The sequence below is a fragment of the Choloepus didactylus genome, chromosome 14 (genome assembly GCF_015220235.1).
Source record: "Choloepus didactylus isolate mChoDid1 chromosome 14, mChoDid1.pri, whole genome shotgun sequence".
Classification (NCBI taxonomy): Eukaryota; Metazoa; Chordata; class Mammalia; order Pilosa; family Megalonychidae; genus Choloepus; species Choloepus didactylus.
The window spans coordinates 56,775,722-57,048,549 of NC_051320.1; the positions used below are offsets into that span (position 1 = coordinate 56,775,722).

Consider the following 272,828-nt stretch of genomic DNA (forward strand, 5'->3'; position numbering starts at 1 on the left):
GAGGGGGAAATTTTTGAACAGCGGAGCTCTGGGTAACAACACAGACCTCTTCAGCTAGGAATTGCTAGGAAGGCAAATAAACACCTTTTGATTAACTCCAGGTTGAATATGACTGAAAGCACTCTCTCTATATAAGGTAACTGGATGCAAGGTGCACCTCTTCCCTGATCTCCGCGTCGCCGGACAGCTTGACGATGTGCTCGTGGCACACTTCCACCACCTGGTGACCACACACTTAAATTGCAAGGTCTCCTTTTTAAGAAGCCAGGGAAAAAATTTGGCTGAATGAGGGGAACCAGTGAAACGAAGTTAAAGCAAACAAACGCCAATTTTAAAAAACACTCATAAATAATAATAGATTATTCCAGGCTAACCCATGGTGACCGCTCACTTCTCTGAAGTGATGTGCACTTTTGGTCACGTAATACCTGGCAAACAGGAACCATTCTGCTAACCTGGCAATGGATGTTCAAAGAAAGGCAACTGACCAACTGCTCAGCAGCAGCAGGACCCAGGAGCATCCCCACCCTCCCCTCTTGGCCCCCTGAAGACCCTTACACCAGGCCTCAGATGTGGGAGCTCAGCAAGCTTTCTCCAAAGACAATTTGTTTTGCTCCCCTGGTGTGATCTGAGAGCCAAGGAAGACAGTGAAGTCAACAAATTCCCTCCTCTGATGTGCCCCAAACACTAACATTCTATTTCCTGAGTGTTCTCTTTGAAAATGGCAACACCCATGGTGAGGGGCAAGCTGTTAGGTCATTAACACCCTCATGTGAAGAACTGTCTTAGCCCCCCTGGGCTGGCTCAGAGCTCCAGGGAGCCTTGGGAAGGGGATTCTGAAAGGCCAGAGTAGGGAAGGAAGGACCCCTGGGTAAGAGCCTCAACTGGCTGCACATGGTTAGCTGCTTTATTGCAGCCACCAGGGGCACTGACTAAAATTCTGTGGCCGGCTTCTGGATGAAGAGGTGTGTGCATGTCTGGAAGGACAGTAGAGAAAATGCTAAGGAAGACCCTAACGGCAGGATCCTCTACCCTGGGGGGCACTTTTGTTAGTTTCAAGTCCGGTGTGTAAGGCTTGTAGGCCAATTCTCTCTACAGGTAAGAATTGTTCAGACTTCAATTTTTAAGGCTGGGGGATTTCACCCAATCTCGGATTTCCAGCTTTTCCTTAAAAAAGAATGAGGAGGAGGAGGAGGAAACTGGCATTTTCAAATGACAGGTTCCTGCTGGAACTGAAAGGGGGAGGTGGGTACCCTCCAGTTTGCCATAGTTCCTGCAAAGCCCACACGTCGCATTTATATTCCTGGCCTGGCTCCTGAAGCCATCTGAGGTTGTGACTCTGCTTTAAAATATAAATTATAATAATTTAAATGGTGATAAAAAGAATGAAAATATCAGGAACTGCTAGTTATTTGATGCTACTTGAAAGCCAGACATTGTGCTAGTAGCTTTATCCATAAGTGATCTCTGATTATCACAAAACAATGGTGTTTATATTCCCATTTTAGAGATAAAGATACAAAGGTACAAGGGAGAGTTTTCATATTTGTGTTATAATATTGCCACTGTAGATTTTCTTGGGCATTTATTACATATTTTTGTTTTCATTTTCACTAGAGACACAACTAAAAATGAATAGTGCTATAGTCACTTTCAACATAAGCAACAATCTAGTTCTGTGTGGTGCACAAGAATTGCAACCAAGGCTATGTCCTGCCTGGTTTAACCTCTACTGCAATTCAAGATTCTGAGCAACACCCTTCTAATTTCCCCATTCTACCAGAGAGATAATGGAATTTCTGTTTAGCTATGTTAGACATCTTTCCTAAACCACAAATATTCATGGCTCCCTATTGTTTTGCTAATTCATTAATAACTATGTTGTATTTCAAGTGCCCAAGTGAATTTGTGCCATCAGGGGAAAAAAAGAAGTATTTCCATTTGTGCCCACTTATTAAACATGAAAATTCATTTAAACTGTTCTTTCTCTGACTGTGAGGAGTGATTCCTAGGGAGGCTGGAAAGGAAGGCTCAGAGGGCAGCTAATGGCGATTTCCTTTGACTATGAAAATAATGCTACTGCCCTCAATTATTTGAAGGCCTTGCTATTCCCCCAGCCCCAACCACCGGTAATAGATTGAGATTTCCATGGGTACTCTTGCATTCTCCCTCCTGGGGCCCCGTGTGACCAATGGCATGCATTTCCTCTATGTCCAGGCTTTTCCTACAAGGGAAGAGGGAATGTGTTAGAAAATGAGCCCATTTTCTCGTCTCATTAAATTAGTTTATCCAGAAATTAGTTTGATTGTGTTTTGTGCATTCAATCAAAAAAATAAACTAGGCCAATGATGCATCTTTTGATGGTCTACAAATATTGTCAGTTTTCTTCCTTTCTTCCCCCTTGTTTCAATTCCAGAGATGCTCTTTTTCTTTTTTTTTTTAATTCAGTTTTACTGAAATATATTCACATATCATATAATCATCTGTGGTATACAATCACCTGTTCACAGTACCATCATACAGTTGTGCATTCATTACCCCAATCTTTTTTTTTTAATATTTTCCTTATACCAGAAAAAGTAAAAATAAGAATAAAAACTAAAAGTAAAAAAGAACACCCAAATCATCTCCCCACTCTATTTTTCATTTAGTTTTTGTCCCCATTTTTCTACTCATCCATCCATACACTGGATAAAGGGAGAGTGATCCACAAGGCTTTCACAATCACACTGTCACCCCTTGTAAGCTGCATTGCTAAACAATCATCTTCAAGAGTTAAGGCTACTGAGTTGGAGTCTGATAGTTTCCAGTATTTACTGTTCAATACTGTTTATTGCTATTCCAATACATTAAACCTAAAAAGGGTTATCTATATCATACATAAGAGTGCCCACCCGAGTGACCTCTTGACCCCATTTGGAGATGCTTTTTCTTTTGATCACTTCTAACTCTTCCCAAATTTAGCCATGATCATAAAGAGTCAAATCCAAATTTTGTTACAAAAAATAGCACATCTCGGATAGAGGGGCAAGATGGCGGCATAGAGAGGAGTGGAAGCTAAGTAGTCCCCCTGGAACAACTACAAAAAACCAGAAACAACTAGTAAATAATCCAGAATAACTGTGGGGGGACAAACGAGACCATCCATTCATCATACACCAATCTGAATTGGGAGGAATGCCCAAGAACACAGCATAAAATCTGTAAGTAAAACCTGCGGAACCAGGTCGGGAGACCCCCTCCCCCATAGCCCGAGCTGCAGAGCCGTGTGGTGCCACAGAGAAGCTCTCTCCCAGCAAGCGAATACAGCTCAGCTGAGCTCCAACTGGGGTTTTAAGTAGCCAGTGTGAACTGCTCACTACAGGTATGCAGCCCCAAAAAACAGAAAGAGGCTTTGGGTGACGACCGACCTGGAAGAGCCGGAGGGTTGCCTTGGACTGGGTCTGAAGGGGACTATCTGTTTCTTTTTTGGCTCAGTGGAGAAAGCCCCAGTCATTTTCAGTTTCCGGGGCTGTGACTCTGGGAAGGGTGGAGACAGCACAAGCAGAGAGTGAGACCATTGAAATGCTAATGACCTCCACCTGAGGGGTCTGTCTTCTCTAGGAGGAAAGGGGTGGGGCCCTTTCCATTCAGAACCAGACCCCAGAGCCTGGGGGAACACGGCCATACCTCCTCACACCAGTCAAGAATTATAGGCTAACAGGCGTCACCTGCTGGGCAGAAAAGCACAGTGACCTGAGGCATCAAAGGGTGGAGCAATTTTCTAAGACACACCCTCAGGGAAACCAGATACTGAATATTTCTTCCCTCTGGGACCTGAGCCTGTTCTGGTCTGGGAAAACCTGATTTGGATAACCAAGGAAACCATGCCTAGACAACAGAAAATTACAACCTACACTAAGAAAAACAAAGTTATGGCCCAGTCAAAGGAACAAAAGTACACTTCAACTGAGATACAGGAATTTAAACAACTAATGCTAAATCAATTCAAAAAGTTTAGAGAAGATATTGCAAGAGATAGAGGCTGTAAAGGAAGCACTGGACATGTATACGGCAGAAATCAAAAGTTCAAAAAAACCTACTAGTAGAATCTATGGAAATGAAAGGCACAACACAAAAGATGAAAGACACAATGGAAACATACAACAGCAGATCTCAAGAGGCAGAAGAAAACACTCAGGAACTGGAGAACAAAACACCTGAAAGCCTACACGCAAAGGAGCAGATGGAGAAAAGAATGAAAAAATATGAGCAACGTCTCCGGGAACTCAAGGATGAAACAAAGTACAATAATGTACGTATCATTGGTGTCCCAGAAGGAGAAGAGAAGGGAAAGGGGGCAGAAGCAATAATAGAGGAAATAATTAATGAAAATTTCCCATCTCTTAAGAAAGACATAAAATTACAGATCCAAGAAGCGCAGCGTACTCCAAACAGAAGAGATATGAATAGGCCTACGCCAAGACACTTAATAATCAGATTATCAAATGTCAAAGACAAAGAGAGAATCCTGAAAGCAGCAAGAGAAAAGCGATCCATTACATACAAAGGAAGCTTAATAAGACTATGTGCGGATCTCTCAGCAGAAACCATGGAGGCAAGAAGGAAGTGGTGTGATATATTTAAGATACTGAAAGAGAAAAACCACCAACCAAGAATCCTGTATCCAGCAAAGCTGTCCTTCAAATATGAGGGAGAGCTCAAAATATTTTCTGACAGACAGACAATGAGAGACTTTGTGAACAAGACACCTGCCCTACAGGAAATACTAAAGGGAACACTACAGGGTGATAGAAGACAGGAGTGCGTGGTTTGGAACACAATTTTGGGAGATGGTAGCACAGCAATGTAAGTACACTGAACAAAGGTAACTATGAATACAGTTGAGAGAGGAAGATGGGGAGCATGTGAGTCACCACAAGAAAGGAGGAAAGATAACGACTGGGACTGTGTAACTTGGTGAAATCTAGAGTATTCAACAATTGTGATAAAATGTACAAATATGTTCTTTTACGAGGGAGAACAAGCAAATGTCAACCTTGCAAGGTGTTAAAAATGGGGAGGCATTGGGGGAGGGATGCAATCAGCATAAACTAGAGACTGTAACTAATAGAATCATTGTATTATGCTTCCTTTAATGTAACAAAGGTGATATACCAAGGTGAATGCAGATAAGAGGGGGGGATAGGGGAGGCATGTTAGCCACTTGACATTGGTGGTATTATCTGATTCTTTATTTTACTTTGATTTAAGGTTATTTTTCCTTTTGCTGCTTCCTAGCTGTCATTTTTTTTCCTCTTTCTTTTGCCTCTCTACCTTCTTTGACTCTCCCTCCTGCCTTGTGGAAGAAATGTAGATGCTCTTATATAGATAGTGGTGAAGGTGGTGAACACATAAATGTATGACCATGCAGAAAACCATCGATTATTTACTTGGGATGGAATGTATGGTGAGTGAACAAAACCATATTAAAAAAAAAATGGGTTGATGACAAAACCTCGAGGGCAATATACTGAGTGAAATAAGCCAGACACGTTAGGACAATTATTGCAGGGTCTCACTGATAGGAACTAATTACAATATGTAAACTCATAGACATGAAATATAAGGTACCAAGATATAGGACGAGGCTTAAGAATGGGGAGTGGCTGCTTAGTATGAACAGAATGTTCAATTAGGATGAACTCAAATGTTTGGAAATGAACAGGGGTGTTGGTAGCAAGATGGGAGAATAACTAACAGTGCCGAATTGTGTGTGAATGAGGTGGAAAGGGGAAGCTCAGAGTCATATATGTCACCAGAAGGAAAGGTGGAGGTCAAAAGATGGAAATGTATAAAACTGAATCCTATGGTGGGCAATGTCCATAATCAACTGTACAAGTACTAGAAATCACTTCATGAACCAGAACAAATGTATGACAATACAATTAGAAGTTAATAATAGAGGGGCATATAGGGAAGAACTATATACCTATTACAAACTATATACTACAGTTAGTAGTATTTCAACATTTTTTCATAAACAGTAACAAACGTACTATATCAATACTAGGAGTCAACAATTGAGGGGGTTGGTTAGGGATAGGGGAGGATTAGAGTTTCCTTTTCTTTTTTCTTTTTTCATCTTTCATTTTATTTCTTGTCTGGAGTAATGAAAAGTTTCTAAAAATTGAACAAAAATTAAGTGTGATGGATGCACAGCTGTATGAGGGTACCCAGGGGCAAGTGATTGTACGCTTTGGATCTTTGGATAATTGTGTGGTATCTGAACAATCTCAAGAAAAATGAAAAAAAAAAAAGCTGAATAAAAAAATAGCACATCTCTCTCACTCCATTTCCTGATTTCCAAATACAACTACTTTCAAATTTCCAAATAAAAATCTTATGTTGTATTCTATGACTTTTCAGTTTTAGGTCTTATCAACTTCCTACTATGTTAGTCGAGGATTTAGCTCTCTTTCACACACCCTCACACACACACACACACACACACACACACACACACGCATGCATGCAAGCACATCATTCACATTCCCCAATTCCCCATCCTCCCCAAATAATTACATCAATATTCAGTGTTGCATTGGTCGAGGTTCAATCAAGAGACAGAAACCACACAGTTATTTGGACAGGGAAAGTTTAATATAAAGAATTATTCAGTACAATACATGATTTTCTATTGATGGGAGAAAGAGAACTCTAAAGAACACTCCAGAGCTCCCTAAGGCTGTGATGGTGGAGAAGTTTGCTAAGTCACCCCAGATCAGAGATGGTCCACAGTCACTGGACAAGAAGGAAACACCTTCCAGGGTGCAGGTGGGCAGAAAGCCATGGTTGGGACCCGCAGCAGAAAACACCTCTCTGGTGTTCTTTACCTCCCCCTTATGTTGGATTATCTCCTCCTTCTTGTATCCTCTTTCTTGCTTTACCCCCATGTTTTGAGAAGCCCATCTTCCATTAGCTTCAGAAGAAAGGACAGAAAATTTTTTGAAGCTTGTCTGTCTGAAAATGGTTTTCTTCTTCCTTCACCCTCAATTCATTGTTTGTCTGAATATAGAGTTTTAGGTTGGAAATCATTTTCCTTTTGAGGTTTGAAGGCATCGATTGCCCTATTAACTTCTAGATTTCAGTGTTGCATTCAGAAATTTAATGCCATTTGGATTATTGATACTTTGTATGAAATCTGTGTTTTCCTTTCTGAAAGCTTCTAGGGCCTGTTCTTCATTCCCAGCATTTGAACTTTCATGGTGAATCTATTTTTATTATGCTAGGTAGGAAACTGGAGATCCCTTTCAATCTGGAAACTCATATTTTTTAGATACGGAAAAATTTTCTGAAGTATTACTTTGATGAATTCTTCCCTTCCTTTTTATCTCTACTTCCATTCAGGAACTACTATTATTTAGCTCTTGGACATCCTGAACTGGCCCTTTAACTTTTTTTTTTAACCTGTTCTCCTTATTGACTTCTTGCTCTACTATCTGTGTGATTTCCTTAACTTTATCTTCCAACCTATTTTATTCTGCTACCATATTTCCAATTTCCAAGAGCTGTGTTTTTTTTTGTCATTGTTGTTCTCTGAATGTTCTGTTTTTTATAGCATCCTATATGCTATATAATATCTCTTATCACTCTGAAGATATTAATCGAACTTTTTTTTAATTTGTTTTACATTTTATTTTTTCTTCTACCCTCATTTTCCCCCAGGATGCTTTTCCTTTGTCTGTTTTGGCCTCTGTTTTTTACATGACTTTTATTTTCAAATGTCTGGTGATCCTTGGAAGTTTGCTGATATTTGACGTGGGGCTAAATGGAGTCTCGGTGCACACAGGTGGAGACTGTTCTCTGCGGGCTTCACTCTCAGGTGACCTGGCTGAAATGTCTCATGGGTGAAGTCTGGTGTCTTCTCTTGGGCCGATCAGATTCTCAGAGACGCTCCTCGAGGCTTCCACCTGGTGGTCACAATGTTCCGGAAGCTAGGTAAGGGCAGAGGGCTGGGAACCTCAACATTCAGTATGAAACATTCCTTTCCTCTCTCCGTTCTTAGTAAGGTAGCTCCGTCCTCCAATGGGCCTGCCATGCCTCAGCCCAGAGCCCTTGTTTTACCCTTTCAGAATGTAAACCTTCAGTCTTCTGCCAGGGTGGTTAAATGGATCAGGGTGGGGGTGTGGTCTAGGTTCTTCTTCATCTTTTAAAAATTAATTTATTATAGGAAATCTCATATACACAAATAGAGGGAGTAGCATAATGAGCTCCCATGATGTATCCATTACCCAGCTTCAACATTTATGAACCCATGGCCAATCTTGTTGAATCTCTTCCCTACCCACTCCCCCATACATTATTATGAGATAAATCTTATCACCCTAGGCACCTCACTTACCTCACTCTAGTCCTGGGGTTTCTAAAGGGGGCAGAGATTGACATATGCGTCAACACAGATGGCTGTCATTGGTTTTCTTGGTAAAAGTTGAGGCCAATTATATAGATCATAAATATCATGATAAAATTATTTCTTCATCAAGTAGCAGCGTACTGGGAAGAAGAAAAATCAATGTCTCACAAGGACCACAGATCAAGATCCAAACAGAACTCCATGTGAATTCCAGCTGTACCGCTAATCGGCTGGGTAGCTTTTAAGGAATCCCCTGAACTAAGTTTTTGTCAGCTATCCAACACTTACCTCACACAGGGCTGTTTTGAGGAATAATGATACCGAACAGCTAATCAAACTTTCCTTTTTATTCCTTTTTATAAATAAATATCTTAAGAGTCATTAGGTTATCACAAACAGACCAATAGAGAGAAAAATCAAGAGAAAATATCTTGGTACTCTCTCACCAATCAGTAAAGTCAAGCCTCTTACAGACTGTTGAATTTACAGAATAAGGTCAGCAAGAATTTACAGAATAAGGTCAGCAAGAATATAGATATGATCTGGGCCTGATCAATCAAAGAGCCGCGTAGCCCTGCCAAGGGCTGGTTCGGAAGAGGGATGCAATCCAAGCTCAGCCCTGAGAGCTCTCCACAGGACTCCTGGAGGTTTTTCTCCCCTGGACTTGCTAAACTAGCTGGATGTAAACTCTGCATGTCCAGTGGACTTCCTGCTCCAGCAAGGGGTGAGCTGGCCTGAGAATGAAGGTGATGCAAAGGAAGGCAGAGTCAAGAGAAGGAGAGAGACTAGACCCTGGTGATACCGTATGATCATCTGCATCAAGCCATGGCCTTGTAGTTTTCAGTTTCATGGGCCAAGACCAGGACTGGAACTAGGGTGAGGCAAGTGAGGCACTTCAGGAACAAACTCTAAGTAGGCACGCACTCTCAGGTTTGTGTGAGTGCAGGGTTGGCACTATTGCACAAACACAAGTGCCTTCTTAAATTTTGTACTTTAGGCGCCTTACTTACCTTACCCTAGTCCTGGCCCTGGCCAAGACAATAAATTATCCTTTTTACTTAAGACACTTTGCATTTGATTTCTGTCACTTGCAACCAAAAGAATCCTAACACAGATACCCTGTATTGTTACTAAGTATATGTATATGTCCTTCAGGGCATAGCCTGTGTCTTCTCCTTACTTTGCTTCTCCTCAACACCTAGAGTAGGTCCCTTCTTTTTTTTTTTTTTTTTTTTTTCATGTCCACAATTTGGTCATTTTTCTTTTGGGAGGCTTCCCTGCCAGCACAGACAAGCCATAAGATGCCTTTCTGGGGGGAGAAAGGGGGCCCTCATTTAAGAAGAGGGTACCAACATTTCTTACTTGGTGAAGGCTGACTGGGTACCAAGCCCTGAGATGACCCTGGCAATTACAAAGCAGAGGTTTAGGTCTTCCGGGGCTCTGCTTTATGAGTACCTGCTTTCCTGGCCTGCAGGTGTGAGTAGGATGACAGAACAGGGCTGTGGACAGATATGAGATGTTATCGTTGTGTTGATATTTTGACTACAATTTGTCCACAGGGGGTTCCTTTTCTTCTTTGCTCAGAGAACACTGGCAAAGCTGACAAAGTGACCAGATAAGAACCCTTGTTTTTCAATCTCCTTTGCAGCTTAGGATGGGCAGGTGACACATTCTGGCAGTGAGAGTTGTGGTTGGTTGAACTACGTACCCCAACAAACAAATGTTCTTAACCTGTGTCCCTGTGGGTGTGAATCCCCTGTAAATAGGACCTTTTGAAGATGTTATTTTTACTTAAAGTGTGGTGAATGGACCAGTGTGGGCCTTAATCCAGATTACTGAAGTTTTATAAAGAGAAGGTAACAGGGAGGAGCCAGAAGCCAGATGTCAGCCTAAACCAGAAAAACAGGCAGAAAGAAGAGGACATTGCTGTGTGACATGAGGCATGGATTCAAGCCAAGGTACCCCAAGGATTGTAACAAGGCAGCACCAGAACTCTACCAACCTCCAGAAGATGCAACCCTTCTAGCTTCTGCCACTGTGAGCCAATAAATTCCTATTGTTAAAGCCAACTCATTATATGGTATTTGTGATAGCAGCCCTGGAATAGTAAGACAAGAGTCAAGGGGAAATCTGCAGCAAGAGCTTACAGGAAAACCTTTACTTTATTAATAAAGGGGACAGGTGCAGCTTGCATTTCCTTGTGATCTTTCCATATTTTTCCTGCCTGGAATGAAGGTATGATATCTTGGGATACAGCAGCCATCTTGCAACCATGAGACAAAAAGCGTAAGGATGAAAGTTGGCACACTAAGGATGAAGGAGCAGGAAGAACCTGAGCCACTGACACAACAATCTCTAGGTTGTTTTCTTGCCACGTGAGAGGAAAAAAAACCCTGCTATTCCTTTAAACCTCTCTAGACAGGGCGTCTGTACTTCTAGCTGAAAGCCTTTGTAAATGGCACCATAGACTACAGGTAAGGTCTCAGATAAAATGCATGAAATTTCTCTCAACTACTTCCAGTACTGATCATAGGGCCAGGCAAAGAGTAGGCAAAGCGAAGTACACTTATGAAAGGGCCAACACGCACCTTCTCTGTGCCTTACATTTAGCCAAGACATGATGGAGCCTCAACAACAGGAGGCTGATGGGGTGTGGATGCCCGTGGGAAATGGGCAGTTCTGGAGTATACTGACCAGGTCACAGATGACTCCAGAAAAGGCAGCAAGAGGGTTCAGGCATAGAAGCCACAGGAGAGCAATAGTCTCTGACCTAATTCCGGCAACACTTAATGCCAGAGTCACCAGTTAGGGGAAGAGAACACAGCAGCAGAGACCCCAGGCCACGATCATTATTTGGGGAAGTGCATACAACCTCAGCAGGATTTTCCACAATGGATTGGGGTGTTCCAGTTATCTATTTCACCCCAAAACTTAATGGCTTATACGACAACCATTTATGTTGCTTACACATTTGTAATTTAGCAGAGATCAGAGGGGCTGGCTTACCTCTGCCCCACAAGGCATCAAATGGAGAATCTGGACTGGGGGTGGGAGGATCCCAGGATCCCCCAGGCTCCCTCACATGGTGGCAAGTTTGTCCTCGCTGTTGGCTGGAGCTCAGCTGGGTCTGTGGGCTGGGGAGCTCAATTCCTCTCCAAGTGGGCTTCTCCATGGGCTTCGTGGGCCCCCTCAGCATGGAGGCTGGGTTCCAAGTATGAGTGTCTCAAGAGAGGAAAGCACAAGTACATGGCATCTTTTCTGATGTAGCTTCAGAAGTCACTTCACATGACTTCCATTAGACTCGGCTGGTTGGGGCAATCACAAATGCCCACTCAGGTTCAAGGGAGGGGTGCCAAGATCACATCGTAAGGAGAGTGTGTGAGATGGGAGACTGTGTTGAGGCGACTTTGGAAAATATACCCTGCTGTATGGGGTTTCCGGATGGCAACCTGCCCCTGGCACCGGGCAGGGCCTCATCCACTAAATTCCTCCTCCACAATCCTTAGAACTGCTCTTTCCAGAAAGGAAAGCCGGCTACCTCTCTGACATTCTCGAAACCCTTCAATGGATCCAAATATCCTGTAAGATAAAAGGCAAGCACTTTAGCCTGCCAATGAGGCCCTCCATGGCCAGGCCACAAGCATTGTCCTCTCATACTGCTCCATCTTTTACTTGCACTGGACGTATACTCTAAAATGGTTTCATTCCTTCATACATCAGGCTGTTTTACACCAATAAGCCTTCACTTATGCTGTCCCTTCATCTGTAATATCTTTCTGCCCAGTCCCCTTAAACTCTGCCCAAACCATATGGCTGAGTCCTGACCTTCAAGACTCGGCTAAGGTGTCTCCTCCTTCTGAAGGCCTCCCGTTCCTCCACACCTTTTATGGGCTCTCACAGCATTTATATATACATATATATGTACACACACACACACATAGACATCCTAGTGCTTATCACACTAAATTATCACTCTCAGCTTAGAAGTCCATCTACCCCAGGACACTGCGAGTCCCCTGAGGGCAGGAACCGGGTCTTATCATTTCTGTTTACCTATGGCCAGGGATGAGTGCTTACTGCATGCCCGACTCTGTGCTAGTGTCCAACATACATTTAATCCTTACAAAACCCAAGCAGACTAGATATAATATTTCCATTTACGGATGATGAGACGTAAGGCTAAAGATCACAAAGCTGGTAGGTGACAAAGCTGGAATTCCAATGTAGCTCTGGCTGGCTCCAAAACCCCTGCGGTTAACAACCACACCTGATCCCCTCTCTTACTGGGCTACCAGGGAGCCCAATCTGCCCTCCAGTCCACTTGGCAGCAAAGACTGGAGAATGGGACCCGGGAAGAGGGGAGTCCTCTGAGAACTCACCTGCGAGGGTGAGTAGGAAAGGCAGAGGCAGCAGTGACAAGGGCCACCCTCCTTTCAGCCCTTGCTGACCTCACCTGAGCTCTCTTGGGCCAAGGACACAGTCTTGGGACCAATTCAGCCACTGCCTCCGGGGTCTTTTTCCTACCATCTCCTTCTTCCCCTCAAGGGCGATCTCACCAATGCTGTGCCCACTCCTTATTCAATCCACCCCTCTCCTGGCTTCTCAGCAGAAGTCTTCTTATTAATCAAAACATAGCCCTAAATATGGCAGATAAGCATGAACAGTGGGACAATGTACTGCATTAAAGACAAGGAGAACTGCAATGTTGATACAGTTCAGACCTTGTAACCTCCACCTCTAACAGCTTGAAAGAATTCCCCAAACCTTACCTGAATTCCCACAGAAGGCATTCTCTTTGCACTAAACTTTCAACTTCCATAAGGAATATCATTCCAGATAAATAAACCATGTCTTATTAAGTTGTACTGCTTTTCTCTTTTAATTACTAGTTAATTTGAAAAGTATTCCTCATAATAAATGCACATAATTTTGACTATATCTCATAGAAAATGCATATAATTTTAACCAAACAGAAACCTATACAGCTAGGCTGGGTCCTAACCACTACTTAAAATCTAAGTTTTATAGTCATGAATTCTGAGTTGTGAACAACTGATTTAGAAACAAATTTTTGAGACTCAACACATTTGTGGATTAGAAGCTGCTCATTTTCAAGGTTTGAACATGAAGTAAGGAAACTGCTTTCATGGCATTAATTAAAATGCATCCTGTACTATCATACAATATACACAACACATATATTTATGTATTAACTCAAAAAATTTGTACTAAGTCCCTAGATTATTTGCATCACAATAATTTGTTTTGTAGCCAGACACGTTTTAGACACTGGGAACAGAGGGTGACAGCACAAAGTAGAGGCTTATGAAAGACTTATTGGATTAAAAAGGAAATGTAATCCACCTAATGTATTTAATCATTAGAATTATTTTATAAATACTGATTTATTATATCATTACAAATATTCATTGTATTACTTTATAATTATTAATGTATTTTATACCATATTGTCTGTAACTATTACTTATCAAGTCCATTTTCACATTTAGAACTTGCCCTTTTGCAGTTTGAAGTTTTACTCCAACCCTTCCGTGGTAGATGCAATAATGCCCCATACAGTTGCCCACATTTTTTTCTTTTATCATCATTTTATTGAGATATATTCACATACCACGCAGTCATACAAAACAAATCGTACTTTTGATTGTTTACAGTACCATTACATAGTTGTACATTCATCACCTAAATCAATCCCTGACACCTTCATTAGCACACACACAAAAATAACAAGAATAATAATTAGAGTGAAAAAGAGCAATTGAAGTAAAAAAGAACACTGGGTACCTTTGTCTGTTTGTTTCCTTCCCCTATTTTTCTACTCATCCATCCATAAACTAGACAAAGTGGAGTGTGGTCCTTATGGCTTTCCCAATCCCATTGTCACCCCTCATAAGCTACATTTTTATACAACTGTCTTCGAGATTCATGGGTTCTGGGTTGTAGTTTGATAGTTTCAGGTATCCACCACCAGCTACCCCAATTCTTTAGAACCTAAAAAGGGTTGTCTAAAGTGTGCGTAAGAGTGCCCTCCAGAGTGACCTCTTGGCTCGTTTTGGAATCTCTCTGCCACTGAAGCTTATTTCATTTCCTTTCACATCCCCCTTTTGGTCAAGAAGATGTTCTCCGTCCCACGATGCCGGGTCTACATTCCTCCCCGGGAGTCATATTCTACGTTGCCAGGGAGATTCACTCCCCTGGGTGTCTGATCCCACATAGGGGGGAGGAGTTGCCCACATTTTAAATCCCAGAAGTTGTGAACATACTACCCTTCATGGCAAAAGGAACTTTGCAGGTGTGATTAAATTAAGGATCTTGAGATTGGGAGATAATTCTGGATTATCCAGGTGGATCCGATAAGGGTTCTCACTAGAGGGAGGCAGGAGTCTCAGAGTATGAGAAGGAGACGTGATGACAGAAGCAAAGGTTGGAGTGATGCAAGGAAGGAGCCACGAGCCAAGAAATGCAGGTGGCCTTTAGCAGCTGGAAGACACAAGGGAACGGATTCTCCCCTGTGCTGGTTTGGAACTATTATGTACCCCAGAGAAGAATATGTTCTTTTAATCCATCCCTGTGGGGACAAATCCATTATGGGCGGGACCTTTTGGTTCAATTGAGATGTGACCCAGCCCATTCAAGGACGGTCTTAATCCTGTACCTGAATCCTTTATGAGAGGATAAAGGACAGTAAAAGCCCCGAGAGCTGAGAGAGAAATGCCCAGGGGAAATAAGCAAGGACCCACAGGAGCTGAAACCAGAACCAGGAGAGAAGGGCCAGCAGAAGTCACCATGTGCCTTCCCATGTGGCAGAGGAACCCCAGATGCCAGCAGCCTTTCCTCAGAGGAGGCATCTTCCTCTTGATGTCTTAATGTAGTCATTTTCATGGTCTTAGAACTGTAAATTTGTAAACTAATAAAGCCCTATTTAAAGGGATTTTCAATGGGATTTATCCCATTTCTCTGATATTGCATTCCGGCAGCTTTAGGGATTGAAACATCCCCTAAAGCCTCCAGGAAGAAGACAGAGCTGCTGACACCTTGATTTTAGCCCAATGATTGGGGAGTTCTGACTCCAGAACTATAAGATAATAAATTTGTGTTGTTTTGAGCCACTGAGTTTGTGATAATTTGTTACAGAAGCAATAAGAAACAAACATATCTCATTCCCAGGCACAGATGTTGCGTGCTGGCCTTAGCAGGACACTGTTGGTGGACTCTTGCTGACCTCAGGAGGGGCCTTAATAGATGAAGCTATTTAAATGTTCAAATATCTAAGTAGGTTTCTTCCCTGGGTGGGGTTGTTTTTTGTTTTTTTTTTTGTTTTTTCATCTGTTTTGAGACTCAAATAACTTTAGGGTTCAAAGGAATGTGAAAGTCGTAAGTACACAAATGAGCACTTCATAGTGTAAACTGCTATACAGTGTATGCCGTTTGTTCTAGTTTGCTAATGCTGCCGGAATACAAAACATCAGAGACGGATTGGCTTTTATAAAAGGTGGTTTATTTGGTTACACAGTTACAGACTTAAGGCCATAAGGTGCCCAAGGTAACACATCAGCAATAGGGTACCTTCACTGGAGGATGGCCAATGGCGTCTGGAAAATCTCTGTTAGCTGGGAAGGCACGTGGCTGGCGTCTGCTCCAAAGTTCTGGTTTCAAAATGGCTTTCTCCCAGGACGTTCCTCTCTAGGCTGCAGTTCCTCAAAAATGTCACTCTTAGTTGCACTTAGGGTATTTCTCCTCTCTTAGCTTCTCCAGAGCAAGAGTCTGCTTTCAACGGCCGTCTTCAAACTGTCTCTCATCTGCAGCAACTGAGCTTTCTTCAAAGTGTCCCTCTTGGCTGTAGCAGCTTGATCCTTCTGTCTGATCTTATATAGTGCTCCAGTAATTTAATTCAGATCCACCCTGAATGGGTGGGGCAACACTTCCATGGAAATTATCCAAGTAGAGTCATCACCCACAGTTGGGTGGGGTGCATCTCCATGGAAACACTCAAAGAATTACAGTCTAATTAACACTGATAGGTCTGCTCACACAAGATTACATCAAAGATAATGGCATTTGGGGGGACATAATACATTCAAACTGGCACACTGTTCAAACCTGAAATATCTTTTTGTGGTGTGAACGCATTGTTTCCTTTAAAAAACAGTTGGCTTTAGTTTTGGTCTCTATTAAATGAATGGACTTCCCAGATACACAAAAAATAGCTTTGGCAACTAGCATTACCCTAACCCTTCTGTGGCAGACAGAATAATGTCCCTCAAAAAAAGTAACTTGTTATGGTTGTTATGGTTCACTCATAAAATAGAATAATAAGCACCTTTAAAACTGATGATATATATCCTTATTAACATGGAAAAGGTTATACAATTTACTGAGTGGGAAAATAGGCTGTAAAACATCTTTACAAGTTACAAATCTTTTCTTAAATACATATACAGACATGCATAGAAAAGACATATAAAGGGATATAGATCAAAGCATTAAGAGTTGGTCATCTCTGGGTAGTGGGATCAAGATGATTTTTACTTTCTTTTTTACATTTTTATGTATTTTCTAAGAAACATTACTGAGAGAAACTTTTAAAGACCTAAATAAATGGAAGGAAATATATATGCTTTGATTGGGAAACTCAATAGTTAAAAGATGTAAAATTTCCCCAAATTGACATATTGATTCAATGCATTCCCCAATACATTGAATATTCTGGCATGTTTTTTGTGGAAAGTAAAAAACTGACTCTAAAATTTACACAGAAATGCAAAAGGCCAAGAATATCCCAGACAATATTAAAAAGAAGAAAGTTGGAAGAAATTCTATCAGATAGAAAAGCTTATTACAAAGCTACAGTAATTTTTGACAGTTTAACGTTAATACAAGAATAGATAAGTAGACCAATGGCACAAAATAAAGAGTCCAGGAACAGACCCACACATTTATGAATTCTCGATTTCTGACAATAGTGGCATGGCTGAGCAGCGGGGAAAGGACAATCTTTTCAACAAACGGTACCGGGTTAAAGAAATATCTAAATGGGAAAAAAAAAAGAAAATTGATCCCTATCTTACGCCATACACAAAATCAATTTCAGGTTGATCATAAATCTAAATGTCAAACAAAAAAGTTTCTAAAATATACCATAGGAGAAAATCTTCCTGACCACAGATCTAAAAAATTTTAATAGGACTGCTAAAAATCAGGAGATTCTTCTCATCAAATGATACCACTAGAGAACAAAAAACCAAGAATGAGAGAAAATATTTGTAGCACATAAAAAGGACTCATATCCAGAATATAGAAAGAACCCCTACAAATCAATAAGAAAACAACAGGCAACCCAACAGAAAAACGGGCAAAAGACTTGAACAGCTACTTTACAAAAGATTTCCAAATAACTAGTAACATATGAAAGGGTGCTTAATCTCGTTACACCTGGGAAATGCAATTAAAACTACAACATGAAAATACTCCACACCAATTAGAGTAAGTATGTAAAATATTGCCAATACCAAATGCTGGCAGGACTGTAGAACAACTGCAACCCTCACACTCTGATGGAAGCATAAATTATAGATCTAGCTTCTTTGGAAAACCGTTTGTCAGTATCAACTAAAGTTAAACAAACATATCCCCTATGACCCAACAATTCTACCCCTAGTTATATACTCTAAGAAATGAATACATATGTACAAAGAGAGAACAGTTCATGACAACATTATGCTTAACAGCCACAAACTGTAAACAACTCAAATGTCCATCAAGAGTAGAATCCTGTATTGTACACTCATACAATGGAGTTTATACACCAATGAAAATGAATGAGTTACTGCTGCATGCAAAACACGGATGAATCTCATGAACACAACGTTAAGCAAAAGATGTAAACAGGATACATAGCATAACTCGAGTGATATAAAACATGTGGAAAAAAAAAAAAAAAACAGAAGAAGCTCATCTGCAGCATTAGAAGTCAGGATGTTACCAGTGGGGAGAAGGGAGGGGTCTGAGGAGGCTGGGATGTTCTTGACCTGATTTTTGTCTACAGAAATACAGGTATACAGGTATATAGGTGGCACACCATGCTGACGACTTCTACCCTTCTCTGAAACTATTTTATGTGCGTCAATGGAAAGTTGATTTAAAAAAATACATATGTGATTTTGGTCCTAAGTCCTTTTATATTCCCTTAAGATCAAGTTATTTTGAAACTCAGAAGCCAGAGAGAGACTCTTTTTTCCTCTGTGTAATTTTTCTTCTCTGAAGAAATGAGCCTGGAACATCCTCGCTAATTGAATGGAGCAAAGGGCAAAAGAAAATAGGATGTGAGTGATGTGGTAGCAGTGGAACACTGGTTCATTTTTTTAGGATATTATTGTGCTCATCAATGTATGTTCACCCATGAAACCAATTTGATAGCAATAATTATGATATTGGTGAAAAACCTAATCACATAAAAAAAAGTCAACATCCTGAGAAGTGAGTGTGAGAGGACGTTAATAGAGTCGTATTCTAATTTTCTCTTTCACACACTATTTGCCATTGTGCACACTTAAGATTGGGGGGAAAGTCAGGCTTACCGTGCTTTTCACTGAAGACAAAGCTATACTCCTAAAAATGAAAAACCTGGGCATTCATTTGCTTTCGAAGTCATTTAACCAAAAGCCTCCCAATTTGGGTATGTACAAAAGTTTCACAAATTACAACTTCTTAAAAGTCTTATTTGTACTCTTTCAGGACTGCAGATATACTTTTCTGCCACTAGATGTCTCTGAGTCTTAGAGTAGCCCAGGAATGAGGTTCTTGTCTATTTATACACACTGATCACCCACCTTCCCGTTCCAGGGTTTCATAATCCTCTTATGTAACGCTGGGTCGTCAGCTACAGTCACTCGTCAGCTGGGAGATGGGCGGCGGGAACCCCAAGGACCGGATGCCCCCAACACGGCGCTGCAAGTGCTGAGAGAAGAGTCTGACCCTGGGTGACCCGGCGGCCCCTCCTCCGTGCAGAGGGCAGCGAACGACAGGGAAAACAAAGAGCTTCCTGTGGCCTGGGGCCAGCTGGCTGCGGGGACCAGCTCATCCTCTTTCTTACAGTTTGGAAACAGCCGAGGAGCTAGGGGGCGGGTCATATCTCAGCCCTGCACCCCCGTCTCCCCTCCCCGCAGGCGCCACTTACCGCCCGCCACGCAGTCGCACCTGCCCCTCAGGGAACCCACCAGCCAGCAAAAGCCTCGGAATTCTCGAATCCTCCGCAGGCTCCCGCAGCACAGCGCCAGGCCAGCGCGTTCTCTGGTGTGTTTATGTGCGCGCCTGTTTACCGCCAAGAAATGCACTGCGGAAGGGCACGTCCACTTCTGGTTCATCCCCGTGGCTCCTACAGCGCCCAGCCAAGGCTTTACACACAGGCAGTCCACCGTGACTGTCTGTTTAAACAATTGTGTGGTAATGGAGAGTGGCAGAAAGGCTAATGTAATTATTAACGCGGGTTTTGGATCTAAAAAAAAAGAAAAATCTCAACTCCTCCAACAACAGAAATTGCCTTTAAATGTTCCAGGTGGCCCCAGAGTGGTTGTGTGGAGGCTAATTTAGGTAGTTCCTTAAATCCTGTTGATTTCAGTAAAGCAGTTAGTGTGTGAACCCTGGAGTAGGTAGTATTGTCTGGGTTAAATCCCCACTCTGGGTGACTCTGGGCAACTGATTGAATCTCTATCTCCATTTTGGCTTCTGTAAATGGGAACAATAATAATACTTATTTCAGAGGTTTGCTGGAGACTGAGTTAATACAGCCCCCTTAGCGCCTTGTGGGTATCAGGGGCTTAATTGTGGTTAAGAGTCAAGGTCCGAGGCAACAACGCTGCTGGTTGAAAACCCTCCTGCATGCAACTTGGACAACTTATCTAAACTCTCTAGGCCTTTTGTTTGCTCACCTGTAAAGTGGGGACAACAACAGTACTTTCCTCTTAGGGTTGGTCAGGGGAATAAATGAGCCAGGAAGGACACGACCATCATGACCCTGTAGCACGTGAAGCAGATGCAATAATCAGCCTGTGGGCAGTCATCATGCTAACCTTCAGAATACTGGCTGCCCCCTACCTTCTCCTTAACCCCTTACTTGAGTTTTCTGAACTTCTTGTAGGTATATGAAACTATTTAAAATTTAGTTAAATAAATACTAATTTCTCGTAGGCAGCACAACCTGAATTTTTCCATTGACTGCCAACTTCTAGTGGCTGTCCCCTAGCTAGGCAGAGGCAAAAATACTCAACAGAAATAGCCCCAGTGAGGAATCTTTTCTTTAACTGAAGGCTGAGGGCAAGGGTGATTTAGGTTTATCCTCTTAGGCAAGGAGTTGCATGAGGAAACCCGAGTTAACTAGCACCTTCTTTCTGATTTACTTCAGTGCTGTTTGGGGACACTTAATAGATGAATATCTCATCGGCTGCCTGCCCACCCTTTCATCCATATGTGGTTCAGGGACTCAGGTCAAGACATGTGCCGAGGTCTAAACACCAAGGGGGCCATTGTTAGCTCTTGGCATATGCAAATGCCTCACTCTTCCTTGGAAGTCCATGGTGGTGGGAGGAGGTGGTGGCACAAGGAGGGAGAGAGAACAGTGGAACATTGTGGCCCTACGTGAAAGCCAAGGCTGGAGAAACCATGAGGAGCCCAGGGAGGCTGTGAGAAGGGAGCCTGTGTCAAATGGAGCGGCCCTGCGCCTCCACGTGGTCTCCCAAATGCTGACAACCTTGAAGGCCCGGGCTTGAGCTGCTCCTCCCTGCCAGTAGGGGCACTTGGCTCGGGTTTTGAATGCCAGGGAGGGCACAGCAAGAGTAGAGCACCCTGAGGAAGCTTGGAGCATCTTCATTCTCGCCTCATCGGCCGGGCCCCTGGAGTCCTGCTATCAGCTGGCACAGGAAGCAGCCCTGCACCTCCTGCCAGGCCATGCCCCATTTGAGGACTCTCCACTCTGCAGGCCTGCAAGGGTGGCCGTGGGGTGGCCAGGGGAGCAGGGGGCCTTTTTGCATGTCTCCAGAGCCAGGAATACAGGGACCCAACAGTTCTGATGATTTGCTTTATCCCCCAATCCCAGGGTCATGCTTGTCAGCAAGTTTGTGCCACAGCAAATGCTTTGTGTAGAGAATCAGGATAGACAGAGGGCTGGGGCCTCCGCAGGGCATCTGTCTCCTGGCTGCCAGGCAGCCTTTTACTGTTGCTGACCAACTCAGTGCCTGGCCGGTGCAGGAAAGGACAGCTCCAGCTTGCTCCTGGGCCTGGCTGGAAGCAAAAATCCCAACAGTCACTTTTGGATCTGCGTTATGCTGCTCTCTTGGGCCTCAGAGGAACGGTAATGTTAAACAAAGCAGCAGTTCTCAAAGCACTCTTAGCAGGAGTTGGGCATCCTCTAGGAATTTCTAAGAAATGTACATTCTCAGGCCTCAGCCCGTCCCACTGAATCAGGAGCTCTGGGGGTGGGTCCAGAAATGTGGGTTGTAGTAAGCTCTCCAGGTGATCCTGATGCCTGCTCGAGTTTGTGACCCACCGACAGGGGGACCCACAGTCATCTCCTACTCTGCCTTTCCATGGCCTTCGGGGTTCCTGGGCACAGGCAGATGGGCAGGCAGGGGTCTGAGAGGAATTCCTGGGTTAGGTTGTGCTGTTCCAACACTCTCCTTCTCCTCCTCAGAATTTGGTCCTGGGGATTGTGCCAAAAACTGCTGATCTGCTTCAGGACAAAACATCCCTGGTTAGTCCTGCACCTTCTGAGCAGCCCTCAGTGGTGGGACCAGTAAAGCAGGGGAAAGGCTGTGTGCCCTGGGAGAGCTCTGGCCCTGGGTACTGGGTGGGACTGAGGAGGCTAGGGTGACTCCCCACCCCTGCTTAAGTTCTGGGGAGCAACCAGAGCTTCAGGGGATAAGGGCGAGGAGGGCCAAAGGGCCAAAAACACTGGGAGGTGAGCTGGCTTCCCTCACCCCTCGACGGCTGACTTACTGCATGGTCCAAGGGACAGGAAGGTGGCCTGGTCTTTCTGTGACTCCCTGGTGGCTGAGGCAGTATTAATGATCATTGGTGTAGACCCCTAGGCTATGGCGAAGCATGAAGGCACCCTGTGCTTTCAACTGTAAGCCACGGGAGAAATCCAGGGGACAAAGCACATTTTACCAGCTAATGTTTGTAAGCTAATGTACAGAGACAGCACTGTCTGTCAATACACTCAGCCTGGGGCATTCAGTCCCCGGGAGCCCAGAGCCTGCAGAGAAGCGGGAGGAGGCCATAGTAACACCCACCCCTCCTCCTGGGGGCCTGTCTGCTCTGCTGGCAGTGGCTGTGCTTCGGAGGTTAAAGCAGAGACGCCAAGGGAGTGAAAATGCAAGTTCTTCAAGCAGTTAGTTTTAATCTTGACTCTCTATTTATAGGAGCTTAGATTCCTTAGAACAAAATATTCATTGACTCGTTTCCATTAGGACAGACCAAATATAAAAAATACAACCAATCAAATAAACAAACAACTCCCACATAAAGCTCTAAAGCTCGCCAGTTTTCACTTTTCAATATCCGTTTGGCCAGGGCAATCCTGCCCTTGCACAGTAGTGTTGGAGTCAAGGACTCTCTGGGTTTGAATCTTGGCTCTGCCACTTACTAGCTGTGTGACCTTAGGAAGGTTACTTAACCTCTCTGTTCTCAGTTTCTCCTCTAAAAGAGGGCTAATAATAATAGCTATCGCATAGGGGTATTGTAAAAATTAAATGAGTTAATATATGGAAAGTGCTTAGAACAGCAACAGGCACATAGTGCTATTTGAATCTTTGTAAAATAAAAAATGGAAGCTATGATGGCTTTGTAATGTGTCAGCTTGGCTAGGATGAACTATGTTTCCCAGAACTCCCTTCCCTGTATGTTAGCACAGGCCACAAGAGAGATCCCTGTGAGCCACTTGGAAAGTGGAAGTGAAGTGCAGCAATTCTGCTGCTCACACATTGCCACTTATCTCCTGGCTCATCTTGCGGCATGAGGCAGTGGCTGGGCCTGCAACTGCTCCACTTTCCCCTAAATCCCCGTTCAGCTTCTCTGACTCCTGGGCCAGGTTTAGCCCCGTGACCAAGGCCCTGGTTTCTGCCAGCGCCCATGCTCCCAAGGTCAGAGGCAGCAAGAACTGGCACAGGTTTCCCTCTGTCGCTGGGGGCTCCAGTTCGTGCTTGTGGTTCCAGCTTCTCCTTTCTCTTCTCCGCTTGATCTCTGTCCTCCCTTCCTGCCTGCCTGCCCTGTGGGTTTCAAGGTGACCAATAAGAGTTCCAGAAATCCAGGACAATAAGGGTAGAAAATTATTAAATGAATCATAGAAAGTAACTTTCTCAAGGTGAAAAACATAAATCTTCATAATGAAAGAGTCCTCCAAGTGGCCAGTACAACAATACCGTGCAAAAGACCCATATCCTAGCATATCATGGTGAAATTTCAGAACAAGTATAAAATGAGAGGAACAAAAGGGAGAGAAACAAGAATAGGACTTTCACCACATCTTATCAGCAACCTATACACTCGAAGGCAAAGGAGGAACACTTCTACATTTGTGAGGGAAAAAAGATTTTCAGCGTGGAATTCTCTACCCAACCAAATTATCATTCTAGCCTGAGGGCAAAGTAAAGACATTTCAGACAGGCAATGCCTTCAACATTTAGGTCTCAAAAAAGAAAAAAAAGTTTTCTGAGAAAGTCACTTGAAAATGTTCTTCATTAAAATGTAGAACAAGAATATGGCAGCTGTGAGATTAGGAGAGACTGTGGGTTCACACAGAGAGGGAGTGGCCCCAGGGCAGCATTTGTGCCATGGCCAAGGAGCAACCAGCCCAGACAAGTATGGAGTCCCCAGCAGAGTTCATCCAGGGAAAAAGGACTCCACAGATTCAACACTATCCTTGAAATGCTGGGGCAACATAAGGATGAAGTAAAGGTAGACAATGCCAAAGAAAGGAAGGAAAGAAAAAAGGGGGTGGGGAGGGAGAAAGTCATTAAAAAACTCCAAGAAAGGGAAAATTTAATAATAATGCTGCAAAGAACAATATTTACATACTAGTACTAATATTTATCCAGTACCTACTGTATTGTATTATTGTATTCCAGGCCCATTTCTTCCTCAAGGCAGTCCTTGACTATGTATTATTATTATTTCCCTTTACAGATGAAGAAACTGAGGCTCAGGCAGGTTAAACAGCCTGCCCAGGGTCACACAACTAAGTGACTGGCAGAGCTGGGAGTGGACACACGCACTTTGTCTCCCCTCACTCTTAAACATTATACCATACTATCTGATGAATAAAAATTTACACATTTATTTTCTTTTTATTTTAGGTTTCTTAGTTCATTCATTTGTAATAATGTTTGCTCTCATAAACAATAAGATTTTTTATTTTATCATTTTAGCCTTTTGAAAAGTTGCTAATTTTCAACTCTTAGAATCTGTAGACAAAGTAGAGGTGACTTAACTATGGTTACAGAAGAGAATGTATAGTTTACTTGACAAAATAAAAGTGAAAGTGAAGATGGGAAAACTTTGAAGGAAAAAAGTAAAGGAAAGCCAAAGCAAAAGGCAGGGGTAGTGAGGACCTCCACTTACCAAGTCGGAAGCCAAGAACCCTGTCTATTAGTTGGTACTTACTAAAAGAAGTAAAGTATATAACTTAAATTTACAAAGATAGCCAACAAAGGATCTAAAAATAGTGAAAAATTATACTAAAATGGGGACAGAGATGGGAGAAGTGACCTAAATCCTCATCTATTACAGCATGAGCTCAACAGATAATTCCTGAAATGAATAAACTCAGGATAGCGGAATAAACAAATCACTTAGAAATATGGAAGTAATCACCTAAAGAAATGACTGTGGTGGTCTGAAGCTGTATGTACCCCAGAAAAACATGTTCTTAAATTTAATCCATGCCTTTGAGTGCAAACCCATTGTGAGTAGGACCGTTTGATGAGGGCACTTCAGTTAAGAAGGTGTGGCCCACCTCAATCAGGATGGGTCTTAATCCTATTACTGGAGTTCTTTATAAGAGAAGGAAATTCAGATGTATAGAGAGAAAGCCACAGATGCAAGAAGTTGAAATGGAACCTGGAAGAGAAAGAAGAGATCAGGAGATGCTGCCATCTGCCTTGCCATGTGACAGAGGAGCCAAAGATCACCAGCAGCCAGCCCCAGAACACCACAGTCTTCAGGGAGAAAGCTTCACCTTGATGATGCCTCGATTTGGACATTTTCACAGGCTCAAAACTGTGAGTGAATACATTTCCATTGTTTAAACACAACTTATTTCATGGTATTTGCTTGAGCAACCTAGGAAACGAAAACAAATGAGCAAAAGATTGTCAGAGAAGATCCTTTGGGAGCTGAGAAGGGAAAGGGGAGGCAGAGCCTCTTCATTATAAGCCCTTCTTTACTGCTGATTTATTTAAGCATGTGTATTAATTTCTTTGAAAAGTTTAATTTTTAAAAGAAATAAATCAGTTTGAAAAAATACCTGAAATGCAAAGAACAGTGTTAATATTTATATTATACAAAGAGCTCTTTCTATTTGTTCTGGTTTGCTAGAGCTGCCATTATGCAAGATACCAGAAACAGATTGGCTTTTATAAAGGGGATTTATTAGGTTACATATTTACAGTTCTAAGGCCATAAAAGTGTCCACACTAAAGCATCTACAAGAGGATACCTCCACTGAAGAATGGCTGATGGTGTCTGGAACATCTCTGTCAGCTGGGAAGGCATGTGACTGGTGTCTGCTGATCCTTTGTTCCCGGGTTGTGTTTCAAAATGGCTTTCTCCAAAATGTCTCTGGCCTTCTGTCTTCACTCCTCTCTTTCAGCTTCTGTGTGTCCTTGCTTCTTTCTCCCAGGGCATTTGTCTCTAGGCATCTGGGGGTCCTCCCTTAGCTTCTCCGGGGCAAACTGGGCTTCATCTCTTGGTTTAGCATCTCCAAATGTCCTTCTGTCCCCAACTCCAAGTGTCTCTATTTGCAAGCATCTGTATAGGCTCTTGAGTTCTCTTAAGTAATTCAGTGAACCAATCAAGAGCCACTCTGAGTAGGCAGGGTCCACACCTCCATGGAAATAATTTAATCAAAGTTATCACCCACAGTTGGGTAAGTCACTTCTCCATGGAAACACTCAATCAACAGGTTCCACCATAATCAAAAAGATTAATGTCTGCCCCCTCAAGATTGCATTAAAGAACATGGCTTTTCATGGGCGACATAATATATCCAAACCTGCCCAAGGAAGGAAGGAAGGAAGGAAGGAAAGAAGGAAAGAGGGAGGGAGGGAGGAAGAAAGAAGAGAAGAGAAAGGAGAAGAGAAAATAAAATGAGCAGTCTGTATCATAACACACATCTAAAAAGATACCCAAACTCATCACAGATCAGGGAAATGCCAGTTAAAGTAACCATGAGCTCTAACTTTATAACTGCCAGACTAGAAAGAATTAAAATAGCTGTAACACCTCTATTGGTAGAGATGGAGAGAAAAAAGGAACTCTTGCACATTATTGGTAGAACTGCAAATGATTATAAGTATTTTGGAAAGCACTCTGACAACAACTATTACAATGAAATTTTTTTTTAATTTTTGACTCAGCAATTCTGCTCCTGGGGATCTACCCCATGGAAGCTGAAGCATCAAGGCTAACATACAGAATGTTTATAGCCACATTATCAATATGGCAAAAACCTGGTGGCTTAGAGTAGAGGGTGCAGAGTAAATTACGACACATCTGTGCCAGAGCTCAGTATACTGAGGAGGTGGGTGCAGGCTGAGCCTCTGCTTGGCAGGGAGACCCCTTCGCCCTCTCAAGCCAGACCCTGGGGGCTTGCACCTCCCCTCCCGCAGAGCCTGCTACATCTCTTCATCTCGCCAGCCCCATCTGACAAAGAGGCTGGCGGTAACTCCTGCCAATTTGCTGCCCCCCACCCCTCCATGGCCAGCAGCTGTGGCCCCTCATTCCTTTGTCTCCTTTCATTATTGCCATAGCCAGAAAGGCGGTATGAGTCCTAGATCTCTCCCCCTGACTGTGGTGTAGCTGCCCTCCTTCCACCCAGAAGCACCTCAACTTCTACTCACACCCTCAGAATTAGCTCCTCTTCCTCTCTGAGGTCCCTATCTGCCCTGACTCCCAGGTGAAGCTGAGCAATTCCTGATACAGCTGTGCAGCCAAGAAGGATGTGTAATATATCCACACCACCATCAACATACACCCCAAACTCCATCTCTACCTCTGCGTCTACCTGAACCCATCTCTCCTCAGGGTTCCCCCAGCGACTTGTATCTATTTCAAGAACGTGGAAGCTCTGAGGGGTCCTGCCTCAGGCACCCTTTTATCCTCAGGGCCACACTGTGTCTGCTGGGTACAAACTCGTTAACACCCCTTTCATGCGTCCCCAGTCCTCCCTTTTCACCCTCTCCATCCCCTACAGGGGTGGGGTTTACGATGCAGCCTGAGTAGATAGAAGCAAGAACAGGTGGAAGGAAAGGGGAAAGGCCAAGTCAGTTACACAATAAAGAGCTGAAAAGTGGGAAGGAGAAAGAAAGGGGGAAAAGCCACCTGGGCTGGGCCTCGGGGGTCTGTGGTGCAGGATGCCAGGACCCCTGGTGTAACTGCAGGAAGGTGAGGACTAGGGACCAGAGGAAAAGGTCTCGGAGACGTCTTGCTGTGGGTTATTATTCCCTTTAGTGTTCTTTGAGACACACAAACAAAAATTGGAATTTCTCTTAATTTGCTTTGGGGCTCAGGGCAGGCTTATTTGAATGAAACTCCAGTAAGAGCAGCTGTTTGGGGCATTAGATTTATTTTGAATGAGCGAGCAAATGAGGACAAATGATTACGAAAAAAGATTGCCCCAGAGAGTTTAATTATGAAATAAAAATCATAAGAACTGTGCACAGACATAGGCAAAGTCACCATTAAAGAGAAAGACTTTCTTTTAGACAGAAGTGACAGTGAACCGCCTGAAGGTATTCACAAGTTCAAAGGAAGAAGACGTAAATTGGAAAGGGAATGTTCTGCCAAGGAAGCCTAGTGAAGTGTCTGGAAAGGGGGTACCCTGGCCCATAAAACCTGTTTGATTTTATGCCTGTTTGCCAGGTACTCTAGAATTTGGGCAGGAGCACAGTTTGGTGACTGTGCGATTGGTCCACTGTTCACTGCCCACCTCAGAGTCTATGCCCAGCAGGCAGCCTCCTGCTGTAATCTAGTTTTCCATGTACCTGCTTCTCTGAGCCTCATGGACAATCAAGTGCTCACCAACAAACAAATATAAGCATCTGATCTGCTTGATAGCTCTGTTTCTTTTTATCAGTTTTTTTGTTTTTTATTCATCACTCTCTTTTTGAGTTTGATGGGAGGCAGGCTCCAAAACCTGCTTAGCAAGAAGGGGACTAACGAATGAATTTCTCAGGCTGTACAAAAGGGGCCAGACCTGGAATGTGGGACCAGGTCAAGGAGCTGCCACTTGGCAGGGATCTCTTAGGAGAGGGGGCAATGGGTGATTCCTTCCCTCCCCCCAGCAATCTCCCCACAATGAATTCTTATGAATTTGAACAACTTGCTTATTGGTGGCCTCTGTAGTATTCAGAATGAAAAAAAAAAAAAGTCCCAGGCATAATTATTTTTTAGTTATTCTTTCAATAAACGTCGAATGTGCGGGGTACCGTAGGAGGACTTGGGACACCATGATGAAAAGACACATCTGCCCCGTACCTCTCCCCCTCTAGGAACCACAAGCTGGAGAAGAGACAGACTGGAAATAAAGCAAAACAAAGCAAAAGCATGTGTTAGCTCCATAGCAGGGCTATGATGTGAGCTATAGGGACCCAAAGCAGGGACTGATCAACTCTACTGAACCTGTCATTTCCTCATTTTTTATTTATAAGAAATCCTTTAAAGTGTAAAAGAATAGGGTAAACCCTGACTTTAGAAGGGAAAAAAAAATCAGATTTCACACTATCAAAAATAAATTTAAAGATAATTTAAAATACAGTGTATTCGGATATGCTTTGTAAACTGAATTTACTAGAGAAATCTAAGGTGCCTAATTCATATTTATCTTGGTATTATAATGGAAGGCTTAGATCAGCTCATCTTTGGGGGTCTGGTAAAGAATTTTCCCTCCACTCTGGTCACTATTTTTAGTTGAACACAGCATGTACTGATAAAGTTTCTTGTTTACAAAGGAACAGAATCTCTTGGTTACAAGGGATAAAAACTATCTGAAGTAAAAAAAAAAAAAAAAAAAGGAATTTATTGACTTGCATAACTGAGGTACTGCGTGGGAGAGTTCAGAGAATTGAAGGACTATCATCAATTGAAGGACCAGTCTCAGTACTGGTTTACATCTCATGGTTGAAAAAAATTGGTCAAATTCCAGCTATCTCACTGTCATTCCAGGCAGCAGGAAGGAAGAAGGGTCTGAGAAGAAGAAAAGAGGCAAAGGATGATCAGCCTCTCTCTTTTATGGAGGTTTCCAGGAAGTTCTCAGGCAAAACTTTCCTTACATTTCATTGGCCAGCAATACTCGCATGACCACATCTAGCTGCAAAGGTGGCTGGGAAATGAAGTCTTCACTCTGTAAAGCCACATGCCCAACAAAAAATTAGGGGTGCCAGTGTTCAAAAAACGACCAATGTAAGATTAGGTAATCTGCAATTTCTGATACACCCCTGCAGTTGGCTTAGCTTTTCTGTCTCTTTTCTGTGCCCCTCCACCCCTTCTCTTTCAGTTACTATTGTCTTTTCTTTCTTAGTATCAAAAGTTCATTTTTGGGAGGTGGGGCAAGATGGCAGACTGGTGAGCTGTATGTTTTAGTTACTCCTCCAGGAAAGTAGGTAGAAAGCCAGGAACTGCATGGACTGGACACCACAGAGCAATCTGACTTTGGGCATACGTCATACAACACTCATGAAAGCATGGAACTGCTGAGATCAGCGAAATCTGTAAGTTTTTGCGGCCAGGGGACCCGCGCCCCTCCCTGCCAGGCTCAGTCCCATGGGAGGAGGGGCTGTCAGCTCCGGGAAGGAGAAGGGAGAACTGCAGTGGCAGCTCTTCACGGAAACTCATTCTACGGATCCAAACCCCAACCATAGATAGACTGAGACCAGACACCAGAGAATCTGAGAGCAGCCAGCCCAGCAGAGAGGAGAAAGGCATAGAAAAAAACAGCACAAAAAATTCCAAAATAAAAGCAGAGGATTTTTGGAGTTCTGGTGAACATAGAAAGGGGAAGGGCAGAGCTCAGGCCCTGAGGCTCATATGCAAATCCCGAAGAAAAGCTGATCTCTCTGCCCTGTGGACCTTTCCTTAATGGCCCTAATTGCTTTGTCTCTTAGCATTTCAATAACCCATTAGATCTGTGAGGAGGGCCCTTTTCTTTTCTTTAATCCTGTTTTCTTTTTCTAAAACAATTACTCTAACAAGCCCAATACAGAAAGCTTCAAAGACTTGCAATTTGGTCAGGTCAAGACAAGAGCAGAACTAAGAGAGCTCTGAGACAAAAGGCAATAATCCAGTGGCTGAGAAAATTCACTAAACACCACAACTTCCCAAGAAAAGGGGGGCATCCTCTCACAGCCATCATCCTGGTGGACAGGAAACACTCCTGCCCATCACCAGCCCCACAGCCCAGAGCTGCCCCAGACAACCCAGTGTGATGGAAGCGCTTCAAATAACAGGCACACACCACAAAACTGGGCGTGGACATTAGCCTTCTCTGCAACCTCAGCTGATTGTCCCAGAGTTGGGAAGGTGGAGCAGTGTGAATTAACAAAGCCCCATTCAGCCATCATTTCAGCAGACTGGGAGCCTCCCTACACAGCCCAGAAGCCCAGAACCGCCCTGGGGGGACAGCAGTCACCTGTGACATAGCACAGTCATCCCTCAACAGAGAACCAGGGGGTGCACCGCCTGGAAGAGGGACCCACTTGCAAGTCTCAGGAGCCATACGCCAATACCAAGGACTTGTGGGTCGGTGGCAGAGACAAACTGTGGCAGGACTGAACTGAAGGATTAGACTATTGCAGCAGCTTTAAAACTCCAGGATCACCAGGGAGATTTGATTCTTAGCACCACCACCCCTCCCTGACTGCCCAGAAACACGCCCCATATACAGGGCAGGCAACACCAACTACACACGCAAGCTTGGTACACCAATTGGACCCCACAAGACTCACTCCCCCACTCACCACAAAGGCAAACCAGGGGAGAACTGGCTTGTGGAGAACAGGTGGCTCGTGGACGCCACCTGCTGGTCAGTTAGAGAAAGTGTACTCCACGAAGCTGTAGATCTGATAAATTAGAGATAAGGACTCAATTGGTCTACAAATCCTAAAAGAACCCTATCAAGTTCAGCAAATGCCACGAGGCCAAAAACAACAGAAAAGTATAAAGCATATGAAAAAACCAGACGATATGGATAACCCAAGCCCAAGCACCCAAATCAAAAGATCAGAAGAGACACAGCACCTAGAGCAGCTACTCAAAGAACTAAAGATGAACAATGAGACCATAGTACGGGATACAAAGGATATCAAGAAAACCCTAGAAGAGCATAAAGAAGACATTGCAAGACTAAATAAAAAAAATAGATAATCTTATGGAAATTAAAGAAACTGTTGACCAAATTAAAAAGATTCTGAAATGAAGATTAAAAAAAAAAAGATTCTGGACACTCATAGTACAAGACTAGAGGAAGTTGAACAATGAATCAGTGACCTGGAAGATGACAGAATCGAAAATGAAAGCACAAAAGAAAGAATGGGGAAAAAAATTGAAAAAATCAAAACGGACCTCAGGGATATGATAGATAATATAAAATGTCCGAATATAAGACTCATCGGTGTTCCAGAAGGGGAAGAAAAGGGTAAAGGTCTAGGAAGAGTATTCAAAGAAATTGTTGGGGAAAACTTCCCAAATCTTCTAAACAACATAAATACACAAATCATAAATGCTCAGCGAATTCCAAATAGAATAAATCCAAATAAACCCACTCCAAGACATATTCTGATCACACTGTCAAACACGGAAGAGAAGGAGCAAGTTCTGAAAGCAGCAAGAGAAAAGCAATTCACCACATACAAAGGAAACAGCATAAGACTAAGTAGTGACTACTCAGCAGCCACCATGGAGGCAAGAAGGCAGTGGCACGATATATTTAAAATTCTGAGTGAGAAAAATTTCCAACCAAGAATACTTTATCCAGCAAAGCTCTCCTTCAAATTTGAGGGAGAGCTTAAATTTTTCACAGACAAACAAATGCTGAGAGAATTTGCTAACAAGAGACATGCCCTACTGGAGATACTAAAGGGAGCCCTACAGACAGAGAAACAAAGAAAGGAGAGAGAGATTTGGAGAAAGGTTCAGTACTAAAGAGATTCGGTATGGGTACAATAAAGGATATTAATAGAGAGGGGGAAAAATATATATGACAAACATAAACCAAAGGATAAGATGGCTGATTCAAGAAATGCCTTCACAGTTATAAAGTTGAATGTAAATGGATTAAACTCCCCAATTAAAAGATATAGATTCGCAGAAAGGATCAAAGAAAATGAACCATCAATATGTTGCATACAAGAGAGTCATCTTAGACACAGGGACACAAAGAAATTGAAAGTGAAAAGATGGAAAAAAATATTTCAAGCAAGCTACAGCCAAAAGGAAGCAGGTATAGCAATATTAATCTCAGATAAAATAGACTTTAAATGCAGGGATGTTTTGAGAGACAAAGAAGGCCACTACATACTAATAAAGGGGCAATTCAGCAAGAAGAAATAACAATCGTAAATGTCTATGCACCCAATCAAGGTGCCACAAAATACATGAGAGAAACACTGGCAAAACTAAAGGAAGCAATTGATGTTTCCACAATAATTGTGGGAGACTTCAACACATCACTCTCTCCTATAGATAGATCAACCAGACAGAAGACCAATAAGGAAATTGAAAACCTAAACAATCTGATAAATGAATTAGATTTAACAGACATATACAGAACATTACATCCCAAATCACCAGGATACACATACTTTTCTAGTGCTCACGGAACTTTCTCCAGAATAGATCATATTCTGGGACATAAAACAAGCCTCAATAAATTTAAAAAGATTGCAATTATTCAAAGCACATTCTCTGACCACAATGGAATACAATTAGAAGTCAATAACCATCAGAGACTTAGAAAATTCACAAATACCTGGAGGTTAAACAACACACTCCTAAACAATCAGTGGGTTAAAGAAGAAATAGCAAGAGAAATTGCTAAATATATAGAGACGAATGAAAATGAGAACACAACATACCAAAACCAATGGGATGCAGCAAAAGCAGTGCTAAGGGGGAAATTTATAGCACTAAACTCATGTATTAAAAACGAAGAAAGAGCCAAAATCAAAGAACTAATGGATCAACTGAAGAAGCTAGAAAATGAACAGCAAACCAATCCTAAACCAAGTAGAAGAAAAGAAATAACAAGGATTAAAGCAGAAATAAATGACATAGAGAACAAAAAACAATAGAGAGGATAAATATCACCAAAAGTTGGTTCTTTGAGAAGATCAACAAGATTGACAAGCCCCTAGCTAGACTGACAAAATCAAAAAGAGAGAAGACCCATATAAACGAAATAATGAATGAAAAAGGTGACGTAACTGCAGATCTTGAAGAAATTAAAAAAATTATAAGAGGTTACTATGAACAACTATATGGCAACAAACTGGATAATGTAGAGGAAATGGACAATTTCCTGGAAACATATGAACAACCTAGACTGACCAGAGAAGAAACAGAAGACCTCACCCAACCCATCACAAGCAAAGAGATCCGATCAGTCATCAAAAATCTTCCCCCAAATAAATGCCCAGGGCCAGATGGCTTCACAGGGGAATTCTACAGAACTTTCCAGAAAGAACTGACACCAATCTTACTCAAACTCTTCCAAAACATTGAAGAAAATGGAACACTACCTAACTCATTTTATGAAGCTAACATCAATCTAAAACCAAAACCAGGCAAAGATGCTACAAAAAAGGAAAACTACCGGCCAATCTCCCTAATGAATACAGATGCAAAAATCCTCAACAAAATACTTGCAAATCGAAGCCAAAGACACATTAAAAAAATCATACACCATGACCAAGTGGGGTTCATTCCAGGCATGCAAGGATGGTTCAACATAAGAAAATCAATCAATGTATTACAACACATTAAAAATTCGAAAGGGAAAAATCAAATGATCATCTCAATAGATGCTGAAAAAGCATTTGACAAAATCCAACATCCGTTTTTGATAAAAACACTTCAAAAGGTAGGAATTGAAGGAAACTTCCTCAATATGATAAAGAGCATATATGAAAAACCCACAGCCAGCATAATACTCAATGGTGAGAGACTGAAAGCCTTCCCTCTAAGATCAGGAGCAAGACAAGGATGCCCGCTATCACCGCTGTTATTCAACATTGTGCTGGAAGTGCTAGCCAGGGCAATCTGGCAAGACAAAGAAATAAAAGGCATCCAAATTGGAAAAGAAGAAGTAAAACTGTCATTGTTTGCAGATGATATGATCTTATATCTGGAAAACCCTGAGAAATCGACGATACAGCTACTAGAGCTAATAAACAAATTTAGCAAAGTAGCGGGATACAAGATTAATGCACATAAGTCAGTAATGTTTCTATATGCTAGAAATGAACAAACTGAAGAGACACTCAAGAAAAAGATACCATTTTCAATAGCGACTAAAAAAATCAAGTACCTAGGAATAAACTTAACCAAAGATGTAAAAGACCTATACAAAGAAAACTACATAACTCTACTAAAAGAAATAGAAGGGGACTGTAAAAGATGGAAAAATATTCCATGTTCATGGATAGGAAGGCTAAATGTCATTAAGATGTCAATTCTACCCAAACTCATCTACAGATTCAATGCAATCCCAATCAAAATTCCAACAACCTACTTTGCAGACTTGGAAAAGCTAGTTATCAAGTTTATTTGGAAAGGGAAGATGCCTCGAATTGCTAAAGACACTCTAAAAAAGAAAAACGAAGTGGGAGGACTTACACTCCCTGACTTTGAAGCTTATTATAAAGCCACAGTTGTCAAAACAGCATGGTACTGGCACAAAGATAGACATATAGATCAATGGAATCGAATTGAGAATTCAGAGATAGACCCTCAGATCTATGGCCAACTGATCTTTGGTAAGGCCTCCAAAGTCACTGAACTGAGTCATAATGGTCTTTTCAACAAATGGGGCTGGGAGAGTTGGATATCCATATCCAGAAGAATAAAAGAGGACCCCTACCTCACACTCGACACAAAAATTAACTCACAGTGGATCAAAGATCTCAATATAAAAGACAGTACCATAAAACTCCCAGAAGATAATGTAGGGAAACATCTTCAAGACCTTGTATTAGGCGGCCACTTCCTAGACTTTACACCCAAAGCACAAGCAAGAAAAGAAAAAATAGATAAATGGGAACTCCTCAAGCTTAGAAGTTTCTGCACCTCAAAGGAATTTCTCAAAAAGGTAAAGAGGCAGCCAACTCAATGGGAAAAAATTTTTGGAAACCATGTATCTGACAAAAGACTGATATCTTGCATATATAAAGAAATCCTACAACTCAATGACAATAGTACAGACAGCCCAATTATAAAATGGGCAAAAGACATGAAAAGACAGTTCTCTGAAGAGGAAATACAAATGGTCAAGAAACACATGAAAAAATGTTCAGCTTCACTAGCTATTACAGAGATGCAAATTAAGACCACAATGATATACCATCTAACACCGATTAGAGTGGCTGCCGTTAAACAAACAGGAAACTACAAATGCTGGAGGGGATGTGGAGAAATTGGAACTCTTATTCATTGTTGGTGGGACTGTATAATGGTTCAGCCACTCTGGAAGTCAGTCTGGCAGTTCCTTAGAAAACTAGATATAGAGCTACCATTCGATCCAGCGATTGCACTTCTCGGTATACACCCGGAAGATTGGAAGGCAGTGACATGAACAGATATCTGCACGCCAGTGTTCATAGCAGCATTATTCACAATTGCCAAGAGATGGAAACAACCCAAATGTCCTTCAACAGATGAGTGGATAAAGAAAATGTGGTATATACACACGATGGAATACTACACGGCAGTAAGAAGGAATGCTGTTGTGAAATATAAGACAGCATGGATGAACCTTGAAGACATAATGCTGAGTGAAATAAGCCAGGCACAAAAAGAGAAATATTATATGCTACCAGTAATGTGAACTTTGAAAAATGTAAAACAAATGGTTTATAATGTAGAATGTAGGGGAACTAGCAATAGAGAGCAATTAAGGAAGGGGGAACAATAATCCAAGAAGAACAGATAAGCTATTTAACGTTCTGGGGATGCCCAGAAATGACTATGGTCTGTTAATTTCTGATGGATATAGTAGGAACAAGTTCACAGAAATGTTGCTATATTAGGTAACTTTCTTGGGGTAAAGTAGGAACATGTTGGAAATAAAGCAGTTATCTTAGGTTAGTTGTCTTTTTCTTACTCCCTTGTTATGGTCTCTTTGAAATGTTCTTTTATTGTATGTTTTTGTTTTTTTTAAAATTTTTTTTTTCATACAGTTGATTTAAAAAAGAAGGAATAGTTAACAACAACAACCAAAAAAAAACAAGGAAAAAAATATGTAGTGCCCCCTTGAGGAGCCTGTGGAGAATGCAGGGGTATTGGCCTACCCCACCTCAATGGTTGCTAACATGACCACAGACATAGGGGACTGGTGGTTTGATGGGTTGAGCCCTCTACCATAGGTTTTACCCTTGGGAAGACTGTTGCTGCAAAGGAGAGGCTAGGCCTCCCTATAATTGTGCCTAAGAGCCTCCTCCCGAATGCCTCTTTGTTGCTCAGATGTGGCCCTCTCTCTCTCTAGCTAAGCCAACTTGAAAGGTGAAATCACTGCCCTCCCCCCTATGTGGGATCAGACACCCAGGGGAGTGAATCTCCCTGGCAACGTGGAATATGACTCCCAGGGAGGAATGTAGACCCGGCATCGTGGGATGGAGAACATCTTCGTGACCAAAAGGGGGATGTGAAAGGAAATGAAATAAGCTTCAGTGGCAGAGAGATTCCAAAAGGAGCCGAGAGATCACTCTGGTGGGCACTCTTACGCACAATATAGACAACCCTTTTTAGGTTCTAAAGAATTGGGGTAGCTGGTGGTGGATACCTGAAACTATCAAACTAGAATCCAGAACCAATGAATCTCGAAGACAATTGTATAAAAATGTAGCTTATGAGGGGTGACAATGGGATTGGGAAAGCCATAAGGACCACACTCCACTTTGTCTAGTTTATGGATGGATGAGTAGAAAAATAGGGGAAGGAAACAAACAAACAGACAGACAAAGGTACCCAGTGTTCTTTTTTACTTCAACTGCTCTTTTTCACTTTAATTATTATTCTTGTTATTTTTGTGTGTGTGCTAATGAAGGTGTCAGGGATTGATTTAGGTGATGAATGTACAACTATGTAATGGTACTGTGAACAATTGAATGTACGATTTGTTTTGTATGACTGCGTGGTATGTGAATATATCTCAATAAAATGAAGATTAAAAAAGTTCATTTTGTTGCAATCTCCCATCCCTACTCACGTGCTCCTTCCACTTTCTCTCTCTCTATATATATATATCTATAGAAAATATATATTTTCCCATTTTTCTTTACATGCAAGTCCAAGAAGCAGAGATTTAAAGGAGAATCAGTGATGAGTACCTGAAGTGGTAAAATCTAACCACGCTGGAAGCATCTGGGACTACCAGGCTGTCACAAAACCTAAGGCATTGACTATAGGTATTAGCACCTGAAAATTGTACCTGAGCCTAGATCCCCATTATGGAACTCATTATGGAATTTTAACTCCCCCAAAAGCTCTGACCTCTCCCCACCACCACCATTCTTTCAAAAGTGCCCTTGACCCAGAGCCCTTTGGAGTCATCTGTGAGGTAGAAAGAACAGAAGAATCTTTGAGTGCTCCTAGATATTAGAGTTTGACACTAACAAATAATACCTATTTTTCAATAGTGGTTAAATGAGATAATATTTGTAAAAGGATCAGCACAGAGCCTGGCACATTAGAGGTGCTTTATACATGTTAGCCGAGTTTAGATTTTAATCTGCTGCTACAGCCCAAAAGATCCATAAAATGCTGACTGCCTTAAGGAAAAATATACATAGCAAAATCAACCCACAGTTCCCCCACCAGCGAAGGGGCAGTATATCCTGAGGGGCACCATGTGTCCAGGAAGCTGTAATGGCCCAGAGAAAGGGGTAATGAATGAAACAAAAATTGATATGGCATTGTCAGACTTCTGAATGAAAACAGATTAAAAGCCAAAAAATGTTGTATAGGAGGATCATTCAAGTAAATTTCTAAAACACACAAAACAATAGCATCTATTGCTTGCAGAATCACGGCAATGTTACCAATGTGTACAAACAATCACGGAGTTAATAGTTACTTCTGATACAGGAAGGAGGGAAATGGCACTAGGGAGAAATATGGAGAAACTTCAACTGTACAGGTGTCATTTCGTTCCTTTAAAAGATATGAATTAAACTTGGGGTGGGGAAAGGAATCTTTGTAGGTGGATTCTGGTGGTCTGGGTAAGGACGATTTGGGAAACTGTATACAATCATCAAGTGGCCAATAGAGTGAGCTTGATTTTGTCATCACAGCCCAGAACAGCAGTTCTAAGGAGCACCCCCCCAGAAGATGTATTAACATCATCTTAAAGACTAATTAATAGAAATAATAATAGACACTACCATTTATTGAAGACAAACTCCAGAAACTACAACCATATAAGGCCAATATTATTTTTCCCATTTTATGGATGGAGAAACTGAGGCTGAGAGTCTGATTTACATGGTTGGAAGTGGCAGAGCTGGGATTTTAATCCAGGCTGGTCAGACTCCAAAGCCTTTCCATTATACTCCACTGCCTTTACATATTGCTTCAGTAAAGATTTAAAGCAAATCAGTGGATTGTGAAACTAATTTTCATAAGGGGGTAAACAGGCTTAAAATATAAATAGCTTTTAGTAAAGGTTTAGATACATTATTGGGTGGTGGATCCATTCTGGATTTTTAGGGAATCCAGGTATTCCCACCTTTTGCGTTTGGAATGATAGAAAGCATTAGAGCTTTCCCAAATGTCCTTGGTGGTTTTACCTGCTATAGAGGGACCACAAGCAGTAGTCAACAGTCAGGATTAATACAAAGCTAAGACAAAGAATGAAAAACTTTGTATTTTAGTCCAGGCTCCAGGCCTGAACTGGGCTTAAATCCTAGCTTTACTATTTACTGGTTTTGTGAGCTTGAATAAGTTATTTAAATTTCCCAAACTTTGTGTTCTGGTTTGCTAGTGCTGTCATTATGCAAAATACCAGAAATGGACTGGCTTTCTTAAGGGGGGTTTATTTGGCCACAATTTTACAATTCTATGGCCATAAAAGTGTCCAAACTAAAGCATCAACAAGAGTATACCTTCAGTGAAGAACGGTCAATGGCATCCGGAACACGTGTCAGCTGGGAAGGCATGTGGCTGGCATCTGCTGCTCCCGGGTTGTGTTTCAGCTCCTGTGCGTCCTTAGCTTAGCATCTCCAAATGTCCTCTGTCTGCAACTCTAAGCGTCTCTGAGTCAGCTCCCAAGTGTCTCTCCAAATGTCTGTCTCAGCTGCTCTCTGTGTGAGCCCCCTTTAAAGGACTCCAGTGATCTCATCAAGACCTACCCTGAATGGGCAGGGTCAGATCTCCATGGAGACCTTCAGTCAAGAAGTCACACCCTAATCAAAAAGATTAATAACTCTGCCCCCACAAGATTATATTAAAGAACATGGCTTTTCCTGGGGGACATAATATACCCAAAGTGGCACACCTTGGTTTCCTTATCTAAAAAGTGAAGATAGCATGAGTACCTCCTCCTCAGGTTATTGAGAAGCACAAAGGGAAACATGAACCCAAATTGCTTAGCACAGTGCTGGACATACATATAACACTCAATGTCATCATCATTATTATTACTTAACCCTCTGAAACTGAGTCTCTATCAGTTATGATGTGTTCAGCTGCAAGTAACAGAAAGTCTAATTAATTAAGGCATATGCATGAAAAATTATTTAACTGTCTCATTAATAAAACATCCAGAGGAAGGACAGCTCCTGGTTTGGTGCAGTGGCTCCATAGTCCCAACAAGGACTCAGGGTCTGTTTATCTTCTGGTTGACTTGCTGCCTCATGGTCACAAGAGGGCTGCCACAGTGGCACACAACAGCCTTAAGGCAGGAAGAAGGGGTAGAGGCAAAAGGCCATGAGTATCTTTTTATCCAGAGAGGAAATTGTTCTTAGACAACTCCCTACAGATTTCCTCTTATTCAGGGGTAAAGTTCAAGACCTTTAACAACCAATATGACATGAGCACTGGGCAATCAGAAGGGAGCAAATGCTGGAGCAAAGTCTTTGAGACGCCCTTTGTCCCTGTTTGCTAATGCTGCCACAATGCAAAATACCAGAGATGGATTGGTTTTTATAAGAGGGGGTTTATTTGGTTACACAGTTACAGTCTTAAGGTCATAAAGTGTCCAAGGCAATGCACTGACAATCAGGTACCTTCATTGGAGGATGGCCAGTGGTGTCTGGAAAACCTCTGTTAGCTGGGAAGGCATGTGGCTGGTGTCTGCCTTGCTCCCAAGTTGTGTTTCAAAATGACATTCTCCAAAGTGTCTGCATTAGCTTCCAATGGCCATCTTCAAAATGTCTGTCTTAGCTACAGCTCCACTCTCAGCTCCTGTGTGTTCTTCAAAGTGTCCCTCTTGGCTGTAGCAAGCTCGCTCCTTCTGTCTGAGCTTATATAGTGCTCTAGTAAACTAATCAAGGCCCAAGCTAATGGGCAGGGCCACACCTCCATGGAAATTATCCAATTAGAGTTATCACCTACAGTTGGGTGGGTTGCATCTCCATGGAAACATTCAATCAAGGAATTACAATCTGATCAACACTAATATGTCTGCCCACAAAAGATTGCATCAAAGATAATGGCATTTGGGGGGACATAATACATTCAAACTGGCACACCCTCCTATGCCAGATGTAACCTTGTACATGCTGGATTGTGGGAAGATGCAGGGAGCCCAAGGCAAAGGGAGGGGTGACCGGGGAAACAGTATTTACCATCTAGTACAAAGGTATTTCAGTATTTTAACATTCTGGTATGTTAGAGCTGCTCCTACATCTCATTGGCCGGAACTGGGTCACACACCCACTCCTAAACTAATCTCTGCAGAGCGAGGTGGGATTGCCATCACTGGTTTGAACTACTCATGATTCATTCCTGGGGGCTGCCTTCCCTGGGATAAAAGAAATGTCCATCTGCTAACTGAATAAAAATGAGTTTCTGTTAGCAGGCACTTATTCTGATCATTCAACAAATATTTCTCGAGCCCTCCATGTCAGGCATGGCGTAAACAGTGGTGGCAGGTGTGGCAGGGGGAGCATCGATGGCAATAAATGCCTGTCACAGATTTTTCCCCTGCAAAATTGGAAGATAATATTACTATCTACCTCACAGAGTTACAACTGGGATTCAACTGACCTCGTGGAGTTATAACTGGAGGCTATTGTTGCTCCTTAAATTGTCTGTATCATATCAAATGAGATTTCAGCTGAAGACACCATCATTTGACCCATAGGATTTCTCTTTTATTAATTTTGTTCAATTGCTTGCCTTTAGGCAGGACTATATTTAAATCATCTCAGACTGATGAGAATTTATCCTAGTACTGAAGGGTTCCAGAGCTGGAGATGCCACCACCTCGTGTAGCCCATTCTGGGTCTAACTGTCTTCACTTACAACCCAGATTTTTATCTAGAAGTCATCACTAGATGTGTGAGTGGCTTGCCTTTTCTTTTCTTCCCAGGCAAAAGTTTATTTTTGAATTGTTCCTTTCAAAACAAGGCTTGGATCTTACTGTTCAGTCATTTTATTGCAATAGACCCAACAGTTTACCTGCACTCAGCCTGGGACTTGTGGACGCTAACCTCTGTGATCACAGCTGGGCCTTGCACAGTAGCTCGCCATGTCTGCAGTGTCACCTGCAATGCCCAAGGACTGCAGAGACCCACAGCTTCAGGCCAAGGATAAGAATTAAATAAAAATCCTTCTGTGTGCCCCCCTGCAATCACCTGATCTCACCTGGGCTTGTCACTCTATCACCTGCGGCAAAATAAAGCATTCCTAGTTCAACTTACTTCTCAGGAAGGGAAATGTCTACTGGATCCTGAAATGAAATCCTTGTTTCTTCTAGAAGCCAACTCTGTTTTGTGAAGGTTTCTAGAAGCCCTGGGCTTTGTTTTATTTGATGTTAGCCTCTCCCTCCTCCTTAGGAAGACACCGGGGGCCCAGGTCAAGTGTTGAAGACTTGGTTGTAGTTTTTTGTAAATATTGTGTAGAGATGGACTTGCAGAGTCACATCCACTGTGGCTCTCCAGGTCTAGAGGAAAGGTAAGGGCTAGCCTGGGGGCTACTGTGGCTCCTTAAGCCAAAAAACACATTCACTGTGAACTCATTGGCCCCCCCAAATCCAAACTGTCTGGCTCAAGCTGCCCGGGTATTCCCCCACTGCAGAGCTGCTTTCCTAAGCTTACCCTATTTGAAAGGAAGCCCAGGGGGGAGGGTCTCTCCAGGGAACACAGACCAAACTGCAGACCCAGTCTCCTGCTACTCCATGGTGAGGTCTGCTAGGGCCAGGCTTGGCTAAAGGAGTCATGTGCTCCAGGAGAGGGACCCTACGCCCTGCTGCTTTCCCTTCTTGTAGGGACTCAGGCTGGGGACATGTAAAAATGTGAGTTTCTGCAGTTAGGAGAGTAGTCTTGCTAGCAGAGAGAAGCTGCTTGCATTGGGACATCAGCTGCCTAAGGAGGTACATGCCAGTGCTAACAGCACTGTGGGAAGGTGGGGCCATGCACAGCCCCTCTTGCTGGAGGACAGGAAGCCGCAGGGCCCAGCTGGCTCAGTGCCAGGCAACCTCGAGCTTGTGCCTGGGCTAACTCAGCAAACAATCCTACTTGTCTTTCCTCCTACATGCATTACCCACTGAAGGCTAGGAGGCAGGCCCTATTAACCCTAATTTACAGAGGAGAAAACTGAGATACAGAGAGGTAAAATGACTTGTGCCAGTCACTTGGTTAAATGATATAACTAGAATTCAAACCCAAAGCCATCTGACTGTAGAGCCTTACACTTTCTTTTCTCTGCTGTGCTGCTTTACTAAACAAATGTGACTGGATAGCTGCCAAGGTGGATCAGTGACTTTTAGGGATGTAAGGACTTTGAAATAAAATAAAACCAAAATGCATTTCTCCTCAGCAGACAGTGAGGAATGTGCCCTCTGGGCCTGGAAAACAAATAAACAGATATGCATTTTTATCTCCCTCTATATGTTTCCTTTATTACAAATAGAAACAGCCTTTGCAGCCTCCTCTGTACTTCCTGTCTTCTCTCAAACCCAGTTGATGGGGCAACTCTGGCGCCACTCCTTGAGGAGTGTTTCAGCCCCTCGCTGTCCTAGGCAGTCTAGGGGAAGAGCCCTGAACAGGGAGTTAGAAACCTGATTGTTGAGTCCCAGGGCAAGCCAGTCGGACTTGCAGCGCTTCAGGTGCCTCCGGTCTAAAATGAAGCAAGATGTGCCCCGTCGGCGTTGTGAGGCTACAATGACGTGAAGTGACTAAAGGCAGCTTGATAAGCGTGAGGTGCAGCCTCACGGGGGCAGCTGCACAGTGATGACGGTTCTATGTCTTCTCTCCACAGCCCGGGCCCAAAACACTCCCCAGTGACAGAGCCTTTTCCATCAGAAGCCCTGAGACCCCGGGGCTCAGGCCTTCAGGCCCTGGAAGACGGAGGAGGAGGCCGGAGCTGCACAGCCAGGGGTGCCGAGCTGGGCCGCCGAGCTGTGGACCGGGCCCTGCAGCTGCCGAGCCTGGGATACGTGGGCGCATCTGATGTGTTATCCTGTATGTCTGTAAAACAAAACAACACCCAACACTCCGCTTTCATTCGAGGGAATTACCTCTCCACACTGAGCACCGGCTGGTGGGGGAGTTAATTAAGGAACCTCACCTTCCGAATGTTCTCTCTCTCTGGCACTTGAATCTCGAGCAGAAAGAAAGAAGTGGAAAACAGTTGGCCCTTACTCATCTCATCAGCCCTGCCCCAAGAGAGACCCTCCTGCCCGCTCAGTTCCTGGGTTTCCCTCCTTCCCCAGCCCAGTTTTCCTGCCTTCCTGTCAGTTCTGCAAGCTTCCTCATATCCTCCCAATAAATTCCCTTTACAATTAAATTCTCCAGAGTCTGTTCTTGTGGCTGGCAACCCTAGAACGATGACCAGGCGTGGGTTCCCATCAGCCAGAGTGAGAGCTCTGTCTTCAGACCCGGTCCTGACCTCCTAACTAAGACTCAGACTGCTGGAGAGCGTCCCCACCTCAAAGGGGCCAGACGCCCCCGCAGGCTGCTGTTACAGGAGTGAGGGGGAGTATCCAGTATGGCACAGAGGGTACCTTGGCTCAGCCCCCAGGGAAGCTCTAGAGACAGTGTAAGTCACACTTCATAGCTGGCTCAGGCAGGGATGAGGAAACTGGAGCCTTTGTACCTCACGGTCAGTCACTGGTCCAGGCAGGCTTGGGGGTGCCGGGAGGTAAAATTCTCAGGCAGCCTGGAGTAGTCCTCCAACAAAGAGACATAGCTGCTGGCTACTGGAGTACTATAGGGAAATGGGCAGAGCACTGAGAGTCTGTTACAATCTTCTACATTCTGAGAGGATGGTCTCATCTCCCACAACACACCCTACTGAGGGTGCTTTCCTGATGTGCCCTATGGAGCCTGCCCAACTGGGCTGGAGCCCTGGGCTGTGGCTCGGCTCACCGGCTGGGGCCCAGACACCCAGTACAACTCCTGTAGCATCACCCCTTAGGCTGGACCCTGCAGCCTGATCCATGACAGTGCTGTCTCCACCCGACCGCACCTCTACCTCCATTCTCCCTCCCCACCGATCACCAGTGTCATACACAGCCCGTCCTGAGTTACAATACCCAGTAATAATAGCCGCCAAAATGTACTACTGACCACTGTCCCAAGCACTTTATCTCATATAATCTCCATAGCAACATATGGTATAGGTATTATGTTAATCCCATCCTTCAGTTGAGGCACTGAGAGGTTAAATAACTAACTCAAGGTCATACTGCTAGAACACAGGGGGACTAGCACACAGCCCACGTACATCTTCTTCTAGTGCCCTCCTCCTGGCCAGCACCCTACCCCTAGGCTAGACCATGGAATATGTTCCAGTTCAAGGGTGGATGGGAATGATGATAGACTCAGCGGAAGTTCCTTCTGCATTGGTTTACTTCCAAAGTAAGTGTGAAGGATCTAAATGCAATGCTGATGCAGATGGCTGGAGAAGGTTCTCCATTACCACCCTTGAACTCCAAGAAGGTCCATCCAAGGTTTGGTAGTCTTGGCAGCCCAGGTTAAATAAGATGCCAGTTAGATTGGAGAAACATAGAACCGTGGGCTGCCTTTTTAATACCCTCAGCCATATCAGCACCCAGAAACAACTTAAACTACCTTATCAAGCAGTAATTTTGCTCCTTGGAGAGCCATGTCACCAAGTCACATGTAAACACTGAGGTTCCAGGCCTTGAAATTCTTGCAGTGTCATTCCTGGGCAATTTCCCCTTATTGGCACCTGAGTTGCATAGGCACTGGAACTTTCCATTCATATTGACCCAGGGGCTTTCTGAGTGCAGGGCTGGACCTGGCCTACACACCACACTGTCCCTTAGGGCTGTGATGGGGGCTGCTGCCCCTCAACAGAGGCTTTGTGAGTGAGGGAGGCCCATCCGGTCCAATGTTGACTTAGCGTGTTTCACTCTGCAGTTAGTTGTCTCCGCTTGAGAAACGCCTCTGCAGGAGGACCACTGGGCTCGGATCTCTTGGGAAAGCCAGTAGCATATTTTACTGCAGAGATGCTCAGGGACCCAGGCAGCCAGTGACTGCTGCCCCTCGAAGGCCTTTCTCGGGGGGGTCTCAGAAGGATGCCCGGTTGGGGAGTTTTCTTTGGTGCTGTGGGCTGTACCCACTTCCCCCCGGACCGTCCCCCATGTTCAGCTGCTGTAAATGGCTGTGCAGGTGAAGCACAGCACAGCTCTAGGAAGTGCACCCTTGTCAGTGTGAGGAGCACCCCCTGGAGTTGTGTGTGGCACAGTCCTTACAGCTGTGTTGGCAGCCCTGTCTCCACCGCCCCGTTGTGATTGTTCCATCTCCCCCATGTTGTTCTGGCCTAGAGTTGTAGTCAGGAATCTTTGACTTCTCCCACTTCCTCATCTTCCCGAGCCAATCAGTGATCAGGTCCCATGCAAGTCTTTTCTTCCTAACACCCCCACCCCATTTCAGCCACTTCCTTTGATTCCTACTTCTCTATACACCATCCAAACCTCATTGTCTCGCCCACAGATGACTGACGGACCCTAACTGGCTGTCCTACTCCCAGGCTCCTTCCCTCCCTCCATTTATTATCCAACACACATTTATTGAATACCTGCTATACACCAGGCATCCCCACTAGGCACTGGGGATACAAAAGAATAGGTCAGACACACACACAAATTTCAGTGTTCCAAGTATTCACTGTCTCCACCTGCACACACCAAGGAGGTGTCCAAGTTTTCCTTCTCAGACCTTAGGACTTTTGTTAAATTGAGCAGGGTGATGCCCAGGAAGTGAACGGCAAGGGCTGGGGTGGGGGCAGGGGCAGGGTGGGAGGCTGGGGTCGGGGGGGAAGGGGAAGGAAGCCTATAAAGGCCAGATCGATTTACAGAGGAAAGGGCAGAACAAGTTGGAACAAGAAAGTAGAGACAAAGACCCAACTAGCATTGAATTTCACAGCAAATTTTTGGGGAGTTTGGGGAGAAAAACCACAGGAAAAATGGAAGCTGCCTTGCTGTGTCCTAAGTGGGAGTTTTAAGGAGGTAGGATTTTTAGAAGTTTAGGAATTCCATTTTGTCAAGAAACCTCCAGAGAGATATATATTTTTTAAAATTACATCAGACTATGTTTCTTTTGAATGACCCAGTGGTTATATGGGCCAGGAGGTGACCCAGGTTACAGAGGAATAAAACATTGCTCTTCATTTTTAAGAGCATGGCCTGTTTGGAAAAGACAGCTATATAAACAAAATAATTTCAATCCTCTCTACTCAGACTTCACACTCTTTCAATCATGGATAGTCCTCTTTTCAAAGCCTCCAACAGCTTACCATTACTTGGCGGAGAAAGGCCTAAATGCTTACCCTGGTGTTTATTCAGCTGGACTTGCCTTCCGTTCTCTGATAATCTGCTTACTAGCCACATGCTGGTCCCCTGGCGGTTCTGAGTCTCAGGTTAGCATCTGTGAAATGGACCTGTTGATTGAATTTGAAATTAAATATACAGAGAGATACATGGATATAGCCCATAGTAGTGTTTTACACAGAGGAAGTTCTTAATTCTTTTTAAAAAACCCAATAACTTAGATAATAATAGCAAACCTTCTTTAAGCAACTGGCACACGCTAAAACCCAGCTCTGCACAAGAGCTAGACACACGGGGTCAGACACGGTCCCTGCCCTCCAAGAGTAAAGGCCTCTGCAACTGGACCCACATATTCCTTCCTTCTCATTTTGGTCCCCACTGCCCCTCATGCTCCTGCTAAATTACTTCCAGCAGATGTGGCTTTTATATATAACTCAGAAATGCAAAAATGGAATTTTATTTCCCTATAACTGAACATAACTTTGTTATATCCTCATTTCTGTGCTAGGAGATAAATTAACCGTAATCTTAATGAGTTTCTTCTTTCCCACCAGCTGGTAGGACATTCATCTCCTTTCTCAGAGTGGGGAGAACAGATCTTCCATCATCACCCCCCATTTTCTTACTCTATTGTTTTTGGTTTTGCAGTACATAAGATCTCTGTTGCAACTGGTCAACTCTGCTGTTGTAGCAAAAAGCAGCCTAGACAATACATAAATTAAAGATGTGGCAGTTTCTCGACAAAACTTTATTTACAAAAACAGGCAGCTGGCCCGCGTTTGCTGACTCTTGGTTTACGGTACATACCCTGTGATCTCAGTCTGGGAAGCTGTTGATATTTAGAGCCACGTTTCTCTCCCTCCGGTCCTGGTCCTTGCAATAGTTATTAGCTACAGCTTTTCAGGTTACTGCTTTTCTGACAGAGATTTATGAAAGTGTCCTTTAAAGGTCAGAAGCCAAGAATTTGACTCCTTGTCCTTTAAGAATCTGTCCTCTCCCCTGAAATCTGCTACCTGAGTGGTGAGAAGAGTCCCTGTTACAAGGAAGCACGGGAAGCAAATTTTGTTTTCTCAGCGCCTTGTCCCACTGCAGCAGTGGTTCTCAAAGTGTGGTCCCCAGACCAGCAGCACTGGCACCCCCAGGAGCTTGGGCCCCACTCCACACCCACTGGACCAGAAACTCCAGGGGGGTCTGGCCATCCCCATTTCTTTTTTTTAACAAACCCTCTGGGGGCTTCTGATGTGCACTGCGATTGAGAACCACTGGCCTACAGCTTTACATGCTTCTTGTTTTTCTGGCCTTGATATTTTTGTTCAGGCTATTTCCTCTCAGAATGTTTCTCATGGGTTTCTGCTATCCTCCTTCAAAACACTCTTCCTCTAAAACCATCTGAAAATTGTGTAGCACCTTGTGACATGTTCCAAATTATCTTCACTGTTACTTGCCTCTTTTCAATTTTTTGCTTGTAAATGGTTTCTCTCTGTAATGGCCCAAGAAGCATTTTAAAAATAAGAATTGTGTTTTTAACATCTTTGCAGCTCTCACATCACCCAGCAAACTTTCTGTCTTTGGGTCAGTTCTGCAGAAGGGATTCTGAGAAAGGGTCTCAACCGCTTGGGGCTTTTTGAGGCAGCCACCTTGTGGGGAAGCAGGAAAAAGAAGGGAGGCAGAAAGAAGGGGAAATGCTGGGCAAGGATGTGGCTCGGGTAAATTCTAGCCTTGGTTTGGAGAAGCATACACCACACCCATAGGAGGCAAGGGCACTGGCATTTTGTACTCCAGGTCCGTCAGCCCGGGGCCAAGGGCCACCACATCCTAGTGAAGGGGCCTCCTTTGGTGGAAGGTGCTCCTCAGACGGCGGCAGCTGTGAGCCATCCACAGCCACAGCTCATCACAGCTGTGGGACGGTGCCCTGACCCAGGAAAGGGGTGTGGGCAGGGCTCTGACAGTGGCTCTGTCTTATACAAAACAGGTATTCAATAAATATTTGGTGATTGATTGGATCCTTCTACGCCCTCATCTGCAGAAAGGGTAGAAAAGCGCACTTCTCCATGGGTTGCTGTGCTGTGTGCATCAGCTCTTTATCCTACATAAGCATTTTACAGACACACATTGTTGATGAAACACCAAGTTCATTTTAAGAACTGGAGCAGGAGTAGCACAGAGAGTCCATGCCTCACTGTATACGGGGGTGAGTGTAGACATTGTGTGTGTAGGGGGGGAGGGCGGAGGGAGATGGAAAAAGAAAATGGACCATCTGGAACTGATGAAAAGGAGGAGGAAAAGTTACAGCCCCAAATAACACAAATCTACTTGAATAAATACAATGCTTGCGTTTCATCTGACGTATTAGTCATTTCCCACTTTCTTTCCCTCATCCTCCCAAAAGTCCAAGTCAACCAAAGAAGAACTTCAGATGGCTCACCCATAGTTAGGTCTTCTTTGATTGTTCCAAGAAGATTAATTAGTCACTGCCATGGGCATGAAGACCAAATCAAGAGGCAATACGGCAGAGAAAGAGTGAAGGGAAACTGCCTGCTGAGGAGGCCGGCGCAGAAGGGCCTGTGGCTTGGGCAGGTGGTGTGTCATTGGAGAGCGCTTCCAGGAGATGCCGATGCAGGGCTGGGCCAGGTGTGCTCAGTGCACCTGGTTCCATGAGTCATAATCCTGGCTGCACACTGGAGTCACCTGGAGAGTTTTAACAAATGCTGACGCCCAGGTCCAGCTTCCTGAGATTCTGACTTAACTGGTGGATTGGAGCCTGGGGACCAATATTTCTTTCCTAAAGCTCCCCGGATGATTTGAATGTGCACTTAGTGTTGAAGAACCACCGTTGTGCCTCTTGCAATTTATTTGAATTGCATTTTCAAAGATCTTATTATCTATCTGCTCAGTCCTTGGTTGAGCATTATAGAGAAACAAAAGAAATATGAAACTAGAAAGAGCAAAGACTTTTGGGTTTCAAAAGATTGGAGCTCAAATTCCAACTCTCATACTGTCTACTCTTGGGGAAGTCACTTAATTAATTTGGTTCTCAGTTTCTTCACCTCTAAAAATCTGACGTAAGAGCCCAGGGATATGAAAATGGGAAAACCCGAGGTTGACTCTCTCCTGAGTTCTTAAACCAGCTGAGAGTTCACATCAAGAATAAGTAACCATTTGCCAGAATTCACTGCCATAAAGCAAACAGAAACTGTATCTCCACATAATTCCTTCCTTGTTGGAGACTAAAAGTCTATCTAATAAAACTGGTTTCAAATCTTCTGCCACTCCGGGAAGTTACCTCCTACTTACCTAATACTCCTCCCAAAAAGTCCACCCCCCACACAGCTCAGCGTCCCTAATTCTTATTCCCACTTCTGCTCCATTGCTCACATGGTACCCCCTCCTCATATATCATCTCCCTCCCATCTTCCTGGTCGACCCCTCATCCTTTAAGTTTCAAGGCAAGTCCCCCAGCCCCTGAAATGTCTTTGGGGATTAATTCTGCACACACTTATTTCTCCCTCTTCTGATTTCCTTACCATTGGCAGAGACGATTTAGCAGTTCATTGTTTCCTCATTGCCGCAAGCATTGTAAATCCTTAAGTGTCCTAGGGGAAAGTATTTTTGCCCTTCTATCACACTTTTCAGCAATTATTGAGCACCAACTACGTGCCAGGCACTGCCCAGGTGCTTCACTTATACCATTTCTCATCCTCAGAGCAACCTATGAAGTTGGTGCTATCCACATTTCACACATGAAGAAACTGAGGTGCCAAAAGATTCTGTAAACTTGTCCAAGATCCTGCTGTAGGATCCAGGGTTCAATCCCAGATTTGTCTGGCTCCAAAATTCATGCATTTTCTACCTCTCTCTGTTGCCTCTGTGGTAAACATTTGTCAAATGACAGATTTAAATACCCACAAGTAAATACAAATAATAATAATATGTATAGATGATGACTTCAGAGAAAAACAGAGAAGTCTCCTTGGTCCCACCCTCTTTGAACAGGAAGTTTTAAACATCTACCCAACCCTGGCCCAGACATCTGCTTGATGGGGTTATTTTTTCTACGTGAACTTAATGGCTTATATTTGAGCTGACATAGACACTAAACTGACATAGAATTGATAAATTCTTTGGTGGGGTAGGGGTGACATTGGGTAGCAGAAAGGGAACAGGTCTAGGGGCAAGGGCACTGGTTTCTAATTCCATCCACCTTTGCTGCTAACTTGCTGTGTGACCTTGAGCAAGTCACACAACTTCTCTGGCCCCTTGTTTCTCTGTAGACAAAAGGAACAGATGAGACTAAATGAGTGGTTTCCAGACTTGGTTTTGAGAGGCAGAACCTTAATGGTGGAGGTTTTTGGGGAGACAAGGAGACCCATCTCCTTAGGGGAGTCCCTTCCCCCATCCTCCCGTCTGGTCTCTCCCTTCCTCTGGACAACCTCTCCAAGCAGTACCTTCTGCGGTTAGGGGCTTACAGAATACTTTCAGAGACAAGTGGGAGTGGGAATTGTTTCTGGATCCTGTCCATTAGGTGCATTTTCCTCCTAAGCACACTGCTACTTCCTTCCCCCACTTCCTCTTACATTCTATTATTGATTAGCTCTACTTGTCAGGTTTGTCTTAATTTCCAATCCTCTCTGTCAAGTTCCTTTTCTCTTGTAGGATGAACTGTCCTCAAGGACGATGACGCGTATTTCCACTGGAGATTCTAGAAAGGGGGATTTCCCAAAGTATGCATTTCTGTGATTTCCAGGGGCCCTTGGGCCACCTTACTCAGCGCTGAACTAGGAGAGCAACATCTATTCCATCAGAGGAGCTTGCTCCAGACTCCATTAAAAGAGGAGGAGGAGACAGGGTGTGTCCTAATCGATGATGCCTTTATTAAAATTGTATACTTTGCAAGCTGTTATAGGGCCTAAATCGAAACAAGGAGGTTATGGTCACAAGGGGAATCTCCAACTCTTCAACATCAGTTTGAGTCTTCTGAGAAGCAATACAGCAAGACAGGATTAGACGTACCAGAGATTTATTGAGGGCATCACCTGTAAAGGCTAAAGGGAAGGAATCAGGAGGAGGCAGGGAGAGGCAGGGAGAGGGTTTAGACCACAATGACAGTCTGACCCCTGTGAGAGGAGAGAGGGAAGGAAGGAGGCCTGGAGGGGAATAACCTTAGACTGCAATGCAGCTCTGAAAAAGCTGTGGCCAGGCCATTGGGAAGCCCCCACATGAAGGTTGTCAGTTGGTGGAGTGTCACGCTGTGCAGGAATGGCCCAGCTCTAGAACCTCTGTAATGCTTAGTCATTATCTGGGAGAAGCCCCAAGAAAGCGTGGTCTTGACATGAATGCAGTGGTGGAGACAAACGTGTGCAGCTGGAAGCTGTCAGTTACCTAGGCTCCCTGCATGTTCTTTTGAAGGGAAATGGGAAGGAAGCACCTCCTTGGTTGCCACACCTCCACTCTCGGTTCAGTTGATGTAGATTTTACCCAAAAGACCCCAAGAAATTGCAACACTTTTGTCATGGGCAAAATAGATTCTGTTGGCTGATTCTGGGTGTATCCAGAGACAGTTCCTGCTTATGTGGTAGAATTTGAAGACCCTGGTGCTCAATCACCTCAAATTATCCCCACCCTCACTAGACCTACTTTTGCATGCATAAGCCATTATGGTGGGTCAAGGCCTGTTTGAAATGCAGATGTGATGCTAGTCGTCCCCACGTTGCAGAACACATTTCAGCTTAAATCCATCAAAATTTCCCTGGAAAAAAGCCTGGGAAGGTGTCATTTCCCCACTTGCAGACAGGAAAATTTAGTCTCAAAGAGGCTGAAGTACTGACCCAAGGTCACAGGGTAAGTAAATTACAGAGGTGGGAGAACTCGATTAAGGGAGCGGCCCTGATCCCCTGCATCCACTCAACAAATGTTTACTGAGCACCTACTATGCTTCAAGCACTGAAAATACAGCTGTATCTTCCTGACAGACAAAATTGCTGCCTCCAGGGAGCTTATACTGCTGTTGGAGAAGATGGACAATAAACACACAAACTGACAAATTCCACATCGCGTTAAGTGCTATGAAGAAAATAAAATAGAGTAATAGGATATGAAGTGCCGGAGAGAGAAGGAGAGACGTGTCCTGGCAAGGGTGGGCAAGGAAGGTTCTCTCAGGTGTGAACGATGAGAATGGACAAGTCAGGGGAAAACCTGAGAGAAGAGCCGGTGGATGGACAGGACCGTACTCGCAGTGGCAGGAACTGACTGAGCAGAGGGCAGTAAAGAGGATGTATGGAGCCCACGGGAGCTGGGGTAGTAGGGTTGGCAGGGGCTTTGCAGGCTCCAGAAAGGAGCTTGCCTTTTTATTCTAATTTCAATGGGAAGCCAATCTATAAGAGCTACTAAAAGAGCAGTGAGAGGTTAATGAGGTGGGGAAAGAATTCCTCTCAGGGGGAATGCTGCCATTTGTAATATTTCCGATGAGCTTCTGTCCTGGAAGGGGGAACCCATCCTCTGGGTGTACTGACATGGCACATAAGATGACCACTCACCTGCATTGTTGGGAGGGTGGATGCCTTCATCGCAGGGGGATTTGTTCCCGGGGAGAGGAGGGAGAGGAAGAGTGCTCCCCCACCATCTCTCCTCCCTCTCCACCCACTGCCTGCAGAGTGCTCAGTCTCTCCCTCAAAATCCTGATTCTCAACCTTGCTCTCAGGGGAACCGTTGAGGGAGTTTTAAAAAATACTGAAGCCCAGGTCCTGCCCCCAGAGATTCTAGTTCAATTGGTCTGGGTGCAGCCTGGGCAACAGGAGTTTTAAAAGCTCCCCGGGAGGTTCTAATGTACAGCCAAGGTGAGAACTTGTTAGAAATGCAACTTCTTGGGCAGTGCTCAGACCTACTGAATCAGAAACTTTGGGGGTAGACTCAGTGTGCTGGTTTGAATCTGTTATGTACCCTATAAAAGACTATGTTCTTTTAATCCACTCTTGTGGGGGCAGATTTATTGTGGGTGGGATCTTTTGATTAGGTTGTTTCCATGGAGGTGTGTCCCCGCCCATTCACAGTGGGTCTTAATCCTTTACTGGAGTCCTTTAAGAGAACTCATAGAGAGAGAGAGCTCAGAGAAACTGAGAGAGACATTTTGAAGAGAAGCTAAGAGATGTCATCCAGAGTCTGCCTCTGGGAGAAGCTAAGAAAGAAGCTAAGACAGAATACCAGAGACATTTTGGAGAAAGCCATGGAAACCACAAGCAAAACCCGAGAGAAGCCCAGCAGACTCTGGCCATGTGCCTTCCCATGTGACAGAGGAACCCCAGATGCCATCAGCCTTTCTTCAGAGAAGGTATTGTCCTGTTGATGTCCTAACTGGGACATTTTCATGGCTTTAGAACTGTAAATTTGTGAACTAATTAACCCCCATTGTAAAAGCCAATCCATTTCTGGTATATTGCATTTCAGCAGCTTTAGCAGGCCGAACATTCAACTATCAGTTTTTTTGAGCCCTTCACATGATTCCAATGCATGCCAAAGTTTGATTACTACTCCTCTAAATAAAGTTTGAACAGACATTTCATAATACTGGTTTGAAGGGGGCACCAAATTGTTAGCCTCCCTGGGATGTTCACGTGTCTTCACGTTGGAGGGATGTTATGTTCACCCGTGAATGGTAACTCACTGGGCACCTCCCGTGTGCTGGCTGCTGTTCTGAGGGCTTCACACGCATTCCTCTTCACAACAGTCCTGTGGGGCAGGAACCCCTATGAGTCCTACCGCTAGCTAGGATTCAAGCCCAGGGAGCCTAGCACCAGAGCCTGGTGCAGAATCTCTTCATTCTAGTCAGCTCAAGCGCTCAGGAAGTATTTAGCTCATTGCCTGGCACAGTCTGTAACACATGCTTAATAATTCTTAATCAAAATATGGGTCCTGAAGGAGAATTTTTCTGGAGTGGAATGGCCAGGGGATAGGGAACTTAAGGGGTGGGGTGGGAGGTGGTAAGGGAAAGGAGAGAAGAGGAAGGGACAGCCAGGAGACAACGTGGGACTACTGGGCGCCCGAGAGAGGACACTGAAAGAAGGGAGAAGAAACAGCCATGACAAGCCCCCCCCACTGCCAAGTCCAGATGAGGGGACTCAGGTTTGACGCAAGGCCATCTATCTTCCTCTTCCATAAGAGTCCCAACTCGGGGCCATGTTTTTACTATTAAACTTTTTATTCTGAAATAATTACAATTTATAGGACAGTTGCAAAAATAATCCAAACCCAGAGAGAGCACGCCAACATATCCTCTACCCAAATACCCAGATCCACCAAGTTTTCATATTTTGCCACATTTGCCACATCGTTCTATCCATCTACCCATCTACCAATCATCTATTTTCCAAACATTTCTAGATTATGCATCATTAATATTTCCATGTATATTTCCCAAGAACAAGCATTTTCACTTATGACCACCGTAAGTTCAGTTATCAAATGCAAGAACTTTCACGCTGATATAAAACTTACAGTCTATGTTCCAATTTTTTCACATGTCTTGGGGCCACTTCTGAAGGCATCTCCAACCGCATGTACCATGTACACAGGTAATACATAATTGAGAGGAATGACCAAGAATTTTGAGCCACAAATGATAATTTTGCCAACATATTCAAAAATGTCTACAAACTAGGCTCTGGACAACAGGATTAGGGAAATGAATAAACCCAATCCCTGCCCTCAAGGAATTCACAAATACAAAGGGAAGAGGATAAGGTCTAGAACAGGGGTACAAAGTCCTCAAACAACTAAAGAAAGAATAATGAATTTTGCCTGGAGAATCAAGAAAACCTTCAGAACTGAGTAATATATGAACAGAGTCTTAAAGGAGAAGTAGGAGTCTCCTGGGCAGATGTGGTAGGGAAGGGGGCTCAGGCAGATGGAACAGCATGATCTAAGGTATAAGGTGATGAAAGTGTCAGTAGTGTTAAGAAAACAATGACTGGTTTCATGGCTAAAGCAAAAGGTATCTACACAGAGAGGACAGAGGGAAAGTAGAAGAGCTGGTTGGAGATACTGGAAAGAAAAGAAAAGACCCCTACAGGGCCTCTGATGGCAGGTGCAAACCCACAGTGATGGTCATTATCTGTCACCTTGGCTAAGCTATACTCCCCTGTTATTCATTCAACATTAATCTAGGTATTGATGTGACAGTATTCTGTGGATGTGATTAAAGTTTATAATCAGGGATTATCTCCTTTCAGGAAGATTATCCTAGATAATCTGGGTGGGACTCATTGAATCAGTTGAAAGGCCTTAAGAGCAGAACTGAGGATTCCTCTAAGGAAGAAATTCCACCTGTGGACAGCAGGTTCCACTTGTGCTGGGAGCTCTGGCCTGCCCTTTGCAATGGCGTGGCCTATGGATTTCTGCCTTGCCTCCCCAGCCCCAACAACTGTGTAAGCCAATTCCTTATAACACATCTCTTAATATGTATCTCCTATTGGCTCAGTTTCTGTGGTGAAACCCTGACTGATATACCCACTGAAGGTAGTTTAAGCTAAAAAGAGGGATTTGCTGTAAAGAAACAGGGAAACCTCTCAAAACCCAAAGGCAGAATCACCCCAGGGTGCCAGGGAGGACTGAAACTTGGAAATTAAAGGCCAGTAGGATCCCAGGCAGTATTTGTGCTCCATCTTTCATCTTTTCCCCTGCTTTCCCTATACTTCGGTTCTCCTTCTCCTTCTCACCACCCCCCCCCCCCACCACAGGAATTTTTCAAAATCCAGTCCATGTACCAGAAAATGTGTCCTGTTCATAGGTCTAGAATTTCAGAGCACAGATTCAAACACACAGTAAAAATAATTCTGTGGTCCCAATTCCAATTCTTGGGCAGGGAACTCTGATTGGTGCAGCTCCAGTCAGATGACCATGCCTGGTCCAATCAACGATGGCTACAGGGGTGGGGCCACATTCTGAAAATATGGCACCTGGTAGCCCAGCCTTGGTTGGAAGAAGGAACGGTTCCTAAGAAAGGGGGCTCTTTGACACATGGACTGGGTGGGCATCCCAGAAAGCATCTACCATGGCCTTGTAAGCCATGATGAGGAGTTTGGACTTTATCCTGTAGGCAACTGAAAGGAATACACCAGATTGAATTTATGTTTTAGAAATGTTGTAGACAACATGGAAAATGGATCATAATGGAGAGAAACTGAAGGCTGGGAGACCACTTGGGAAACTGTTTAAATAATTCAGTCAAGAAACGATGAGATGCAAACTAGGGCAAATGCAGTGAGAACGGAGAGGCATTTTAAGGGTTGAAACAAAAGGATTGAAAGTGTGAGCTGAGGCTGAAGGAGTTGAAAGACTGGAAGGAGTTGAAAGACTCCCTGGTTTCCTACCTGTGTGTCAAGGCAGAGAGTGATGCTGCAAAGTGGTACAGGGACTACAGGAAGAGGAAGAGTTGGTGGGAGAGAGGGGCACTGAATATGATGTGTGGGGAAAGGGAGGCTAATTAGAACACACTGAATTTGAGAGGTGATCAGATGAAGAAACTTTCTTCCCCCAGACTCCTTGAAAACAAGTTGCAGAGCTAATAAAAGAGAACTGGATGGCATTATAAAATTACTCTCATCTTAAAGGCTTGGAATTGTGAAATCAGGAAGAAGTTGAGTCTAGCAGACAGAGCATGGGTTTTGGAGGCAGTCAGACAAAGGCTGCACTCCTTGCTCAGCTGTGTGACTTTGAGAAAATTACTCAGCCTTTCTGAGTCTCAATTTTCCCATCTGTGAAATGGTCTATCAGACTCACCTCAAAGAGTTACTAGGAAGAATAAGTGTGATACTATCTATAGAGTCTTAGAGTATAGAAGGCATGCAGCAAGTGGCTATTAGAATGATTACTGTTTTCTTCATCACATGGACTGGATCTCTGCCCTGTACTGGATAGAAATGCTACAACCAGGGCCTCAGGTCTGATGCTGGGTTTCCCTGAGAAGTAAGCCCTTTTGCTCCCTGCTGTAAATACTTCCTGAAATAATCAATCAAACCTACTTATTATTTAACTAGACCCTCCTCTGCATCATTGCAACTGAATCCTAAATGGACTGATCTAATTGAAGAATCTGACTACAGAGTGGATCAAATTGATTATATAACAGCTATCTATTGGCTATTTGTTGCCTTTTGAGCACTGTTCTGAGGCTTATAAAGTATTAACTCATTTAATCCTCACAAACAACCCTATGAAGTCAGTGCTATTATTTATCATCCCCATTTTACAGATGAGGAAACTGAGGCCCAGCGATGTGAAGTGCTTTGCCAGGATTATACAGATAGGATGCGGCAGGGCCAAGAGGTGAATCCAAGAAGGCTGCTCCTGAGCTCACATGCTCATCCAACCACAAATGCTGCATAATGCACACTTCTTCTTCTTCCAGAGTAGACTTCACTGTGCCACTGAGCATCAATTCTCAAGTGTGTCTCAATTGGATGGGAGGTAAGTTGGAAATAATTGATTTGGGACCAATTTATTCTTTAAAATACAGTAGAGCCATTAGCTCTTTCCCCCACCTTCACTTGCATTCGTTATTCTCTTTTGAGTAGGAAAGTGACTCCAACCGAGGGAGCAGAGATAGCCATGGCCACTTTGAACATTCGTGGTACTCCACATCCTGCCACAATTTGGAAGTGGGGCATTGCCAAAATCTAAACACACCCATGGGAGTGCATACTGCAAGTGGAGGCTACCTACCCAGTCTCAGGAGGCACAAGTCACAGAAGTGTTTAATTAGATCAAGAGTCCTAACCTTTGAGGGGAAAGGAGCCCCTTGAAAATCTAAAGCAAGCTACTGGCTCTCTCCTTGGAAAAATGCACATGCCAATTCTAAACCAATTCCATATAATCTGGTGGCATGTTCCCCTGAAGTCCACCCTTGGACCTCAAGTTAAGAACCTGCAACAGAAAGTCGGCTAGCCGGGTACATTAATCACCCCTCCAAGTTCAGTCTTGACTTATTAATTTGCAATGTGACTTCCTGGGACTTGCTCCATAATACTGAAATTCATTATGCTCACTGACCATGCTGTGCCCCTGAGACACTTGTGAAATTAGCTGCAGAGACCAATTCAGATAGGCAGGCACTGGGTCTCACCTGACAGGGCATTATATTAGGAGTTATGCCCTGCTTTGCCAGCCTGGGGTACAGAATAAAGTCACTACTCTTTGAAAATTCAAATTAAACGACTCTAAGCCCTCATCTTGATTATAATGGAAACTCTGTTCTTATTACAAGGGTTTTCCTCCCCTAAATAATTTCTGAAAAACCTGGAAAATGGTTATATGGTCTGTGAGCAATTCTTTTAGCTGCTTCTGAGTTCCCCCTGCCCCCCCCCCCCCCGAAGATGAGAAGTCCTCTTCCTTGCAGCCCCAAAACTGCAGAAGTTCCTCAGGGAACAGGGAAACTTGCTCCTCTACCAAGTGCCATTTTTGGTCTGAGTCCACCCACAAAAAATAGTAAACAATATCATCCCACCCTTTAGTGGTGGTGGTGGTGGTGGTTTGGGTGGGGGGACGCTATTGTTATAGCTTCTGTTGACTAGTTTTTCTACCTAACACATTGTTTCATGGATTACTCAAGTGGGCAGGTAGTAGGAACATTCACTGACTCAGGAGTTACAGGAAAGCGATTGCTCATGAGCTCACCAGTTCATTAACATATGGTATATAAATTCAATTTAGTTACTTATGCATTAAACCATTCAAGGGGTAGATAAAAAAAATATCTGAACTAGATTTCAAGCCTGCATACAGGACCTGTGTTTCCTCCTGCCCTTCCTGCAGAACAGTTCTTGCCCACAGGTTAAGAAGGCAGCTGCCCCTGGGGTCAGGACAAGAATGGCTCAGTCCAAAGACATCTTCCCTTCTCTCTTTTCTCGGGCCCGGGTTTAACACGTGCATCATACACATACCCGGGGAGGGTACTAGCTAGTTGGCTAATAGTCTTACCCTTTTTTGGGTAAATTTGTTTAATTAAACAGTTGTCCTAAGAGCTCAGATGTTGTTCACAGCTGAGAGGCTGGGAGGAGGATTTAGGCAAAACTGGGAAACCATAGCATGATGTTCTGGGCAGCCAGAGGGCAGTCAGTGTGGGGCAGGGCGGCGGGGGAGAGAGATTTGGAAGAATGGAGAGGGGGAGAGACAGGACCTCTAAGACAAACCTCACCGGATTCATAAGTAGGCCCAAGGCCAGTGTTCTCTTCCCATACTCACCCAAGAGGTGCCTAAAATAATGTCTATTTCTGTATGGCTCAGATCAAACCTGTTTCCCCACAGCCTGATGTCATTTAAGTCCAGTCTGATTTCTTTTTCAAGTTGGACCTGAAAGTGCTAATTTGTAAAGTCATTCTACTGTCCCTCCAAACTCTGAATTTGGACTGATCAGAGCTATTTTAATTGTCCGTTGCTACAAAACAAACCACGCCAAAACTTAGGAGCTTAAAATAACAACTATGACTATCCCAAGTAAATTTTGAAGTATTTGGACTATCTACCCTCAGGCTAGAGACAAAAAAAAATATCTGTAAACATTGAACTCAGGTCAGTAGTTTTGTTTTCTTTTGTTTTTCTGCAGACGTATGGGTTAGCAATTTTGAAACTACGGTCTGTATATTTTAGAATTAAGGAAATAAGATAATATATCACAGATAATAGAAGCCAGGTTTTTCACTATTGGAAAAGGAAGTTACAAATATGGAAGGAGGGGAGAGCTAATGAAGCCCTGTGCTGATGGATTAGAATTGAAAGTACCAGTATGAACTCATGGCATGAACTAATGGCTTCTAACATAAAGAAATAGATTTAAAAAATAGATATATAAATGCAGGTATATACATTTGTGTGTATGTACATACACATACACATATTTCTTAAGACTATCCACTAAGGGCCAAAAAATAATGATACTCCAATAGCAATGAGCATATCGAGTAACCAGATCTTGGTTTCTGAATACCCGTAACTACTAAAAGGAACCAGAAAAATGGTTAATTCCAAGACTAGGCATGGAAAGTACAAGATACAGCCTGGAACATCTTGTGCCAAAAAGTAAGGAAATGGCCAAAGAATGATGGGAACTTATGAAAAGGACATAGGAGCCAGTTTGAAAAAAGCTCTCCAAGGCCAAGTCTGGGACAATTTAAGCATCAGGATAAATCATTATTTTTATAGAATAAAAGATTATAGCCCATTGAATAAATTAAGAATGCATGAGTTAAAACTGCTATAAATAAATAATAAACGGAGAAGGGAAATCTCTTTCTTACAAAAGAATACAAATAATTATAGAAGGAATGATGGAATTAGAAAATTACCATTTGGCCAATCTTCATAATAATAATTTACTAATTGAGTCATCAATGTGTACTGAAGCTAGTGAGTGAAAATATCATGAGAAACAGGATACTTACATAGTCTCAAAGATAATTACTAATTACAAAAAAAAAAAAATCGTAACTTCACATGGAGGACTGTCAGATCCTACCACAACCAAAAATTCAAATCTAATACCATCAGAAATAAGACATATCAACATCTTGTATCTCCTGATATCATGCACTGAGAAAAATATAATACCCCTTCTATTATATTCCTGCCAAAAATGTATAACCTAAATCTAACCATGAGGAAACTAGACAATCCCAAATTGTGAAACAATCTACAAACCAATTGGTCAGTTGTCTTTAAAAGTGTCAATGTCATAAAAAGCAAAAGGAAGCCTGAGGAGCTGTCCCAGACTGAGGAGACCCTAAAGACGTGAAGAGTGAATGCAATGTGTGAGCCAGGATTTCCTTTCGTGATAAAGGACATTACTGGGACAATTGGAACAATTTGAACAAGGTCTGTGGATTAGATAATGTAGTTTTCTGATTTTTAAAATTATACTATGTAAGAGAAGTTTCTGGTTTTTAGGAAATGCACACTGAAGTGTTTAAGCATAAAGAAGTATCATGTCTGTAACTTATTCTCAAACAGTTGAGGGAGAAGGAGAGGCACATGCTATCATTTGGGGAATTTGGGTGAAGGGTATGGGGAGTTCTTTGTGCTATTTTTTACATCTTTTTTGTAAGTCTGTAATTTTGTCACAATAAAGCATTCTTATTTCTCCTGTTTCTGTGGGTCATCAGGGCTGAGCTGGTCAGTTTTTCTTCTAGCTGCAGTCAGGTATTGGCTGGGACAGGGATTCCAAGATGGCTCCACACGTGTGTCATCCCACCTCATTCTTTGGCGAGGACGGCCGGAAGGCTGGGCTCTGCAGGGACACGGGGACCAGGGATGGCTGGGCCTCTCTCTCCATCTAGCCTCAGGGCCTCATCTTCTCCAGGAATTTCCACATGGTCTTCCCTGTAGGGTGGCTCAACTCACATACACAGTTGACTTGGAGCTCCTAAAAGTGTCCCAAGACCTTCTTCTCATGACTTGGGGGCAGAACAGCATAGTGTTACTTCCACTGCATTGCATTGGTTCAAGTGAGCCACAGAGCCAGCCAGAGCCCATGCAGAGGGACTTCATGAAGATGTGGATGCATAAGGTGTGGCTCACCAGGGGCATCGTTGGACACGAGTTACCACAACCTTATCAGTCAGGGTTTAAACCAGAAACAGAACCACTATGAGTGTTACAGAGTAAGGGATGCAGTGAATAACTAAGACCTTACATAATTTTCATAGAAACTGAGGAAGAGGGGTTCAAAAGGAGGGGTCAGAAGATCAGCTGAAGCCCCGCTCAGCTGGAGAAGAAGGGACTTGTGGGGGAACCTGGGACACCAGGCAGGGGGTGCTGCTGGAGTGGGATGGAGGATGGGGCCCCCCTGGGAGTCTGCTGCCTCTGTGCCGGGGGGTGGGCCCAAGGGTGCTCTCGGTCAGCGGGGCCAAAAGAAGAACTGGTCACAGAGCAGGAGAGAGCTGGGACAGACTGGAAACCACCAGTGCCTCCGTATCAGTTTCTTACTGCGGTTAAATCATGGCGACCTTCACAGATTTAAAGCTCCTGCTTTCCTTCGGCCTTCCAAATCTGCAGATTTCTCTTTGGGCACACTCTAAGTGAAACCACATAGGGAAGGGGATTGTAACAAATGTAGTTCCAGCTTAGCCAAAGGGACACAGTCTAAAACCACCATAGGAGGCAAAAGAGAAAGGGCCATACATAAAGGCCTACAACTTGGTCAGATTCTACAAGCACATCATTTCTTGTCAGAGCCGGAAAAGGACTCCAGTGGAAAAGGTCATAATTAAGAACGCTTGTTAAGCCTGATAAATACAATGAAACAAAATCAAGAGCACAATCCTATGGATTGTATTAAACTGCTTCTTCTTTGTACCCACAGCCTCCAGTAAAATCTCAATTAACAAGAAACATTGCTGAAATGTAAAGCTTAGGCTAAATTCTTTTTTTAAAAAAGCAAAAGCAACACAAACTCAGACCAGGAATTAATCCAAAACAATTTTCTAGCCTCAATGACTGATAACGATGATGATAGCCAACATTTTTATACTTACTGGTACTTACCAGACACTGTTCTAAGTGCTCTATGTGCATACACTGTTTCATTTCATCCTCATCGCAACCCAGTAAGTGGACATTTTTATTATCCCTGTTGTACAGATGAGGACATTGAGGCACCGAGAGGTTAGAAGCCAGTAAAGCCAGAATTTGTATACCGGCTGCCCAGTACTCAGGGCTGCGCTGAACCATGAGGCTAAATTGCCTGTGATCTTCTGTGCATTTGTTTGCAGGGCTGCTGCCTTAAGCAAGTACCGCAAACTGGGTGGCTTCAAGCAACAGAAATTTCTCATGCCCCGCTAAAACCTGTAGGGGGGATTCCTTCCTTGCTTTTGGTGGGTAACAATTCTTGGGGTTCTTGGCTTGCAGCTGCAGTGCTTCGACCCCTGCCTCCCACCCCACACGCATCCTCCCCTGCGTCTGTGTCCAAACTTCCCTCTTCTCATAAGGACACAGACATACTGGATTAGGGCCCACCCTAGTCCAGTTCTGCCTCATCTTAACTAGTCACATCTATAAAGACCCTATTTCCAAATAAATAAGGTCACATTCATGAGACCTGGAATTAGGACTTGAACATACCTTTCAGGGGGACACAATTAAGCCATAAATCCTACATCTTAAATCCTGTATCTTCCACACCCAAGGACTGGGGCAATAAGAATGTAGGTTTGGAATAAGAGCCTTATGCCTCATCAGGTTTTTGTGTTTTTTTTTGTAATAAACTTGTTTATTCATTCCATCAACCAAGATTTACCGAAAGCGTGCCATGCACCAGGCATTATGCTAGGCTCTGGGGATACCACAGTGAGCAAAACTGGCCCAGACCCCGTTCTCCCAGAGTGCACAGTGCAATGGAGGAGGCAGGCTTTACTCCACCAAGCTCACAAATATAATCGCAGGCCGGTGTATGTTTCTGAAGGAGAGGAGGGAACCATCAGTGATTCCGTTACTTTCTCCACATTCCACATACTAAATCGGGAAAGTGTATATTTCCTATAGAGCTTTTTACTAAAAGGCTTGAATTCTACTTAAATCACATCTAACAAAAAAAGCCAATTACTCTAAACTTCCCTAATCCCCAGTGCCTCTTACGACACCCCGCCCTGCCTCCTGCCCTGCTGGGCTCGGGAGCACTTGATTCTGAGTCTGCCTCGCCTCCTGGCCTCACTCTGAATGGCTAATCTTCCGTCTCTTCCTAACATTGCTTTCACCTGTTGGTTTCGCTTGGCTACCAGCCCTCCTCCTGCCTCTGTCATAGAAACATAATTATATGGTTTAAAGGGAAAATAAGTAGCTGGCTAATTATTAAGTAGCCTTTACCAAGAACACGGAGGGCATTTAAAAACTATACATAGCTATCTCCTCATTAGATCACTTCAGCCTGGAGAATGGTGAGTGGTTTTAAATCTCTCTAAGAGGGCATGGATTGAAAATATGCAATTTAGACCAAAGCAACCTCTCTTATGCTTTAAGACCTGTGAGGGAGGCAGAAAAACTGCACTCCCACCCCCAAGATATGCTCTATCCTGCAAATATGACCTTATTTGGCAATAGAGTGGCTATTATCTCATATGCATAAAATGGGATTAAGTCAAGGATCTTGAGAGGAGTGTATCCTGGGTAATTGGGGTGGGCCCTAGATGTTGCTACATGTATGGCAGAGGGCGGCTCAACCATATCCCACTCACACGGAGATGGCATGGCCACAAGCCAAGGAACTCCCAGGGCACCGGAAGCTTGAAGAGACGGGAACAGACTCTGCCTAGAGCCTGTCGGGGGCCCCAGCTCTGCCACCACCTGATCTCAGACTCTGTCAAGGGCTTGAGAGTGGCCAGTAATGGAGTGCTTATCGTTCTGAGACTGAGCTGCCTGCATAATGGAGACACCCCCATCCCTCACCCCCACCCCCATTTCACCCTCCACCCACCCCCACTGCCAGGCGGTCCTCCCATCAGCCATGCACATTCCTCCAGGGCAGGGACTGCACTGTGCACACGGCAGATGCTCAATAAAGATAAGTTTGATTGAATCGCTTCCAATACTGTCACATTTGCATTATTATTCGAGATTCAAAACGACCCATCCTGTGATGATTTTTTCTAAGTGGGAGGTCAAACATGTTGAGAAAAAGGAAATTTCTTTGTATATTTAAAAATTATTATTATTACTAGCAAACATTTATTGAATGTCAGGCGCTGTGCCAAGCATTTTCCATTCATCAATCTTTTGGTCCTGATGTGGCTGATGGTCTCCAGGGACGGCTGCCAGAGTCCTCTGTTCCCTGTGTGCCCTTCCCCTTGGGTCCCAGCTGGCCTGTGACTTGCTTTGACCAAAAGACCAAGGTGGAAGTGACACGGTGCCAGTCCCGGGTCTAGCTCTTAAGAGACCTGGCAAGTTCCACTGAGGAATCCAGGAACCACACTGTAAGAAGCTCAGGATAAGGAGAGATCAGGAGGAAAAAGAGGCCATGGCAGGGAGCACCGAAGCACCCGGATGTAGGCCTCCAGCAGAGCAGAACCACCCAGCTGAGTATTACCAAAATTCCTGACTCAGAGAACCATGAGAAAGAAAATCGCCGCTCTGAGTCACTGTTCTGGGGTGGCGTGCTGCCCAGCAATGAAAACACCTGATACCAACCCAATACCGTAAGTACTATTGAGGTTTAGAGAGGAAAAGGACCTTCCCCCAAGGTCACACGATTTAAAAGTGGCAGAGCTAGAACTAGAGCCCTGTTTTATTTGACTCCAAAGCACAAACTCCTAAGCATATCCAAAATTACCTCTAAAGTCAATTCATTACTTTAGGAACTTCAAAACATGTTATGTATAACTTGGCCTTTTCATTAACTCAACACAATTAGCATAGAAGGAAATTCAGCAAGAATTTTCTAGTGGTGATGCATCATGAACTTCATGTTTATACCACTTTTCCCCAGAGCCTTAAGAAAATGAAAGAATGTATCGTGACTGTCATTTCAACCATCGATGGTGCTGTGCTCCAAAGAGTTTGGGATGAATTAGATGATGGGCTTGATGTGTGCCATGGGACACAAGGCATATACATTGAGCATTTGTCAGATTGCAGAGAGGACGATGGTTGTTTCTTTACAAGTCATTTTTATCACATGTTCTCACATAGCATAGCTATGTCCAAATTACAGTGGCTCTGAGCCCCCACCCCGTTGACTGTAACACCCTAGGCCCTGCTACCATCATCACTCTGTTCAGTGCCCTCTGTTACTTTTCCAGGAGTCTCATGTGCTCCCCAAAGTCTTCAGTTGCAGTCCCTCTGGCCCTGTGTGACTCCTCTTTTGCTCTCTCACTCATTTGCATCCACTGAGATGATGCTTCAGGCTGTCTCACCATCACCGCTGCTGGCTGTGGCTTTGTCTTGGATGCTGTCCCTAGATGCTCCCGCAGCCACCAATCCTGGGTCTGCCAGAGCACTATGGGACAAGCCCAGAGTTTGCAAAGGGTCTCATGAAACCAGTTCTGTCAGCTCTGGCCTGTTCATGGAGTCAGACATCAATCCATTCCCCCAGCCCTTCTTCTTTCTAGTGTCTACTACACGGCATCCCCCCTGACCTCAATAGCCACTCACAACCAGCGACGAGCAGTGCAAAGGAGCCGTATGGGATGGAACACTGCTTGGCCCTCTCACCTGCGGCCCAGGCAAGATGCCCTGTTTTAAGAATTCCTGAGGGTCTTGGGAAAAAATAAACAACAAACACGTATGAATTTTCATACACACAAACAAAACCTTTAAAATATGGTGAAGCACTCAAAGAATTCTTAAATACTTGGGCCCTTCAGGTATTCCTCTTAGATTTTTGCATCTCAGTTTAGGTTGACTAGCAAGATCTAGAGCTATGTGATTCAACAAAATCAGGGAGAGATCTACACCAGGTGAAAGGGGTCAGCCTCAGAGAAAGAGCATTAAAAGAAGGTGGAAATGAAGGGCAGCGGGGAGGAGGGAAGGGAAAGCAGGGAGGGTGTCCAGCCTGGACAGGACTCACTCCCAGCACTCAGGGGCCGAGGCAGTAAGTGCCCACTTAATAATGAATGGAGCTGGTCGGCTCCCCAGGGACTCCCTGGAGCCTCCAATTCCTGGGGTAGTTAAATTATTAATGGAAAATATATGATGTTATGGCCCAAGCTGACAGCTGGAAGACAAGCTGACAACAATTTAAATTGCTTATGCCCCCAATAAAGTGGAGGCCCCTTCTGATTTACAGAGATGTGTGAGGCCCCCTCAGGCGGCGTTGGTGAGGTGGTCAGGGCTTTCAAAGGGCCCTGACTCTCCCTGACCAGGTCTGGGGGCACAGGAGACCTTGGCCTGAATTGTGCATCAATGGACGTTCTTTATGCAGATGTGAACCCCCTGGAGGTCTTGGACAGCCCTCCAGGTCTCTCTACACGGGAGCTGGCTCTGGGCATTTCTCAAACACCCGTTCTTTCATCCTAATCCAACCAGGTTGCAGCCCTTTGCACAGAACCTGGCTTGCTTTGCACTGCCTCCCACCCCCGCGTCGATATGGGAGACCCTGTGTTCTGCCCCTCAGGGCCCAAACCCAGCTTCACGCCTCATCTGTGCCCAGCTCTGCTTCAGGGCACCTGCTCAGGTCAGCACCCCGGATCCTGAATGCCAGGATCTTGGACAGCATGGCACCCTGCATCTCTGTAGCCAGTTTTGTGGGCTTCTGGAGGAAGGAAACAGCCCGGCTAAATTGCTAAGCCACACAGAGGGTGTGTCGGGGTGACAGTGAACACCACGGAAGTGTATTTGGTACAATGTTCCTTGGGGTAACCACCAGAGCACCAAACTGGTCCTCGAAGGACCTGTGCACCTGCCCAACTCTCATTTACCAGCAGAGAGGCTTGGGGCAAATCAGGTAACCTCTCTGGAACTTTCTTGCTTCACCTATAACATGCACTGAACTAGGCATTTCTGAGCTCTTCTGCTCTATGACTCCACAGGCAGGCAGAAATCAAGCAGGAAGGCATGTGATATATGGTGATACATATTCCTCCTGGATGCTACGGGGGCAGAGGTCAAGTCCCTGATCTCTGGTGAACACTCAGGGCCCAGCAAACTGCCTGGAGCAAGAAACATCTTCAGTCAATTTGCTGACTAAATAGAAAGATCCATGAATTAATAAATGTCAAGGAAATGTCTTATTTTTCATAAATTCTGATCTTCCTACCCTGTCTGAGACAAGCAGGAGGAATAAGGATTTCTTATTGTCAGATGGACTCCCTTAAATAGATTGGAGAAGCTACGACTCGAGAGCAGAGCTGAGAGATCCCCCAGCAGAGAGCAGGCAATTCACAGGGAAACCTGAAGGCTTGTGTGTGTATAATGAAATGCTTAATCTTGCAGTGAAATTTAGTGACGTAATTTAGCAAACTTGAGTGTGCATATACCCATGATTCAACACTACCACTCCAGGGTATATGATCTCAGAAAAAGAAAAAAAGAAAAAAACACAAGAAACTGTTCACCTTGTCCATAAGGGAACACGCACAAGAATGTACCTCACAGGAGGGGTGGATTCAATTGAAGGCTGGATAAGTCAAATGAGATATGTACCTATGGTGGAATACCATGTGGCCACCAGAAGAAATTAAGTGCTTCCACACCCAGTAACATGGAGAGATTTTTAAAAAGTGATATTGAAAAAAATGTAAGAAACATGTATTTGTAAGTCAAGATGTAAAAGCTGGGCTAGGAAGAACTAAATTAAATGTACAACATTGGATGCCTTTTGATGGGAAGCAAGTGGAGTTGGGAATTGCAAATGATGGAGAGAATAATAGAATATAACTGAAAAATAGGGAGGCAGGCCAGGCACAGACTGAAGGTGATGGTGTGTCCTGAGCTGGGGCAAATGATCAGCTCAATTCTGTGTACCTGCAGGCTGCACACGTGCACATGCATACATAGACATAAGCACACACCCATACATTGTGAGCTCAATGTCGACAGATTCAAATTGTAATAGATCTTGCAGGGCTGCCCTGTGAAGTAGTTATACCTCAATGCCCACTGGCACACTGGCAGTCATGGGAGAACTATTTCCACATGCCTTCCCTAGCGTTTAATATCATCAACAGTCAAGGTTTTTTTTTTTTTTTTTTACAACCTGATGAGTTAAAATGGTATCTCATTCTTATTTTACCCTGGATTCCTCTGATTACTAAATTTGTGCATATTTTCATGTTCTCTTTATTTTCTTTTTATTACATATTTGTAGTTTCTCTTCTAGAATTCTGTGTTCATCTCCTTTGCTTCTTTTCTCTACTGTTTTGTTTGTCTTTTCTTATCATTTAGGATGAATTTGTTCTGTATTGCATTTAACAATCCCTGATCTGTTATGCAGATGTTGTGAACATTTCCTCCCGGGCCAACAGCTGGTTATTTTACTTTGTTGATGGTATCATTTGACCTAAAGCAGCTTTCATTCTGATGTAGTAAATCTTTCCCTGTCTGGCTTTTGTTTTTTGTGCCTTGCTTAAAAAGGCTTTTTCTACCCCAAGATCATAATCATATTCTCTATTTTGTCCAATGCTTTTTATAGTTTTATTTTTCTATACTTACATCTTGAGCCCATCTGCAATAAGTCCAGTTTTTTAGTCCACAAGTAAAATGGCTACTTCTGCAACCCCATCTCCCTACCTAGTACATTAACAGGCAGTAATAATAACACAAAACTAGCTATTTTTCACCTTGCACCTTTGCCCATCCTGCCTGTCATCTGAGGCTGCCTAGTGAACTCCTACTTGCCTTGTGAGACCCAGCTCAGGCTTTCCTCCCACTGCATCCCCTCCAGGTTCCACTCCTCTTCGCATATCCAGCATGAAGCTTGGTGCCTAGCAGCACTGAGCACTTAGCAGATGTTGAGTGAGGAGGTCAACTGACGACTCTGAGGGTATCTGTTTCTCTTACAGCACAAACTCCCTGCCAATGTATCGTGGGTGTTGAGATGATGAGGAGCCCATGGTGGTCCCCGTGGGATTAATTCTTCACTGTCCACAGTCTCTGTCACTGCCCCCCACCTCACTCCTGCCATTTCTTCCCTAGAGTGGGAGAAAACAGTGGCTCTGGAACAATTTTGCAGATCTATTTTTTTTAACCTCATTTTGATATTAGAAATGAATCTGTTTAGGAACTGGAACTGGAAAATTGGGACCAAGCAGCAAAGCCTACAGCATCCTTGACTTTCCTGGGGACTGCCCCAGGCAACTCCATAAACCAAGTGAAGTTACCTTTGGGGTCCCCCGTTGTGTTCCTTTCCTCCCTATAATTTGAGGCAGAAGACACAAGTTGGAATCCAAAGCCAACTTATAAATTGGCAAGTGATTTTTTCCTTTCTGAGCCTCAGTTTCTTCATTTGTAAATGATATTTACCTCAAAATATAGTTGTGGTGAGGATTAAATGATTAAATAAAATAACACAAAGTCTGTGAGCCGACAGGCCTATCCTGTATCCTCAGGAACTTATTTATATCTAGTGGTTAATTAATCCCCTCCAAGGGGGTGGTAATTGTTGCATAACTCTATGAATGTACTAAAAACCATTGAATGGTATACCAAATGGATGAATTCTATGGTATGTGAATTATATCTTAATAAAGCTGGTCTATTTTTTTTTAAGTATATTAAGCACCTACTATGTGCCAGGTACTGGAGATACTACAGTGAACAAACCAGGGAAAGATCCCTACCCTTCTGGTATAACACCACTTCAGAATCCTTCTTAACACAGCTTTCTATAGAGCCTTTGTAACTATCAACTTTGTCAGGTAAGATGAACCCCATTTACCATCTTGGCCCCAAAGCCAAGCTTGATGGGCTCCAGTGGGAAGGAGACATTGCCTGAACACCTGTGTTGGCCAGAGTGTGCTGGCCTCTATTCTCCGGTCTAGATGCCCTTTCAGGATATACCAAGGGTATCTAATTAAAGGGAGGTGGGTCCCTCCAGCCACAGGCCTGCTTAAAACTTTTACATAGGCCTTCTCCCTGCTCCAACAGGAGACCAAGCTAACAAGGCAAGGAAGTAAACAAGAGCTTCCTCAACCTGGGTGGTTTGGCCCTCGTGGCTTTTCAGGGGCCACAGTGACAGAAACAGCAGAATGCCTGCCATGTTTACCAACCAGAAGCTGCAGTTTACACCGATGCCAGGATCAGAGGAACAGTCCGAGGCAGTGGGCATGTGGCAAGAGAGAACCTGTAGAGGCTTTAAAGGGGGCTGCAGGTTAGAGTACTTTCAGCCTACAGTGAGGGCCCTAATGCTCCTACTCACCCCCAGAAATGGAAAGACAGGGTTGGCAGTTGTGGGTGGTAAGTCTGAGTAAGTGTCAGACTCTCCTGAAGCAGTTTCAATTCACTATTGAATTTCAAGTTTTTAAAAATAAAGAGATTTGCCTTTGTAGAACATAAAAAAGTACTTACAATTTGGGGAATTTTCCCCCTCATATGGGGGCGCAGAGAACCTTTTGCATTTATCAAAATGACACATGCCCAAGCTATAATTGAGAACTGAGAGCAGAATAATAGAACGAGTCATTTTCTTTGACAAACCTGATAGCTTTCTGGATTTTAGTAAAATCCTAAAGTGATTTTCATCTCACTAATTATTGGAATGTGTCTTAGTTTCCAGGCTTCCATGACAAATACCACCCAATGGGTTGAGTTAAACAACAGGAACTTACTGACTCACGGTTTTGAGACCAGGAGACGTCTAAAATGGAGGCATCGGCAAGGCGAGGCTTTCTCCCTGAAGTCTGCCGCGCTCGCTGCTGGTTGCCGGCCATCCATGGATTCCTTGGCTTTCTCATCACATGGCGACGTGCTCTCCTTTCTCTTCTGGGTTCCTGCTGACTTCAGTTTCTGGCCCCTACCCCTGGCTTCCTCTCTCTATGTCTGAATTTCACCTGCTTCTAAAAGACTCCAGTAACCCAGGAGTCCAGTAACACCTCAACTAAAGTAATGTCCTCAAGAAGCCCTATTCACAATGGGTTCACACCCACAGGAATGTAGATCAAGACCAAGAACATGTCTAAATTGGGTTACATAATTCAATCCACTGTGGGGTGTATCCAGAATATTGGTTTTACATATACATACACAAACACACACATACACACACACATTTGTTTACAATACTTTAAATCCCTTATAAGTGTGTGTGGGGGGATCCACAAGTGTGAGCACTTAGAATTTGGGGATTTCAATTAAAATCCTTCAGAGAATTGTTCTCTTATTAGGAACACATTGATTAAAGATAATATTTTGTAAAACAGACATCACACAATGTTTGGGGGGAACAAAGTGGCTAATATGAGCAGGGAAAGAATGATGTTTGCATGGCAGTTTATTTCTAAAGCTTGTTTCCTTTAGCAGCCTTGATGCTTATGAGAACCGGTGAGTGGGGTGAGTCCCTGGGAAATGCTTTGGGAAAAGAAGGGCGTTGGGATGGGTGAGCTGAGGGGGCGCTGGGGGATGGGGACACCGTGGCCTGACTCTATTGTGGCTGCTCTGGGGAGACTGGACTTTAAGGGAGTGATTTAGTGATCTTTTACAGATCTTCTCACCAAAATTAAAAATTGTTTCTTGTGCTGTCTTCAGAGGAAATGAGGAGCACACTTTTTCTACCATCTCTTCAATCATTCACACTTAGGTCCCCAAATAATGGTTTTGTGAGGGGTTACAGGCTAGGGAGAGCAGTCGGAGAACACCAGCTCGGCTAGTGCTAAACTTTGAAACAGCAGTTCTGCCCTAGTTCCTGGAGAGAGATGATGTCCTTTAAAACCTTGGCCTGGATTCGTGGCTCATTCCCTGGTGCGGTGTGGGAGTTCTCAGAAGGAAGACTAAAAGCCCTTTTCAAGGATGCTATGTTAACATTTTGGGAGGATCTTCACAACCCATTCCATTAAGGTGGAGATAAATATAAGAATGCAGATAATGAGTACAGGAAACACCCCAATTCAGAGTCAGGAGACCTGACTCAAATCCCAGTCATGCCATCATTTATGCGACTTCAGGCGAATTACTGAGCTTCTCTATTCCCGATTTCCCTCACCTGTCAACTGAGGGGTAGCAACAGAAAGCCTCTAAGCTAGCTGCCAATTCTAAATTTGTATCACTGTAAGAGTACAAAAACATCATTCCTTTGACCAGGTAACCTACAAGCTAAAAGCCTGGGGATGAGTGTGCTTTGTACACTGTAAAAACTAGGCAAAGGTGAGGAATTTTTATTGAAAATTGAAAATTTAATTCTCTCAGTCAACAATCACATATAGGGCAACAAATATTTTGTAAGCACTGTGCTAGGTGCCGGGAATGCAAAAAAAATAAGGGAAGTCCCCGCCTTAAGGCAGCCTAGAACCAAAGGGGAAGACAAGTCAAGTGAAGGGACAACTGCAGTGATGTTTGAGGGCTGCGGACAGGGCGTTGTGCAAGGGCCATGGGGGCTCGGGGGCAGAGCGGGTGGCTCCCCACAGGAGGGACCATTTATGGCTTTTTCCTTTCAAGGAACTGAAATCTCTGCAAATTGGCTAAGGTGAGAAAGAAACCTTTACTGTAAAGACTGAGAGAAGTCCTGGAACTCAAGCTCAGAGCCACTGAAATGGAACAGAACACTGGAAAGACTAGGGGACCCACAGCAGCTCCTCTCTCATTTCTGGTTCTGAGTCTCTTCCTTTTCCTGTTCTCTGTAGTTGAGCTTCTGCTTGCTCATCAGATTGTAAAAGGTCCCAGCATAGCGGCCATAGGTCCCAAGCATAGACTGAAATAAAGTCAAACTTCTCCTACTTCGTTGTTGTTTTGACCCAATTAATAGAATTGGTTCAAATTCTTGAGAGGAACATTCTGATTGGCCAGTTAACTCTATAGCCCAAGACACAAGTCAGCCAATGGGTTAACTGGTTTTCAGTCAGGTGACCATCTCTGGTCCAATCAGTAGAGTTATATAGTATAGGTGTTTCCCCCCACCCCCACCAAAGGCTGTGGGCCAGGCTTTTGGGGAAACAGTTGCAGAGGTGTGGGGTGTTGAGTGTGTTTGTTTTTCTGCTGGAGAAGAGATAGGAGTTGGAATGGAAGGGAGAAGAAGGCATGCCTGACAGAGTAGCATGAGTGAAGGCCAGAAAGTGTGAAAGAATATGGTGTGTTGGAGGAAACTTGCGAGGTTCAGCAAAGGATGCTTTTATCCACAGGTCCCCCTGGAATACACAAAATGCTTAAACACTGGTATGGCGTGGGCACCGGCCAATCAGAACAGGCAACAGCTGTGAACAGCTGGTAGGGCAGAAAGGCCTGAATGTCAGGCCTGCCTTTATTATAAAATCAATTGTGTGCATTTTTACCAAAGAGTGTGGTTGTCTCTGGTCAGCCTTCCTTGGCCTCACTTCCTCCATTGCCAAATGAACGGATCTCAGACTCCAGGCCAAGTGTTGACTCCGAGGGGTTTGGCCATTTGGGGGTTACCTCCAGGCTGCCTGTGGAATGGATATAGCAGGTGTCCCTTCTGACTGTTATTTGGGGTGTTAGGGGACTTGACCTGCCTGAGGGAGTTTAGAAGCCTCTTTCCCTTTCTCAGCCCTTCTGGGAGTAAGGGGAAGGAGGGAGCAGAGTGAGCCCCATTGGAGGCTGCAGAGAGTTCTGCGTGACTAAGCACTACAAATGTGGGGCGTTTCTGAAAAGTTTCTTATCCGGCAGTAGTTTACGCCTTGCCGGCGAATCACTGCCGCCCCATGTGTACAGATGACTCATCTGACTCTCCCTTGTCGGAGGAGCTAGTCCATGTGTAGCAGTGTGAACATGTGGTGGGTGTGGAGGGCTAATACTCACTGAGCATTTCCTTCCCATGGGCCAGACACTATACTAGGTGCTACTTATATTGTCTTATGGAATCATCCCAAATACTTTGTGAGGATTTGATCCCACTCTGGCTCCACAACCCACATTTGGATCCACTACATCACCTTTTCTGTTCCTGATATCCCCAGAGCCCACCTATTTGATATGAGGTTCTGGATACTGTCAGAAAAGGCAGATAAGGTGGATGGCACATGATTTCCATATCATATCAGGTCAAAGGCCACCAAGGATTGTCTAGAATTGCCCAGCCCAATACAATGGCCACAAGCCACCTGTGGCTATTGACCACTCAAATGTGGCTAGTCTGGATTGAGATGTGCTGTAAGTGTAAAATATACACTGGAGTTAAAAAACTTAATATGGAAAAAAAAAATTGTAAAATATGTCATCAATAATTTTTATATTGATTACATATTGAAATGACAATATTTTGGATATATTGGGTTAAATAAAATATATTAAAATTAATCTCACCTGTTTCTTTTTATTTTTTTAATATGACTACTAGAAAATTTACATTTACATAGGTGGCTTGTATTTTATTTCTGTTGGGCAGCCCTGGTCTAGGAATGTACTCAGCACACCTTATCTCACCCCTTCTCTCAGGTTCTGTTTCTTCACAGGGTTTGGACTCGAAGATCTCTGAGGTTGCTCCCCTCATGGTTCTCTGAACTACCACTTGTGCAGCATCCTTTGGGGACGGCAGCCACCCGCTCTTGGAACCACTCGGGTACTTTTCAGAGTCTTCCTCTTTTCACGCTCGTCTCTGCAGTAGGAGGGTGCTGAGAGGCAGGGGACAGACATGAAGCTGCCTTCCCAGCCAGGAAGTGGCTGCTCCTTTTGGGTAGGTGGGGAGACAAGAGTTAAACATGCCTGGGTTCGAGGTCTGCCTAAGCAGTCAACTGCCTTCCTCTTTGGTCTACAAGTGTTTCTCTCAGATCTCTTGCTTCCTGGAGCTGCTATAGATAACCTTAAGCAATACAGTGTTAGCATCCCCAAGAGTTTGTGAAGGAAATTAGGAAATGCAGTGCGACAAGAAAGAAGGGGAAACTGCACACCAATTGCTGATTTCAAGAGCTGTAGCTAAATTACAGTATCTATAGGTAAAAGTCACTAAAGCTTAGATTAAGACAAGGGATTAAGCTGTGAATAGTCCTTTTAAATACATCAATGAGGATAAACCAAACTGGATATGCCTTCCCTTGACCCAAAAGATATATGTCCTGCAGGGACCCAACAACTAAAGAATGAGAGACTTGAATTAACAGTACCCCGGAACCGGGATCTGTTGGACAGAAGCTACAGGGAGGTCGATTTCTGTGTGTAAGTGGGGAGACCATCTGAAGATGGGAACTTTCTGCAAAATCAATGGGCAGTCTCAGAAGGTAGGGAGATGTAGGCCCCTGGAGGTCCAGGTAAAGGCCAGATGACCTCCTGGAAGAAATGCTACATGTAGAAGCTAAGCCCCATCCTCTGTGCTTCCTTGTTTAAATTACCCGACTACCTGTATATTGTTGAATAATCGTGCTTGTCTCCTGATCAGACTGTGAAGCCCTTTTATCTGGGCTTCTCCAGTAACCAAGCACATCAGAAGAGTGAGTGAATGGATAAATGAATATAGGATTCTTACATCAGATGGATAGTTGGACTAAGTCATTTTCTCCAACCCTGAGACTACAGTTCAAGGAACCAGTAATGGATAGGAGAATCTGACCCCCTTCTAAAATGCTGAGTCGTCGGTGACAGTTCTGACATTTCCTCAGATCAGAATGGCCAGAAGCTTATGAAGCAGGGCTCCATGTCCTTTCTGGAGCCTCCTCCTGAAAGAAAGAGGAGTAGAGGAGAAGCAGGGGCTTCTGCCACATTGGAACTTTTCCATGCAGGGTGGTTCCTGTTTGTCCCATCGGACCACAAGGCTGGCCTTAACATATGAGGGGAGGAGAGAAACCACTCAGTGGCATGATTCCTGAGATGCTGCAGAGGACACAGAGTATCTTCCCCTCTGCTGCCTGAAATCCTATTTGGGATGCATTAATAATTCCTCTGTGTCTTAAAGGTTTGTCTAATTTTAGGAATTCTCTAATACAATACCTATATATGTGGGAAAATGGGCATCGTCAGCCTTCTCAGTGTTTATCAGTTTACTCCTTAGGACCCTGTAGGACAGGACCACAGCAAGAGGTTCCTGAGATTAAACTCTGCTGTCTTCTTCCCCTAACATGGCAGAACATTGGGCCCTTCCCTCCCTGAAGCATGAGGATCATTATTCACTCATCTCTTGAAACGTTCAATACCCTACATGTACACTGAGTTCTGTTCCCAGTCTGCCTCTCCATGCTCATCCCCGTCCTGCATATAGACCCTTGGCTTAATCCAAAAATGCCTTCTCCATTCCACTGCTGAGCCTTTGTTCATGATCTCCCCTTCACCTGGATTGCTCACCTGGCCCCTTCAAATTAAGGGTCTACTTCTGCTCAGCCAATTGGGATGTCTGATTTAAGTCTAGCCAGGTAACTTATTTAAGCTTCAGTTTCTTCAATGTCAAAATGGGTAGATCAATATTGGACCCAGTAACCTCTCAGGGTAGTTGTGAGAAGTCAGTGAGATCCTGAGTGTGAAACTATCTAAAATTTCAAAGCACTACGTAAATGTAAGGGATGACCATAATACTATTATTAGAGAACTAGCAAACACAGGCACATAATGTAAACTTGGATTTTTAATGTCTGTCACCGTTATGTTTCAGAAGGAATATGATTCATGGGATTGCTAACTCTGTAAAAACTCTGTAGGTGTTAGATAATTTTCTCATTTTGCAGGTGTGTTAAATGTGGAAACGAAGGAATGCTTTTTGGTCCTTTTTTTCCTCTTCCATGTTTATCATGAAAGTTCAATAACAGTATCCCTGGACTTTGGCAGATAAATCCACAGCGGATTTTTTCTTTCTTACAGTCTGAGACTTTGAACTGAAAGGCATTAGATTTTGAGGTTCTAGAGAGAAGACATGAATATGTGATGGCTGTTCTGTTTTGTTTTATTCACATCTTCAGTTTGTATGCCTGGAGAATAACAAGGGCTCAAAAAAGCAGCAGCGAAAGCCATTACCCGCTGGTGCCCTCCGGCTCTCTCTCTGGAATCCCAACTCCTTACCAGTTTGTCTGATTCCAACGCCTTTTATTAGACTACTTTTAGCAGATAAGGATAACCCTCTGACCTCTATCCCCTAACCATCCAGTTCTCCCAAGAGGCAGGATCAGTTTCTTATACATTCTTCCAGAGGTATTTAATTCATATGTAAGCAAATATATTTTTCCCTTTTGTTTTTGACACAATTAGTACCCTCACTGGCTTCTTTCATTTAACAATATAGGTTTTTTTTTGTTTTTTTTTTTCATTTGAGCATAAATAACTTCCTCTTTCTTCTTATGGCTGTGTAGTATTCGATATATTGATGGAGATCTAAGTTATTTCCAGTCACTAGCTAACAATGCTACAGTGAATAACCCTGTGTATGTATCTGCAGAATACCTTCTTGGAGATAGTGTTGCAGGGTCACAGTTGTGCCTTTGAAATTGAATGGATATTGTCAAAAGGTCCTCCAAGGAGGGTTTACCGATTTCTCCCTCTCCCCTCCTCCAGCAGTGCTTTAGAGGGACTCTTTCCTCACCAACGTAGTATGTTTTCAAACTTTTTGATCTTTGCCAACCTGTGTGTACTCTTAAAACCTACACTTTAGGCCTGGCTAGGCTCATTTGCTATTTTGTATCTATCATGGTCTCCCAGATAGTTTGAAACCAGACACCACTCTTCCAGCAACTAATGAAAAACAAACTTCCAGGAAAAAACAAAAACAACTCCCTCCTATAAGATACATTGTAATTCTATCCAAATGGCCTGTATATTTTAGGGAATGATTCATTCCTTATTTAACCAAATCCCTTTTGCCTAACTTGGCTTTGGGTAGAGAACATGAAAATGATGCTGGTAAAATTTTAGGGTTTAATGAACTGGGTGGCAATTTTTCAGTCTCTAGTAGTTTTGCGTGTTCAAATTTTCTTGTCATTTAATAAGTTTGGTGACTGTTTCTCATTTTCTTTGCCCTTTTTTTTTTTTTTTTTTACTATTTGAACAAGCCTTTGACTAAGGGATTTTTTGCCCACTGTACTGTTTCCATTTCCTTTCTTTTTTCCTTTGTGACCGTTGATGCCTGGAATGGGATTAGTCATAACTCGTTTCATTCCTGTTCGTTACATGGAACCAAGTATTTGTGAACCCACCATCCCACCCTCAAGCTATAACATTACTGACAACTTACATCTATCTACCTGTGTCCTCCTGCCCTAGACGCCTCTTCTCCGATAACTATTCCGAAATTTGTACTTTATTCATTCCCTCAGTCAAAATTTTATTGCATATATATGTATGACTAAACAAAAGATTTTATTATTGTTGAATTTTATAAGGATACCATACCTTGTAAAAAAAAAAAGCATACTAGGGCTTTTTCCCCTTAACATTGTTAGAAAAATTCAACCATGTTGCTGAGTGGGCTATAGCTCATTTAACCTCAGAAGACTGTCATTGGGCAAATAACTGTTTGTCCATTCTCCTTTTGATGGATGTTTGGATTACCATTTTTCCCCCCTGCTAGTTCAAACAGTGCAGCAATGAATTATTTTTGTATGGTCTCCTGGTGTGCACTTGTAAAAGTTGGTAGGTTTTAGGGGATGTTAATGTTCAACTTCACAAGATAATGCCAACTTGTTTCCCGAAAGGATGTAACAATTTATACTCAGACCACCAGCAATGTGTAAGAGATCTTGAGGTACATCATATCCAAGATTTGGTATGGTTAGACTTTCAAATTAGCACTAATCAAATAAGGGTAACTCAGCAGTATCTCTTTGCAGTCTTGGTTTGCATTTTCCTGGTTAAGCATTTCTTCATGTATTGATTTGCCATATATTTCCTCTTCCCATGAAAATGTGCTTAAGATCTTGGCTATTCTACTGGGTGAGGGTCCCTTTTCTTAACTGACTTGTAGTTCTTTCATGAAACCAATCTCTTGTCAATTATACATGCTATAAATACCTCAATTTTCTTAAAACTTTCAGTGCTCTTATATGTAGCTGAATTTACATTTAAGATTCACATATTTCTGAGTTTTTTTTCCTTTTCTTTTCTAGTTAGGCCTTTTCTGTCCATTTGAAGAGATCCTTCCCTACACTTCAAGGTCAGCAAGTTATTCACCCATATCTTCCTATGAGCATTTAAAAAGTTTTGCTTTTGACCTTCAAATCCTTCATCTGAGTTGACTTGTGCATGGCATGAAGAAAAACAGATTTCGTTTTTAAAAAGTAGGTTCTCTATAAAAAAATAAGGTGTAGAGCATATGCTTGTTCTCCCTCAACACAGTAAAAGTTCTAAATGGTATGTGTTCCCAAACTAAACCATCATCAATATGAAAAACCTGTTCTGATAGGCAACTCTGATCCTTATTCTTGTTTGGGAAACACTCCTAATAGAAGCAATCTGCTGAGCTGATTTCACAAGTTTACCTTTGCAGATTTCTTTTGATTAAGAAATAGCCTTTTTTGGCTTGAAATGTCAAGTCTTGTGTGCCCTTATTTTACCAAATATCATATGTTCCCTGCTTCCTCCTAGCTCCCACTTCCAGACTTTTCATAAATTTCATGTAAATAGTAATATGGGACAGGTACAGAATTGTCCTCCAAATAGCTGGCCTATCATCAAAAACTCAGCTAATCCAAATTATTTGGGAGTTGACAGCCATCTATGTTAGGTATATAAAATGGCCTTTCAATGGACCCAGGTGAGTAGCATAATTAATCTGAATATACACAGGCAATATCTTTTCAAATTATTTTTGGATTTTTAAAGCAAACCTACTACAGTGATGGGTTCTTAAACTCCGTTTTGTCATTCTAAAGTGTATATGATTCCTTAGAGGCCTGCTGTGAGGTTTCTAAAAAAGAACACCTACCTAAACCTAGCTCTCTTATTTTTAGGTCTCTTGCCTTTAAAAGGAGAGCTGGAATTAACCAACCAGATTGTGATTGCTAGAAGTCAAATTAATGATAACAGCATTTTATTAATGTAGTTCATATTTAAAAGGACCCAAGTCTAGTCACTATGCATATGTAAGTGCCCAGTCTCAGCCACCACCTCAAAACTGTAAGTATTTCAATCCCACTATTTTAATTATCTAGTTTTATATGACAAAATACAATGAAATGATTTAAGATTTCTTGTCCTTTCCCTACAGGAAGATTTTTAAACACCTCACCACTGACAGAAAACCCAGTCATTTACTCAAGATTTTGCTGTCAAGTTGAGGTTTAACCACAAATAATCGAAGATGGCAGCTTCCAAATTGGCCTTGACTCGTTTTCAAACATGATTTGGACCATGGCAGCATTGACGACTATTTTGTAAGGAAGACAGGAAGGGGAAAAACCCAATTGAGCCCCTATAGTCAAGCCATTTGACATCCATTCTTTTAATCCTCTTACCCTCACCTCCCGATCCCATGATCTCGAAAACACAAAGAGCTATTAACTGGAAAAGCCTGGTCCAGAGGTCAGGGCTGTAGGAAGTCTGTCCTTTTTACTCACCATGCTGCTAGTTCCACTCTTCATGAGACAACCCTAAAATAGCCATTAAAAGAATTCTAATACTTTCTGCACAAAATATACATTTTCCTTTATCTTTTGGGCACTACTATATAGAAATCATGTTATATTAACAGGTAATATTAGTGAAGTTTTAACACAATATTTCAGATTCAAACTAATTTAGTAGGTGACTCAAACAGAAATAGCTAATAGGCAAATGTATTAAGTTTCAGATTTTATTTATAACTTAATTGAATGAGATCATCTCCTCAGTCTAGCTTAGTTTTCCTTGCTATGAAATAATTATTTCACCTCCTTGGCCTGGGGGTTGGAGAAATCCATAGGCAAGGTAAAAATAAAGAGCTGCAAGTGAAGACGCATTATTACATTGTCCCAAATACAAACATGAAATATCTTTTCTCCTTAAAAGAAAGACCCCAAGGCCTCCATTGCACTTTTATTTGAATGTGATATTTGGGACAATTTTCCAAAAGGGCCAATATTTCCCAATTTAATCTGAAGTCATTATAGAACAACAACAAAACAGTATTTGGGATTTCAGTTTCTCACCCTTATCATTAAGACTCACTGCCTCCCATCATCAATATTTATTGAGCATTTACAGTGTACTAGGCACAACAGAACATACAGAAAACATTGTCTCTGCTCTTGAGGAGCTTACATTCTAAAAGAAAAAAAAATACACCTCTTTAAAACGGTATTTTTGTTTGGTGTTTTCTGCAAGGTACTGAGGAAAAAGTCTGTAGGGTGAGTTTTGGGTATAACTTAGCCCCATCATTATTTAGAGAATAGAGGAAGGAGGAGGACTTAAAGGCAGACAATGACAGACCATTCAAGATAGGTAGGGCTTAGAGGGAGATAAACACAATCTCATCAACCAAGGAGAGATTTGCTGCAGTAAATAGGATGAGGGAAAATAGTCTGTGGGATGCAAGCAAAGGAAGGAGGGTAGTATCTTAGACATTTGAGTGGAGCCAGAAAGATCATGCGGCCTTTTTCCAAGTACACGGCCACCAAGTAGGAATGGTTGGTGACGGGACAGAAGGCTAAAAAAGGAAGGTAATCCTGTGCACCTGACAAATAGAAGGAATAAAGGATCAAAACTAAAGGCAGGCTACAAGAGTATCAAGAAGTTCTTAAAAACCAAAAGTGGAAGCACAAAACTTACAGTTAATGCTACCCAACATCATGGTAGGCCAGAACATTGTGGCTTGTGGCTTCCTAAGTTAGAAAATGCCCTATCCAAAAATTTAAATGAAACACATTACTTTTATCCAATTGACAACCCCCACCCCTCAATAGAAATTGTTGGGGGGGGTGGGGGGAGGAGGAATGGAAAGGAGAATGGGACATGGTTGGGAATAGTAGTTACATGAGTAGTATTTTTGTTATTATGATAAATTTCTTATTTAAACTTGGTAAAAGCTCATTAGCTGCCAAAAGGGAATAAGGAATAAATTTCCAAAAATGTACAATTTTTTTAGAGAAGTTTTAAAACCAAAAAACTAATTTACATGAAAAGCTGTAGAGAAAGTAGTTGAAAAATCCATTCATAAAACTTTTATTCCACTTACATCAACTTAATACACGTGTTCTTAACAATTATGCTTGGATTGTTCAAGAAAATTTCATAAGACATTAAACAAAGCTAGCCATCATCAAGTTATTTCCCTGTTAACTATTTTTACAGCACATGCATGTTAGGCAAGTATCAAAAAAAAAAAAAAAAAAAAAATCACAAAAGCAAAAAACCTAAAAAAAAGTTAAATACATGGGTTTTTTGTTTTACTGCTGTGCTTGATATACACACAGTAATGGATATCAAGCAACTCATTTTTACTGCATTGTTACTTGTACATTTGTTCTTAGGTTGCCTAAAACAATTAAATACAAATAAAATGAGTGTAGCAAAAATAATGAAAGCAAACAGCAGGTAACTTTACAAATAATGGAATGTGAACCGTTTCTGCCCTTCTTCAGAGTAAATTGGGTCACAACTTTGTCTAAAGGAACATTTCTGCAGCTGTAGTCAAAGGTATGCACATTGAGACTGTGTATTCCACAGATACACATGGTTCAACATGTAATATCTGTGGGGTATCTTTTCTACCACAGCCTTGAAAGTGCTCTAAACCTTAAAGTACCCACAATAACTACACTTGTGACTGAAACCAATTATCCCTTTTATCCCCCACTAGGACAAACCAATATGTAGGCAGTTTTCTTTGCTTAGACATGGAAGCAGTTTTAACACTGGCCCTTGTGAAGCCACAATGTACCAAAAGTACTATGCCAAACATTTATAACTTGTATAAAAATTCCACTTCCCCATATTGGCCACCTCAAGATGAAAACAGATAACTCTCTAATGTTAACTGGCTCTACTCCCCTAATATTAAACATAAAAACCACATGGGAAATACAGAAATTCAAATAGAAGTAACATAAACCTGTCATAATCGTAAACAAAAAACTATTTGTGGGACAGCATGGATGACAAATGGTCTACTGTGTAAATTTTAGAATGAGGCAGACAAAAGTTGGAAGGCCAGTTAATTTTCCCCTCCTTCTCCTGCTTCAGCTTCATCTCCTTGGGTATCCGATGTCCACAACTGGTAAGAGAAGGAAAGGTTTTTCAGCATTTTTTAGTTTGAAAAAGATGGAAAAAATTTTTTTCATATGTATGCCATGGTACCAACATGTAAACATGGTTTTAGTTGGAAGCTTTGTTAAGATACCAGCACTGAAGACAAACAGCCTTAAGATAGAAAACACCTCAAAGTCAGTGGCAGAGAGATTCCAAAAGGAGCCGAGAGGTCACTCTGGTGGGCACTCTTACACACACTTTAGACAACCCTTTTTAGGTTCTAAAGAATTGGGGTAGCTGGTGGTGGATACCTGAAACTATCAAACTACAACCCAGAACCCATGAATCTCGAAGACAGATGTATAAAAATGTAGCTTATGAGGGGTGACAATGGGATTGGGAAAGCCATAAGGACCACACTCCACTTTGTCTAGTTTATGGATGGATGAGTAGAAAAATAGGGGAAGGAAACAAACAGACAAAGGTACCCAGTGTTCTTTTTTACTTCAATTGCTCTTTTTCACTCTAATTATTATTCTTGTTATTTTTGTGTGTGTGCTAATGAAGGTGTCAGGGATTGATTTAGGTGATGAATGTACAACTATGTAATGGTACTGTAAACAATCGAAAGTACGATTTGTTTTGTATGACTGCGTGGTATGTGAATATATCTCAATAAAATGATGATTAAAAAAAAAAAAAAAAAAACACCTCAAAGTAACACATTTTTATTTTGCCCTTAATCATTTTGTAAGCATGGTAAGTACACAGTAGAGTTAACATCAAATAACAGACACAGGAAACTCCTGTGTATTCAAAGAAGGTGAAGAGAAAGTAGCTATCAGATATCAAAACAATCCTGAAGAACCCCAATACAACAGTTGAGTACAACTAAACCATAATCATTTAATTCAGCCCAAACTCAGGAAGCTAAGTTTGACTGCCTGCTATGCTTCCCTGGGAGAGAAAAGACTATGACTCCCATTCTGAAACAGAATCCTATACTCCATGAAATCCAAAAGCCAGTATCAACTCTGAGCTGAATTAGCTTTGCAACACTTTAGCTTTTAAGTATAACTTTGTGAATTCATATGATTCAAAACAAATGGGTGATCGCAATAGTATGGTTAGAATGAAATCTTCCAAGAGGTAAAAATGAAGTTTTTCTTACAGTGATAGGATTATGGATTCTATTTTTAATTTTTTCATTAACATTATAATTTTTCAACAGGGTAAAAAAATTTCAAAATTGCCCTTTCAACTACTTCAATATCAAAAATTTGAGGAAGTTGTATCACTATATAGAGATTTTTAAAGGTAATTACAAAAAAGATTGGTTCAAGATGATCTTAAATTTTATATTGCTAATACACTGAAAAACGAGGGGGAGAACAGAAATTCCACCTAATTATTTTTTCTAACTCCTAAGTCATCCATTTTATTTATTAATCAAATATATCTTTGGCCTAGAAAGGAGATGTCTTCCAAGATTACACAGCTAGTCAAATTACCTAGGGGTTTTGAAGAACAAAAAGTGATGACAACACAACATAATAACTAGGTCCCAGGTTCCACCTGTTAAAATGACAATTCAGTAACTATTTCATCAATTCAAACCAGAAAACTAAGAAAAAGTCTTAATATTAAAATTAACTAAAATGGAATTAATCTCATTCTTTCAATTGGTGTCGATTAAAAAGTTCCTTTCACTCTATCTTAATTGTAGCTTATTCTCTTGATGAAAAAAAAAAACCTTACAAGTTTGTAGATAGCCCCCAATTATACTTTCTAAAAATATTCTTATGTTTAATAAAAACAATTACATAACATTGTTTGAAAAGCTCTTCACTAAGAATATTCAGCACTAGACCGAAGAAATGGTTTGCAGAAAATCAGAAGTGGAGTAGAATAAGGCTGGGAAAAGTGAAGTATATAAAATGTTGATCCAGTTTCCAAGAGAAATGGCCCTAAAGCCAGTAGGAAGTAGTAACAATAGACTACAAACTCCTAGAGGGCTTGCATCTCCAAAATCTACCCTTTTTTACCAGCCACATAGCAAATGCTTGGTTATTTGTTCACCTAAGCCTCAAAACTTCAAATTTAATTTGAAAGATAACAACAGGAAAACCTAAGCAACCAAGGAGACGTATCAACCAACTGCGCAGTATGTAGACCTTATCTGGATCCGATTCAAATAAACAATTAGAGAGAGAGAGAGATGTGGATTTGAACACTATTAAGATATTTAAAATGTTATAATGATATTGTGGTTTTTTTAATCTGGAGTATACCATGAGGACAACCATGACAAATCTAGGCAAAATAGGTTTCCATTTGGATTCTGTAGAGTATCTGAAATTTACTAGCAAGCTATTAATGCTGTACTGTATCTACATAAATATGGAGGCAATTTACAGGCAAGAAAACATTTATATACCTTTTTTTAATGGACTTTAAACACTGAGGCAAAGAGAACCTCAGCAAATTTGACACTAAACCTAAACTGTTCTGTGACTAAAACAGAAAAAAAAAGGAACCACTCAGATTGAAGTGAAAACAAATGGACTACGTGATTAAAAATCCAAAACCATGGAACACAAAACTATTAAAAAATTAAAGTTTTAACAATAGGCATATAACATCTGAAAGTGTTTTGTACTGATCCAATATTTGTTTCTGTAACGTAAGGTTTCCTTCACATGGTTTTAAGACAGGATATCACATCTAACAAAAAAGCCCAGAAATAATCCTTTTACTAATCTATATAAAACATTCTCTTCAACCTCATTAACCAAGTATTATACAAATTCATTAATAGTGAATTAAATTCACAGCGCAATTTTAAACATGGTCTATGAGTTCAATATTCTCTAAGTTTATGAAACATTATTTAGAAGATATTTTAAATTGCTTTGCTTGAGATCTTCAGTTTCAAGATAACTAACACAGAACAATCATGTTAGATATATTAGAAAACCAAAAATAACGACCCATTTTCTTTAGTCACATATCTTAAGTAAACTCTTCACTTTTAAAAGTTTATCTTAAATCCTTCGATTAATAAAACCATTTATTTAATGATACTGTTGTGTACTTACTGTCAAGTTGTCTCTCAGTAATTGCATTATTAGCGTGCTGTCTTTGTATGACTCTTCACTTAATGTATCAAGTTCAGCAATGGCTTCATCAAAAGCCTGTGGTAAAAAAGTATATTTTAGTGCTCAAATAGTAAGAATTACTAAATTTTCACCCAACAGATAATATACATACTGTCTTTGCAAGAGAGCAGGCTTTCTCTGGGGAGTTCAGAATCTCATAATAGAACACAGAAAAGTTAAGGGCTAGACCCAATCTGATAGGATGCGTAGGCTGCATTTCCTTTTTGCTGATTTCAAATGCTTCTTGGTATGCTTGTTGTGACTGATCCACAATCCCTGGATAATAAAAACACAAAAATGTATTGATGAGGATTTATACTTCACCTTCACCCTTCAAACCAAATCTTTAACATCCAACAGTATCCTCTGAAATATTATGCTGGTACCATCCTTAATTAAATGAGACACTTTAACTAAAAATAGGAGATTTCTTGAACATTACAATAGCCACTGGTCAATGTCCAGACCAAAATAACTTCATAATCATCTCAGCATTGTTATATTTTTAATAATTAAGTTATGCTCTGACCAGTGTATCTTAAAATCATGTAGGAACATCCCTCTTCACACATCTGGCTTTTCAGAAGACACACATTTTACAATACCAATATTAGGCAGCAGAAATATATTCTCAAGACCCCCACCATCCCTCCCAAAAGATCATTACAGTTCCTTATTCAGCGCTACAATTTAAAAACACACCGAAAAAATCTACACTTCATGTAAAACTACTTGCATATTATGTTACTGAATAAAAGTTCAAAAAAACAGGTTTAAAAAATAGCATACCTTTCTTGTCATCACCAGCAGCAACCTCAGCCAAGTAGCGATAGTAGTCTCCTTTCATTTTCAAATAGAAGACTTTGCTCTCTGCTTGTGAGGCATTGGGGATCAAGAACTTTTCCAAAAGAGACTTGAGAAGAAAAGAAACAAAGTTGTAGTAAAAAATAAGACATTTATAAAAGCTCAAAGGGGAAAAAAACAACAATCTCAAAGAATCTGCATTTCTTAAGATCATCCTAGAACCTAACTTACAGAACTTTAATACCCAAGCACTGCCAATAACACAGTAGTAAGCTGATGAATTTATGATTTAAAAGCAAAATGCTTAGGCAGCAATACTTAATTTTTTTATTAATTTTTGAACATTTTCATTACCACACACACAAAAGTAATAATAATAAGAACACTGGGTGCTCCACCCCCCCCCACCCGTTTTTCACCTCATCCATCCACACACTGGACAAAGGGGAGTGTGATCCACATGGCTTTCCCAATCACACTCTCACCCTTCACAAGCTACATTTTTATACAATCATCCTCAAGATTCAAGGGTTCTGGGTTGTAGTTTGATAGTTTCAGGTATTCACTGCTAGCTATTCCAACTCATTAAAACCTCAAAAGGGTTATCTATATTGTGCATAAGCATGCCCACCACAGTGACTTCTCGGCTCCTTTTGGAATCTCTCAGCCACTGAAACTTACTTCATTTCATTTTACACCCCCCTTTTGGTCAAGAAGATGTTAAAATCTGAAGTCAGTGTTCAGTTTATTAATTAAGGATGACAGATACATTTGAGTATTGGTTCCTGGCAGTAGTTACAGGCTGGTAAAGTCTGAATGTTCCAATGGATGAGAAGCAAAATAGCTCATATTCAGGAAGATTTTTTAAAAGCTGGCAAGCTTTTCATTTAAATATAGCCATAACATTAGAATGGAAAGACAGAAAAACATAAAAGATCAACCTTTTGGGACTTTCTGGAATATTACTGAAGCAGAAATCAATACTGTAATAGACATAACCAGAGTCCATGCCAGAAGAAGTAGAACAAAACTGACTCCATTTAAAGAGCACAATTCAAATAATACCTTCAGAACAGGTAAAAATTGTTCAAAGCAAAAATTCTTTTTTTCTAACCAATTAACATAGTGGTAGAATTATGAGAATAGACCAACAGACCTTAACTTTCATTAAAAATTCCAGTAGTACAATTAGGCAAAGATTAAAGGAAAAAACTTATTGTCACCCCTACCTCCTTTCCTCCTAAATAAAAAGGATACTCTGGGAACCAAGATGAAGTAAATTTTTAACTGGGTTGAACCTTAAATCAAATCAACTCTTCAAGGCAAAAAGTGTCTAATTCTTGGTTTCTATTCTAGAAGGCATTCACTGAGTACTGTGAATCTATATAGCCCTTACTTAGATGCAAAATATAGTCTGAAAAAAGCTTTTAAATAGTAACTTTAACTTTGTTTACCTTATTATTATGTCCCAGTGGTGGGCCCACATACAATCTTTAATCCCGCTTCTTACCACCACCCCCTTTTTTACAACAGCCCAAGATTTTTCCATTTAAAATAGTAATCAGGCTTTTTTTTTTTTTTTCCACTTATGAACAATGGCCTTAAGAAACAAATAACCAGGCTTCAAGTTTTGTCTTTACACAATATACAAAATTCATTATTCATTCAACCATGGGAGAGAGGATAGTAGCTTTGGGGTCAGTCTGGGTTTAAACTGTAGCTCCCCACACTGTGTGACCTACTTAATCTCTGATTCTTATCTGTAAAGGATTATAACACCTACTTCCAAGGGTTGTGGACACAAAATACAGGTAAAGCACTTAAGTAACAGTAAAGCATTAACTATTATTATCTCTACATAGGAGACATCAATGCTAGAAGGTGGAAGCACAATAAAATGTTAGTACTTCATAATCTAGTTGTAGAGATAAGTAAAAACCTCTCTGGTTCCCTGTTACATAAAATACTATAAACACGACCTTATCAGTGAGACATCTGTAAGAAATCTCTCTGCAATTTTGGTGAGAAGGGATAGATTCGGTTTCTGATTGGCTAGCCAAAAGGTTAAGACTGAATGAGCTTTCAAGTCTAGCTGAAAAAGGGTCTAATATGATTAACCAGAATTCACAAATAACTTCAAATTAAATAGCAAAAGAAAATATATACATTTACAGAAGGCTCCGTAAACAATTCAAGTCAATTGAAAACTGCTCTCTGGTTGATTTACATATATTTAAGATCACACCACGAATAATTTCAAATAAAGAGTTGACAACTATATAAGAGTAGACATGAAAGCAATTCTCCACCTATGAATCCCTATTTTGTATTTTACTGCTTCAACACAATTTTTACATTCACTTAATCCTCCAAATACTTTAGTTCCACCATGCTAGGTACTGAGAATGTAACAGCGAACAAGATAAATCTCCATATTCATAGATGAGTCAACTTTAAAGCTATTAACCAGAATAGCAGGGCTGGTTAACAGCAATCAGGCCCCTTGTTGGCCTAAGGATAACCTCAGAGTGCTAAATGTCAACAGTGGCAAACCTTTCTGATGATTGCTGACTTTAAGAAGCTGAGAAAGGCATAAATGGCATACTTTTGTCTATCAAATTTTCAGATGACATAAGGCTAAGAAACACTTAGGATTTTTTTAAATGAAAATTGCATTAAAGATTAACACACACTTTGGTTCAAAAAGCAAACCATTTGAAAGAAGAAAATTGTTCATGTATGCCATTCCATCAAGAGGTGGAATTTATTTTCTTTCTCCTTGAGTCTGGGCTAGCCTTGTGACTTTGAACAGAATGTGATGGAAGTGACTGCTGTCCCAGCAGCTGCCCCTTTTGCTGTCTTACAGCCCTCAACCATCACGGAAGAAGTCAAACAACCTACTGGAGAGAAAGGACAACCCAGACTTCCACTGTTGAACACGTAAGTGAAGCCATCTTGAATATCTCAGCCCCAGCAGAATTCCCAAGATTAATGCAGCAATCAGTGACCCCAGTCAACGACCATGTGAAGAACTGTCCAAAATAGTCAGCCATGCCAAGGGAATCACAAAAATAAATCGTTGTTTTAAAGCCACTAAGTTTTGGATGGTTTGTTATAGAGCAATAGATAACTGAGGCAAGGATGCTTGCAATTTTGATAGTCAACATTTTCAGACACTTAGATCAAGCACTTTATGTGGATTATTTAATTTCATCCTTCCATAACCTTATCTATCATGAGGTAGACCTATCTACCATTAGGTAGAAATTACAATTATCCTCATTTTCTAAAGGACAATAAGAATGAGCAATGTAATGTAATTTGCTTAAAACCACAGCTAAGCTTGTGAAGGTACAACTCCAACTAGGCAATCTCATCTGCAAAAAGTTATATCCTAACATTATGCTACATTTTCTCTGCCTCAAAAGCGTGATATATCTACTAAGATGGATGTGACTCCAAAATACATTGATACAATTAAGAATCAAAGAAAAGAAAAATGATTCAGTTCCACACTATGCTGATGAGACCAAATCTAGAATATATTATTTATTTTAAAATGTATCCAGACAGACATCGATAAACTGGAGAACATACAGAAGAGTAAGCAAGAACAGTGAGGAAACAAACTGTCATGAGGAAAGAAGAAAATCAGGAATTTGGGTATGACATGAATGAATGGTCCAGAAGGCAAAACCAAGTACCAATAGGCAAAATTTAGCAAAAGGCAGATTTCATTCAACAGTGGTCCACAACTGGAATAGACTACCTTGTCAGACAGTGGGTTCCACTAATAGAGACTTAACAAGAAACCAGAGGATCACTTGGCTACTTTGTACAATGCTAATCCGTAAGAGTCTTGTTGAAATATGGCTTAGAAATTCACATTTCCTGAAACAACTTATTTCAAGATAAATATCTTTTTTTTCCAGTTAACTTTGTTCTTTATAATAGCCACCATCTTTTAAAGATTATCATGGCTAACATTTTCAAAAATATCTAGGATTAATTTGGTGAATAAGAGTTAATGCATACTGTGACTTTATACACAGTCCCCGTAACGTTAAGTGGGTTGAGAAATCATTCACTCAGCAGCAAGATATCACCAGAATAAATTATCATCTGTTTCGTCAATGCTGGAGAAGCACATATCCAACCTCTTCTTAGTAAATGATTCATAACCCAGAACTAGGCTCATAACCCAGAGCTAAACACATGATTTAGGCTTAACCCATATTTAACAAACATTCAATCTTAATTGTGGTCAAATATTTCAAAGAAAAGGCTTATAAACTGAAAATTCATCTCGATTCTAGTGATAGACTGCTCACTGGTCCTTTAGTATGATTATAGCCTGAAACTGAGGAGTAAGTATATATCCTTTATTTAGCTAACAGAGACCACTAAAACTGTTGCCAGAGCTGGGGGCAAAACCTTAATCTCTGGGCATCCAAACACTTCTTGGAGCAACAGCACAGTCTCCTAGAAATAGCATAAACTCTAAAATCAAGCAGACTTTGAATCCCACCCTCAATCATTAATTTCAAGACTTCAGGGAAATTAATCTCTCAAAGCCTTGAGTTTTCATCTATAAAATACAGATTAAAAAAAAATCTACTTCAAAAGGCTGCTATGAATATACCATTAACTGACATGATTAATACATGTGTATTTGCTTATTTGTTTACTGTGAGTCTCCCCAACCTCAAGGTAAGCTCACAAGGTGTACCCCAACATTGAGAAACATGTCTGGCACAGTGTGGGAAATGAGTATTTGTTGAATTAAGAAATAAACAAATCTTCAGGTAATCCTCAAAACTAATTTTAAACAAAAATCTCACCTCACTCATTCCAATAAATGCTTATTAAACTTGAATTTTAAAAAAGGCTGCTATGAGGTTTAAATTGGTATAAACTGACGTGCCCATCACATCATCCAACAGTCAGCACTCAAATATTAGTTTAGTCCCTTTCCTTCTCACTGGTTGCTGCTCAGTATAAGATATATGGATGTTGACATTCAAGAATCTGCTTTAGTGCTCCTGAACTTTCAATTTTAGTACTTTACTTTGGATTCAGTAATCTAAAATTTGTCTAACTAGGTGTGGTAAAATAACATGCAAAAAGCTTTAATTTAAAAACACAGGATTAAGGCCATCAAAGGGCAAAAGATAAAGGAGAAACTTTTTCCTTTAGCATTTTTTTGTTTTTTTTTTTAACTGCACACTGGTTATGAGCACTAATTATGGAGAAAGACTTCCTACTGCCCTAGTTCAAAAATCCCAGTTCACTGCTGGGACAGAGTTCCAAAATCTCCCTGGGCCTTAGGTTTCTTTTTCTGTAAAGGGGGATATTAGTAGTTGAATCACAGAGTTACTGGAAAGATTAAATGAATTAATATACAGAAAGCATTCAAAACAGAGTCTGGCACAGAGTAAGCAAAGAAGCAGCATTAATTATCATTTTGGAAGATTCAACAGTCTAATTCTGAACCACATTCCCTAACCAACATATTTGCTTTTCTTTCAGTAATGTCTAAGCTAATGAAGAAAATTATCCTAAGAAAATGTTTGTTTTACAGTAACTTTAAAATGACACCCTAACACACGACAGTGCTTAAAATGGAAATTTTTGTGTTGTGTATTTGTTACCACAAAAAATAAAAAAACAAACCAACTTGAACCAACCAATTCAGAAACCACCTTAACTCTGGACTTCATCTTAAGTGAGCTGATTTCCTCATGTTTAAAAACTACCACCTATCCCTCCCTCAAGTGTGGTACTTATGATCTTTCAAACAGGTATGCTTAAATAGTTTAGCATCAGTGAATGCTTTATACTTACGGTTTAAAACTTTTTGGGCAAGACTTTTTATATTCTTAAAGATTGAGGACACAGGAACACTTTCATCATTGGTCATCAGGGAAATGCAAATCACAACCACAATGGTACTATCTCACACCCAGAAGGATGGCTTTAAAAAAAAAAAAAGGAAACTATCAAGTGTTGGTGAGAATGCAGAGAAACAGGAAACTTCGTACTTGTTGGTTGGAATGCAAAACAGAGCAGTCACTGTGGAAAACTGTTTGGCAGTTCCTCAGAAAGTTAAACACAGAATTACCATATGACCTGACAAGTATACCATATATACTTCCAGATATATAACCCAAATAACTGAAAACAGGGACTAGAAGAGAGGTATTTGTACATCAATGTCCATCGCAGCATATTCACAAATAACCATAAGGTAGAAACTACCCAAGTGTCCAATAGATTAATGGATTAACAAACGTGGTACATACATAAAACGGAATATTATTCAGTTATAAAAGGAATGAAGTTCTGACATGCTACAACATGGAAGAACCATGACAAATACTGTTATGATTGCCACTTGTATGGAATGCCTAGAATATGCAAATTCATAGACAGGAAGTTGAATGGCTTCATTTAAATAGACAAAGCTTAGGCCAATTTCTGATACTAAAAGAGGAAATTTTATTAGCTGAATATTCTGAAGACTGTATCAAGAGAGTTCATCTTTTCAACTTCTAAATAATTAAGAAAAAAACAAAAATTAGAGGTTGATTCTACATATTATATAATGAATATTTTGCTCAAAGAGAAAAAAATTCTGCTTCTCTGGAGAACTAAGAAAATGCTCTCATTTAAAATGACAAATATTTGGGTGTTATACTAAGTGCACATATTCAGAAATAGCAACCTTCTAATATGCTTCCAGCACCCTCAGGTTTCTATGAAATGACAATGAAGGAGGGGGGCATAAGGGAGACAACTCCACCAGAAATAGGGTGGGAGGATAAGGTGAGGCAGCAAGACAGAATCAACTTGTTTGGCAGTTTTGTTTGGAATGACCCCACAGTCCCACTGTTGTCCTCTACATTAACTTCCAAGTCTCCCTTCCAATTTTATCCCTCATCTTTTCTCCTTTCAAGAAGTAATCCAATCATTATAATGTGATATAATTCACTTGGAAAGCAATTTGGCAAAAATACATTTAGTTCATAACCTTGGCAAAATAATCAGTTATGGGGAGAATATTTTTAAGAAATTCAATTGATACTTTCACACAAGATTTTTTAAGAAGTCCTCCATGCTGTTTTAAGTTTTAAAACATAATGAACTATGTCTAAATATAATCAGTTAAATCATAGCACATCACATGAACCTCCTAATATGACGCACTGCAGAAAACATTCCATTTCCAAGGATTCTTACACCAAAACTGAATCATGAGGAATCACTAGACAAATCCAAATTGAGGACATTCTATAAAATAACCAGCCAGTATTCTTCAAAAGTGCCAAAATCATGAAAGACAAAGACTAAAGAATGGATCCAGATTAAAGGAAAGGCAAAATGATAAAATGCAAAGTGTGATTCCATGTTGAATCCTAAACCAGATATACAAAATTATAGTGGCACCAACTAATGAAATTTAAAGCTACAGTTTATTATATCAATATTAATTTCCTGATATTGATAATTATACTGTGGTTATATAACACGTAAACATAAACCAAGCCATCGTTCTTAATGAAATTAAATGAAGTGATCCCCCCCCACCTTATTCTGACAACTTAATTACTATATCTAGAAAAAGGAAAAAATAAAAAAGGCTCCACTTCCCCTCTGGTGGTAATTTAATAATACAAATATTATGAAAAATAAATTTTAAAGAAAAAACCTTTTTAAAAGTGACTATTTCTGGAAAATGGGATTTCCAGTGAGTTTTGCTCTCCAATCTTCATACCCTTTTTGTACTCACCTGTGTTTCTCAAATTTCCTTATTGGGCTTGTATTACTTTTGTGTATTGAGAAATGGCTCAAAAATAGTGATGCATTTGCAAACAAAAAATGACAGTGTGGAATATTCTTAGAGAGTATACTACCAACTGTTCTAAGTATTAAGTTTAATTTTCACAAAGATAATTATGCATAAAAAATGTCATTAGCAAATAGTAAATAGCTCCAGAAAAGCAAAGCAAATGAACCAACCTCTAATGAGACATTTATGGACTGAGATTTTAAAATATAGATGAGATAACAGTCTCCTTTGACTTGGCCTCACCAAATACATAGATGGGAGAAAAGACCAAGCCTCCATAACCTTCCTCTATTTTAAAAGAGATGTTAGGAAGGTATAGACACTCCCAACTTTCATACAATCATGCACAAAAAATACTGGTGGTTAAAAGGGAGAAGATGGCAAGATATTAAGGCACAAGAGCCTTCAAATGACCCTTATTATTTTCAGTAAGTCTAAGACCTGAAATACAATTAAACACAATCTAACACCAAGCCGTTGTTCTTTTTTTTTTTTTAATTGTAAGTGATGGCCTTTTATTTTCCTGTTTGTAGCTGTTGAGCTTTCAACTTTCAGCTACAAAGCAAATAACTACAGTTAAGCCATCGTTCTTAATGAAATTAAATGAAGTGATCCCCCTTACTTTTTCTGACAATCCCCCATCACTTCAAACAACTTACATTTTATATTAAATGTGTTTCAATCTACAAATAAGATGATATAACTCAAAGGAAAAAAAATAGTAATGCTTACTATATGACCTAATGTAAGTCACTGAACTTGTTTCTTGATCTGTTAAAATGAAAGGCTACAATGGACGATTTCCAATGCTTAACCCCTAAAAAAGTCCACTTCAAATTTCATTATCCAATGTTAAAAACTCACAAAATATACCATAAACGTCATTTTAAATAATTACATCATTAATAGCAAATAATTTAATCCCAATTCTATAGCCCAATATATGAGTTCACATTTCTAGTCTTGTACAATCTCTCCTGCACAGAGAAATAAGGGAGGTGCTTATTTTAAATATTTAATTTTCCAAGAACTTGTACTTTATTCTGTAGAGTCACTGAGCCTTTTATCATCTCAGAATTCTTAAAATTCTAAAAAGGAAGCAGGCAAAGCCACCATTAATTTGTGTCTTACTCCCCCTTGTGGCTGGAGTGGCTTCCTTTCTCTATCTGAATTGCAACTTCCTCAATGCTTCCCATCAGCCAGTTAGAAAAGTGCTTCACCAAGACCAACAATGGTAAAAAAAACTAATTTAGTAGATACTGGCAGACATTTTGACTTTAAACTCTTACAAGGTTGGATTAACAGAATAAAATTTCAAGTTGGAAACAGGCATTATATGAATAAGGTGGTCACATAAGGACCAAATTTCAACCCAGATAGAGGTTAGGAAAGGTTAGATAGATTAGATAGAGGATGAATAATTTCAACCAAGTCAATTAACTGAATGCATTTCCCAATAAAAGACGGCAAATCTTCCCAATTTTTTTTTTTTAAAAAAACAAGGAATGATAAACCAAATATTTATTATCCTTGGTGTTTACTATTAAAGCCAATCTGAAGTAGGTGCTCTCTAATTTTTGTATAAAATGAAACAAAAACTATCTGCACAAAACATAATGTTGACTGAAAGCCTGGAATGTTCTAAAATGCTTGTTTTGAAAAATCAGTTGGGAGAAAGGGCTTACAAAAATGGGACTAGAAACTGCTAAGGTAAATCAGATTCAGAGAATTGTCTGCCTCTACACCATTAAAACTAGCAAAATAATCCAGGAAGAATCAATGTTTTAACGCAAATTCAAAATGTGACTCCCAAAGATTAAAAGAAATATAGTAAAAAGATCCCAGAAAGAACTGAACAGTTAAGTGAAAACTGTTAAAACTATTCTTACATTTTTAGGGGCTTTCCTCTTTCTCCTCTCCCTTAAAGCGTCTTTCATGGTTGGCATGAACCTTGGGCTGGGCTTAAATTTCTCACAATCCAAGGACCCATTTTCCAATGTTCCATTACAAAGCCATTTTTGTTTTTAAAACACCCCATTTCTGATAGTCTTTTTAACTTGCACACAGCGTATTTGTGCATAACTTCCTAGTGGGACAAGACCAGCTCTTCCATATTCAGCCAACACACAGTACTTTCTCCCTCATTCACATTCCCTTAGCTTACTGTGCACATGTATAGTTCTCTCTCTAGGATGACAAGATTTTTTAAAGAGAAGAAGCAATTTCTGCTCTTAAAAATTTCCTTAACCCTGGTGTATAGCACAGGGCATATAAAATAGTAGGTAATCAATAAAAATTAATGAGTTTAGCAATTTATTAAAATTCTCTTAAACTTTATCCCAAAACTAATAAATGATGATGCATTGAAGCAATAATGTCATAGAGGTACAAAAGAAGGTTAAGCATTATTATTTGCTACTTGATATTACCAAGAGGTGTATTAATTCAATAACTTGTCACAAGTCCTAATAAGGAAGATGCTATTATTCAAATAGAGAGGTAATAATTTGCCCTATGCCACACAGTGGGCCCAAAATTCAAAATCAAAAAGTCTTCAGAGACTTTGCTGTTATTATTACCTGTCTATAATAATTAGTGCACTTTATTTTTAAAAATGTTACACCAAGTCTTATCCCTGTGATCCACAGTAAAGAAACAGAGCCTGATGATAATCCCATCTACCAGATGGGAACAATGAAAGGGCAAATTGGAAGGGAAAGACATTATTCTTAATGAAGGGCATGATTACTCTGGAATGTTTTATTTCCAAACATCTTCCAAATACAGTATTAAAGTAATCCATCAAATTGCTGAAATGAAAAATTGCTTGTTCTAAATATACTATAGCCTGCCTACATAATAATGTCCTCAATTGTCATTCCAGCAAATCACATTTTTAAGTAATGAGTTTTGGGTAGGATTTTCAAGTGTCTCTGGGTTGAAATTTAGTTCAAACAGATTCAATGCCAATCTAAAACTCCAGGTTTACTATGTTTTAGGAGGCAAAAAATTATTTAAAGACTATAAGCTAGCAATCCATAAATCTAGAACTGCAAGGTCAGTTTTTCTCAGAAAAGCAGCTGTAATTTATCCCTTAGATGAGAAACATTTAAATCACCAGTGGATTCCTTGGTAATGTCAGTAATCAACTCTTAGATCTCAAACCTTGTGTGCAAGTTGGGAATTACCCCTACTAAAAAAAGTTTCTTACTTCTCTAATAATGTTCCCACTCAAACAATTCAAATAAGTAAAACTTCAATACAATAAGAATTGGGCACTACCCACAATTTAAATGCTGTAAAATCCTGTCAAATGAAATCCACAAAAGCTTACATGCTGAAACATTTTAGTGATCTATTCCAACGTGGATCAACAAATGTGCATGTCCCATACAACAGGATCTTATTGGTAACAATCCACTCATCCAGGTGGCTTTGTTGCCCAAAGATTCACCTTGTAGGAAAAGAATGCCAACAGGAAAAAAAAAAAAAAAAATTGGTCAAAATCTGCCTAATTACTAATGCCACATACACTTTACCATAAAATGCGAAACTAAATCAATGACAATGACAACTGCTATTCCACAGCAATTTTCATAAAGATACTCATTTTCCATTACTACAAAGAATTACTAACTAGAGAACAAGTAGAGAATGACCTGTTGTTTGAGCTGAAGGTAGTGCAATGGAAACTGCGGAGGCATGGCCAAATTGTGCAACCTAAAAATATTAAACATATCACATTCCTTCAGTATATCATCAGTGCTTCTGTTTTCAAGGTGAATGAGAGGATGTAGCCAAACTGCTAAAGTTGAAAATATCTTAGATATCAAGATTAAAATAAATTCTAAATCAAGAGTAATGAAGCAGAAATCATCAAGACATGAAGATGGGAATTAGCAATGGCTGGTACCAGGGACAATGAGACGACCAAACTTAAGCCAAAGGCTCTGTGAAGAGGATTTCAGCAACAATCAAGTAGATGGACAAAATGAAAGCAGTGTTTCAGATTAGGATGAAAACTCCATGCCATATAGAATTTACAATAAAGGTAGCGAAATCTGGAGTGAAAAACCACCAGTAGCAGTAAAAAGGTTTATAATTGAACTCTTGTCCATTCAAATTAGATTAAGTCTATCATTACCCTATCACTTACTTGCCAATGTGCTTCTGTGAGTGGAAGAGTACTACTGCTAGTACAACAGGAAATCCTAATGATTGTGGATACTAGCCAGGGGATAAATGATACAAATGAAAGTTGGCACGAATGTAAAAGGTTGGGGAACCACTGACCTAGGCAACATGGTAGTAACAGCTTGCAATCTGAAATGAAGTAAAAATTGACCCTAAAATGTCATTTAGATTAAGTCTAAAAAATGTGCTAAAATGAGGTAGTTAGGATAAGTAGTTTCAAAAGGAAGATCAACTCTCGTTTTGGACATACTGAAAATGACAGCAGTTCTAAATCCCCTAAAAACTTAAGCAGTGTTTATTTTCAATAAAGTAAAACTATCATAATAAAGAGCAATGGGAACCAGAATGAAATCACACTAAGGATCACAGGAATTTTGGAAAACAATTCAAATGTTTATGAGAGTCCCAATGAACGAGACATTTTTATTATTATTATTTAGGAATCAAAAAGCACACACACACAGGAAAAACAGTTAACACTCTCTCTTTAGGAACCATTCCTTTATAAACTGGAATGACAAATAAGCCTCTTGGAAAAATGGAGAAAATGCTCAGTATTGATTCAGGTCTCATTTCCAATGGCTGGACATTTGTAGTTATCTACAAGTAGATTTCTCTCCTGACAAGATCAGAACCAATACATGAAAAAAAGTGAATTACTGGAAAAATTTAGTTGAAGCTGAGAATCATAAAATTATATGTACCTTAAATATTTTGCTTTAGCCTAAAACAGAAAAAGTATCTTCATTTTCCAATCTGTTGGTATAGTGCCAAGAGTTTCTTCCTAGAATATGAGTCTGAATGAGTCTGATGATGGAGAAGCGTATAATCTTTACCATGTAACTTTTTAATGTTAGCTGACACAAGCATAATTTTGGTTTTTAAAAATTTCTTACTCATACACAAACACATTTTTAATAATACATGTACCAAGGACATTTAAGTTAACACTATAAATACTAATTATAATGTTTTTATACATAATATTTATAATATAAGTATACATATTTGTAATATGTACTATAGAGGCAGCACTATTTCCTATACTGGGCTTTCTTTATATACTAGAACAACTTAACAGATGTGAAAATAAGTATTTTGTTCATGGGAAAAAAACCATAAATCTCTTACAGGTTAAAGCTGCCCCAGGAGACAAACAAGTCGGAAAAAAAAAAATAAAATTAATGTATAAACAATGACTACCGAATTATGATGTAGTTAAGTTCCTACTTGAGAATCTATTGACATTAAGAAAATTAATCCAAAGAATACAGATTTCATAGACCAAATGCTCAAAATAATTGTCAAATCAAAAAACCTGATTTTCTTTATAAAACAGAAGTATTTTTATGGTCTACCAACCAACTTTCTAAGGGGCAAAACTTGTTATTTCCTTTACTTGAAATGTTTTCCATGGCCTTTAAAGTCTCCCTTCCTTAGCATTTAATAGATATGAGATAAATGACAATTTTCCCTTAATGATTTAACAAGCACCCATCTCTCCTTGCATTCTCACCTTTGCAAAATTTTTCAAAAAGACTTAACTGCAGCAAGATTCCCTGACACAAAAAGCTTGTTCTGAAAGAATGATCTAGTATGTAGTATCTCACAGATCCTTCACTTAATTTGCTGAATTAACCAAATCCCACTTAACTGATAGTTGGCTTATAGTAGGTTCTTTATTCCTACTATAATGATGCTCTTGATGAGGCTAAATGCTTATGGTAATTTTGGCTGCCCTCTGGAATGCCCTTGTTTCCATCAGCAGAGTTACACGTTTACTTATTTCTGTTTCTAAAACTATGCCATTATACTGGCTGTAATTACTTAAAATTTATGTTGCTTAATAAAATACAAGTGTGAAAAGATGTGTTCATCTGAAAACTAAGTGGAATGCTTTAGAATGACTAGTTTTTAAAGAGGAGCCACAAAAAAAAAAAAGGAAAAAGGAAAAAGAAATCACTTGTGGTAGATGAACTTATTGTAGAAAGAATGGTACATAACTAGGATTCTGAACTGAGTGCTTATCAATTACATTCTCACTCCACCATAGAAACTCAAACTGCATTTTGCAGAGGATACATTTGTAGGTGTGGTCTACGCAAGAAAGATGGTATATTATTTCTAGACCTATAGTCAATGAAAAGGTCTTGGGCCCCACATAAAAATATCTGACAAATGAATACACATCTGTGTTTCCATTTTTAAAAAATGTTTAAAGTAAGCAAGATTATTTTCAATTAAACAATGAACTAGGAAGCTTGACCTGTACCCCTACTAGGGTGTCAACAGGATTTCATCACTAAAGAAAGGGCTGATCTTAAAAGATAAAATGAAAAGCAAATTTACTCACTATAAACTTCAACTCTAGGGTGGCTTGTTTCCTCCCTTTTGTAACTCAAATGCCTCTCTGCAAGGGCTGAAAAGAATTTTTTCTTTTCTGGGTAGATTAAAACAGTTGGATCATTATTTCATGTGTGTATGTTCTTATACTTGGACTTTCCTCAAGATTTTTACTCTAATTTCAATTTTGAATCCTTTAATATTTTCCTCTTAGTTCATTTTTCTATCGTCACAGCTCACCTCAACTCTAAACACCTCCAAGGGAGAACAGGCAGGACCACTTGATAGGTAACCTGTTGCTCCTGATGAAATTGTTGGGTCATTTTCCCCCTTCCCAACAATACACCTACCTTTCCATCCCCCTACCTACATTATCTTCATTTCCTCTTCATTTACCTCAGAGATCTCCGAAACGTACAAAATACCTCACTATGTACACTACTTACTGCTTATCATGAAACCCTTTAAAAAGACTACTGAATTTTATTACCGAAAAGATTTATTCCTTTCTAGAAGGATTTGTAGTTACCTACAATGTTACCGAAGTTGTTCTTACTTAACTTTGAAATATACCAAAAGCCACATTTGGAAAAGATATGTAAATATCTATAAAGTAGTGAAGATGGGCATAATACTGCAGGAATTCTTTTGAGAAGTCCTTATTCCAAAGAACAAACTGAACAGTGATTCTCAGCTTAAAACTAACTCAACATAGCAGTTTTTAAAAGCCCAAGGCACATTTTAATTCATTCAGACTAGGGAGGACCCAAAAGCTACCTGGCTTCCCAGCTTGTTCCCTGTTTAATGATAGTTCTGTGGGCAAATCAGCGCCCAGCAACCACATCTTAAATTGTCCTGCACAAATACAAATGTAGAATAAAACAATGGAACACAGTCAAGTTAAATGAATCACTATTACGATTACTTAACTACTTTTGCCAACTATTACAAATGTTAAACATTATTTAGGGCTTCCTTTCTCATACCTCTGATAAGAAAAGGAAGCCATTCTTTGCCCTGTTATCAGTGGCTTTCAAGTTTTCAAATGAAACCTTTGATAATTTGGTGACTTGGTATAGACCCTCTGCCTCAGAAACACACACACACACACACACACACACAAACACAATTTTAAAGGCTTCTTGGGTCTTTTAATTTCTATTCATAGATTCTCTGAGTTAAGAGATCCTGTCCTATTTATAGGCAGGCTTACACTCTATCACTGCTTTTAAACAGAATCTAAAAGCTGATACAACAGAAGGAAACACAAGGTAGTCAAAGTGCTTTATCTGATTCTCAATTTTCATAACAACCCTATGGGGTGGCTATTATTCCCAATTATTTGAGCTCAGGTTTTTCTCAGACTGAGTGCATTTTCTCAGGCCACACAGCCATTAAATGGTAAAACAAAACAAAATAACAAAAAAACTTTTTACTAAAATCTGGAACTCTTTTAACATGGGATATTTGAGTATGAATTAGGTTTTCTAGTAGGTATTTCCTCATTTTTTCATTTCCTCATCATGTCCAAGAAAAATGACCCTATTTTTGGCTGCATGTCTTCATGACTTTATGCAGAAGGTGAAAGGGATCACTAGTGCTGAGACCTCCCATCCTCCCCTATTCCCTACTACCAAGAAAGCTTTTGGTCTAAGCATATCTAGCAGGAAAGACAGATTGCCTGAGTACTTGTACATCAATTTCAAATTAACACAAGGAAGAGAAAGAAGAACCCCAAGTTCTTTTGCGCAATTAAAAGTCCACGTTGTAAAGAAGATACCAGTGACCATTTTCCATGTTAATGGTCTACAACTCTTTAAAGGTAACAGAATCTCTACTCTGTCTGCTTATTAAATTGTATAAATTAAACTAAACAAATACTTGATACATGTGAATAAAGAGAATGAGTTACTAAAAAGCTCTTCAGAAAAACTCATTATCTCTGGAGGTGAGCCGCTTTCATGGGAAGATGACATTTTCTTAGATAGTATGATATAGGTGCTCAATATAACATTAAGTCTGGGTCATCAATGATGCCACCAACCAATAACATTAATTCCACAAGGAGACTGCTTGCTGATTTTTCTAAAACTTAAAAATAAAAGTTCAGAAAAAACTTGAGTAATAAAAAACAACTGGAAAAAAACACAATTGTTCTCATCACATAATTAAGACCTTAAAATGTAAGCAAATTAAAGCACATTAACACTGTTACTAATTCTAAAATACATGGCCTGAAAACCTTTTTCTCAAGGAGAAATATTAGTCATACTACACTTTATTCTTTTGTTTTAGCAGAAAGGGGAAAAGGAATTTTATGCAAGATGTTCCCAGAGTCAACACACCCTCTTTGAAAAAGATGGTAAGGAAAAAAGCCCATTTTAAAGAATGACACTGTAAATACCATATTCTCCCAAATTACCAGTGCTGCTGGCCTGATTCTATTATCCTCCTCCCTCCCCCCAAAGCCTTTCTGCACATTCATTTAACAAAACTTGAACATCTATACATGTTAGGAGGTATGAATCATACAAAGACCACTAAAAGAACCCTACTCTTGAAAAGTCCAAGACTGGAAGCAAAAGTATGTTTAGAATTTTCTAAGCCTTTTGCATGGTAAAGAAATAAGCTTCCATGTTTTTAAACTTTCAAAGTAGAAATTTCATCTAGACTGTAGAAGACGCCAGTGCTATTCTGAAGGAGGTAAACAATACAAGTAGTGACCAATATCAATTCTCTTTAACAACCATATCAACAAAGAAAAACTATTTAGAGGTTAATTTAGTCATTACCATCCACTGGTTCCAGACAATATGTATTTTTTCCTTGGTAAGGAAACCAAAAGAAAGCAAAGGTAAAACTGCTTGCTATAGTCTTCTTCCTAGAAAAATCCTCACACTGATAGGACCTTTTATACTTTGTGCATGGAAAACATGCAAATACCTACCTGGAACTGCAAATCTGCTTGTTAGTAGAGTAAATGTTAACACATTCCCTTTTATCCCTAACATTGACTTTTATCTTAAGGTAAATTATAATTTGTAATAAATCCTTTGAATCCAAAAAAAGAATTATTTGGTCTATCAAGTATAACAGCTGGGGGAAAAACACCAGACTGAAATAAATTCAATTAACCCGGACAGATACTAGAGTCAGTAAAAGAGAGCAGAAAGAGTCACCTCTTTATTGTAGAAAAATATAGCTTATTTTCAAACTTTAAACATTATTACTTAGTAAACCAAAAGATAAGTATTTGTCATTTGTCATTTAGCTTCAAGAAGAATACGGAATTTTTTTTTTCATCTTAGAATTAAAAAAAAAAGGTTTTCAAGAGGGATGCCACATGAAACTTTACCACTGTGAGCTCACATTAACTAGGAAAAAAATACTGTTCCTTAAAAAAATACCACTTAAGAAAAATACCATTTAGGAATTGAAGCAATTTCAATAGTAACTGAAGACTACTGTAAAGGAATCAAAATCATCACAGCTTTATCAAAAAAACCTAGACCCACAACCACATCAGAAATAATCCTATATTGCATATTACAGCTCTATGAAGAAGGTCCAAATATTAAGGATAATCATCATTTAGTGAAACCACTTTAAATATTATTCCCAAAACACCTGGTTTCCTAAAAAGGGAAAGTTTTAATATATAAAAGATGCTGTATGCTAACTGATTGAATCTGCTATCAGTTATCCTCAAATTAAAACTTCTCTGGATGAGAAAATCATCATTTGTAAGAAATCAGATTAAAATAAGTCAACATGCAATGTTTAATTCTTTTAAGCTTTTAAAGAGCAGCACAGTGCTTCAACGGAGCAAGTACTGAATGCTTAAATACTTCCCGACTGAACCTGGAAAATAAGCTTGACATACATTCATAACCTTTTTTTTATCATGGCTGTCGTTCTAAGTCGGCTTCCAACACTTGCAGGAAGAGGTAAGGGCAACAGTGATGTCAGTCTTCTGCATGGTTGACTCATTACATTAACATTATAGTAGCTGATACAGGAAGGAGTACTATATCCATAATGAATCTCCTATTACATTTCTCCTACATAAAGTAAGATTAAGTAAAATTCCTTTGTCCGTATATGCACATTTAAGAAAATTAGCTCTAAAACTACAACTATATATAGTTGTACTATAACCATAAATGAAACAGTAACGTTCAGTTTATCTTTTCATTTTGTACAAAAGATTGCCAGCCTCTTATTTTTAGCAAAAATTGAACTGATTATTGTTGCGTTTATTTTATACAATCTTATCTATAATTGTTTTAATATCTTTTAGTTATGACATCCTGAAGACTTCTAAATTTGAACACTCAACTTTTAAAAGGAAAAGAAAAATCAGAGAAAGAAAAAGTTGAGAGTAATGTAACTGATACCCATTATAGCAACCCTATATTACAGCGAAGCTAGACTTAATTCTCACCAGTACGTCGTTGCAGATATCTCTGAGCTCGGTCTCAATTTTCTCTCTGTATTCTCGAGCCATCTGCTGTTTTTTCTCAGCACCTTCCGTCTTTTGCTCAATACTTGAGACGACCCTCCAAGATGACCTACGAGCTCCTACAACATTTTTATAAGCAACTGAGAGAAGATTCCTCTCCTCATTGGATAATTCAGCTCCTTGCTCAGTTACAGACTTCATGCAGGCTGCCATGTCATCATATCGCTCAGCCTGCTCGGCCAGTTTGGCCTTCTGCACCAGCTCATTTTTATCCATGACTTGATGTTCTGCAGAGAAAAAAAGAGTACCATTTAGGTATTTTTTTCAGCAACAGATTCAAAATTATACCTGTTGTATATAAACTACATTAACACCTCAAACCTACTCGTCTATGGAAAATAGTCACACGAGGAAATAAAATGCATTTTCACAAAATGGTGATCAGAAATAGGAAAAAAACAAAACAAAAAAACCATACTCAATGTGGAGGTAAATTTTAAGCCTTACTGACACTAACATCAATTCAGCAAAACTAAAATTGCATTACCTCATCTTTGTTCAGAAGCTCCTAATTTCACATAAGGTCAAAGCACATTTGGTCAAGAGGCTGCCTGAACAACCAGCCCTTATCTTGCTTGGCCAGGATCTCAACTCCAGTTTCCAACATCACTACTGATCCAAAAGTAAGCATCTTTCATCCTTTAGGAAAAAGAATGTCTACAAAGAACATTACAATTTCTATCATGCTCCCAGAATCAGGATTCATTTTAATTTAATGTAATTCATCTTTTTACTCTCATTTACACCTACTTCTTGTCAGGAGAATTTATGCTTAAATTTTAGTTGGTAATACCCTTACCCAAATTTACAGGATCTTAAAAAAATTTGTCAGCTGAGAATTTTCTGGGAAAAATGACCAAATTCCTTGTTCTAAGGTACTTTGAATGGAAAGCATAACCACCAAGGATTAATATCTGTGACCCTAAGGCCTCATCTATACCCTGTGCCTTGTTATTTACACCCATCCAGATTTATAAAATATATTCATCAGTCCTGGAACTTCAATGCTTACTCATCTGGGAACATTAAGATGTTATACTGGAAACACACTATCTATAAGTGTTTGCAATATCACTGTTCCAGTTTAAATGTAGACTATTGCCTGTAGTTTCTAGTAGTACACTTTAATAGAATGTTATCCCTCAAGTTGCCCTTTACCATGAGTTCCCAATCCAACTCTTTCCTTTCTTTTAAAGCTCCCTTGGACTGTTCCATATACCCTTCTCCTACACTTCTCTTTAAAGATATCCTTTTGAAAGTGCTAAATAATACAGAAAGATACCAAACAATTTTAAAGAAAAATGTACAACCCAAAATGCACTATCAATTTAAAAGGTGAACACAAGAGCTACTGTCATGTAACAAGGGAACTGGCTCCCCAATATTATACCTTTATTTTCCCAAGGAAATCCACAATACTAATTTTTCCCCCCTCAAAATCAGAACAGGACCCTAGTACTTAAAGAAGTAATCAGCCAGCAGAGATAAGGCGTGTATCTTTTATGGAGTAAACTAAAATTCGTGATCGCTTATTTCCCCCCCGACTCCGCAAATTAATTTTTCCCCTGGGAACTCAGAAACACTCACTGGTTAATGCTGCTTCTAATGAAAAATTATTTTAAACCAGTACAAAGGTTTTTCTCCCCAACCCCTCCAGTACAAGGGGAAGTGGATTAGGTTTCTCACAGAAGCTGAGTGCTCCAAGACCTCGCCTCTATACTGCGGAGAACGCGCCGCGCCCATTTAACCCTCAACCGACTGAAGACATCGAGATGGATGAAACGAAAACCCGCAGACCGTGCCTTTAAAGTGGAAATCCTTCCGTTCGCGCTATCCGCCGCCGCCACCCCCTCCTCCTTCCTTGGCTCCGCCCAAGCTGGTGCCTCCTCACTAGTCCCCGACGCTCCCTCTTTGTCATGGCGGATCTGTGTCAAGGAGCCCAACCTACAGCTCAGCGTTAACACCCCACGCCCCAGCAAAAGGGAGGGGCGGCCCGCGCCCCCGCCCGAGGGAGGGGGACAACGCCCGCACAAGCGAAACCCTCCGACACCCGCCGCCGACACATCCCACTCTCCCACCCGGCGTCTTCCCGGCCACAGGCCTCTACGGGTGCCCATTTGGTCTATAAGGGCCCGACAGCTGCAGCAGGTGGGGGAGGGGGAGAAGAGGGAACCACACCCAGCCGAGCTGGGCCTCCACCGGCTGTTATGCTCAGGCTTACCAGCCGCGTAAAGCAGGATATTCGTCTAAAAACGAAAGCAAGGCCCCTCTAGTTCCAGCCCATCCGGAAGAAAGGCGAGAGACGGCAACCCGCGCGGCCTTTCCACCCCCACCCGGCTTCGGAGCCCCCATCAGAACCTCCCCCATCCATTCACAAATAAAGTCCCAGCCCCACCGGAAAATTTAACTCCTTTCTCCCACCGATGAACCCAGGAAACAGCCCTAGGTCCCAGGCGAGCCCCACCCCAAACCTTTCATATCCGTGGTCTCGCCCTGGGTCTACCTGGCGGGCACCTCCGAGCAGGCCTCCTCCCTCCCTCCGAGCTGCTCTGCGGCCCCCGGCCCCTCCCCGCCGCGCCGCCGCCTACCGGGGTGGGGAGGGCTGGGTCCCGCCGCCGCAGCGCCGAGCGCGGAGGCTGCGCCGAGGAGAAAGGGACGGAGAATGGAGAGGGGGAGGAGAAGCAGCAGCAGGGGAGGGGGGAGAGGCGAGCAGGGGAGCCGGAGAGGGGAGGGGGCGGCCTCACCTGCGCCACTGCAATGCCCGCAGCCGCTGAGGCATTATCTCAGGAGGAAGCGGGGACAAGGACTGGGGATTTGGGGGTCACAGAGACGAGGGATGGGAACGGATCGGGGTCAGTGATGCCACGGCGATAACTCGCCCACCCTGGGGATCCGGCGACCGGGAGAGACCCTCGGGACCTCGCGTCTGGGCGCGTTTTCTACCCCCGGGGAATGGGAATGGGGGACGCGAGCCCATCCCGGCGAGGTCGTTGATCCGGAAGCAAGTAGCCAGAGGCAGCCGCGAGCCGCCCGCCCGAGTCCAGCGGAAGAGAAGCCGCCGCCCGTCTCCGCCTGAGGAGACTCCGCCTCAGCCCAGCGCCACTACCGCCGGACGAGCCGGGGTGAGGGGCTGTAGAGTGGGGAGGACTCCCACGCTTTCGAAAGGCAGGTCTGGGCCAGGAAAGAGTGGGGCGAGGCGGCAGCGGCCGGGTCCCTTACCTGTATCTGGAGTAGGAGGCGGCGGACACACCGGGCTCGGCAGTCTCTGGGCGGCGGCCGCAGCGAGGCTGAGACTCTGTCCGTGGATCTAGCTGCTCACAGGCTACAGCCGCTCCGCAGACACGGGGTTTCCTCCAATCACCAGCCCCGGCAGCAGGGGCACCACACGCACGATGACGTCAAACGCTGCTATGGCAACCGTTGATTGGTGCCCACAGCCCTAAAGACCCAGCGCAACCGCCGCTCCCTAGCGCGCGCGCCCTCCCTGCCCGCGCTAAAGGGCGAGTGCAGATGAGAGCGTGTCCTCTCCCACTACCTACACTTCTTCCCCTTGCGTTCAGCTCCCAACTTCTCAACTTTTGTCCCAAGTGCACCTGGACTGGAGGCTTCTTTTCTTTCCTGCCCACCACCACCCACTACCTCCCCTTCGCCTTGGGTCTCACTCTCTTTCTCTGTACCCCCGTAGCCTCCTACGGCTCACTCTTCCAGCGAGAGGGAAATTCCTCCCCACCCCCACCCTAGTTTTTCTTTCTGTCCCTTTGCGCCTGCGCCAGTTCCTCCCTCTAGCTAGAGCCCGGGTTCAGCAACATCCGGGACCTTTCACATTCCCCACCATCCCCTCCCCGCAGCCTTAGCCCGCCCCGCCCTCCGCGCTGCGCGGCGGAAACTGCCCCTTGGGCTGTCCGGGAGCGGCGTTACCAGAGTGGCTTCGCGGCTCTGGCATTATGATCGGGATGGGTCTGGGGTGCAGGGTGCGGTCAGACGGTAAGGGAGGGGTGGTGATGTGTGCTACATCCCCGCTGCTCCTGTCGCCAGGCGGGGCCGACCTGAGCGCCAGCCCCTCCCTTCTGCCGCCGCGCGTTTACCTGGTGGCTGGGGGGAAGCGGCCATAAACCTTTTAAGGCTCGGAAGAGAGAGTGTCCGGCCTTTGAGTGTGGGCTGAGTGGCGGGGAACTTTTCCAATCGGGAGCTTGGGATCTGCGTGCAGTGATAACCCCAGGGGACAATGGGTGGGCGCGCTGGTGGGGGTGAGGTGGGCCGGGCGGATCTGGCGGGAGGTGAGGCCTGGAAAGAGACTTCCAGTTTCAGAAAGCTAACAGTTTTCGCGGGGGAAAGACATTTACTATATGGGGGGCTTGAGGCAATCAAGGAAGCTTTAAAATGAAGAGAGGAAAGGAAACAGGTTTACACATACTGATTCATCTGTCATCGACTGGAAATAAAGCTTTCACTTGAAGACCTCATGCTGCAGTGATTTAAAACAAAGATCATTATTATTATTTTTTTTTCTTCTGGAAACACGCTTTGAGGGCTGTGGTAGTTCCCAGGCCTCTGGTTGACACAGTGGGCAGTGGAAGTGGGTTGTAGTCAGAGTTAAGAGCAGGAACTAGGAGCCAAGGAAGAGGGGGAGGGAGAAGGGCAGAGGAAATTGCAGGTACCTCACAACATGTCAACCTGAAAAGGTAGTGCCTCCATGTACTTAACTTAAGGAAGTTCCAAGATATACTTTCATAGTATAAAACGTCTCTGCTATTTCCCCCTTTGTTTGTTCGGCCTAAGAAAAGACCAGTCCTTTGGATGACCTGCAAAACCACTTGTAAAAGTCATGCAGAGTTTATAGTTAGAAGTGAGAGAACGCGGAACTCTTCCTACTACCTTTGTGTAAACTTCATCTTGGCCTCATTGATATTTTTCAATGAATAGTGCATCTTTATTGAAGACCTACTAGGAACCTGTTCTAGGCACAGCAGACAAAAGAGCCTCATGAGCCAGTCCAGCCTCAAGTTCTGTAGAGGATTGAATTTCTTAGTAGCAGACATAAAATGTTTCCTTTCCCTTTCAACACCATGTTTTTTCTGTATATAATGGATACAAATGTCTGAACCACAAGACTGTTCTGCAGATTACTTTTGGCCTGGAGTTATAGCTGACATTTTGATGATGAAGTAGAACACCGGGAGGAGAGTTCCAGTGACCAGTTCAATTTCAGTGTTTTTATTTTTCCCCAAGTTTCCACATCAGCGCAGATTCATGGTAGGCTGAATGGATGAACAAATGGATCAGGGTTTCATTTCTTAGATATTAAATTCACCTTTCCTTGGCTTCCAAGTAATATTTTCAAGGAATGACTCACTTAAAATGACTAATAATTCATAAGTTTTTTTTTTTTTTAAGTTGCTCCAGTTTTTTGCAAGGCATCAGAAATTTGACAGAGGATGTTAATAAAAGAAATCTTTTTAAAAATAGAAATTAAAGTTTCTTTCATACCTCAAATATATGCCTAAATCGAATATATGCCTTTTTAAAGAGGAAGTTAAGAGATTTCTCCACATAAGTGAATTATGGATTTACTTTAGGCAGCAGCTAAGTTAGATTTTTGCCTCATGCTTTAAGTAGCAAGGCATTTTTTTAGAGAAACAATAGGAGCTGTTAGGTGTTACATTCTCAAATCAACATGTGCATAGAATAAAGGTGAAAGGAAGCTGCAGAGAAGCAATTGTAGAGAATGTCATGAAAGCCCCAAGTGAAAAGTATTTTGAGGAATAGAAATAATCTGTGGCAATGATAATGGCAAGACAGAGCAGAATAAGTAGAATTTATGAACTTGAACTCAGAAAATTACTGAAGACTTTCACCAGCAGCCTGACCTGTTTTACTTTCTTCACTGCTCAACTCTGTTACTTCAGTCAAGTTGCTTAACCTCTCTATGCCTTGATTTCCACATCGATAAAATACTGGCAATAAAATCGCTTACCTCATTAGGTGATGCTGAAGATTAAATGAAATACATATATATACACATACATATATATAAACATATATGTATATACATATACCATTCCTGGCACAAAGTAAACATTTGATAACTTAGCTGTTATTTATTCGTAAATGAGACTACTGTTCAAAGGATTGTGAAGATCAGATGAAACTGTATATTTAAAATTATTTTAAAAGTGTGAGATATACAGATGTTTACTCTAGGAATCCAAGTTTTTGTTAGCCTGTTAGTGCTAATGAGACATAGGTAATGAGATTGAGGATAGTGCCCCATTTCTGTACAGGGGACTACAATGACTTCGTCAGCTCTGTGCTATGCATTTAAATAGGAAAGAGTTTAAGTGAATTAGTATAAGTCCATCACTCCAGTTGATCTGCCCGTTGAATAGAGGGTATTCCAAGGCCTTTGAGGAGGATGGGGCCCTAAAATGAAAAAAGCCTGGGTCCCTAAAGGTCTATGAAGCTCAGTGACAGCATGCCCTGACAGTTTTGTACTATATTGAGGGATAACTTTGTTTTTTTTCTAAGCTAATGAGAGTAAGGGTTTATCTTATTACAGCTAGTGTTGTAATACCTGTGTATGTCACTGGCAAGTCCAAAGCCTAGTAAAACTTTAAAAATAAAAATGAAATGGGAAAGAAAAAAAGAGAAGGAAAAAGAAAGAAAGTGAGAGACTAAGAAACAAAAGGGAATCTGATTTCATGATAAAAGGCAGTTAAAGTATTCTCAACTATTCTGTTGACTTCTGGAATGGCCTTAGAAAATTAACATTTTCTTCACTAATTCTAAATAGATCTAATAGTCTCACCACAGCTTACCTTGTTTTTAAAGTTTACTTGATACCATCCTCATTCCTTTGTTTACTGTCAGCCTTGTTTTTCTAAAAAAAAATTATTTTTCAAGCCATACCTTTTAACTCCCAATTTTCTAGACTCTATTCTGTGTTCTATGATATTTTCGTCACAGACCAGATTTTTTGCATGCTGTGTTAAAAAAAAAAGCAAAAGACAAGAAAGCCAAGCTGACTGTGAGCTCTCATTTCGTACATTCATCAAACACTTAACGAGAGTCTGCTGGTCAGAGATTAGCTAGTTGGGGATAAAGATGAGTTAGTCATAGTCCCTCCCTGGAGGAGCTCACAGGCTAGAGACACACTGCCTGCAATTACAGTGCAGCGCAGTGAAATAAAAGCTGTTAATGGTGAGCAAGTTGGGTTTGAGAACTCTGAATGTGAGCACTAACTGTCCATGGCGAAGTGAGGAAGGCTACCTGAAGAAGGCTAAACTCATATTTATCCTGTAAATTACTGATTTGAGTATCAGCAGAGTCGATTTTGCTTTCCTGCCTCCAGTGAGGTTTTTAATTCTATTAAATTTGTAGTTTTCTTACATTCTTACCTTATGGATCACTGTTTGATGGACACTATATCTCCTTGCATCCTATTAGGGACACAAAACAGATGTTTTCTAAAACTTTCTTTTCCTATAGTAACTTCTTTTCAGATATATGCTCTTCCTTGGAGTCTTCAGATAGAGTTCTGTTTCTTTGTGCTACAGAATTTTGTTAGATCTTATGTTGTGGTGATTGCTTTCCTTTCATATTTCAATGAGGGAACTTCTTTCCAATCTCAGTGCTCACTAGCTGGCAGATGAAATTTCCTCTCCCTCTCTTTACCATCCTCTTGAAAGCTGATAAAATCTCCTGCTCAGATCTAAAGTTGTTGGTGGGTGCAAGTACACAGTCCCTTACCAAATTTCAGAATCCAGCAGACTTAACATTTATCACCTGCTGGGTGGCAGCCATGACAAAATCTTCCCCTGTCCCGATTGTCCAGTTGTCTTCAATGAGGAGAATTTGTGTTGTCAAGAGTCAGAGGCTATCAGTGTTTCTTCAATTAGCTGTGATAAATGGGAAAACTACAAACTTGAACACTGCTGTTGGAGTGCCTTGTCTGCAGCTTTTTATTCCAGGGGTTTATACATCGCATTTTGTAACCAGTCACCGCCCCCCCACCCCCACCCCCGGCCAGCCATCTACTTCCTGCCTTGCCTTCTCCTGGGATTTATAAATTCTGATTGAATAGAAGTTTGAAGGCTTAAACTTCCTACCAATTTTTCTCTTCTATTTCAGTGTATTAAGTATACATGATAAAGTTAATTGGTTTACCTTCTTCTTCACTGTAGTCAGTGGAAATTCCTCCCAGACTCTTGCAAGTGGTTGACTTATTTTTCAAAACTTTTTCGTGATATTTTAATAGGAAAATGAAAAGGTATTTTTTATTGCAAGAATCTTAGCATCTTAACCCTTAAGTCTTCAGTTATATCTCTATTTTTTTTTTTACATTTTGTAAGCAAATGTGAAGACTTACGTGATGTTCAGCCTTAGGAATACCTTTTGCAAGCTAACGACTGATGGTGGCAGAAATGAAGGTGATGATTTATAAAATTACCAGAAATTTTGTCTGAATCAGGAATAGTTTCTATGGAGAGGGACTCCAATGTACGAAGCAAAATGAGAAAGAATGGAGGTACAACTATGTCTGCTCAACCAGAGCAATGCCTTAAGGCAGGTGATTGCACCTGGTTTCACAAGTGCACTCATTTACATTTCAAAAGTGATCGGTAGCAACCATGCAGTGGAAAAGTCAGACAAAGAATTTGTCCCTTTCTGGCCTGTATTTCTGTCCTGAGCACCCAAGAAGAAGCAAAGTGAACATTTGGAATTCATTAAGAGTTTGAAATACAATAAGAATGCATATACATATATCAGAGGAAAATTTTTTATCCCCCCCCCCCCCAGCAAAACAGGCATCTGGAAATGGAATCATGCACAATGTGAATTTCTGGCAGTTTTCCTGGGACCTGATATAAAATTTTTCCTGGACCTAAGAGCAAAATTTCTGTATTTTAGCTTCACTGGTCCTTCCTCTGGGACAATTGCTCTCAACTTGAAACTATTTTTAGGAGGTGTTTCCACACTTTCTTAGCCATGAAATCTTCAGAAATCCCTGAAATATTTCAATACTTCAGTGACTTGAGAGGAAATGTAATCCAAACTGAACCTATAGGACATGAGCTGGTCATTCTGGTTAAGTCAGATGTATGTTGTTGACATAATTCACTTTCACATAGTTAATGGCTCACTTATTTGTTAAACATTGATTTCTCAGGCTAATACCATCAGTAGGCTTCAGGCCTGAACAATTAAAAAATGAATAAGTAGGTGCATTTTAATTGATAAGTGACCAGTGGAAGAAAACGACACATTTGTTGACCTGTTTCTCTAAACTACCATTTGTCAAAAGATCTATCTAAGCAATTGATAAGATGAAGTCACCTTTTGTGACTTTCCTAGCACAGCAATCACAGTTGACAACAGCTTCTGTATGTAAGTGGCATAAATAAGTTAAAATGTATCAGCTAGATGGGATTTGTAGACATGAGAGGGTAAGGTACAAAGGTCAAACTCTGAAAGAACAATTACTCCTAAATTGCTGACCAAGAAGTCTTGATTGTTTTATTAGAGTGAGTTGAGAGTCATGGGTCAGGGAGAAGTGGGTGTTGTACTTGATGTGAGTATAAAGGGAGTACTAAACCCAGGGAAAGCACCTAAAGCTGCCTGCACTGAGGCAGGGAATGGAGAGAGCATTTCATGATGAGGCCTTGCTTGTGACATCGTAATGTTCTCCTTTGCTGAAACATCTCATGGACCGTCCTAGAAGAGCAGGTAAATAATCTCAGGACCAGGGGATTCTGGAATGCCAGTAAAACATATGATGCCACTATGGGCTGTTGTCATTATCTTTAGGAAAACTGAATACCAGCAATGGATCTGGGTTCTGGGAAAGACCTCATTCATTCTTCCATTCATTCTTTCAACAGAGATTTATTGGATACTTATTTAAATGCCAGATGTATACATCTTATACATCTTTGATGTATAAGATGCATTTAAAAAAATTTTTCTAATCAGATTGTCAGGGTATAATTTACATACAGTAAAATTTTCCAATTTTAAGTGCACAGATTTGTGAGTTTCTATAAAACTCACTTAAGTTACACAGTCAAGTAACCATCACCAGAGTCAAGATGTAAAATGTTACCATCATTCCCAAATTTCCATTCTACCTCTTTGAGTTCAACTGCCTCTCCCTACCTCCAGGCCCTGGTAAACACTGATCTTCTTTCTGTCACTACAGTTTTGCTTTCTTATATTGTGTGGCTTTTTTCACTTAGCTTCCTAATACGAGAGATCTCATGTACCCTTTACCCAGTTTTCCCCAATAGTAATATCTTAAAAACTGTGGTGCAATATCACAACCAGGATATTGACATTGAAATAGTCAAGATACGAACAAGGATCCCTTATGTTGTCCTTTGATAGCCACTCCTCTGCCCTCCTACCCCCATCCTCTCCATAATCCCTGGCAACCACTAATTTGTTCTCCATTTCTATGATTTTGTTGTTTCAAGAATGTTACATAAACGGACTCATACAGGTTGACTAATATGGATCGACTTTCTTCACTCAGCATAATTCTCTGGAGATTCACTCATGTACCTGTGCCATATCAATGGTTCTTTCTTTTTTGTTGCTGCATAGAATTTCATGTTATGGAGGTATCTCAGTTTATTTAACCCATGCATTCATTGAAGGACACCTGGCTTGTTTCCAGTTTGGGGCTATTACAAATAAAGCTGGTATGAACATTTCTGTATGGGTCTTTATGCGAACACAATTTTCATTTTCTGGGCTAACAGCTGGGTGGTATGGCAATTGTATGTTTAGTTTTATAAGAAACTTTCAACCTGTTTCCCAGAGTAGTTCTACCGTTTTACATTCCCACCAGCAATATATGACTGATCTAGTTTCTCTGCATCCTCACCAGTATTTGGTGTTGTCGTTATTTTTTATTTTAGCCACTTTGATAGTTGTATGGTGAGATCTCAATGTGGTTTTAATTTGCATTGTCCGATGGTTAATAATGTTAAGTATCTTTTCATGTGCTTATTTACCATTTGTCTATCCTTTTTAGTGAAATAGTTGTTCATGTCTCCTGCCCATTTTCTAATGGGATTATTTGTGTTTTTTACTCTTGAGTTCTGAGAATTCTTTACATATTCCAGATATTAGTTCTTTGTTGGATATGTGGTTTGCACATATTTTTTCCCAGTCTACAGCTTGTCTTTTCATCCTCTTAACAAGACATTTTGCAGAGTAAAAGTTTTTAATTTTCATAAAGTCCAATTTTTCCTTTTATGGATCATGCTTTTGGTAACAAGTCTAAGAATTCTTTGCCTAGCCCTAAATCCCAACATTTTTTGCTATTTTTTTTAAAGTTTTGTAATTTTCCATTTTATGTTTAGACCCATGATCTGCTTTGAGTAATCTTTTATATAAGGTGTGAGGTTTAAAGACAAGGTTCATTTTTTTTTGGCTATGGATGTCCAATTGTCCAAGCACATTTGCTGAAAAACCTGTCCTTCCTCCATTGAATTCCTTTTGCACCTTTGCCAAAAATCACTTGGTCATATTTGTTTGGATCAATTTAATTCATTCCTTTTTATTGCTGAGTAGTAATCCATTTTATGGATATACCAGAATGTTTTTATCTATTCACAAGTTGTTGACATTTGATTTTTCTAACTTTTGGCTATTACGAATAAAGCTGCTATGAACATTTACATAACAGTTTTGTAAGACATATGCTTTCATTTCTCTTAGATAAATCCCTAGGAGTGGGATTGCTTGATCATACGGTAAGTGTATGTTTACTTTGTAAGAAAGTGCCAAATTTTTTTCCAGTGATAACACATTTGCATTCCCACCAGCAGTTTATGAGTTCCAGGTACTCTACCTCCTCAGAAATACTTGGTGTTGTCAGTCTCTTTGATTATAATCATTCTGGTGGGATTGTAGTGACATTACAATGTGGTTTTAAAAATGCATTTCTGTAATGATTGATGATGTTGAGCATTTTTTTTGTATGCTCATTTGCCATTTATATGTCTTTTTCCCGTTTTCAATTGCGTTGTCTTCTTATTAGTTGTGTGCTTTAAAACATCAGTTGAGTATTTTAAGGGAGCCTACCTTCAAAGGAACCCTGAAATGGTTCTTCCTAGCCTCAAAGGAGCTTAAGTTTCTAAGAAAATAAAAGTAGCTCCTCATTTTAAAAAAATGAGAATAACTCTCCTAAATTAATTGGTGTATGCATTTGAATTTCTCTATATAGCATTAAGTTTTTTAAAGAAGGATATGCAACAGAATAAAAAAAATTGTCGTTACAATTCATTCTTTTGTAAATTAAAGTGAACATGGTATTTTGGTGGTTCATATGCTGACTCAATGTGAGTGACTTAACTTCCTCAAGCCAGCATGTTATCATTTTAGTGAATAAGTCTTCCTAACAATTTTTTCTGACATCTCCAGAAGGTAACCACTCCTTTCTCTAACTTTGAAAAGCCTGTCTGTGTTATAAAGAATGTGGCAATACCTCTTCTAGGAATTGCAGTAAGTTCCACAAATCCAAAAGGCTACTGGCACAAGAAAGGGATGGTGGGCACTGGAATCCTCCACCTCGCTTTCCGTTCAATACAGTAGAAGCTTCAACACGAGGGTCTCTAAGACATCCATTATGCCAACCCAGGAATACAAGTTAATCACATTGTGAAAGGTGTTAAGACACCTACTGAAACAGAGGGCAATTCCTCTTTATTCATTGCTATAAATCAACCATTAAAGCACATTTCATTAAAATAAAGGATAATTCTGTAGGCCTCATGCTGTTCAGCAGTGAAATGTGCTGCCTTAAAGAGAATAAGCTCCCCATCATTGGAAGTATTCAAACAAAAGTTGCTTGACCTCTCCATCAGGAAAAATAAGGCAATCAACAAAAAGGCACATTGTTTAAAATATCATGTTAACCTTGTTTACAGTTTAATTTGATGGCATAGCAACTGTGAGAGGCATTATGGCATATTGAATAGAGATTGAGTTATGGAGTCCTTTGCTACCTCTCTGACATTCTGACCGCCAATTTCTTCATCTGTAAAATAGAGATAATAATATCAGATAAAATGTGAAAATTAGGGATATGTAAATAAAGCATCTGGTACTGTGTTTGACTCATAAAAATAAAGTAAATAATAACTATTATTCTTATATTTCAGTCTTCCTAGTCTACAAGTTAAGCACTTAAAAATTAGAAGTCAAACTGTAATAAGACTTTTATTTTACAGTTTTATTTTATCATACATTGTTTGCATTTACTGGACACTTACTACGTGCCAAGTGCTTTATGTATGAATTCTTACAAAACCAACATGGGATAGGTTTCCTTATCCTCATTTTATAGGAAACAGAGATACAGAAAGGTGAAGTAACCTCCTCAAGATTCTTCTGTTATTTGAGGCAGAGCTTGAATTCAAACCTAAGCCAGACTCTGACACTATATTTCAACCACTATGGTCTCCTGCCTCACATTTTTATTTTTATTTTCATTTTCATTCTAAGCTTTACCTAATCTAAAACTCACCTTGCTGTTGAACAACCCTCAGCTATCTTTGCAGGTGTTATTGCAGGTACTGTTGATCTAAATTATTGAAATTGTAATATGTATAAATTTGAACATCTAGTTTTCTCCCCTAGATCTTAGAGTCTAAGATCTAGAAGCTGACTTCTTCCTACTGATTATTCCATTCAATTAAAAATATTTTAAAAATTCCCAAGGATGACCTGTGCGTTAGTGTAGAGAACGAGTTTTGGTATTTGTTAAGGTAACTCTGATTTTAATTAACATATTGAAAAGAAATGAATAAGTTAGAGTATTATACTTAATTTTCTCTTGTGTCTTCTATTCTTTTTCACCTTTGAGGTCTTTAAAATTTTAATTCCAAACTACAATTTTGATTACTGTTTCAAAAATGAAAATTCCCTGTAACACATTTTCCATTTTAATCTAGCTTCTACCTTGGCAAAGGCTCAAGGGAATAGATGATTCCTTTCCCATGACCTGAAGCTCAAAGAATTCTAATTGTTCCAAACCTATAATAGAGGGAGTGAATTACAGGAACAAGGGTTCTCCCACTTCCTAATTTATGTGTGTGTGTGGGTGTGTTTAACTCCGTTCTAGGTTTTAAATACGCTTTAAAGTCTTCAAATATTGGGAGTGTACTCAGAGATTTGTGTGTTGTTTTCTTTTCTTTTTTTATTAATACAGGAGTTTTAATTTAATTTAATGTTTAATGCAATTTTATATTCACACACCATATAATCATCCAAAGTGTACAATCAGTTGACCACAGCACCATCAAATAATTGTGCATCCACCACCACAATCAGTTTTTGAACATTTTCATTACTTCAAAAAATAAAAATAAGAATAAAAATAAAAGTAAAAAAAACAAAACAAAACACTCATAACATTCCACACCCCTCTCACCCCACACTATTCATCCACTCCCTGTCCCCATTTTCCCACTCATCTGTCCATACACTGGATAAAGGGAGAGTGAGCCACAAGGTCCTCAAAATCACATGGTCACACCATATAAGTTATATATATAGTCATGCAATCATCTTCAAGAATCAAGGATATTGGATTGCAGTTCAACGGTTTCAGATATTTCCTTCTAGCTAGTCCAATAAGCTAAAAACTGAAAAGGACTATCTATATAATGCATAAGAGTTACCTCCAGAATGTCCTCTCAACTCCATTTGAAATCTCTCAGCCACTGAAACTTTATTTTGTTTCATTTCTCTTCTCCCTTTTGGTCCAGACAGCTTTCTCAATCCTATGAAGCTGGGTCCAAGCTCACCAAGAGATTTGGTTTTGAGGGTAGATAGTACTGTACACATTTTTAATTATACAGTATTACCTTTAAAAAGGTCTGCTTGAGACAAGGACTTGCTATATAGGTTGTAAACTACGAGAGTCAAAGGCAGCTTCCTTCTTCATATCAACTGCAGCAAGTAAAGAATGTAAAACTCACAATAGAATCATAGAACCTGAACTTTAGAATTCATAAGGCCAAACAGTTCATTCAATTAATCCAGCTTCTTGAATAGCCCAGTGACAGGAGCTCCCTAACACAGACAGCAGTTAATTTTATTGTTGAATATTTCTAATTAAAAAACAAAAAGGAAAGTAAAAGAAAAATAATTCCCCTGTTGACCCAAAATATGTTTCCTAGTGCTTTACACCCAGTTTTCATTTTTTCACATGAATGTTATTCAAGTTTTGAACACCTCTCAGGACCATGTTCCCATGGGGGATTTCAGAATCACTGGATGGGTGCCAGGCTTGGGAGACTTTTTCAAACACCCTTCACACAGCAGAATTTGACATGCTTTCAGGTTAGGGGAAGGGAGCCAGTTACTAAGGGGAGAGTTATCACTGCCTGGGGAGTATTGGGATAGAGAACAAGTTGAGAACTCCTGAGACAGTGTGTAGGTCCCCAAGTGGAAAAAGTGTGGGGAAATTTAGCTGTGGGAACAGAAGAGTTGTAGGTTGTGTTCTCCAGGAGTCAGATGCTGAGAAGGAGTTAGGAGCACAAAAGGTTTGGGGGGAGTAAAACCTATAAAGGAAAAGAGAAGAAAGCAGAATTGGGTGTGGGGTGCAGTCAGAGGTGATGCACACCTGACAAAGTCTGCTGGCCCCATGAGGAGAGCTGTAGCAAAGATTGCCTATTAGAAGAGTCTTGGTGCTGGGTGGAAATGGCTAGGCCTTTGCATCACTGTCTTCACTGGAGATCTCCCCAAGAAGGGTGTGACCTTGGTTTGAAAGCTGAGATGGATTCTGAAGGATCTGACAGCCGATAGTTGCTAGGCAACCATACTCTCTGCAGGTGGACAGCAAGTCCTTTCTTGAAGAGCAATCTGAGTGACACATGCCTATGTCTGTCCCAAGAGAGGATGAAAGGGGAGCATCTGAAACATATTTTAGAAAAGTCTTGACAAGACTTGGTGACTGATTAACTGTACAGAATGAAAGGTCAAAGATAACCCAGGCCCTGCCCTGTCTCCATCCTGTGGGCCACTCAGGCAAGCTAGAAATATAATGGTGAACAAAACAGTTGGTTCCTGCTCTCACAGAACTTAGAGATAAAATCAAACAATTCAGAAGACCTGTTTGAGCTGTGGTGGTTTCATCAAGGCCTCAGTTTCCTTCCTTCAGCCCTTGTAATTTGGACAGCTGCTGCTTTTATCTTTTCATACATTACTGCAATAAAGTGCCACCATGTTGACCGAGCTTTGCCTTATGTCAGTGACACTGGTATAGTAGCTCCAGAAAAATGCTTGTTTGTGGCAATGTTAAATGTCACCGCAGTTTTATGCCATTTATGTTTGTTATAAGCAAGTTCAAGCTCTGAATCCTGAAGAAAATCATATCATCAAATTAAACAAAGCTGGCCTTGTGCTTGGATTACTGAGTTGCTTAGGACTTTCTACTGTGGCAAACATCCAGAAAACAACTCTTTCTGCTGCACATGTAAATTTTGTTGTACTCACCTTTGGCCTGGGCTCATTATATGTTTGTTCAGACCATCCTTTCCTACCAAGTGCAGCCCAAAATTCATGGCAAACAAGTCTTCTGGATCAGACTACTGAGGGTTATCTGGTGTGGAGTCAGTGCACTCAGCGTGCTGACTTGCTCATCACTTTTGTAAAATGGCAATTTTGGCACTGATATAGTGCAGAAATTCCTTTGGAACCCTGAGGACAAAGGTTATATGCTTCATATGATCACTACTGTAGCAGAATGGTCTATGTCATTTTCCTTCTGTGGTTTTTCCCTAACTTACATCTGTGATTTTCAGAAAATATCTTTATAAGTGGAAGCCAATTTACAAGGATTAACCCTCTATGATGCTGCTCCTTGCCCTATTAGCAATGAATGAACAGGACTACTTTCCAGATATTTATGATGAGGGGATCAAATATTTCTGTGATGATCATGATTCTCAGGGATTGAGGAAACATTCACAAAGCTACTTACTCTGCTCAGAAATTTTCAACCAATTAATCAAGGCTGACATTGACATTGATAAATCTTGATAATCAAGAGATGTGAAATAAGCCATTTGATAAGTCATTTTAAAGGATAGCATCAAGAGAACCATGTAAACATGCCTATACTTTTTTTATCCCAGAAAATAAAACCAAAGGACTAAAAAAAAAAAAAAAAAAAAAAAAAATGACCCAGATAATTAGAGTAGCACTGTTATTGACAGTGATAATTGGTTGGGATATAACCCTTTCCCACCATGCCCCCAGGAGCCTTTTACTGAAAGTAGACTGATTATTTCCTTTAAAAATTGCCCTCTGTGTTCTTTAGCTGCAATTGATGGGGCTGGGCAAAGGTTTGATTTATGGGCAAAGGCAGCTATACATGGGCTGGAAATGGCTTGATGTGAAAAACTCCCACTTTGAATGGAGAAAAATAAACCCAGTGCTCTCATTTTGGGAGACTCAAAAGCTAAGTGAACAAGGAGAGGTATATCCTTAGAGATGTGTATCTGAAGGGTGTATCCTAAGAGACAGAGCTATTGTTCTCATTCTCCCCTGCTGCACTGAGCTGACCAGGGATAGTGGGATCTAGAAGCCCTGCTGTTGCCTGAAGAGGCAACATATCTTTTGCTATCCAATACATGCTTGCAATAAATCCCCATCATCACAGGTGATGTGGGCATTTTGCTTGCTTCAAGAGCATGTCCTTTGCATTTAAAAATTACAATGCTGATGGTTATTTCTTTGTAAAAATGGGTGAAAAGATGAAGTTTGACCCTTAACCTCTAGGAAGTGTCCCTTGGTTCTCGGTTTGGGTAACTTTTGTAAACCTTAGATGTATACAGCTTGCCTCCTCACCTCCCATGGTTATTTTTTTTCACTAAAGGAGCTGTCATCATCTCTAATTTTTAAATGCCAAGCTGATCTGTCTGCTGCAGTTTTATGTCATTCCCAAAACCTGTCAGAGTACTGAAAGTAGCCCGAACAGATTATTTTCTGCATATTATTTGTCTGCATCATTCTGCTCCATTGCAATGAGATCCAGATAGGTGCAGTGGTTTGTGGAGTAAATGTCTACCTTTGCTTTGCTTTAAAGCAGTCATGCTATCTGTTCACTTACTGATTCATTCATTTGTTCATCCTTTCCCCTCTGCCCCTGCCCCCACTTAAACTCCTGCCCAGTGGAATTCTGATGCAGTGAGTGTGTGGTATATTTTAGGACTTTGGTGATTCTGTCCTACCCTTTACTGTTAATTAAAGGTACAATACAATATGCAACGGAAAGTCTCCTTCCCGCCCCCGACTCCTCAGGGGAACATATTGAGCCCTCCTTGGCACTTAGCCTTCCCTGTCCACTACTTATCACTCCTATTCATTTGTCCATTCAACAAATTGATTAAGCACCTCCCTAGTACTTGGTGCCGTTCCCTGGTGCAGGGAGAAAATAAAATTCCTGTCCTTCTGGGACTTACATTTTGGTAGGGGAGGCCTACTGACGGTGCTAAGTGATATGGGGTTAGGGAGCAGCCACTTGCACCCCCCCCCCTCCCTCCTCCCCTCTCTCAATAGGGGAGGGTGCTAATTTTGAACACTGGTTTTGGGAGACCTCCCCGATGAGGAGATATTTAAGCAGATACCTAAAGGAATTAAAGAAGGCAAGCCATATGCCTCTCTTGAGAAAGCTTTCATGCCAGAGGGAACAGGAAGTACAAAGTCCTTGCTTGGCATATTCCAGGAAGACTTGCTTCTTGGATTGCTCTCTTGAAGAATAACTTATTTTCCTCTTCCAAAGAGAGACTCATGGGAGAAACTTCAATGTTATATATAAACCCAAAGGTTAATCTAGAGCTTGTTATAATGTGGTCCTTTTTTCACACTTAGCAACAATATCAATTGGGCCATTTTCTTATAAGGAAGGATGATTTTATATATAGATGTACTTAGCTTAACTAAGTACTTATTTTTTTTTTTTGAAAAAAAAACTTATGTGTTGATGCAATTTTTATAAATCAAATATTTTAAAAACATTAAAGTTTGCATCTGCTCTGGACCCAACCAGTATTGTGAGTATTTCTATTTCTAATCCCTCAATGATAACTCTAGAGCAGCGGTTCCCAAGAGGGGATGGTATCTGCACCCAGGGGACATTTGGCAGTGTCTGGAGATATTTTTGGTTGTCACAACTGCATTGCAGGGAGGGTTTGCTACTGGCATCTAGTTGGTGGAGACTAGGGATACTATTAAGTGCCCTACAACTGTCCCAGACAGCTTCCCACAATAAGAAATTTTCTGGCCCCAAATGACACTAGTGCTGAGGTTGAGAAAACTTGCTCTAGAGCCATAAGCATAAACTAAAGCTTAGAGGATCAGAGGAGAGGCCTGTGGCATGGGAACCCTGGCCACGTTAAAGCCAATGGTATGAGGCCATCCTTATGTTGAACCTAAGCGAATTCACTCACTTATTCATTCACTCATTTGTTCATCAAATGTTTACTGAGGGTTATATTTGTTAACTATCACCATGCACAAATTACTTCAAAACTTAGCAGCTTAAAATAACAATAAACATTCAGTTTTTTTCACGGTTTCTGTGGGTCAGGATTTTGGCAGCCATTTAGCTGGTTGGTTTTGGCTCAGGTTTTCTCATGAGACTATGGTCAAATGCCGGGTAGAATGCAGTCATGAAAGCTAGACAGGGGCTGAGGCTCTGCTTCCCAGGTGGCTTACTCCCATGGCAGCAGGTTGCTGGAGGCTGCTGACAGGAGACCTCAGTTCCTTACCACGGGGACCTTTCCTTGGGCTGTTTGAAGGTCCTCACAAGATGGCTTCCCTCACAGTGGGTGATCCAAGAGAGAGCAAGGCGGAAGCCGCATGCCTTTTTAACTAAGCTTGGCTGTCACCCACCATCACTACCGCAATATTTCACTGTTTGTGTTGGAGGGGACTGCACAAGGCTAAGAACACCAGAAGGTGAGGCTCGCCAGGGCCATCCTGGAAGTTGGCTGCCACAGTGCCCACCAGGTTCTGTGAACTATTCTAGGTGCGGGTGATATCGTAGCAAACTCCACAACACACGAGGTTCCAGCTCTCACAGAGCTTTCCTTCCTAGTGAGGGGAGATAGACAATAAATAAACTGATGAAAGAACAGGGTAAGGGCTATGAAGGAAATAAACCAGGATGATACAACAGTGAGCGATTGGGTGGAGAGGCAGGGGCAGTAATTTAGAGTGGGTGATCAGGGAAGGCCTCACTCAAAGGAGGAGGCATCCTTTGAACTGGGACCTGAATGACAAGAAGGAAATGGCCATGGGAAGGCCCAGTGGTAGAATGTTCCTGGCAGAGGGAGCAACAGATAGAAACTATTATTAATAGTAACTGGTGGACCCTTGTCTTGGACACTGGAGAATGTAGGCTAACCAAAAGAATATGCTTTGTTTCACAACTTAATGTTATCCCTTAGCCGTTTAAGGCAGGAAATGGTATAGAGTAATGATGTGAGTATAAGTTGGTACAACCACTTTGAAAACTTGTTTGGCAGGACCTACCAAAGCTGAAGCTGTGTCTCCTTTATGATCCAGGAATCCCATTCCTGACACCCAAGGAAAAATGAGTGCGTAAGTCCACCTAAAGACATGTAGAAAAATGTTCAAAGCAGCTATATTCATAATAGCCCCAAACTAGAAAGAACCCAAGTGTCAACAACTGAAAATAGATAAATTCTCATATAATCATACAAAGGAATACTACACAACAACAAAAAGAACAAACTACTGCTGTTTGCAACAACTTGTATGAATCTCACAGATATATCATTGAGCAAAAGAAGACAGACACAAATGAGTAGCTACTGTGTGTTTCTTTGTATACGAAGTTCAAGAATAGGAAAAAGTAATTGTGGATGATGATGGAAGTCAGAGCAGTGGTTTCCTGGTGTGGGGTGGGAGTTTCAAATTGGAAGAGGCATGAGAGGACTTTCTGGGAGCTCAAAATGTTCTCTATATATCTTGATCAGAGTGGATTATGGCCATGTACAGGTATAAAAATTCCCAAACTAAGTAACAAAATTCCCAAACCAAGTCTTATTAAAAACAGCAAAAACCTAGCCCAGCTTCATATATGATAACATCAAAGATGAATGAAAAAGGCACAAAGAATCCTTATGGTTTCAAAATTTCATCCCATGTCAAATCAGCCCCGCAGGGAAACTGGAGGCCAAGTCTGGCGGCCATGGGAATCCATTTCTCTCAGAAGACAATCCCTACAGTCACAAATCCACTCTATCCCTATAGACTCAATGCTCTGGAAATCCAGTGAGGTCGGTGGACACCCAGGCTTTCCTGTTTCCTGGTTGTCTTCCTTCTGTTTCATTTCTTGTCCACCCCCACCTCATGCCTTTTAATTCCCTTCCTCTGCCCTAGATAAAAAGTGTTTTCTTCAATATATTAAAAAATATGTTTGCATGCATTCACAGAGGAAAAAATGTTTTAAGTAGATGGCCATAGCAGTTTATAAAATTGTGGGTTAAGCTTTTATGCTAAAAGCTTTTTCAGCAGAGGTAATGGGGGATGAGAAAGGAATGAGTATGGAGAGGAAGGGAACAGGATAATGACTTAGTCACCCAGGTAACCAGATTCCAAGTGGAAGAAAATCCTCACGGGCTCCTAAGAAGTAGGAGAAAAAGGAGAGGAGCATGATCTTCTCTTCCTCCTCTCAGTTTCTTGCAGGCTTGGGAAAGGTTGGGAGGGGATATTAATATGTATTGGCACCTAATCTGTGCTGCATTCGGTGCCACTTTTTAGGGGCAGGAAAATCTGGGGGAAAACTGGTTTGGGCCTTACCTGAAACCACATATATATATTATTGGCAGTGTGGTACTCTCATCCCCCAGGAATATGCATGTTGGCACAGAAGCCAGAAGGCTCTATTTTTTTGGCATTGTGACCCTATTGTAAGGATAGCTACCTTTTACTGCAGGTTTGACAGGTAGGCCCTGTATTAAGCACTCTTTATTCACTTTCTCACTTAATCCTCCTGTAAAGTCTGTATCCTTATCCTCTGGGAAGCAGGGCTCAGACAGGTAAGGTAGTATACTTAAGGTCACACTGCAGGGCCAGGAAATAAACCTGGAATGGTTTTAGGGTATGGCTCCCCAAACCTGAGTTCTTAAGCCCCTCCTGTATTGCCTCTGGCTGCAGTGACCTAGGTTTCCTTTTGTAGATGAAGCTTTGGAAATGCTCCCAATTCCCTCTCCTACCAAACAAAATACGAACATTTCTAACATAACTCACTGAAGGACAAGCACTTTCAAACACTTTAATGAGGCCTTAAAGGGTAGAAAGTGTCAGATTTCCTCTCCTCCCCAGCTCCCCACCCACCGCAGCATCAGAAAACCAAGCCTTTTCCAACCTCTTTTATAGTCCGTCTATCTCACTCCCAAAGCATCCAACTTCCTTTGAATCCGATTTTTAAACACACACACACACACACACACACACACATTACCCCTTACTTTTGTGTGGATTTCTGTAATTGCATAGCACTTTGTCCACATTTTTTTTACTCAACTTCTTTTTTTAAAATTAAAGAAGTTGTAGGTTTGCACATTTCTGTTATTGCACTCATCACATTGTTTTTCATTCATTCAACACATAAATATTGAGCCTTCTATGTGCTGGCAATGTTCAGGTGCCAAAGATTCAAGAGTGATGGAGATCCATAAAAATCCCTCCCTCATGGAGCTTGCATTCTAGTTGGAAGAGACTGACAATAAACAAAATGGCAAAATATATGGCATGGTGTTAAGTGGTAAGCAAAACAGTAAAAGTGGAGGGGGAAGAAGTATCACTGATGGTCCTTTTCACTATTTATTTACTCATGAGCCTTCCCAAGGCTAGAGACTGAGCCAGTGGTACTCACCTTGAACTTGCCCCCTTTCACAGTGCCTGGCCTTGTGGGGCCCAAGGAATCTAGGTTGGTTGCACCTAGGAGGCTAGTGTCATCAGGCTTATTTTGTGTGGAAATAGCTTGCCTTTCCGAGTTGTTTTTAAAAACGCATTTTTATATTGTGAACTTTAACATATATACATAACAGTGATAACTTTCATAGTACAATTTAACAAGTAGTTAGAGAGCAAATTTCAAAGAATGTCATGGGTCACACTTCCACAACTTCAGCTATTTCCATTATTGTAAAATATACATACAGAATGGTGTTAACTTTCGATGCACAGCTCAACAAGCAATTATACAGGTAATTTCAAAAATTGTTATGGGTTATAGTTCCACATTTTCAGTTCTTTCCTTACTATGCAATATAGGGTATATACAGAAAGGTGAAGACTTTCAAAGCACAATTTAATGAGTAGCTATAGAGCAAATTTCAAAGGATGTTAAAGGTTACAGTTCCACTGTGTCATTTACCTCCTTCCAGCTATTCCAACACCCCAGCATCTAATATATATATATGCATATTTGTATAAAGTTTCAGTATTCATAGACCTTTGTTAAATCTTGTTTGTTGCTACCCCTTCCTCCCACTTAATCTGTTTCTCCATCTTCAGGGGTGTCTGGCAGTGAGCACCCTAGCTTGTTCATATTAAGAGGGTGTTGACCTCCTTCCAGCCACCTTCCTTTCTTGCATCCCCTCACGGCCGATCTTCTCACCATATGTGTCACTCTGTGACTGTGAAAACCTTGTGGTTCATACTTCCTCTATCCTGTGTACGGACAGATGAGTAGAAAAGTGACAAAAATTATATGAATAATAAGGAGGATGGGATGTTTTGGGTATTCTTCTTTACTTGTATTTTTATTCTTATTTTTATTTTTGGAGGTAATGAAAATGTTCAAAAATTTATTTTGATGAATGTACAACTGTATGATGGTACTATGAACAATTGATCATATGCTGTGAAAGATTGTAGGGTATGTGAATATATCTCAGTAAAACTGAATTTGAAAAAAAGGGGGTGTCGACAGCATGAGGGGGGGCTGCATCTGATTGTTGTTCTTAAAGAGGCTGTTGCCTCTGAGTTTTAGGACTTGTCTGGCATAGAGTTTTCCCAGTTTTTGACTAAAGAAGTGTTAGTACTACTAATGGCCCTTCCAAGAAGGAAGTGACTGTTTATTTTCGGGGCGGGTTCTCCCCTTTCTATGGTTTTATCAGGGCCCAGTGTACACTGGCAGTTTTGAATAGAGAACAAAAAATAGACAGACTTGGTCAGCAATGATGAAACTTATTCCTTTTATGGAAGAGATGAGGAATGAGAAATTAGAAGCCAAGTAATAATGCCAATGTCAGAAAAGGAGACAAGAAAAAGCAAGGAAAGGAAACAAGCAAGGAAGAAACAAGAGAGAAATATAAAGAGAATGAATAGGTAGAAAAAGCCAGAGCCACCAAAGGAGAAAACCACAAACCCTGAACTCTGGTGCGGCTCAGAGAGCCATGGAACAGGGAGAAGGGGAAGTATCGAGAAGGACACCTAAGGCAGGGAATCCCAATTATTTCTATTTCTGATGGGCTGTGATGGTCTCTTAAGGTCTGGTAAGAGCTTGTATCTCCTTCCATTAGTACAGCTATCCTAATTAATCTGCACAGTCCTTAACGTCAGAGGAAGGACTACAGCAAGAGCTGCCTCCTATACACATCTTTTAAGTGAGACGAACCCAGAAAGCACACTGAGGGGGAGCTTGGTAGAGGGGGTTCTAAATGAGGTCAAAACAAGTGTCCTCCTGTGAAAGTTAGTAGTGGAAAAAATAAATACTCAAGTGTGAAATTTTACTAGGTCTGTAAGGAAACTTCCCACACACACAAAAAAACGCCCTCAAAAATAAAGTCAAAGTCAAGGTCCAAAGTCCAAAACCAGTCCGTGATACCTTGGGTTTATTTGGTGCCTCTCTTCCAGGGTGGCGAGGGTTCCTGTCTACCTCCGTAAGGCGGCATCAAATGCACCTGCTTTCTGATGGCTTCTTATCTGTGAGAGGAAAGGCACAGAGGTGTCAGGTGACTGATCGTAACCTCAGGTGGCTGCAGGTAAGTGGCAATTGCCAGGTCAAGGAACCTGAGGACAGGTACGGGTGGGCGTGGCTGTGAGCCCCACATCGCACCTCAAGCTGAGGGCGCCTCCTCTCGTCAGTGCGCGTCCTCCCCTTTAGACAAGACATCAAGTCTGAGAGCCCCAAAGAAGCCCCCCGCACTTTCTGGAACCGTCTGTGTGTGTGGGGGGTGGGGGTGGGCAGGAAGGAACCAGCACTCACTGTCTACTATGAATTTATTTCAGTAAAACCAGGTATTTTATTTCTTCGCATTCTCAGAAAAGCTCTAGAAGTAAACAGAGGCACAAAGTGATCAAGTAACTTGGTGTCTCGCTGCTAACAATAGATGGAGCCAGAATTTGAACCCCGCTCTGACCTTTACCTGCTGCTGGTGGTATTCAAAGGAGGGGAACCCCAGAGCCACGAGGAGTGAAGACCTGAGGATACAATGGGAAGATATTTATGGCTGTCTCCACCATTTTTTCTAAAGACCTCCACCCTGAATTAAAACAAAAGGGAATATTCTGTGTTGGAATATTTTAAAAATAATAAATACAATTTTAAATAATATATTCATAAAGCTTTTCAGTTGTTATCTCCAACCAAATAAAAATTTCAAACATTATTCTAAGATCCTCACAGTGAATAATGTGCTACATCCATCCATTTCCAAGTGTATTTGATCCAGCATTCCTGCTGCTGCTTCTTTGTTTTTGGTTTTGTTTTTTAAGTGTCATTGCAAAGAGTATCTAATCATTAGCCTCAAGAAATAAAATATATGAAGCTATCAAATAAAAACGCTCCTGGCTTCAGTGCTGATACAGGAGGTAGGGGAGAGGGGAATGACTTGAGCAATCTCTATTTTCTGGAACACTTACAGTCAACAACTGAAAATGCATCCTGGCAGGAAGTGTTTTAATTATTAAGATCAGTGCAGTGTTTGCCCTGCAGACATGCTCCAAGGAGTCTCTCCTAGAGTCAAAGTCTGATGGGGAAGGGAATCTGCTCAAGTAGCAATCAGTTGAGCATTATCTGCCAAGATACTTGCAGATTAACAGGCAAAGGGGTCATGGCTTCTAGGATACCAACACACCAAGGAGTTTTTGGTTAGTTTATTTCCTGAAGAGGTAGAAGAAAAGAGGAAGCTTTGCAGATATCAGTTACCAATGTGGGAGGCCCCTCAAAAAACAGGGAGAGGTGACTCTGGTTTGCTGACAAGGCGGGAAACAGGGACAGAGTAGGGGAGAGAATAAAGGATAAATAGTTACAGATTACCGCAGTGAGATGCTCATTTCTCAGCCCAAACTTGTTTCCTCGTGACATCATGAAGTTGGGTGTTCTCCAGAGCTACAGGAGAGCCAAGAAAGGGATAAGAAATATAAAAAGCTATTCATACGAGAGCTGCTGTCTTCAAAAGAAAGGAAAGCATAGGATAAAATGATGCCATTCAAAATCCTAGTAAACTGATAGAAAGGCAAGGTTCTATCTTTAGGGTTTTCTTTTAAAAAAGAGAGAGGAGAGAGAGAGAGAGAGAGAGAGAGAGAGAAACATGAATACGTGACCATCTTTTTATTCCTTAGTTTTAAGGATGAGTGTACCTGATGAGGATGTCATCTGCAGATGGCCCTGAAAACTTTAGTGCCAAAGGTAGGTGAGGGGCGCACTTGGCTGGGGCCTCAAATTTATATTTAAGAGCTTTGACTAAATTTTCAGATGAAGCTAAACATACAGACACAGAGACATCTGATGGGATTAAAATAATCTTCATATAACTTTGACTTCACAAAAGTTATGCCAATAGTGGTGCATTATGAATTAATCTTTTAATAAGTTCTGCAATTATGTAGCCTTATTACATTGTATTTGCAATTTGTGTGTGTACATTAAGAGTTTTAACTTGATAAAACCAAGCATTTAAAAAAATACCAACATTTTTTACCCTATTTTAGATTTTCTTCGCTAAAAGAAAATTATGACTGTAGCCTCAAAAAATGGTTGTGAGTTCAACCTTCTTTAACCTCTCAGAGCCATCTCTAAAACCAAGTGCTGATTTTTGCCAGCTATCCCTCAGGCAATGACCTTGATAAAACCACTTTTTGTTGTTTTTTCCAATTCAAGTTCATTTCCACTTAGAAGAGTGGAAGGAAGCAAACTGACATGCTTATTAAGAAACAGGAAGAGGTTAAAAAAAACACAAAAAAACAAAGCATGAGCATAAATTACTATGCTCCTGAATTTGTTGGAATTAAAAAGCACACTTGGCAAATGGTGTTAGGGATGTAGTTTTAAATTCTGCAGAAAGTAAGAAGATTTTCATGTGTTTTGCCCAGGCATGGCAAGTCCACGGGATGGCAAGTCCTTTGCACAGCGTTGTCTCTGAGTGTTTCACTTCCACCATCCAAAATAAGTGAAGGAATCTGCCTCTGTTTGTTGATACTTAAGAGGAATGACTAAACAACTTAGCCTCTAGGAAGGTAAAGATGTGTATCCCAAGTAAACCCTCAGCATTTTGAGGTCCTTCCACTGAGGATGTATCAAAAAGAAGCAATAGGTATAAGAACCCTTCCTGGAATAGTTAAGAAAAATGAGGGATTAGTGAAAGTTACTTATGTATGGCAAAAATTATATACGGAGAGACTTCTTCCTCCTTTATTTCTTTCTCAGCCTTTTTCTGAGAATGAGTACTTTTTGTATCTGCTGGACACTTAATGGACACTCAAACTTTTTATAATGTAGATGGTTTCTTTTCAACTTTGTTCCATTACTCATAAACTGGCAAACACTAAAAAATGCTGTCATCAGGTTGTAACTCAGCTTGTGTTAAAAAGTGCAAATAATTTAAAACAAAAATCAATCAGCAAATTTGTAATTAACAATCATTAATTTTAAAGTCCAATAATCTTGTAGAGAAATTAAACTATACTGAACATCTTCCCCATTCTTATATAGGTTACTTTCAACTTGTAGAATATTAAAATTTAACACTGACCTTATTTAGTTTTGAAAATTCTCTACCCTTCCCCACACTCTAAAGACCTACACAATTTTATTTTCTCTAAAAGCAAATGAACTTCTCTTTCTCATGAATGTCATCTTTTTTCCATTGTGCCTTTGGTTCTTTATTCTGGCAAGGAGTTTCAGCTTCTATTTGTCTTGTAAAAACCTTGAACACTCAGGCAGCAGGGACAATCAAGTGTTTTCAGTAACCTCTTTAGGTCTGGGGTCCTCTGCAGAACACAGAGGCGGCTGTCTCTGCTGCATCCCTAACTGTGGCTGTGTTCTAAGTGAGTGCCAAGTGAATATTTGTTGACCAACGTGCCCAAACACAAGTCATTCTTGAGGTTCTCTAGAAGTGTGCATGTTATTTATTAGGCACCCACAGTGAATCAGAGAGTCAATGAATTTCAGAACTAGAAGGGATTTTGGAGGTAACTGGTCCAATGTCTTTATTTTATCAAGAAGAAAACTGAGATCCAGAGAGAAGCACCTGTCCAAGGTCAAACTTAGTATTGAGAGCTGGAAATGAAACTCCCAACCCAGGGTTCTTTCCACCTATTGTAGCTGCATTATGCCTTATTAGAGTTAATCCCTGCTCGCTAGGAAATTACAATTTGATTATAATAAATTTGCATAGTCAAAATGATGGAGAAAGGATCAGCTTTTGGATTTAGGGGACAATCTGTGCATTAAAAGACAGGAATAAGCAGAAAAGTGACCGCCACTAAAGTATATATCCTTAAAACTAATTTGACTTTATTTGTATTCTTTGTTCCAAAACAGATGCCAAGAAGCTTTAAAAAAAAGGTATGCAATATAACAAGACAAAAAACTATAAAAAGAAGTAAGGAAAAAATGAAAAAATAAAGATAGTAAAGTAAATTGGGAACTAGAGTGAGATTAGTACAAAAATGCCTGCCAGAAAGCCCTAAAAACTTGCTAGAGGGAGGTGGCAAATTTGCTGCTCAGCCTCCCGAGCAAGAAGGAAAGTGAACTGTTAAACGCCAACTACAATTCCCAGATTAAAAAACAAACTTGCCCTGGAAAAGCACAATTCTTAATAATGAGACCAGAGAGAAACTTCTCCCATGTGTCCTCATATACCCTGTAGCATAGTAGGATGAACTGGATCCGGGATCGCAGACTTCTTGTGGAATTGGGAATCATTCAGTTCAACTCCCACATGCTGAACTGGAACAGAGGCATTCCCAAGGCTGCAGCACCAGGACTGGGTCCACTACTTGGTGAAGGGGGAGAGAGACGCCTGGGTCCAAGGGACCTTCTTCTGCAGCAGGCCTCGGATGAAGGCCAGGGATGCACTTGGATCCCGCCATACATCAATTTTCTCCAGGGTCCTGCCCACGGGAGGGCTGGTGGAGCTCGTGCTCCCACACCACGGTGGCAGGTGGGCCCCACAAGCAGTTAAGAAGGCTCTTGAGGGCTCTCCCCCAGGCCCCAGACGGGATGGCCTCAGAGAAGGAGGGCTGAACCTGGGGCCACTTCTACAAGGGCTGTTTATCCTGACTGGCTGGCAGGAGTGGTTAAACAAATGCAGAGAGTCATTCCCTAGGTAAAAGGGAGGGGCCAATTCAGAGTGCTAAGTAACCAGTAAATCTTAGGGGGAGGCTGAATTGCTGGGGGAGCAAGGCAGGAGGGATGGTGGAAGCTATTGAGGGGACCAGGGAGCCTGATCTACCATTTCCCCTTAGGGAAAACACAAAAGAAACACCTGGGCTCCCTTTTGCCCTCAAGAAGGTTGAGAGTAAAGGTGTGTTTGGGGGACTAAACAGCAAAAGTGGAGGGATGTCTGTTATTTATAAATGATAATTTGCATTTTAGTTTTTATTTCTCATTCTATTTTCTGGTCTACCCAGGAAATTGCTGTTGAGAACAATAAACCACAATGTGGGCAAGTTCAAAGATAATTAGGATGATACCCCATCACATGGGGGAAGAAGAATAAATATGCAGGTGGAAAAACAGTTTTGTTTTTTTTTCAGTTTTAAACTTTTTCCCACTCTTGAGTACCAAAGTATTGCAAAACCATTGTACAAAAAGGCAGAGAATAAAATAATAAACTTTAAAGGAACAGAGGACAAAAGCTCCTATAATGTGATTGATAGTCACATTTTGGCAACTTTCCTTCCATTTTTGTTTCTATGCATTATTTGTATAAGTAATTAAGGTCTTATTATACAATTAACTAATACAAGAATCTCTTTCAAGTTGCAAGCCAGTTAATGGATTTGCTTCTTCTTGTCATTCTCTAAGCAAGCAAGCTTGGATTTCCTTTGCAAGTAAGTCTATAAGGTTTGACTATAATGTGATGATGCTGATTTATAGCAAATCTCCCAGAATTTAACCATCCAAATGAATGCATCCCCTTCAAGGTAATTTGGGAGACAGCAGACATAATATCACCACACCTTTATTTAACGATGCTGACTTTCTGGAATTCCTTCTGTGGAATTACTTTCTGAACTGACAGCACTTTCTTTTGAACATTATCAGGTTGACATGTTCTCCTCCTTGAAGAATGGGTTTGATATATAGGAACTGTCAGAAGTTGTGAAGAGTCAAGTCTGCTGAATAAGGTGAGTGATCCTTTAAGCTGGGCAATATTGTTTTTGATTAATATCATGGCAGGTCCAAAAGGTAATGAAACTTACTTTCTCACTCAGTAAGAGGGTTTTGGAGAGGACATGTTTTAGTAGAAGGGAAATTACTCTCTATGAATCCCGAAGAATTCTGTAGTGTGGAGGGGAAAATTGCCTCTGTAGGACTAATTCATAAAGGGTTTTCGGACTTGTAATTACGCTTTCAGTGGCCAAGAGCTATTTGTTTTACAAGCTCCTTGTTAATTTCGTTTTCCATTTCTGGCAAAGCAGATAGCATTCCATATTCAAATATGATAGTCACTGAAGCAAATTGCTCTTAACCAATTAATTAGCTAAATCTACACTTAACATTGCATTATCTGGAGATGTAGAAGACTGCTTCATGCTTTAACTATCCTGCTACTCATTTATAGTGTTCTTTCTATTCATTTCAGCCTGAACATTCTTTCCCTAGCTTCCACATCAATTTTGGTAGCATAAAAGAAAAAATTAGATGCCCCTGTTTGTCAGTACAGATTGTTAATATTTCTGAAGGTTGCTCACAGAGTCATGTGTAGCTTTCCAAAATTCTCAAGGTTGCATAATGTTTTAGGTACAAAGTATAACTTTTCTCAATGTTCTTTTATCATGTTTCTTATATTTGACAGCAAAAGATTGCAAGCTTTTTCATAATTCAAGGATTTTAGTAAACTTCTAAAAGAAGAGCCAGTAATATTTCCCTTTATGCTTTTTCGTTAGAAACTCTTGTGTCTTCCTGAGAAGCTGGGTTACATAAATGGTGAGGCCAGAAAATATATAAATATAATTTTTTACCATCTTCTTGATGTTCACTAGTTTTCTTATCCCTTGAACACTAGTCTCCTCTCTTACACTTAAAAAGTTTAGTCAAGTCTGAGAATTCTGTAAAAGGAAAAACAAAGTACTGTTTTCAGACAAGTTAATGATGGTGAATTCAAAGGTGTGGTAATGGATAGGGGTAACAATTGTTTGTTAATCGGATTATAAGTATCAGAGTTGTATTGAAGGTGAATAGGAATGAAGGGGGTTGTTTAAAGGCATGTTTCCCACAGATCAGCACCACAAATATAGATAGGTGCTTGCATGATATACTTCTAAGGTATGACATTGGCACAGAGAGTTAACAACAGAAGGGTACATGGGAAAAATCTACACATTGCATAGTAGGGACTATAATTAATAGGAATAACATACAAGTATTACACAAATGCTAGGGACAATTAATTGGGGGCTGACAGGAGCTGCGAGATGTTGGTCATGAGAATTGTTTAAAATGGAGAGTGATGAGGATTGTACAACTGAGTGATGATAATGAGAGATATGGATGGATTATCTGGATATAACATATGCTATGTGAACTTAGGAACTCCCTACTTTTTAAGTCAAGCCCTAGATATTGAGGTTTACTTGGGTAAAACTTATGGCTGTAAAGAGGAGGCTGAACCCACCTGTAATTATGCCTGGGAGTCAACTCCAGAGGACCTCTTTTGTTGCTCAAATGCGGACTTTCTCTCTCTAAGCCTAACTCTGTAAAAAATTCATCACCCTCCCCCTGACGTGGGACAGGACCCCTAAGATGAATGAGCCTTCTTGGTGACGTGGGACATGGATTCTGGGAATGAGCCTGACCCTGGCATCGAGGAATTGAGAATGCCTTTTTGACCAAAAGGGGGAAAAGCAAGGCAACAAAGTAATGTTTTAGTGGCTAAGAGAATTCAAATAGAGTCAAGAGGTTGTCCTGGAGGTTACTCCTATGCAAGCTTCACCTAGATATGCCAAATGACCACAATATGATAAGCCCAATTCAACAATAGTCCCAAAAACCTTAAAGAATACTTGATCCCTATCTGAGACTCTATAAAAGTTTCACTCCCTAAATTTATTTGTCAGAAACTTAAAGCCTTCAGAGTGCTCCTATGCCAGCTAAGTTCCAAAACCCAGAGGCAATAGCCTCTTCAAGAACATCAACGAGATGTGTCCCCCTTTGCTCATAAAGTTCATATCCCTCTTCAACATGAACAAGTTAGGGTGGTCACTGCCTAGACATCCCTGAAGATCGGGAAAGTGATTAAACCAGAGGAAGGGGTAGCAACAGACAAGATAGAATTTAACAAAAGATTATGAATACTGAATCTATATAATTTTCTTTTTCTTAGTTGCTTGGGTATTAGAATAGTTAGAAGGAAAGAATTGAAATGGTTGAACTGTAACCCATAGCATCCTTTGAAATTTGTTCAATAGCTACTTGTTAAATTGTAATTTGAAAGCTCTATCTTTTTGTATATACGTTATATTTCACAATAAGGAAATAATTGAAACTACGGTACTATAACTCGTAATAGCTTTGGAAATTTCCTATATGTATACTTATTAGATCTTACTTTGAAAGATATTACCTTTTTGTATATATGTTATATTTCACAATAAGGAAATAACTGAAACTGTGGAATTGTAACCTATAATATTCTTTGAAATTTGCTAACTACTTGTTAAATAGTACTTGGAAAGTTATAACTTTTATGTATATATGTTATGGTCTACAATATATGTCTATTATCTTTGTGTATATTATGCTGATATTTAACTGGAAAAAAAAAAGGTATGGGGGTATATATGCATACATATTGCCTGCTATGCACAGCCTATTTCTGAAATATAAACAAGACCTGGCAACACTGGTTGACTCTGGGGAGAGGAACTGGGTGGTAGGGGATAGGGCAGAGAAGGGAATTCGACTATATATTCTTTTCAAACCTGTTGAGTTTTAGAACATGAAGAATGCAATGCCAATCATTAATTTAAAATAAAATCAAATAAAAAATAAAACAGCTTGCCAGTTAAGAGGAAGAAAGAAAGAAAGAAAGAAAGAAAGAAAGAGCAAAGAAAGAAGGGAAAGAAAAGAAAAATCAAGTTGAAAACAAAGACTGGAATTTGTAGTAAAGATAGAAAGAAAATCATTCCCTTTCTGCCAACTCCATCTCTTTCTCCCCCATTCCTTCCTTGACTTTGGCTAACAGCTTTTAGTTTCTTTTCATCCCATAAGAACTTACAACTCACAGGTAGCACACGTATCCTAAAGCTGCTCTTAAACGCTTCAGGATCCTGATTGGACATTTGGGAGTGCATCACAGAACAAAGATGGGGGTCCCGGCCTCTCATTGCCTCATCACAACTATATCCTGGACATGGGGCAAGTAAATATTTTTTGATCAGTGTGTTCAAAGCCATGCCATTCTTGAAGTTTTCCAGGAGTGTTCTTGTTCTTTGCTATTCATGAAGTAACCATGTTTTTTTTTCTCTCATGAGCCCCTTAGTATGACGTTCTTTCTCTGTCTAGCTGACTCTCACCGCCCTAAAACCTTATTTCTTGAGCTCAGTGAGCCTCAGTGGCTGAATAGCATGGGCTGCCTCCTCCCTAAGTAAGAGACAATGCCTTTGAAGGTAGGGGCAGGTAGGAGGAGGTCTCCCTGATTTGCATTTTCTCTGCCTTACATACCCCACAGACGATTTTAGGACTCCCTGTTTTATGCTTGGCAGTGTCTGGCACAGAATAGGTGCTCAGCAAATGTCTGTAGAACGACTAAATGAATGAAAATCTTGTTCACTTATCCTACATTACTTCTCAGCCAGAAGAGATTATAACATGTCAGAGGGTCTCTATCTCTCTAGGATTTCAGGGTGGGGGTGGGGGTGGGGACGACATATCCAGGCCCTGCAGTGTAGTCCGCCTATGTTTGCTCTTCATAAATTTTGTATCCATTAAGTTTAAAGATGGTGGCATTCTCTTGCCACATGATGGGTAAACATTCTCTAATTAAGTTTAAGTAGCAATCTATATAGAAAATAATAAACTCAAACCCAAACTCATAGACTTTTATTGTTTCTTGTTCAATGCCATAGGTTTCTGTCTTTGGTTCCTCTTTTTCCACAGTTTATTTACTAAAGGCTATAACAGAGGCAGAGACTTTAGCTAAACAGTCATCATTTGAAAGCCAAACCAAACAAAATTTTATTTTCTATGGAAAGTATAGTTTAAACATGTGGATGCTACAAAATTAGAAAGATTGATGACAATTAAGATCCAAAACATTTTTGAAACATTGAAAACACTTGAAGCTAAAAAAGATGAGGTTTAACAGGATTAAATTAAAACTCTGCATATAGGTTTAAATAATCAGCTGCACAAGCATAGGGTGAAGGGAAGCAGGTTTGGAAGCTATTCATATGGAGAAAGTATTGCAGTTATAACTGACTCAAATGTTCAGCCCATGATATGATGATTTAATGCACTTAGACTACTTTAAAACAAAGACACCAAATTCCAGACTCAGGAAATAGAAGACTCTTGTCCTCACTAAAATGGCCTGCAGAACCAGGGCTTCACCCCCTAAGAACATTTACATGCCAGAGTACATCTGGAGTAGTGTTTCTCAAAGTATGGGTTGTCATTCATGAGTGGGTGTGAAATCCAGTTGGTGGATAGCAACCAGCCTTGAAAAAATAATAAAATAGAGCACAGTAGAGTAGAATAGAATAAGTTAAATTGAAAAATATATCCGAGTTCATTGCAGGTAGAAAAGATAAGTATTGTTTAATGAAACTTCTGTTTCAATTATATGTACGTATATGTGTAAAATGGATTTTTTTCTGTGAGTCATGGTCAAAAAAGTTCAAGAAACAATAATGTAGTGAAAGATACCCAGGATGGTGAGAGATACAGACACCTAGCTGGTTACTTAAGAAACAGTTAAAACAATCAGGAATATTAAGGTTAAAGAGGAGACCAAGGATTTGATATAAGAGCTATCTTCCAATAGATGGGCTGTCATTAAGACAGAATAATGGCTTTGTTCTCTGTTGTTTCAGGAGGTGAGTGTTCAAGGGAAGGAGATTTTAGATCACTATTCAGATGAACTATCTGACATTTGGAGCTGTCCATCAATGGGACTACAAAAACACGCTCTAGGAGGGCTTAAGGCCAAGACAGGAGACCATCTGTCAGGGTCACGGCGGCATAGACTCCTATATTGGGAGAGAGGTTGTTGAATTAGGCAACCTTGAATGTCCCTTTCTACTCTAAGATTCAACCATTCTATTTTCTCCTGTGGATGCATTTGAATTTCCTAAGATGTATGCTTTAGACTAGGTAATTAATTCAACAGCTTCTTTAAACAAGCACTTATTTCCTGAGAATGGAAACACAAAATAAAAATTCTATTTGCTAATTTGCTAATTATTCTTTTAATATCATGTGTCACAACATTTAAGTTTTAGCCATGACATGTCTTTTTATGGATGAGATTATAAGATCACTTGTAAACTTTGGTGGAAGTGAGACTAGGATCCAGGCCTCCTGAATTCCAGGCTTTCTGCCTAACTATGGCAGCGTCTGAACCCTGAATGTTAACCCTGACATTGGTCAGGTTGTGGTGGAGACCACTGGGTGTCTACTCTAATATCTATTCCCTTCTTTCTTGTAACAGAACCAACCATTTTTATCTATATACATGACCACTTGTGGTAAAGACCACATTTCCCAGGCTCCCTTGCAGCTAAGTATCAATCTGACTCAATTATGTCCAATGTTATGTGAACAGAAAGTAGTTTTGGAAATCATCCTAAAAAGACAATTGATACATGCCTTTAGCTCCTCCACCTCTTTTTCTTCCCTTCCTCCTTCCTGCTGGGTGAATCTCAAGATGCCATCCTGGCATGCACTGAGAATGGTGGAGACTGGGTCCTTACCTTAGACTGCTGACCTTCAAACTTCTTTTACAGGACTGTTTAAGCAGTTGAACCCAATCTTTATTGATAAGCAGGATCTCTTCTCTCACCTGTGGACCCTGGGTGCCCTGCGCTCATTTGCTGTAACCCTGTCAGAATATCAGATCTTCTTTCTGCACCTAAACATCTTTCATGATAGATGGACACCCAAAAATTTCAGGCCAGTTTCTATCTAGCCATTCCCAGGCTTAAATGGGGTATATTTACAAGCAAATTGCTCTTTTAGAGTACTAAATGCTTTCTTCCTCAGTAGCCACAATTAATGAGTCTTCCAAAGGGTCCTGTCTTGGGTATTCACAGATTTGGACACATCCATAGCCCTTCTCCCCTTCAGACAACTTTTGCATTAACAATGACCTTTCCTTCTTTCCCTAGCCTCAATTCACCCTTGCAGCCAAACTGGACCTTGGCTTATTATCCTTTCTATCACTTAAGGCAACACAATGGGGATTTAGGTGACTGTGACTCTGGGCAGGGCCAGAATTTCAGAGAACTGAAGCAACTTGTACAATTCTTCCCATTTTCTCAATAAAAGGGAAGTTTGAGATGCTCCCTATGTGGCTCACACAGCCATTTTGCTGAGAACTCATTGCAGAGCCCTCGTGCAAATAGCAAAGAATGATGTGTCGGACATGAAGATGGATCTTTTCCAGCTCTACTGCTCTGCCTCTTTTTAGATTTTCGGCAACAAGTAAAATCTGCTAGATCTTTTGGTCCATCTGATTATGTAGCTTCTTGGAACTTTACCTGATGATCTGAAACCCAGAGTAGGTCACTGTAATATTCAAGGAGAGTAAACAGTAGATGCCTTGATCCCTTGTTCTGAATTCTATCCATATTGGTATTTAATGCTCCCTCTTGGTGACCCTTAGAAATAAACTTGATATATTGGAAGTCTGTATTGCACATACATGCCCTCCATAAATTCATAATGTTAGGACAGAGAAAAAGTAATAGAAAGGCAAGGTTTTGAGACTGTGATATACAGAAAAGCTGTAGTTCAGATGAACTATAAATATGAAGCGTTTAGGGCATCATAGAGACTTGATCTAAAGTAGGAGGCTGTGGCAAGAATTGCTTTTAAAAGTTCATTTCACTTTAAGGTAAAAAAATAAATCCATATGTTTTAATAATATGCTATGCATATACCATAAGAGAAAAAGACTTTTAAACCACTGAATAGCAGTAATAGATAAAAACGTTTATTTCAAAGGCAATTTGGAGTCTCTATAAGAAAAATCCAATTTGAACTATGAGTAGAATAAACATGTTTTTTGCAGAAGCATCTGGTATGGTCCAACAGAGCTAACATTAGCCACCTCACACTTCCAGACACATTTTCTTTAGTGCCCCAAAAGTACATTTAAAAATAATTTTTTAAAGACTCATTCACAGTTTGACATCAAAGAAATAGCCTATTAAATTTCTAAAATTTGACTTTCTAACACACATACATGTATGCATACACATACTCTACCCTCCCTCTCTCCTTTAAAGTCAATTGCCAGGCTATAGTTTTCATAAGAAAAACAAAGGGAGTAATATATTGGACTATTAAAGCAGAATAGCTTTATTTACTTTTCAGATCATATCCTTTTAGAATTTTTTTTGGTGAATGCCTGTAACATGAGAGATACTTGACTAAACCGCAATAACTAAATACCCATAAATGATGAAGTATGTCAAGTGTGCCCAAGTAGAAGTGGAATCTTTTACTTCCCATTGGTTCCCTGTGTGTCCCATAGGACCAATCAGATCTCAGACTGCTTCTAAGGAGAAAACAATACCTGCTTTTCAAAAACAGAAATGCATTCTTGCCTTGACTTAAAGATAGTCCATCCTCATTACACCAAATATCTTATAAGAATAAGAATTATTTTGAGCCCTAGTAGTTCAGTTATTTTGCTACAATAACATAATGGAACAAAAGAATTGGAACAAATACACTGACACTCATTGAAATAAAACTTCCTTATGTTTAGTCTGCACTAAATCATCACAGGGACCAAATCTAATTTAAATGAGATAACTATAAAATTCCGCCAGCTTGAAAAACTTCACTTTCAGGATTTTGCTGACAAAGAGGTATTTGTCTCCTGCCCCTACAGAAGGCTGCATTACTCATTCTCAGCCTTTCCTCTCCCAGGTGACTCCACCCAACATGATCACCAAATAAGGCAATCCTGCGAGTTTCCCTCCTATTTACTGGAATTGTGTAGTGAACAGGAGGATTTTTAAAGGGATAGCTGGTTCCATTTAGACATTTTTTTGTTGACCCTCTTGACTCATCAGCCAGGGAGAGGATTGGAAATATATAACGTAGTGGTTCTTAAACCTGGTGCACCATGAATTCCTTTGGAGACCTTTAAAAATACTGATCTCTGATTTATTGGCCTAGGCAGTGGGAGTTGTAAACATTCCCCAGGTGATTATAATGTGTAGATGGAGGTTGAGAAGCATTGTTAGAAATTAAAATCTCTGCTCCCTTAATTCCAGGGGCCACAGGCGAGAGTAAAATTAGCTGCCACTAATTGAGCACTGAGCCAAGTGCTCTGGTTGCTGCTATACATACATGATGTCATTGTATCTTCACCACAACTGTGTCCAGCCATAGTGACAATCTTCATCATCGGTCTAATGCAGCAAATATTTATTGAACACCATTATTCTTGTCCTAGGTACCATTGTGAAAACATAAGCAAGACATAGTTCATGCCCTTGAAAAGTTAATTATCTAAGATGGGATGAAAACAGAAATTCATTTGATCATAAAATAATCTAGAATACGTACTCTAATAGAGTACAAATTATTAACAAAGTTCAAAGAAGGGAGACTGACATTTGAAGCTCAGTGGTATGCTGAACCAGCTCATACTGGCCCCTGAGAACGGAGAACTAAAATTTCAGAAGTATTCTGAGTCAGTTGATGTCATGTTGGTAGCTTGAAATCGGCCACGGTGGGAGTATTTACACCATGGAAGTTGACAAGCATGAGGCATCAGGGCTCTTTTCTCCCTAGAGAGCTGGTTGTTAAATATTTACCAGGACATTAATGATGGACCTTAAAGGGTAGGTAGGAATTCATCCTGAAGTGGCGAAGAGAATGGGGCATGCCAGGTACATAGAAGAGTATGAACGATTGAAGACTAGGAATTGGGAAAGAATTCTGCCTTCCTCAAGTAAGAGTAAACAGTCCAGTTGCCTGGAGTAAGATACATAGTGGAAAATCATAGGAGTTACAACAGAAAGGGCTAGGGAAGGATGTGGTAATTAAATCTAAACCTTCAATGCAAAATGTTTAATAGAGACGGACAAAGAGCAGGGGCTCAGAAAAGTTAATAGCCTTTCTCTTCCCCTTCATTTCCCAAATAAAGTTCACACTCCTGATATCTAAGTTTCTTTACAAAGACCCCTTGAGACAGGCATTAATTTTTTTTCTAACTAGATAATGTCTGAGAAACAGAAAGTTTAAGAAACTGACCCAAGAACACACAATTAATTGAGGCTTATGGCAGTGAGGGTGAGGTGAAAAATGACTCTAAGATGTTGAATGGGAGAATGGAGAATGGTGGAGTCAACTGCAGAAATAGGGAGGTAGAAGAGTTCAAGACAAACTTGCTGGGTCTAAGCGCTATTAGGACATACAGGTGGCGATGCCTGGAAGCAAATGTGGAATTAGGGAGAGAAGCTGGGGCTAGAGGCATGGTTTGGAATTTATTGCCCAGGACCTGGTAAGCACCAGCTGCTCTTCCCTTTCTTACGATCGACTGGGCTTTAATGACCCCGGAGGCCGGGAAGGCCATTGCTCTTTGTTTCAACCAGTAGCAATCTCAGGGATTACGGATCAGCTTCAGGTCACCAAAAGTACCAAGAATTTTGGGGACCCTGCAGACTGTCCGTAGAGATTTAGGTCAATCTCTGGAAGCTGGGACACTTCTTGGGAGTCTCAAATGTCACCAGGCTCTTGTACTTTCCAGTTGTGACCTCAGTTCTCAGAGTAGAGGAATTCTGAATCAGCCTGGGCTCTTTCTGGCTCTCAGAACCAGGAAAACCTGGCCGCTTGGTAAGGGGTAAAGCGGATTTCCCAAATCCATCCCAGTTTAAGCCTGAGCACCTGATGAGAACTGGCTGAATGGCAAGACTTCATGCCCTTCATCACCCTGTAAGTGGCCCTTGGGGGACAGTCTTCCTTAGCAAAGCTCACTCTGTAAATTGAGCTTAAGAAATGGGTTTGAGAGTTAGTTTAGTCAGTTTCAGAAATAACCATTCTGTCCATGTTCATCACTGACAGAAATCCCAACCTGAGGATTCTCTCCTTACATCTTGAACAAACTTCTGAAGCACACAGACTACCCAGGTGTGGAAAGCTCTACTTTTTTCTAAAACCCTACACACTCTGAAGAACCTCCTTTAATCCTAGACTGCATTAAAAAATTTCTGGGTACAGATTGTTCCAATTAAATTCTTAAATGTCAAAAGTTCCTTAAAATAAAACTCCTTAAAATAAACCAAATCAGCTATTCTGGAGTACAGCCAACATAAATCAAAGTACCTAACCAGATGGGGATTCTGTAAACTAAAGGTAATAGCAGTTGTTCTCAGTGTAGGGCCTGATGAGAAAAGCAAAAGGCATCGGATGGACCATTTTTCCTTTTCAAATTGTTATTTTTCAAACACAGAGTACCATCCTATTAAATAAATGAATTGTGCTTCCTTCAGCACCTGTTCACAAACAGAAACCCCAAAATATGCCTGTGATGTTCAGAAAAAAGAAGCCATAGTCCAGTTAGCAAAACAACTAAATTTATCTAGAGAGGGAGAGGAATTCAGCAGCTGCTTGTATAACCTGGAGAGAAGCACGTGGGAAACATCACTCACTTTGGTCTCCAGCCAGCCTATATGAGGGCATCAGAAAGATGCAACCTGAACTGACCCAGTTGCCTTGTGCACCATGCCCACCCCCAAGGCTAGCGGGGTCCTTGGCACAGAAAGTGCAGTTGTGTTAGAAACAGTCTCCTGCATAATGGCTCACCACACCAAACATAAATCCTGATTGAGCCTGATTTATTGTCCTGGTGCTAAAGGCAAAATAATCCTCTTTGGAAAGAAAATGCTTTCTAAGAGACTTAGGAAAGTGATGGCATCACATATCTTGCTACCTAGCAGGGTGGGGACCCTGTGAACTGTTAGCACCCATAAGGGAGACGTGGGGCAGAAAATGGCCTAGGCCAAGCTCAGATGCAGACAAGAGTGGAGGCAAGTCTCAAGCCTGAGCTGTGGAGCTGTTAGCCCTACAGGACACTGGGCAAGGTCAGTATGGTGTCAACAGCAGGAGATGCAGAGGTAGTCCATGGGCACTCCGAGAGCTGAGCTTGGCAGGGTGGGTGAAGAGGACAGCTGGGAACAAGGAGACCTCCCTTCTTGCTTTGCCTGGCTCACTGCTACTCACCCTTTGGGCCTTGGCTCAGATGTTATTTTCTCAAGGAAGCTCCCAGACCAGGATCACATCCTGTTATACACTCTCCTATCATTCTTAATTTCTTCAGAGCACTTTCTCCTTATAATTGAAATGATTTGATTCATCAGTCATTTTGCAGTCCTCCTTCCTAGAACATAAGCTCTGTGAGCTGGTGCCATGTCTGTCTTCTTTAGCGCTGCATCTCCAATACAGGGCAGCATGAAGCTCCTTGCGAGCCCTCAATGCACCATATTGGGAGGAAGGAAAGGAGAATAAGGGACACAAAAGAGGGTGGAAGGGAGGGAAAGAAGGATTGGAGGGTGTCTTGTTCCCTGGGGTCCCCTTTCTGAGGATTTGCAGCAGGCTGGCAAGCACAGGTGGGCATGGCGGGTCCTGAAGACTTGGTAGCCCAGGTCCAGCAACTGACCCAAGCAATAGACACTTGAGGGCATATAATTGAGGAACCTGGAATGTGATTCCCTCCTTGAAAACCAGTCACATTTTATTTCTTGGGGTTTCATCTCTTGATGGTGTTTTTTCTTTCTCCAGTGTTTGAGATGAAAACAAGCTGTAACCTGAAACTATAGATACTTCTCATGGATGACTGTATGTTGAAAGAATGTAGTTAAAATGCTTATTAGATATCATCTACAGTTGTAAAGTACAGGGTAGAGGAACAGATTCCCTTAATCCTTGGATCTACTCAACAGCATTTTACCAAAACAGTATGAACCTCTAGGAAAAAAAAAAAAAAGACAGGCATTTACAATAGCATTGCAAACAAAAACAGTGAAAGACATCTGAAGGACACAGGCAAAGGAAGAGCTTGAAAACGCCTGCATTTTTCAGGTCTGCATTTTACCTTTGCCACCTCTGATACGCATTTGGAATTTGTTTATCAAATCTATGGCACATGGGAGTCCAGGACTCAGCAGGTGATTGGAATGATGGATTTGGGACTATTTGCTGGGTGGAAGCTGTGCTTCTCAAACTCTGATGTTCTCACGATTTACCTGGGGTGGAGAAGGTCTGAAGTGGGACCCCAGATCCCGCATTTTTAACAGCCTCCCAATTGATGCCCATCTGGTGTTTTTTGGACCACACTTTGAGCAGCAAGGCTGTAGAGCACAGCAAGGGAATGTGTTGCTGTGGAGAAAGCACAAGTGGAAATAATAAGCTTCTTGAGAGTGGGGAAAATTTTCAGTAATTTGGTATTTCTCCACAGTAAATGCTCACATATTTGTACTTTACTTAGAGCCTTTGGGTGGCAAGGAATAAAGGGCCACTCAACCTAGTTCAAGTGATGTGGTTTGTGGTGAAGAAATACAAAGCAGTGAAGGTGATGGAAATGTCTAGAACTCTGAAACAGGACCTGTGAAATAGCCAGGACTCACCAAGACCAGAACCAGATGTCACCCTGAAACCAGGGCAGCTCAAGGGACTTCAGGGGTAGGGATTTGTCAGATTCCTCACCCTCTTTGCTTTTCTTTGAAGGGCTTTTCTCAATCTCATAGATCTTACTACCCGGGCTTCCTCATGACTTGGGCTCACTCACCGCAAAGCCTCTGTCCCTGGGCTTCCTTTCAGCGTCCCCCCTCCTCTCCTCACCACTGTTCCTAGTTCAGGCTCTCGAGCCCATCCCCCGGGCTGCCTCGTGGCCGTGCCAGCCTTGACCAGCTTCTTGTTGGCCAGGTGGGTGACCACCACGCCAAATCCCTGGGGCGGGGTGTAGCGCGAGAAGGATGGGGGCTGCTTGGAGGGGAGGACCTGTGAGGGGGTGATGGGCATGAGATGTGCTTCCTCCAGAAAATCCAGGGCTGGCTGAGCTCCAGGAATTTGTGGTCCTTGAAGAATTACTTGATCTCGGTTGCTCTCTGAGGCAAAGAATATCTTTCTTCAGAAACGTGTTGGGAGACTTCCTATTTGGAAAGTTCCTGTCTGTTCTAATGAAGGAGGGCAGGGGGTGGGGTTCATTTTGCGGTTTCCAAAGGGTTGGTGGTTTCCCGAAGCCTTCCATTTAGGGTTCAGAATGTTAATTAAGGCTAAACCAATGATCCTTCCCCACACCTCCTGGGGGTTGTGGCAACATAGAATGATTTGCTCAGGGTCAGTCCATCCCTACTCATACCCACACATATCCACACACGCATTATCCACTCATTCCTTCTAATGAGATGTATTGCGTGCTTGAAGTGCCAGGCACCAGTATCAGGTCTGGGAATACAGCAATGAACAAAAAAAGACAATGTTCTCTGCCCTCGTAGAGCTTGCATTCTAGTGGGGGAGGCAGTTGATAAACATAATAAATACATGAATTATACATTATGTTAGAAGGTAAGTACTTTGGGGAAAAAATAGAGCTGGGTAAAGGGGAACAGGAGTATGGGCTAGGAGAAGGAGAGGGGCTGAAATTTGAAACAGCATGGGGAGGGTAGGAGACATGGAGACATGGAGAAGTTAACATCTCAGCCAAGCCTTGATGGAGGTGAGAGAGGTTTTAAGAGTGTTGTAATATGCCTCAGGACAAGAAACAAGAGACACCTTGGAGTCTTGCGAAATCTGGGCCGAAAACTCTTGGAATATACAATGGTGGAGTAAGAGTGTGACAAGTCAGGAATATTCCCTGTCTGTGCACAAAAGCAGCCCAACTCTAGTATTTTAGGAGCAGTGCAGAGAGAAAGTCTGAGAAAGGAGGGTTCAAAGCAGCAAAACTGGAAATGGTAGCAAAGTCAACGTTCACTTCAGCGTATTATTCTTTAACTGTCTTGTAGTTTTGAAAAATTTCAAAGTAAAGTTGGGAAAAAGTCTTAATTGTGATAATTATGTAGGAGAATGGCCTTTTTCTTAGGAGCTGCACCTTAAGGTAATTAGGGGTGATATGCCATGATGTCTGTAACTTACTTTCTTTCAGATAGTTTGTAATTATATAAATAAATACACATATACATAATACATATACATATACATATATATATGTATAGAGAGAGAGAGAGAGAGAGAGAGCACGAGAGAGGGAGAGAGAGCACACAAATGTGACAAGATGTTACCAATTTAGAAATCTAGGTAAAGGATATATAATGTGCTATTCTTTCAATTTCTCTATAGACATGAAAAATTTCAAAATAAAAAGTTGGATTCCACTCTTAGGTATCTACTCAAGAGAAATGAAAACTCATAATCACACATAGACTTGTATGTGTATGTGCAAAGCAATATTATTCATGAAAGCTCCAAACTGGAAACAACCCAAATGACCACCAATTGGTGAATGGATAAACAAAGGGTAGCATACCCATACAATGGAATACAGCTCAGCCATAATAAAGAATGAACTACAATACATACTAGAACATGGATGAACCTCAAAAACATTATGCTATTGATAGAAGCTGGAAAAAAAAAAAAAGGCAACATATCACATGATTTCATTTATGTGCAATGTCCAGAAAAGAAAAATCTATAGAGATAGAAAGCAGATTAGTGTTTGCCTGGGGCTAGGGCTGGAAGTGTGGGTTGACTGTGTACAGGCATGAGGGAACTTTTTGGGGTGCTTCTAAAATTGGATTGTGGTGATGACTACACAACTCTATAAACTTACTAAAAATTATTGCATTGTACAAATACAATGGGAGAATTTTATGGTATATAAATTATGCCTCAATCAAGCTGTGAAAAAAATAAACGGGAAAAATTGATTGATGGTGAGATGTCAACAAATATTCAATAAATATTTTTTCTTTTTTTATTGTGAATTTTAACATATATGCATAACAGTGATAACTTTCAAAGTACAATTTCACAAGTAGTTAGACAGCAAATTTCAAAGAATGTCATGGGTCACAGTTCCACAACTTCAGCCATTTCCATTATTGTAAAATATAATGTGCATAATATACAGCTCAAAAAGCATTTATATAGGTAATTTAAAAAACGGTTATGGATTACAGTTCCAGTCTCAGTCCCTTCCCTATTATGCAATAGACGGTATATACAGAAAGGTGAAGACTTTCAAAGCACAATTCAACAAATATTTTTGAGCACTTGCTGTGATTTGGCAAGACTGCAACAGGTTAGGTTCTGTACCTTTACTTCTTCTCCGTGTCCAAGCTAGGAATGTTAACCCTTTTCCTTTTAGTGATATTATCAGTTGAAATATGATCATTTGGGGGGGCGGGTTCTTTCAGACTGAATTTTATTACCTCCTGTTTATTAATATTTAATGGAAGGTTATCATGTACCCATTATATTACATGTAAGCTCTATAATCATGCATTGGGTCTTTTTGTAGTATAAGCCAGAAATGCTGCTGGGCACTCAGGGTAGAGACTGGGTCTTCTATGACTCCGGTGCCTCTTATCACTTGGCACAGTGTGGGAACACAGCAGGTGTGCTAAACCTAAATGTCGCTAGCTTTACGGCTCCCCTTTCTGATCATTCCTCCTGGCCACTGGTCTCCATCACACTCATTGCCAAGCAGTGCTTCCCTGCAGCTCTCTTTTTTTGCCTTCTATTCCTTGTTGCTCCCAGCCAGCAGTGTTCTTTTCCTGGTTTTGTATTTTTGTTGTTGTTGTTGTTTTTCTTCTTCTTCTTGTCTTTCTGGGTAGAAAGTGCCTTCTGGCAAGACTGGCTAGGGAGCCCTTAGTAATTGTCTATATAATTTCAAAAAGCTCCCAACTTCAGACTTGGCATTTCCAATCCAGCTTTCAACACTGGTCAACTGGTCCCTTCACCCCCACCCACAATGCGGGCTCAAGGGTGCCATTTAGCAAAGAATAAATACATATCCGAAATGAAAAACTAAAATGTATCTGCTCATTTTAAAATTCAGCTTTTCCTTTTCAGGTTGGAGAAGGTCCTGGAAATGGTTTGTCTTTGCTTGTTGTTTCCCACTCATGCCTCCTGGGGATGACCTGGCTGTAGTTTCCCTCTTTTCTTAGCTCTTTACTTTTCCGATGAGCTGGAGCCAGGAGAAGAGCATCCAGAGGGCTGAGAGGTAATTTGGTTCCTAGCCATCTTTGGCTTGTGTCCTTCTGGCACTCCCTGACAAACAGAAATAGCATCCTCTATCTGCACTAACGGCATTATCTAGCTGGAAGAAGTGATTTATTAAAATGCTCTAGTAATAATAGCTCACATTTATTGTTAGGCTCTGTGCTAAGTGCTTGGCCTTCATTATCTCAATTTTAATCCTCACAACAACTTTATGAGATGGCTCCTTTATCATCCCCATTTTACAGATGAGAAAACCAAGGCACGGGGAGTTTAAGCACATGGCCAGAGCCACCCAGATGATGGAGCGGGGATTCAAGCCTAGGTCTGTCTGACTTCAGAAGATGTGTGTTGAACCTTCAGAGTATATGGCCTTAGTGCAAGAGAGCCCTTGTCTTGATTCTTTGTAGAAAGAGTTAAGTGAAGTTGAAAAGGCAGCAACTTCTGAACATAACCTTAGAGAACCCCACTGTTAGGAACCAGGTCTACACAAATCAGTGCAAATAAAGCAAGGGATACTGGCCAGCCAGAGAGTGGACCTCCCCTGTTCAGACAGAATTGCCTCTAAAAGGATATTGGCTAAAATGAACATCAGAAGGAGACAGTGACCACTTTGGACCCTGAGGGTTGCTGGGGAAATGAGGCTTGAGCATCTCAGGAAACAGGTGGAAGCAGCACCAATGTTTTCACAGAATCCAACCTCGAACCATTCAAGCCTGGTTCCCATGGGGGGCTGGGGAGGGCAGGACAAAGGGTTCTGGCTGTTGAGGACCCGAGCAAGGCTCACGTGGGACCTGAGAGCAGGCACAGTATGGGGGTCACTGGGGCACCGATTGTCAGTGACCCCTCGTCTAATCAGACGGGAAGGCACTTTCTGGCCCTGGATGTTCTCTTTCTGAAGCCCGGCCCGGCTGCTGTCTCTCCTGGCTGCCTGGCTTTTATCACACAGGAACAGAAGAGAAAAATAAATTGGGAATTTGGATAACATTTAAGTGACTCTGAAAAGTTTTGTGGCAACATGGACCTGTTTCAAGAATTATTTTTAACGGCAGACATTTGGTCCCTGAGGGAAATAAAACTTAAAAGGACAGTTATAATTAGGTCACATTTTGAGAAACTTATTACATTTTGCTGTATGTCCCAGGAGTAGTGTATCTTAAATGATTTGAATATTTAGATTCAATCACGGTACAGGACTCCATTTTTTCGATGCAATAACGAGACGCAACGAAGAGAAATTACAATAGCAGTATTAGATGAAAGAAAAGGCAGGGATAAATTTAATTTGGGATAGAGGAGAAATAACATATAGTTTGTCTACTCATTCCTCTCTCTTTTCTCCTTGGCTGCATCCTAAAATAATATCTATGCAGGGGGCCTGGATCCTTCTTTCTACATTCCTCATTAAATGCCCATTTATTTCTGTTCTGGATGAAAGTTTGACCAAAGACAACCCTTTCCTTTCCCAAGTACAATTTAGTGGAGGAAAGGCTGTATCTTGTTTGGAGCAGGAAAATAAACATTAACAGTGGCCACGCTGTTTTAGGGCTCCCTGTCCAGGTTTCGGAGCTGAGGGCCAAATGGAGGTTACATATAGGACCCTTGGGAGCGAGGCTGGCAGGAAAGGAGGAGAGAGATTGGAGCTGGGGCAAGGAGACCAAAAGAGGGGTTACACTGCTCTTCTGCAAAAAGCATCTCACAAGGTCCTTAATTGACTGCAGACCAGCAGAAATCAAGGCCCTTTGCTCTGTGCTCCACAGACAACTGAACAAACGGCCAATGGTGAGGCTTAGCTATTCTCTTTCCCCCAAACCATCCCCAACAGCTATGAGACTGAAAAAAAAGAATGCTCAAATTTATCCACATAGCAGTGATTTAAAAGGGACTGGAGATAGTCTCTCCCTTTGAAAAATACAGAATACATTCTTACATCTAAGTACCTTCCCACAGAAAAGATTTTACCAGCTGCTACCTAATCCTTTTCAATATTAAAGTTCATAAAATCTGTATTCTTAACCATTCATCGGGGATTAGGTCATGATTTAATCATGGATGAGTGGGTGTGGCTATTCACCAGATTAAATAAGATGGAAGGATTGTGTAGAGAAATGAGAGCTACATGTACCAAAGGCCCAATTGCATTTGATGCACAAGGGATGTTACTAAGGGATAAATGGCCAAACTGGGGCCCCTCCCTGGCTGTGGGGGAGGTGGTGAGGAGTCAGCTGGGCAAGCAGCTGTGGGGGTGAGTGGCAGCCATTCAAGGCATGACAGGCAGCTCAGCTGAGTGTCCTTCCCCACAGCAGGTCCCCATCTCAGCCTCCATCTCATCTGCCCTTCATCATGTACAGTTCTTCCAGTTAGAGGTCAGAAGTGTGTTTTTCTGCCATGGAATCTATGCTGAAGGAAATCAGTGGAATGGACATCAGAAAACCCCAGAATAGACATACCCAGGGGTTCAGGGGGTCAGTTTTCATTCTGCAGCTAATGAGGCTCTCCTACCTTTTAGGTCTACCACTCCCACTGACCCAAAGTCTAGTCCACCCCAACCCACCCCTTTCCATGTCGTTCTGAAGGGAAGCCTTCACCCTTTATGCCTTCCTGTCTGGCAGACCCTCCTATGATCTTAGACTAATTTGTTATCAGCTAGTGGATGGATGTGTTACAACTTACAGAGCACACACCAACACCTTAGCCTGGGGATCACCAATTCCAACACTTACAGGAGTCAGGCAAGTCATACAAATGAGGACAGGCCAAGTGGTAACTGGGAGAACTGTGAAAAAGATATCTCTTCATAATAGGGGCACATGGGCCCAGTGTTGCCAGACTTTCCAACTTTTTAAGAAAGTTTGGGAATCTGGATTTTAATGTGCTCTCCTAATATTCAAATAGTCATATGAATTCACTGGGTAGTCAATTCAAATGTTAAATATTCTTGTGGGTCAAATGAACAAATTAAATTACACACACAGAAACACATGCATGCATACACATACGTGGTCTGGATCTTTCATGGAATCCGGCTTATTACAATCTGCATTAACTCAGAAGGAGTTAGTTTGTGTGATAGAAAGTGTCTTATCACGCCCAACTGTTAACAGTGGTTACCTCTGGGAATGGGAGTGGGAAACTTTTATGTTTACCTGTCTACTTTCTTTATTGTTTGAATGTTTGGCAATGAGAAGATATTTATGTATTATTTTATAACTACTTTTAAAAATCAATAGTCTGACAAAAAAGAGACCGGATTTAGGAGTTGGAAGACTTTAACATTTAAGAATGGTTAGGCCAGAACCCATGAATCTCGAAGACAGTTGTATAAAAATGTAGCTTATGAGGGGTGACAATGGGATTGGGAAAGCCATAAGGACCAAACACCACTTTGTCTAGTTTATGGATGGATGTGTAGAAAAGTAGGGGAGGGAAACAGACAGACAAAGGTACCCAGTGTTCTTTTTTACTTCAATTGCTCTTTTTCACTCTAATTATTATTCTTGTTATTTTTGTGTGTGTGCTAATGAAGGTGTCAGGGATTGATTTAGGTGATGAATGTACAACTATGTAATGGTACTGTAAACAATCGAAAGTACAATTTGTTTTGTATGACTGCGTGGTATGTGAATATATCTCAATAAAATGATGATTTAAAAAAAAAAAAAAAAAAAAAAAAAAAGAATGGTTAGGACCTTTTTAGGTTCTAATGAATTGGAATAGCTAGCAGTAAATACCTGAAACTGTCAAACTACAACCCAGAATCATTGAATCTTGAAGAAGATTGTATAAAAATGTAGCTCATGAGGGGTGACAATGTGATTGGGAAAGCCATATGGACCACACTCCCCTTTGTCCAGTGTATGGATGGATGAGTAGAAAAATGGGGGCAAAAAAAAAAAAAAAAAAAAGTCATCCAGTGTTCTTTTTTACTTTAATTGTTCTTTTTCACTTTAATTTTTATTCTTATTATTTGTGTGTGTGTGGTAATGAAAATGTTCAAAAATTAATTTTGGTGATGAACGCACAACTATATAATGGTACTGTGAACAGCTGAATGTATGCTTTGTATGACTGCATGGTATGTGAATATACCTCAATAAAAAAGAATTAAAAAAAAAGAATGGTTGGAATAGAGAGTTAAGTACAGAGTTTCTATTTGGGAAGATGAAACAGTTTTGGTAATCAGTGGTGGTGCTGGTAGCACAACATTGTGAATGTAATTAACAGGACTGAATTAGATATTTGCATGTGGTTAGAGGGGACATTTTAGGTTGTCTATATGGCACTAGAATAAAAATTTTTTAAAAATCGACGGAACTGCACAACACATTGAAGCCTAAGTTAATCCATGGACCACAGTTATAATACAATTATAAAAATATGCTTTCATCAATTGTAAGCAATGTTCCACATCAATGCAAGGCATTATAATAGGGTGGTATATGGGAATCCTGTATTTTATGCATGATTGTTCTATAAGCCACAGCTTCTCTAATTAAACAACAATTACAACAACAAAAGAATGGTTGAAGACTTATATTTACATGGCAGATTGATTAAATGAAGGGCAGAAACCAAAATTAGTAAAGTAAAAATAGAAGTTGGAAGAAGCAGAAAATTTTCAGGGAACAGGAAAAAAATCATAAGGACTATCAATTTATGAAAAAATAACAGAATGCTATAAAAATCAGAGAACAAGAAAGAGCTCTTGGATGTTAAAAATGCAATAACAGAAATAATAAAATTCAAAAGATAAATTTGATGAACTCTTACAGAAAGTAAGAAATAAACTATGCAGATCTGGAAAGCAGGAGAGAAACAATATGAAACTGAGAGGACTGATTTAGGAATCCCACATTCAACTAAAAGCATATTCAGAAAGTGAGAACAGAGAAAGCTGAGGAAAGATATAGTAAAAGAAATAATACAAAAAATATTTCCAGAACTGAAGGACATGAAAATCAAGATTAAAAGATTTCACAGGTTCCCAAACACAGTGAATAATAAAAATAAACTAAAACCCTACATCAAAACCCATCACCATGAAATTTCAGAATGCCAGGGACCTAAAGAGGATTCCTGAAACATTTCCTGACAGAATAGCCCACAGCGAAGAATCAGAAATAGAATGGCAGCAGACTTCTCAAAAGCTGCCTTGGATACTGAAAGGAAATGGAGCATTTGAAAACATTATTTCCAAACTGATATACATAGGCAAACTAACAGTCAAGTATGAGGGTATAATGAAGACATTCTCAGACATGCATGATCTCAATGTTTTTTCTCTGCATGCTTTCTTAAGAAGCTATTTAAAGATGTATTTTACCAAAATGAGTGAGTAAATCAAGAAGATCTGGGATCCAAAACACAGAGGATAGAGGTGAGCAAAGGAAATTCCCAGGTTGACAGTGGAGAGAGGTTTCAGAGTGGCAGCTGTGCATTTCCTTAGAGGGAAACCAGTACATGGTAGAATGAGAGCATGAGGGGCTACTGTAAATAGTATCTCCAGGGAAAAAGTGGAACGGAGAGGTGATCTGAAATGTATGACACATAGTAAATTTGAGGAATGAATTTTTATAAATATATTAAAAACTGGTCAATTGGAAGAACAAGGGAATTATTAACTCCAGGGGAAAAAAATGTTCAAGAAGGGAATTATAACCATGCCATACTTTGTAGCTCAGCTGTATACAATATTTGCATAGTCATAATACTTAAAATATTGAATATCAATTTAACAAAAAAAAAATGATGTAATCATTTGGAAAATCAAGGGGGATAGTGAATAGCTCTGTGTGTATGAGTGTGTATTAGGAGAGAAGGCTAATACAGTAGAGCAAATACTTCTCTTATATAGTAGAAAGTTGTAGATCATGCTTTATGTGTGTATTTTTTTTTTCATTTTTATTGAGATTGTTCAGATACCATACAATTATCCAAAGATCCAAAGTGTACAATCACTTGCCCCTGGGTACCCTCACACAGCTGTGCATCCATCACATTTAATTTTTGTTCAATTTTTAGAAACTTTTCAGTACTCCAGACAAGAAATAAAGTGAAAGATGAAAAGAGAAAAAAAAGAAAAGGAAACTCTAAACCTCCCCTATCCCTAACCAACCCCCCTCAATTTTTGACTCCTAGTATTGATATAGTACGTTTGTTACTGTTTATGAAAAAAATGTTGAAATACTACTAACTGTAGTATATAGTTTGTAATAGGTATATAGTTCTTCCCTATATGCCCCTCTATTATTAACTTCTAATTGTATTGTCATACATTCGTTCTGGTTCATGGAAGTGATTTCTAGTATTTGTACAGTTGATCATGGACATTGCCCACCATAGGATTCAGTTTTATACATTCCCATCTTTTGACCTCCAACTTTCCTTCTGGTGACATATATGACTCTGAGCTTCCCCTTTCCACCTCATTCACACACCATTCGGCGCTGTTAGTTATTCTCACATCTTGCTACCAACACCCCTGTTCATTTCCAAACATTTAAGTTCATCCTAATTGAACATTCTGCTCATACTAAGCAAGAGCATCTACATTTCTTCCACAGGGCAGGAGGGAGAGTCATAGAAGGTAGAGAGGCAAAAGAAAGAGGAAACAAAAAAATGACAGCTAGGAAGCAGCAAAAGGAAAAATAACCTTAAATCAAGGTAGAATAAAGAATCAGACAATACCACCAATGTCAAGTGGCTAACATGCCTCCCCTATCCCCCCGTCTTATCTGCATTTACCTGGGTATGTCACCTTTGTTACATTAAAGGAAGCATAATACAATGATTCTATTAGTTACAGTCTCTAGTTTATGCTGATTGCATCCCTCCCCCAATGCCTCCCCATTTTTAACACCTTGCAAGGTTGACATTTGCTTGCTCTCCCTCGTAAAAGAACATATTTGTACATTTTATCACAATTGTTGAATACTCTAGATTTCACCAAGTTACACAGTCCCAGTCTTTATCTTTCCTTCTTTCTCGTGGTGTCTCACATGCTCCCTACCTTCCTCTCTCGACCGTATTCATAGTTACCTTTGTTCAGTGTACTTACATTGTTGTGCTACCATCTCGCAAAACTGTGTTCCAAACCATGCACTCCTGTCTTCTATCACCCTGTACTGCTCCCTTTAGTATTTCCTGTAGGGCAGGTGTCTTGTTCACAAAGTCTCTCATTGTCTGTTTGTCAGAAAATATTTTGAGCTCTCCCTCATATTTGAAGGACAGCTTTGCTGGATACAGGATTCTTGGTTGGTGGTTTTTCTCTTTCAGTATCTTAAATATATCACACCACTTCCTTCTTGCCTCGATGGTTTCTGCTGAGAGATCCGCACATAGTCTTATTAAGCTTCCTTTGTATGTAATAGATCGCTTTTCTCTTGCTGCTTTCAGGATTCTCTCTTTGTCTTCGACATTTGATAATCTGATTATTAAGTGTCTTGGCGTAGGCCTATTCAGATCTCTTCGGTTTGGAGTACGCTGCGCTTCTTGGATCTGTAATTTTATGTCTTTCATAAGAGATGGGAAATTTTCATTAATTATTTCCTCTATTATTGCTTCTGCCCTCTTTCCCTTCTCTTCTCCTTCTGGGACACCAATGATATGTACATTATTGTACTTTGTTTCATCCTTGAGTTCCCGGAGACGTTGCTCATAGTTTTTCATTCTTTTCTCCATCTGCTCCTTTGCGTGTAGGCTTTCAGGTGTTTTGTTCTCCAGTTCCTGAGTGTTTTCTTCTGCCTCTTGAGATCTGCTGTTGTATGTTTCCATTGTGTCTTTCATCTCTTGTGTTGTGCCTTTCATTTCCATAGATTCTACTAGTAGGTTTTTTGAACTTTTGATTTCTGCCGTATACATGTCCAGTGCTTCCTTTACAGCCTCTATCTCTTTTGCAATATCTTTTCTAAACTTTTTGAATTGATTTAGCATTAGTTGTTTAAATTCCTGTATCTCAGTTGAAGTGTGCGTTTGTTCCTTTGACTGGGCCATAACTTTGTTTTTCTTAGTGTAGGTTGTAATTTTCTGTTGTCTAGGCATGGTTTCCTTGGTTATCCAAATCAGGTTTTCCCAGACCAGAACAGGCTCAGGTCCCAGAGGGAAGATGTAGATCATGCTTTAAGTAAAAAACTCAAGAAATAAAATATAAAAAGAAATATAGAGGTAAATATCTGAAGAATTGCCTAAGAGATTTAAAAGTCTCTGGTAATTGAGAATTGAGGATGGGTATGGGGTGAAGCAGGGGATGGAATTTTGTTTTTAATAAGATTTTGTTTTTTTCTTTAAAGCTAGTTGGCTGGGAGTGTTTCCTATTTTCTAGCAATACCAAAAATGCTGAAATGAATAACCTTATATATATGCTATTTCATTCATGTGTAGATATAGCTGTAGGATAAATTTCCAGAGGTCAAAGGGCAAATACATTTGTACTTTTGATAGATATTGCAATTAGGGATTGCACCAGAATTTTATGAGAGTGATTATTTTCCCATAGCCTAATGAGAAGAATGTGTTGTCAAACTTTTGTCTTTGTGTCAATCTGACCAGTGAGGAAAAAGGTTTCTCTGTTATTATGGGTGAGGTTAAGACTTTTTTATATGTTTAAGAACCATTTATATTTCCTTTTCTGTAAACCTTCTGATTATGTCCTTTACCCACATTCCCATTGGTTTTTTTTTTTTTTAAATTCAGTTTTATTGAGATATATTCACATATCATACAGTCATCCGTGGTGTACAATCAGCTATTCACAGTACCATCATATAGTTGTGCATTCATCACCACCATCTATTTTTTTTTCTAATTCAGTTTTTTTTTTTTTTTTTTTTTTTCAGGGAAAAATACATCTATTATTTTCCTTTTCTTTTTTTTTCTTTTTTTTTTTTAATCATCATTTTATTGAGATATATTCACATACCACGCAGTCATACAAAACAAATTGTACTTTCGATTGTTGACAGTACCATTACATAGTTGTACATTCATCACCTAAATCAATCCATGACACCTTCATTAGCACACACACACAAATAACAAGAATAATAATTAGAGTGAAAAAGAGCAATTGAAGTAAAAAAGAACACTGGGTACCTTTGTCTGTTTGTTTGCTTCCCCTACTTTTCTACACATCCATCCATAAACTAGACAAAGTGGAGTTTGGTCCTTATGGCATTCCCAATCCCACTGTCAACCCTCATAAGCTACATTTTTATACAACTGTCTTCGAGATTCATGGGTTCTGGGTTGTAGTTTAATAGTTTCAGGTATCCACCACCAGCTACCCCAATTCTTTAGAACCTAAAAAAGGTTGTCTAAAGTGTGCGTAAGAGTGCCCACCAGAGTGATCTCTCGGCTCGTTTTGGAATCTCTCTGCCACTGAAGCTTATTTCATTTCCTTTCACATCCCCCTTTTGGTCAAGAAGATGTTCTCCATCCCACGATGCCGGGTCTACATTCCTCCCCGGGAGTCATATTCCACGTTGCCAGGGAGATTCACTTCCCTGGGTGTCTGATCCCACGTAGGGGGGAGGGCAGTGATTTCACCTTTCAAGTTGGCTTAGCCAGAGAGAGAGGGCCACATCTGAGCAACAAAGAGGCATTCAGGGGGAGACTCTTAGGCACAAATACAGGGAGGCCTAGCCTCTCCTTTGCAGCAACCGTCTTCCCAAGGGTAAAACTTATGGTAGAGGGCTCAACCCATCAAACCACCAGTCCCCTATGTCTGTGGTCATGTTAGCAACCATGGAGGTGGGGTAGGCGAATACCCCTGCATTCTCCACAGGCTCCTCAAGGGGGCACTACATCTTTTTTTTTTTTTTCCTTGTTTGTCTTTTTCCTTTTTTTTTTTTTTTAACTTTCCCTTCTTTTTTAAATCAACTGTATGAAAAAAAAAGTTAGAAAGAAAACAAACATACAATAAAAGAACATTTCAAAGAGACCATAACAAGGGAGTAAGAAAAAGACAACTAACCTAAGATAACTGCTTAACTTCCAACATGTTCCTACTTTACCCCAAGAAAGTTACATAATATAGCAACATTTCAGTGAACTTGTTCCTACTACATCCATCAGAAATTAACAGACCATAGTCATTTCTGGGCATCCCCAGAACGTTAAATAGCTTATCTGTTCTTCTTGGATTATTGTTCCCCCTTCCTTAATTGCTCTCTACTGCTAGTTCCCCTACATTCTACATTATAAACCATTTGTTTTACATTTTTCAAAGTTCACATTAGTGGTAGCATATAATATTTCTCTTTTTGTGCCTGGCTTATTTCGCTCAGCATTATGTCTTCAAGGTTCATCCATGTTGTCATATGTTTCACCAGATCGTTCCTTCTTACTGCCGCGTAGTATTCCATCGTGTGTATATACCACATTTTATTTATCCACTCATCTGTTGAAGGACATTTGGGTTGTTTCCATCTCTTGGCAATTGTGAATAATGCTGCTATGAACATTGGCGTGCAGATATCTGTTCGTGTCACTGCTTTCCGATCTTCCGGGTATATACCGAGAAGTGCAATTGCTGGATCAAATGGTAGCTCTATATCTAGTTTTCTAAGGAACTGCCAGACTGACTTCCAGAGTGGCTGAACCATTATACAGTCCCACCAACAATGAATAAGAGTTCCAATTTCTCCACATCCCCTCCAGCATTTGTAGTTTCCTGTTTGTTTAATGGCAGCCATTCTAATCGGTGTTAGATGGTATCTCATTGTGGTTTTAATTTGCATCTCTCTAATAGCTAGTGAAGCTGAACATTTTTTCATGTGTTTCTTGGCCATTTGTATTTCCTCTTCAGAGAACTGTCTTTTCATATCTTTTGCCCATTTTATAATTGGGCCGACTGTACTATTGTCATTGAGTTGTAGGATTTCTTTATATATGCAAGATATCAGTCTTTTGTCAGATACATGGTTTCCAAAAATTTTTTCCCATTGAGTTGGCTGCCTCTTTACCTTTTTGAGAAATTCCTTTGAGGTGCAGAAACTTCTAAGCTTGAGGAGTTCCCATTTATCTATTTTCTCTTTTGTTGCTTGTGCTTTGGGTGTCAAGTCTAGGAAGTGGCCACCTAATACAAGGTCTTGAAGATGTTTTCCTACATTATCTTCTAGGAGTTTTATGGTACTTTCTTTTATATTGAGATCTTTGGTCCATTTTGAGTTAATTTTTGTGTAGGGGGTGAGGTAGGGGTCCTCTTTCATTCTTTTGGATATGGATATCCAACTCTCCCAGCCCCATTTGTTGAAAAGACCATTATGACTCAGTTCAGTGACTTTGGGGGCCTTATCAAAGATCAGTCGGCCATAGATCTGAGGGTCTATCTCCGAATTCTCAATTCGATTCCATTGATCTATATGTCTATCTTTGTGCCAGTACCATGCTGTTTTGGCAACTGTGGCTTTATAATAAGCTTCAAAGTCAGGGAGTGTAAGTCCTCCCACTTCGTTTTTCTTTTTTAGAGTGTCTTTAGCAATTCGAGGCATCTTCCCTTTCCAAATAAACTTGATAACTAGCTTTTCCAAGTCTGCAAAGTAGGTTGTTGGAATTTTGATTGGGATTGCATTGAATCTGTAGATGAGTTTGGGTAGAATTGACATCTTAATGACATTTAGTCTTCCTATCCATGAACATGGAATATTTTTCCATCTTTTAAGGTCCCCTTCTATTTCTTTTAGTAGAGTTATGTAGTTTTCTTTGTATAGGTCTTTTACATCTTTGGTTAAGTTTATTCCTAGGTACTTGATTTTTTTAGTTGCTATTGAAAATGGTATCTTTTTCTTGAGTGTCTCTTCAGTTTGTTCATTTCTAGCATATAGAAACATTACTGACTTATGTGCATTAACCTTGTATCCCGCTACTTTGCTAAATTTATTTATTAGCTCTAGTAGGTGTATCGTTGATTTCTCAGGGTTTTCTAGATATAAGATCATATCATCTGCAAACAATGACAGTTTTACTTCTTCTTTTCCAATTTGGATGCCTTTTATTTCTTTGTCTTGCCGGATTGCCCTGGCTAGCACTTCCAGCACAATGTTGAATAACAGTGGTGATAGCGGGCATCCTTGTCTTGTTCCTAATCTTAGAGGGAAGGCTTTCAGTCTCTCACCATTGAGTACTATGCTGGCTGTGGGTTTTTCATATATGCTCTTTATCATATTGAGGAAGTTTCCTTCAATTCCTACCTTTTGAAGTGTTTTTATCAAAAAGGGATGTTGGATTTTGTCAAATGCTTTTTCAGCATCTATTGAGATGATCAGTTGATTTTTCCCTTTTGACTTGTTAATGTGTTGTAATACATTGATTGATTTTCTTATGTTGAACCATCCTTGCATGCCTGGAATAAACCCCACTTGGTCATGGTGTATGATTTTTTTAATGTGTCTCTGGATTCGATTTGCAAGTATTTTGTTGAGGATTTTTGCATCTATATTCATTAGGGAGATTGGCCGGTAGTTTTCCTTTTTTGTAACATCTTTGCCTGGTTTTGGTATTAGATTGATGTTAGCTTCATAAAGTGAGTTAGGTAGTGTTCCATTTTCTTCAATGTTTTGAAAGAGTTTGAGTAAGATTGGTGTCAGTTCTTTCTGGAAAGTTTGGTAGAATTCCCCTATGAAGCCATCTGGCCCTGGGCATTTATTTGTGGGAAGATTTTTGATGACTGATTGGATCTCTTTGCTTGTGATGGGTTGGTTGAGGTCTTCTATTTCTTCTCTCTTCAGTCTAGGTTGTTCATATGTTTCCAGGAAATTGTCCATTTCCTCTACATTATCCAGTTTGTTGCCATACAGTTGTTCATAGTATCCTCTTATAATTTTTTTAATTTCTTCAGGATCTGCAGTTATGTCACCTTTTTCATTCATTATTTTGTTTATATGGGTCTTCTCTCTTTTTGATTTTGTCAGTCTAGCTAGGGGCTTGTCAATCTTGTTGATCTTCTCAAAGAACCAACTTTTGGTGATATTTATCCTCTCTATTGTTTTTTTGTTCTCTATGTCATTTATTTCTGCTTTAATCCTTGTTATTTCTTTTCTTGTATTTGGTTTAGGATTGGTTTGCTGTTCATTTTCTAGCTTCTTCAGTTGATCCATTAGTTCTTTGATTTTGGCTCTTTCTTCCTTTTTAATATATGCGTTTAGTGCTATAAATTTCCCCCTTAGCACTGCTTTTGCTGCATCCCATAGGTTTTGGTATGTTGTGTTCTCATTTTCATTCGTCTCTATATATTTAGCAACTTCTCTTGCTATTTCTTCTTTAACCCACTGATTGTTTAGGAGTGTGTTGTTTAACCTCCAGGTATTTGTGAATTTTCTAAGTCTCTGATGGTTATTGACTTCTAATTGTATTCCATTGTGGTCAGAGAATGTGCTTTGAATAATTTCAATCTTTTTAAATTTATTGAGGCTTGTTTTATGTCCCAGCATATGATCTATTCTGGAGAAAGTCCCATGAGCACTAGAAAAGTATGTGTATCCTGGTGATTTGGGATGTAATGTCCTGTATATGTCTGTTAAATCTAATTCATTTATCAGATTGTTTAGGTTTTCAATTTCCTTATTGGTCTTCTGTCTGGTTGATCTATCTATAGGAGAGAGTGATGTGTTGAAGTCTCCCACAATTATTGTGGAAACATCAATTGCTTCCTTTAGTTTTGCCAGTGTTTCTCTCATGTATTTTGTGGCACCTTGGTTGGGTGCATAGACATTTACGATTGTTATTTCTTCTTGCTGAATTGCCCCTTTTATTAGTACGTAGTGGCCTTCTTTGTCTCTCAAAACATCCCTGCATTTGAAGTCTATTTTATCTGAGTTTAATATTGTTACACCTGCTTTCTTTTGGCTGTAGCTTGCATGAAATATTTTTTTCCATCCTTTCACTTTCAGTTTCTTTGTGTCCCTGTGTCTAAGATGAGTCTCTTGTATGCAACATATTGATGGTTCATTTTTTTTGATCCATTCTGCAAATCTATATCTTTTAATTGGGGAGTTTAAGCCATTTACATTCAACGTTATAACCGTGAAGGCATTTCTTGAATCAGCCATCTTATCCTTTGGTTTATGTTTGTCATATTTTTCCCCTCTGTCTATTAATATCCTTTATTGTACCCATACCGAATCTCTTTAGTACTGAACCTTTCTCCAAGTCTCTCTGCCCTTTCTTTGTTTCTCTGTCTGTAGTGCTCCCTTGAGTATCTCCAGTAGGGCAGGTCTCTTGTTAGCAAATTCTCTCAGCATTTGTTTGTCTGTGAGAAATTTAAGCTCTCCCTCAAATTTGAAGGAGAGCTTTGCTGGATAAAGTATTCTTGGCTGGAAATTTTTCTCACTCAGAATTTTAAATATATCGTGCCACTGCCTTCTCGCCTCCATGGTGGCTGCTGAGTAGTCACTACTTAGTCTTATGCTGTTTCCTTTGTATGTGGTGAATTGCTTTTCTCTTGCTGCTTTCAGAACTTGCTCCTTCTCTTCTGTGTTTGATAGTGTGATCAGTATATGTCTCGGAGTGGGTTTATTTGGATTTATTCTATTTGGAGTTCGCTGAGCATTTATGATTTGTGTATTTATGTTGTTTAGAAGATTTGGGAAGTTTTCCCCAACAATTTCTTTGAATACTCTTCCTAGACCTTTACTCTTTTCTTCCCTTTCTGGGACACCAATGAGTCTTATATTCGGACATTTCATATTATCTATCATATCCCTGAGGTCCATTTCGATTTTTTCAATTTTTTTCCCCATTCTTTCTTTTATGCTTTCATTTTCCATTCTGTCATCTTCCAGGTCACTGATTCGTTGTTCAACTTCCTCTAGTCTTGTACTATGAGTGTCCAGAATCTTTTTAATTTGGTCAACAGTTCCTTTAATTTCCATAAGATCATCCATTTTTTTATTTAGTCTTGCAATGTCTTCTTTATGCTCTTCTAGGGTCTTCTTGATTTCCTTCATATCCTGTACTATGGTCTCATTGTTCATCTTTAGTTCTTTGAGTAGCTGCTCTAGGTGCTGTGTCTCTTCTGGTCTTTTGATTTGGGTGCTTGGGCTTGGGTTATCCATATCGTCTGGTTTTTTCATATGCTTTATAATTTTCTGTTGTTTTTGGCCTCGTGGCATTTGCTGAACTTGATAGGGTTCTTTTAGGATTTGTAGACCAATTGAAGTCCTTATCTCTAATTTATCAGATCTACAGCTTCGTGGAGTACACTTTCTCTAACTAACCAGCAGGTGGCGTCCACGAGCCACCTGTTCTCCACAAGCCAGTTCTCCCCTGCTGTGCCTTTTTGGTGAGTGGGGGAGTGAGTCTTGTGGGGCCCAATTGGTGTACCAAGCTTGCATGTGTAGTTGGTGTTGCCTGCCCTGTATATGGGGCGTGTTTCTGGGCAGTCAGGGAGGGGGGAGTGGCTCTAACAATCAAATCTCCCTGGTGATCCTAGAGTTTTAAAGCTGCTGCAATAGTCTAATCCTTCAGTTCAGTCCTGCCACAGTTTGTCTCTGCCGCTGACCCACAAGTCCTTGGTATTGGCGTATGGCTCCTGAGACTTGCAAGTGGGCCCCTCTTCCAGGCCGTGCACCCCGGGTCCTCTGTTGAGGGATGACTGTGCTATGTCACAGGTGAGTGCCGTCTCCCCAGGGCAGTTCTGGGCTGCTGGGCTGTGTAGGAAGGCTCCCAGTCTACTGAAATGATGGCTGAATGGGGCTTTGTTAATTCACACTGCTCTACCTTCCCAACTCTGGGACAATCAGCTGAGGTTGCAGGGAAGGCTAATGTCCACGCCCAGTTTTGTGGTGTTTGCCTGTTATTTGAAGCACTTCCGTCACACTGGGTTGTCTGGGGCAGTTCTGGGCTATGGGGCTGGCGATGGGCAGGAGTGTTTCCTGTCCACCAGGATGATGGCTGTGAGCGGACACCCCCCTTTTCTTGGGAAGTTGTGGTGTTTAGTGAATTTTCTCAGCCACTGGATTATTGCGTTTTGTCTCAGAGCTCTCCTAGTTCTGCTCTTGACTTGACCTGCCCAAATAGTAAGTCTTTGAAGCTTTCTGTATTGGGCTTCTTAGAGTAATTGTTTTAGAAAAAGAAAAAAGGATTAAAAAAAAAAAAAAATGGGCCCTCCTCAGAGATCTAATGGGTTATTGAAATGCTAAGAGACAAAGCAACCAGGGCCATTATAGAAAGGTCCACAGGGCAGAGAGATCAGCTTTTCTTCGGGATTTGCATATGCGCCTCAGGGCCCTTCCCCTTTCTATTTTCACCAGAACTCCAAAAATCCTCCGCTTTTATTTTGGAGTTTTTCGTGTTGTTTTTTTTCTATGCCTGTCTCCTCTCTGCTGGGCTGGCTGCTCTCAGATTCTCTGGTGTCTGGTCTCAGTCTATCTATGTTTGGAGTTTGGATCAGTAGAATGAGTTTCCGATAAGGGCTGCCACTGCAGTTCTCCCTTCTCCTTCCCGGAGCTGACAGCCCCTCCTCCCACGGGACTGAGCCTGGCAGGGAGGGGCGCGGGTCCCCTGGCCGCAAAAACTTACAGATTTCACTGATCTCAGCAGTTCCACGTTTTCATGAGTGTTGTATGAAGTATGCCCAAAGTCAGATTGCTCTGTGGTGTCCAGTCCACGCAGTTCCTGGCTTTCTACCTACTTTCCTGGAGGAGTAACTAAAACATACAGCTCACCAGTCTGCCATCTTGCCCCGCCTCCCTCCCATTGGTTTTTGACTTTTTTCTTCTGGATTTCTAGAAGCTCTTTATATTTTAGGAAAATTAATACTTTGTGTTGCAAATTTTTTTTCTAGTTTGTCATTTGTCCTTGCTACTATTTTCTGCTAAGTTTTTTTCTTTTTTCTTCCTTTATCAACTTTAAGCATTTTATTTTTTTATTAGAGAAGTTATAGGTTGACAGGAAAATCATATGGAAAGTATACAGTTCCCACATTAAACCCTCCCCCTGCCCTCCTCCCACTTTTTCCTATTAGTAACACTTCACCTTAGTGCAATACCTTTGTTACAATTGATGAAGCAATATTATTATAATTATATTATTAATTATAGACCATAGTTTACATTAGGGCTTACTGTTTATGTTGTACAGTCCTATGGTTTTTAAAAAATATATTCTAGTAACGTATATACAACTGAAAATTTCCCCCTTTAACCACACTCAAATATGTAATTTGGTGTGTTAATCATGTTCACATCATGTGCTAACATCATCACCATCTATTACAAAAGCTCTTCAATCACCTCAAATAGAAATTCTTTACCAATTAAGCATTAGCTCCCCATTTTCTCCCCCTACCCCAGTCCCTGGTAATCTGTATTCTAGTTTCTGACTGTATGCATTTCCTTATTCTGATTATTTCATATCAGTGAAATCATGCAATATTTGTTCTTATGCACCTGCCTTGTTTCACTCAATATGATGTCTTCAAGGTTCACCCATGTTGTCACATGTATTCAGGACTTTGTTCCTTTTTATGGCTGAATAATATTCCCTTGTATGTATATACCACATTTTGTTTATCCATTCATTGACTGATGTATGCTTGGGTTGCTTCCACCTTTTAACAACCGTGAATAATGCTACTATGAACATTGGTGTGCAAATATCTGTTCGAGTGCCTGCTTTCAATTATTTTGTTTATATACCTAGAAGTGGAATTGCCAGGTCATATGGTAATTCTTCACTTAATTTTCTGAGGGAATGCAAAATTGTTTTCCACAGCAGTTGTAACATTTTACTTTCCCACCAACAATGAAAGAGTGTTCTTATTTCCCCACATACTCTCCAACACTTATTTTCTGTTGTTTTTTTTAAATGGTAGCCATTCTAGTGGGTGTGAAATGGTATCTCATTGTGATTTTGATTGGCATTTCCCTAATGGCTAATGATGTTGAGCATCTTTTCATGTACTTTTTGGCCATTTGTGTACCTTCTTTGGAGAAATTTCTATTTAAGTATTTTGTCCATTTTAAAATTGGATTGTTTGTCTTTCTGTTGTTGAGTTGTAGCAATTCTTTACATATTCTTATTGGATGTGTGGTTTCCAAATATTTTCTTCCATTGTGTAGATTGTCTTTTTACTTTCAATGTGAAGTCTCTTTTGATGCACAAAATTTTTTATTTTGATGAAGCCCCATTTATCTGTTTTTCCTTTTGTTGCTTGTGCTTTTGGTGTAAAGTCTAAGAAACCATTGCCTAACACAAGGTCCTGAAGATGCTTCCCTGTGTTTTCCTCCAAGAGTTTTATAGTTTCGGTGCTTATATGTAGATCTTTGATCCATTTTGAGGTAATTTTTGATTACGATGAGGTACAGACCACCTTCATTCTTTTGTATATGTCTGCTAAGTTTTTGGTTCATATGTAGATAAACTTACAAACCTTTTCTTTTACAGATTCTAGATTTTGAGCCATAATCAGAAAGACCCTCCCCACTCAAATGTTATAAAGGAATTCATCTATATTTTCTTCTAGTGCCTTTAAGTTTTCATTTCCTGCATTTAAATCTTTGATCCAGTTAGAATTTATCCTCATATACGGTCCAGCTTTATCTTTTCCAGATGGCTATCCAGCTGTTCCAACCCTATTTATGCACTAATTGGCTCTTACAATTAAGCACATATATCACCAAGATTTTTCTTTAAATTAAATTCATAAAAGAGAGTGGCCAGAAAAACCCTCCTGATGGCCTGAAGTGAAGAGAGGGGAGGAAGTGGAAAGCACATCCTCTCTCATAGCCTGAGTCCTCTTCCCCATGGCTATGTTGTCAGGCAGGGATACTTGGCTGCAAACAATAAGAAACAACTCTGGCTGGCCTAAGCTAAAGAGGGGCTCACTGGAAGAGGGGAAGGCCAATGAGTGAGCTGGATACCAGATCCTGGGAGGGGTGATGGCGTGGAATTCCCTGTGACAGGGTGAGTCAGCACTAACTGCTTCCCTGGGTTGGCAGTCGGGGTTCCAATTCCTGGGAGAGAGAACTTGAACAGCCCAGCGTGGTCACTTGCTTGTCCCCTGTCAGGAGGGGTCCAGGTCTTGGATTAGCTGGACACCCGAACCAAGTGGGCAGGGAGTGGGGGAGTCAGTTTCTCCAAAGGAAGTGATGCTGGGCAACAAAACCAAACAACCCACACTATACCACACACACTGGTTGTCCACAACATTTGTAAAAATAGTAACAATAAAAATAGCAGCTATTTGTTGAGTACTTCCTGCAGGCCTGGAATTGGGTTAAACATTTTAACTTATTTACTTTCTCACCAGCTCTGTGCAGTGGGTGTTATTCTCCTTGATGAAACTGAGGTGAGGAAACTGAGGCTGAGCAGAGGTTAAGAAACTTCAGAGACTTCTCCAAGACACAGCTAGTAGATGACAAAGCCAGGGTACAAAACTAGAGCTGCCCACCCCAACCCGACCTCTGCCTTTTAACCATTGGGATACCGCCCCTGAGTAAGTACTCCTTGTTGAAACTCAGTTTCTGTGTCCTGTGCCTTTGACCCTCAGGCTCCAAAGCCTTTAATGTGTGGCCGTGGATGCTCTTTCTGATACATTGGGGGGTGGGAGAGGGGAGGTGGACCCACTGCACTGTTATCTGATCTTACCTGAGGCGCCAGGTGCCTTCCTCTTCTTCGGGGGGTAGAAGTTTCTCATTCATTCACTCATCACAACCATCTTTGGGCAAAGGCCCTCTGGGCTGGACTGGATTCCCATATCAGGGATCTCTTGCTACACACATAGCCCTCCCTCAGGCTCTCCAGCCACTGCCAGGACCCACCTGTGCACCCTGCCCTCTCCTCCTTGGGGAGGGCTCCCCTCTCCATCAGGAACGCTGCGTGGGAGATGATGGGGAGGCGTGTGTCCCAGTGGTCTCAGTCGCCACACTCCCTGGGTCAGTGACTGACCCTTCAGACAGGACTCACAGGGCGCTTGTGCAAACACCCGCAGCCCTGCCTGGCCCGCCCTGCCCTGGGCCTGGGCAGCTGAATTGGAAGGCCTCGTTTAATCCCCTCTCTGAACCCACCCTGCCTGCTTCATCCCTAGCTCCTCCCTCCCCTGGGAGGCCCCTCAGCCAGGGTTTCCTGAATGACTCTACAGGTTCAGTGGGGGCTGACTCCTCAGACTGTCCTTCTTCCAACTCCCTCCCTTTCATGAGTCAGCGACTTTCAACCTTCTGCTGTTCCCTGGGCTGGGCAGCTCCTGTTGGGGTGTGGCCTGCAGCTGGCCTCCAGTTGTGGCAACACTAGGACTGAATTTCAATATCAAAATCACACATTCAGCATTGCCAAGGTGCTGCTGAGAGAGCCCATGGGATGCACCGTGTTGTACTCGCAGGCCCCTGCAGCCTACCTGAGGGTGGGCCCAGCAGTCAAGGAGGCGGATTGCAGCTGGGAAGGGCCACAGGGATGCTTCTCCTCTAGGGGATCTGGGCTGGGGAATGCTGGCAGTTCCCATGGGCTCCCCCTCTGCACCCAGGAGGGAGCACAGTAACAATGACCAGGGTTCAGAGGGAAAGACTGGGCTCAGTGGTCCTTGTCTGTTTGGCCAGAGGCCCTACAGTGGCCTATAAGGCTGACAGAACCTAGCCCTATTGCCTCTCCAAACTTCTCTCCTGCTACTCTCCCATCTTCTCAACAAGGACAAGTCTGATGACCCTATTTATAATGAAATCTGACTTCAGGATTCTGGAATTTGCTTTCCCTGATCCATTCTCCCCTACAGAGCACTTACACCTCCCACACATTATAAAATGTACTTATTATGCTTATGGCTCATTTTTTGTCTCTCTCCACTAAAATTTAACTCTGCCAGGGCAGGGATTTTGTCTATTTTGTCCATGATGTATCCTAAGCAGCTATAACAGTGTAGGCACATAGTAGGTACGCAACAAATACTTGCTAAATGAATGAATGATTCACCCCTAAATATCTGTGGTGGTTTAAAAATATGTTCACAAATACCTTTGACACTGATTCCTTCAAAAGTGGAGCTCAGTTCCCTCCCCTCTGCACAAGGGACCCATTCTAATGAATAGAATATGGCAGAAGTGATAATCTGTGGCTTCTGAAGCTGAGTCATAAAAAGGACAGCTTTTGCCTGGTTCTTTCATGATTTGCTCAGTCTGGGGGATGGTTCCTGCTGTGTTGTGAGGACATTCAAGAGGCCTGTGAGGTCCAGTTGGGGAGAAAGTGAGGTCTCTGCCAACAGCCAGCACCAAACTGCCAGCCCCACGAGTGAGCCATCCTGGAAGCAGATTCCCCAGGGACTGTAACCCAAGCTGACATCTTTTTTTTTTTTTTTTTTAAAGCAGTTTTATTCACACACCATACTTAGCTGATATCTTCATTGTAATCTTATGAGACAGTCCAAGCCAGACTGTCCAGCTAAGGCACGTTTGTATTCCTGACCTATGGAAACTGTGAGAATAATTGTGCCAGTTTGAATGTATTATGTCTCCCAAATGCCATTATCTTTGATGTAATCTTCTATGGGCAGACGTTATCAGGGTTGATCAGATTGTAATTCTTTGAGTGCTTCTATGGAATGCGCCCCACCCGGCTGTGGGTGATGACTCTGATTGGATAATTTCCATGGAGGTGTTGCTCCGCCCATCCAGGGTGGGTTTAAGTTGATCAGTGGAGCCATATAAATGAGCTGACATAACAGAAGGAACTCAGTGCAGCTGTGAGTAACGTTTTGAAGAGGAGCAAGCTTGCCAGAGAGGAACATCCTGGAAAAAAGCCATTTTGAAACCAGAACTTTGGAGCAGATGCCAGCCACGTGCCTTCCCAGCTAACAGAGGTTTTCTGGATGCCATTGGCCATCCTCCAATGAAGGTACCCGATTACTGATGTGTTACCTTGGACACTTTATGGCCTTAAGACTGTAACTGTGTAGCCAAATAAACCCCCTTTTTATAAAAGCCAGTCCATCTCTGGTGTTTTGCATTCTGCAGCATTAGCAAACTGGAACAATAATCAATATTTGTTATTATGTTAATCCATTACAGTTTGGGGGATAATTTGTTACACAGCAATGGTGAACAAATGCAATTTAAAAGTCACCTGGTGCACTTAAAGTACACTTCAACTTTCTAAGAAATCACTGCTGCATAAAATAAGGTATACCTGCTCATATGGAAATGAAGATTGTGTAGGGGAGAAAGAACTGGCTTGGGTAGAAAAAAAGAAAAAAATTGCAAATAGTTCTGTATCTGCCATTTATCTTGGGAATGTCACTTTGGAGGCAGTGCGTGCCTGGGAGAAGCATGTTTTAGTCATGAAGATGATGCCAAGGCTTGAGCCCTGGCCCAGTGGCATGCACTTGGTAAAAACACTTGTAGTTTGATTCAAGTGCCCATTGTTGGTTTATTAATGGTGCTTGCTCATAATGAAGTGCGGGGCTGGGGCCTGCTCAGCGCCTTGCAATCTGGACTACAGGGAAAGGCTGCAGCTGTTGTTGTTGTCTTCACTTAACTTCAGAGTGACCTTAAATTATATCCCCCAGTGGTGAAACAGCCAGAATAGTATACCATTGAGGATGTTAATTAGCCCCCTACAGGATACACAAGATAGAAAATAACTGCTTCAGAGCTGCACAGCCTCCCAAATCCTCACCAGACCAGCAAAATACCTGTTGCTCTGTAGCACATTTATATTTTGTGTCATGAATGGTGCCAAGCAGGAAGCCCTCAGGGGCCTCCACCTGCCTGTTCTCCACCACCAAGGATCACCAGCCCAGGTCTGGAGACTTGATCTAACAGATGTGCTTGGTCCCCGGAACCCATTCCTACTCTTGTGGTCTGTTCTGGTTTGCTAATGCTGCCTTTTCGCAAAACACCAGAAATGGATCAACTTTTATAAAGGGAGTTTATTTGGTTACAAAGTTATAGTCTTAAGGCCATAAAGCGTCCAAGGTAAGTCATCAACAATCGGGTACCTTCACTGGAGGATGGCCAATGGTGTCCAGAAAACCTCTGTTAGCTGGGAAGGCACATGGCTGGTGACAGCTCCAAAGTTCTGGTTTCAAAATGGCTTTCTCCCAGGACATTCCTCTCTAGGCTGCAGCTCCTCAAAAATGCCACTCTTAGTTGCTCTTGGGGCGTTTATCCTGTCTTAGCTTCTTCAGGGCAAAAGTCTGCTTTCAAAGGCTGTCTCCAAAATGTCTCTGTAAGCTGCAGCTCCTCTCTCAGCAACTGTGCTTTCTTCAAAGTGTCCCTCTTGGCTGTAGCAAGCTCGCTCATTCTGTCTGAGCTTACATAGTGCTCTAGTAAACTAATAAAGGCCCACACTGAATGGGGAGGACCACACCTCCATGGAAATTATCTAATCAGAGTTATCACCTACAGTTGGGTGGGTCACATCTCCATGGAAACACTCAAAGAATTACAATCTAATCACCACTAATACATCTGCCCACACAAGATTGCATCAAAGATAATGGTGTTTTGGGGGATGTGATGGTTGGGTTCATGTGTCAACTTGGCCAGGTGATGGTGCCCAGCTGTCTGGTCAAGCAAGCACTGGCCTAACTGTTGCTGCAAGGACATTTGTGGCTGGTTAATAAACCAACAGGCTGGTTTATTAAATCATCAGTCAATTGGCTGCAGCTGTGACTGATGACATCAATGAAGGGCGTGTCTTCCACAATGAGAGAATGCAGTTGGCTGGATTTAATCCAATCAATCAGTTGAAGACTTTTAAGCAAGACAGATGTAGGACCTTCACTTCTTCTTCGGCTGACCAGTGAAGCATTTCCTGAGGAGTTCATCAAAGTTGCCAGTTCGTTTCCTGAGGAGTTCATCGAACATCTTCTTTGGAGTTGCTAGTTTGCTGCCTGCCCTACAGAATTTGGACTTGTGCATACCCACAGTTGCGAGAGACACTTTTATAAATCTTGTATTTATAGATATCTCTCATTGATTCTGTTTCCTTAGAGAACCCTAACTAATACGGGGGACATAATACATTCAAACTGCCATATGGTCTTTGACTGCACAGCTCACAGGGGTCCCAGATTGGGGGGTGGGGGTGGTGGGAGGACTGGGTGGCCATTCAGTCCACATAAGAAATTTGGCTGCTCTGAGAAGGATTGGATTGGATTGCTTTTGAATGACTGGACATTCTCTTTTTGTTGAATTTCTCTCTTATGGGAGCTTCATCAGATTATGGCACAAAGGCAGTCGGGGGGCATCAGTTACCAGCAGTTCAGGATACTCCTTCCATCAGAATTACTTAGCAGATGGAAGAAAAAAGACATACAAAGAAAGGGTGGGTGTTTTTGAGTGTTGCTGTGGGAAAGTCAGAGCTTGCTAGAGCCCTTGCTTGCTAGTGGTAATAACAATAACAGGTAACGTTCACCAAGCATTTGCTATCTGCCCAGCACCATGTTAAGCACTTTATATCCATTTTCTCATTTAAGATTCATGACTCCTCAATGAGGTAGGTACTATTTTTTGTTCCCACTGGATAGAAGAGGAAGCAGGGTTAGATACAGTCATGTGCTCAGGTTTACCCGACTGACGTAGGCTCTCACTCCAGGTCTGCCTGCCCAAGAACACACACACCTCTACTGACTGTGGGGTCACTGTCTTGGACATCAGTGGTTTCTGACCATCTGACTGTTTCCAAGGTTGGTGAACACATTGTCTCGAGCCTGTTGTATCCAGACAGTGTCTAACATCAGGGAAAGAGGAGGCAGAAAACCAGAACAGGCCCAGCCCTGAAGCAGTCGTTCATGCTGCACCAGATATTCACAAGGATGGCCCTGGGTTACCCCAAAAAAGTTAAATCATGTTGTTTGCTTTAAAAAGCTGACAGGTGAATGGTATATTTTAGAGTGATCCTCCCCCCCCATGATTAAAATTTTGGGGAAAATGTTTGTTATCAAAGGGGAAAACTTCTGTTATCTGGGATGTATAGAACACTGCATTCCCCAGTGCTGTTGGGTAGATGAGATGCCCTTGTGTTGGCATTCTAAAATTCTGGCGTACTTTGAGATGATGCAACACTGTCATTATGCAGGATCCCATAGTTTAGTAGGAGACCAGTAAAAGAGGAAACTATTCCAGTAAGCTGCCGGTGGGCCTTTGCTCTGCTTAGAACTCACTGTGGGCTGTTCTAGCCTTGGCTCTCTGGTTCATATCCATAGATATATCTGCCTCTCTACATGGGAAGAATGATAGAGCAGAGTCTCCCTGGACACCACATCCACACATTGATGATAATAATAAAGTTGACATTAATAACAGTTGTCATTTATTGAGTGCCTGCTTTACACCAAGGCACTGCGCTGGGAATTATCATTCCCTTTAATCCTCTCAGTTACTCTATTGAGGTATTATTTTGCTCTTTTCACAGCTAAGAAAACCAAAGTTCAATGAGCTTAAATAACTTGTTCAATATTACAGATATAATAAGTAGCTGAGGCACATTTTTGCACACCAATTTTCCCAAAATTTGTGCTTTTTTCAGACAATCTTATTGCCTTAGGTCATTATAGGCAGGCAAGATATTCTAGGCAGCCTCAACTCTCATACATGGAGAGAGAATTGAACACAACTTTTATGACTATAATATTTTGAAGTTTGGTGGATTAAAAAAAAAGATACATGTGATCTATTCACTCAGAATGTCCTTTATAATAATCATCTTGAAAGGCTACAACTTCTTGCAACTGTTATCTAAAATATTTTCAATTCCTCTTTGAAAACTGTCTTCACAACTACTTTCCACTCCTTTCCACTCATGATTTCTTTTAACTACCGCCAGGTCTGACCAAATAATGTTGTTACCCTCTCAATCACATACCTTGGTCACTAGATTTAGTTTCAAATGACTTCAGTTGTTTCTAAATAAGCAAATTCACCCACAAAGGAAGATTTAAGGCCATGGAGAATTTTTCACAAAAATGTGCAGCAGTCTTGAGGGACAGATTTAAAATGTAGTGAGACATGGCAGCATGGCTGGGGAAAAAATGCACCATTTGACTTGTAAGCTCTGATTTATTTGTTAAAATATTAAAGTCAATCATACTATTCATGGTCACCCAGCATGTTGCACAAACCCCTTCCTGGGACCCCTTCTTTCCTTCTATTTTGTTGGCTGCCTGTGAGTTACTCAATTCAGATGGAAATTAGAAGCCCACTGATGACACTACATCTCATTTAGTACAACAATGATTGCACAGGACGGGATTCCATGAAAACCCAGTGCCTTGATTCTTCTGTGCCTACAAAGACTCCTTCAACATTCACAGAAACACGCCTCACCCAAGGGGCTCTTTGTGGGCTTCTGAGTTAGATCTGGAAAACTTGGTGTGGGGATGAGTGAGAGAAACATGGGCTTAAAAGGGCAATATTGCTATGGGTTTGAGGTTTGCCTTGGATAAGATAAGCATTAAAAAAAAAAAAAAAAAAAAAAAAACAGTGGAAAGGGAAGAGGTAAAAGCAGCCAAGAAAACAGATAATGTGATAAATGTTTGTAGCAACTTCTTTTGATCTCTCTTTGTTTCCTCCTATCCTGGGGCATGAACTATTTCTGCGTTGTACAGACCTATGGTATTGGGAAACTAATTTTCCTTGGTGCTCCCCCTAATTTCAACAGAACAAGCCCTAACTGCCATTTACCATCCTTGGGAGTTTGCTTTACCCCTCACATCTGGAATGGAGTCAAGAAACATCTAGCACCATGGTCGACAGCCAGCTCAAGTTTGATCTGAATTTGATATCACTGGAGTGGGGACAATTCAACTGGCTATTGTGATAAGGTGTCAGCATCATTATCAAACAACATTCATTGAGATGCCACTAAGGAGGTAACATTGTACCAACTATGAGGAGTTAAGAAGCCATATTCATTAACGTACTATGTTCTGAATATCCAAATCAGAGGTTCTCAAACTTGAGCACCCATAAGAATTACCTGGAGAACCTGAAATTCAAGACCTAGGTGGGCTTGAGCATCTGCATTTTTGAGCATTCCACCACTGATTTTGATTCATACCTAAGGCTGAGAACCAGTGGTCTTGGTGAAATACTGGGAGCCTTATGGAGAAAGCTCAAGAATCTCAGGAAGAAATGATAATTAGTAAAATAAAGTTAGTATTGCTTTACTTCCATTTAATATTTTCTTTCCACACAGTAGGGTAGAATTATCTAGGCAAGAACTAACATTTGTTGAACAGCTGATATGCATTAAACACATTACGTTTTGTTTCAGTCAGAATCCAGTCTGAAAAACAGAAATCATACTAGGCATTTCAACCAAAGAGTATTTAATATAGCGAATTGATTTCACAGGTGTTAGAAGGCTGGGACACCCAAAAAGGGGCAGTGAGATTAGTAATGATAGGAAACAGCTATCGATCCCCTAGGACTTGGGGGGACAAAAGGAAAGAGATACAACCAGAATTTAGGAGTGCAGAGGGAGGGCCACCACCTTAGGAGCTGAGCTGCTACAGGGCCACCATGTGGCTGCTATTGGGACTGCCAAGGGGGCCTTGTATGGTGATGATGGGACCATTGAGAGGGTAGTTTGAGGCTGGTGCTATGAGTGCCAAAGCATGCTGGAAGTATAACCATCCAAAAGAAGGTGGAAGGATGAAGAGAATTCCTTCCTCTCTCCTCCTGCCTTCCAATCTCCCCATAGTGCCTCCCAATTGCAGAACCTAACTGGAAATGCAAGGGAACCTGGGAAATATTAACTTACAGACTTCAAGCCCCAGCATAACAAAGGTATAGAAGTATGTACATGGAGCTGCAAGATAATAAACATGCATTAATGAACTCATTTATTCTCTGCTACACTGTGAATAGGTTATTTTATTATTCTCATTTCAGTCTCACAAACAAGTAAGTAGAAGAACCAAAGTTCAAAGCAGAGTCTAATACCAGAATCTTTGCTCATCCCATTGCAATAAGTTTTAAACACTTTAATTCAGTTTACATGTATAATTTGGCCTTGCCTTTCTTTCTCTTAACATTTATTTAGCACCGGCTGTGCACCAGGCCCTGTGCTAAGTGCTTTAGCAACGTTTATTCCATTTAATTTTTGAAAGAGTATAGTTAATGTTGATGCAAAGTTGCCAGGTAAACAATTGATTGAGGGAGCTGATATATACAGTAAGAAAAGTTATGCAGACTTTTCAGGTGAAAAATAGGAATTTAGGAATATTTAGGATGTTTTCCTAAATTATTCAGCTCAGCATTCAATTCATTTTAGAGATTAATTTCTAAACACAAATGTGTGCTCAACACTGGGCTAGCAGGCATAGGGAATACAAGAAAAATATGCATTAGCAACCTGCTCTGAAGATACTTACTGTCTAGTTCTATAATTAAGACATAACTACATGGAGCAGCATATGTATAATGAAAACACATAGGTCAAGAAATTCTGTGGAAAGTCACTGTGGGTTGGAGTTGTCAGGGAAGATTTTGGGGGAGAAGATGAAACCTGAGGAAGTGGTAAAGTCAGGACAGGTATGGAGAAATGGACAGAATATTCCATGCCAGGAAAGAGTATGAGTAGAGGCTCAATGGCTGGGCATGAACCCACCATTTTGAATGACAGTGAAGACACTGGGGGTTATTGCTGAGAGAAGGAACAGTAAGTCCTACTTGTCTTCCCTAATATCCATTCCCCCTATTTACTACAGTAACAGAAGTTTCAGCTGGGCCCATGGTCATTTTTCCTTGCAGCTGGGTATGCAGCATGATGGATTTGGCAAATGGGCTATCAGCAGAAATGACATACACAACTTCCAGGCCATGTCCTTAAAGGGAAATGGGTTTGCACTCTACTTCTTCTCTTTCTCTATTCCTACAGGTTGGAGCAGGGCTGTGATGTTAAGCCATCTTGCACAAGGTGGATAAGGAAAATATCCTAGGGTTAGCAAACATCAAGAAGGAGCCTGTATTCCCATCACTAACAAACTGCCAGACAGCCCTGGACTACCTACCCTGATAAATGAGAGAGAAGATTCCATCTGAGAGGCACAGGGGAGATACTTCCTGTCAGGCATCCATGGCAGCAAATTGGAGATTCTGGCATTTATTCCACCTGAAGTAGAAATGTAACTATACCTTATCCACACTTTTGCATAATTGCTACTAGGAGTATCTTTGGGGAAGACCTTTTAGAGAACGGGTACAGCAGTGGGAGGAGCGTATTTCTCTCCATATGTCAGGCAAGGGGCACTCTTGGGGCTTTGGGCAACCATGTTCTGAAGGAATGTGGGATTCACTGCAAACCCAGAAAGCTGCTGTGAGACTCTTACAGTTGGTGTGGGGGAGGTATTAAAAAAACACTAATATTTCCTGGAATGGAAGCTTTAATTGAATGCAAGAAAGATACCATAACTTAGAGCAAATTGCCTTTGAATCAAATACATTTTTGTAGGATGACCTGACCTGGCTTGTTTTTTGGATGGCTCTTCCAAACAATCTCCATTAAAAAATGAGTCAACTGCATTGGCTCCTGTTTGCAGCCTCTTGTTTTCCCTGGTACACTAATAAGTAAAGATACTAGAACCAGACTTGGAGGGGAGGGGATAGAATTGATGGTTTGGGGGCTCTGGATTTGTTTTCATGGTGGAGGCTTAAGCATCATTTTTAATGAACTTAAACTCAGGACTCAGGGAGGGGGCAATTAGGAGTGTCTAGAAGTCCCAGTTCTCTTTCTTCGATGTGTTGAAGGAACAGGCTACCGTGAAGGGGACGCCATGTTGCACAGCTCCACTCCTGGATGGTCCCCCAGAGTTATGCACCACAGTGGTTCTGAGCATGAAGGAGGGGGGCAGAGTCATGGACCCTGATCCTCCTCCTTGCTGCTGCCACTTTGTTCTTTGAACATCCAGGCAGACACACCATTGAGGCAGGGCAGGAGCACATTTCCTCTCTCTGTGGAGCAGTATCTGCCAGGTTGTTCTTTTCACTGCCATATGGCTCAAGGCCAATTGTCCTCACACATTCTGAAACCTGCCTTCCTGGCTCACCTCCGAAAAACAAAATTTCCCAGATTAGACCAGAAAGGACCCCAGGCTTCCAAGTGGGAGACAGAGGACAACCTGGAAAGGGGATAAGTTCTGCAAAAATAATAATGGCTGTTATTTAATTGAGCACCAACTGGGAACCCAAACACCATCTTATTTAATCCATTCAACAACCTATAAGGCAGGCATTATTATTCCTCTTTTGTAGATGAGAAAATTGAGGCTAAGAGATAGTAATACTTTCCTGAGTTTACTGAGCCAGTAAATGGTGAGGTCAGGGTTAGCAAACCCAGGTGGTTTGACTCCATGCCAGGACTTGTCACCCCATTGCCCACAAGGGCCCCACCACTAGCCGGGCCAGAGAAGGAAGGGCTTTGGCTGGGATAGGTTTCTGGGGACCAGATGAATGATGCCGGTAAGAAGCCGAGAGAGACGGGGCACAGCCTGCATCAACGCGGACACAAACCAGAGCAGGAGGAGAGTCCAAGCCCATCAGGGGTCCAGGAAGAAAAGACCCTGGGTCAGAACTGGCCTTGGCATGCAGCATAGCACAAAGCAAAGCTCACCACTGGATGTGTCATGGCCTGATTGGGAACGGCCTGGACCACGGGATACTGGTGAGAATGAACTTCGAAGCTGGACCCTCTCCAGGATGTACAATCTCTGAGCAAGAAGCTTTGCTTTGATCATCAGTGCATAATCTGCCCCTAACACAATGCCTGGCACATGGATGGTGCTCAGTAAAGATCTAAGTGAATAAACACAACATGTTTGTCATCTCAGCTTCTGTCTAGCTAGGACACTGCATTTGCCTCCTCTCCGGCAGTTTGTGTTTATTTTGCTACTCTCAAGAGCCTGGATCCATCGGGCCTCAGATAACTTCTGAGACAAAGGGCCACTAACCAAGCCTGAAGCCCCAGCCAGAGAGAAAGAGAGTTAATTCCAGTCGGGGCCAAGCTTCTCTTCTCGCATTCTAGGCCTCAAAGTGGCCTCAGGTCCTGCTCACCTGTCCCTGCTGCTGCAAAGAGGGCTTCATAAACCTGTGGGGAAGACTCACAGGGCACCCCAGGAATCAAGAGAAGGAAGTCCGGATCCCCCAGGGCAATGGCTGGGTCCCCACAAGGATATCCCAGCTGAGCAAAGTCACCATGAGCTAAATTGTCTCAATTTAGGAGCTCATTAAAAATTCCTTGATAAGCCTTGAGGTAGGACAGAGAACAAGGCTCTCCAAAGAACAGGGGAGGGTAGTTAGAAGAGCTGGGAAGGGCAGTCATAAGGCTTGGTCTTCCCTAACCTCCTTTCTGCTGGGTCACTCTGGGGTTCCATGTCCCTTTATCTCCTTGCACCAGCCTTATTCTTCAGCAAAGTCTCCGGCCCCGGACCACAGACTCCATTGGCTCCTAAGACCCCGGCGACGGGCCTGGAAATGTCTCTCACCTTCCCACCCGTAGACAACAACTTTCTCAAGAGTGGGAACAGAGTCTTGGCGCTCTGTGTTCAGCCTTAAGCTCTCCTCACCCTTACCCCCATTTAGATCCCACAGTTTCTAGCTCAGAGAAGAGCTGACTAAAATAGTTTTCCTTTAAACACGGATAAGAAACCCTCATGCCACATGAGCACAGAAACTCACTTTGGGTCAGTAATCTAGTTCTCCTTGTTTCTAAAATGCTGATAACAATTTTACCCAGCCATGAACCCTCCCACCCACTAGCTCAATAGGATCCAGGGAGGGGAGACACCTGAATGATGGAAAATGCCAGGGGGAAGGAATAATGGAAGCAGCCCAGCTGGGCTACCGAAGGGTCAGCCCGGCCAAGCCGACAGAGACGGGCCCCGCAGAGCGAGCAAGCACAGAGGCGGCAGCTGTGGGCAATGGCCCCGCGAGCAGGGAGGCAGGGGCAGAGTGGGCCCAGGAATGTCACAGTCATGGGGGGAAAGACCCACCCGGAAGGATCTGGAAGCAAAAGCCATGTCAGCAGGAAATGGGCCAGGAACCAGGGCATGTGGGGGAAAACAGAGGAAGGGGCCTGCCAAATTTTACTGATAGCGGGGAACTGTTCTGTCATCTTTTAAGCCATTTTTACCCTTGATAAATGCCACCCCCGTAAGGCTTCTCACAGGGAAGCCACCATTTGAGAAAGCTTGTCCTCATTGCTGAGAGAAAAGCCCTTTGACAGTCCAGCACAGGGAAGGGGGGATTCGCCTCTAGGACTTGCAGTGTCCTGGGGGGCTCGATGGAGAGAGCCTGGTCAATACACTGAAGCGTCATGCCAGGCACTTAAAGCACAGCCAGATTTCAGCACTGTAGGAAAGAACTGTGAAAAATTTTGAAACTTAGTAGGTGTCCTGGTTAGCTCCTCTATCTGGCTTTATCTCTGACTAGGCTAGTTTACACTCAGTAGAGATCCATGCATACTTGCAGGAAACTAATTCTAATAATCCCTATCCATAAAAATACAAATTGTGGAATGCAACACGCTATGGATCTTGAACAGTTTTGCCAATTTTGCACCCACTTGGGATTTCATTTACGCATTCCCTATCTGACTATAAAAGTGTGGAATGCTGAGTTCTCCTTTGAACTGATTGCCTCATTAATTAATGAGTCAAATAAAACAAAACCTTTGACATGTGATCATTTTATATCTCTAGAAGAGTGATGAAACTACCTTTTAAAAACAAACTAGCCTTTTATAGAGCCTAATCACTCGTAACACATCCACACAATAATACTGTATCACTGCACTTGATTTCTGCAACTAACAAATACATTAACATGTTTTAAGATTATATTACAGAAGTTGAATACATACACAGAATGGGACTAAACTTTGCAAACAAGTAGAAACGTTTTCAAACTTTCTACCCCTCCTTTATCTTAAAGGTGGAATATTTAGAAGGACTAGACAAGTACATCTCAACTTGCCTTTTTACCTTTCTTTTATGCTAGCTCAGTGGTTTTCCACTGTGAGGTTCGTAAGAAGTACTGTATGAATTTTTATATTCTAGGACTGTGAACACTGTTTGTGAAAGAGATTTAAAAGACTTACTGTATTTTAAGGAATGCCCGTGGCAATTTTGAATCTGAGATTACCTCTCACCCCACCACAGGTCCCCTGCCCCCGCCCCTTCCCACCACTGAAGGTGGAAATGTGGCGTCACTGTAATTGCATTCAGCGTAGATGTGTCTGCCTGCCTTATGCTGTTGCTGCTTTTCCACAACATTGCATTTCTCTGGGGAGGCAGCTCTCAGGTGACTTTCCCTGGTCTCCCCTAGGCACCCTCTGCCTGCTTCCTCATGCAGGTAAATTTTCTTTCATCTGCTCCGGACAGGCAAAAGCCAAAATGATGCGGCTGGGAGGAAGACAGGAGCAGCACCCAGTCATCCCGTTGGGGCTCCACTCCCCTGAGCACAACAAGCCGCAGCAACTGGGGAATGCTCTGCACTGAGGATGTTGGACAAGGGTGGCTCTAACACATCCAGAAAGGAGAGGCCTGGGGGACACCACCAGGGGTCCACAAATTCACAAGAAGCTGGGAGCACCTGTCATGGAAACCACAGGAAAGGAGGCGCCAAGAGTCCCTCGTGCTGGAAGATGGGTTTTGCCTTGAAGCTTGTTGTCTAAGAGAGCTGGGTTTCCAGGTTTAAGGAAAAAAAGAAAAAAGAGCAAGAGAATCTGTGTCGGGGCTGTGGTTCTCGTGGTCATCCTGGTCACTGTTGGTAATGACCCCAAGACTGGCAGGCCTGTTCCTAAATCCGTTCCCAGCTCATTAATTGTGAGGCATTTTTATTCCAGCCCTCGGTGGGCTCAGGGGCTTGGCTGGCACTAGAATCCCTGCTTTACAAATGAAGAAGCTGAAGCTGAGGCCTTTTCCAATGTTTTCTTCCCTGCTCTCACTTCCGGCAATTACTATAAAGTGCACTCATTATCCTTACAATGGTTTGGAGATTAAAGCTTAATTTGGTTTGTTATTTCTGTGGCTTTGCCTAATGGCATTTGTACCTGTACCAGCCCAATAGGCTGTGAAGCCAACACCTCCTTAAATCAGCACAGGCTGCAATTTGCATCCTCATCCTTGATCCTATTGGTCTGGCCAGAGGCGGCTGTCAGGAGAACGCTTTAATGGGTCACCAGGGCTTTTATGCGAGGACAGCTGTCTTTATAAGAGGCAAAATGGGACTCTCTTAAGAGAAAAGCTGGCTTACAGGAAAAATGATCAGGCTTGAATTCTAAAATGAGTAGTGAAATGGTTTGCAACCTTGGCTGAAAGCAAATGCAAATGAAGCTGCTCTCCTTTTCTGGTGAGGTATCACAGTGGGCAGTTGGGATCTAGACAGATTTGGGTTCAAATCCTGTCTCCTGCCATCGCTCCAGGTGTTATTTGGACAAGTTCTCTACTCTTTCTGAAACTCGGAGTGCTTGACTGTGGAGTGGGGGGTGATAGAACTGCACTTATTGTATAATTGAATAAGATAATTTATGGAAGTGCCTGACACATAATAGGTGCTCAAAGATGATGGCATTATTATTCATTTTAGTACTAATAGCTGCCTCCAATCTGAGTCTGGTGGAAAAGGATCAGGCAATTTGGGGAATTTTCAGTCCCAGCAGCCGTGGCTTATGTGCCGTGAGATCTTCTGGAGCTCTCCAGACCTCAGAGTGGCAGCGGTCTGGGCCTCCTCCTGTAACAGTGACCCTACCGCTCCTCCAGGTATGTGGCTTATTTCATCACTTGGGGGCTTAGTCAAGTTAAAGCAGCAGTTTTAGGGCCATGATTCCTGGGGCGACGGGGTCCAGAGAAGTCAGTGGGAGTATAAGGTATGATAGGAGCGTGGGAAGGAACAATCTGGATTTTTCTGTATTGCAGACAATGCTCTTTCAGTCCTACGTGAATTATCCAGATATACTATTCCATATGTCAGTCATTCCACAAATGTTAACTGAACATCTGCTCTATCACGGGCTGGTATTCCGGCCCCTTCTTACACAAACACCCCTACCTCCTTTCTGCCTGCTGTCTTAGCAAGGCCACTGTAAAATATACACTATTTTCTCCCTAGGAAGAGGAAGGGGACTGTGGGATAGCTGGAGGTCAGTGTGAACAAAAAGGGTGTCTGAGAGGTGGGGAGATGCAGAGGTTCAGAAAGGAGACAGGAGAAGAGGGAGGTATGGCATCTGCTTGACAAAAATGCCTGCTGCCACTGGGTACTCTCTCTCTCTAAATCCTTGCACTGACAATCAATCCTGTGGTAGCTCTGGCTTGCGTGCAAAGGTGGTGAGTCTAGCTGAAAAACCTTGGCAAGAATCTCCCAATGGGGTTAGAAAATTGCACGCTTGCATATGTGTGTCTCTGTGTGAGTGTATGTGGGCTTTGCAAAATTTCTCCACCGTCTGATAGAAGAAATGCCTCCATTTAGCCCAACTACACTCTGGCTTCTTTTCTGCAGACACTCCCTTTGCCAGGCTCAGGGGACTCTGGGAGGTGTGGCATTGCCACGGAGAGCACAGCCAGAGGTGTGGAGGGGCAGGATCTGGAAGGCAGCAGGCAAAGGGAAAGACAAATGTGAGGGAGAGGGGAGTTGGTGCCTTCTTGCCTGCTTGTTTATTATTACAGCTTAGGAAGGAGGAAGGTGCAAACCATTCTGTTACTGCAGAAACCAAGCCTGCTCATTTTTTTTTTCTCCTTTCCTTTCCCTTCAGCATTCCTCTCCTTCAATTCCCCAAAAGCCCCAGACAAATTCCAACTACCAGCAGCACCCTTAGATGCTCAGCATGTGAGGAGGAGATTGTTGCTAATACCCTCTGGGCAATTTGTTTAATTAAAGCTCAGGGCATATGTTGCTTTCTGGTATAGGTGGAGAAGTGGAAAGAACATGAGAGGTCAAGTGAATTAATTACCCATGGCTGTCCTGATTTCATGTATCCTTTGTTAGCCAAAGAAAAGAACAAAATGGAAAATCATGACAAGATTTTTATTTCTGTTCAGAAGCACACATGTAAGAGTTATGGATTAATTGCTGTGCACAATGTTAAGCAAAACATATTGCATTTCCTTTTATAACGTGGATCCCTACTTGGTTAAAATGGCAGTTCAATTTATACCGCCTTTGTTGTTTTTGCAACTTAATCAGACCCACTGCCTTGCTGCATCAACAGCTAGAAAACAAGCTTCGGTGACTTTGAAACTAGTCCTGCAGTTACCCTGTGATTAATTTTATGGCAGCAACCATTTGAAGGAAAGGCACTGGTGTTCCAATTGGGTACAGTATTTAGTATTGTGATGTGTTTAATATTATTTGTCTGTGTCTTCAAACAGTCAGGGAAAATGGCTGTGCAAAACAATACAACATGCCAAGTGCAATCCCACCAGAACCCTGAAAACTGCTTGTTTTGAAATTTCTATACATCCATTAAATCCACTGTGATAAGTTGTTTTTCCCTTTACCTGAAGGCATGACTTTTCTAAGTGACGTGATAGAGTTGTAGCACCACATCATATTGATCACATTTTAAACCCTTTATTCACTTACTCACTCACTATTCCATGCAAATCTTGCTACTGGTACAGAGACAAAGTTCATCCTTCTGGGGTGACTCACTTCCCATCTTCCTTAGTCAGTTAGCCTCCTGACCTGCACCTTGACATTCAGTCGAAGGTGGCTGATGGACAGATGTCCCCTGAGCACTCTAGGCCTTGCTTTATCAGCTTGGCCACCCCAATGGAATCAGAGTATCTCAGCTTGGATAGGTCCAGCAAAAGCCTGGGAGTGCTTCTCATGGATTAGCCCAGTTGGGGTCATGTGTCCACACCTGAACCTGTCACTTTGGCTGGGGAGGGTGGGCTCTGCTTGGACATGCCTGGGTTAAATGTCCATTCATGAAGGGGAGGGGGTTAGTTCCTCACAACCACATGGCCTGAATGGTTTCCAAAAAGGATAGGGAAGGTGGTCAGAAGAAAGCAGTAGATGGCTACCATATGGTTCAAAGCCCCCTCCTGAGTGCCAGACCTGGATCATCTAATTGCTTACTTAACAGCTCCACCTGGATGTCTCACCTGTACCTCCAAGTCCCCACATCACATACTGGACTCATCATCTTTCCCCACAAATTCTCACCTTCCCTTGTGGGCCTCATCTTGGTGAAGGGCACCATAGTTCACCCAATCGCCCAAGCCAGGACTTGGTCCCTGATTTACAAGCCTCAGTCCCCCTGGCCCCAAGATTGATCTGTCATCAGGTCCAAAACATTTCTCGTCTCTGTCCCTCTTCTCCAGCTCACTGCCTTCTCCTTGGTTCAGATATCATCATCATCTCCTACCCAGATGAATTGCAATGGTCTCTTAACTGGCTTTTCTCCTTTTAGTCTTGCTCCTCTCCAATCCAGGGGGATCTTTTTCCAATTAAAATATGACCATGCCACTCTCCTGTTTCAAATTATTCAATGACTACCCAGTGCCTCCAGGACAAGATACAAGCTTTTTAAACCTGATGTACAAAGCTTTATCTTTCATACAAACTTCTTCCCCTGGCTTCTCCAGTCTGACCTGGGGACCACTCCTCCGGCTCTCACAGCCCATCGTACTACTCTGATATTACTGTAATGGTCTGTTTGCTTCTGTCTGTGCCTAAGAATCCTAATTAATATAGATGATGGCTATTGCATCTCTTTTCCCCTCAACTGGAGCTCTTAAAGAGCAAGGATATTGTAGTTTGTCTCTCTCAATGCTCATTCCAAACCCTTCATGGCTTGCTTTCCTATTTGGGCTGGAAAACTAAAAATTGTATTCATAAGACTCCTTTGCAACTAGGATGCACGAATGCAACATAGATTCCACCAAGCAGATGCACCTATATGAGACTTCAAATGGAAGGAAGCAATGAAGATTGGATCTTCTGGCTATTTGCTGGTGACATCTGGTTTTTCCAAGGGCAGATACGGTTGAATTTCCAGGGTCCAGCCTCCAGTACCAAGAGGCTATGGCAATAGTGTTTCCACCAGAACAGCTCCTTGGTATGACTGGTCTTTTTTCTTAGTCTGAATAGTCCCTACATTCATGGCTCCTGCCTGGATGGACACCAAGCCTGGCCCTGGCCCTACCAGAGAATCTGTGAGCTACTCAATTTTCTGTAATAAAACTGTTTCTGCTTAAAGTAGTTAGAGTAGGTGCTGCTATCTGCGTCTAAGAGCCCTAATTAACATAGATGATGGCTATTGCATCTCTGTCTGCAGTGCACAGCACAGTGCCTGGCCCAAAATAAATGTCACATGCTTATTTGTTGAATAACTGTCTGAAGGCACATTTCCCCTGCTCTTGGAATCCTCACTTGAGAACAGGTATTTCAAGGCAACAGGTTGTGCACAAAGGATACGAAGATGTGAGGATGGGAGCATTAGGGCCATCCCAGGGAAGGTAACATTTGAGATGGGCTTTTAGGGACAAGTAGCAATTCACTAGGTGGATGTGGCAATTAATTTCACGTGTCTACTTGGCTGGGTTATGGTGTCCAGTTGTTTGGTCAAGCAACCACTGGCCGCATTGTTACTGTGAACGTACTTCATAGATGGATTTAAATCATTAGTCAGTTGACTGCATCTGCAGCTGCTTACATCTACAATCAACAAAGGAGACAGCCTTCAGCAATGAGGGGTCTCCTCAGTCAATCAGTTGGAAGCCATAAGGCAAGAACTGAGGATTTCACCCGTCAGAAGGAGAATTTCTGTCTCTACTTCAGCCATCCCAACTCTCCTGCGGAATTCAACATCACCTTCATTGGAGTTTCCAACTTGGCTTTCCTGGGAAATTCAGCTTCACCATCAGTGAGTTTCCAGTTTGCAGCCTGCCTCATGGAATGCGAATCTGCCAATCCCCATAGTCACATGAGCCAATTCCTATAATAAATCTCCTAATATTACACATACGCACGCACACACACATACACATATCCTGTCAGTTCTGTTTCTCTGGAGGACCCTAGTACAGTAGACAAGGAGATAAAGGTCATTCCAGGCAGGGGAATGGTATATACAATGGCACAAACATGTAAGACAGTAGGAAATGTTTAGGGAATGTGTGTAGTTGCATAGGATACACCATAAAATCCAGAGATGAACATGGAAATGGAGTTTATTTACAATATCATCTGATTTAATCCTCAGTGTTGTTATTATTCTCGGTTTACAAGTTAAGTTACTTGTCCATGGTCACAGAATTGCGAGAAGTAGAACTCATTCAAATAGAGATCCCTCTGACTATGATGGTTAGGTTCATGTGTCAACTTGGCCAGGTGATGGTACCCAGGTGTCTGGTCAAGCAAGCACTGGCCTAACCATTACTGCAAGGACATCTGTGGCTGGTTAATAAACCAGAAGGCTGGTTTATTAAATCAGCAGTCAATTGGCTGTAGCTGTGACCAATTACACCAATGAAGGGCATGTCTTCCATAATGAGAGAATGCAATCAGTGGGATTTAATCTAATCAGTTGAAGACATTCAAGTGAGACAGACAGAGGGCCTTCACTTCTTGTTTGGTCAGCCAGTGAAGTGTTTCCTGAGAAGTTCATCAGAGTTGCCAGTTTGCTGCCTGAGGAGTTCATCGAACACCTTCACTGGAGTTGCCAGTTTGCTGCCTGCCCTACAGAATTTGGACTTGTGCATCCCCACAGTTGCGTGAGACACTTTTATAAAGGCTTTTGCTTAGGTATCTCTTGATGACTCTGTTTCCCTAGAGAACCTTAACTAATACACTGACTACAAGCTAAAGATTTAAGACTTTATCCTCAAATCAAGAAGAACCAACAAAGGCTGGACAATATATGATTAGATTGTTCTTCCTGCAGGATTGGAGAAGGAGAAATCGACTGGAAGGATTAGTTAGGAGTCTAGATGAGAGATGTTGACACTTCCAACAAGCCAGGAGTAGTGAGACTGGGGGGTGATTTAAGATCTCTGGGGAATTTTTTAGAGGTGCAATTGGCAAAGCTTGGAGACTGTCACATATTGCAGGGAGAGGAAGAAGCATGGGCCTAAGGTGCCATTGGGGCTTTGGCAGGTGGGCGAACGGTAGTACCATTAGTAAAAATAGAGCAAACAGACAAAAAAGCTGGTTTGGGGATTAAAGAATAATTTTGGTTTTAGATGTGTTAAGTTCGATTCCTTCAGAACAATAGCTCGATAGCTTGGAGATGACTGATCATCAAGATGTTCACTTGTCCAATTCTATCCTCATGACCCTGGAGCAAGGCGTGGTGCTCTGGGTGCCACGGCAGCTGTTAAAGCTTAACTGGAACCTGGCTCAGCATTAGTCCATGTGAGCACAGAGCCTTGCGTTGCTGCATATTTAAAATTACTTCTCAGGCAAAGGAGAATCTGGAGAAGAAAGGCTGTGACTGGGGAGGGCAAATATCCGCCCTGTTCAATAATTCAGTGCCAAGTCAGTCTTGGCTGCAGAATTACAGTCACAAGGAGCATTTTTAAAGTCAAACCCAATTTCCGTGCTAAGTCATGCCTGGGCAAGCTGGGTGCTTGCCAAAAGACAAGAGAAGACTCAGACCTCTTTATAAACAGGCCCTGAAAGATATGGGGCACTGCACGGGAAAGCTGTTCTTGACAGTGCAGGCACGTGACTTATTTGCATATGTCACTTCCTTCTGCCTAAACAAGTCTGCAGGCCCATAACTCCAAATCTTGTAGACAAATAAAGCTGTCCAGGATGACCTCTTACTATCAGATCCAAGCTTTATTTAAAAGCAGTGATTTGGCCTCATATCCCTCATCCTTACACTACTCTGGACCAACTCACAGCTATCCAGCAAGAACTGAGCTCTTCTGAGTGAGGGGCATTTCAGAGAAGGGCCCTCGGTCACTCTGGTGGCATGCCCCCTTGTGGGGCTGGGACAGGCAGCCTCGACAGGGTTGGCTGCTAGGTAGGGGAGGGTGTAGCTGCTGGAGCACTGCTAACACTGCCACCAGCAACCAACTTCCAGGACCCTCAGCTCTGGAAGCCCTGGGCTGTATCAGCTTTCCCAGCATGCTCCTCTCCAGCTGCCACCTGCCTCCTTGCTTCCCTCAAGCACCTGCCTCTGTGCCTCCTTGATCAGCACTGGAGTCCGATCCAACTCTACGCTTGGGGATTGAGTCATAAGCAGAAGACTTGTAAGGAGACTGATCGGGTGCTCTCGGCCCCGCCCAAGGCAGGACATGGATATTTGTTGAGTGGTTTAGCTGCCTGGTTCAGGCTGGATTCAGACCTGTACATACATACATATTTTTTGAGTCATGGACACCAGGCAAGGCTGCTCCCAGTGGGAGGGGTCTGGCCAGGATGTTCCAGCTGCCCCAGGCCTGCCTCACCTCCCCAGGAGCCAGAGATCCATATCTCCACTCATCTATAACCTATTAGCAGAGCTGGTAGCTAGTAGAAGCAGGGAATAACAAAGAGTTGCAGCCACAGCCCTGCACCAAGGAGCTGAGCTTGATGCAAAGGACTTAGGGTGGGTTTCAACCCTCACCTGCCTCCTCTGCCAGGCCCTTTGTGCAGAGCACCAGCTGCACAGCCTTAGGTGGGGGCCCTGCTCATGAACAGTCCACCCATGTGCTGTGATATGCCAGTAGTAAGCTCTGCTTTAGGGACTCTTCTGTAGTCTCCCCCCACCCCCAATTATAGAACCCAAAATAAAAACAATACTGACTCTTAAAACACAAAACCTATGAATGCCAAAATTAAAATGTCTTTCTTGAGATGTTAAGATTGCAAAATTTGGGTTCAATTCCCACTGAGTGTGAGTTTTTCAGTTTGGGCAGAGGCGGGGGGCCTCTGCTGGGCTGGGACTTGAAGCTCACGTTCTGGCTGCCCATTGGGAATCCAGCTCTGTGCCTGCAACCTAGTATCTGGGTGCCTGGGTCCTGTCTCTGTGACTCGACTAACCCAATGCTGCCCGCTGCACACGCCCTGCCCCAGCCCTCCTTAATCCTCCGCCCTGCCCTTGGCTAACAGTGCTGCACTAGTTTCTACTTTCCCCTTGTTCTGGTTCCCTGAGTTTGGATGTACTTTCTGGACTTACTTGGCGCTCCATCCCATGAGTGATCAGCTGAAAAGCAAGTTGGTTAAGAGGTAATGCCAGGGAAGGTGGGGATTGCTCTCTTCTGCATTCTTCCTGGACACCAGGAATCACCAAAAAGAATTCCAGACTGGGTGGCCGGTTCTTTGTGCTCTTCCTGCAGGCTTCCAGCCCCTGGGGGAGATAGAGATTATCCTTGGCCCCAGCGACCAGGTGTCTGTGCTGTATTCCTGTCCCCAGAATTGCTCAATGCAGGATTTTTGGCCCTTTCTGAGCCTGCAAGTAACTCCTTCTCAGCCATCCCTGCTCTTGCGTGCCGTGATCCACCCAACAAACCAGCAGCTCAACTCTTCTCCCCATGAGAAGAAATCAAGTCACGTGCACTCCTAAGTATAAAAGTGTCAACGAACGACCATCTTAACCTTCCTGATAAAGACAGCAACGCTCCTGTCTTCACCTTCCAGGTGGCCCAGGGATTTCTGTCAGTAACTATGACTCCCGAGGTGGTACATCATTTTAGAAGGAAAAGGCATTAGGATTGATTAGTGATGTCTGTCACGAGAGTGGGATGGAGAGAATGAAAGGGTAAATATATGTGTGTTATATTTACCAACCCTGACCTGTGCCTTTGGCACTACCATATTATTACTTCTCCAAGATGTTGGCAAAACAAAGACTCTGTGGCAAAAAGCTTCACTGCCATTCTGGGAGGCCCAGTTTCTGATGCTGTCCTACAGCTAGCTGGCCTGGGAGGATTCTGTCTGGAGGAGGCCAGGGTGGTGGCATTCTTATAGCTAGGCTGAGCAGGTAAGCTGAGTAGCAAGCAAGTTGGCTTATTGTTCCTGTAGACCCCCTGTGCCAGGGGCAAATCAATACAGATGTCTGGACCGGCCTTCCTTTCTCATTTGAAGGTCTCGGCAGCAAGTGCAAAGGCATTTTCATTATTTAGCATCCTGATGGAGGTGTGTGCTTGTGTGAGAGAATGAATGAAAAGGGCAGCTAGCCTCTGGAATTCTAACTTGCAATGGGAGAAAAAGCAGTCCAAACTCATATCCACTTTCTTGTTACATGTGCCGGCCCTCTGAGGGTGGGCTGGCCATTTAGGGTAAGTTGACTTCTTGCTTTTGTTGACTAGTCACAATAAAAAATAAGGATAAAATCATCAGACTTTAAGAATTAAAGTATGTGGGCAGAGGTGTTCTCCCACTCTGCACTAAGAAGTGTGCCTTCACCAGGCAGGGCTCCTGGGGGCTCCTGGGGGCTCCTGGGTGAGGGGCAAATCTTGGAAACAGCAGCCAAGGGAAAGCTGCTCTGATTATCTCCAGTCTTTACTCATTGCAGGTGAAAACAGCCTCACTGCATCTCAACTGTATAAATATTGAATAACACTGCTTGGAAGATTTGAAATCCTTAAAGGAGCTGGGGGGTGGGGTGGTGAGCAGGACGGAGCAGGAGTTAAGGGCAGGAGATGGTGTTGGAAAATGCTGACCCTCCGCTAAGATCTAACACAAAAGTCAGCAACAAAGGAATGAGAATGGATCCTATCAGGCCTGGCTTCTATTTTGGGCTTAGAATTTGCTCATGTATTACTTTTGAGGTTTAGGTTGTGCAAGAATGTGACTGTCTGGGTCAAATTCAGAAGGAAGAAAGTGCTCCTCTCTAGGTTTGGTTTCCTTAAGTTTCCTCCTGTATTTGGAAGTCCAGTGTGGTAAGTGAAGCTCCTGGTCTAGTCACAGCCTTCTGCATTGCAGGAGAGTTCTGCACCCTGTTCCTGGGACAAAAGCTCTGAGGGGCCTCGGTGGGAGGGCTATTCTCCAAGGGTCCCCCAGCTGTCTTAGAGGTCACTTCTGCTAGGAAGGCTCCCCAGACACCCCAAATCTGGGCCTGGTCCCCTTTCTGCACCTCTACTAGCCCCAATGCTCACTTCCATCATAGCAAACAACATTGGCTTGCATATGTGCCCATTATTCCCACTAGATTAGAGGTGACGGGAGCTTCTCACCCTTTATGGCCTTCATTCACCATTATACTCACAGCCCCTAGTGCAGTGCCCAGTGTACACAGCAGGTGCCCAAAAAAACTTGTATTAAATGAATACATGAATAAGCGGGCACAGATGCCTGGGTGGGTCATACCGAACAGCTTAGGGCAGCTCCCAGTCAGAAGGTGCCTCTGAGTTCATATTGTGACTCCGTCTGGCTAGTTGCTCCAATCATCTGGGAGATTAGATGGGCCTGCTCCTCTTGCAAAAGCTAAACCTACTTTTTAAAAAAAATTTATAGTGGTAACATATATATAACACAAAATTTCCCATTTTAACCACTTTCATGTGTATAATTCAGTGATACTAATTACATTCGCAATATTGTGCTATCACCACCATCCATTACCAAAACTTTTTCATCACCCCAGACAGCAACTGCGTACTCATTAAGCAACAACTCATCATTCCCTGTCTGCTCCCTCTCCCCCACTCCCTGTCTGCTCCCTCTCCCCCAGTCCCTGGTAACTTGTAATCTACTTTCTGTCTCTATGAATTTCCTTATTTTAGGTATTTCATAAAACAAAGTCGTATGATATTTGCCCTTTTGTGTCTGGCTTATTTCAACCAGCATAATGTTTATAAGGTTCATCCATGTTGCTGCATGTATCAGAACTTCATTCCTCTTTATGGCAGAATAATATTCCATTGTATGTATATATCTTATTGTGTTTATCCATTCATCAGCTAATGGATATTTGAGTTCTTCCACCTTTTTTGTCTATCGTGAATAATGCTGCTGTGACTATTGGTATACAAATACCTCTCTGAGTTCCTGCTTTAAAATATTTTAAAAATAGAATTACCTTAGTAATTCTTGTTTTAACTTTCTGAGGAACAACCAAATTATTTTCCATAGAAGTTGCACCATTTTACATTCTTGCTGAAATGTACTAAGGTTCCTATTTCTTTGCATCCTTGTCAGCACCTGTTCTTTTCTGTTTTATTTTTTTAGTTTTTAGCAATAGCTATTCTAGTGGGTATGGGATGTTATCTCATTGTGGTTTTGATTTGCGTTTCCCTAGTGTCTAATGATGTTGAGCATCTTTTCATGTGCTTATTGGTCATTTGTATATCTTCTTTGGAGAAATATCTATTCAAGTCCTTTGCTCATTTTTTAAAAACTGTTTTATTGAGATATATTCACATACCATACAGTCATCCATGGTGTACAATCAACTGTTCACAGTACCATCTTATAGCTGTGCATTCATCACCCCAATCTATTTTTGAACATTTTCCTTACACCAGAAAGAATCAGAATCAGAATAAAGAATAAAAATAAAAATAGAACACCCAAATCACCACCCCCCATCCCACTGGATTTTTCATTTAGTTTTTGTCCCCATTTTTCTACTCATGCATCTATACACTGGATAAAGGGAGTGCAAGCCACAGGGTTTTCACAATCACACTGTCACTCCTTGTAAGCTACATTGTTACACAATCATCTTCAAGAGTCAAGGCTACTGGGTTGGAGTTTGGTAATTTCAGGTGTTTACTTCTAGTTATTCCAATATATTAAAACCTAAAATCTGTTCTCTATATAGTGCGTAAGAATGTCCACAAGAGTGACCTCTCAACTCCATTTGAAATCTCTCAGCCACTGAAGCTCCATTTCGTTTCATTTCACATCCCCCATTTGGTCAAGACGATGTTCTCAATCCCACGATGCCAGGTCCAGATTCATCCCTGGGAGTCATATCTTGTGTTGCCAGGGAGATTTATACCCCCGGGAGTCAGGTCCCACGTAGCGGGGAGGGCTTTGCCCATTTTTAAATTGAGTTTTTATCTTTTTGTTATGAAGCTGTAGCAGTTCTCTATATATTCTAGATATTAAGCCCTTATCAGACATACAATTTCCAAATATTTTATCCCATTCTGTTGGTTGTCTTTTCACTTCTTTGATAATGTCCTTTGATGCCCCAAAGTTTTTAATTTTGATGAAGTCCCATTTATCATTTTTTCTTTTATTGCTTATGCTTTGGGTGTCAAGTCTAAGAATCTATTGCCTAATACATAGTTCTCTATGTTTTCTTCTAAGAGTTTTACAGTATTAACGTTTATATTTAGGTCATTGATCCATTTTGAGTTGATTTTTATATACGATGTGAGACAGTGGTCCACTTTCATTTTATTTGCATGTAGAGATCCAGTTTTCCCAGCACCATTTGTTGAAGAGAATATTCTTTCCCATTGAGTGGACTCGGCAACCTTGTTGAAAACCATTTGGCCATAGATTTGTGGCTTTATTTCTGAACTCTCAATTCTTTTCCATTGGTCTATATGTCTGTTCTCATGCCACACTGTTTTGACTCCTGTGGCTTATAATAAGTTTTAAAATTGGGAAGTGAGTCCTCTAACTTTGTTCTTCTTTTTCAAGATGGTTTGGTTATGGAGCCCTACCCCATTTGAATTTGATGATTGGCTTTTTCATTTCTGAAAACATGGAATTTTGGTTGGGATTGTATTGAATCTATAACTTTGAGTAGTATTGATATCTTAACAATATTAAATCTTCCAGTCCATGAAACATGAGATATTTTTCCATTTATTTAGGTCTTCTTTAATTTCTTTCAGCAAGGTTTTATGATTTTCCATGTACACGACTTTTATATCACTGGCTAAATTTATTCCCAGATATTTTATTTTTTTAGATGCTATTTTAAATTGATCATTTTCTAAATTTCCTTTTTGGATTGTTCATTGCTGGTGTATAGAAACACAACTGATTTTCACATGTTGACCTGGCACCCCACCACTTTGTTAAGTTCGTTTATTAGCACTAGTAGTTTTCTTGTGAATTCTTTGGGATTTTCTACACAGAGGATCATGTCATCTGCAAATAGAGATAGTTTTACATCTTTTTTTTTTGCAATCTGGATGACTTTTATTTCCTTTTCTTAATTTTTCCAGACAGAAATTGCAGTACAATATGGAATAGCAGTGGTGAAAATGGACATCTTGTCTTGTCCCTGATCTTAGGGAGAAAGTTTTCAGTCATTCTCTGTTGAGTATTATGTTAGCTATATAAACAAGGTATTATCATCTTGATCCTTTCCTTTCCTTGTAGTGTACACCAATCACCATACTCATCTGCCCTGGAGCACAGCACACGCAGAAGGCAAACTTAAAAAGTATGAAACTCTCTTCCAACCATGTGGTCATTGTGGACTCAAACCTTTTTGGACTGAGTGGTAGGTACAGTCAGGTGTGACTTCAACTGCTTGGCTTAAGGTTAAAACATTTCATGAGTCTCTTGCCCAGGTTTTCAATTTCTCTCTAAGAACAGGCTCTTGGGGCTTCTGGCTTTTAAAATACTTTACCTTGTTTACTTTCCTTGCCAAAGGCTGAGGCATCTCTCACCTTTCCCCCTTTGTAGATTCTTGCAGAAGCAGGGCACTTGTATGTCAGGGCCCTCAGGTTTGCACTTGAAATTGCTCTTTTTATAACCCCTGAGAGATGGTGTAGCCTCTGCCCTGAGTCTCCACTCTTCACACTGTATCTTCCCCAGTTTTCTCTTCTCTGTCCCTCTCTTCTGAAAGCACAGTCCTCAGAACACATGTGCCCAGGCCTCACCCCCCATGAGGGTTACCGCAGGCCCACCATCCACACGTCCTGCCATGCAAACGACTCCCCTTGGCCCACACGCTGACCTGGACTTCTCACCGGCCTCACACTGGAATCCTCCCTCCTGACAGCCTCACAGCCATTTGCCAGCCTGGGACTCCCTTCAATTCACTGTGATTTGCGGGAAGTGTCTCACAGTTTCAAATTGTCACTCTCCTCTGTCACCACTTACTCTTCCCAAGAAGGCATGATGGGCCGTGAGAAGCTCAGCAGGGACTTACCAGGAAGACAAAGGGAAAACCTCTTTCCAGGAAGCCAATACAAAGGCCCAAGGAAGAAAATCAAGTGAAAGAGGGACAGTCAGAAACCTGCTGTGACCCGAGTGGAGCGGATAGGTGGGGACAGTGCACTTTCGGAGGGTGGCTGCAGCATAGCACCCAGTCCTGAGTCAATGCTACCCCCAGGACATCGAAAACACCTCCTCCTCCTTCTGTGGGCTCTGATGTAGGTTTCTGCTTTTTCCCACATGCTCCTTCTTCCTCTCGAGTCATCATTTTCAGGTGGTCCCTCTATTTAATAAAGCCAGCATCTGCCCTTTATTCTGTTTTTCTCCCTTGGGCACTCACCCACTAGATGACCCTGCTGAAAAGTTCCGTAAGACCCAGACACTCTTGGCACTTTGCAATCACTTTTCCAGATTTTGTTCTTTATGCCTATCAAATGTGTTGCCTAATTTGAACACCTTGTAAAAACATTTAAAATCATGCCGTGAAAGTCCTTCAAACAAGGGGCAGCTGTAGTGGAGGAAGGCCAGCTCTGTCCAACAGAAATTTCTGTGATGATGAAAATATTCTCTGTCTGTGCTGTCCAATGCTGTAGCCACTAGCTGCAAGTGGCTATTGAGCACTTGATATGTGGCTAGCATGACTGAGGAACTGAATTTTTAATTTAATTAATTTTAATTTAAATCATCATGTGTGGCTAGTGGCTACTGTATTGAATGGGGAATATTTCGATTATTAGCTAGGTAACGTGATCATTTACGTGGATAAAACAAACTACGTAACCTTCTCAAGTTAACTCTTCTTGTTTAATAAGGTCTAGAAACTTTCACTGACACTGAAAGCAGTGAAAAAGCAGATTAGCCTTTCCCACAGCACTTGTCCTAATCACTACATGGAAATGGAGGCCAAAAGAGGAAGGCTGAATGGAAGTTAGTTCTGCCTGCTCTTTTCTGAGAAAGTCTTGGATTCCTCAGGGGTGTAAATGGCCAGCCTCTTGGTTTATGACTTGCTCCCGAGCCACCCCCTACAACTGCTCCCAGCTCCTGCCAGCAGGCCGGGCAGAGACTCAGGGCTGGTGCCCGGAGCAGAGCGCCACCCAGTGAGTCATCAGCACCATTTCTTGGAACAGGTGTTCTCTGGCGAGCCCGCTCCCGGGACACCCCACCCAACCTGCCTTTGCCTGCAGGAGAGCCGGAGACCCAGGACAGGCATGTGGTGCATTTCTGCTCAGGAACGTCTGAGTTGCCTGGAGACCCCCTGTGGAGTTGGATCCAGGAATAGGTTTTGTGCTCTGGCCACCCTGGCAGAGGTCAAAGCCCCCTGGCTGTGCACCAGCAGCCACTTTCATGCCACACAAGGACCCTTTCTTATGCACCTGGTCCGTCTGGATAGAATGTTGTTGCCACTGGCAGAAAATGGAGCTCTTTTTCACTCTGCATGCCAGAGAGGCTGGGGTTGGTCAGTCACAAGCAGAAAGGAGGGCTGGAGAGATCTGTGTGTGATCCTCTGGGTCTCACCATCCTCAAGTGATGGAACAGAATCTCCACAGCCCAGGTGAGGAGTGTTTGTTTCTACCTGCTGAACCAAGGCAGTTGCCCTTTGCTTTTTGGGTTAGAAAATGTCCACAAAGCAAGTCGTGCAAATTCCCACGATACCAGCTCACTGAGCCAGAGCTCCCAGAGAAGCCAGCATCCTCTGCTCTCATCCCCCAGGGATAAAAGGTACATGCCACCCAGCACTCCCCAGTCCCATGCCAAGCCACCCCCCCCCCCCACCGGCACCTCTCATTTAAAGACAAAAAGACAGCAGGGCTGGGTCCCTGACACAGCAGAACGCCTGAGTTGCCCGGGGCCCGGGGTAGTGCCTAGGCACAGTCTTCTGTTGGTGGTAAGTCATCTTCTGGAGCCTAGAGTTGTCTCAACATATCTGACACACCCTGCAGGCCCAGCAGGCAGGGCTTGTAAAGCCCACACTGTACATGACACACCAGAGAAGCTCCGATTGCCAGTTGCCCAAATAATGCTTCATTCTCAGGCCTGTAGGGAGGCAGCTTGTCATTCCATGCTGATGCACCACACCCTTCCCTCGCTCTGGCTGCTCTCCTCCCCACCACATCTTCAGAAGTTGCGAGGCAGGGGCAAGCCTAGGTTTGGAAAACAACTGGTGTCCAGGTACCCACCCAATCATTGCAAGAATAATGTGCTGACAGGGTGTCAGTCTAGGGTCTGATTGACACTCAGGCCTTTTCTTCTTGAAATCCCAGCCAGCCACACCTACAAATCCTGTCCATTATTGTCCTCTCTCAGAGCTCCGCAGCCCTGCAGATGGTATGGCTATTTCTGGATCGAGTGCAAATGAAAAGGCTGGCATGAGTGATCACACTGGCCGTTCTGGAAGACTCGTCTCAGTTTCCTGGAGAGGGAGTCGGGCCCAGGCTACTGTTGGAGGCTCTGTTTCTTGGGATGCTAAAGGTTAATATTTACAGAGATTATTTCCTAAATAAAGAACCCTTACCTGAGGGCAAGTCTATCTCTGAGCAGCACAGTCACAGAATTTTAGAATTTGAGGGCTGGAAGAGAGCTGCTTCATTTTTCAATTTAATTTAACTTTTACTGCTTCTTTTTAAAGGTGAAGAAAATAATACCAGAGAAGTTAAGCAAGCAGTTTGGCTGAAGCCACTCAGCTTATAGGCAGAGCTACAACTAGAATCTCAAGTTGACAATTGATCAAGACTTCATGAGTAAGTCAATGAGTTGAGGTTAGCTTCAAAATGGAACTAGGAGGCATATTCTGGGCTCTCCACTTAGAAGAAAGGGTATGCATTCAAAATTATTTTGGTTAAAATTTCCCCTAGTATCAGATACTCTAAATTTTTTCATCTCATAAGCAGGACAGCCTGTCCTCCTTTTTACCTTAAAATATTTTCCATCTTAATTTCCCCAGGATTTCAGGAACTGGATTTTATGATTTGGTGCTCACTTGATTGACAGAATTTGGTGGTAGGGGAAGAACCCAGTGAGATTCTTGCTGCCCAGGAGCAAGTAAAGCAGCCTGGATTCATCGTTAAATCTCCAGGCCTTTGGACTGGTGCCGTGTGGCAAAGGTGCTGCTCACTCTCCCCTTTCTCCCTGATAATGTGCCTTTGAGATGTGGTTTGTTAGGGTGTTGAGAGGAGAATGGGGGGATGAAAGCTTTTCATGATTTATGTAAGCTCTGGTCAAATGAACCTCTCTGACCCAGGTGAGGGAGGTTCTCAAAGCCTCACTGTCACGGAGCAGGACACACCACGACACAAATGAAGCCTGTGCATTTTCAGTAAGCCAAAGGGTCTCTCCTCCCACTTATCTTGGAAACGCAAGGGCCAGTAGGGTCTAGTATTAGGATCAGTTAGCGTTTCCACAAGGCTCTTTAGAGAAGGTTTTCTTTTATTTCTCCTGCTGGCAGTCACTCAAGTTCTGTTTGTGAAATAGTTGCTACTTAAGAATCTGGCCATCATCCATCCTCTGTCTAAAGCCAATTTTGTGATGGGAACCTTGCTTTTCTGGAGATGACCAGGTTAGAAGCTGGTTCTTGGGCCAATGGTCTATGTACTCCACTGATCTAGCAATGGATTCTGCACTATTTTCTTTGATTCTTTCAACAAAATTTTACATTCTCTGAGCCCACGTTCTGTAGTTTATATTTTCCTTGATTCTTCTAATATGGCCTGAATACAGTAGATACCAATAAGCATCTTGACTTGAGTTTTTAAAGATTTTAAATTAGCCAGAAACATAAATTTATAGTACTAAATATATATATAGCATATATAGTACAGATGTATTGTAAAAACATAGTGTTACTTATTTAAATTGTCAATAAGAAACAAAAATTATTTACAAAAAAAAAATCATCGCAGTAAAAGACTTCAATTCAAAAGTCCAAAAGTTTTGAACAGTACGCCTTTAAAAAGGCGATAGTAAATGTCATAGAGGGCAATAAGTTAGCTTGGGAAGTACAAACTTTGTATTCATATATGTGAGGAAGCTAAATAACTACCTCTGACAATTTAAAACTGGAAGAAGTTTGAGGCATGCCACAGATGGTGAATAAGTCTCAAGAGCCCCTAAATGTACACCCTAGAATGTACCAGGTATTTGGACAGGTGGGAAGGTACTCCTTGGGAATGCCTTTCCGGAGGTCAAAGCTGGGGCTTGGCTTTAAGTAAATAGCTGAAACTACCAAACTCCAACCTAGCAGTCTGGACTCCTGAAGACAATTATATAATAATGTAGATTACAAGGGGTGACAGTGTGATTGTGAAGACCTTGTGGATCACACCCCCTTTATCTAGTGTATGGATGAGTGGAGGAATGGGGATAAAAACTAAAGGACAAATGGGGTGGGATGGGGGGATGATTTGGGTGTTCTTTTTTCACTTTTATTTTTTATTCTTGTTCTGGTTCTTTCTGATGTAAGGAAAATGTTCAGAGATAGATTGTGGTGATGAACGCATAACTATGTTATCATACTGTGGACAGTAGATTGTATATCATGGATGATTGTATGGTGTGTGAATGTATTTCAATAAAACTGAATTTAAAAAAAAAAAAAAAAAAAAAAAAAGCTGGGGCTTGGGTGTCCCCAGGAACCATCAGGTGCTGTCCTTCCCAGGGAACTTTTCACACACCCAAGGCCTGAAATGCAGGAAAGCTCATCCCCCAAAGGCATGCGCTGCCTGCAAACACTTGGAAATTAAAGAAAGCATCTGGCCCCTGTTCTCTTAGCTGAGTCAGAGGCAGAGGGTGCCCAACCATTGTATTTAACTTTTAAATAACACAAGGACTGGCACAGTCCCTGCTACGTGATGGAATCTATAGCTGACAGGCCATTGGCAAGAGAGAGGGTCTCAGGCTACAGAGTAGCACTTTACTCGGGGACAATAAGCAAGAGTATCCTTTCTTAAGCCCAAACTGCTCAGCCCTGGAAGGTTCTGTGAGGGGAGGAACCCAAGAGAAGTTGAAAGGAGGAATTGTTTTGCTCTCTTGGGTGCTGTTAGCAGATTAAATACCAGCAATAACATGTGCACTTAAACTGTTCCACTGGACTAGAGGAGTTTTAGCCCAAGGTCGCTTATTTCCAGTTTGGAATAAAATGATCTAAGTTGTTGCCTTAAAATTTTCAGAGCTGAACTTTGGCCATGATGTCAGGCAGGTGCTTGGGGAGCCACTATTAGCTTTGGACACCATTCATTCTGCAAGGACCCTACTGGCCTGGAGGACTGTCCCCTCTCCTGAGGTTCCTTTTGGGGTCTGGAGACGCCCGTGTCCCTCTGACCTGCCTTTGTCCTGGTTCCTGGTCGAAGCCCACAGAAACCCCCCACCTCTACTTTTCTAGAGCACTCTAGAAAACCACAAACAAACAAACCAAATATACCCATGGGGGTAGATTTCTGCGTTAGGACTCTGTTTTGGAGTTCAGTAACATCTGCTCCTAAAAAATGTGCCACTGGCTTTTGTTTTCAATGGGCACAGCTGAGCTTAACATGAGACGATTTGGTATCAGAAATACAGGGTGTTCTCAGGTCGCAGCTGCCTTAGCCCCCCTGTGAGAGGAGGTGCCCTGAGGAGATGCCATGGGCCTGACCCCCCACCTCCCTGCCCATCCTGTAGGAACAGACCCCCATACTTTCTGTGTGGGAGACCCACACACTGAAGGTGATGGTGCTCAAGAGACCCTAAAACCATTTTTCCCTTTCCTGGATGTGACAGACTGGATGCAGGAATTGCTGAGTACATCCGCACACACGTGATGTGTGTCTGGAGCTGAGCTGTGTGAAATCAAAAGCAGAAGAGACCCTGTTCTGGCCCACAGAGCGCTCCGTGCAGAGCTGCGGGGCCCCAGAGGCCCTTGATGCCAATTGAGGAGGGCTCAGCCAAGGCCTGGAACTTTCCAGGGGCATCTCTTGCCAGGCTGACACTTCGACAGGCGCTGGACATGCACTCACTCCCAACGTGGCACTAAGAGTGTCCCTTTGGGGCCCAGGAAGGAAAGGAACTTCCAGGATGTACATATGTTTAACAACCGGCTCTCAGGATGAGGGGAAGCCCTGATTTTGTAGCATTTGCCAATTTCTGTGGTGTAAATATTCCCACCATGGTTCATTTCAAGCTGTCAGCTGGCTTATAAATTTCCTAAAAACTAACAAAGGCTCCCACTAGGCCAGTATAAGCCAGCTTCAGCTTACCTCTGACTCTCACCTAGCATCATATTATGGAAACTGACCTGGAGACGTGGAACCAGACAGACCTAGCAAAGACTCCCAGCCCTAACTCCTGGGTAACTTGTCCTGGTTCAGACAAGTTACCTGACCTCTCAGAGCCTTAGCATCCTTATAGGTCAAATGAGGGTAAATATCAGTCATTCGTTCTTTCAGTTGTGTGGAGCAGAAACCATTGGCAACTAGTTTCAGAGAAAAGGGGGAATTTACTGGTGCATGTACACAACTGTGGGATTGGAGCACTATTGGGACTCTTTCTGTCTCCTCTACTCATCAGCTTTCTTTCTTAAGAGTGAGGACCCAAGGTCACCAGCAATTCTGAATTTATATTCTCAGAGTTGAATGAGACAGATGAAAAGGTGCTCTCTCCCTGCTCCATTCTGAAAATCCCAGGGATGGCCACTGGTTGGGCCTTTGATTCACATGTACATCCCTGGACTAGTCTCTGTGCCAGGTTGATGGAGGACCACAAAGACAGTCCCCATCCTACCACATGGACCAGAGGACCATTGCCCAGAAGAGGAAGGGGTACAATTTGGAGCAGCTCCTATCCCCAGTGACCACCTCAGGGACCACATCCTGATCCTGAGGGGTTGTTGTGAGGCGAGAGTGAAATAATAAATGGAAGCGGCTGACACCCAGTAGCCATTTCGTAAGGGTCAGTTCTGGACTTAGACTCTCTTCCCTTCCATCCTGTCTTCTCCCACCAAGGTCCCAGTGAAACTGAGTCAGACAGATTGGGGCCCCTGACTGGGGTCAGGCTCCCCACCTCACCTGTCAGTAAGCGCCCTGCCCACTTCCCTTAGTCCCCTGCAGCTCTACCACCAGGTAGGAGGAGCTGGCTTTAGCGCTTTCTCACCATCTTTTTCTTTAACCAACTTGGCCACCCACTGATTTATTTCTTGACTCCTGTTCTAAAAGGGCTTTGCTCTCAGTCTGTGGTTATAATCCACAGACCCTATATGTTCATTACAGCACCTCTCCCAGAGGAGAGAAGATTTAGAACATGCTGCCAAAGCCCTATCCATGCCTTTTGGCCCTTATCAATTCACCACCTCCACTCATACTGCCCATGGCCAGCATCGGTACTTTACCATCTACAGGCTTCCTCTCATCTCTGGAGTGTACCCTGCAATGTGCCAGGGAACTAACACCCTTCCAGGGACCATCCCTCAGCCAATGACTGATGAGCATTGGTGATGAATACCCCAGCTCCCTCACCCTGCAGGTGAGCTCCTCTGAGTTACGTCCTTTACACTGAGCCCAGGGTTTCCCCAATGGGACTCAGCTCTAGTTGCCCAGGTTGGCAGCTGCCTAGATCATGGACTCTTTATTAGCTGCCTTCTCTTTCTTGTCTTTCTTCTCTGTTCCCTAACTGGTATTCCCTGCATCTCTCAGATACACACCACATGCACTTGGATCACTGTCTCAGGGTCCCCTCTAGGGGGGACTCAAATGATCATAGGGGATTTCTGAATAACCAAAAGGACAACGTTTTTAAAAAAATTTTTGCACCCAATGATGAAAACCTTTATTATGTATAAAGCTATCTGGACAACGGAGCTGCACTGGGGAATAACGATTCTTGGAGAGAACTCCAAACTATTTTCTGAACAAGAAATAGCATAGTCTGATGTGTACAAAGCAACTGGTAGGAACAATAAGACAGAATACTTGAAATGGAAATTGCCCAGGGAGGTTTGGCTGCCACCCTGATAACACACAGTGGGAGGACACTTTGGGTTGGAGATGCTGCTCCAGACCCCTTAAGTCAAAGGAGACAGAGGCTTCCTATTATAAGGCCAAGGCCCGGTGGAGGGGGACAACCCTACAAGACTTGTGCCTGGGCCCCCACATGTTGTTGAGCCTGGCTCTGGCGACTCCAGGGGGGCTGCGACAGGGCACCTGGAGGGCGTTCTGCCTCTCCTCTCTGTCTCACCGAGCTCCTGAATAAAGCCCAATTGACCCCACCTACATGCGGGAACCATTCCAATGGAAGGCCGGGCTTCCTTCCCTGAGGATAAATGACTACTTTTTAGTACCGTAGAAGAGAAGGCAGAAGGTGGGAATTCCACTGCACATCTCTTTGTTGAGCACCTTCCATGACTGGAGTCTGTGCTGCGAGCCGGGATAGATTCAGGAAGAACAGGACCTGCTCTCTTGGAGCACACAGTGCAGGTGGAGAGACAGACAGGAGCCAATCACTGCAGAACACAGCAGCATGGAAAAGTCCCGTATATCTGTGCTAACAAAGTATGCGCAGTCAACCAGGTTGGTGTCGTAAGACACTCCAGGGTGCCCTTCTTCTACAGAATTTTTGAACAAATGGCAAAAAACTGGCCGAGCCATCTTCCTCAAAGCTATGGAAAACAGTTAAAGGGTTGCAGTAATGGGACCAGTGCTGAATCAAGAATCCATAGACAGTTAAGTACAGAACTACCATATGATCTGGCAATCCTACTTCTAGGTGTCTACCCCAAAGAACTGAAAGCAGGGACTCAAACAGATATTTGCTCACTGATGTTCATAGAGCCATTATTCACAATTTCCAAAAGATTGAAGCAACCCAAGGGTCCATCAACCAATGAATGGACAAATAAATGTGGTATATACATACGATGGAATATTATTCAGCTATAAAAAGGAATGAATTTCTGATATATGCGACAACATGGTTGAAACTTGAAGAAGACATCATGTTGAGTGAAATAAGCCAGAAATACTTAGAAGAAGAAAATTCATAGAGTCAGAGAGTGAAATACGGGTTACCAGGGACTGGGGTAGGGCTAGGGGTACTGGGGAATTAATGCTTAAATTGTACAGAGTTTCTATTTGGGGTGATGGAAAAGTTTTGGTAATGAATGGTGGTGATGGCAGCATAATACTGTGAAATGAATTATCTATTAGAATGTGGTTAAAAGGGTAATAGTCGGTTATATATACATTACTAGAATAAAAAATTTTTAAAACATAGGATGGTACAACACAAACAGTGAACCCTAATGTAAACCATGGACTGTAGTTAATAGTACAATTATAAAAGTGTTTTTCCATCAATTGTAACAAATGTACCACACTAACGCAAGGTGTTGATAACAGTGTAGAATACGGGAACTCTATATTTTATGCATGATTTTTCTATAAACCTACAACTTCTCTAATTAAAAAAAGAAATGAAGATCTGATACATGTGACAACACGGATGAACCTTGAAGACACCATGTTGAATGAAATAAGCCAGACACCAAAGGACAAATATTGTGTACTCTCACTGACATGAAATAATTAGAATAAACACATTAATCGATTCAGAAACTGAAATACAAGTTGCCAGGGGCTGGGATTAGGGTAAGGAATGGGGACTTAATGCTTAATTGGTACAGGGTTCCTATTTGGGGTGATGGTATTGTTTTGGTAATGGATGGCGGTGATGGCGGCACAAACATTCTGAATTTGACTAACGCCACTGAATTATATACTTGGATATGGTTTAAAGGGGGAAATTTAAGTATATATGTGTTACTATATAAGAATTTTAAAAAACATAAAAAAAGATATTAATAAAATAATGACAGCTAAAACAGTAAATAAATCATAGCACACTGAGCAACAAAAAAAGTACCAGGGAGCACAGGGGAGCAGTGATCCATTCTGATTCAGGGCATTGGAAAAGGCATCTTGTATTTGATGAATTACTGGTTGCCAATTTAGCAAGTGGTGAGATGCAGGATATCTAGGATCGTTTCCCTCCTGAGAATTCTGTGTCTAAGGACTAGTGCATAGGGAATATCTATTAGATGTTTGATGAGTTACAGCTACAGTTATCTGCAAAATTAAAGGCAAAAAGGCAAGGGTCTATTTGTAGCTGAGTTACTAAACACTGAGAGGATCTTCTGACTGGCAGTATCCAGGTCCACTGTCCTTGCTGCCTGAAAATGGTTTACAGTTTCCTACTGTCCACCTCACTCGGCATTGGCTGTGCATCCTGACCCCAGATACACCAGGAGTGGGGCAGCTGCAGTGAGGGTGGATAGCTAGCTGGAGGATCTCAGGTTCTGTGTGTTCCTTCCCGAAACACAAGTGGCATCTTCAGTACCAGCCTCTGCAGCCTTTGCTGGTGTGCTTATTACTGCACCCAGAGCCCCTCCAGAGGGACCCCCTTGGAAGATGAGCCCTTGCAGAGAGGACTCAGACATCAGACACACTATCAAGGCCCCACGCTCCCATTTATGGGCCAGAGAGGACGCTGTGGGGATGGGTGGGAACTGCTCCCAGGGTATGCGAGGGGGTGGGAAGGAGAGGCAGTGGGGAAAATGTCTGATCATTTGAGCCCAAATCCTGGACCAGCAAGTGAAACCCTGCATGGCAATCTTGGTCACCCTCATCTCGAGATTTAGGGGGGCACTTGCAGCACAGCCTTGGGAATTTGCCCCAATACTCCCACGTATTTGCCTGCCGGTCTGCTGCCTGGGAGGAGGCTCTCCAGGCTGAGCAACTCAGCCAGAATACAGAGGGGTGCTTGGGAGTCAGGCAGGGAGGGTCTTTTGTCGGTCTAATTTGCAAGGAAGCAGCTGTTTGGGGTGAGAAGCAGAGAGGGAGAAGCAGTGAGATACAGCAAAGGTAATTGTTGGTTGGTTCATCCAGCTAGCTCACTCTGAGGAGGCCAGGAAGCAAGGATTTGTAAGCTCTGGTGTGTGTGTGTGTGTGTGTGTGCGCGCGCGTGTGTGTACATGCGTGTGTGTGTGTGTGTGTGTGTGTCAAAGACAGACACAGAGAGAGTAGTCATGAGAAAGCAACCTGGGATAATAGGCTATACTTATCTTTAGCAACCTTTATACTAATCAAAAGTAATTTTACTCATTTCATGAATGTATTGTTTGTAAAATCTTATTTACTTATAAATTGGATTGCTGGGTTATTTTGTTTGTTGGTTTAAGAGTTGTTAATAAATGAAAACATTTGCTGGGACAATCAGGCCCTCACTCTCAATTTTCCCCAAAAACGAGAGAAAAAAATCCTGAGAGGACTGTTTTTTTTTCCCCTCCCTTCCCACCTCTCACCACTGCTATTACTTTCTTTCCCTTTTCTTCCCCTTGCCAATTTACTCTGCTTAATCATTCATTCATTCACTCATTCATTCAACGTATGTACTACAGGCACTTATGCCAGACATTAGTACCTGTAGGTGAAAACCATTAAATAAGCAGATTTTAATTTTTATTAATCTAAGGAAAGGTTTTCTAACAGTTGATTTTACTCATAAAAGGAATGTGCTCTCTATCAATAGAAGGTGTCTGAGCGAAAGTAGACTGGGATATTTAGAGAGGACTCTTGCCTCATGCTGGGCTTGGCCAAGATAACCTTCCAGTGCTGAAATTTCATAATTTTGCTGTTATGATTTTTAATATATTTGAACAAACATGAGGGAGGGACCATGATCCCTTAATTAGATTTTTCCCCCTCAACTCCCAAGTGGTCAATCCCATCAAAGTCCATGTCAGCCGTGCTTCCCACTTCCCACTGCCTTCCCTGAAACATTTGATTACTTGAAAGCTGTCTAGGTAGAGCAAGAAGGAATTAAGAAAATGGCAATAAGAAGTCTAGAAAGTTTAGGCAGGCCTTGTAGAGACGAGCTGAGGCCCAGAGAGGATGCTCCTGGACCAGGAGTTCCTGTGTACTATTTCCAGGACTTGGCATGATTCATCCCCAGAAATGGTACATGTCATCACTCAGCACTAAAGGTAATGAGTTCAAATTAAGGGCAGGACAAAAAGACCAAAAACTGAAAACAAATCTAATCTGGCGGCCTCTCCAAATCACACTGGGCAGAGTGAAGAGGAGGTTTCGCTACAGGTAACCCAAATCGCTCGACAAGCATGTCTGGTGCACTCCTGCTACTCGCACCTGCACTCGGGGCCTGCAAGTGAGCTGGCCATGTCCACTCTGGTCACACGGACCCTCTCGCTGCCAGCCCTGACTCCAGGCGGGCGCTGGGAGAAGCCTGCATTTTGGGCCGTGCTGCTGGGCATTTGGCTGGGCACCGAGGACTTCCTTCCCAGAGTGTCTGCCTGCTTATTCTCGATGGAAGGAGGAGGGCCTAGCCTTAAACCCAGATGATTAACATGGAGAATAAGTTCTGACTTTAATAATCCTCCCAAAGATGAAGAAATGCTCCACAGAGCCCTCTCTCCTCTTGACTTCTATTTACGAATTAAGGCTAAATCTGAATCCCTTCCTTTTCCTCTGCTTGTCCGAGTGCTGTTCTGGAAGGCTGCCGTTAATCAGGAAGAATTGGCAATGCCAGCGACGGTCAAAAGGACTGTTCTTACAATAGAGACCTGCCTGTGGAGGGTGATGAGGTAATTTCTTCTTAAGCTTCTGGTTTCCAAGGAGGAAAAAGAGAAGCAAAACAAGGCTCTTATTAAAGGTGTGAGACTCTCTGGGTGTTTTGCTGTTATTCAAGAGACCTCAAAGAAAGCAAACCTTTTTTTCAAGGATTTCATTTTAGAAGTTTCAAAAGATACCAGAGAGGGAGAGAACAAGAGGCAGGAAGAGGCAGGACCAGAGGGGAAAGATGAAGAGAGAGAGAAGCGGCAGAGCCAAGCCGTGCTGAGATGTTACAGAAGAGAGTTTTGCAAAAACAGGTTCCAGCAGTTTGATGTCTGGAAAAATGTTTTCTATTAAGGGTTGGTGCAGTGGAAGAGAGAAATTTAGATGTGCCTTCACTCCTGCTGCTGGGTTCACCTGGAATGCCCTTTCCTGCCCGTCTTGACCCCATCTGTTCTGAAAGGCTCAGCTGAAGCGTCCCCTTCTCCATGAGGCTTTCTTTGGGAAAGCCTTGCTTCACCTTCTGCAGGTCAACAGTGGTTTGTTTTTATTTTTCTAAGAGCACTGATCACATGCTGTCATACTTTTAAGTGGTGTATGTACAGTATATCTGCCCTGCAGGATTCTAAGTTCCTTGAGGGCAGGATCTGAGTCTTCCTCCCCTTCAGGTTCCCATTGAATCTACAAGTTCAGTGCTTGGCAAAGAGTTTGTGCTGAATGAATATTTGCCAAGACAATCAAGGACAAATGCCAGCATATTGTCCTGAGTGGGCTCTTCTGGACCTCCCCGCCCCTCCATAACTGCATCCCAAAAAAACTCTCAACAGCAATTTAAACCAATCCACATCATCAAGGTGAGGCAAGCAGAACGGGCTTGGCAACGACGCCTTTGGGCTCATCATCCTACCCGGTGTCCAGCAGCCTTACGTCAGCCCTGAATCTTCTCCTGGCTTAAGCCCTCTGCTTCCTTTCAGGAGTCATCTCCTTTGGGACAGGAAAGCCAGCCCAATCTTAAGAGAACAGAAAGCCAGGATGGAAAGAGTAAGGGAAGAGGGAGATGATTCATGCAAGAATGGAAGTTAGTATTTATATTTAGATTTTCCCTTCTTTAAACATTCTGGTTTTGAGTGATAAAGGTGAAGCTGGTAGTGGGGGGCAGGGTCCACAGAGGTCTTTTTATTAATCATGCTAAGCACCCTTACCCCACCCTCTCCCCTAAGTTGTCACTACAGGAGATTTGCTTATTTTGTAACTTGGGAATAATAAGCTAAAATTTGGCCCAGGAACTTGGAGAACTAAATGTAACTTCATGCTTGGTCTGTAATAGCTATTTTTGGAGTTGCTTTTGTTAGTTTGGCTCATAACCCTGCCTTTCTTTTTGTTCTTCCACAATTTGTAAGAGGGGATCGTGGAATAAGGCATTACAACCAATAGTCTGTTCTGTTGGTAGTGTGACCTGGGGTGGCCAGTTAACCTCACTGTACCTCAGTTTCCTCATCTGCAAAATGGGGACATACCACCTGCCTCTCCAGGCTTTTCCAACGATTGAATGAGATCGTGTATGTTAAGTCCTCAGTATAGTATCTGACATGCTGAGGGTGGTAATAGATGTATAGGGAATTTCCTTCCCTTCTCCTAAGTTGACTTGATGCACCTCTACTCATGGCCATGACTAAATTGGCTCCATTTGGACCCAAGACTCCGCACCAGCCGTGTTTGCTGCATTGGCCTTGTCTCTTCCTCAGCCGCCTGCGACCCCCCGTTGACACTCTATGACAGTTTATCTTTTGGGGATACATGGAATCATTTGAGAATAATATTCTGGTATGGAATAGGGCTGTTTTCAGAACTATGGGAGCCTTGTTGGAAGACTGAACTTTCAAACCCACAAGAAAATTCACAGAACAAACCACCCACAGTTAGATTTCTCTCCCAAATGATTTATTCCCCATGTTGGGCAGATGGCTCTGCATCTGTATATGTTATTGGGGCTACGGGAGCCCACTCTGTAGAGAAGCCCCCAGCTTTTGATCCACGTCACCTTTATTAGAGAAGCCTGGTCCTAAAGGCCAGCGAGGAGTCAGCCATCCCAGAACAAGCAGAAATATGAAAGCACTTTCTGCAGTAATCTAAAAGAGCTGCTGCCCTTGTTGACTCGGGATGACAAAAACCAATAGCCTGCTTTTGAGAATAAAGTACATGGAATGTATTTGAGTTACCCTGCTCCTACTCATCAAAGTGTCATTACACTTATCCTGTTGAACACAAAATAGCTGTTTTGTGTTTTTCGCTCATCAAACCCTTCCCTCTCGTGCATCAGAGAAGGAAATGACTGCTTCCTGCAAGGGGACAATTTGCAAACACTTAATGAAAGTGGCATTTGCATTTGGCCTTAAAGGATGGGTAGAATTTGAAAATACAAATATTTGGAGGAAGGCATTCTTGGCAGAAGGAACAACAGGAGCAAAACACAGAGGTGGAAATTTCTAGTGACATTAGTGGGGAGTAATTTGGGGCATAAAGTACACAAAAGGCATAATAACAATAGGTAACATAAATTAAATTAAATACTGTGGTAGGCATGCTCTAAGATGGGCCCCAGTGATGTCTGCCTCCTTGGGCAAAGACCACGGAACCACTTCTCCTTGAGTGTGGCTCCTGTCTAACAGAATATATCCTAAGTAATGGATATTTCTTCTGAGATCAGGCTATAAAAAGACTGCGGTTTGATCCTGGTGCTCTCTTACGCTCGCCCTTGCACTGCTTGCCCTGGAGACAGCTGGCCGCCGTGTTCCAAGGCGGCCCTGTGTGGAGGCCCCCCTGGCGAGGGACGGAGGTCTGCCCAGCAACCGTGTGACTGAACTCGGAAGCAGCCCCCACTTCCACTCTAGGGGCTGGAGGACTCTAACCCTGCAGGGCCTTCTTCAGTCTTTCCGAAGAAAGGGTCAACTCTACCCAGCATTACTCTTCTTCCCTCAAGGTTTAATTGGATAGTGGTTTGTTTCAGAATATTCCTGGGAGATTTCAACTTTCCACTGCTCTTCAACATGTCAGATAGGTCAGGGAGTGCAGAGGCCTGGGCTGCCACCTGCTCGACCCCGGTGTTCCTTCTGATCACAGTATCTGCTGGCAACTTCATTGAGACCTTTGACACATTGGCTGAGTCTAAGAGGTTATCTTTGGATAAAATTTAAAATAAATAAATAAATAAAGCAGAACCTTTAGAGTTAGGGATGGCTGAACGACCTTTCATGATTGATTCTTCATTTCATGGTGACGTTCTTCATTGTTGAGCCATACGTTATTTGCTCCACTGTGTGTGTGAGTGTGTGTCTAGGCTCATAAGTCCAAGGAAGCTGCTGCCCAGAAAATTTTATACTTCAATTCTCAGCTAACCCAGTGCCGTAAGGTGCAGAAAGAGCTAACAATGGGTAGACCAAGGTTCACACGCAACCCCTGGAGAACTGGGCTCTTGTCCCAGAGCCAACACCTGCTCTCTGGAAAATCCTAGGCGGTTCGCCTCACCCCTGTGAACCAGGAAGCTGGAGCAGGTCGCCCAGAAGAACCCTTCTATGTCCTGACTCTGTGATTTGATCGGACTTTGCTTATAGGGCTGGCCCACGAGCAGGGCATCCCCCTTTTCTGCTTGTTTCCCCATCTTCCCTTTCCTCTGCTCACATGGGCTCCCCAGGCTCTCTGCCTTGTCTTGAAACACCACTGGATTATCTGAAATGGGGTTTCATATAAACGTGCCCTGTGGGTCAGAGGCTGAAGGTACTTGGGGTTCAGCACCACCAAGTAAAGGAGCAAAGTCTTCTGTCTTCCCGGATGGGTCTTAACAAACCATGAGTTTCCTTTCAGAAACACGGCATGTGGGTCCCTAAACACCTGCAACAGCCCCCTCACACCCTTCAGAAGTGGGGGCAGTGACTAACCACCTCTACTCACCTCCCTCCTTCCAGGAGCCGGGCAGGGTGCTGGGGCCCTGCACAGCCACCTAAGTCAGCTCCATTTTACAGAGGTGGCTCCCTTTCATGGACATGAAAATTGAGAAAACACAGGAATCAAGACTCAAACTTAGTTTTCAGACCCCAAGTTTATGAGGGAGGAAACAATCATTCATTAACGAACTCTATAGACATTCATTAGCATTACAGGGACCTCAATAGATGATCCGACTTGGCTTCAAGTCAGTTTATCAAGCACAGAAGTAAAATGCTTTACTTAAAGTCATACAGCTGGAGAATGCATTTGATTTGCGTTAGGCATTTAGACACCTTTCTCTAGAAGGGCTGACTCAGAGCCCTTTAAAAATAAGTAAAAAAAAATGTACTTTGGAGGCAGTCAGGTTACTCTGCCTTCCCTCCGGTTTCTAATAGGACTTCCTCCATATTCCGAAGGATAGTCTAACCTGGTCTTTGGCTTCCACCAGAGCAGAGTGCCAGGAGTTGAGGGCTGGTGTGTAAACACTCTTCCTTCTATCTTATCAAAACCCCTCTGGGCCAAGCTTATCAGAGGTGACTCACTCCCTGCAGTCCCTTGCAGGAGGCCTGGGTTGGGAAAGCAGGGGGAGCAGGAAGCACCAAGGGGTGGAAAGGCTTCCTAGACCTCCCTTCTCCCCACTATCTCCCCCAGCTGGAAGGTCAGCAACCTGTGTTTGGGGGGATTTGGCCCCCAGAAGCTGTTCTGTGTCTTTCCCACAAGCCCTTGCCCTGTCAGTGGCCTTTAGGGGCACATGACCCTGAAGAAATCAGGGGGCATGAGAACCAGGGCTGGTGGGTGCAAGAAAGAACATGGACACACTCTGAAATGCCAGGCAGATGGCACAGGGTGCTCAGGGAGCCCTTCCTTTCAAGCCAGAAGTATTAGGTGCTCCCATCCTAAAGTTTGAAAATAAAACAAGTGGTCATTTGGTTTGGATGAATGCTTTTCTCTCAAGGAGCTCCAAACCCTTAAAACTCAAAGCAGTTTCCCCATCAGCATGGGATCTGATCAGATGGGGGAGCAGCAGGCAGGGAGGGGTGTCACATTGGTTTCTGCTGCCCAGGGGGCCCGTGCAGTGAGGCTCGCTGCATCAGCTACTCTCAGTGGTACAGATTGATGTGCTGTTCACTCATTTGTTCATTCGTTCGTTCATTCATTCATATTGAGTGATGACCACCTGCAGACACTGTGCCAGGTGCAGGCAATACAATGGGAACAGAGGAAAAGGCACGGCCCGCCCTCCTGGCCCTTCCAGTCCAGTGGGAGAGAGAGATATCATACCAAGACAAGACATCATACCAAGCTGGGGCAAATGCCACCAGGAAGAGCTTTGTGGGGGTTCTGACTGGTCTGGGAGCCCCGGGCAGGCTTTGCTGAGGAAGTGAGGTTGAAGCTGATATCTGAAGGAGCAAGAGTGGGGACGGGAGTGAGAACATCCCAGGGACAGGGAGCAGCCTGGGCAATGGCCTCGTGAGAAGATGACAGGGTCCTACAGGGAACTGGAAGGAGGCCAGTGTGGCCAGGGCCGAGTCGAGGGGACAAAGGCAGGAGATGGGATTGGAGAGGAAGGGTGGGGCAGAGCACACGGCCACATTCTGAGCCTTGTCTTTATCCCTGAGCAGGGGAAAGTCTGCAAGGAGTAACATCCAGGGAACCCTGGGTACACATCAGGGAACGCAGGACAGTAAGAGCGATGTGGGCCCAGGTTCCCTCTCTGCTCCCATCCCCAGGCTCAGCCGCCCAGCAGGGAGGTGGGCGGGAGACAGAGCTTAGGCAGGGACAGAAGGCGGAGAGTCAACCCTCAGTGTCCGGCCTCCCAGCCCCATCCCAGGGAGGCTCTGTGCTCCTCGGAGGCCTTCTCTGCACCCTGCACGCTCCCGCTGGAGGCCCCACGGTGGCTGGGTGGTTCAGCAGGAGGCTTCCCTGTGCCAGTTCTACCCTGGTTACTCCACAGGCGCTGTAAGCCACCCACCTGCGTGGTGAGGCAGGGACGGGCGAGGCTGCGAGTGCAGAGGCGGCTGGAAATGCAGGGCGACGGCTCCAGGGAGGAGGCTCGGCGGGCGCCCGGCCTTCCTGGGGGTTGTAGCCCCCGCTCCCACTTACCCACTTACCCCTGCCCCTAGAGGCTTCTTGAGATCATTTGAATGTGTCCTGTCTCCTGCAGGAGGCCTCTACCTGGACTCTCTCTCCGGTTTTCTCCCTCCCCCACTCTGCTCTCCCTCTGCTGTCAGCCAACTGCCACCATCACCATGGAGACCTTGCTCTTGCTCACAGTTCCACCCTCGGCAGGAGTCAGAGCAGGGGGAGGGCGCCTGGTCTCATTAGTCTCCTATGGAACTGGCTCCTTTGAAAATCAGCTCCTGGCTGCACGCTGCTGATTATGGCTGAGCCCCTCACCTGGAGGGCTCACTGTCAGCAAACACCAGGTAAGAGCAACTAAACAGCACTACACATACACCAAGGGGCTTATGTGCACCATGCAAGGATGCACCGTGGCTTTTCTTTCAAGCACTGATGCATCACAGTGCATTGGAAATGACCTGGTTCACCAAGTTTTGATTAAGGCACACCCACTGGGTGACTTGAAGGAGACTCCTAAGGCTTTGGTTGCAATTGCTAGACAACTTGGTGCCAGATGGACCTGGATTCAAATCCTGGCTCAGCCGCATATTAAAGGGATGAACTGGACAAATTATTTAAACTTGCTGAGCCTCAGTTTCCTCATCTGTGAAATGGGGATAACAATATCTATCTTACAGGGTGTGGTGAGGATTAAAGATAGTTTATGCACAGTGTTTGGCACATAGTAGGTGCTAAACATGGTTATTATTGTTGCTATTATTATTATTAGAAAGCTCTACCTTTCAAGATGCTCCACAAGTGTTTGCTGATTTGGAGATCGCACAAAAACCAGTTTTTTCCAACTCTGACATAGCTACTGCTGGGACTGAGAGCTTCCAATGGTGGAGTAGAGCAATATCCACACAGACACCTCCTCCAAAATCTCTGACACAGTGAAGAGGTATGTAGGCCTGAATTACAGTACACAAAGGTGGTGGATGGTAAAGGAGTTAGCAGAGAAGAGGAAAGTCCAACTGAGTGTCTGGGGGTGGGGATGTCATACACCAAAGAGAGGCAAGCATCTGTGGGCCCCCAGGACTTGGCAAGTCTTAGGAATTGGGGGCTCCAGGTGTTGTGGAAGGGGGGTGATGTGAGGTCTGAAACAGAGGGATTATTTATAAGTTTTTACAAGAGGCAGACAGACTTGCAGGACCTCACCCCTAACCCCTCAGAGGCCGATGAACTGCACCTCCGCTACACCTGCAGGAGACAGGTGGTTTACAACCAGAGAGACTTAGTGTGAGTGGCATCAGGTACAGAGGGAGGCTGGAGTGAGGTGAAATTTTGCTAACGAAATGAGCCCTTCTTCTCTACCCCTCCCCCTACCTAGCTTTAGAACAACAGGACCATCCCTGAGTAGGATTATTTTTGCAAAAACTGATCTACCCCAGAAAAAAGACTACACATACTGACATTAAAAAAATATGTGTAGGCCCATTTTCCATTGAAAAATCCTGTCATCTACTCAGTCACCTAGAATAAATCCCACGCATGTACACAGAACTTCCAATTGGCTCTTTAGGGCCTCATTCTTAAATATGAGCGGCAGCCAAGTATCCACTGAGGAAAGTGTCCAGCAGGAAAGACAGAGGATAAAATAACCAAATGGGTAAACATAGGTCTATGAAGGAATGAGCAGGGGAAACTAAAGACAAATTTTAATTGATATTTTTGGAGACATAAGAGAAGATACTTTATCCACTTTATATATTTATCCACTTTATTCTATTTATGTGCTAAAGGAAGAAACAGAGCAAGAAAGATAACTAAAATGTAAAAATTCTATAGCAGTCTTGGCAGATAAAGTTAAGGAAATTTCCTGAAAGTAAAACAAAAGGAAGGACAATAGGAGAAAAAACATAAAGGAACTAGAGAAGCACTTTAGGAGGTTCAACATCCAATAAATAGTTCTAAAAAGAGAGAACAGAGAAAATGGTGTTAAGGAAATTTTCAAAGAAATAATACAAGACAATGTACTAAAAGTGAAGGGTACAAATCTTGATTAAAAGGGTCCTCTAAATGTTCAGCGCAGTAGTTGAAAACAGAGCCATACCAACATACACTACTGTGATATTTGAGAACTTTAGGGATAAAGAGAAAATCTTAAGAGCTTTGAAAGAGAGAACTAAAAAGTGTACATATATAGGATCAACAATCAGAATGGCATTGGACTTCTTAATAGCAGCATTGGAAGCTAGAAGAAATTGGAAAAATGTCTTCAATATCCCAAGAGGAAGATGTTGTCAGCCTAAAATTCTAATCCCAGTGACTTTATCAATCAAGACATCTTCAGACATGCAAAACAACACAAAAATTTACTTCCCAGGCATCCTTTCCCAGGAAGCCACTGGAGGATGCTTCACCATGATGAGGGAATCACCAAGAAAGAGGAAGGCAGTGATTCACCAGGGGATCCAGCAAAGGAGAGAGTAAAGGGAATTTCCAGGATGACAGCTAGGGGATAGACCTGGGAAAAACCAGTCATGAGTAGAGAAGGGCATTGGAAAACTCCCATAAGGCTTTCACCAGAAAAAAACAACGGAACTGACTGCTGACAAGTTTGATATGTGACAAATTGTATAAAGAATTGATTAGCAGAGTTGTTGGAGATATGGAAAGACTTAGACAAATATTTAGAGAAAACAAAGCTAATGCAGAATATGGAGGAATTATCAACTCTAGGAAGAAGAAAATGTTGGAAAAAAGAAATGTATTATTAGTTCACTACTTGGCTCAGCAATGGACAATGTTTATTTTACATAATCAAAATAATGAAAATGTTGCATGTGGATTTAACCAAAAATTGATAGACAATTATGTTAGGACAGAAAGCATCAGGAGGGGTGGGGTGAGTGAGCTAAAATGTCCACTTTCCATAGTGAAAATTTTTAAAATCAGTGAATCAGAAAGCAGTATATGCTGGTTATCTAAAAATATGAATGCAAATACAAAACATAGCTATGAGTGTTGCAAATGATTGCTTCTGGGGAGCAAAAGAAAGATGAAGTAGGAAGAAGGAGGTAGGAGCATTTTACTTGATATACTTTGATAAAATATAAATAAAAATTAATTTTAAATCAAGAGGCAAGAAGATTGGCCCCGCATTGGTCAAATGATCACTTATCCCCAATACACATCTGGGGTGTGTTTCAAATCCCTCAATTATAAAGTCAGAAAAGACAAAGTGACAGACATGTATGGAATGAGGAGAATTTCTGGACCTGCGGCTGCCATTCCTATTAATAGGAAAAACACACTCAGTAACAAATAGCAGTGGTTACAATAGGTTTCTAAGACACCCCAGCAAGTTTGGCTCCATGTCTTCAAAGGAATAAAGAAGACTCAGATAGGTTCAGGGATTTAGTGGAAGTCTCTGATTTAGTAAGTGGTAGATGCAGGACATAAATCCAGGAGGCTGCTCAGTGGCAAATTATTATATTTTCAAAGATGGACTCAACCCTCATGCTCTTCTTCTACAACCCGCCCCCTCCCGGCCTCCAGAGGTGGAGTCGATTCCTCCACCCCCTTGAATCTGGGCAGGTCTGATGACAGCTTTGACCAATAGAATGCAGTGGAAGTGATGCAGTGTGACTTCTAAGGCTAGATCATAAGAAGCCTGTGGCTTCTCCTTTGGTGTCTTGGGATGTTCCCTGTTGGAAACCAGCTGCCGCTCTGGGGGAAGCCTAAACCATATGCAGAAGCCACCCAGGCCCATCAGTCAGCATCCCCAGCCCAACCAGCATCCACTGCTGGCCCGGGAGTGAGCCACCATCTCAGATGTCCTGCCCAGCCGTACCTGCAGCTGGCTTCATCCCCGGCCACTCTCTGACTCCAACCACCTGAGAGACCCCGGGCAAGAACCACCCAGCTGAGCCGTCAACCCAGAGGACTGTGAGAGAGAGTAATCAAATTGTTAGGTAAGTCACTAAGCTGGGGATTTCTGATAGGCAGCAACAAATAACCAGAACATCCTCTGACACAAAGGCCCACATTCTTTCCCCAACACCACCCTGTAGATGGTATAAGTGTTTCTCAGCAGAGCTTTCATTGGAATTGGGGGTGGGATGACTTTTCTCTTGTGGGACTTCCCTGCACACTACAAGGCTCTTGGCATCCCTGACCCAGCCCAGAGTGCTGCCCCTTCCCCCACATCACTGTGACAACTAAAGATGCCCTCATATTTTTCTAAATGACTCTAAGGATATAACCCCCAAGTAAGATCTACAGGAAGACAAGGCCACCTTGAGATGGCTTTAGTTTTTAATTCTCAAAGTATGATATTGGCTGACTAAAAACACCTGGGAAAAGCAGCCACCTGGGGGAGGGGGTAAGGAAAAGAGCCTTTCAGCTGTAGAAGCACAAGTTATTTATGACAGTGGGATGCGAGAGAATATGGGAAACACCTGATGGCACTGAAGGCCTACAGAATTATTTTATTCCTACATTCATTTATTAATGCATTCTTTCAACAAGCTCTTATTGAGCACCCACTATGAGCCGTGCACTGTGAAGCTTAAAATCCAGTGGGGAAGAAAAGTTCTGTAGGGAGTGTTATCGGTGAGTGTGAAGTTTAGACTTGAGCCTTTCACCTCAAAATACTGCCAATATCTAAAAAAGACAACTAGCCGTTTTCAGGCAAAGAGAGGAGGCAGGAACATTCCTTGTAGGGGGAGAAAAGAGTACAACGTCATGGCAGATAGTGGCTGACTGAGCTGCCACAAATGGTTTAAGCATGAGAGTGGCATGACAGGATTTGCATCTTAGAAAGGTCTCTCTGGTGGCAAAATGACGGATCCGAGGGAGGCAAGATGGGGGCCAGTGAGAAAGTAACCGCTGGAAAAAAGGAACTAACAAATGTAGGGTCAGGGAGCTTGAGCAGAGGTTGTGGCGTGGATGGGGATGAGGATATGGAAGGGCTGTGTGTATGGGACAGGGTGGAGGAGTCTAGAGTAAATCACTCCCATGTTCTGGCTTGGGGAACTGGATGGGTGTTGGGGTCACTTCTTGAGAGCAAATATAGGATGAGGAGCAGGGATGTCCTGAAAGAGGAAGCAGGGAAGCAAATCCTTAATCAGCTTAAGTCTTGACTCCAATACCAGAGACACCTTCCTCACAGCGGGTCCCTCCCCACACCCTACAGCAGTTCTGTGCTGTGAACTTCAAGAGGTTTTTTTTTCCAACACCATCAACTTGGACTCTTTCTCTCTTTGGTCCCCACATCAGACCCATCACCACAGCCTAAACGTCCTGCCATCAAACTATCTCACTTCTGTCCCTACCTTCCTGTTCTTACTGCATGCACCCTTGTCAAATCCTCTTGACTTATCTCCCACCTTCAGGCTTCCCCTCAGTGCCTACCTCCTTACAGCAAACTAACTTTCCTTAACTTCCACTGTCATCATGTTGCTGCTTCTCCCCACACTCTTGTCAAAACTGCCAGTGGCTTCTTGCTGCCTCAAAGTTAAAAATCCAACTCCTCAGACAGACTTCAAGGTCCGCAGCGTCTGGTCTCTCCCCTCCTTTCACCTATTAAAATCTCTTGCTTCTTTCCAGACCCAACAAGCCCCCTGTATCTCAACCCTCTCCCCGCAAGGCAGTCCACACCCAACAAGCTTCCTGCGCTACTCCAGCCTCACCTGGCTTCCTCTCCCCTGAGTTATCACTGTGTTTGGAGCGTCCTTATCACACAATTTAGCACTTACTTATTCGAGGCTCTGGGCTCTTCTGGACTTGTCTTTACAGCTGACTGCAGGCTCTCATGTGCAGTGTAGAAACCAAGAGTGTGACCTAACGTGTCCTCCACGGAGGCTGGGCCCAGGAGGCCCTGGGCCTGTGCCCACACCACAGCTCTCTTTCCTGGGCTCCTCAACTCTCCTCCTGTGGCTCTGGTTTTGCTAAATAAGACTCCTATCTGCCCAAGCACCAGGCCATGAACACCCTCAGCTGAAGCCCCTGAGCCCCAGGACACATCGGCCCTGAGCAGGCTTGAGTGCTTTAGGGCAGGCCTGACAGAGCTCAGGCCCACACTGGGGTCCCCCAAACCACGCCCTGGAAGTTCCCCTGCATAGCAATGAGGGCGCTAAAGGGATTATGGCTGACAGAACCCTTTCCTTCATCTTTTGGGCCTTTTCCAGCCCTCTTCTCACAGCTGGAGACACTGGCTGTGAATCACAGGAAGGCAAACACACACTGGTTTGGTTTAGTGTTAACACCTGAGAGGATTTTTTTTTCCAATTGGTTGGAAGAGCTTAAGTGCAAGAGCTGTGGGAAAATTGCTACCCTCCTACATAAAAATAAAGCCCATATCCTTCCAAGGTTAGCCACAAAGGAAGACTCTTTACAAAAGAGGGGCATTTGCACCTTAAATCTCTGACTCTTGTCCTTAGGAATCAGTTTTCAGTGGGACTCTCTTCCTAAAATGACCACTGCCACATCCAGGAAGACTTGGGGCCATCGCCCCCCTGCCCTTCATCCTCCCCCACCCCCTTCACACCTGGCCATGCATGAACATTCCCCTCATTCCTATAGCATTCAGGAGACCAAACAAGAAAGTTTAAGTTACCAAAGTCTCAGAGAGAACTAAGGGTTATATCCCTATACACAGAAAGCAAGAAGGTCCAGGCTGTCTGATGAGAGGCCACCTGTTTTAGGCCCTTAGACTAAGACTTACCTGACTTGCTCCTCAAGGTAAAATCTGGTTGCCAAGGAGCCTTGGAGCCTCCAGCTCTCCCCATCTCATTTTGATCTTATGTGAGCCCTGTGTAAGGAGGAGCCCATGAAGCCTCGACCATTTAGTCACAGAGCCACATGCTCATGAGGTTGGAGTTGGCAGCATTCAAAATGGGGCAGTCTGAGGGTCACACTCAGGCTGGACCCCCATGAAGGCTGGTATGAGGTGGGGGTCACCCTCTTGCCCTCACATCATCTTCTCCATCCCTTCTTAAGGTGCCATAAATGATTCCATCTGGAATTCACTCCACTGAGACTTGATTACTTTTTGGCCTTCAGAATTTCCCTAATAAAATGCAAATATTAGGTAACATCTTTCCTTTGACAGCTAAATCTGGGTGAGGGAGAGAGGAGTGGCAAGTTTCAAGAGCAAGATGTTTTGAGAGGCGAGAGGAAGCCCAGGCACCGGGTGGCCAGAATGATGAGAAGTTCAAACACGGAAACTGGAAGGGGAAGTATGGGAAGCATTAAGACAAATTCCCCTCCTTTCCAGTTTGTCCCAGAAGCTGGATGAGAACTAGTCATCAATCAAACTTCTACCCAAATTCTGCCCATTCTCCCCCAATTCCCCTGACTCCCGAGAACCCTACACTCACTGACTGGCACAGAGGCCCCTGTTAAACACTGGCTGAATGAATGAATGAATGACTGTCTACAGAGCAACAACTCGGGTCCTCACTGCAGTCCTTCCATTCCCCTTCCATCTTCTAGGCCTCGTCTTGGTCTTTGCCATCCTCTGGCGTGGAGCAGAGTCTGCCCCCATGTCCCAGACTTGCCTTGGGGGTACAAGGTAGCAGTCAAGTCCCTCCTCACCTTTTCCTAGCACACGGCATTTGGAGGCTGGGCACCGCTCCCCCCCCCCCCCCCAAACACACCCCAGCATAACAGAAACCCGGGGAAGACACACCAAGATAGAGGAGAGAGCCTGAGGCTTGGAGTGTAATTATTACTCAGATTATGCCAAGGGACAGGCATCCTGGGTGACTATGAAGAGTCTGACTGCTGGGCAGATGCTCGACTGGGAGGCTGGCCCCTCACATACTTGTCTGCAGACATCTCCAGCTCCATCCTGGGGAGAGCCTGTGGCACTGACTGGCCGCTCACTCAGAATGAAGTCTAGGGCAAGAAGCGGGACTCAGAGTTAGGGGGTAGGAGAGGGAGGGGAGCAGAAGGTTTGAGAGATTTAGGACCCAAAAAGAAGGTGTGAAGAGAAAGAGCCTCCCAGAGAGAAGGACAGCAACATGATGATGGGCCACGTATTGGGACATTCAAATGCTTTGACATTCAACTGGTCTCCCCATTCTCACTGGGTTATTGTCTCTCACTGTCTATTTTCCTGAAAGCACCCAAAGTGATCCTTCTAAAACAGTACTCGGATCACAACACTCCTGCACTCAAGACCCTTCAGTGATTTCCAGTCTCACTCAAAATAAAAGTCAGAGTTCATGAAAAGGTCCATAAGGCCCTACATGATCAGCCTCCCACTGGAACACTCAGCGATTTCTCTGACCTCTTCTTGAATCCCTCTCTCCCTCATTCACTTGGCTCTAACCTTCTAGCCTTCTCCCTGTTCCTTAAACCTGCCTCGGGGCCTTTGCATGTCCTTCCCTCTGCCAAGAGGCTCTTCCCCTGAGGTCTGTGTGGCCAGCTGCCACCTCATGGGTGAGGTCTTCCCAAACTACAGCCTACAAAATAGCAACTCTTCCTCACTCTCTGAGCTTGCCAGTCCTTTCCCCGCAGTTTTCTTTTTTTCTCCACAGAACTTATCATGATCTGACATACCTTATACTTACTCTGTTGCCTATATTTTCTCATTAGGATGTAACTCCAGAAAGGCAGATGCTCTGTCTTGTCCCTGATGTATCCCCAAACCCTAAACCAATATCTGGCACATAGTAGGCCTTCAGTAAATACTTGTTAAATGGATGAATAAACAAATAAATTGTCTCAAATATTTTTTTCTCAAAAATATTTTGATTTTTGGTGCCTTGTTTTGTTTTCTAAATCATCACTGAAAAATAATTTTATCCTCATGGGTGGGACTACAGTGGCTGGAGGTGGCTGGGGTCTCCCCAGATGTCTGGGGGCCTGTCCCTGGCCACACCATGTCTTTCTCCAATGTCTTACAAGAGATATCAGGCTGCATTGAAGGCTGCTGTGCATAGGACGATGTCACTGCAAAGCACATATCTAATCTGTACCTACTATTAGGAGCTTTCCTCTAATAGCTGATGGCAAACCATCCATCTCCTCTCATAGATAATGCTGGCTAAACCTGAGCTCAGCATACGGTGGAAATTCCTCAGAAGCCTTGGAACTGGCCTTTAATAAATGGCTGGCCACAGTCCACATGGCTGCCCACCCCAGGGCACCCTGACTACTGAACTCAAACTGTCCGATCCAACGAGACCCCGGATGGCCCACGACCCTCTTTGGGTCAGGGAGCCAAACTGTAATTTAGTTCCCTGTTTTGCAGTTAGGGAGACTGTGAGGTCTGCACCAAGATGGCCGGGATATTTAACTTCAAAAGTCCAGCTATGAGAAGCCGGGGGTGTGGGGAGAGCATGTGCATGCACCCACTACGGGTGGACAGGTGGAGGTGGGGGTGGTTCAGAAGAGGGTGGAGAGTACTGGTTTGGGAGTCAGGAGTCAGCCAGACCTGGGTTCAAGTCCTGGTCAGGCCTCTCATGAGTTGTGTAATATGAGAAGGTCATTTCACTTCTTGAAGTGCTAGCTTCATGAGCTGCCAAATAACAGGAGTTTGCCACGATGCTTTCTTTAAGGAAAAAAGAAAACACCCAAATTCTATAGTCTCAAGGATCTCGTTGTGCTCAGACCCTGTGCCTTGCCCACTAAACATGCTTAGCATATCTTGGCTGTGTTAAGCTGAGTATTTCCACGTCTCTGGAATGCAGGCTGCATTTTGGAGGACTAGAGGTTGAGGCGAGTAATGTTTTCCCTTCAGCTCAACTTGTCTGGTCCACTTACCTCACTGATCATAGTTATAAAGGAAAGGCTGTGTGTGTGTGTGAAAGAGTACATGTTTTGTGTCCATAAGTGTGCTGTGGGGGGGGGTCTGTAAGAGTACATGCACTGTGTGTGTGAGTGGGTGTGTTCTATGAGTGTGTGTGAGTGTGTGTGAGTGTGTGGCAGTGGAGCGGGGCAGGATGGCAGGAAGGCTCCCAACCAAGTTCTCTGAAGGGTCTGAAAATGTGCAGAAAACTGGATATCAATTGGCTGTGGCCCTGGGGTGAGATGACCTTACACTTTTCACACTCAAATGTAGTTTCTCCTTGGTCCTGGCTGCATTTGCAAGCAGGGCTGGTGTTCTAAATTGTTTTCTCAGGATCCTAGAGAAGTGGTTGGGAAGGTGAGGGGGAAAAGGGAGTAGGTTTGCCTCCTCATCCACTTGACTCATGGTTGTAACCTGTCAGTACACTGACGGGTTTTTTATTTTGCAGTCAAATGAAGCTTTTGTTGTATGTTTGAGTGAAAAGCATGTTACACACACTCACATAATCAGAACCTTACTGTGGGGAAAAAATCACTCTTTATTGTATGAGTAATTGTATACTCCTAAGAGCCAGAAAGTACAATTTGAAGCACAAAATCTAAATATACTTCTGTGATTAGACCACTTGAATCTGTGTATGTGGGGGTGAATGGGGGAGCTGTTTTTGCTCCTCCTCCACCTGCCCTCTGAGCTGGGGGGTGGGAGCCGGCCCTGAGGGGAGAGTGCAGCCCGGTGGGGAGGTGCCGTATGCCCTGGGCAGAATCCTCCCCACACTCCTCCAGGGCAGAGGCTCCATCTTCATCTCAGAAGCTCCCAGACTGTCCAGGGCCATGCAGGTCCCACCCTGGGCACCCAAGAGGTGATGGCGAAGGAGGACCTTATTCATAAAGGGCTGGGTGAGCAAAGAGTGCTGGGACCACACTGGCAGGGTGCATGTTGGGGGCCACAGCCAGCTTTGGGACAGCTTGTGACTCTGGCCTGTCACCAAGGAGCTTTCTGACCCATCAGGGCCACTTACAAGACCCATTGACCTCAAACCCCCAGAATTGAAGCCAACAGACTCCGTCTTGGTGCAGTCATCCACTGGCCTTGCATTTCTTTAAGGAGCCCCCGCCTCTTAAAGAATCCTCCAACACGGCTTCTCCTGAATTTCTTGGTGATTTCAATATCCACAGAGATGGTCCTTTTAATGCTCTGTCCTCTTGTTCTTGACATCCTTTCCATCACAGACTCTACACCTTCCTGTTGCTAAGAACTGCAAGGGACCCATAACCTCTTCTTTAAGCGCCCACTCTTCTATCACCACCTCCCAACTTCTCAGCTCAGCTTACTCCTTCCGGAACCCCAATTCCCATTATTCTCAACTGGACCAGGACAAAACATCATGGTTCCTCCCACCTTTTAAGTGTCCTTCATCCCTCTCATGCTGTCTCTTTCCTCCTTATCCAACTTAAATCCCATAATCAAGCATTATAATGACTCCCTCACACATACAATAATTCTCACTTTGTGGTACTACAAAACTGCAGCCCTGGTTAAATCCGACCCTTTGTCTACCCCACTCCTGTCCTACCTCCCACCTCGGCCACCTGCCTCCACAGTTGAATATGGCTGGAGAAAAAGATACAACCCTGCTGACTGGCTTTATTTTAAATCAAGTGAGCCCTTAGTGCTTCCTGGAAATCCAACCACATTCTAGCCTAGTCTGTTCATTCTCTCACTCTCCTAGATGACTATTTTTTCACTTTCTCTCCTCAAATCTCCAACATCTCCACCCATCCTTACTCTCAGTTGGTGGCCTTGCTTCTGATTTCACTAGGAAAATCATAAAATTGGAAAAGAATTTTGCAGACGCCTGTCATTATGTCTACCCACTGAAAGCAACCAGACCCATGGGTTCTTCCTTTCCTTTCATGTCCATGAATGACCATCCATGCTCCCCGACTGGGGCAGGCAGAATAATGCCTCCTCCCTAGAACACCCACATCCTAACCCCTGGAAACTATGAAAATACAACCTTACATGGTGTGCCAGTTTGGATTATGTCCCTCAGAAAAACCGTGTTCTCTAATGTAATCTTGTGGGAGCAGACTTAATCTTTTTGAGTAGGGTGTGGCTTTCAATTAGGTTGTTTCCATGGAGATGGGACTCACCCAACTGTAGGTGAAACATTTCCATTCAATCATTCCCATGGAGGTGTGGCCCCTTAATTAGATCACTGGAGTCCTTTAAGAGAAGGAGCCAGAGCCGACAGGGACACTTGGAGATGCTGGGAGATGAGTACAGAAGGACGTTTGGAGTTGCTAAGCTAAGACATGAAGCCCAGAGATTGCCCAGGAGAAGCTAAGAGAGGACCCCCAGATGCTTAAAGAGAAAGCCACTGGAACCAGAAGCCGAAGGCAATGCAACCTGGGAACAAAGGACCAGCAGACGCCAGCCACATGCCTTCCCAGCTGACAGAGGTGTTCCAGATGCTATTGGCCTTTCTCCAGTGAAGGTAACCTCTTGTTTATGCCTTAGTTTGGATACTTTTATGGCCCTAGGACTGTAAATTTGTAACCAAATAACCCCCCTTTATAAAAGCCAAAGCGGAACACATGGCAAAAGGGACTTTGCAGCTCTGATTAAGTTAAGAGAAATGTGCAGATATTCAGCTGGGCCAAATGTAATCACAAGAGTCTTTATAACAAGGAGGCAAAAGGATCAAAGCCAGCAAAGATGATATGATGATGGAAGAAAAGAGAGAGAGTGGAAGAGGCTAGACTGCTGGCTTTGCAAATGGAGGAAGGGGGTCATGAGCCAAGAAATGAGGACGGCCTCAGGAAGCTGGAAAAGGCAAGGAAACAGCTCCTTCCCTAGAGCCTCCAGAAGGAATCAGCTGCCAAGACCTTGATTTGGGGACTTCTGACCTCCAGAACTGTAGGTAATCAATTTGTACTGTTTTAAGCCACCAAGTCTATGGTATAACTTGTTACAGCAGCCAGGGGAAACTAACTAAAGTCAGTGCTTCCACTTGTACCCCAGCCAGCAGTTCTCCCCTCTCTCCCATATCATCATATTTTCCATCTCTCCTGGATCACCCCATCAGCACACAAACATGCTGTTATTTCTCTCATCTTGAAAAATAGAAACAATCTCTCTTGACTCCACATTCTGTTCTAGCTATGGTCCCATTTCCCTGCTACCTATTGCAGCAAACTTCCCAAGAGTCCATCTCTTCTCCTATTCTCTCTTAACCCCACCCTCATCAGGCTTTTCAACCGCCTCCCCTCTCCCCACAGGAACTGCTCTTGCCAAGGTCACTGAAGTCCTGCAGTTACTAGTTTAATGGCCTGTTCTAGCTTACCTTCTTAACTGACCCATCACACCACTGGACACAGTTTATTATTCACTTCTCGAAGCCCTTTCTTCATGGCATCTGGAACACCAGGCCCTCCTGGTTCTCCTGCCTCACTGGTTCCTTTTCTGTTTCCACTGTAGGTTCTCCCCCTCTTTTAGACTCTTATTGTTGCAGCACCCCAGCCTCTGTCCTCAGATCCCTCTTCCCTACCTATACTCAGTGATTCCATCCAGTTTCATGGCTGTAAATGCCATCCAGAGGCTGATGATTCCCAACGTTATGTCTCCAGCCAGAATATCCAACTCTAGACTTGGATGGCCAGCTGGATGCCCTAATCTCTCCATAAAGGGCTCAACCTCCCACAGGTTCTGCCATCTCAGCTAATGTTAACTCCATCCTTCTAATTTCTCAAGTGAAACACCTCAGAGGCATCCTGATTCCTCTCTTTATCTCTCACCCCAAATCCAATTCTTCAGTAAATCCTTTGGCTCTACCCTCAAAACACATTCAGAATTTGACATTCTCATGATTCCCATTACTGTCTCCACAATTTCAGTCATCTTTACCTCTCACCTGGAATAAAATGAATATCAGACCATGTCACTCTTCTAGTTACTTCCACTGTTTTCCCACCTGACTTTGGGCAAAGACCAGAGGGTTCCAACCTCCTACGAGGTTCCATCTGATACGATCCCTCTTATCCCTCTGACTTCACCTCGGACCACCTTACCCTTTGTTAACCACATTCCAGACACCCTGGCTCCCTTGCTGATCCCTTGAACATGCCAAGCACACCTTTGCCTCAGGACCATTGCACTTGCTGTCCCCTTGTATTTGTTTCCTCTGGTTGCTGTAACAAATCACCACAAACTTACTGGTTTAAAATAGCACAAGTTTATTCTCTTACTGGATAATAAATTTCTGGAGGTCACAATGCCTAAAATCAAGGTGTCTTCATGGCTGTGTTCCTTCTGGAGGCTCTAGGGGAGAAGCTGTTTCCTGGCCTTCTCCAGTGTCTGTATGCTACCCTCATTCCTTGGCTCATGGTCTCTTCCTCCATCCCATCTCCAAAGCCAGCAGCACAGCATCTTCCACTCTCTCTGACGTTGCTTCCATTGTCACAGCTGCTTCTCTGACTGCAATGCTCCTGCCTCCCTCATATAAGGACCCTTGTGATTACAATGGATCTAGCTGGATAATCCAGGATAATCTCTCCATCTCAAAATCCTTAATGCAATCACTTAATCTGCAAAGTCCCTTTTGCCATGTAAGGTAACAAACATATTCACAGGTTTGGGGGATTAGGACATGGACAGCTTTGGAGGGCCGTTATTCAGCTTACCATGCCCTTCTACCTAGAATATTCTTCCTCTAATTATTCACGTCTCACTTGCTTCCTTCAGGTCAGTTCAAATGTCACCTTTTCAGTGAGACCCTTCTTGACCATCCCATATAAAAGAGCAACCCCCACCCCTCACCCAGTGCTCTCCTTCCTCCTTACCCTGTGTTAGTTTTCTCTATAGCACTCATCACTTACTGACACACTGTTTAGTCACTTGTTCATTTTCTGTCTCTCTCAATGAGAATAGGAACTCCATGAGGGCAGGAATTTTCTTCTGTCTTGTTATTGTCAGATCCCCAGCAAACAGAACTATGCCCGGCACATTGTAAGGGTTAGGTAGATATTTGCTGGAAGAACGAACAGTTTAAAGCAATGTAGGTCTCTTAGCATTTAGATATTGGGTGTTCAGCTGAGCACTGGGCCACTGAGAAAAGACTAGTAAACACCAGGATATCCCCGTCATTAGCTGGTATAAAGTAAAACCCCGAAAGGGATGAGACAGAACTGTACGGCACACTCTAACCAGTCCTTCATTGCAACTACCATAAAATGAATGTTTATCTGCACACAGCCCAGATCCAAACCCTCTGCCAGTGCTGTCTCATTGATCTTCCTCCCGCTGAGTGTGGGAGGTAAAGGATGCACACCTTACAGATGAGGAAGCTGGAGTCAGAGCTGCAAAGGCCTTGCCCAAAGTTCTGATTCCCCTCTGCTGGGTCCGGAGCTCATGTTCTAAAGCCGACTGGACTGCCTCTCCATCAGAAAGAGACCAGCCTCTCCTCAGCCCCTGGGCACAGGCACAAGTCATGCCAGCACTCCTAGTTCTTGCTCTCAACCCAGGAAGGCCAGTCAGCTATGCAAGCTAAAGCCACTTATCAAATGTATTCCACTGCTCCTGGCCTCACAGAAGGGGCTGCCTCCTGCCCAGCTGGCCCAGTACACAGGGTTAGAAGTCCCAGCTCCATCCGCGATGCCTCAGGCCAGGGCCCTGGAAGCCCCCTCGGGAAAGGTTTGAGACAGTTCACCCCCACCCCACAGTAGTGCTTTATTTCACTTTTAAACAGCTTTGATTTTTTCAATCACTTCCTTAAATGCCCCAAGAACTCAAAGAAACAATGGGATTCTAAGGCGGCCAACCGTTTTGTGGAACAAATGCTGCCTCTATTTTTGGCAGCCAAGTTCTCCTGTGGCCAGTCCCTTCTACATTCTCTCTGAGGCAGGCCGTCTCTGTCTCAGCCTCGTGGCTGCCAGCTCCCTACGGCCCGTTCCACGGCCTGTCCAGGGAGGCCGCAGCCCACAGGCAACAGGGTAAAGCGCATCAAGGGCAACCCTGAAAGCTTATCCGTAATCACTTCCGGGGCACACACTGAAGTGAGCCCAGCAACAGTGCTCTCAAATTGGAAAGGGCTATGAGTCTGGAGAAGAAAATAATTGTCTTGGATGCTTATATTTTTCTAAATGTCTCCTACTTTTCCACTTTGTTCTGGTGTTTGGGAGATTTTCTTTCTTTCCTTCGTCATAACGATTTTATTTCCCATAATCTTTAGGATGGTAAGAGTCTCCAGTGTTTGTTCATTTGTTTCTCAGACCAATACACTTGCCTGCTCCTGACTCAAATCACCTGGAGGCACAAGCCCAGCAGACTCATGATCGATTAAAATATGGAGAAGCTGAAGCAGTGACTGCCATGTATGAAAATCCAGGGACACAAATTATAAAAGATCATGTTCACTCTGGCCTGTGACTGGTTTTCTTCCTTCAGGCAGGCTTCAGAGAATCAATCACTCCTGCTTTTCCTAAGAGAAAATGAATCCAGACTTTTCTTATTAAATCATTCCTCATTATGATACAGGCATTTCTCTTCACCAACAAAATCTTCCAAATTGCAGCCACTTTCCTTTATATTGTTCTCTGTCTCCCAGGTTAGTCTTCCTTGGTTAGATTTTGATTGTTTTCCCTTTGTTTTCTCTACTCCACCACCATATTCTTTTCTTCAGGCTTTTTTTTTTTTTTTCCCTTCAGTCCCCTCTCCTTTTTCCCTCTTTTCTAATCCTCTTGCTTCATGGTCATAGCACCAAATGCACTGTGGATTTTAAATAAATGTTTCCCATTAATAGCTGTTAAATCACTTGTCCGATGATGAGCAGCTCGTGTTTACTGAGTAGTTACCATGTGCTGGCTCTGTGCCAAGTACCTCCAATGTCTTATCCTGTTGAATCTTCAAAGCCACCAGGCAAGCCCATTACCAGGGCCTGAACTGGAGTAAGACAGGAGAAGTGATAAGGGTGCAAAATCTCAGGAGCACTCATTCCCAGGGTCATCCAGGTGCCTCACCCTGCTCCCAGCCCATACCACTCTTTATGCTTTAACCTAAAAGGAAAGGAGGCTTTCGGAGGTCAGGTCACCTGCCCAAGGTCACAGAGTTAAAGAATAAGCAGAATTTGAACATGTCTAGTTGACTCCAGAGTCCAAGCTCATGAGAATTATAATTAATATGTAACCAGAGCATCAGTTTTTAAGGGTGGCATATAAAATATGAAGAGAAAGCCAAGGGTCTTCAGATATTTGAAGAAAGCTGCTAGCATGAATATTGGATATCTAACTAACCCAACAGAAAAAGAAATGCAGAAAAACACTAAAATTGTAATAATGCATAAAGCATAAGAAAACTTCAAACAAACTAAAGTTAATATCCTTGAAGAATTAGGAGGAGATATTGCATCCATGAAACAAGAACAAGATAAAAAGAGAACATTCCATGAATAAGAAAAACTTGTAAAAACAGTTCAGGATAATTTGCACCAAGTACCCAGAGCATAGGACTTTAAAAAGATGAATCACTGTGAAATTTTGGAGCACTAGGGATAAAGAGATGATCTCAAAAATGTCCAGAGGAAAATGCAAATGATCAGGAATCAAGTATGCAGACTTCTCAACAACACCATTGGGGTTTAGAAGAAAACTGAGCAATGCTTTCCAAATTCTGAAGGAAAAGGGTTTCCAAACTGTCAATTAAATGGACAAGCTAAAGACATTTTTCTGACTTGCAAAATCTCAACAAATTTACTTTGCATGGGCCTTTTCTCAGAAAGCTAATAAAGGGTGCACTTCCATAAAACAAGGGAGTAAACCAAGAAAAAATGGCCCAGGAAACAGATAATCCAACACAGTAGAGTGGTGAAAGGGAGACCCAGGGCAACATGGTGCAGTAGGTCTAGAGAGCAATCAGTTCAGAGTGGAAACACAGGATGTAGAATGCTGGAGACCTGGATTCAAAGAAGAAGGAGAACAGATCTGATGGCTTACTTCATGTGTTTGCCTACATTGAGAAGAGTTTTACAAGAGGATGGAGGAATTTGTGTGAGGCATCTAAAAATGTGAACAAATGTAACAAATGAGGTAATTACTAGCTTCAAGAAAAACAAAGCATTGCATACAAAAGGATATGTAAAAAATAAAACAAAATTTAAAAAATAAATAACAAGGAAAGGATATGTAGCTATAGTAAACTCTGAGGTTTAGCTATGAGCAATATTTAATACTATTTACAAAGGCAAATCAACATAAATTCTGAGTAGTAATTTATCCAAAACAGGTGAAATATCATATTGGAGGATGAATGTGAGTGACTGTGTATAAGTGTGCATATAACATAGAAACTAAATTCTTCTCTTCTATAGTAGGAAGACTATTCACAATTCTAAAATGAAGAAAATAAAAAAATAGCATATTTACAATTTAAAAATATGGAAGGAAATACCAGCAAAATGTCTAGAAGAGTTCAAAGTGCTTGCCTACCTGTAAGAAGTGGAACTCAAGGGTGCTAACGGGGTAGGGCAAGGGAGCTGATTTTTTTCATAAGCCTGTAGTTCTTTCAATGTTTAAAAAAATGTATACTTGTTACCCTGATCGAAATTAATATTAAAATTATTTTTTTTTCCTCATAAAACTAGAATCTAGGGGGTGAAAATATCACTCCTTTGGGCCTTTTTGCTCTTTGAATAGACTATATTGACTGACTCTTTGCTCTTCTCTATTATTACAGAACAGAGTAGTAGTTTTAATAACCTGAAATGCCATGTAACCCTCGACTTAATGTTTGACTTTGAAATTAATTTTATATCTATATTTGACTATACCTAGGTCATAAATTATATTATGAAAAGTCAGCGTGTTGGCTATAGGACATACAGTGTACTGCCTGGGACTATAAGGAAACTGTTTCCTAGGGAAAAGGGGACAGTTGTAAACACATGAATGGGGGAATTCCTAAGGCCACATGCACGTGCCCTAGAAAAAACATATGTGCAGAAAAGATCAGGGAGGCCCCTGCACTTTGACCTGGACCTATTCTCAAAACTCACTGTATGGATAAGCCCTGAAGGAAAACACTTGCCCTGGTCAATCTGCGAACACTGGGAAATGTGTTTTTCTTTCCCTTTCTTTCTTTCTTTCTCTCTCTCTCTCTCTTTCTTTTTTTTGTTGTTAGCTCCTAGCATTCAAGGATAACTCAGTGATAATATCAGCTGGATACAAGCTTAAGGTACAAACCCTGCAGAGTCTAAATTTCAGCAACAACACATTATCAAACTATCCAGGTTTCAACAAAAGGTCACAAAACAAACACAGAAACAGGAAGGGATCATCCAGGCAAAGGAGAAGAGGAAAGCATTAGAAACCATCAGTGAGGAGGACCAGACCTGGGACAAACCAGACAAAGGATTTTTAAAATGCCCCTAAATATTCTCAGAGAGCTAAAGGAAAACAAATGGAAATCAGGAAAATATTAGATGAACACAAAGAGATATCAATAGTGAGATGGAATTAATGAAAAGGAACCAAATAGAGCTGAAAACCACAATAACAGAAATTAAAAATTCCCTAGAGGGTTCAACAGCAGACTGGAGCTGGCTGAAGAAAAATGCAATGAAGTTGAATCATTCATTTTGAGTACCAGAAAGAAGAAAGAATGAAGAAAAGTGAACAAAGCCTGATGACCCTGTAGGACACCATCGAGCATACCAACATATACATTGAATATTCAAGGAAATAAAGGCTGAAAACTTTCCAAATTTAATGAAAGGCATTTATCCAAACAGGATAAACCCAAACAGATCCATGTTGCAGCATATTATAATCAGACTGTTAAATGCCCAAAAGGGGGGGGGGGTATTCTGAAAGCCCGGAGAGAGAAGCAACATGTTATATGCAAGGGAGCCTCAATATGATTAAGTGCTGATTTCTTATTGGAAACCATGGAGGCAAAAAGGCAGTGGGATGACATATTTAAGGTGCTGAAAGCAAGAAAAAATGTTACTCAAGAATTCCATATCCGGCAAAACTTTCAAAAATGAGGGAGAGATTAAGATATTCCCAGATAAACAAAAACTGAGGGAGTTCAACACCACTAGACCAGCCCTACAAGAGATGCTAAGACGTTCTGCAGGTTGAAAGGAAAGGACAATAGGCAACAGATAGAAGCTATATGAAAAAATAAAGATCTCAGGGGAACAACATGGGTAAATATAAAGGCCAGTACTATTGTATTTTTTGGTTTGTAAACTCCACTATTTGCTTTCTACAGGATTCAAAAGGCAAATGCATAAAATATACTGAAAAATTAGTGGTTTTGGACTCATAATGTATAAACATGTAATTTGTAACAATAGCTACATAAAAGTGGGGTCTGGAGGAATATAGAAACATAATTTGTGTGTACTGTTAAAAGTTAAGTTGGTATCAAAGCAAATGAGATTGTTATAGATATAGGATGTTAAATTTAAGCCCCATGGTAACTACAGAGAAGATACCAGATTCAAGTTCATAGACAGAAATTAGAGTACAGGTTGCCAGGGGTAGGGGGCAGTGGGAATGGGAAGTTAATGCATAATAGATGTCAGGTTTCTGTTTGGGGAGAGGGGGAAGTTTCAGTAATGGAAGGTGGTGAGGGTACCACAATGTTGTGAATGTGATTAATCACACTGAATGATATACTTAGGAGTGGTTGAGATAGGAAAAAAGTTTGTATTGTTCATATGTTTCCACAATTAAAAAAAAAAATAAAAGGAAGAAAGAAAGCACAATTAAAGAGGCAATGACAAATGCAAACACGATCTTAGATGGAACCTAGCAAGGGAGGAGAAAAGGCTCAAAAGGACATTATTTGGATATATGAAAAAATTGTAGTGTAGACTGTACGTAATGTAGATTCATATTAATGTTAAATTGCTTGAACTTAACAACTGCACTTAAGGTGGTTACCTAAGTGAATATCTTTGTTCTTCAGGAAATGTACATGGCACTATTAAGTTTTAAAGGAGTGTGATGTATGCAACCTACACTCAAGTATTCAGAAAATGGATAGATAGGTAGATAGATAGATAAATAGATAGATAGATGACCGAATGATATAATAAATGTGACAAAAAGTTAAAATTCTTGGATGGACCTGGGTATCTGGAGTGGGGGAAGGGTAGTGGTATGTTGTAATTCTCCACATGGGGTTCTCTACAATTTTGTAACTGTCCTGTAAGTTTGAAGGTATTTCAGTATAAACAGTAAAAATAAAATAATAAAATAAAAAAACAAATAAGCCAGCTGGTGAAAAAAGAGAGAAGCTGCCCACCTTTTCTACCCTGCCTCTTTCACCAGGTTAAAGGTTTATAGATCTGGGTAACTGGGTGGAGGTATGTTGCAGTTCTATATATTGTTTTTGTATTATTTTTGCAACTTTCCTGTAAATTTGAAGTTATTTTGAAATAAAAAGTTTTTAAAGAAAGGTTTCCATGGATTGTTGCTGATGTTCTCACAAACATTGAGGACTGGCAGCTTGGTATGCTGAGCCCTCTATCTTGGGGCTTGCCCTTAAGAAGCTCGTTACTGCAAAGGAGAGGCTAAACCTGCTTATAATTGTGCCTAAGAGTCTTCCCCTGAGTGCTTCTTTGTTGCTCAGATGTGGCCCTCTCTTTCTAGCTAAGCCACCTTGGCAGGTGAACTCACTGCCCTCCCCCCATGTGAGATCTGACTTCCTGCTGTAAATCTCACTGGCAGCACAGGATATGACTCCCAGGGATGAATCGACCTGACATCGTGGGATTGAGAACATCTTCTTGACCAAAAGGGGGATGTGAAATGAAACAAAATAAAACTTCAGTGACTGAGAGATTCCAAATGGAATCGAGAGATCACTCTGGTGGACATTCTTATGCACTATATAGATATCCCTCTGTAGGTTTTAATGCATTGGAATAGCTAGAAGTAAATACCTGAAACTATCAAACTCCAACCCAGTAGCCTTGACTCTTGAAGACGATTCTATAACAATGTAGCTTACAGGGAGTGACAGTGTGATTGTGAAAGCCCTGTGGATTGCACTCCCTTTATCCAGTGTATGGATGGATGAGTAGAAAAATGGAGACAAAAACTATATGAAAAATAGGGTGGGTGGGTGATTTGGGTGTTCTTTTTTACTTTTATTTTTTTTATTCTTATTTTTACTTTTTCTGGTATAAGGAAAATGTTCAAAAAATAGATTGGGGGGATGAATGCACAACTATATGATGGTACTGTGTGAACAGTTGATTGTACACCATGGATGACTGGATGCTATGTGAAAATATCTCAATAAAACTGAATTTTTAAAAAAAGAAAGGTTTCCACTACAATTTCTCTGATGGCAAGTATCAATTGCAGAATTTGAAAAATATCAAATTCTCTCTCTCTAATTTTGCACTCATTTTGTGTTCCCACTGGATGCAGTTGTCAAATTCAGAGGTCAAGAACCCTCAACACTGTCTCAGCACTTTAGGAAAGAGAAAATAGCAGAAACAGTTCCTCTCTTCAAGGAACTTAAAATCTTCTTAAGAGAAGAGGCCAGGGACCAAAAAAAAAAAAAAAAAAAAAAAAAAAAAACATTGGTGAACAAAGTAAGACACTATTGCCTTCAGAATTAAGAGTGCAACCGTGATTTGGTAATGGATGGTGATGATGGCAGCACAACATCGTGAATGTATTTAATTTCACTGAATCATACATGAAAATGTTATGTTGTATGTATATCAATAAAAAATTAAAAGAGTGCAGCTGTGAGATGCAGGAAGACCTGCTATTTGTATGCTGAGTAGGGGAGATTGGGGATAGTGGGACTAACCAGATCAAACTTCAGAGAGGAGATGGAACTTTGCCAGTGTGCTTAGGGGTCCCTCCTGTTGAAACCTGACTCAGTACCTCCCTTCCCTGCAAAGTTAATTGTACCCTCCTCTGGCTAAAATGCCATTGGATACTGCAATCATTGCACCACCTGACAATGTGTTACGTTTTTTTTTTAACCCCACTAAACCATGAGTCCCACCAGCTCAGGGGCTGTGTGTTTTGGCAGCCCAGCCCCTAACTCAGTCAAAGGTTCAAGAACGTTAGCTGAATGAAAGAGTGATTATAAATACTGTTCAATGCAAGAAGGAAAATGATGACTGTGGCGCTGTGGGAAGTGGCTCTGCCCCTGCCCCTTTCCCACCCCCTCTGTTTTTAGGCTCTATGTGAGGTGGACAGGGGAAGGCTGGTGGGAGAGCCGGGTCAGAAAGCCAGACAGGATCAGGGAGTTCTCCCTAAAGGTCATCTCCGAGGAGAAGCTGAGCTCAGGCCGTCTGGTACATCGTGGACTCCCAGAGATTTCATACGCCACCACTCGCAGGTCTTGGGGGTTCAGCTGCCACATCCGCCACCTGGAGGCCCTCTCTGATTTCTCTAAAATACAGAGCAAACCAGCGGTCTAGCCTGGCCTTTGGCGGGGAAAGCTCATTTGCGGCCAGTACGGATGACCCTCCCTAGACCTGAGGCTCTCAGGTCCCCTGACTCGACCCGGCGAGCCTCTGGAGGGAGTCCAAGGCAGGGAGAGACGCGGGCTGCAGCCCCGTGGCGAGGCCGGGGGGAGGGGGAAGCTCCCAAGACCGCCCCAAAAGGCAGCGACGCGCAGACCCCCACCCTCCACCCCGAAGCTGCCCACGGCCGGCGTGGTCCGGGCCAAGCCCGAGGCGCACCCCCCTCCCCCCCCACACACACTTCCTCGTGGTAGGCTCTACGACAGTCATTTAATCATTTAATTTCAGCCTCTTCATTTGTATACGGGCTCTAATAATACCTCCCTCGCGGGGTTTCCAAGAGGTTAAGCTGAGATAAGGCGCGACCGCGGCCATCGCCGCGCCTGGCCCACGCGACGGCGCTGGGTCGTTAGGTGGCCGCCCCGCACCCCCCGCGCCTCGGCTCTCACATGCAGGAGAGGCAGGGCACAGCAGCGTCCTGAAAAATGACGGGAGTTCTAACCATGACTTGCATTTTTTTGTTATTCTCTTGACCCAATTAAAGAAAAAAAAAAGGCGTTGGCTTCATGTTCCCTTTTCTCTTGAGCCCAGAGGTTGTGCTAGTTTGCCCGGCTGCGCGTGCACGTGTTAACCACAGTGCGCGGGAGGGATCCTCTGAGCAGCTGCGGAGGGCAGTGCTGTTCCAAGGTCAGGGCGGAAGGCAGCCTTGCTGGGGGAGGGAATCTGGGAGCGCCTGGGAGCCTGGACCCGCCCCTTCCCCAGGCAGCCCCCGGGGCCCTCAGCTCCACGGCCCTGACCTAGGGGCGCCGAGGCAGGGTCCTCCGCCCTGGCTGCCCTAGAACCGCCCGAGAGGCTTTTAGAAAACCACCGTGCCCAGACCCCATTCCTGGGACCCTCATTCAACTGGCCTGGAGTGAGGCCCAGTCATTGGTATCTTTAAAAAGCTGCCCACAGGACAGTAAAGTACAGCCAGGGTTGAGACCCTCTGGCCTAAGGGGACTTCGCTGATGAGTTAACATCTTGTAAAGGTGTTCTTGGGAAAATCACTCCGCCTGCGGGAGGCACAGGGACTCCGGAGTCTGGTTGAACCGGGTGTGCATCTTGGCTTGGCCACTCCCAGCTCTTTGTGGCCTTGGGACTTTTGGCCTCCCTGGACCTTAGTTTCTTCTTCTATGAAGTGGAAGATAACCACAGTCCCTCTCTCACAGGGTTGATGTGAGTTGAATGAGATCAGGAACGTACAGTGGTTAGCACAATACTTGACATGTAAGAATTAATAATAATTCATATTCTCTCTTGGAGCAAATGCTCTTATTTTCCACCTAATCTGGCAAATGGAGAAAGCCTGTGCGTTATTCAATGCTCTTATCTACTGGATTCTGCAAGTTACCATATGCACAGTGGTACCACCCTGGACAATTTTTTGTCTCCCTAATCCATCCAAAAGTCCCAGGAGAATCCTCCCAGGCCTTTTTGTCTCCAATGGAGACAGTAATTTAACTTCATAATAGACTGTTTCCAGAGCATTTCTCAGACATTATATCAATTAACACTAGTCCCTGCCCTCGTGAAAATCCCGTGGCTCCTTCTCTGCCTGCGTGAATAACAGCCCTGGAGCTGGGCCCAGCAGGCTCCGACAAGACAGAAAGGCCGGCAACTCGGGGACCAACTCTTGCTTCAATCTCAGAGACACGTGAACATGCAGCCCAATCACTCTTGCTGACACCTTGCACCTATGCAGCCATTGGACTTAAAAAAGCAACTCTCATTTCCTTCCTGAGACGGGTGCTATGCCTTGCCTGCCAGCCTGTCCTCCCCCTCCAGCCCACAGGTTGAAGATGCCAATGTGACCCTGGATCTGTGCTCAGGAGCTGTCTTCCTGACACCTGCTCCTGACAATGCAGAAAGGTGAGTGCATGGAATACAAGGACCCAGGCTCACAACTCGGCAGGTGAACTCACTGCCCTCCCCGCTACATGGGGTGTAAATCTCCCTGGCAATGCAGGATATGACTCCCGGGGATGAATTGGACCCTGCATTGTGGGATTGAGAACATCTTCTTGACCAAAAGGGGGATGTGAAATGAAGCAAAATAAAGCTGCCGTGGCTGAGAGATTTCAAATGGAGTCGAGAGGTCACTCTGGTGGACATTCTTAAACACTATTTGGATAATCTTTTTTAGGTTTTACTGTATTGGAATAGCTAGAAGTGAATACCTGAAACTATCAAACTCCAACCCAGTAGCCTGGACTCTTGAAGATGATTGCATAACTATGTAGCTTACAAGGAGTGACAGTGTGATTGTGTAAACCTCGTGTATCACACTCCCTTTATCCAGTGTATGGATGGATGAGTAGAAAAATGGGGACAAAAACTAAATGAAAAATAGGGTGGGATGGGGAGTGATTTGGGTGTTCTTTTTTACTTTTATTTTTTATTCTTATTCTTATTCTTTCTGGTGTAAGGAAAATGTTCAAAAATAGATTGGGGTGATGAATGCATAACTATATGATTGTACTGTGATGAGTTGATTGTACACCATGATTGTATGGTATGTGAATATATCTCAATAAAATTGAATTTAATTTAAAAAAAAAAAAAAAGGACCCAGGCTCAGAGAAGCCAGGAAACCCTGGAGGATAGGAGCAGTTGGAACTAATTCCTCATTAAGGCTTCACCTCTTCCAAGGGCCACTTCTCCTTTGGTGTCTTTACCTGGTGTATCAGTTTCCCAGGGCTGCTATAGCAAATTACCACTGAATGGGTGGCTTAAAACAGCAGAAATTTCTTCTCTCACAGAATCCAAAATCAAGGTGCCTGCAGGGCCATCCTCCCTTTGAAGGCTCTGGGTTAGAATCCTTCCTTGACTCTCTCCTTCTGGGAATCCTTGTTGTTCCTCAGCTTGTAGCTGCATCACACCAAACCCTGTCACCATCTTCACATGGCCTTCTCCCCTGTGGATGTCTCTCTGTGTCTTCTTCTTACAAGGATACCAGTCATTGGATTTTAGGGTCCACCCTAATCCAGTATGACCTCAACTTAGCTAATTTCATCTGCAAAGACCCTATTTCCAAATAAGTCCATTAGAGCTCATTCAGGGCCCTAAATTGTGTGCAATTAACAAAAATGACCTTTTTTTTGGCTTTTGAAACATGATCCTGAAAAAGGTCATGTAAAGCAGTGAGCTGGATGTCATTTGGGAGTATGCAACAGATGCCAGATGTTGTCAGAGATGTGGCAGAGTAGCTTCCTATATATCCAGGTAGGATGGACTAAATGATATCTATAGTCTGACCAAAGCTAATGTAGGAACTGGCATGTGTACCCGCATAAATGTGCATATGTGCATGTGTGTGTGTGATCTGGATTAGGGGAGGGAGGAAGAGGCTGAGTATCTGGAAGGATCTCTGGATTTCCTTCCTCAACATCAACTGTTACAACTCTACTTTAATTTATTATATTGGAGATCCTCTGCTAAAAACAGTTTGAAAACTATTGCTAAAAGGAAATGGCGAATTAGTGAAGCCTTTTGAGCTGAAAAGATCTGCGTTTTAGAAATATCACTCTGCCTGCAGGGTGGAGAGTGGACTGGAGGTAAGCCAGAGTGGAGGTGATAAGGTCATTGAGGAGGTGACACAGCAGCTTGGCTGCCAGAACTAAGGCAGTGGTGGAGAGAAGGGGCAGGGTTGAGGGCTATTTAGGAAGTAAAATCGGAGAGATTTGGCAATTCCTAGAACATGCAAAATGAGAAAAAGGAAGCATCTTATATAATTCTTAGGTTCTGGTCTGGAGGATGTTGGTGGGAGTTGCTGAGCTGGTGAACACTGGGAGGAGCAGTTTCTAAGGGAAGGTGGATGAACTGAGAATTGGATATGTGGGTCTGAAGGTTGTGCAGACATTCCAAGTAGAGATGGAAATTGGCACTGGATTTTCAAGTCTAGACTTCAACAGAGAGCTCTGAGCTCTAGCTATAAGTTTGGGTTTTTAATACATAAGTGATATTTAAAGCTGCATAAATGGATGAGATCACTCAGGGGAAAAGTAAAGCTAGAGAAGAGAAAAGGGCCCATTTCCCTTTTCTGGGAAATCTCAACATTAAGAAGTGGGTAGAGAAAGTAGAGCCAGATAAAGCAGCAACAGAGTGGGTATGTGTTAGTGGGCAGTGGGACTGAAGGGTCTGAAGCTCAAGACAAAGCACTAGGTTCAGACTTGTGAGTCATCGGTATCTAAGATGTAATTAAAACTGTGGGAGAAGACGAGAGTGAGAACAGTGGCCTTGGAAACAGCAGTTTTTCTGGACGGGGAGAAGAAAAGACCTCGGAGACGGTGAAGGCTCAGTCAGGGAAAGAGGAGAACAAGGACAGAGAAGAGCTGCAGAGGCTGGATCAGTCAGGATGCTTTCAGCTTAAGTAACAAAACAGCTGACTAAAACTGGCTTAAGTAAAAGAAACATTTATTTTCTCACAGGAAGCCTAGAAATAGGCAATTCCAGGGTTGGTCCAGTGAGTCAATAAGCCAGGTTTTACTTGGGCTTTTCCTTGTGGTTGCAAGATGGTGAGTTTTCACTGATAATGTGGCTTTCTCTTTGTGTCCCCTGTATCAGGACAGTAAATCTCCCCCAGAAGCTCTCCCACTAGATTCTCCCACAGATCCCATCGGCCAACAGTGGGTCACACACCCGTCCTGGCTGCAAGGAGGCTGGGAAAATGAATAAGTAGCATTGTATCCTCCATAGCAGAAACTGAACTCTCACTGGAAGGAAGGAAAAAGGCTGGCCCTCGGGAGGGCAGCTAGTAGGCCTTACATTCAGAGTCCATAGAGCAGACAGGCTCTGACAGGAGCCAGTGGTAGTTCCCACTAGAGCAGAGTACTTCAGGGACATGAATACAAGTAATTGAACAACAGGGGGTTGTAGGGAATGTTCACTAGAGCAGTTCCAGCAGATTAGGGGAAGGACAGAAACTGAATTTCAAAGGAATTGAAGAATAAATGGGGATGAGGAGGTGGAATAGATCCTGTAGACCAGTAGTTCTCAGTGAGGGGTAATATTTGCCCCCAGAGGACATTTAGTACGTTCCAGAGACATTTTCAGCTGTCACAACCATGACTACTGGCATCCAGAGTCTGTTGGTATCCTTCCAAACCCAAGGAACACATCTTCAACAGTTAAAGCCAGGGATGCTGCTAACCACCCTACAGTGCACTAGGCAGCCCCCAAAACAAAGAATGATCTGACTGCAAATGCCCATTGTGCCAAGATTGAGAAATTTCACCAGGGCGCAAAATGCAGTGTCAAGGAAGGTGGGAGAGAGAGCAGAGCATATTCATGGGCTTGAGGAAGGGGAGCTTTGGAGAGGAAAGGGCTAGACTTGCTGAACAGAAGATGGATCATCGACAGACAGAGGCAGATTCTATGAGCCAGGAGGGGGTGGGTCATGAGTAGGGTGGGAGGAGAGGCCTCAAACAGGAAGATCACCTGCATCTATGAGACTGAAGAAGAAAAGATGAGAAGGGGAGTGGAGTCTGAAGGTGAGGTTATTCCTACTTGAGGACTACAACCTCAAGTGGGAGAGGGGACAGGCCGGAGGGAAGGGATGGCCTGGAAGAGCTAAGGGGAACCAAGAAAGGGCAGGGCACACACAGGAGAGGACTGTGGGGCACGTGAGCCCTGGCTGAGGGCGAAGGATGGGGATCTGTGGTAGCCACAGTCTCCATGGCTGTGTGACTTTCCCCAAAATACAAGAAGCAGGTGCACTGTGGGATTAATGGAGGTGGCAGGTGTTGGGGGGAGGGGAGAGTATCAGTGGCCGAGTGCAGAAAATGAGAAGGGTACAAAGGAGTTTAGAGAAGTGATAGGAAAAATGGTTCTAATGTACAGCCCTGTGGCCTAGGCCTGGGCAAGTCACTCAAACTCTCAAGACCTCCAGTTTCCTCATCTGTAAAATGGAGTTAACAATACCATTTTCTCTATCCATCTCCTGGCGTAGTCATGAGGTTCCAATGACAGAGTTTATGAGAGGGGGCTTTGTAAACTGTGAATCCCTCCCCATTGCTGGTTCTTATTATTAGTCCTTAGCAGAGTGCACGGTTATCCAGATTTTCATGTCATGTTCATTAAGTATCTGTTGCTTCCACTGTCCTCCTCCACTCCTGCATGCTCAGAACCGAGAATTTCTGCCTAGGTGCAACAGATTGACAATTATCCCAGGACACACAGCAAGCCCTGAGACCTTTACTTTCTCTCTAGTGCCAGGTCCAAGGCTGTGTAAGAATCCTCCTGCTGCCCCATCCTGGCTCCCGGGGGCCCGACCTCTTTTTATCCTGTGTTGTGGGTCTGTTGTGCACAACCCTTTGATTAGCACTTGGAAGGGAAAGAATGTCTTCCTTACCACCTGCTGCATAATTTAATTAGAGCTTAACTGAAGCTAAAGGGAGCTATGTAATGGGAAGAGAGGGGGAGAAAAAGTGAGAAAAAGGGGTGGGGGAGTGAAAAGAAGCTGAAGATCCTATTTGGCAAAGAGTTGAAACTAGAAAAAGGTGGTGAATCTGGAAAAACGAGGGTCTGAGAGGTTCTTCTTCTGTATTGTTTTGCTGTACAGTCTCTTGATCTCTCACATTTGACATAGCCCAGGTGACCGGTAGTGAGAGCCCAGGCAAGACAGTAGAGGGAGAAGGGAGAGATGAAGACAATCGTGGAAGATGCTGGGGAGAAGAACGGCAGGGTATACTGGGGTGAATAGTGTTCCCCCAAAATCATGTCTGCTCGAACCTCAGAATGTGACCTTACTGGAAACAGGGTCTTTGCAGAGGTAATTGGTTAAGATGAGGTCACAGTGGATTAGGACAGGCCCTAAATCCAGTGGTAGGTGTCCTTATAAAAGGAGACACACAAAGAGACCCAGGGAAGCAGGAGAGACTGGAGTGGTGCAGCTGCAAGCCAAGGACTGCCCGCCCCCACCAGAAGCCAGGAGAGAAGCAGGGCACAGATTCTTCCACAGAGAGGATGGCCCTACCAACACCTCAACTCTGGACTTGCAGCCCCAGACCTGCGAGGCAATAAATTTCTGCTGATTTAAGCCACCGAGTTTGTGATCCTTTGTTACAGCAGCCCTAGGAAAAAGACACAGGTCGCAAAGAGCAGAGGTAGGCACCATGACAACTGGGGAGCCGAGAAGAATGGTGGCACAGAGAGCAGAAACGGGGTCACGGAGGAGGAGCCGCTTGAAGAAGATCCAGTTGGTAACAGCTAAGGATTTGTGTTTTGGGCTATAATTTGCACAATAACAAGAGCTACCATTTGTTGAGTATCCACACTGTGCCAGGAACCTCTCCTACAATAGTTTTTTTTTGTCATAAGCCAAGAGGTAGGGATCAGTATCCCCTCTGACTGACAAGAAAACGGGCTCCGAGAAGCCACGAGACCTATCTCAGGTTACATAGACAGCGAGTGGCCACCGCCTCTCGGAACCCTGCTCAGAGGCTTCAAAGCTTGTGTTCCTGGCCTTGTACCTCATAGATGATATAATGAGCAGAAACACCCAACTCCCTGCCCCCCTCACTTCATATATGGTGTTTAGTTCTTCAAAGAACTTAGGTCTCAACTAGGCATCGCAGTGGCTGCAGTGCTTGCTGATCACTGCATCCCTCCAATTTCTTAGGGGCCTCTTTTAAGACAGTAACACAGAGCCTCCCAAACCCAAGGGATGCATATTAATAGCAGATTCACAGGCCCTGAAACTGTTCAGACAGGAAATAATTTTGAACAGGGGGCCTTCACGTCACTCCTTCTACACGCCATTAACTGATTGCTTCCCTCATTCACTCATTCACTCACCCAGTATTTATGCAGAGTCACTACAGTACAATGGCTAAGAGCAAGGGTCTTAGAGCCACACTGCCTGGAGTCAACTCCTGACGTCCCCACTTAGCTTTGTAAACTTAATCTCACTGTGTGTCGGTTTCCCCATCTGAAAGTAGGACTAACTCCGCACAGGTGAGGGTCAATGGGTTAATATACCTAAAGCACACAGCATGGGCTTGGCATAGATGCTGACATGAGTCAGGAGACACCAAGTCCAGTGGAGCATGTTTCCTGCCCTTGAGACACTCCTAGTCCAGGAAGAGATCAGGGCGGCTCTGTCCACCCCACCTCCCCGTGAGACCAGGACAGGGTGTGGCCAGATGGCCCTGACCTCTGCAAGGACATTTCTCCGTTCACAGGCAGATCCTGCAGCCCCAGAGTTGGAGCCCCAAGAGGAACGATGCTCTTTCTGCATCTGGGCAGCCCACAGCAGCCCTGCCCTCAGGACTCAGCTCCCAACCCCCAGGCCTGAAGGCCTTGTTGAGGCGGCCCAGTGGGGTCCAGGCCTCTTGTTATTTTCCTCTTTCTTGAATACAGAAACATAGGCTTGGACGAGGTAGGAGAGGCTTTCAGGATGCCAGGCGCTGGCTCTAACAAGGGCTCCACTCTCCAGGGAGCCCGGCTGATGATCGGTCCCCGGGCGCTGGCAGTGCTGACCCCGGCACCTCACGTCAGCAGGCAGAGCCCAGTGAGTCGTTACTGCCGTAAGTAGGCCACTGGCCTGGCTCTGTCGGCCTGCTAACGGCATCTGCTGCCCCCAGCGCTCTGTGCCTTTGGATCCTGGCTGCTGCTCCAGCGAGGCGACAGCCTGTGATCTCTTCCTTTTACTGGAGCTTGGGCAGAACAAGGCTGGAGACTAATTTGTCTGTCTGAGATGGCGGCTTTCAGAGCCAGGCAGCTTGGAAAAATGAGATGGCAAAAGAAGCCGCCAGCAATTAGATAATGCTGGGCTGCCTGCAGGGAGCCCCAGCGGAGAGCCGACAGGGGATGCTGGGGTTGGAGGCACAGAGCCAGGCCCTGGGAGGACCCTGAAAAGTAGCCCGTGACCTAGCCTCTCTGGGGCACACCTGTACAGTGGGGTGGAGACTTCCTCCCTCACCAGGAGAGAGAAGGCCCTAACCTAATCCTCATGGGATCAGAGGTGGAATGACAGGTGCTCATGTATGCTGCATTCTTCCCTTCTCTTGTATGGCTTTAGGGCTTCAGGGCAGCATGGAGGAGACAAGCCAGGCAAGTGGCCCCAGGCCCAGAGGTCTGGTGAATTCCTGTGAAATCCCGCTCCTCAGCAAGCACTGGGCCTGCAAGCTTAGGAGCCACCCATGGTGCTTGGAGAACCTGCAGAGAGACACTCACCTGGCCCCAAGGTCCTGTAGAGAATGCAAATGCTTCACCCCACATAGCTGCCTCCTCTCCTCTTGGGTCCATCTCGGGTTCTCTGTCTTGGACAAAAAAAAAAGGCTTTATTTGTTTTTCTGAGTTTTCTCCCAGGGTAGCCCTCCTATGACACAATCTTTACCCAAGACCCAGCCCTTTCCTCCTCTAAAATTCACCTCCATGCTCTCCCCTCAGGGAATATCTGCATCACTCCTCTCTTTGCCCAGGTGCTTATTTGGGTGAGTTTTGAAGGAATGGGGCTGTGATTCTGTGTGGGGAGTGAGAAAAGCCCAGGGGTTCTCTGGCCTGGTTTCAAATTCTAACTTCATTATTTACTAGCTGTGTGGCTATGGGCAAGTCACCTCACCTCTCTGACCTCAATTCCCTCATCAAATAATAAACAATTTATAGAAATGTTTTCCCCCATATATTGTCTCAGTACCTCTTCTGAATAGTCCTATAAAGTAGGAATGATTAGAAAGTCCTATTTTACAGGAGTTTCTGCTCAAGGAAACACAGCTGGTGACAGAAGCTTGACTCCAAATTCCGTACTCTGTCTAGGGGATGAGGGGTGGTAAGGACCTCTCTTCAGTTTACTTCTAAATGTTGTAGTGAAGATCAAAAGGACATAATTCTTGTGGTGATGAATGCACAATTATGTGATGATACTGTGAGTCACTGATTGTATACTTTGGATGGATTGTATGGTGTGTGAGTATATATTAATAAAATTGCATTTTCAAAAAAAGGACATCATTCAGTTATTTATTTAACAACCATTTATTGAGGATCACTGTGTGCCAGCTCCAGCCTCATGGAGCCAAGAGTCCCCTAAGCTGCAAGGAGCTGGGTAGGTGTGAGCTGAGGGTTAGACTATCATCCCTCTACCAGGAGCAAGGCAAGTGGTCCTTGAAGAGCAGCCCAGCCTGTGGCTTTGCCCTATGATGACCGGTTCCCTTATATCTTTCAAGGCCTCTCTCCCCAGGCCCTATCACTGTCCATCCTCTTAACCACCCTGTATAGTAGGTCTGATCAGCTCCATTTTACAGATGAAGGGAAAGTGGATCCCCGAGGGCAATGGAGTTCAACTTGGCTGCAGGGCAGACCACCCGAGAGGCTTTTAAAAGCCCTGTACCCGGGCTGGATCCCAGGCCTCTAAATGAAGAACTCAGGGGTGGGGCCCAGGCATCTGTGTGGTGGGTTCTGGTATTTTTTTAAGTTGCCTAGTGGATTCCAAGTACAGGCAGGGAGAAGAGGCTCCCAACACACAATGCAGGGGGATCCTTAGAGTCCAGAAACTAATTAGTCAGCTTGGGAATTATCCAGGTCCTTTGCTTTCTCTTTTTTGAAGGCAGTGTGGTATAGTAGAGGGCATCATTAGAGGTGGCCCTAGTGCTCCCCTCACACTCATCTTGGGCCCTTTCCAATGGAATAATCTTGGGGAAATCGCTTTGCCTCTTCTAGCCTATCTGCCCAGGGGTGTTGTGAGGGTCCCATGTGGTATGTAGGTGAAGCAGCTGGAACCTATCAGGGGCTTCAGGAACAGGGGGTACCTATCTTCCTTTTTCTCCTTCTGCTGCCAAAGTTTGGGTCATTTCTCTGTTTATTCACATCTCCTCCAGAGGAAGTGAAACCCAGATCAATTCTCCCCTTTTATTGGCAGCACTGCCCAGAGGCTGGACGGACCCTAGGAACGGGCAAGCAGGAGAGCTGAAAGGCGAATGGAGTCCTTTATCCACAATTTGCAGCCTCCAGGCTTAGCAAGCCCTTCTCTATGCTTGGTCCAAGGTTGGGCACCGAGAGTTAAAGAAGGGGAAACAAGCTGCTACGGCTGCTACAGGCTACATGCATCTTCCCAGCTTGCTGGGTGCTGGGGCTTCCACAATGCAGGCAGGGGGCACTTGGAGGTGGGTTTGGGAAGCAAGGATTAAAGGCTGCCACGAGGGCCAGTAGGTAGAAAGGCCAGAAATAACAGCCTCACAAAGCATTCATGGGACAGAGGCAATGTTCCCCCAGGGCAGAGTTTAGCACGTACCTGGTATATGGTAGAAGCACAGCCCATACCTACCTTGAAATATTATTCTTTGTGCTTTTCTTCTCTTTCCACTCCTACCCCCAATTCTTTGTGCAGGACTTCCCCCCAAGTCTGTTAGAAGCATCCTCACTGCCCCAGAAGTTCAGGGCTTTTTAATGTTCAAAACAGGCCTCTGAGAATCAAAAGAGGAGGCTTGAGGGGTGTATGGTATAGTTTTTATCATAACTATAAAACTGGAAAGAGGGAAAAGAATGAGACTCCCTCATCGACTATGGTTAATAGTACAATATAATATTCTTTCATCAATTATAACAAATACACTGCATTAACACAAGATGTTAATAATAGGGGGGTAGATGGAAACAGTATTTTCTGCAAACCTACAACTTCTCTAATTAAAAAAAATTTTTTTTTCATTAGAAAAGATTGAGACTCCCCCACCCTACCATTGCTGCTGCCACCACCCATGCATCAGCCCCAAAGACGAAGATGGTCCCCTGGAGGAGTGGCAGTGTGGAGGAGGCTGATTGGGTTTGACTTAGGAGGAAGTTAGGGACAGAGGACAAGAGCCCTGGAGAGAGGCTAGATGAGGAGGAGCAGGTCAGCATCAGAAGAGCTGCCCAGCATGGAGGGAAGGGGAAGGCGGGCAGTGCCAGGTTGCCATACAGCCAAGCATGGAGGCTGAACCAATGCATAGAAGTTGAGCCAAAATCTGTGAACCATTCCCTGGTACCCCAGGGAGCACTGCTCAGCCCCTGGGGGTGGGGGCAGAGGTGGGGCCACATTCAGTGTTCAACCCTTGCTCTGAAAGGACTTCTACTAAAGTCTGTCAGCGTGTCACCTGTGGATCGGATGCTGGTTTGTGCCCATGACTTTTCCAAGACCCCTCTAAACCACCCCATATGGACACCAATTTTCAAAGGCCTAGAAGAGTTAAAAGTTCCACCAAGATAAAGGTAAGGGAGCATTTGCACCCAATGGTAAGGTACTGATGGGAAAGGAAAGTCTCAGCATCCCTGCTCTCGTGGGTCTGAAGAGTGGCGAGCCCCTCCCCCTGCCCTAGCTGTAGAACACACATGATTGGCAGCCCAGTGTAGCAGTTGGGTACCCAGGTCCAGGAGGCAGGCTGCCCCTTTTATTTATTTATTTATTTTTAATTCAGTTTTATTGAAATATATTCACAAACCATACAGTCATCCATGGTATACAATCAACTGTTCACAGTATGATCATATAGTTATGCGTTCATCACCACAATCTATTTCTGAACATTTTCCTTACATCAGAAAGAATCAGAATAAGAATAAAAAATAAAAGTGAAAAGAGAACACCCAAACCATCCCCCCATCCCACCCTATTTGTCATTTAGTTTTTACTCCCATTTTTCTACTGATATTTTTTCAATTTTTTAACTTTGTTTATCAAAAAATTAAAAACAAACAGAGGCTGCCCCTTTTAAACCTTGATTTTGCTCCTTTCTGGCAGAGGGATCTTGGGTAAGTCTCTCAGTATCTCCGTGCTTTGGTTTCCTTGCCTGAAAGATGGGGATGATAATAGTGCCCATCTCATGGGGTGGTGGTAAGAACTCAATGAATTAGTCTCTACACTAGTTCATGGCACATAACAATTGCTCAAAAACTTTTAGCCATTATGATGCATAGTTGATAGCCAATCAGGGGTGAGGAGGCAGTGAAGAGGTGTGGTTAAGAGATGGGGCTGGGAGGGAACCAACCCGAATTGTGAGGGCACAACTTTGGTACCTAATACCCTCTAGCCTCAGTTTCCTCATTTTTAAAGTGGGGGTTACATAAACTATCACATGCAAATCTCTTCATACAATATCAAGCACATAGTAAATATAAAATAAATATTTACAACTACTTTCTTCAGATAAGGAAACTGAGGCACAACGACACTATAAACTTGCCCGAGGTCACCCAGCTAGTAAATGGGGAAGCTGAGATTGGAGTCTAGGCAGTCTGCCTTCAGGACATCTTTGGCCACACTCCAATCAAATTGTTGAAAATGTAACTTATTTAGTTTTTTTCATTACGAGCTGATAGCAGGAAAAACTGACATTTGCCAAGCAAGCAAATTTGTTCTTAAACCCGATTTTCAGTGAGTTGTTTTTCTACCCTCTTTTGACAGACTAGCAGACTTTAAACTAGAGATTATATAAAAATCCATTCACGCTGACATCTATGTAGACATAATAGACTCTTCTGGGTGCTGGTGCCCAATAGTGGCTGATAGGCTTAAGCTACAAGGTACCTAAATCCACATACTATATATTCACATGTAGCATCCTGATAAAATCAAAAGGTATCAAAGTCCTGGCTGTTGCTGCCTATTTCAGGAGGTATTCAATACCACCAAAGTACAAAGGAAGGTTTAGCAGCTCTCTTGGAATCTTTGTACAGTTTTTGCTTGTGCTTATAAACACAGGCTTGGGGGCCAGGTGAACCTAGCTTGACTCCCACCTCTGCCAACTGTGTCTCCTCGGATAAACTACTCAGCTTACAAGCATTCCGTGGCTCCCATATGTGGTTGACACATCTGTTTTTCAAAAGAACTTCTACAAAATCAGTGACTCTCAAAGTGATGTCTACCAACCACCTGCCTAAAACAACACGTGGGGGGCAAGTGTCCAAGTGTAGCTTCCTTGGCTTTACTTGAGTGCAGAAACTCATCCTGGGAGCAGGGCCAGAGAATCTGCGTTTCTGACAAGTCCTCCAGGTGACCCCCGCCTCGGGTGTGCCGGGTATCTTAGGCAGGTGTGGGAACCCCGAGCTGTTGAGGAACCTTCTGGACTATGTAGCTACAGATTAGTCCACGGAGCTTTGCCCCTGGGCTGTAGGTCTCAAAACCGTGATCCCCCTGGAGGTGGTATCTTCAGAGGGAGCCGCTGGTTTGCTTTCTAATCTGCTCCGGTCTGCGTGAGTGCTGGGGCTGACCTCTGGGATGGACTCACACAGGGTGAGGGGGACTGACCCCTGCCCTCCCTAAAGGACTCGGTAGAAGCCACCCTTCCCCTGGCTTTGCTCTCCTCCCCCACGTTAGACAAGCTAAGGACGCGTCTTTCCGGGTGGGGCCTACCCTGCTGGGGCCGTCACTCTGCCCATACACCCAGCTCTCAAGCCGTGATTCGGGTCCCGGGGATGTGCTGGGCAAGAAAAAACAAAGCCACGCTCCGACACGCCCCCCGCCGCCTTCCCGCGCGGCGCCAGGACACGCCGCACCTGCAGGGAAGGCTGGGTGCGGCGGCTAGCTCCCCTCCCCGGCGGCCCTGGTGGGGGCGGCTGTTACCAGGCAGACTGGGCCCTCGTCGGAGGCCGTAGGCTCTCTCGGCCGCCCCCCGCCCCCATTCCTCCTCCCGCCGCCTCCTCGCTCTGAGTCACCCCCTCCCAGCCGCAGCCCCGAGCCCGCTCCGCACGCTTCTGCGCCTGCGCGCGCTGCGCCCGCGTCGGCGGCGCTAGGGGCTCCCCCGGCAGGCGGGGACCTCTGGAGTCAGCGGCCGCGGCCTTCCTGGCACCCGGACAGACAGAGTTCCTGAGAAGGCCTCGCCCCTACATGCCTCCGCAGTCGGTGTCTGTCCAGCCGCGCGTACCGGCGGGAAGGACACCCTGTCACTTGTCTCCCCGGCCTCCTTGCCGCGGTCACACTCCCCTGTGCTAGCTCTGCCTTGGGGGGCGTGGCAAGGCGCTAGTGGCCACCACCCTCCACAGCTTCCCACTTTCCCCTTTCTCCTGCCATTGGTTCCCAAAGGTTACTGCCCTCGGAATCACCTGGGCAGCTTTAAAACATCCCGACGCCCAGGCTGCACCCAGACCAATTAAATCAGAGTCACTGCGGTAGGACCCGGGCATCAGCATTTTGTAGGGCTCCCCAGGTTGTTCTAATGTTCAGTCAGGGTTGCAAACCACGGATGTAGACCTGCACTTCCCAAACTTTAATGGGCATCAAAATCTCCTGGGATCTTGTTAAAATGCAGATTCTGATTCAGTTGGTCTGGGAAGAGGCCAGAGATTCTGCCTTTCTAACAAGCTCCCTGCTGATGCTGAGGCTGCTGGCCTGAGGGCCACCTTTGGAGCAGCAAGACTCTTGAATAGTGCTTGTCCCTTTACCTGCTCTTGTGCTGTAATAAGGAAGGCTTTGGAGAAGATGAACAGGGGTTTGAACCCCATACTCCCACTTACTATCTTGCAGAAATTGGATGGTGGCTCTTTAGGTATACAATAGGGAGATGATACTTACCTTGCCAGTGTATAGTGAGGATTTCATGAGACGATGTGTGGAAGGCACTCGGCAGGCCGGGAGTGCTCAGGGAGGTCAGCTGTGTCAGGGTGGCTGCACTCTCCAGTGCCCTCAGTGCTAGTCTGCAGGGAATTGACAGAAGCAGTGGACTCTCCAGGTCTTCTCTCTGCTCTCCTCTCTCCCAGGAGGACTGGGCTGGAAATGAAAACACTCCACTGTCTTCTGTGGGGTAGAGGTGGATGGGTGGGTGGGGGAAGAACTGGCCTTCTGGAGGTAGACACTGGGTTGTAGGAAGACTGACCTGGGTGGATGGTGAGATCCACAGAAGGCCAGAGACCAGGGCTGCCACTGAGGGTCCAGATGTGGGAGACAAAGGTACAACGCAAGAGGAGTAGAGCTAAGAGAGGGGACTGACTGCATGGGGAGTTGACTTCTCCATCCTGGTGTGCAGGCTTTACCAGGAGGCTGCCTGGGGCTGAATCTTGTCTCTCCCCCTGCTGCTTGGGCAAGGTGACCTAAGCTCTCTAAGCTTTAGTTTCTTCCCCGGTAAAATGGGGTAAATACAATCCTTAAGTCAGAAGATCATTGTGAGAACTATACAGGCAGTTCCACCACAGTAAGCCCTCAGTAGATGTTTGCTGTTATTATGTATTCCTCTTTGACAGATGAGCAACCCAAGGCTGGGAGAGTTAAAGTAACACCAGGTCTGTGCTCTCCCCTCTCCATCATGCAGGTGCCTCTTGTGTTGTTCCCATTAGATCTGAATACCCTTTTTAACCAGCTTTAAGATTTGGCCCTGCAGTCTGCTTGGAACACTGAAAGCATGGTGGTCCCTGTGTTGTTCTGTGATGATTCCTTTTCATGTCTGTCTCCTTTCCTGGACAGTCAGCTTTTTGAAGGCAAAGGACTGTGTCCTGCTCCATCTTTAAATTCCCATCACAAAGCAAAATGCCTGACACCTTATTGGTGGTGCTTACTGAGTGCCCATTGTCAGTGCAAGAATGACTGATCCATAGAACCTGGGGCGGCCCCTCACTTCTCAAGGTCTCTTTCTCATGAATAAAATGGGCTTTGGACCAAATTGGTCCCTTAGGCTCCCTCTGGCTCTAACAGTCACTAACTTTTAATTATTCATCTGGTTGTGATCCACTTATTTCTCATCCCCATGTACACAGTCCTACATTTGACCTTGAATTTTTTCACCTTACTCAGCTGGGCGTATGAGCTTTATAAAATGATTTTAAGGGCCCTGCTAGTTAAGGCCTGAAATTGCTTTATTTTCTGATCCAACTCTTCTTGACTAGGCCATTGGTCTGTTTGTTGTTATTATTGTTGTTTTTTCCTGTTAGAGGCACTTGGGACTGATCATTTTAGGCTGAATGAGCTAATGTCATCTGTAATGTCATCCTTGGTAACACATCACCTCGGTGTCCTTGGTGGAGAGAACAGCCTCTGGCCCCTTTCCTTTGTCTAGGGTTCTTTTTGGATACAGAGAATGTGCAGACAGCCTCGATCAAGGGAGGGGCCACCCCAGTGTGTGATGCAGGCAGTGGGCTCTACCAGTCCACGAGACTATCATCACCTACAGGAACAGATGAGTCACTTCAGCCCCTAGCCCCTCTAAACTACCTTGCATCATCATTTCTAAAGGGAGTCTTATCTTCCAGGAAAGCTACCACAGTGGCACTTCTGGTAACATTGGGCTAACTCTTGGATACCTGCCGCTGACAAGTCACCATGAATTGTGGATTATCTGCAAAGATGGCTGTGAACTGCTCTCCCCACCCCTGTGTGCACACCCTGCTCCTCTCATCAAAAGGTGGAGTCTGTCCCCCTCCACTTGAGTCTAGGCCGGCCTTGTGAATGGCTTCTCCCAACAGAATGAGACAGATGTGGAACTGTGCCAATTCTGGACCCAGGCTTCAGGGGCTTGGCAGCTTCCACTTCAGCCCTTTTGCTACCTTGAGTCTCCATGTAACGTCCAGTCTATCTTCCTGGGCAGACAGCCAAGCGGACAGAGGGCCAATGGCCAACTTTGAGGCCCTGAGAGTGTAAGAAGGCCATTCTTGAATCCTTCAGCCCTGGTTTGGGCCAGAGTGGCTGACATCACATGGGAACAATCCTAAGACAGCACAGCTGAGCTGTGCCCAAGTCCTGGCCCACAGAATCAGGAGCAATAAAATCAATTTGTGGTCCAAGCCATTAAATTTTGGTCTGGTTTATTACACAGCAATAGACAACTGAAACATCATACTCTCTAGACCCTAATTTATTTGTAAAATGGTAGGTCTACTTCCCATCTTTGAGGCTGGACCAACACTTCCATAACTGTGTCTGACTCTCTCCATAAGTGACCCTTTTGACATCTGCCCCTCAAACCTGAGTTTGAAAGCAGGAAAAATTCTCCTGAATTCCAGAAATTGCCATGAATCCAACTGGAATTCATGAGGGGAAACAGAAGAATGTACCATCTAAAAGTGCTGGCTTTGGAGTGGGACTCCCGAGCTTTGAGTTCCAGTTCTGCCACTTCTTGGCCAACTGACTTTGGATGAGTTTACTTGTCCAAGTCTTAGTCTCCTCATTTGTAAAGTGGGGACAATAATAATACCTATTAATAGGATTAATGTGAGGAATAAATAACGCCTGTGCATTACTTAGCATGGTGCCTAGCATATAGAGGATAGTCAATGATAGCAGTTTTCTTTGTTGGATCCTATAATATTTTTTTGCTTTTACATCTGACTATAGAGGGAAAACAAATTAATCAACACACAATAACCTAATCCTTTCGCAGCCAATAAGAAAAATAAAATTACGCATTACCGGGGACACTCCTAGCCTTGGTGTACATTATCTCCGTAGATTCTGAGAAAATTTTAAAGATTTTTCCATATAAGAAATGTGGAAGGTGTGGGAGGGGCAGAAGGAAGAAGCTGGATGATGATTTACTTTTGTTTCTAAAATGATACTGCTCTTTGAGTTTGATTAGAGGAAGGTCAGATGAAAAGGATTAAAAATTAATTTGTGGCTTTTTCAAAATAAAGCACAAGAAAGTGGTGCCTTGGTTAGCACATTTTTGGAAAAACAACAGAGGAACAAGAGAAATCAAAACCTAACCTTCTACCATCTGCCACAGATGATTCTGTAGCTTTCTACAAGAAGCTCATTAGCATTTTCTAAGAAGCTGATTGTAGCTACCAGCAAAACAGTGACAGAGAAGGGACGCCCACACCCCACCCACACACACACTCACACATCCAGGCTGCTCTGCAGTGTGGTGGCGGAATGGGAACTTCATCCTCTCTACAGATTCCCCCATTGTATACAGGAATTCCATAGTCAGACAAAAGCTCCATTTCAGCAAGGAGAGAGCTACCGCTTAAAAATTTCTGCTCTGTGCAGCATGAACAATGAGGAGGAGTGATTGGCCTAGCGAAGACAAGAATAATGTTCCAAGCTCACATTTGCTTCTCGTTCTGGGCCTCCTGGGGCTGCTCTCCCCTGGCCTAATCAAGTGCTACATTTTCTAGAGCACTGTAAACCTGGGTCAGCCAGATTTGAGGTAACTCCAACCCTTCCAACTCCTCGGGTCACCACCCCATCTTGCTTCCCAAAGGAAAGCAAGACAATACAAAGACACTTCTCATTGGGTATGTATGTATGTATGTGTTTTTGTTGGCTAAAGCTGATGAAGTGCAATATACCAGTGATGGACTGGCTTTTTTTTTTAATTAAAAAAATTTTTTTTTATTTATCTATTTTTTGGACTGGCTATTGACAATGGGAATTTATTAGCTTACAAATTAAGAGTACTAAGGTTGTGAAAATGTCCAAATTAAGGCATCAACAGGACAGTACCTTCTCCCGGACGGAAGGCTGCTGGTGATCTGGACTCCTCTGTCACATGGACCTGCACAAGTCTACATCTTCTGCTTCTTTTCTCCTGAGTTTCATTGCTTCCAGCTTCTGGATGCATTGGCTTCCTCTCTGTGCTTCTCTTTCTCTTCTGTCCTCTCATAAAGGACTCCAGTAAGAGGATTAAGACCCACCTGGGGCATGCCTCAACTGAAATAACCTAATCAAAGGTCTCACCCACAATAGGTCTATACCCACAGGAATGGATTAAATCTGAGGACGTGATCATTTTTGGGGTCCACAAAACCTCCAAACTACCACTGTATGCATAGATAGCAAATGCCACCTGGTCATTTACTCTCTCTAGGAAGGTTGAAATCTGCTATATTCTGGATATCTGAGCAAAACTTTCAGGTACTCATGTTTCAAATAGACTCTTTTACTGGGGCCAGAATTAGAGAACTCAAGTCCAAAGGGTCACTGAACCTGGTCCAGTGTGGCTTCAATTCAGACTCACTTGAATCCTTTGCCTCAGTTTTTTTGTCTAGAGACGTTCTCGGTTCCCAAGCACAATTTTGCCTACTAGGTGTCCCCGTGTCTCCAAACACTCTGGTCACATAAACTGGAGGCTCCTTTCTTTTGGAGGGTCCCCAAAGACTTCAGAAGCCATGAGGGCAGATGGGAGCATGATAAAGTGAAAATAGACCATACAGCTCTGGTAGTCAGTTTGTTTAAATGGGCAGGACCTTTTAACCTGCTAGGTTTATCATTCATGAAACTAAATAATAACATTGAATTACTTTCAGGAGATTCTCAGCTAAGGCTGTGAAAATTAGCACTAGTCAAACTTAACATGAATCATTCTGACCTTAATGGTTGTGAGGGACCCCAACCCCAACTATCTTAAACAAGCAGAAGGGAACAAGTTGACTCTCATCCTGCTGAAAGGAAGACTAGGAGAGGCGGGCTTCAGGCAGCACTGAGCCAGGGACTTGATTTCACCTCTCTCTAGGGGCTTCGTTCTCCCCTACTGCTGGGCAAAGGGAAATACAGAGGCAGACAATTCCAAGCTTAAGTCATCACAGCTTAGCAACCCATGAGGAATGAATGGTTGTTCTCCCAGTATGTAAATCCAAGGGAAAAGTTTTGATTGGTGTGGCTTGGGTCATGCATCCATCCTTTGGGTCACCACAGGGAGATGGGGTCTGTGAATGGTGGCTTCATCAGAACCACAGGAGTGGGGGTGGAGGTAACTCCAAGGAACGGAAGGGATGCCATCACTCAAAGTAGGGGATAAGGGACAGTGTGTGGTGTTTACCTCATGTGCATAAAATACCCTCAATTTTCACTAGGTCTTCCTCCTCTCTTGCTACCTGGAGGAAACCTGAGTCATGGCCATGTACCAAGTACCACTGAGAGCAGAGTAGAAGGCATTAGGCAGGGCACCTGCATACGCTTCTGGGGCTAAGGCCATTCCTCGCTTGGTTTTACTTGATGCCTCACCCAGACCCTCCTAGCCTGAGTCACAAGGTCCTCTGCTTGCCACCCTACCCCCACCCAGTTACTGAGCCAATCCCAAAGGGCTACAACCAACCTGCACGAAGCAGAAAGGGGCTAAGTTTCACCCACACCCTGGCAACAAGTAAATAAAGTGATCCTGCCCAAGACAGAAGACCTAGCTTCTTCAGACCCTGGTTGACACCACAGATCCCTGACTTGGCATCTAGAACCAGCTCACCTGGCTGTCCAGATTTGGAATTTCTTGTATCTTCTCACTTCTGAGGCCTTTGTCTTCTTAACAGCTTATGTGCAATACTAGCTAACATTACTATGTACCAAGCATTGTTCTGAGCACTTTAATATATTAATTTATTTTATACTCACACTGTCCTATGATGTATGTATAGTTATTCCCACTTTACAGATGAGGAAATTGAGGCACAGAGAGGTTAAGTAACTTGCTTAAGGTCACAAGGCATCTAGGTCACATGGCTGAGATAGCTTAGGCATTCAAGTGAAGTGGGTAAGTATGCAGACCCTGGAGTAAGACCTGCTCTGTCATATACTATGTGACCATGAGCAGTTGGCTTAGTCTCTCTGTGCCTTGGTTTCCTCATCTGTAAAATGGAACTTTTAATTGTCAGAGTATTCCAAGATTCTTGCTCAGTCCCCTTCTTTGTCTACACTCTGCTCCTGAATGATCTCATACAGTCTTGTAACTTTAAAAGCTGTCAACATGCCTATTGATTTTCAAAGTTAGATCTTCAGGCTGACCCTCTCCCTTGAACTCTGATTCCTTTATCCAACCACCCACTTGACATTTCTACTTGCTCATTCATTTACATCTCAAATTTAGCAAGTAGAACTGTTGTTTTTCCTCAACAAATGCCTTCTTTGTCCTCCAGTCTTGTCTGATTTCTGTAAATAGTACCACCATCTACCCAGTGACTCAGGCTAAAAACTTTGAATTTGAATTTTATTCCTCTTTTTGCTCACCCTGTGACTAAATCGTCCATTTAATCCTATTGGCTCAACCTCCAAAACATATCCTGGATGCTGATCATCTTCACTGTTTTCATGGCCACAGCTGTAGTTCCAGCTGAGGGTCTCTGGCCCGGATCATTATGTGGCCTTCTAATGGGTCTCCCTTCCTGCACTCTTGCTCCATCCCCATAAATTAGATCATTTTCATATCTCTGTTTAAACCCCTTCCATGGTTCCCCACTGCTTCAGTATAAAATCCAAACTCCCTTACATGGCCTAGATGTTCCTACTCAACCTGGCCTCTGCCTGCATCTCCAAACTCAGCCACTTGCTCTTTCCTCCTTGTTCTATGATGGTAGGATGTTTCTCTATTTTGTTCACTGCTGTATCTCCAGAGCTTAGAACTAGATCAGTGCCTGACACACAGTAGGAATTTAATATATATTTATCTGCTGAATGAATCAATGAGTGAATGGCTGTGTTCCAGCCACATGGACCTTCTTTCTCTACTCCAGCAATTGTACTTGCTGCTCCTTCTACTTAACCTTCTTCCCCAAGCTTGGTGTGGTCATGCCCTCCTCATCTTTCAGATCTTAACTCAGTTGTCATCTCCTCCTAGAGGCCTTCTCTCATCACTCTGCCAGAAGCAACCCTCAATCCCCACAGCACTCCATCGTCTCACTTTAGTTTTTATAGCACTTAGCACCTGGAATTGCCTTCTTTGTTTACTTAAGTTTTCTTGCCTCTCTCCCCCATGAGAATGCAAATACCTCAATGGCAGGGGCCAGCACCTAGAATAGTATTTAGGACATAGTAGATGCTCAATAAGCAATTGTGAACTGGCTAATGAACTCTTAGGGTTATTGTGAGTATTAAACACATATTTAAACAACCACTTTGTAAAACTGACAGTCTCTAGTAAAGCTAAACATACGGTTACCCAAGGATCAACAATTCTACTCCAAGGTTTATACTCAAGAGAAATGAGTACATATATCCAGAAAAAAGCCTTGTATAAGAATGTTCATAGCAGCCTCATGCACAATAGTAAAAAACTGGATACAGCCCAAATGTCTGCCAATATGGGGATGGATAGGCAAACTGTGGTCTGTTCATACAGTGGAATACTGTGCAGCAGTAAAAAGGAATTAACTAGTGACTGATAAATACAACATGGGTGAATCTCACAGGTACAATGTTGAGCAAGCAAAGCCAGATGCAAAAAATACATATGTGTGATTCCATTTATACAAGAATAGAGGAAAATCCAAGAATAGAGGAAACTAACCCTGGTGACCCCTTTCCGGTGCTTCTCACAGCCTAGAGTGCTGCACACAGCTTTTCTGATACCCGGAAGTGAGGCAAGCTCGTGAGAAGGGGAAGGATTTGCACTGACATGTGGTGGAGGGGTCAGCGCAGATACTGTGGGTGGAAAGAATGTCTATAGCCTCGGTAATTTCGGAAAGCTATGTGCAAGGCTGCCTTCGCCAACAAAGGTTTTGTGGAACAGCTGGGAAAACACAGAACTTTCAAAGAACACCAAAGAGGATACTGTGGCTTCATGCAGGAATCAGATCTCGAAAGGTAATGCACACCACGAGGGTGACCTCTGCGGTGACCGCTGCTGCGGCAGGTGGCTTCCTGCCCGGGCCGGGGTGGGGGCACGTCTTTCTCCTGTGCCTGTGGGCCCTTCTCTCCAGGCTGGGTGTTCCTCCCTCTAGCGGTGGAGCAAAGCCACTCTGGGGACCCTTTGCACTTCATCTGACACCATGAAAAGTGAGCAAAACAGGAAAAGGCCCGTAAGATGTCTATTTAATAACCAAACGATGAAGATTTCCTGTGCACCAAAAGCTCCAGGGGCAGCACCCAGGATGGCAAAGGGACTCTTTGTCCATCCCTCCCTCGGCAGCCACCCTTCAGCCATTTTTTTCCCATCATCCATCTGTCGTGTTGCAGTAATGACTTTAGCTAGTTGGGAAACACAGGGATCAAAATTAACTGCTCAGTGTGTAACCAGAGTCATGTGAAATCTAAAATAAGCTGAATTCAGAGAATGTGCAATGATGGGGCCACAGAACTAGACCACAGAGAACGAGATCCTTTGGGATGCAGATAGGCCCAGGAGGAGTTGTTTGATTATGCTGTTAATTATGTTAATTATGAACAGGTATTTACTGTGGTTCGTCTCCTCAAATACATTTCCCTGAAATTGATTTTTAAATTTTCCACTTTCTTTAAGGTTGGGAATGTATTTTATTGCTCTCAATAAATTCCAGTTTAAGAAAGAGACTCTGATAAGTACTTTTCAATACAAGTTAATAAGTATAACTAAGGATGCCATCTGTGGTTCCACTCATCTTTCTGTTAAAAAAAAAAGTACTTTCACAAGAGCTACTCCAACCTAAAAATACCCAAGTAAAGGAGATGAGAGAGGTCAAAAGTTCGAGAGAATTGAAACTCAGATTTCAGATTGAACTGAAATTACTAAGTGTAGTCAGTACCAAAGGGTGACAACATCTTTAGAAGATTATCCCCCAAGTGAAATTGAGAGAAATCAAGAGTATAACCTACAAGATCAGTCATCTGTGGGTGTGACAACCAGTCTGTGAATAAGTGGCTTCAGAGAATCAAGACAGCAATTTCGTCACGGCAGCCAAGAGAGAGACCTAGGTTGTCATCCTAGCACAGCAGTAACCTCATCACTTCTGGTGGTTAAAAGGCCTGAAGGTGGGACACCGTCAAGCCCAAATCTTTTCGGTTACAGAAAGATGCTGAAGACACGTATGATCAATTAAATCAGCCAAGATGAAGTCTAACTAGTTTTATTTTATTTAGTTGCTGCATATGGTTTTTTGTTTTGTTTTGTTTTGTTTCCTGTTCACCCCTCTTCTATGAGGGAATGGCTCTGTCTTTATCCCAAGCGTTCCTGGCCAGCAGGGGTTCTCACCGTGGCATTACCTGGAGAGATTTTTTAAAAATACAGATGCCTGGGTCTCAGCCCCAGGAGTTTTTATTTAATTGGCCTGATGCACAGCCTGGGTCTCAACACTTTTAAGAGACTTCTGAGTGATTCTTACACGGGGCAGCCAAGGCTAGGAATCCTTGTCCAAAAGCTCTGAAACCCATGTCTAATCCCTAAGACCTGGATTCCAGCAGCTTTTCCTGATCTGTAGCCCCTCTTGGTGTTCTCTACTGCCAATAAATTTCCTGTTTGGCCTAGTTTAGTTTGAGTTGAGTTTCTGTTATTTGCAGCTAAAAGAAATCTAACCAAAAAACTGAAAATACTCAGTCATAATGGCTAATGTATTCAGTCCCAGTTATGCGCTAACCTTACTGTTCGGAGTGCTTTACATGTATTAACTTATTTAATTTAATCCTTACAACATGCTTAGAGGTTTTTTTTTTATTTTAAATTCAGTTTTATCAAGATATAGTCACACACCATGCAGTCATCCACAGTGTACAATCAACTGTCCACAGTACCATCATATAGTTGTGCATTACCCCAGTCAAGTTTTGAACATTTTCCTTACTCCAAAAAGGATAAAAATAAGAATAAAAATAAAAGTAAAAGAAAACACTCGAAGCGTTCTATCCCCCCTTATCCCACCCTATTTTTTCCTTAGTTTTGTCCCCATTTTTCTACTCATCTGTCCATACACTGGATAAAGGGAGTGTGAGCCACAAGGTTTTCACAATCACACGGTCACACAGTGTAAGCTACATAGTTATGCAATCGTCTTCAAGAATAACATGATTAGAATTTGAGGGCTATTATTATCCCCATTTTACAGGCGAGGAAATGAGACGTCAAAAGGTTAAGTAACTTGCCAAAATTTATACAGCCTATAAAAGCAGAGCTGCAGTGTGAACCCAGAAACTACATCCTTAAGCACCCTACCTCACCGTTTCTCAAGGGAGAACAAAGAAAGGAGGCAGATTCTCTCCATGAAGTCTAGAAAGGGGGTGTCCAATTAGCCAGAATATGAATGCTCTGATCAGTAAGAAGCTTTTAGCTTTAAGTAAGATAAAATCTCGACTCCACTGGCTTACACAATTATTTAATGTATCATGAGAATGGACATGGGACAGTTCCAGGACCGGCTGATTCAGGGGTTCATTTTAAGGGCAATTTTGGGGTCTGAGCTGCCTCTCCCACTCCCCAGTTCCTACCCCAGAGGGCTAGACCCCAGGGGGCTGAGGGAGAACCAACCCCTACAGAAGCTCCTAGTCAGGGGCTCGGCCCCCTCAGCCCCACCTCTGGGGTGTGCGTTAATCACTGGAGGGATAGGAAGGCTGAGGTGTTCATGTCTTGCTGTGAATAGGACTTTCTGGTTAGGTTTCTTCCTAATCAGTTTTTTTCTTTTGAGCCTTAAAAGTGGAGAGAAGCAAACTCCTCCTTTAGGTGAAGCCACAGGTAAATGGGCAGCGGAACAGCAGGCCCAACCAGCCTCTGTGACCAGCTTTGCCCTCTTTATGACAACTGGGAGGGGGCGGTTTCCTCTCCACTCCTGGAAGGTGCATGGTGCAGCATCACTGCATGGAGAACTCCAGAAAACCAGGCTGCTGGTGATCAGGGACAGTGTGTGGTCTCCACAGACCCAAGGGCCTGGGACCCCCAACTGCAGGAGGAAGGCCTGGTAGCTGCAGGCCCCAGAGGTGCCGCTAGTGCTGGGAGCAGAGGGATGGAAGCAGCTCCCAGGGGCCAGGCAGCCGAGGTGGCAGTGCCAGCAGCTAAGGCCTCAGGGGTGCTGGGCAGCCCCAGGGGGTCCATCCCTCAGTCGACAAGCAGTTGAGGCCACGGAGCCAAATGTCCACTACCTGTCAGGCACTGTCCCTCGTGTTCCAGGTTGGGACAGCCGTGATGGAAATAGAAATCCCGGCCCTATTGGAGTGGGAGGACCTGAGACAATGCCTCTTACAAATGCTTTTTTCCCTTCATCCTTTTCTATATACAAAGGGGTTGTGTTACTTTTAAAATTAGGGGAAAACTTATTAAAATAAGTTCTTAGAAACTGTTTTTTAATTAACATCTGTTTTGGTTTGCTAATGCTGCCAGAATGCAAAATACCAGAAATGGATTGGCTTTTATAAAGAGGGTATCTTTGGTTACACAGTTACTGTCTCAAGGCCATAAAAGTGTCCAAGCTAAAGCATCAACAATAGGGTACCTTCACTGGAGAAAGGCCATTGGCATCCAGAAAACCTCTGTCAGCTGGGAAGGCACGTGGCTGGTGTCTGCTTGCTCCCAGGTTGTGTTTCAAAATGGCATTCTCCAAATGTCTCTGTGTCAGCTTCTCGGGGCAAACTCTGGGCTAGTACCTCCAAAGCATCAGCAAAACTCTGCTTTCAATGGCTGTCTTCAAAATGTCTCTGTAAGTTGCAGCAGCAAGCTGCTTCTGTCTGAGCTCTTGTATAGGGCTCTAGTTAAGTAATCAAGGCCCAAGCTGAATGGGCGGGGCCACATCTCCATGGAAATTATCTAATCAGAGTTATCACCTACAGTTGAGTGGGTCACATCTCCATGGAAACAACTTAATCCAAAGGCTCCAACTTAATCAACAATACGTCTGCCCCCACAAGATTGTGTCAAAGAACATGGCTTTTTCTGGGGGACGTAATATATACAAACTGGTACAACATCCATAAAGGAAATGAAAACATGAAAAGGAAATACCGGGTAATTAAACATTTGCAAGAACAGTGGACTTTGGACTCTGAGGAAAATCAACACCAGATAGATCTAGAGGAGGTAATTCTGAACTGTTATTATCAAAGAAATCCTAGAAGAACCTTTGCTGCTAGTTAACTTGACAATGTTTCATTCATTTATTTGTTTCATGCAAG

At 42.7% G+C, this 272,828-nt stretch overlaps 1 protein-coding gene, 3 long non-coding RNA genes and 1 pseudogene across 6 annotated transcripts; 2 read left to right on the forward strand and 3 right to left on the reverse strand.

The window, feature by feature from the left end:
• Positions 1 to 83,305: 83,305 nt before the first annotated feature.
• Positions 83,306 to 111,778, reverse strand: YWHAZ (tyrosine 3-monooxygenase/tryptophan 5-monooxygenase activation protein zeta). 2 transcript variants are annotated; one of them, XM_037802567.1, is made up of 6 exons: positions 111,580 to 111,778; positions 108,283 to 108,587; positions 89,438 to 89,561; positions 88,761 to 88,924; positions 88,589 to 88,684; positions 83,306 to 85,515 (listed from the first exon to the last, which is right to left on the reverse strand). In XM_037802567.1, the coding sequence occupies exons 2-6, from the start codon at positions 108,574 to 108,576 to the stop codon at positions 85,456 to 85,458; spliced, it is 738 nt and encodes a 245-aa protein (XP_037658495.1). In that variant the 5' UTR covers positions 108,577 to 108,587; positions 111,580 to 111,778; the 3' UTR covers positions 83,306 to 85,455. The 2 variants fall into 2 exon arrangements, with proteins under 2 accessions (XP_037658495.1, XP_037658496.1); XM_037802568.1 differs by lacking the exon at positions 111,580 to 111,778 and adding an exon at positions 108,848 to 108,999 and having other exon boundaries at positions 83,327 to 85,515.
• On the reverse strand, positions 90,992 to 108,276 carry LOC119508770. Its single transcript, XR_005211588.1, has 2 exons — positions 100,636 to 108,276; positions 90,992 to 95,426 (listed from the first exon to the last, which is right to left on the reverse strand). It is a non-coding gene; the product is annotated as an uncharacterized LOC119508770 (long non-coding RNA).
• Positions 111,779 to 121,293: 9,515 nt separating the features above from the next.
• LOC119509423 lies at positions 121,294 to 175,256 on the reverse strand. Of its 2 annotated transcripts, XR_005211699.1 has the most exons (6): positions 175,021 to 175,256; positions 134,675 to 134,746; positions 133,782 to 133,836; positions 133,622 to 133,685; positions 133,241 to 133,338; positions 121,294 to 121,402 (listed from the first exon to the last, which is right to left on the reverse strand). It is a non-coding gene; the product is annotated as an uncharacterized LOC119509423 (long non-coding RNA). The 2 variants fall into 2 exon arrangements; XR_005211700.1 differs by lacking the exons at positions 133,622 to 133,685; positions 133,782 to 133,836; positions 134,675 to 134,746.
• On the forward strand, positions 124,650 to 125,282 carry LOC119509422 (annotated as a pseudogene).
• Positions 175,257 to 189,853: 14,597 nt separating the features above from the next.
• Positions 189,854 to 243,461, forward strand: LOC119509424. Its single transcript, XR_005211701.1, has 3 exons — positions 189,854 to 189,947; positions 221,923 to 222,184; positions 243,276 to 243,461. It is a non-coding gene; the product is annotated as an uncharacterized LOC119509424 (long non-coding RNA).
• Positions 243,462 to 272,828: the final 29,367 nt, after the last annotated feature.

Excerpts from the sequence above, each read along its gene's own strand:
- YWHAZ (XM_037802567.1), bottom strand. The coding sequence starts at position 108,576 with ATGGATAAAAATGAGCTGGTGCAGAAGGCCAAACTGGCCGAGCAGGCT. Across the intron at positions 89,562-108,282 it reads ATATCTGCAACGACGTACTG|TCTCTTTTGGAAAAGTTCTT; the intron begins GTGAGAATTAAG and ends TTTCTTCTCAAG. Across the intron at positions 88,925-89,437 it reads TGCTGGTGATGACAAGAAAG|GGATTGTGGATCAGTCACAA; the intron begins GTATGCTATTTT and ends TTTATTATCCAG.